This window comes from Lissotriton vulgaris, chromosome 1_1, assembly GCF_964263255.1.
Source record: "Lissotriton vulgaris chromosome 1_1, aLisVul1.2, whole genome shotgun sequence".
NCBI lineage: Eukaryota > Metazoa > Chordata > Amphibia > Caudata > Salamandridae > Lissotriton > Lissotriton vulgaris.
In genome coordinates, this window is record NC_141685.1 from 1,051,619,372 (window position 1) to 1,051,863,164 (window position 243,793).

The 243,793-nt window shown below is 46.8% G+C and overlaps 1 protein-coding gene across 3 annotated transcripts; it reads left to right on the forward strand.

Moving 5' to 3' along the window:
* Positions 1-23,340: 23,340 nt before the first annotated feature.
* RAB3D (RAB3D, member RAS oncogene family) lies at positions 23,341-237,735 on the forward strand. 3 transcript variants are annotated; one of them, XM_086962793.1, is made up of 6 exons: positions 23,341-23,505; positions 115,346-115,573; positions 152,628-152,746; positions 203,664-203,788; positions 230,489-237,169; positions 237,336-237,735. In XM_086962793.1, the coding sequence occupies exons 1-5, from the start codon at positions 23,419-23,421 to the stop codon at positions 230,674-230,676; spliced, it is 747 nt and encodes a 248-aa protein (XP_086818919.1). In that variant the 5' UTR covers positions 23,341-23,418; the 3' UTR covers positions 230,677-237,169; positions 237,336-237,735. The 3 variants fall into 3 exon arrangements, with proteins under 3 accessions (XP_086818919.1, XP_086818933.1, XP_086818927.1); XM_086962807.1 differs by lacking the exon at positions 23,341-23,505 and adding an exon at positions 51,528-51,683; XM_086962801.1 differs by lacking the exon at positions 23,341-23,505 and adding an exon at positions 51,546-51,683 and having other exon boundaries at positions 230,489-237,735.
* The last annotated feature ends 6,058 nt before the right edge of the window (positions 237,736-243,793 follow it).

The following is a 243,793-nucleotide window of genomic DNA, read 5'->3' on the forward strand; positions in this document are numbered from 1 at the left end:
TGTTGGTATTGTTTGTTTTCAAAGTCGGGTGTAGTTTACACAGCGAGTACGAAGGCAGAGAGGGGCGGTTACCGTGGTAACCGATGACACGCATGGAATAGAATGGTAGCTTGAAGCTCATTGGCGTACAGGACGATAGAATGATCCAATGGGGAGAGATGTTAGAGTAGTTTAACCGGGACTTTTTGAGTCGGTTTCACGAACGCGGGTGATTCCGTATGTTGAAGAACTACCCTGTGGATTGTTATTGAGCTACGCTCTTCTTGAAAAAAACGGTAAGAATGTTTGGAGTAAGAGGTTACTCGTTTTGTTTAAAGGGTTATTGTTGAGTGGAACGGTTGTTTAAGCAGTCTATCTCTTGTCACGCACAGGAATGGATATACGATTGCGTATTTGAACAAGAGAGGGTCTACACATCCGATGTACCTAAAGTTGATGCAGGTAGGCATTGCTATAATGCTGGTACTTATTGTAGTTAGAATCTTTTTTCATTGTTTGGGGCAATTGCCTGATTTATTGATGCATTGTTTTTTAAGAGTTGGCTTGGACCTAGGAGAGCAGCTTACAAGAAACATTTACGTGTGTGTAAATGTAAGTAGTTTTTTTAGCCTTTCCTTTTTGGGATAAGTTGTATTTTTTCGGTGATGCACTTATGGTGTGGTTTCTTTTTCCTTTCTTGGTGGAGGTATATGTAAGAAATTTGATGAACTAGTTGATACATATGTAAATAAACTGATGTGCCTGTACATGTTATTTTCCAGCATTGCCCCTGACGAAGGGACCCTACTTTTGTCCCGAAATGCATTGGGCGAACTACGATACACACAAGAGAATTTAACAGTTTTCATGTATATAAACACTTGTATTTTGTTTTACTAATTGAGAATTATGTGTAAACTCATAATGTACTGAATGTCATGTTAAAAAGTTTGACCGATTGTCAAAATACATATGAATAAAAATATGTGTTTCATGTTCAAAACATTGTTTGATCAATAGAATTCACAAGTGTTGTGCGCAGCTAAGCCTGTGTTAACAGTTTGTTGACCAGCCAAATTTCCATGTTATTTTGTAGAGTATTTGGGTATACTCCATTAGTCGCAGCACACAGATCATAATATAAGGTTTAAGTTAACCTTAAATTAATTCCTTGTTAAAAAGGGTGTGCTCGGTGCACAACAGTTCAGATAGTTGTAGTTTTGAGCAATTGCCACATAATCCATCATCTGCTGCATAATATGAAGATTTTAAGGGAAAAAAAAGTTTCTAACTCAACAGTTCAAAAGTCACTAAAAATGAGGCGACAAATGTTGTTGTGCAGTAAAAGGCCCTTTGCAAAGGCTGACTGGTCATCTTTCTGTTGCTTATTGCTATATTTGGGTGTTAAATTGGTACTATGAGGTGCAGTATATACACACACAAAAGGAAGTAAGGTGAGTACAAATTTTAAGTATTTATGAAGCTATGTCTGGAGCACATTCACTTTGTAAAAACTGCACTCACTCACAAGTTGTGGAATGCTTCATCATAGGGCTGCTGAGATGGGCTCCCCCTTTGCCCTTGATTTCAAAGATATCCCTAACATTTCCCTATCTGGCAGAGCCTAATGTGTAAAAATAAATTGCAGGGGCCCAAAGTTTTTCTTGAATGCTCATTGCTGGCGCTGCACAATGCAGAGTTTGCCAAACACCAAGGCTGCCTAGTTTTGATTCTATCTCATGTTATGTTTTGTTACTGGGTATTTATAAAGTGCACAGCTACTCCCAAGAGTGTCCCAGCGCTAGAAACACCCTAATAGACCGGTGCTCACAACAGCGGGTAGACCTCATTCTAATATTGGAAAAGCCACGTTTTTAGATTTCTCCTGAAACTAAGGAGATCCCGCGCCTGTCTTAGGAAGGACAGCAGGCTGTTCCATAGCTGAGAGGCCATCACCTGAAAGGAGCGTCCCCCCCATGCGAGTGGGAGAGAATTTTGGAACAGTCATCAGCCACTGGATTGAGGACCTCAAAGTTCTGAGTGGGGCATAGGGCTGAATTATGTTCCTAATATAAGGAGCACCTATGTTATGGAAGGCCTTATATGCCAGTACTAGGGCTTTGAAGTTTATCTCTTTTTGCACCGGGAGCCAGTGCAGGGACTTCAGGTGGGGAGTCATGTGTGTCCTGCGGCCTACCATAAGTATTGCTCTAGCTACTGCATTTTCCACCAACTGCAGGCAGCCCAATAAGTAGTCTGGGAGGCCCAAGTACAGATCATTGACATAATCCAGCCTAGATGTAATCAGGGCCTGGACGACTGTTTTCCTATGTGAGATTGGAAGTAGCGGGAGGAAGTTCCTCAACATTTTCAGTAGCCCAAAGCACATGCCGGCCACTGTTTGGACCTGGAACTTCATAGACATGTCAGCGTCCAGTTTCATCCCAAGGTTTTTCACAGTGGTTACTGGACTTGCTGGCGGGGACATGTTCTGAGGCCATCATTGGTGGCATTCCTCGCCTGGGTTATGGCCCCAAAAAATAATTTTTGACTTTTCTGTATTGCATAGCAGTTGGTTTTGTCTGAACCAGGCGAACACCTTCGCCAGGCAAGCATCGCCAGGCAAGCATCTCCAGACAAGCATCTCCAGACAAGCATTTATCTTGCTACCCCTCAGTACATCATCCTTCTTGCAGGTGAATAACAGCTGCATGTCATCGGCGTAAGGAATAACTTTAGCACTGTATGCCTCTCCCAGATGCGCCAGAGGAGCCATGTATACATTAAGCAGAGTTGGGCTCAAAACGGAGCCCTGTCGGACTCCAACTTACATAGGGGGGATGAGGCAGAGAAAGAGTGGGACCATACTACCATACGGCTTTCCAAAAAGGAGGTGAACCACCTAAGGACTGTGCCATCAATGCAGCAGTCCTGAAGTCTGTGCAGGAGTAAATCATGGGGCACAGTATCAAAAGCCGTGGAAAGGTCCAATAAAATCAAAAACGCTTTGCCTCTTTCTTTCATCATTCTGCACTTCTAGTCTTTTTTATCTCTTGCTAGTTTTTTTCTAAACTGCTTTCTCCCTTTCTCACAGTTTTACAGTCTTTCTGTTCCTTCTTTCCTTCTTCTTTCTCCTTTTCTGTCTTTCTGTCTCTCTTTTGCTCTGGGTCAATGTCTGAAAAATAAATCCAGGCCCCTAAAAATGAGTCCTGATGGCCACCACCAGAAACCATTGGTACAAATTAAGCACTATATTTTGTTATTCTCACAGTTCCTCTGGTTAGTTATTAGAAGCAGACATTTTGAATACATTATTTCACTATTTGGCTTGAGAACAACACTCACAGGGTTCAATTCAAAATCCATTTCTGCACTTAACTTTGACTTCTACAGATAGTTTAACGTGCCAGTTCACTTTGCTATTCATAAAATATGAATTTACGCTTTTAATCCCATTTACTTGCATGACATGTGACACCAGGATTCTGTACACTAAAAGGAAGTAAACCTGGTCCTCCGGAATGTGGTGTCGGTCTTCCAGAGCAGAAATGTCATAGAAATGTGTTTAATATCCCTATAACATGAGGCTGTAATCCAAGCCCCCTGATATATCCCCATAAAAAAATTGTTGTCCAAAGATTTTCGTTTTTGCTTTGTGGTGTTTGGATCATGAGAGAAGTAATTCACCTTGCGTAGACATTGCTGATCCAGGACAAATTTTTCTGGACAACATTTTTTAAAATGGCAGATCTGTTGCAGTGGTGATGTAATTTTCAGGAACAATGAGACCTATATAGTTGATTTTGGTGTCAAAACATAGGTTTTAGGGGTCAAGTAGTCTTATAGAGAGAGAAAATAACTCCTCAGAGCAACCATTCTGCCATTTTTCAAAATAGTGGCTATAATAGATGAAGAAGAGACATATATAGAAATGAAACAAATAATAATGGTTTTTAATCCATTTATGTATACACCAAACAATCTTTATGATCTGAATATGAAAAAAGGGTTTATTGCTCCAGTTTAGACACATTTTCATAGTTCACTTTATTTATTTGTTTTGGCAATCGCTTGTGGTACATTTGCAGAATATTGAACATTTGAGGAGAGGGTATTCATGAACTTTTTCAAGGCTCCTATCATCCTTAATACCATTTCGTATTTATTCATGCCAAGGGTAAGAGTAAATCCCCTTTGAGAGTAGGAATGGGAAGATCATACATGGCAGCAGTGCAGGGGAATCACTTCTTTGTGGTGAAAACACTTTCCTTCTGGAACATTTAATATTACATGTGCATATGCAATTTTGCCATGCAATATTGCATGTGTTACTGTTTAATAGTTGTGGGCTGTAGGAGAGTAGGATCTGCTTACTATGGTTACCCCCACTTTTTGCTGGTGTTTCACTGTTTTTCGACTTTAGTCTGGCCGAGGCCCTGCTATCCAGGAGCCCAGCCTAGCTGCTTCCTCTCTAAATTGATTGCATGTACATTAGGAACACTTCAGATTGGTTACTGGGCTACCCTTGTGAGTCCCTAGTAGATGCTACACCATGTACTCAGGGCACAGGTACCCCTAGAGGCATACCAGGGGCTGAAGCATGTATTATGCCACACCTGGGAAGCCTTCCAAAATGGTATCACAGGAATGCTACTGCAGCCTGGGTAAGGTGGTGCATGCACCCCTTATTAAGATATAGGTTCCCTATATCTACCTTTAAATCACTGACAGATATAAACCTATAAATCACTCCTATGGCAGGCCTTATCAATCCTGAAGGCAGAGTGCTTGGTTTTGTGTGAGAGGGTGGCCATGCATGAGCTGGACCCCTCTGCAGCTTTCGGGACCTATTCTCTGAGGCTGTTCTGTGATGCAGCCAGACCATATACTCTTAAGTGCTAACTTTGGAATGGCTGCATGGAAACATGTCGTGTTTGCTGTCAAACGCTTTGGAATCCTAACCCCCTTCCGCCAGTCCTGGCGGCGGGGGTAGAGTTCCACCCTTCTAGAGGGAGAGACATCTACACACTGGTCTGCCCGGTAATAGTTTAAACAAGCACCAGCATCACAAAATGGATGCTGTAGACACGTGTCTGGCCTCCTGCTGCTGACCAAAACACCGGCAGGGGAGGCCTGGACAATAGGTTTCCTGTCACAGGGAGGTGTAACCACCTCCCAGACAGGCTTTAGTGCTTGGGGCTGGGTTGGTGCACTCTGAGAGTGCTTTGATTTCTGCACTGGGGCCACATTTGGTGTCCCTGTGCATAGTCCAGTCCAAACCGGTTACAGGGCTACCATCCTCTGCTCGGGTGTGAAACTGGGCAAAGGAAATGGGTAGCCACCCCTCTTTCCAAACCCTCCCATAGGTGGGCCCCCAGAGTATGTCCAACCCCTTTTCTTAGTATAAGTAAGGGAACCCTGGCAACAGATTAGATTACATCTGGACGAAACTCTGAAACTGAATTCTGGAACCTCAATACTCTACTAACGACTAGAGGACAGAAGAATCTCCCTTGGGGTCAAGGAGTAACTCCCCTGTTCAGACAGGCACCAACGAAGCATTTGCCGGTTTGCATCTCCAAAGCTCCCGCCAGACTCCAAAGCAGCACAGGAAGAGGATTTCCTGACTTCTCGTAGGCCACCCCGAGTCCCCAGCAAAGCTGAGACCCGCAGCCCTCACGAGTGACGTGGAACCAGAAAACCTGGACACCGTGCACATTTGCTAATGCATCAACTTCCCGATCTTTCCCGAAGTTGTGCATTGGGTTACTTGTAGCCCAAGCCCTGAGCATCATCTGCTCTGAAGAGTAACAGCCTACACTCCATGAGTGTTCCGTGAACCTGTTTTTTGCATTTGCGCTCAAGGCTCCTTCACGATCCCTGGTCCGTCGACTGGTGGGTCGCCTTGCTGGTCTGCACCAAAGCCATTCTCTTCTTTCTGCGTGGGTTGCTGTTGACAAGGCTTGTTGGGTCCAATCCAGAAACAGACACTGCAGCAATCGACATCCCTCATGGGACAGCTCGATTCCAGAACCTGGTTGTCGGGGACGCCTCCTGGTCCTCGCGGCTGAAGAGTCAAGCTTCACCTTCTTCACCTGCAGGCAGCCGACATCGTAAGGCATCCGCCTATCGTCTTCCTGGTCACTGGCAAGTGATCCAGACTCTGTCCCCTCTGCTTTTAGGTTCTTCTCATCTTCAATCCAGGCTTGGATCACACTGGGCACTTTCCACTTGGATGCCAGCAGCACTTTGCAGCAGATCGCCATTGAAAACAAAGACGAAACCGACACCAAAAGACACCTATGCACCCGACTTCCCTGGGTGAGATAACTTGAGTACTCCGGTGCTCCCGTGGGTGTTGACTCTAGAACCTCCTAGTTCTAAAGGGGTTTTCTCCAAGTCCTCTTCTAAGTGTCCTTTATTTTTAAATTCTAACCGTGACTTTCCCCATAGAAGTTAATGATGATTCGCGGCTGTGTTTAGACACTGCACGTGTCCCCCGTGGGTCCCCTGTGTCACTACCTTTGGGTGGTTCCTGGTGGCCCCAGTGGTTCTAAAGGCTCTAGGCCTTGTATCTATGCAAGTCGTGGTTCTTATACCACTTTCTTAATATATGGTTTGGTACGCCCCTAGGGCTCAACTTATATTGTGCTAATTTACTGTGTGTTATTGAGTTTACTGAATGTACTTTTGCCCCTAGCCTCATAAAGAGACTACAGGGATGTGTTTAGAATAAATACATATATTTTATATATATATATACCTGGTGTGGTTCTCCTTTCATTTGGTCATTCACAAGATTATAGACTGGTAAAATAAGCTGATTTACATTCCTCCGAGACTTAGCCTGAAGGCTGCTCTCCACAGCTACCACTAGGATAGTTTTCTATAAAGGTTGTATTTAACCTACCATCAATAAGGGTCGTTTGGACTGGTGCAAGGTGCCCACTAGAATAGTGGACAGCATATGCCAGGCCAACTTCTCACATGGGCGAGCCAGGAAATTTAATGGAAGAGCCGGGCCGGAACTGAGACAGGTTTCAAGCTATGCTCTAAGAGCCAAAGAATGATTCGCCATGCAAATCATGCAAAAAATGTCAAGTAAAAATATGAAGACTTAATTTAAAATATATGATTTCTTGAAAACTATAGTACACTAGATAGCACTTTGTTGACCTCAGTTAAAAGTAATTGTTATTAAACTTACCTGCTGATAGATACTTCTAACTGCTGATTGCTCACCTTAAGAATATCCTCAGGGCCCAGACTGAATCCAGAACATTTAGACGGCGTGGTGCCTTGGCCTTTCCATTGCGAGACAGTATCCTCAACAGTTCAGGCCCTTTCAAGGCTACTCCAGTGAGTTGGTGTTCTGCCCACACCAAAGCATACCCGTAATAGGCACTCCTATCCTGTAGGAGACAGGGATCAAGCAGACATTACACAGGGCAACAAACTTTTTAGTCTCCGGATACTCCGCCATCCACCTTCAACCTGCTTTAGTTTGCCCTTAGCAGCAAATGCTCACCCTGTGTGGGCAGGATCAGATCGTTACTCCAAGGGTGGCATAAGGTAATATCCAATAGGTGGGTCCTTCAGATTGTTCAATGAGGCTAGGCCCTGCCATTCCTTTTCGACCCATCACACTGTCCACCCACATCAGAACATCTCCCAGAGGAGCGCTTGTCCATCTTGATCCAAAATGTGCAGGCTCTTTCGGTCAAAGGAGCCATGGAGAGGAGCCCGGTACAGAAAATAGGGATTGGTTGTTACTCCTGTTATTTCCTTGTGCCAAAGCAGGACAGAGATCTTCATCCCATTTTAGATCCCTGCCCTATGAATAACTTCTTGTAGCAGGAGAAATTCAAAATTCTCACGCTGGCTCAGGTTCTGTCTGCCTGGGATCGAGGCATCTGGATGGTATGTTTGGACCTGCAGTATACTTACTTTTATGTACCTGTCCTGCAGCCCTGCAAGCACTACTTGTAGTTTCAGGTGGGCCAGGAGCAATTTCAATTTGCTGTTCTCCCTTTCGGCCTCACCAGTTTCCTCAGGGGTGTTCACTGAGGCGATAACACACCTTCGGAGGTTGGGGATCCCTGTTTTCCCCTACCTTGAAGACTGGCTGTTGAAGGTGAACTTGACACATTCAGTCATAGACCACATCAAGATGATAAAGGCCCTCCTGACATAATTGGGGTTTGTGATCAATGTGCTAAACTTGCACCTGACTACTTCATAGACTCCCTTCCTTTGCAGTCAAGTCAAGTCAAGTCAAGTCATAAAATTTATATAGCGCACTACATACCCAGAGGGTTTCAAGGCGCTTGGGGAGGGGAGGGGGATTATTTGTCAAATATCCACGTTTTAAGTTGTTTTCTGAACGCTAGGTGATTTTGGGTGAGGCGAAGGTAAGCGGGGAGTGAGTTCCATGTTTTGGCAGCCAGGTATGAGAAGGATCTGCCTCCCATGGTGGTTTTGTTGATGCGAGGGACAGTGGCGAATGCTTGGCTGGCAGATCGAAGTTGGCGGGAGGGGGTGTAGAAGGACAGTCGAGAGTTGAGGCAATCTGGTCCGATGTCGTAGAGTGATTTGTGTGCGTGGGTAAGCAGTCGGAAAGTAATCCTCTTATTGACGGGTAGCCAGTGGAGGTCTTTAAGGTGACCAGAGATGTGTTCGTTGCGTGGGATGTCTAATATGAGCCTGGCTGAGGCGTTTTGGATTCGTTGTAGTTTCTTCTGTAGTTTGGCGGTGGTACCTGCGTAGAGGGTGTTTCCGTAGTCCAGTCGGCTCGTGACCAGAGCATGGGTGACTGTTTTCCTTGTTTCGGTGGGGATCCAGCGAAATGTTTTTCTGAGCATGCGAAGGATGTTGAAGCAGGATGAGGATACGGCGCTGACTTGTCTGTTCATTGAAAGTGAAGAGTCCAGGATGACGCCAAGGTTCCGTGCGTGGTCTGTCGGGATGGGTGCTTTTCCGAGGGCTTCCGGCCACCAGGAGTCGTCCCATGCAGAGGGGGATTTACCTAAGATGAGGACTTCTGTTTTGTCTGAGTTCAGTTTCAGACGGCTTTGTTTCATCCATTCGGCGACTTCTTTCATTCCTTCGTGTAGGTTAGTTTTGGCGGTGCTGGGGTCCTTGGTGAGAGAAAGGATCAGTTGAGTGTCATCCGCATAAGAGATGATGTTGAGGTTGTGTTGGCGGGCGATGGTCGCGAGGGGGCTCATGTATACGTTGAAGAGGGTGGGGCTGAGTGAGGATCCTTGTGGTACGCCGCAGATGATTTCAGAGGCCTCGGACTTGAATGGTGGGAGGCGGACTCTCTGGGTTCTTCCGGAGAGGAACGAGGTGATCCATTCCAGTGCCTTTCCTTGGATTCCGATGTTTCTGAGGCGCTGTAAAAGGGTGCTGTGGCAGACTGTGTCGAAGGCTGCGGAGAGGTCGAGGAGGATGAGGGCGACTGTGTCTCCATTGTCCAGTAGAGTTCGAATGTCGTCTGTTGCTGCGATGAGGGCGGTCTCAGTGCTGTGCTTTGCTCGGAAGCCAGATTGTGAGGAGTCGAGGGATTTGTTGGCCTCGAGGAAGGCGGCGAGCTGGTTGTTGACAGCTTTCTCGATGACTTTGGCCGGGAATGGAAGAAGCGAGATGGGGCGGTAGTTTTTGAGTTCGGTGGGGTCTGCTGTAGGTTTTTTCAGAAGGGCGGTGAGTTCAGCGTGTTTCCAGTCTTCTGGGAAGGTAGCGGAGTTGAAGGAGCAGTTGATGACGTCTCGGAGGTGCGGAGCTATGACGGAGTCTGCTTTGTTGAAGATGTGGTGAGGGCATGGGTCTGTGGGGGATCCAGAGTGGATGGAATTCATCAGGCGGATGGTGTCCTCAGTGGTGATTGGGTTCCAGGCGTTGAGGGTGTTAACGGGGGGAAGATAGTCAGCTGATGGTAGGGTGGGTTGGCTTCCGGGTTGGTTGTCAAAGCTGTTGTGGACGTCAGCAATCTTGTTGTGGAAAAAAGAGGCTAGGGAGTCGCAGAGAGTTTGAGAGGGGGTGATGTCGTTGGAGTTGGCCGAGGGGTTGGAACATTCCTTGACGATGTTGAAAAGTTCCTTGCTGTTGTGGGCGTTGTTGTCGAGTCGATCCTTGAATGCTGTTTTTTTGGCTTTTCGGATCAGTTGGTGGTGAGTACGGATGGCGTTTTTGAAGGCGTCCTTGTTGCTGGTGGATGAGTCTTTTTTCCAGGCCTTTTCAAGGGAGCGGCATAGTTTCTTGGATTTCTTGAGGTCCTCGTTGAACCATGAGGCCTTCTTGATTTTGTGTTGGCGTTTTTTCAGTGGTGCTAAGGTGTCTGCGGTGTTGGATAACCAAAGGGTGAGGTTGGAGGCGGCTTCGTTGGCGTTAGAAGAGAGGGCTGGGGAGGTTTGAAGGAGCGATGAGGAGATCTGTTCCGTGGTGATTTTGTTCCAGTTTCTTTGTAGAGTTGGTTGGAGGTGGATGATGGGTTTCGGCTTGTTGTAGGTGAAGTGGACGCAGCTGTGGTCAGTCCAGAGGAGCTCCGTAGTGTGGTTGAAAGAGACATGGTTGCTAGAGGTGAAGATGGGGTCGAGTGTGTGACCTGCGATGTGGGTGGGGGAAGTGACCAGTTGTTTAAGTCCGAGGTTGGCGAGGTTGTCTAAGAGGGTGGCGGTGTTGCGGTCGTTGATCTTCTCAAGGTGGAAGTTGAGGTCTCCCAGGAGGATGTAGTCTTTGGAGGGGAGCGCGTGTGGGGTGACGAAGTCCGTGATGTCTTCACTGAATTTTGCGCGGGGTCCTGGTGGTCTGTAGAGGAGGGTGCCTCTGAGTGTGGTCTTGGGGTCGATGTGGATCTGGAAGTGGAGGTGTTCGGAGTTGGCGAGGTTGGCGTCAGAGCTGGTTGAGATGCGGATTGATTTCTTGTGGACGATAGCGATTCCTCCTCCTGTTTGGTCGGTGCGGTCTTTGCGTGTAATCTTATAGTCGTCAGGGATAGCGATGGCGATGTCAGGGGCGGAGGAGGCGTTCATCCATGTTTCCGTTAGGAAGGCGACGTCTGGAGAGATGGTGTCTAGTAGGTTCCAAAGGTCAATGGCGTGCCTGTGGACCGAGCGGGTGTTGAGAAGGATGCATTCTAGGTGGTTGGGGTCGGGAATCTGTGGTGTGGTCGGAGCGGAGATGTTGACGGTGCCGCTGAATTTGCAGGAGAGGCAGGAGAACGGTCCATGGGTGCGTCCTGGAGCGGCTAGGATGCAGTTGGGGGCGCGACCGGGGTTAAGGGCTAGGAGGGTGGCGGCATCGTAGGTAACGCGGGGGGGCTGGGCAGTGCGAGGGGCAGGGGGTCTGGCGCTGGGCGCGGTCCAGGCGCGGACGGGCGTAGACGGGCTTACCTTTGGCGCACCTTCGGCGTGTACGTAGCGCGTGGACGCTGCGCGTGGGGGCATTGGCCATAAATGGATGGTGGAGGGGGCGGAGCGTGGGAGGGTGAGCTGGGAGGCGTTAGCGAAGGGGGAGGGACGGGCTGCAGGAACAACAAAATGGAGGGCTTCCACACAAACAACACGACGCAATGCGAGGCCAAAGTGAATGCAAAATAGCAGATGCGATCTGTGAAAACGGCGGCGCTCTGCACACAGGTAATAAACAGTACAATAAATCCAGAGATTAATAATTGCAGTGACAGCACAATGCGCTTAGAACAAACACTGTAGAACTGCTAAGAACTACGCATATGCGGAGCGCTACGCTGGGGACTGGGCGCTTAAGCACGAGTGGGAAATGCCGATGAGGAAGATATTGCCAGTGTCACAAAGTCAGCGCTACGATACCCCAATGGCGCTTGTAGGTCGGGGAGGTGATCAAGGAGCAACCGCTTCACTGGGAGTTCAGCTGGTCACAGGGGCGCCTCAGCCGAGTGCTTCTGAGTGCTTCGTGGGTGGGAGGGTGAGCTGGGAGGCGTTAGCGAAGGGGGAGGGACGGGCTGCAGGAACAACAAAATGGAGGGCTTCCACACAAACAACACGACGGAGTTAAGGACATTCAAGCTGTGATCCCTCAGTCCTGGGTCTTGGTGACAGCGGCTTTGAGGCATCTGGGCCTCTTGGAATCCTGTATCCTTTTCATCGACAATGCCAAGGTAGCATATGTGGGCTCTGCTATGGAACCTGAAGTCTCAGTAGGCCCAGTATCAGGGTAAACTATCAGATTCCATCCAGGTTTTTATAGGAGACTGCAAAGACATCCAGTGGTGGCTCAACAGCAGTTGACAAATCTCTCGCCCTAAACACCCCCCCTCATTCCACCCCCCACCCCCTCCCCTCCCCTGAGCGGACGACGGCGACAGATGTGTCGCTTCTGGGATCAGGAGGCCATTTAGGAGAGAAGGAGATCAGAGGACTTTTTTGCTCATGGGCAACACCACCACCATTTGGTACAGCAACAAGCAGGACAGTGTGTGGTTCTACATCCTGTGCCAAGAGGCACTCTTTCTCTGGAGCTAGCTACAGTACTAGGGCATTTCCCTGGTCATGAACCACATTTAAATACCAGGACAAATGGGCAGATCCGGCAGCGCCTGGTACATCATGAATGGCAGTTATACCTCAAGGTGGCACTTGGTATCTTCCAGCAATGGAGAGAATCCTGGCTTGATCTTTTCGCCAGTGCCAAAAACTCAAACGTCAACATTTTTTGCAAGATGGAGTCACCAAAAAGGATCTCTCTCTGAGGCTCATCCCAGATGCAGTGGATCACTGGACTCCTTTACAATTTTCTGCTGCTGATTCTCATGCCCAGTGTTTCTGAAGAGGATCAAGATTGTCTAAGAAACTGTTTAGCAAAACTCCTCTTAAATACAGGAAAGGGCACATTCAATTAGGAACTTCCCTAACATGCCTGCCAACCGTGAAACTATAGTGTAAATCCTCAGGCAACCTATATCTTTATTTGTAAGTGATTACATAATTAACAGAGCTCGAAAGCAGTAAATGCTAAAGAAATAGCAACATTATTTTATTACTGTACAGATATTGTAAACACATTTAACATATACATAAGTACTTACATAAATACAGCTTTAAAATACACCAATGCAATCATCCTCATCAGTTATAACCCACACACATACATAAATGATACTTAAACACATGATACAATTACAAGATATTCAGGTCCTAAGTCCACTGAGTAACAACTTTCTTTATTTATTTTTCATCTACACTGCCCATTATTTTATATGTAAACACCTGATGCTGAAAGACCTACAAATATGCAGAGTATTTCGGGACTTATTTATGTGAGACTTGCGCCTCCAGAGCATCACTTTTTTTGGTTGCTCCGTTGACTCAAGCATCTCAACCATCCCCATGAGGCGGCGCAAAGATAACCTGCATGGCTTTGCATGATCTCATAGATATGGAGTAAGGCAAAGTCACTGTACTGCCTTACTCTGCATCAAGGAGGTGTCCCATTGGTGTTGCGTGAGGTTCAGCAGCGGCCAGTGCAGGTAAGCGCAGTGGTGGTAGGAGGGTAGTCGACAGACGACGACAAGGAAAAATAACATTGAATAAAAGAAAACCACTCACCTTGTGCTCACCGCATTGCCGAATCAGTGATGCGGCGAGTGCAAGGTAAGTGTTTTTCTTTTTTTTACTGTTATTTTTCCTCATTGTCGTCTGTCAACTCCTGGTGGGCTTCCCACGCAACACCCGTGGATTTTGATGCTGCCCCATATTTACAAAATAATGTAATCGTGGAGCAGCGCCAAATATGTACGCCTCCCCAGCTGAGGCGAAACAAGGAGAAATGTTTTAGTTTTTCCTCTTTCCATGTGTGCTACATTCTGCAGCTCACATACAAAGAGGAAAATGCCTCTCTAGATCATTTTTTGTGAAGGAAGGTGCCCCTTCCTGCACAAAAACAATCCTGCCTATGGTGGTGCTAGGCAGCAATTTGTGCGCCAATGCAAGGGGAAAGGACAGTAATGCACTGATTTCATAAATACAGTGCATTCCTGCCGTTTCACATTGGCGTGGGGCAGCGCTGCGAGAAAACTTGCGGCTCTGCCCAATGTAATTCCTCATAAATAAAGTCCTTTGTTTTAGCCACACCTTTGACCACTCACCCACGCTCACTGACCTTTGGTTTGCTAAACACGGTTTAATATTATTTTCCAACCGTAAAAAAGATTTGCTGTGGGAATTGGGGCGTTTATGGTTGCCAATAGTTGTTGATGAGGAGGAGTACCAGTTCCTATTCCTTTTTGTCAGGACGGGTCCTTACGCCTATAAAAGGTTTGACAAGGGGGGTTCTAGGCATCAAAACGTTTTAAGACCTCTGCCCTAGACGAAGATACACAAGTTGGGGGACCATTGAACTGGGTGTGGGCCGCAGTCAAAGAAAGCCTGTGAACTGAGAAAGGAGCTTGCTGTCTCTTCGAGCACCCTCTAGAGCAGTGCTTGAAATGGAAAATTAGAAGAGCAGGTACTCTGTACCAGAGTACCTACTTGTTTCTGGGAAGTGCTGGTACTCTCCAATTAAAATGTTTACATTTCTCCTAAGAAGTGCTGGTACTCTCCCTCTCAAAATAAACAAGCATTTACAATGCAATGGTTTTGCCTTTGTTAAAGTTAGAGCTATTGGCATTGCTCTTGACATTATTTTTATTTATGTTTTTTTAACATAAATAAATGGCATCGTCATTGAACCCCAACCAGAAAAATGCAAATTAATAATTTGACAGATTAATCAAGGAGTGAGCCCGTCACCAAATTGCAGAAAAGTTGAGGTAACTCGCACTGTGTAATATTCCACATTCGGTGAACAATTAAAAAAGGTTGCATTCGGAGGGAGCACGGAAGGGTGACATAGAACCTCAAAGTAAGATAGGGGCATCCCTAGAAAATCCAGTAAATATTATAGAGCACCAGTTATGCTTCTTCACATGGGGTATTTTGGGTGGCAGCTGACCAGTGGGAAGTCTGCCCCCTGGGCAGATTAGGAGGGTGGTGCAGTCCAGTGACTGCCATTTTGTATTGGACTGAATATGTCGCCCAAAAATAGCCCAATCTATTTTTAAGGGGTCATGTTGGGTTCCCTTCCACCATTTTATGTTCAGGTGACCTGGTGGCAGGAAGCACAGCAGTGTTTAATTTCTGGTGAGGTAAATTAGCCTTTGTGGTATTAAACGTTTCCCCGGTATATTATTTGTTCATGAGTGCCTAACTGTGAAGCGTATCCAGTGACACTCATGTGGCAGAGGTGATGAGGCTCCTGAGGGAGGTTGGAAGGTTAGAGCTCATGATAAGTGGAGAGGCAGGCATTGGTGGGTGTTGCTGCCACGGTTGTAGTATTTTCTCCACCTGAGAAAGTGGCAGGGGGTTAGGGCCATCGTTGACGAGGTGAGTGCAAGGTGCCACACTGTGAACAGATTACCTGGAAATAGGGGGCGGGCCCTCAAGCTTGGGCTGGGGCGCGGCCTGAGTGAGAGCCGGCGCTGCAGATGGGAGGGGAGGGGAGGGGATGTGGTGAGGGGACACTAGGGAGTCCGGCGTGGTGGAGCCCTTGACCAAGGGGGGGTTGTTTAGAAGAAGAAAGTCGGGGCACAGCGGACCATCCGCACAGTGTGCACAGCTATGGGGCCACGAGTTGTAAAGAAGCGAGGAAGCATGCAGTGTCAGTAGAGTTGACGCTCTTTATGGGTATCGAGGGGGGAGGATATAAACAAGCTGCATCTGTTGAGCTTCACGTGGTGCTATGTGAGAGTTTGGGGGATGCGCAGAAGGGTGGGGTATGAGGCAGGGGGGAGTCCCAAGTGGTGGAACAGAGCCTGCGGCCTAGCCAGCAGCAAGCTGGGTTGCATCAGCCAGTAGAGTTTGAAGAGTTGGAGGGTGGAGTGGCTAGGGGCGGAGCGCAGAGGAAAGGACCCATTGCAAGGGGGGGACACGGCAGATTGGGGGGCATGAATATGCTTGTGCACTGGGTGGAAGCTTACAGGGAGGGAAGGTTGGACAGGGTGATAGGAAGTGGTGGATCACTCCGATGGGTGCAAGCACATAAAAACAAGCATTTACAATGCAACGGAGGGGGGGGGGCGGAAAGGCACGGAGAGTGGGAGGCATAGCCAGCAGCAAGCTGGGTTGCATCAGCCAGTAGAGTTTGAAGAGTTGGAGGGTGGAGTGGCTAGGGGCGGAGTGCAGAGGAAAGGACCCATAGCAAGGGGGGGACACGGCAGATTGGGGGGCATGAATATGCTTGCGCACTGGGTGGAATATGCAAACACAACAGGTGATGGACCGAATGTGGATCAATGTCACACACTCACCCCAGTCCAAAGATCTGGGCCCAAATCCATCGTTTTTTTGCACTCCACACCACCCTGGGTTAGACAATGGCGATATGCAAATCAGCTCTGACCCTGTGCCCCATGGGAACAGTCCAGTCCGAACTACAAAAGCCATGTCCTTCCCAGAACGGAATCAAGCATCCGAGAACCGGACCGGTTTCGAGGTAACACCTCTCATCAGCCCGGCTAGCTTGACTCCAGTGGTGTGGAGTGCCTGGGACCCACGTCTGGGCATCCCCAGCGCACTTAGGGCGGAATATGCAAACACAACAGGTGATGGACCGAATTTGGATCAATGCCACACATGCACCCCAGTCCAAAGATCTGGGCCCAAATCCATCGTTTTTTTGCACTCCACACCACCCTGGGTTAGACAATGGCGATATGCAAATCAGCTCTGACCCTGTGCCCCATGGGAACAGTCCAGTCCGAACTACAAAAGCCATGTCCTTCCCAGAACGGAATCAAGCATCCGAGGACCGGACCGGTTTCGAGGTAACACCTCTCATCAGCCCGGCTAGCTTGACTCCAGTGGTGTGGAGTGCCTGGGACCCACGTCCGGGCATCCCCAGCGCACTTAGGGGCGCCATAAGTGCGCTGGGGATGCCCAGACATGGGTCCCAGGCACTCCACACCACTGGAGTCAAGCTAGCTGGGCTGATGAGAGGTGTTACCTCGAAACCGGTCCGGTCCTCGGATGCTTGATTCCGTTCTGGGAAGGACATGGCTTTTGTAGTTCGGACTGGACTGTTCCCATGGGGCACAGGGTCAGAGCTGATTTGCATATCGCCATTGTCTAACCCAGGGTGGTGTGGAGTGCAAAAAAACGATGGATTTGGGCCCAGATCTTTGGACTGGGGTGAATGTGTGACATTGATCCACATTCGGTCCATCACCTGTTTTGTTTGCAATACCGCCATAAGTGCGCTGGGGATGCCCAGACGTGGGTCCCAGGCACTCCACACCACTGGAGTCAAGCTAGCCGGGCTGATGAGAGGTGTTACCTCGAAACCGGTCCGGTCCTCGGATGCTTGATTCCGTTCTGGGAAGGACATGGCTTTTGTAGTTCGGACTGGACTGTTCCCATGGGGCACAGGGTCAGAGCTGATTTGCATATCGCCATTGTCTAACCCAGGGTGGTGTGGAGTGCAAAAAAACGATGGATTTGGACTGGGGTGAATGTGTGACATTGATCCACATTCGGTCCATCACCTGTTTTGTTTGCGCACTGGGTGGAGGCTTACAGGGAGGGAAGGTTGGACAGGGTGGACGCCTACATAGGAAGTGGTGGATCACTCCGATGGGTGCAAGCACATAAAAACAAGCATTTACAATGCAACGGAGGGGGGCGGAAAGGCACGGAGAGCGGGAGGGGGTCGGGAACGGCCACACACCGACAGCGGGAGGGGGGGGGGGCGGGAACAGACACGCACGGACATAAAGCAACAAACAAAAAAACAAATGAAAATGCCAAAATCTAGTCTCCAGCAGCAAGGACAGTCACCAAAGAAAGACGGTTGGACCTAACAAAGCCAATAACACTCAATTATCTTAATTCCTCGTCTTTCCAGCACTCTTTCACCCAATTACGCGTTAATTCTATCCTTAGAAACACATGATAGTTGATAAATGCTGTGACAGTTGTGCTCGTACGCATGTGTATCTTATTACAATGCTAATTACAATTTTTAACTTCATTCACTGTCAAGACTATCAAGGAACAAATGCGTAGTGGATAGTAATGAACAATATCTGTCACGATTCAGAGACAAATTACTTAAATATATAGTAATAATTTATAATGTGCACATTCACTACACTAAACACAAAGGTTTATTCCAGTTTTTGAAATTTTTTAAAACAAGGAGCTTCACATTAAGAATAGCCACCCTCAGTTATGTTCATTTTAACGATTTAACTCCCCCCCTCCCCCAATCCATCCCCCCCAGAGATCCTTTCAAATCTGTAATGGGTGATCCAATTTATGGATAGATAGCTCAAATAAATGTTGCACATTAATCAGGGTTTGAAAAAGTGTTTACCAATACTACACGTCTCGACTTTAAGTGCTGCACACCAGCCTGTAGTAGCAGTCTGTAGTAAACTACTTCTGTCATCCTTGATTAGCACTAAAAATTGCAGCTCCAATGGTGCATCACACAAGGGGTATAGGTGCGCAAAAATACCCCACTCTATTGGTAGTCTTGCACACCAGATCCCATGCACTACCGCATCCCCTTCATAAGGAAGCATACGTCTTCTCCTATAGTATGCCAAAGTCTTTCTCCATACCATTTAAGGTCCAGCCTGCACCTACAGAGTTTGAGTGCTGAACAGCTTGTACATCACCCCTACCCCAACTCACCTATGGTGCACACAGGGCCCGCATCCCCGGAGACTAACTCATCCAAGGAATGTACACAAGCTATGAATGGGTCTTTCATTTTTCTTAGCAAACTGAAAAGTGGTACCTTCCAGAGGTGCCTGACATTAAGATGCCAGGATCCTGCCACAGGTGCCCTCCCCATTACAGGCGGTTATCGCCAAGACAGCCGCACATTCTCGGATAGTTTCCATCATTAAACCAGTATTTCAGCAGAATATAGATCCGTAATATCCAAAGAATCTACACATTAATGGTAGGTTCTTCTCTCTAACCTCCATCGCCCACCCACACAAATTCGGATGTCTCCGCCCAAGGTGTGCTAGTACTGCCCATTAGTAATGCCGTAATCTCCAGTGGTAGCTGTGTACTTAGTGCACATTTGTCCACGAAAAAGGATGCAGCAAATTAGGGCACATATGTAACAAAAAACTACCTTAAATCGGAAGCACATTTGGTCGTCACTCCCGAAGGGTACTGAACCATATTGTGCAATACCATCACTTAGGGTGCACGTGTCTCTGCTTACAATAGTTGCGCTTCCAAATCTACACTGCATTGGTGGTCTTGCACGCATTCCAAATGTGCCCCAGTGGAGCATTTAGTTAGCCTTTGCCCCTAAAAGTCGATACGGAGAGCCCTTCTTCCTCCTCAGATTGGATACTAGTGCACTCGTTCCATTCCTCTGGACATGCACGGAGGGCCTTTTCGCTTCCACAGAAGCAGATACCTTCTTGATGTACACACTAGACCTCCGCCCCACCACCTGCTTCCATCCCATGTATAGCCTGACTGATGTGACTGACACCTGTGAGTGTTTTGAGGAGCTCACAACCTCATTTCTCCCCTCTACACCCCTGTGAGATGAGTAGTTCTCAGGGTGCAAGCACATAAAAACAAGCATTTACAATGCAACGGAGGGGGGGCGGAAAGGCACGGAGAGCGGGAGGGGGTCGGGAACGGCCACACACTGACAGCGGGAGGGGGGGGGCGGGAACAGACACACACGGACATAAAGCAACAAACAAAAAAACAAAGCACTCACCTGGACTTCTTCCGGCAGATCTCTTGCTTCCTGCTCTCCACTCCTCCTCCCGATGACGCGGCGGAGGCTCGGCCGGCTGGGCCAATCCCAGTGCGGATGGCTGTGTCCCTTGTAACCTGCACCAGCCTATGCCATGCATTTACGACCCACCATTTGTAGGTCTTCTCTGACTTTGTAATCGTACAAGCAAAATGCCACAGACTGCACGGCCGAGTTGACGTCTTTCCAAACTTTGTCTGTGCATGCAGTATTTTTGCAGAGACTTTTCTGTCTCGTGAAGTTTGTATTTCATACTATGGCCGACGGAGCGGGATTTTTTTCAAATAAAGCTGCCGCTTGTGTAACAAGAATTTGCGCGCGCTTTCTCAGATCCTGACAGTCAGGCAGGCTCATATTTCCCGCGGAGCGTTTGATTGGTCACGAACGATTTCTTGCAGCTGTCTTCCTAGCGGCCAGCTGGTGCGCCCATGTCAGCCAATCACTACGGGAGGACCTGCTTCCTTTTGTTCGTTCGTAGGAGTCCAATAGACTGAAGTAGTCCGGGTCTCCTGCTCGTTGGCTGCTTCTCTTCTGGCGCCAAGTGTGAATATCATATAAAGCCCGGCGAGCACTGAATATCCTCTGTCCGTTCGCAGTCTTTTAACTCGGCGTGTCTCTCGTGTTTTATTTTCTTTTATTGAAAAACGAAACTGAAAGCAGCCGAGGCGGGGCTCTGCTCTCTGCTCCACCCGCGCAGCCTCACGGCCCTAACATGCTGCGAATGCGGGAAGTAGAGGTATCGTTTGCAGAGAGGTTTGAGGGGACGGTGCGTGTAAACTGACCCAGTTTTTAGACGACTTTGTTGAAGTAACTAATAAAGCACTGAGCGTGAGAGGCAGCGGGAGGGGGGCCGGAACGGGGCCGGAGACACGGAGAGCGGGAGGGGGGCGGGAACGGGGCCAGAGACATGGAGAGTGGGAGGGGGGCGGGAACGGGGCCGGAGACACGGAGAGCGGGAGGGGGGCGGGAACGGGGCCGGAGACACGGAGAGCGGGAGAGGGGGTGGGAAACGGCCAAAAAATAAGAGCACTTCAGGTGTGTGACTCTCCCGACCCCAGCACTAAAGCATGCAGTGGCGTGACCTGCAGCGTATTCTCGCACTGCAGAAACTCTTCAGGCGCAACATTTCAGGCGAGGGTAATCCTCCGGACCGCGCAGGCGTACTGCACTCTAGGTGGGAGGGTGTCTTCTCTGTGTGACCTCAGCTCACACGTGCATTTCCTCCCCCTGCGGGCAGTGCTTTAGCTGGGCATTCATGGCAACATTTAGAGTGCCGTCAATGGCGGACCAGATTCGGGGCGTTCTCGGCTTTTGGCTGACGTAGCGTGACGTCGCCAAAAGCCAAAAATTCTCGGGAACGCCCCCGAATCTGGTCCGAGATTGATGGACAGAGCCCTCTCCCAATGGCTAGCCTCCATTTATGGAGCTAGCCATTGGGAGGAGGGGGCGTATACCCGACCCCACACACAACTCATAAGGTTTTTTGGCGCATGCGCACGTAGTGCGCATCGCCAGTCAAAACCTAAAAAGTGGGAGTACTCAGACCCGCCCCATTTAAAGCACTGCTCTAGAGTGCTCTAAGTCAGTGGAGCCGATGTGTCTGAGAGCAATCCCAGTTTAGTTAATCAAAGGAACACTGCCTTTGATGTACTGTCTCCCCCCCTCTGATCCCCTCTCTTCCTCAGCTGCCAATCTAAACTCCACAGGGAGGGCATGGCGGTTAGGCCCTACTCTGCCCCTACTCAGCTGGAGTCAGACTGACTTTCATATGGTTGGTCCTTCATAACCTTACCTGTGCAGCACTAAAGTGATTATTATTGCCAAAGGGCAGCGGCAAGGCTCATGTATCCTCACATAGTCACCGCTTCAGGTAGGGCAGCTTTCTTTGACTCTTGCCGCCGGGGTGGGCACTTTAGACTGGACGCTCCAGCCTCTACACGCTGGGCGAGCTCCGTTTCTTCTGTCGCCGGGGTGGGCTCCAGGTGGGCACTTTAGGCGACCTGCTCAAACCCCCACACGCGGGGCGAGCTTCGCTTATTCCGCCGCCGGGGTGGGCTCCCGGTGGGCGCTTTGTTCAGCAGCTCAAGCCCTCCACACGTGGGGCGAGCTCCGGGCTGGTTGATTACCGCCTGGTTGCTGGGGTGAACGCCTCTTCTCTGGGGACGCTCACCGAGCTAGCCGTCCTCAGACACACGTGCTGATCAAGGCACCCTCGTCGCCAGTTGTAGTGTCCAGCGTCATACAAACACACGCAGACACGGGTTGCAGGTCACAGCTACTTTATTTCTTGTCCTTCTTCCTCGTGGGCTAACGGCTAACTGCCGTCCCTAGTCCCCGGCTCCTCCCTTTCCACCCACCCTCGTCCCCACTCGGGCCTGTCCTAGTGCCCTGCATGTATGGGCACTATTACACTAAGGACAGTTGCTGCATAGCCCTGTGTGGGACTGATGTTCAGACGTACCTTCCCATGGGCTCGAGGCCTGTGACCTCAAGATGCACCTCACTACTGCTTCTGTGAAAGGAGGGGTGCGGCCTACAGTAGACCTTGGACGGCTCCTCATGGATGCACGTGTGATTGGTCCTCTCTGACAGGCAGGGACTTCCTAAGGATTTTGGGGATGTATTTTGGGAGGCCCCTACTGTAACAGTTTTGAATTTATTATACCATTTTAGCTCTTTTATGCCGTCCTAGGCCAGGTCGCTGACATGCACAGGCACACTTGTCCAAATTCTAAATGTGTTTACATCTAATTTTCAGGGATAGTGACGTGTGATTTAAATATTAATATTCAGTAGCAGCTCACTAACATTATTGTTTATAATCTTTGAGACCTTCTGTGCTTGCTTATCTGTGAGGTCCTGTTTTGATCTAAAAGAAACTTTTTTTTATGGCTGTTGCATGGTGTTGAAAAACAAATATGTCTCTGCCATATGTCTGCAATATGCTTCAAATACATCAACCACACTGAAAATAAAAAATAAATTAAATGAAAACGTATTTTAAATAATCTGTTAAGAATTATTCAGGGTCATCAGGGCAAGAACAAAGTTGGCTCTATCCGGGGGCCCCCTGAAAGGCCAGGGCCCACTTTGCCCATCCATACCTTAAAACGCCTCTGCTAACGGGTGTTTGTAGCGCAGTAAATAAACTACTACAAAACGGTAATAGTGTATATGTTAGACTTCCGACAAATGGCTCGGCTACAGTAGTTCACGATACAAAGACCTTAAATAAACCCTGGTTGGCCGAGTCCCCCCGCTGCACGGTACAGGGAAGGAAGCCGAGTTCCGCCGAACGAGAGAAAGGGAACAGTAGTATTGAGAAAACGCTAGTCTTAAATAACTGTAGAATTGATTGCATAAGATAACATGTGGCCCGAGAAGACATGGCACCCGAGTGTTGGAGCCAGGGTGCAGAGCGGGGAGCCTGCCAACATGGTGGTCGCGTCGGAGGGGAGGATCTGCCTGTGAAGGTGCCAGCTCAGGAAATACAGGCCGGCGGCCTTGTCAAACTCGCTTCCAATAAATGCGCGTTTTTCTTTTCTTTAAGAGGGAAACACAATATTCAGGAAGGAAACGGGCTGATGTGCAATCCGCCTCTGGTGTGTCCCCAGCTCCAGGCGGCTGCGGATGGACACGGCGATGAGGACGGCGAGGCTCGAGTCCCTGCACGTCACAGACGACCCCTGGGAAGAGGACGCGCGAGTACCCCGCCAGGTGCGTCAGCGTGCAAAATGGCAGCGAGGGCTGAGGCGAGGGGAGGTAGGGACAGATATCTCTTAGAGGGAGAGGGGTCCGAGACATCGCATCCATTTCACAAGGCTGCACAGAGTTAATTTTCTAGGTAAAGAATAGATGTTACAAAAAAAAACCTAGCTAGGGGAGTTTAGTGGTCTCCTGTAGTTTAGGTTATGTCTGATCACCCCCCATTTGGACGGGTTTATTCTCCACTGGATAAGCGTGTGAGAGTCACGTTTTCTTGGTCGGTGAGTGAAAGTCGCTCCCTCTAAGCCAGAGGTCTTCAAACTTTTGGATGCCGAGACCCCCCCTGTCAACATTTTCAAGTGTAAGGACCCCCTCCTGACAAAAAACCTCTAGGTATGAGGAAGGCGAGGACCAAATTATGCGACAGGCTTGACTAAATTGTGTGAGTAGAAAATGTAAATAATGTTCTGTGATGCTGCGTATTTTGGGGTAGCATTGCTTTATTATTTAGAATTTTTTTAAACACAGTAATACTGAGTAAAGATTTCACCCCATCAGTACCAGTTTATAACCAAAATACAGCAATTAACATCAGAAAGATGTCTAGTCAACCTCTGTGAAGGGCCTCCCAATCCGCAGGAATACGCGCTGCCACATAAGAAGCTCACCTGGCCATGGCCGGGAGCAGCAAGGGTGAGTGCATGGTGATCAGTGTGAGTGCATGGTGATCAGTGTGAGTGCAGGGTGAGCGGTGAATTGTGTGAGTACATGGTGATTGGTGTGAGTGCATGGTGATTGGTGTGAGTGTATGGTGATGGTGTGAGTGTATGGTGATGGTGTGAGTGCATGGTGATCGGTGTGAGTGCATGGTGATCAGTGTGAGTGCATGGTGATCAGTGTGAGTGCATGGTGATCAGTGTGAGTGCATGATGATCAGTGTGAGTGCATGGTGACCAGTGTGAGTGCATGGTGACCAGTGTGAGTGCATGGTGACCAGTGTGAGTGCATGGTGACCAGTGTGAGTGCATGGTGATCAGTGTGAGTACAGGGGGAGCGGGTGAATAGTGTGAGTGCAGGGTGAGCGGGTGAATAGTGTGAGTGCAGGGTGAGCGGGTGAATAGTGTGAGTGCAGGGTGAGCGGGTGAATAGTGTGAGTGCATTGTGTTAAGTTGTAGTGCATTGTGATCAGTGTGAGTGCATTGTGATCAGTGTGAGTGCATTGTGATCATTGTGAGTGCATGGTGATCGCTATGAGTGCATGGTGATCGCTATGAGTGCATGGTGATCAGTGTGAGTGCATGGTGATCAGTGTGAGTGCATGGTGATCAGTGTGAGTGCATGGTAATCAGTGTGAGTGCATGGTAATCAGTGTGAGTGCATGGTGATCAGTGTGAGTGCATTGTGATCAGTGTGAGTGCATTGTGATCTTTGGGAGTGCAGGGTGAACGTGAAAGTGAAGGCGAGAATGAGAAGTGAATAGTCTGAAAGCAGGGTGCAGTCCCAAAAACTTGAAGCGTAGGGTTTCAGATAAATGTTACATTATTGCTATAATGGCATTAATCAGGGTTCGAGGGTGGAGGAACTAAATAATGTGCTGATCCTGCAACAAACTTCCAGTCTAACGATTAGGGTTACCAGCTCATTATTTTGATGGCCCAGAAATAAGCAGTCACCTACAGCTGTACTTTTTGCACTTATCTGTGAATACTTAGAACAGCAAATATAAATAGAAAGCACTTTTAATTGTGTTCTCGGGATGCCTTAATGATCCATGACTAATAATTAAAGAGAATAAAGACAGAACAGTCACATACCTAATTAATAATCAATCAATCAATCAGTGACACTTATAAAGCGCGCTACATACCCGTAGGGTCTCAAGGCGCTGGGGGGGGGGAGCCGCTACTGCTCGAACAGCCAGGTCTTCAGCTTCTTCCTGAAGGAGAGGTGGTCTTGGGTCAGGCGCAGGTCGGTCGGGAGGGAGTTCCAGGTCTTGGCGGCCAGGTAGGAGAAGGACCTTCCTCCTGTAGTCGCTCTTCGGATGCGGGGGACGGCGGCGAGGGCGTGGTTGGCTGATCGGAGGTGGCGTTTGGGAGCGTAGAAGTTGACTCGGCTGTTGAGGTAGCTCGGGCCTTGGTCGTGTAGGGCTTTGTGTGCGTGGGTGAGGAGGCGGAAGGTGATTCTTTTGTTGACGGGGAGCCAGTGAAGGTCTCTCAGATGTCCGGAGATGTGGCTGGTTCGTGGGATGTCGAGGATGAGTCTGGCTGAGGCGTTCTGGATCCGCTGGAGTCTCTTCTGGAGCTTGGCGGTGGTACCGGCGTAGAGGGCGTTGCCGTAGTCCAGTCGGCCGGTGACGAGGGCCTGGGTGACGGTCTTCCTGGTCTCGGTGGGGATCCACCAGAAGATCTTCCGTAGCATGCGTAGGATGTTGAAGCATGCCGAGGAGAGGTTGTTGACTTGCCTGGTCATGGAGAGGGAGGAGTCCAGGATGAAGCCCAGGTTGCGTGCATGGTCTGTCGGTTTGGGTGCGGTGCCCAGGGCGGGAGGCCACCAGGAGTCGTCCCAGGCGGAGGGAGAGGAGCCCAGGATGAGGACCTCCGTCTTGTCCGAGTTCAGTTTCAGGCGGCTGGTCGTCATCCACTCGGCTACCTCTTTCATCCCTTCGTGCAGGTTGGCTCTGGCGGCGGCGGGGTCGTTGGTCAGGGAGAGGATCAGCTGGGTGTCGTCGGCGTAGGAGATTATGCTGAGGTTGTGTTTGCGTACGATGGCCGCGAGGGGGGTCATGTAGACGTTGAAGAGGGTGGGGCTCAGAGATGATCCTTGGGGGACGCCGCAGATGACTTCGGTGGCCTCTGACTTGTACGGTGGTAGGCGGACTCTCTGTGTTCTCCCGTCGAGGAAGGAGATGATCCATTCCAGCGCCTTGTCCTGGATTCCGACGTTGCTGAGGCGCCGTACTAGGGTGCGGTGGCAGACCGTGTCGAATGCCGCGGAGAGGTCTAGGAGGATGAGGGCCGCTGTTTCTCCGTTGTCCATCAGGGCTCGGATGTCATCGGTGGCGGCGATGAGGGCGGTCTCGGTGCTGTGGTTGGCTCGGAAGCCGGACTGTGAAGGGTCGAGGGATCCGTTCGTCTCGAGGAAAGCGGCCATCTGCTTGTTGACGGTCTTCTCGATGACTTTGGCTGGAAACGGGAGGAGCGAGATGGGGCGGTAATTCTTGAGGTCGGTGGGGTCCGCTGTTGGTTTCTTGAGTAGAGCGCTGAGTTCGGCGTGTTTCCAGCTCTCGGGGAAGATGGTGGTGTCGAAGGATGTGTTGATGATGTCTCGCAGGTGGGGTGCGATGACAGCGTCGGCCTTGTTGAAGACGTGGTGAGGGCAGGGGTCGGTCGGTGATCCGGAGTGGATGGAGTTCATCGTGCGGATGGTGTCTTCGGTGCTGATAGGGGTCCAGGCGTGGAGGGTGGTGGTGGGGGGTGGTTGTTCGGTCATGGTGTGCGTTGGTTGGTTGTTGAAGCTGTTGTGTATGTCCGCGATCTTGTTGTGGAAGTATGAAGCCAGGGAGTTGCAGAGGTCTTGCGATGGGGTGATGTCGTTGTTTCCTGCGCTGGGGTTGGAAAGCTCTTTGACGATGTTGAAGAGTTCCTTGCAGTTGTGTGCGTTGTTGTCCAACCGGTCCTTGAATGCTGTTTTCTTGGCGGCGCGGATCAGCTGGTGGTGTTTCCGGGTGGCAAGTTTGAAGGAGGTCCTGTTGTCCGGTGTCGGTTCCCTTCTCCAGACTTTCTCGAGGGCTCGGCAGTTCTTCTTGGAGCTCTTGAGTTCGTCGGTGAACCATGGGGCTTTCTTGCTGCCGGGTCTGCTGGGCGGGGTCCTCAGTGGGGCGAGTTCGTCCGCGCAGTTGCTGATCCACTTCGTGAGGTTGTCGGCGGCCTGGCTGGGGTTCGCTGAGCTGGCAGGAGGGTGCTGGCTCAGGGAGGTGGCGAGCTGGTCTGCTGTGATCTTGTTCCAGCTTCTGCGGGCGGCCTGTTGCTGGTGGTGGTGGGTCGTTGTTTTCTTGAAGGTGAAGTGGACATACTTTTTTATTTATAACTCAATTTAGTGTCAAGAGCAGGTCTCTGCGGGCTCTTTAAACAACACATAGCAGGCATGTTTCTTTTGGCAACCCAACTTTATATTTTTTTCATTAAATGCATTCTCACACTACAGCAGTAGTAAGTGTAAAAAGACAAATGTAAGAAATAGGCAGAGTGGGGGCCCAGGGGGTACTGGAACCATAAAAAATCGAATCTTTAGTAATCAGTTAACAAAGGCATTTAAATATGCTAATGGTCTTTAAAGACCTGTGAAAACTCGGGCCGGAGATAAGACTCCAGACACTGCCCAGCCGAGGCCCCAGGAGCGCGAGCTGCACTGCAGCAGCCCGGCTGAGACACAGGATGGGGGGAGGGGGGCTGAAGCCTTGGAGGCAGAAGTGACACTGTGAGGGCGCGACCCCCTTTGCATCGTTCCATGGCCCCCCTGGGGGTCGCGCCCCACAGTTTGAAGACCCCTGCTCTAAGCAGAGGTGAGTAAATTGCCCCTGGAGAGCAGTTTGTGAGATAAATATCCAGACGAAGGGTGTGTGAGTGACATCCTCTTTCTAAGGGTGTGTGCGACCAATTCAGTTTAGGTAGGGTTTTGAACTGCCTTCACTAGACAGAGGGAGAGAGTGTGTAACCTCTTCTAGGTATGTGGGACTCACTATAGAGAGGTATGACCCCTAAATAGTAGTTTGTGGGCGTTACCTCAGGTTAAGTGTGTGTGAGAATGGCATCCCCAAAGGATGCTTTACGCGTGTTATGACTACATACCTGCCAACTTGAAGAACAATCTCACCATGTGAGGAGGGGGCGGGGCCTTGAAGGGGGCAGGGCCTCGTGCAGTGAAGTACCCAGGAGACACTTTTGAGCCACACCCCGCCCCCAGCTCCCCCCTCCCCCCAAAAAAGCTTTCTGGTGCTGATGTCCTGGGGTGTTTTCACACCGACTTTTGCAGTTCAAATCCTCAGAAAACTTGCAGGAAAACCACTATTTACTGAGGTTTTGAGCTAGTTTTTCTGCCACCGTGTGATATCGGCTGCTCACCAGGAGAATATGCGATGAGAGTTGATATCGTCAGCGGTAAATGTAAATTGTAAATTGATACTTGTATAGCGCACTACTCACCCGCAAGGGTCTCAAAGCGCTTGTACGAATACCGCTGTGGAACCCATCCTGGCTTTCCCTGTGAGGCGTCCACTCCTGGGCACCCCCAGGGTGAAGGCCAGGCATCCTTAGCGTTGTGGGGGCCGTTGTGGAGATTAAGCAAGCTATTGCCCAGAGTTGCAGAGTGGGACTCTATGATTAGAATAGGCACCGAGGCGAGAATTATCAGGTCCGTGGAATTTTTTCAGCCCAAGACCCGCCGAGGCGGGGAATTGAACCCTGGTCCCGGGCTAGACCTCTGCATCAGGTTCTGCCGCTCTAACCATTGAGCCACACTTCTCCACGGTGGCTCCTCCGCTAAGGCAGAGGAACGTCACCCCCACCAGTGCAAAGGAAAAATGAAAATTATAATAACAAAGCGTTATCAAATTTTTTTTTTTTGAGTTGCCACCAGGTCAGAGAGGGCAGGGCTGGGCTCCCCATGTCACAGGTCACAGGGAGGAGGAGTGGCTGATGCTGCTCTAAAGTACACATGACTGTTTGGCTGACCGCCCCGGGCCGGCCAAATAGTCATGCGCACTTTGCATGTTCTCCACCCAGGCTACATTACAGCCTGCGTGGTGAACATACCAAGGCTTCCACTCCCTCTCTGAGCGCTGAACCATGGTGCTCAGACCAATCATGATGCTGCAATCAGCAGCGTCGTGGTTGGCTAGGGATGTCTGGAAGCCTGGTTGTTTCATGTTCCTGCTGAGGAGAGGCGGCGGCTGTCGATGGCAACCAGCAGGTACGTTTTATTTTTAATTGATATCCTACCTCCCACCTTCCCCTGATATCATTCCCTACCAGCTGCTACTAGATATCCTGTGTCACACAGTGGCATTGTGAGACTTGGCAGGCATGTGACTATGTTACAGCAGCAGCAAAGCACTTGTGTCAGACGAATAGTGTACAGTTGAGCTTAATGAACAGCAGCAACAATAAAAAGATAACAAAAAAGTCCAACCTCATCCAGGATCAACACTGCTTGCGAACACTGCGCTCCGAGAAGAGAAAGAAAGAATCTAGAGCTATCACAGATTCACAGTTTTCCAGCCAGCACCAATTTCAGTTGGTGACTCGGGTTTGGGGGGCGGGTTGTATTTGAGTTGGTTTCCAACGGCAGCACAAATGTGTCCTACAGCATGCATGCCTGTCCTGAGACCCACCTTCTCAAGACATAGAAAGCGTCCACTTCAGCCCTGGCTCACTTCAGCAGGTCCCCCAAATAAAAAGTCATGTGTAGGGCCTTGGAGAACTGCCATGCCTAACCTCGTATGGCCAAGACAAGGACAAGGTCAATAAACCTCATTAAGTATTTGGATCTCTTCTGTCGGGACGTGAGGCCCATCAAGGTAGACGTAGGATCTAGGGTTGTCGTGTGCCAGTCAGCTCTACAACGACCTCCAGTACGTCTTCCCAGTATTGTGATATAACAAGACACTGCCACACCATGTGGTAAAATCCTGGGTGCTGGCAGCAAAGACATCCGTCCCCCTCCCCCTTGTACATTCTGGCTATACGCCTAGGGCTGAGGCAAGTCTGGTGTAAGTTATTGAACTGTGTATGCTTGTTTTGTGAGACCATGTGAACAAACTCCAACACTCGAGTCCACTGTCTGTCTGGGGTTTATGCCCAAATATTGTTTCCAACTGGCCTTCAAGGCCAATGTTGAGGTACCATGTAGGGTCTGCAGTGAGCTATACAGTATAGGGAAAGCTCTCCTCTCCTGTTCATGGGTAAGCAATGACTGGAGTATGGGGGTCAAAGGGGGTTCTATACCGCCCAACCCCTATGTCTGTCTCAGCATGGTCACTAGCATGTTATACGTTATGAAATGACCTGGCCCCGGCCTGAACTCGTCCTGGAGATCCTTATAAGTGTGAAGGGTCGCATGTATGTAGAGTCCACCTGTCTCAGACATACCAGCCTCTAAACAAGGAGTTTTATGGTGCGTGCTATGTAAGGATCGGAATGGTGAAGTGGACCAAAGTGGCAGGCCTTGTGAATAAAGATGCCTACAGTCTCTAGGGTTTATCTACCGTCACCAGCAGTATACAGCTGTCTCCCTAGTTTATGAGCCCCAGGTTTCCTCCTCACCATTGTTATCAATCAATGCAATAACTCTGGGACCGGTAGTCTCCCAAACCCAATTTCCCTCCCCGGGTCTAGCCCAGGGCTCACCCATGGAGTCACCCTCTGCAGCTGAGCTGCAGCATAGTCTGGTTCATAATTTGGGGGACTCAGTCCACCTGTCATGATCGGATTTTGTAGTTTCCTAAGGGCCTTTTGCCTCCTGCTAGACCCACAGCTCAGAAACAATCTTGTCCTGCACTGTAAAGATCTTCTTAGGGATTTTAACTGGTAGAGCTGAGCTCACAGACTGCCTTGTTGTAGTGATCGAGTGAAACGAGGCATGGCATTTTTGTAACGCGGTTGTGGTGGCGACTGATATTTACAGTCTGGCAGGTGAAACGTGACCTATTGGCACGGTATTCACCATTGAAGAGGGTTACAGGTACAAGGGACGACAGCAACCACTCCATATGGTGCAGTAGAAATTAAGAGGTAAATACTGGTTCCCCAAATGCCCTGATGAAGTTGCCTAGAGAGTGTTGGCAACGAAACATGTTGGCCTTTTGTGGGTGAAAGTGGTCATATACATGCCCGTTTTTTAACCTGAGGACACTCGCAGCACTCAATAAAGTATGTCATGCATGTGAGCAGTACCTCATTTTAATTGTGAGAATAGTTTCTCTTATTCACGGTTGGGGCTCAGTGGGCACTAACTGAGCTACACAGACTCAGTGTTGTTTGGCACACAGTTTTTTGATGTATTCTCTGCTAAATTTCTCACCTCTGAGGAAGTACAAGCACACACTTTCTTTTCCTTTCTGGCCATGTAAGCAACCGATGATGATAACGTGGACATACTGGCGAGTACCATCAAGCAGCTCCCCGGGTTTGCATATGTGAGGTGCTTACTGGCCTTCTCTTACATTTTTTGTCTTTAATTTGTTATACACATTTGTGTGAGGGGTTTGAAGTCACTATATACTGTGTATATAGGTTGTGCTTGCTGGTGTTTGTTTAAACTGAACAGCACGGACCAGCAGGCCTTTTTGCTACTAGCAGAGAATCAAGACATTTTTAGGAGAATCAAAGAAGAGAATCAGAAATGTTTTAGAAATGCAGTGTTTTAATCACAGTGCATTCATATCATCATAGTTGAGTTGCTTTAAAACGCCAAAATATATAGGTATTTATCATTTGTTCGTGTGCCCAAAGAAAGAAGAAAAAGGGAAAAAGGGGGCGAAGTAAAGTTAACAAAAAAGGTTGTGACTCACTTTACATTCAATTGTGACATAAAGCATACATTTAAATTCATGTATAAATTATTCATAAATGATCCCCATCAAACGGGGTCGCATACAGTGTACATAAGTTTAGAGTATTATCGTGTAATCAAGCTCCTATTAAGCTGTATAAATCACGCTGGTGGTAGGAGTTGAAAAAGGTAGATGGCAGTCTACGTTTCGACCCAAGGTTTTGTAGGATGGTTGATCCTTACAGTGTGGGTCTTCATCAGGACATGTGGGGGTAGGGGGTGGGCAAACCTCCTGCTGTGAAATACAGGTCAGAGAGTAACAGGGGTGGTCAAAATGACTCCGGATTAATCTTATTTTCGAAAGACGGCTGGGCTAATTCAACAGTCCGTATCCGTAGGCACAAGTTTTGCCGTATCGACAAGGAAGTCTCGAGGTCGATGGCGTCTCCCGTAACCAGGAAGTACTTCCCCGTTTGATGGGGATCATTTATGAATAATTTATACATGAATTTAAATGTATGCTTTATGTCACAATTGAATGTAAAGTGAGTCACAACCTTTTTTGTTAACTTTACTTCGCCCCCTTTTTCCCTTTTTCTTCTTTCTTTGGGCACACGAACAAATGATAAATACCTATATATTTTGGCGTTTTAAAGCAACTCAACTATGATGATATGAATGCACAGTGATTAAAACACTGCATTTCTAAAACATTTCTGATTCTCTTCTTTGATTCTCCTAAAAATGTCTTGAATTTCCATGTTCTTTTACCTACTCCATACCAGTTGGGGACCCCTCTGTCTATAACAATTGATCACCCCGGTCCCTTTGACTATTTGGGTTAAACCCTGTTGTTTGCAATATTTTTGCTACTAGCAGGCATTGCGAGGGAAGTTTTAAAGTGCAGTATAAGCTCCCTTGGGTCCCAAAGTATTAATTGGTCTGTTCGATAGGGGTCAGATTTTGTAGTGTTTTTTGGTAGTAATCGATCTGCCCAGATTTCCCTCTATTAGATCAGGATCCATGCGATACACATTCACCCCCAGGTACTTGAAGAAGTGAGGCCTTAGTTCGATCCGTTCCAGGGTAAGCTCTGTGTAGACCTCCTCAGACATAGCTCTTAGGGGGAATAGGCACAACTTGCTCAGGTTGGTCCTCAACCATGAGCTGTCAGCCAGAACTTCATCACCTCTGGGACTCCCTCCATGCCCCCTGGGTTGTATATGAGGGTTTCATCAGCATGCAGTGAGACTATCTGCTAATGATCTCCTTGGCATATTCCCTAGGCTACATCTCTGCTGCGCAGTATACATGTCCATTCCATAGCTATGGCAAAAACGAGGGGCAATAAGGGGCACCCTGCCTTTTGCCGCTGCTGATCGGGAATTGTTCAGTTATCACCCTGCCAGTCTGTACCTATGCCACCGGTTTTGAAAATAACAGCTGGAGCCATTGTCTAAAGTTAGGGCCTATCCCCAAATCCTATAAAACTGTCAGAAGGTCGTGCCACCCCAGAGTGCAGAGGCCTTCTCGATATCTAGAGAAAGTGCTATGTCGCAAGAATTATTTGCTTGGTCTTTGTCTATCAAATTAAAGCAGGCGGTTGAGGAACTTATTCCTGCCCGGCACAAAGGTATTTTGGTCCGGATGTATTATCTCAGTCGCCATACTGAGAAGACTGTTCACAAGTATTTTCCCCAGGATTTTGGATTTTGTAATCCAGGTTAAGCATCACCAGTGAGCAATATGACTTTACGTGCCACTAAGAGTGCCTTGCGCAGCAACCCTAGCAGTGCACCCACCTGTTTGGAGGTTGTCTACACTTGAGAAGTTAAGGGGCTACAGCAGTTCTACATGTTATATAGAATTCAGATGGAAACCCATCTGTGCCAGGCATTTTATTCCATTCCATCTGGTCTATAGCCACCCCCAGCATGGGTTTCTCCAGTGTCGACCTCTGTAGAGGGTTCTTTCGGGGCATGGCTATGCTGCTGAGATAAGCCAACAGCCGGGCGTGGTTGAAATTGAGGGGTGCAGTGTACAGTATGCAATAGTGTTCTGCAGATACAGAGTTTATGTGGACCTGTTGTTGGCGGCAGTCCTATTGGTTTCCTTGCAGAGTCTCTTCTCAACAGCCAGGCTCACATCCGCCCTGATTAGTCACCCTCAGCGTGCTGTTACGCCACATAAGTTTTGTAGTCCACCTTTCCCAGCCTCAAAGTCAGATCCTTATGTGACTTCCTAAGATCGCTGATGACCCAGACGTCGGCAGACCCCTGTGTAAGCCTGATCTCCTCCCTGCACTTGTATTTTCAGTGTCCAAGATATCTCTGGTTAGGCCTAACTAGACCCCATATGTGGTCATAATGTAAATCCCCCGTAGCACCACCTTCATTGCCTCCCACTTCACAGTCACGTCACCTGCAGTGCCCTAATTTTCAATGAGGAAGTCAGTTATAGCCTTGTCCAGCGTCTTTCTAAATGGTGGATCGCTAATGCGCAGATATTCAGTTTCCATAAGGGTATCTGCAGTCTGAGCCAACCACACACCGATACTAGTGTTAGAGGCTTATGTTCAGCCCACGTTTAACCCAGGTATTCAGTAGGCTGCATCCTGTCGTCCATCATGCGATTGTGCACGAAGAGGTCTAAGTATGTATACAGTTCATGCATGTCTGAGTAATATGAGTATTCCCTGTGGTGTGGGTGCGCATTTCTCCAGATATTACAGAGGCCCCATCTTTTGATCCATCCTTGGAAATAAGACGCTAAAGTTGTGCGTTTGGGTACCAGGAAGGGGGGGGCTGTCTATATCTAAGCCTGAGACACACGTGAAATCCCCATCCAAGAGACAAAACGCTGTCACAGTTTGCAAATTATTAAGTCGGGTGTAAGAGAGTCCAAAACTGTAACTTAGGGAGCTCAGTAGGGAGAAAGCATGGCAACATCTGATCACTTTACATAGGATTGAATAATGGCATGGACACTTCTGTATTATTCTGCATATAAGTGACCTCGTAGGTATATAGAGCGGGGCCTGTGTTTCTGTGGGTAAGGGCGTTTCATACAGTGTGGGGAGGTGGAATCGGGTTGTAAGGGAACTAATCGTTGCAGTTAATGATTATTTGCCTGCCAGTCGAGTGGACTGTTCGTTTGGGCCCAACGCTCCCGGGGCGCATGCTCCCAGCCAATTGTGGAAAGGACCCCATATATCTTTATGGGTATAATTTCCCAAAAAGCGGTCAGGTGTTCTTGACAAAATGGACCCAATCTTTAACTAAAGGAGGGTTTGATCTCCCCCAATGCAAAGCGACTCTACGCTTCGCTAGCAGAAGCAACATGGCAAGGAGTCTGCGAGTCTCGTCGGGTCATCTTTGACATATCCCAGCAGCCCCTGCAGGGGCGTGGGTTCTAGACGGTTCTAGACGGCCCATAAGAATTTCGTTCATTTTATGAAAGATTTCAATCCAATATGTGGCGATTGAGGGACACTCCCAGGCTAGATGTAGGAAGGTGGCTTGGTCCATGTGACACCTCCAGCATTTTTCGTCACTTCGGACGCCCATGCGGTGCAGCTGTTTAGGTGTTCTGTAATATTGATTTAAGAATTTAAAATGGATTGGTCTGAGTTTGTAATTGTGTGATAGCTGCTCGAGTTGTGCACGGCAGAATTGCCATTGCTCCTCTGTAATTTGTGAGTGCAATTCGGTGTTCCAGATTTCTCTAGTTTTTGATCTTGTCACTGGATAATGCTGTTGCATGGACGCGTGATCAGCCGTTTGATTAAATTGCGTGGTGCAGGAGTGGTGATGATGTGCTCTAGAGTGTGCAGAATGGGTGGGGGGGCCAGGGAACGTGCTGTGCAATTGGCGACATGTGGCGCGAATGCGGTGATACAACAGTGTTTCCGAGAAGCTGGGAGGCAGTGTGCCGTCCGGGGATCATGGCTCGATAAACGCATCTTCAGGATATTATCTACATATTTAGTGATGCCTAGCCGCCCTGGTCGTCTGGTTGGGGGCATTTGTGGATTTCTGGACAGAGGTATCGAAGAGGCAAACCGTTTCTCAGTCCTAGCTCTCGCTCGCAAGCCCTCCCAGGCCCACCTTAACGTGTCTGTTGTGTCTATAACATGTCTGGGGCGTTTATATGGCCTGTATACGACCACTTCCAGGAGAATACTACACTGTCACATGGGGCTGGAATGGAGTTGGGTGCATCCAGTGGTGAAGGAACTGTGCTTGTGCACAGTAGGCATAGGGAGGTATGTCCGGCACCCTCAGCCCACCTTGATCCTGCGGAAGCGTCAGTGTTTCCCAGGCAGCCCTGGCCTGTCAGCCCGCCCACACCAGCGAAATCATTAATGAATGCATGGTGCTGAAGAATGTTTTAGTGAGTGGAAGTCGAAGATTTACAAAGATATAAAGAAATTTAGGGAGAACAATCATTGTTGCTATCGCTATTCTACACGCCAGAGACAGTGGAAGTCTGGCCCAGACCTTGAGCTTCCCCTCAAGTCAGGTGATAGCATGACTAAGGTTCATGCTCCACAGTTCTTGGGTGTCCCTACTAAGCCAGATTCCCAGATATTTAACTGGGCCGTCCACCCATTTGAGAGGATAGTCGAGTTCGAAAGATTTAGAGTTGTCAGTCAGGGGAAATAGGGTGGATTTCTTCCAATTTATCAGAATGCCCGAGATGCCGTCGAATTTGGTAATCTCCTAGAGAGTTGGGAGTAAATTTTCTTGGCATTGTTGATATAAAATGTGATTTCGCCTGCGTATAGCGAGACGATTATTCCCCAAGATGAAAAACCCAGGCCCCTGGCTGCATGGTGCTGTCTGAGTTGTGCCGCAAGTGGTTCCATCTCTATTGTGAAGAGTAGAGGGGAGAGGGGCCATCCTTGTATGGTTCCGAGGGTAATGGTGAATGCATTAGAGATTTGGCCGTTTACTCCGAGTCACGCGGTGAGATCTGAATATAGCAGTTTAATTTGCTGCATGAAGACATTGTTGCCACTTTGACCACGTCCTATGAGTCCTCTAGTTAAGGTTATATAAAACTGAGTGCAGAGGTGGCAACTCTAGGCAAGGATGCAGAGGCTAACTTCCTAGGCAGAGGTGCTGAAAAAGACCACTAGTTAGAAGCGTGTGTGGCTGGGTTTGGGGATGGTTTCTAGGTTGCGAAGTGTTAGAGTGATCTCCTTTAGGTAAGGGTGTGTAATGGTGACATTGGATAGATGGGAATGTGAACTAGCAGGCACAAGTTAGAGTATTTTTTTAAGCTAGAGGTGGACTGAGATCTAAATTAGCTTCAAGAGAGTTGGCTCAAGAGTGAGATGTCTGGGCAGGGCCTGGCTGGCTCATCTCAGGATGTCCACGGCAAACTCAGGATTCTGTCGCCATCTCATCTTCTAGAGAGATGCCCTCTGGTCTAGAGGCCCGAACCTCTGTCACTACACCTTGCCTAAACTTCATTTTTTAAGAAATAGACTGACCAGAGAGCCAGGAAGAATGTCTGAAACTCTGGATTCTAGACTCTGGCTTGATGAGGTGCAACTAACGGTCTTCTTTATGGGAAGATAGGGAGAGGATCATTTGATAAGCAGAGCCCTCACCCTAATGGTAGTTGGGACTTTGGGAGCAGTAATGCATGCAGAGGCAGATGTCGCTTGCCTGGGGACTTTCCAGTCCGAGACCTCCACTGGTCAGAAGGCTTCTCTTGCTGAGCTTAGTAAGGATGTGAGCACTACAAGGAAGCACCAAGTTTCCCAATTCTGTATTGCCCAGGAGTCATGAATGTCACTCACCACAGTGGAGCTATATGCTGGCATTTCCCAGCTCCACTCATGAAGAGACAGCTATGTTCACTGAGTAAATCTGAATTGGCCCAGTCTTGGGCTATAAAGGTGAATTGGGATATTTTCATTCTTTCACCTCTTCTGATTCTTGCAGAAGGCTAAGGTTTTGTCCTTTCTTGGGAATTTCTCTTTGCAGATTAGTCTACAAGAGGCTCCGAAGGGGCTGCTCCATTTTACTCATCACTGGTGCAATAGAAGGTTTCTTCTTTAGGGAATCTTTGACACTCTCACTCAGTATCATAGAGATGATGATTCTAAGGTTCTGAGGTGTCGATTCTGAGGTATTGAGATTACGCCTAATCCATCACCATAATTACTGTCAAAAACACAAGTTGTGGGTACAGGACAGAAGGTCTGGTCAACAGCCCACAGTCTGGGGTTTAAGTACCCTAGCAGGACTATACAGAAGCCTCGTCATGCTTGCCTGAACAGGGAAACCCCAATTGGAGGAAATCTACCTTTTCTATAAGATCACCCAGGACGTTTTACCTTTTGCTGAGCCCTATTTTTTTCTGGCTTTAGAATTCTGTGAATATTACATCTGCTAACTAATAGTAAAGTGCCTGTACTCCTCTTTTGAACATGGTTGCAGTGGCACACTCTTAATTGATATATTTAATTTGCCTATAAGTCCCTAGTGTACGGTACAAAGCATACTCAGGGCTTGAAGTTAAATGCGACCAGTCGACTACAGCACCTAATGTGCCATCCACAACAGTGTCAGTGTAGAGATGTCTTCAGGACTACCCTGTGTAGCTTGAGCAGTGTAAAATCTGCAATTCGACCTGTTAAAATAAACCCTTTTGTCTGGTCAAAACCTCCCTTTTAAATATTAATAAATCACCCCTATGTATGCCTTGTAGCCACCAAGGCAGGGCACATAGAATTCGAATTAGGAAACACAGACATTTGATGTTAACATGTTCTTCCAGTCACTAGCCCCCAAAAGCTATACATACTGTTGCAGGCTTGGCTGCCCTGCCCTATGTTGAAGACTAGAGTACAGATTGAAACCCTAATACTGTAATTTAGGAATGGGGCTAGCTAGATAGAAAATAATTAAATGACTATTTTTAATAGTAATACAAATCTAATTAAATGGTGGATTTTTAATAAATATTAGGGAAAAGTAGCTTATTCAAAATTACCCTTTCCCCACCTGAAGTTCCTGGAGGCTAATTTGCATTTGCTCTCCAGTTTCTCCCAGCCAGCAATTAGCATTTGAATAGGTTTGAAAAGGGTGTGAATTTCCTCCCAGAAGCTACACAATAAGTTACTGTGTTTGACAGGTTAACCTGAATTGGCAGTGTTAACTTATTTAAGGTCAGTAGATGGGTAGGGGCTGTGGGCATCTTTTTTAACACTACAGTGTAAAATTCTGCTGGAATGTCAAATTCTGAATCAGAGGCCCGCTGGGTTTTACATGTAACACTTAGGGCACACTTGAAAGGAAGAGAACTGGATTCGGGGACATTTCTGTTGTATTCTATGTCTGGTTACTGAAGAACCCTTCCTTTGTCTTACCAGATGTTGGTTTCTGCGTTTAGTGTGGCTACAGTGGCTGCTTCAAACTTGAGTTTAGTGTTAAGTGTGGGAGGACACTAGTATTACAATAGTACACTCCTCACATACACTCCCAGCCCTCAGAAGACAAGTCTAGTGTGGCTGATGACCTGCACCTTCTTGAAAATGCCTAAAGTGGGTGGGATGACCACTGGCCACTTTTACCAGATTGGGTCGGGCCTGCCCAGGAGTCATTCTCACCCTCTAACTAGTGCCAGAAATAACCCTGGCACTTCCATGCACCCACTTCAGAACACTTTCTACCTGCAGAAGATCAGTAAACAACTGGATCTGCTGTTTCTGACCTGACAGAACCCCGAAGGACCAGACCTTCTCCCTCTTGCACCCAGGATAAAGACGTGGACTCCAAGGGCCAGATGTAGGTAGCCCAATACCGGTCGGTAACAGCCGATTTCGGCCGTTACCGACCGGTATTTGGCTTTTGAGATGTAGGTGGGTCAGAATTTACAGAATCTGTATATTTACAGATTCAGTAAATTTACCACTTCGGTATTTTTACCGAATCGGTAAATATACTGAATCTGTAAATCCATATGTAGGTGGCACAGTTTGCAGTGCCACAGGCCCTTAGGATTTCTTATTTTGCCACCCAATCCTATTGGGTGGTAAAATACCGAATTCCAGTGTACATGCACATCTGTGCATGTACACCTATGTCATGTGACACACAGACATGCCCTTAGGGCATGTATGTGTGCCACATGGCACACAAGCCTGCATTTGGGGTGCTACAGGGTGTCAAAGTGACACCCCGTTCCCCCTGCCAGGATTCAGTATTCACCCATTCTGTAAATACCGAATCTGTATTTCACATTGATTTCTATGGGCTTCAAGGCCCATCGGAATCAATGGGAAATACAGATTCGGTATTTACAGAATCGGTAAATACCGACTCTTACAGAATCGGTAATTTTTTACCTACATCTGCCTCCTTCCAATTTACCGACTCTTAAATACCGATTCGGTGTGAGTCGGTATTTAAGAGTCGCTAAATCGGATTTACCTACGTCTGGCCCTAAGTGTTATAAAGTAGACCTCCTGTTCAATTAATAGGGATACAACAAGCTATGAGAGGCCTTTCCTGTAACTACCCAGCTGACCAGTGGCAACTGGACCTGGACTGGGCCCTCCCGTTGGACTCTGCCCAACCCCTGTGAGGCTTTAAGTGCTTCCCTTGAGGTATTGGTGCTTTAGAAGTGTACCTCGGCAGTGGTTGGGACTTAAATGACAAAGTCAGAAGTAAGATACTTTGACCAGGACAAACCTGTCTGGTGTATTAGAACCGTGCTGCATTGCAGCCAGCCTAGAATTGTGAGTAGGTCCTGGTCTACCTAAAACATTGACTATCATTGGCACTTTAAAAACTTTAAATATTCAAATCTTTGGTACCCCTTATTAGAGTTTTTGACATTTTGGTATTATTTTATGAAATCTTACTCTATTTTTCTAATTTTGTTTGGGATTTTTTTGGTTGCATTTTTGTCTTTATTACTGTTTTGGTACTGTATAAATACTTTACACATTTTTCTAAGTTACGTCTGTCTCCTCTGTACCATAGCTGGCAGGGGGTTGCGCTCAGGTTAATTTTGTGACTTTAAGGGGTCACCCTGACAAGGTCTTTAATTATTCCTTGAATCCTGGCCCCAAATAATATTCCAAAATTCTTACACTAAAGAAACTAACTGGAAGGCTGATCAATGAATATCAGCACTGGAAAAACCTACGGCCTGGGTGGGCCTGTCATCAACCACACTACACTGTGAAAACTAAAGAAATGCTGGGTAAAATCCCAGTCAGCCACCCTCCATACCAGCAAAATTCAAGAAAGACTGATAGAGGTTGTGTCAGCACACTAAAGTGCTGGGAGAACCCCAAAGGAACTAGGCAGGAGCACAATGTATCTCAGTACTGTGGGAGCACAAAGACATCAAGAAGTAGTCTTAATGAACATGTTTTAGTACTAGGGGAAGCATAAGTGTACTGTCTGGCCAGGGTTCTACAAAGAATCATGAAAATAGATAAGGCCTCAGCCTTTGCCATCCCGCTTCACAGCAGAGACTCCACACGCAGTACAACACCCATCAGGGCCGGACTGGCCGTAGCGGGCACCGGGCAATCCCCCGGTGCGCCTCATGGGTGGGGGGCCGGTTTGGGGTTCCTTGGGGCCTTTTTTGTTACAGGGTCGTTTTTTCAGCATAGCTGCAAAATCGACCCTGTATCAAAATCGTCCGAAAACCGGCCCTGGTAAGGAGCTCGGTGGCACCCACAACCCCTTGGGGGATGGGGGAGTACCGGCCGAGCACTTTGCCAGGGCCGGTTTTGGTTACCAGTCCGGCCCTGACACCTATCAAAGCCTAGGCGAGAATCGTGTGAGAGAAGTGCAGAAAAACTCTTTCTTCAAATGATTCTAGTCTTTTTTTGGGCTCGACCTCTGCCAATGCGCTTGCGCATTGCAGATGTCGAGACATTTTGGGGCTTAATGAGAGCTTAACCAAACGGGCGATTTGATGCTGTGCCCGTGAAAAAAGCATGTGCACACATCAAAGCCACCAGCCTCCCTCCCACAAGCTTTCGCCAGCGTGCGCTCCTGCATTTCTCCTCCCCTAATTATTCACTGCCCACGGCGGGCCGGCACATCAAAGGCTGCTGCTCCCCGTGCGTCTCGTCACCCTTACTCTCCCCTATTCTTCCCTTCTTGCCTCTCCCCGCCCCCGCTCCCCACCACAGCAATGCCGAGGGCTTGTTTCTAGTGTTGGGTTTGGTTGCACATCCTATTTTACATTTGTACAGTGTTAACTTCGCTGTCTATAGATTTAGCATTGCTTTGTGTAGTTGTTTGGCTCCATACACATGGAGATTCTCCTTTGTCGTGGATTTTGCTTGGCTTATGGATGTGCTTACATAAGTCGTGTATAGCTCAGTCTTGTTATCGGGCTGTGTTTATAGATTTTGTTTGGCTTAGTATGCATGTGTAGTTCCTTCTGACTGTACACGTTTTACGTATTTCTCCTTGTCCTAGGTGGATTTTGACCTTTTCCCAATGCCTGCACAAATAGTATAGCTTTAATGTGTGATTCGACTTTGTGTGTTAGAAGTGTGAGTTAAGCCTAGAGGGCGATTGCAAAATCTCTTGTTACGAGAAAAAAAATCTTAATGGGGTTAGAGCCCTGGCATTACAAACCTTTACTTACTACTAGTTGTTTCCCATGTTACTCACGTTTCCTTTCTTCCTGTTGGTCAGTGCCTCCTCCCTCCAGCTTCCTGCTTGGCTTCACGTCTTTGTTCTTGCTGTGGCGCCTGGCTCAAGTAATGTTTTCGGCATCCAGTGTCCTTCCACTGGCCTTGCACTTGTAATATCCATGTTTTTTTTTTTACTGTCCAGCGTCCACATTCTATTTTGTTGCTTGCCTGTCCCTACCACAACCTCACGTCGGTCGCTGCATGCTTCTTCCCCTTCGCTGCTGGCCTGTCTCTCACTACCTAGATCCTGTCACTACATGCCCCTTCCCCACCCCATTGCTAATTGCCTCCCTCAATCATAGCTTGTTTTATATAGCGCAGAGTCCACTGGAAGGACCTGGAGTGATTTAGATGAGCACCAGTTACATTGCAGAAGGACACATCATTTTTCAGGCAAGGGTGTGCCCAGAATTACAGGATGTTGATCTGGTGCTGAGACTCTAATCTGGTTCCCCAGTTTCAAAGTTAGCACCTCTGGCCGTAGCACCAGTCTGTCCATGCTCCGCGTTGCAGCTAGCTACACTTTGGCACGCTATTAACTTCACTGGGCATTAAGTATAGGAAAAATAACAATTTAAACTTCTTTGTACCTGCATAGCTTAAAGTAAAAAAAAAGCGATATGACACGATCTGACCACATTTTTTATTTTTTATTTTACATTAAGCTATGTAGCACAGCAGCTTGTACTGCTGTGCAAAACAATCAGGCTCCATTTGCTGAATTCTAGACTCCCTCCTCCATTGCCCAGAGGCGCTGTCAACGCTCTGCCATCGCCTGCTCTTTACACTCGCCATGACTCATGAGCACGCTGTGCCTCTAATTCGAGGGGAGGAGGCTGACACCCTGTCCCCAGCAGGCCGCCTCCTCGCCAAACTGCGCTGTTTACTGTAGCTGCCGCTTGTTTTCACTTTTTAGAAACGCTGCAAACAAACAGGACGTGTTTATCCAATATTTTACTTCCTGAGGCGTAAAATCTTCTGCACAGAAACGCTTCTAATATTCTCACCAAACAATAGTGAGTAAAGATACTCCACTGCCCACAACAGAAGAACTGAAATGAGGGATGCGCGGCCCCTCTTATCTCTCCGCTCTCCTTACTCTCACCACTCTCCCCTCCCTCTCTCACCTCCCTCTCACCTCAATCTCTTCTTTCCTCACTATCCTCACTATCCCCACTCTCCCCTCTCTCCCCTCTCACCACTATCCCCTCTCACCACTCTCCCCTCTCTCCCCCTCACTCCCCTCTCTCCTCACTCTCCCCTCTCCTCACTCTCCAATCCCTTTCTCCCCTCCCTCTCTTTCCCCTCTCTCCCCACTCCCCTCTCTCCTCACTACCCTCACTCTTCACTCCCCTCTCTCCTCACTCCCATCTCTCCTCTCCATCTCCCCTCTCCACACTCTCCCCTGCATCACTCAGTGCCACCCCAGCCTCACTCAGCACCACCACAGCATCACTCAGCGCAACCACAGCATCACTCAGCGCAACCACAGCATCACTCAGCGCAACCACAGCATCACTCAGCGCAACCACAGCATCACTCAGCACCACCACAGCGTCACTCAGTACCACTACAGCACCACTCGGCACCACCCCAGCATCACTCAGCACCACCCCAGTATCACTCAGCACCACCACAGCATCACCACAGCATCACTCTGCACCACCACAGCACCACTCAGCACCCCCACAGCACCACTCAGCACCACCACAGCATCACTCAGCACAACCACAGGATCACTCAGCGCAACCACAGCATCACTCAGCGCAACCACAGCATCACTCAGCGTAACCACAGCATCACTCAGTGAAACCACAGCATCACTGGTTCAAATATGTTCTTTCAATGTTTCAAGCTGCTTTCAAGCTTTCACGCTTTATTACAAATCACAAAAAGATGTTAATATTTCGCTTCTGTTCTTGGATTTTCGTCACAATAAAAAACACTGAACTTTAATCTGCACAAAAGTTATTTACAAAAGTTTAAGCTATAGCCATTACAAATTAAATAAATTATTTAAGTATTAATTATTTAAAAAAATTAAAAGCCATTGTTATTTGTAATATCAATACATCTAAGTCACGTAAATACAAAACATGTTGCATTACAAATGCTATAGGTGTCACATTTGTGAAAGTTATAACTATTGGCATTGTAAATGACAAAGTTATTAATTTAGCTATTTTAAAAAATAACACATAAAAAAAAAATCATTTATAGGACCAATAGCTCAAACTTTCCTAATGCGAGCCCTATTGCATTTCCAATGCTGGTTCTCTGTTAGATACTGCTGGTTTTTTGACTTTGCAAATTAAGAAACCACTAACTGGTGTCTCAGTGCGTGTGTTGTTTTTAAGGAACGCGAGCCCCTCTCCTACAGTAACACTTTAAGGGACACAGAGTGAAATGTAGTTCTGGCTATTCTTTCATGTAAGCCTAGGATCAGGCATCACCACACCAGTTTGGGTACGACCAGCCATGGTTTTTCATGGGATGAAATTGACATAGTAGAATGCTTTTTTAATGTTGGCAGTGTGACCTTTTGGAAGCTTTGAATTGACCACTGACTTACAATTTTCACCATAAGTCAAAGGCTGTAGCAAAACTCCAGATTAAGTGTGCCCCCCCCCATTCACACATCTTCAAGGTGTTATATCTGATGGTTTTTCAGATGGAAATGTATGACTTTACACATGCATACTTCACTTGTCTGTCACCTGCAAGACTGGGACATAGACCACTCACCAGACAGACCATTGAGGGATCTTCTGTGTGGCCTCTTAACCACAGAGCCCAGCCTTGTGAGGCTCACAAAAGAAAGAACACAGCTCAGAGTCTGAAGTTGAAGGGAAGACAGACAAACCCACAAACATGTGGGGTGATACATGGAAGTGCGTGACAGACTGCAAAACTGAGGGTGGGAATGTGACCCAGCAAAGCAAAGAACCGTGTATTTGTCTATGAAAGGACTGGGGTGGACTGACCTCCTGGTAGCTCCCAGGGACATAACTGCACACCCAAAGACTCTTCTTGTAAAGCACTCCAATTGTAACTGGTCTGGTACTGTATATAGTGACTGCTGATTATTTGTTGAAACTTTGAAATGGCTGACGTCCAATTTACACTCAGTGCGGAACAAGAGCCCTCCGGTGAAAGATGAGGAAGATGGCATTGGCACCAAGGACTAACTTCGAGATTAAGCACAAGGGGTACTGTTTACTGGTAAAGCCAGATTTGGGAAGACCAGAGAGACTCTGTCTGCTCTGGAAACACATGCCAGAGACACCCGCAGAGGGAATCTGTAAAGTTTTGGAAACTGTAATCCGTGCTTGCCTGCACAAGGCAATTGACTCTAGCCCTCAGCAATGACTGAAAGCAAGAAGGAACCTAGAGCTGGAAGTCGTGCTGCGTGACTGAAGTGGGAAGAAGCCTCTACCGCCACTTGTCAGTATTGTGCAGGAACTTTCAATGACTGTCTATGCAGAATTGATTTGCATTGTGGATTTATTTTTACAGCATTGTGGGTCTGATTCCCAAACTGCACTTTGTAGTATGCTTTGTACTACAAAACATCATACAAACTGTAAGATTTGCCTATACTTATATGTACTGATTTCTTTGCCCTGACTGGAGTGATGCGGCAGCAAATGACATTCCTACGGTGAGCCCTGAGACATTCCTAAAGTGAGCCCAGAGACATTTCTAAAGTGAGCCCTGAGACATTCCTAAAGTGAGCCGAGTCCTGAGACATTCCTACAGTGAGCCCTGAGACATTCCTGTAGTGAGCCCTGGGACATTCCTAAAGTGAGCCCTGAAACATTCCTACGGTGAGCCCTGAGACATTCCTAATGTGAGCCCAGAGACATTCCTAAAGTGAGCCCTGAGACATTCCTAAAGAGAGTCGAGCCCTGAGACATTCCTAGAGTGAGCCCAGAGACATTCCTAAAGTGAGCCCTGAGACATTCCTAAGGTGAGCTCTGAGACATTCCTAAGGTGAGCCCTGAGACATTCCTAAGGTGAGCCCTGAGACATTCCTATAGTGATCCCTGGGACATTCCTATGGTGAGCACTGAGACATTCCTCGGGTGAGCCCTGAGACATTCCTAAAGTGAGCCCTGAGACATTCCTCGGGTGAGCCCTGAGACATTCCTATAGTGAGCCCTGGGACATTCCTATGGAGAGCCCTGTGACATTCCTCGGGTGAGCCCTGAGACATTCCTAAGGTGAGCCCTGAGACATTCCTATAGTGAGCCCTGGGACATTCCTAAAGTGAGCCCTGAGACATTCCTCGGTGAGCCCTGAGACATTCCTATAGTGAGCCCTGGGACATTCCTATGGTAAGACCTGAGACATTTCTCGGGTGAGCCCTGAAACATTCCTAAAGTGAGCCCTGAGACATTCCTATAGTGAGCCCTGAGACATTGCTATAGTGAGCCCTGGGACATTCCTAAAGTGAGCCCTGAGACATTCCTATAGTGAGCCCTGAGACATTCCTATAGTGAGCCCTGGGACATTCCTCGGTGAGCCCTGAGACATTCCTATAGTGAGCCCTGGGACATTCCTATGGTAAGCCCTGAGACATTTCTCGGGTGAGCCCTGAAACATTCCTAAAGTGAGCCCTGAGACATTCCTATAGTGAGCCCTGAGACATTCCTATAGTGAGCCCTGGGACATTCCTAAAGTGAGCCCTGAGACATTCCTCGGGCGAGCCCTGAGACATTCCTATAGTGAGCCCTGGGACATTCCTATGGTAAGCCCTGAGACATTCCTCGGGTGAGCCCTGAAACATTCCTAAAGTGAGCCCTGAGACATTCCTAAGGTGAGCCCTGAGACATTCGTAAGGTGAGTCCAGAGACATTCCTCAGGTGAGCCCTGAGACTCACCTTGGAATGTTTCTGGAGACTATTCCAGGATCCAGTGGAGAAGTGTGGCTCACTCGTTAGAGCGGCAGACTCTGAAGCAGAGATCAGGCCCGGGACCAGGGTTCAAGTCCGGACACGTCAGGGTCTTGAGCTCAATGTCCGCGCACTCGATAATTCTCGCCTCGGGGCCTACTCTAATCATGGGTCCCACGCTGCAACTCTGGGCAATAGCTTCCTTAATCTCCACAACGGCCCCTACAACACTGGGATGCCTGGCTTCACCTTGGGGGTGCCCAGGAGGGGCATCTCACAAGGAGAGCCAGGAAGGGTTCCACAGCGTTATACAGCGCCAGGACGCCCCGTTGGGGCAGCTGTGCGCTTTACAAAATACACTACATGCGATTCTTCTGGGAGCATGCCACAGTCAGAGACCAAACAAGCTCTTTCTTGATACCGACAACAGAGGTAGATTGTCAAGTCTGTGGGAAAGAATAAAACTGAGATCCATCAATTTGTATGGGATACGTAGTGTCTTTGAACTGCATAGAAAGGCATGCATAGAAGGAAAAAGTGACCTAATAGAGGATCCATGATACAGAGTCAAGCCCTACTCAGTCAACAGAGAAGAAATCTGAGGACAAGGTGCGGGGTGGCAGGTGACAGAAAGCATCATAGGGGGGCGCCTTTGACTATTGTTTATGGTGCACCCCACAAACTGAATTGTTACATGGATTACTTCGAAATACTTTTTTCATAAGCACCCAATAATGGTTATCATTTTATTGTTCTTGGAAAATAAAAAAGCTGTACATCCACAAAATCCTGAACTGCCTTATCGGCAGCTAATCAATTTTTGGCGCACACTGACTGTGGGATTTCTACATCTGCGGGAAGAAAAAGTGCTCCTCTGTTCTGGTCTTCAGAATATATATGTTGGGGAGTAAAGAATTTAAGGGGGCAGGCCTTCTTGGGTTAGACCGATTTAGCTTTAGTATTTATTCATGTGCTGTCCACATGGTGGTGTTTTTACATCACTTTGAGGGGTGTCGGAGAAGGATGTATTTATGGCTAAATGATGGGCAGCGTCAGGGGAAAATGTTCAACAGCAAGGTGCAGGAGAAAGTCTGATATGGCCTCATGTATGTCAAAATGTGTCCGATTGACTATCTTATTATTCGGGAATATTGAACAAAAGCAAATCAGCACACATGCGAAATGAGGGTGAGGCTGGTTGCAAGGGTTGGGGAGTAATAGGTCGATTATGGTTTGAAGCACTTAGCAGAGGTATCACACCTTCTAGGCAGTGGTTGGTATGGGAAGGGTTGGAAAGGTTGCATATGTATAACAGAGACAAGATGGATATATTTATTGCAGTAGAGGGGGGAAACAAATGAGACATTTTGTGTGTTGCTAGTGAGAGTGATCAAGTGGGCGAAGAGTGATCATTTACAGTCATGGGGGGGTGGGAGCATGAATGAACCATGGCGTCTTATGAGAGGCCCATCAGATGCCTTCGATGCGAGCATGGGAGCAAGTCACGTGTGAGGTATACACTGCACAATGCCGTGGCACATGCACCGAGAAGAACTGAAAATCCAAGCAAGGGTTGCGAGAGCAGAGTCAGAACATGTTCCGGCTGGTCCTGGGGGTGGAGAGAAATCACGACTGCCCCATGGCAGGCCTGTCTCAGAGGTGATCTGGTTATGGGGTAGAGAGCAGTGGCGAAGCAATGGTGTCAATGAAAGAGAGGACATTGCCCCCCCACCATCCCTTGTTGGTAATAAGAATCAGCCACAAATTGTGGTGTTGATGAGGTTGCCCGCGGCACACTCAGTGTACCCACTCAAGAGAGCAGCCACTCTAGTGCCACAGTAGGCACAGCAACATGTCTAGTGGTTGGGACCCTACGGGAGTCCTCAATGTTTAGCGCGGGCCACTCGTCACTTTCGGCGCCGCAGAGGATGGGGGCAAGGTACTTATACCTGCCTCCGCCCATATGGCTTTCCATTTGTGCCTTCTGGTCACGCCGAGCAGAAGAGTCACAAGATGGAACTATGGGCCCATGATGGATTTTATTGCCGCACAGTCCTCACTATTGACAGCATCAAAGATTTACTACAAATTACCACTGAGAAGGACCAATTTAGGTATCCCAGCTAGCAGATCAAGTTAGTTATCCCAGCCTAGAGGTCGGAGGGGAGGACATGCCCAGACAAATACTGCTTTCATTTCAGTTAATTTCAACACTGGGACTGGGGCCACTACTCCTTCCACAGTGCAGTCTGAGAAGGAAAAGAAAGTGTATAGAAACCACAGGAGTTTAATATGGTTAAACTAACAAAGGGACTGACTGGGTGATGCACATAGGACAAGTACCCCACTGGTACTGGATATGACAAATTATTGGTTCAATAGAGCTGCAGCAATAAAACGGGTGAGGTGCAAAACTTAGTGGCCAGTTAACTGGAATTTGCTCTCAGCAAAACCAGGACGCTTCTCTTTAAAGTTAGAGACTGCCCTATGGCAGGTACAGCCATGTGGTGTAGGAGTGGTTGCCCTATAAAGTAGACAGGCTCCTCAAGGTGCGGGGAACACTTTTGTGGAGGACAATGGCTGTCAAAGTGTATTAAAGCAATTCACAATTCTATAAGTTAGGAGAGGGCAGGCAAGATCTGAGCTTTCAGTTACCCAAACTTTCTCCAGGCAAAAGCTTCCTTGTCTGCATCCCGGCAATATCTGGCAGAATTTGGGTGTTGGGCAAACCACGCCAGGGTGGGTGCAGAAGTACAGCAACACAGCAGCCACCTGGAGTCCGCAGTAAGAATGGGGGTGGATTAGGTACATATTGTCCTGTCCCCCTGTCCTCACCTCCCAGAAGCTTTTCCATGTTCTTGCCTGCATTCTGGTATACTTTAGCAGAAGTTTAGCAGTAGCCTACTAGGATGGGGACATCAGCATGGTGACTCAGCTGCTGAAGATCATAGTCAGATGGTGACAGGCTTAAAGACATGATGACTTGAAGCAGAATGCTGGAAGGATGAGTGTGGGTAAAGGGTTCCTGCAATGAAGCTATTATACCCCGCAGCCCTTCAGCCAGGTGGGTTGCGTTAGTTTGTCATTCCGAAAAGTGTGCTGTGGCTTCTACAGGTTGAGAAATTGGTAATGGAGCAGAGATGCTGACTATCACAAGAACACATCTGGCATCCTTAGTTGAGAAGGGGCAGGACATTTTGTTCATATATTTTACTCTTAGTTCTCACTATGCAAAGGCATTGGCAGCTTTTCTGCACACTAGTATACCTTTAGCAAAAGTCTGACTATGGGCTACATATGCTAGGGTGTGGACAGTATAACGACACCCAGCTGCAGATCGCAGTCAGGCTGATGGGTTGCAGGCAATAAGGACATGATGTGTTGCAGAATAATTGAGTACACTTGGGGGACCTCAGGCCTCACCTCCTGAACAAGTTTTCCAACAAACATTTCCTGTGTGTTTATTTATTGATGTGCATGCTATGTTCTTCATGCGGGCTGAGTTGCCCATATTGGCCCTATGGACACTAACACTTCTATGCCCTGGTGCCACTGCTCCTGCTGTATCAGTGAGATCGCCATGCAGAGGCAGAGCAGCCGCAGCCAATGGTGGAGAGAGGAAGGAGTGGAAAAGCAGAGGCCGACCCCAGGGGTAGGAAAGCGGGGCAGGAGCCAGCCTGGTTGTGGGATGGCAGATTTGAGCAGGAGGCAGGCCAGGCCCAGAGAGGGAGGCACCGGAGGCAAGGCCTGCCGAGGAGGGCTGGGCCTGGCGGGAGAGGGCCGGGCCGCGCCGGCTGCCAGCACAGGAGGGCCGCAGTGGGTGGATGCTGCCCAGGGTTGATTGTTGAGGTCTGCTGTGAAAGCGACACCCCTCCCCTCGCGCGCCTCCACTCCCTCCCTCCCTCTCTCTCTCTCTCCTGCACTGGGCTTCCTCAGCTTGGAATTAGGGATCGGTAAATAAGCGAGATCCGGGTGTGAGGCGAGACCTGCGCGCAGAGGGAGAAATCGCAGAGACAGAGGCGGACGTGCTCCCGAGCTGCGGCCTGAGACCAGACCCCTGCAAGGTAACCTGTCACCGTCCTTCGGGAGGGGGCTGCTGCCCGCGGCCTCCCCCGCCCCGCCGGTCTGTCTCGCTACTAGGTGGAATTTGCTTCATTTCCTGGTATTTGAAGTTTTCTTTCAAAGTGTCCTGATCCAGAGACGCGGGGTGCCTTTTGGGGGTTTCTGTGTTCTAGAGATCGGGGCTCGGTTTTCCCTAGGTGTACGGCGCGGCTAAGAAGTTCGTGTCTTCGTCATTCTGCAGAACAGCTGGCGCGGGAGAGGTGCTGCTGGACTGCAGAGGTGTCGGTGTTTGAATGCAGATGGGGTGGGGTCGGTGGCGTCTCATAGACACTATCTTAAATGGCTGTAAGCGGGTGCATTGGCGCGTTCGATCTGATATAACAACTGCGATCATACAATGCTAACAGCAGTCAAGGTAGCTCATCGGGTTGAGCGCTTCCGCCGGAGATCACAGTGTAAACTTCAGGTCACGGCTCCCGGGCCTGGTGTGATAGCTTGAGGGGTCAGTGCGCCTGTAGCGAAGTCTGTGTGTAATATGGAAGTCATCTGTTCGTTTTCTCTGGCGTGCACGCGTCGATCCATGTGCTTTAAAGTGCGTGCAGCAGACACCTGGGCAATCAGCACATCACAAATCCCGGAAAGCTCGACTCAGCCTGCCATGCCGGCTATTTAAACCCAGCACAGCACGCGCTGTTATAAAATGCTCAATATATTGTTCGCTCTATTGGATGTTGGGTTTCAGGTTGTGCCCGGGGCTGGGTTTTCTTGCCTGGGTGTGGGGAGCTGGGAGGCGGTGCGCGTCCAGGAATGCCAGCCGCGCTTAAGGCATACGTGTATTTCCACAGCCTGGTCACAGTTGCAGGCGCACCAGGAACAGCGGCCGGAGCGGTGCCAGAGCCCCCGCAGCCCAGCCTAGCTGTCACTTCACTGGCCGCCCTCTAGGGAGCGGGTCTTTGTCCACAGACCCTCACCCCGGCTGTCATTTGTTGAGCTGGGGGCTTTACTCACAGGCCCCATCGGCTCGTTCACGTTTAATAGGATTGTCCTATTGGTATGATAGTTTTACCGAGGTGGCCCTCTCTGGAGGGACACCCGAGACCCCTTCCGTAGCTGGCCCCAGTAAGGGCTAAGGTCAGGGATGTCTAAAAGGCCGGGGGCTGTTTCCAGGCGCCCCCTTCCCAGGTGCCCCATGTGTACGGTTGCCGCATAGACCCTGGACCGAAGCCGGCGGCCCTCGCTGGCGATGGGCATTGCTCCCTCTGTCTGTCATCATCTGTTTCCTGTCTCTACAGAGGTGGGGATCGGCCCAGAGCCCCCTGACTGTCCTTTCACGAGGGTGGGTGGCGGGAAGACCTCCCCTCACGCGGGTGGTGCCTCTGGAGGTAGTAGTCTTACCGACACTGAGGGTCGGCCCTGCTGCGGTCCCATACCTCCCCCGGCTCCACCGAGGGGTGGGGCGGGGAGCTGTCCACAAGCTCTCCTCGGCTGTTGACAGTGGACAGCCACCAGCAGACTCCCCTCCCCTCCCCCGCAGGCAGCTGGCCACTCCCCCCCTCATCTCTCTTGCCTGCCCTCCTCGGGGACTGCTCGCCACCGGACTCCTAGGATGCGTTCTGAGGGGTGCGGCTCCTCCTCCCAGAGATGCACAGGCCTGTTAGGGGTGAGGTTGTTTCCCACAAGCCGCCCCTCCCCAAGGCCGCCCTAAGCTCTTACCTCGGAGCCGGCCTTTTGTCACCTGTCCGCTTCCTCCTGTTTTCCAGTCACAGGTCCTCGACTTTTTATAGGTCCAGGAATGGCATTCTAGCATATCCGATTAATTTTTAGTGCCTCTGTGAAATCCCATTTAAACTCTTCCAGCCAGCCAGCCAGCAGGAGAGGTTAAAGATGTATTTAATTTATTTTATTTTATTTAATGCATTTTTACAAAGCGCGGACTTTACCCGAAGGTGTCAGAGGGCTGTGCAATAGAACCAGTTACGTTACATGAGAGGACTGTTGCAGGAATGGAACAAACAAAAAGTGCGTGCCATAGAATCACAGCGACTCAGGCAAAAGGCACACAATCTCAAGCACAGATAGTACAAGCAAAAATAAGAATAAATATGACAAATTTTAATATGACTAAAGACCTTCCCGGCGAAAAATAGCAGGCCATAGAATCAAAACGACGCAGGCAAAAGGAACACATTCAAACGCAGCAAGCACAGGATGTACAAACAAAAATATAAATATATGAGACAAATTAACAATGACTGAAGAACTTCCAGGCGAGGTCTGAGAAGGAGGGAATTAGTTCTGAAAGTGTCTTTGGAATAGAAGAGATTTGAGGTCCGCTTTGAAGATGTGGATGGAGGCAATGGCACGGAGCAAAGGAGGAAGCGAATTCCAGATTCTCACCGCATTACCTGAGAACGATTGTGCTAACAATTTTTCCCTTTTGAAGGAGGGGGGTTCAAGAAGGAACTTTTCCGCATTCCGAGAAGGTCTTGAGCCTCCAGACAATTTCAGTTTCTTCGCCAGTTAGCGAGGGGAGGAAGAGTGCAAAGCTTTGTGGGTGATGCACGCCGTTTTGTAGATAGCTCTAGCCTCGATGGGAAGCCATCGGAGAGAAGACAGGATAGGAGTGATGTGGTCACTTCGTTTGGAGCCTGAAATGAAGCGAGCTGCTGAATGGAGGACGGATTTGAGGGGGGAGAGGTGAGATTTGGGAAGGCCAGTCAGAAGAGAATTACAATAATCCAGTCTAGAGAGAACTAGCGATTGGACCAAGGTTTTTAGGTCATTCTCTGGGAAGAATTGACTAATCTCCCATAAAAGGCGCAGCTGATAACGTGTGCTCTTGGCCATGGAATTGGTGTAAAGAGTAATGTAAAAAATAGGAAGAAAATTCAGTGTATGTGTGAAACCCATGTAAGCACTCCTGGACAGCCAGCGAGTGTGGCCAACAACGATAAAGCGCTAATAATAATAATACATCTGATTAGTACCTGGAGGGAGGAAGGGGTATTTTTTGTACTGGTGATGCCCAGTTCTGAGCAGCGGCGGGCCTGTGTTTATTGGTTGCCACATGCTATGTCGAGTTGCCCTCATGCCTGCAGTGGTTGGATTTTGAGTAAGCTGTGGATTGGCTGGGTGCTGGATAGTGGCAAAAAGAACAATTGATGGACAGAAGGCAGAACAAAGTCATATATTCACCCCAGTACAGGGATCTGGGCCTAAATCCATTGGTTTTTTTTGCCCCCCCATGCCATTCCAGTTTGAACCCAGCCATATGCAAATCAGTCTTGACCCTGCGCCCTATGGAAACAGTCCAGCCCGAACTGTCAGGCCAGGTGGACAGTGGCTGGACTCAGTGTTGGATGTTGGTTGGACCCAGTTCTGAGCCCTGGCGTGACCGTTGGCTGAGCCTGGCCAGACAATATGCTGCACCATGGTTGGACCACGCGCTGAGCTGGGGCAGAACCCACTGCTGAGCTGTGTGGGGATACATTGCTGAATGGTAGCTGTCGCGTGGTCGGCAGGTGATGGCCCTGAGCTGAAGCTTGGCCGGAGTTGGTGTTGATCTGTGGCAGTAGCAGTTGCTGAGCTCTGGCTGGAACCTTGCATAATGGCTTCTATCCAGTGGTTGGGGTGGGGGGGGGGGGGGGGGGGGCTGCACCAAGACATTTGACACCACCTTTGGTAAAAAGCATAATTTAGACATTGTATGTCTTGCAGTAAGCTCTTTATAAAGCACTGTCAGAACCCCTTTCAAAGGGGCAAGCAGAAGCTACCGGGCCCAACCGTGGGCATTGAGGTCTTTTCTCTTGATGTCCCAGGGCCTGCCTACTATGGGTCCTGAGTACTGCCCCGTCCGGCACTTTACAGTTAGTGGTCCCATATATTAAAGCTTTCCAAGGCTCTTCTAATGGAGGTAGGTGTCACACTTACACAGGCTCACGCCTCAAAATGCAGTCAGTAACAACAATAAGGTGAGCGTGGGGGCGCCTAACCTTTAGGAGTCCAGGGTGTCAACACTGCAGAGGACATTTCAGATTTACAACAGCAACACAATAAGTCCAGTTTTTTCAAACTAATTTTGTTCACTTAAATAATGGTGAACACCAGGTTGGGAGTAGACTGCAGCACCATGTCTTTAGGGCAGATGAAATATCTATGTAGGGACAGAGGATGAAGGGCTTCCAGGATCTGGGACGGTGAGGTCTGTGCTGATTTCATTAGGGACCAATAAGAAACACTTGGTGAAAGCCAGAAGACTGTGGCACAATACACCCATTTATTTCCAGACTTTCACCAGTATGTACGCCACCTCTACTTTCTAGGGTACCACTGTCACCAATTCCAGTAGTAAATCCCTTGGGTGGGTCGAACCTGGCAGATACCATACACTTACATACAGTTGGCTCTCCAGAAAGCTAAAAGAGAGCAGGAGGTGAATGCCAGAAGTTTGAGAGGGAGAAGCAGAGAATGGCTCACCTGGAACAAGAGGAGCAAAGGTGGAAGACACAGGCGGGATGGGCCCAGGAACAAAAATTGAGAGCATGGAAAGAGAAATTGAGAGAGTAGTGAGGAGACGGAAAAGGAAAGGGAAAGAGCAGGAGAGGGAAAGGATTGACCTTGAGAAAAAAGAAGGATAGAATAGATGCAGGTGCAACTTCATCAGGGAGGAGCGACTACACTTCCAATTTGGGCCAGGTAATGGCCGAGATTCCAGGAGAGCTTGTACATGTGCATATGGAAGGCCAGGATATCTTGGAATGGTTTATGAGCTTTGAAGTCGCGTGCCTTGATTGAGGTGTCTAAGGCAGGTGCCTTAATCGGGTGCTAGTCTTTGGAAGGTGCAGCCATTCTTGGAAGTATGCCTGTGGCAGATCAGATGGACTACGATAGCAAGAAGGGAGCTCTGATTAGACGGTGTGGGATGTACCCAGCTTAGAACCTTCATAGGTTTTGGGACTGCAAGATAGCGGATGGTATCGCGTTGGATTTAAGGTTTATTGCCTGACTGGAATGAGAGGGTGAGAAGGATAGAGGTCAAGGACTTTTTCCCTTAACCATTTGATGGTGACAGAGCATCTCAAGGATGAGTGCTCTACCACAGTTAGTCAATACAAGTCCAATTTGACAGAGAGGGATCCAGAAAACCTTACCGTGTTTGCTGACAAGTGGTTAGCTAACAGAGTTAAAAAAGAGGTCGAGCAGTATGCTTCTAAGCAACACGGATAGTGAAATACTCCACACACTAGTTCAAAACCAAAGGGTAAGGCCAGGGTACTTCCCAAGGGACCCAAGGAAGGTCCAGGTGAAATGGGAAGGGTAAGGTTGTGTTTGCCAAGGAGCATCGTGAGAAGGTGGGACAGGAAGGACCTTCCAAGTCTAAGGTGTTGGCAACAGGTGGGACACTACAGAAGAGACTCCGGTGACAGACCCTGTAACACCAGCGCTAGTGATTGCTGGTGTGCTTCCCATGGGTGAAGGGACCTGAGGGGGTCCTGTTGCACTCAACTGAGTTTCTATTGATATCTGGGAGTGGGATCCAGATGCTCTGATGTACATTCATCCTGGCATGATGGAGTTTGTGTAGGAAGTTAGTATCAATGAGAGGCGGGTGCCTGCCCTGAGAAAAATTGGTGCTTTCAGGACTATGGTTGAGAGGACGTATCTCAAACCCAAGGAAATTCTCCTTGGTACCAAGCATACAGGTTTGGTAGCCAGTGGTGAGGACATGGAGAATCTGCTTTCATGGCTTGAGATAGAAATCAATGGCAAGGCGACCATGGTAAATGTAAGGGTGGGAAAGAAGGAAGGTGCTGGTTGCCTCTTGGGTAATGATTTGATTACTCCTGGCTTGGCAAAAGGACCAGTAGCAGCCTATGTGGCTTGGACAGAAGCATTTGTGTTGATCAGAGCACAGGCTGTGCAGCAGTTTCAGAATGAGGCTGGGACCATTCCTAATTTGCAGTGAACAGGGCAAAGTTGTTTGCAGACACTGGGAGCACAAAGGCTGTGGAGGTCATTGCTACTGTATCGCTATTGCTCCAGAGGAAGAGGCGGATGAGTCTGCCGACGTGGATCAGGTGCTGTAGTATGGGTCGTTTCCAGAGCTACAGGGTTTGCTACCTGCTGGGGGGGCCTACCTAGGAGGATTTCTGCAAGGCACAACAGGAGGGACTCTGGAAAGAATCCCAGGACCAGGTCACCAAAGGCATGGTCGGAAATCACAATGTTGGCTAAACGGATGGCCTACTTTATAGTTCTGGTGGTCTTACTACAAACAGCTAATTGCGGGCATATATGACTTTGTCCTGTCTGTTTGACTAAATAGCCAGATGTACATTGTGTGATTTTCTTTATATATTAGGGATCGGTACGCTCTTGACACTTCTGTTCCCTTTTAGATCCTCTATGTGGAGATAACTACTTTATAGTGAGCCTGTGAAAGCTGAACTGCATACTAGCAAGATGCTAGTGGTTCCATTAGTGCACAGGAATTTCCTGGCTGACAAAGTGCCCTTGACAGGTCACTTGGGCATCTGTGAAACCCAGGATAGGTATGACCCTCCGTTCTATTGGCCAGGATATGCACAGGTAAAGAAAGCGGTTCTGTAGAACCTCTCCCGCTTGCAAAGTGAGTGGTAAGTCTGGAGGGAGGACTAAGGCACAGTTAGCGCCTCTACCAGTTGTAGGTGTTCCATTTGAAAGGGTGATAATAGACATAGTAGGTCCATTTGCCACCCTCCTATCCCCCACTGTCCTGCAATAATTTTTTCTAGTTGAGGTACCAGATGCCCGGGGAACTAAATCTCCTCATACAAGAGAGAGATAGAGAGGTATGGTAGTAAGCTGGCATGACCCACCACTTCTCCATGGCATACCACCCACTAACCAATGGGTTGGTGGAGCAGTTCAACAAGACACTGAAGAGCATGATGCGGACTTTGCCCAAGAAACTAAGGAGGAAGTGGGATCTCTGCTTCCATATCTGTTGCTTGCATGGCGAGATTGATTCCTCAAAAAGAAGTAAGGTTCAGTCACCTTGACCTGTAGGGACATCAAGTGCAGGGTCCACTCACTCTAATCAGAAAAGATTGGGAAGGAATCCACAGAAGGATGTGGAATCCACTGAAGGATGTGGTAGATTGTCTGTTTGGCCTCAGGATTTTGATGACTCAATACATGTCAGGCGAATGGAAAACCTTCAGGGGAGTCATGTATTTATGAAGGACTGGTATGTTCAGAAAAGCTGCACTGAATGGGTATCAAGATTGTCAGTATGTGTTGGTGTTGAAGCCTATTTTTCCAAGGCCTTTGGAGGTTAAATGGTGTGGGGCATACAACCTAGTTCAGAAGATTTCAGATGTTAACTGTTTGGTGGACATAGGTGCCACACAAGAACCAAATAGGGTGTTCCATGTGAACAGGCTAAAGCCTTGCCTCCGGCGGTATTGCACAATGAGTGTCATGGCTTTGCAGAGGAGGTCAAGAAAGACAGTGAGCCTCTTTCTTATCTAGTACACTGTGTGTTGGGTTCTGTTGGCCCCTGACTTAACTCCTGAGCAGCGGAGAGAGTGTTGATAGGTATTAGAACAGTTTTCCAACCTTTTCTCACAGGCTCTAAGGTTGACGCCTGTCTGCTCGATGGCCTTGAACAGTCTTACCTGACCCAAGGACAGCTGGCAACTCCAGCGGGTAGGGGCACACTTTTTAAGGCTCCCATCTCTCCATGGTGAGGGCCCATGACCTCCTGCGGACTGCCCCCAATGTCACGTCAGCCTTCTCAACCTCTGGACGGCCACCTTGATGTTCGACGTTCCCGTTCGGTTCTGCCAGTGATCGGTATGTGTTTCTAACATTTCCCTTATTGCAACGAATCAGAGCGATGGCCCTAGCTCTACGATGTCTACCTTTTGGGCACATGGGGTCACACACTACAGCCCACATGCAGAGAGCAGCTGTGCCTTTACTGAGACCCCCTTCTCAGAACACTAGGGAGGATCAGCTCCGGCATGGCTTGACTTTAACTGTGGTGCCTTCCTGGGACAAAGTGGGTGGCTTCAACTGATGTGGCGCACTCAGGGGTAATCGACCAGATTACACTGTGGCTCCTTCCTATATATGGATTGACGTATTTTGGCAGAATTGGGCAGATGGCCCACACGTCTGCAATGGTCCTTACCGGACTGGAAATCTCACACTTTGCTCAGCAGGATTCCCTTGACAGGACCCTCGCCCCCTCCAGGTGCTCTCCTCACAAGGTACTCTGGTCTTGGCTCGCAGGCAGAAGGCTGATGCGCCAGGCTCAGGGCAAGTGGTCTTGGCTTCTTGAGTGATGGCCACTCGCCCAGCAGGGAGACTGGCAGACCTTGGTCCCCAGCTCTGGTTCCAACTGCAAGAAGTTTTGGCAGTATTCTCTCTCCTGACAAGACGGCGCTGTTCAACCAAGTACTGGACTTGTGATATCCATTTCGGCTGGGGGAAGATGGGGAGGGGCTGGGGAGCACATCCATCACCACGCAGGGAACTTTTCCATCCTAACAAGCACAACGTCACAACTCTACTCATCTCTTAACTTTGACTTACTGAGCGTGGTGATGACTGTTGAGAAAACCAGTCTTTACTACTGTCGCTCTCACCCTCCACGCGTTTTTCTTCTGCCTGGTTCCTATGGGAAAGCCTGTGATGATACCCTTTCAATCAACTGGCTAGCCACCAGATATATAAAGGTGGCAAGCCCAAGACTCTGGGCTGTTTTCTCCCTCCAGTGTCCAGAACATTGTTTTCTTATTGGTTTACCTGACTCTGCCAGAGTCTTGCTCTAAGCACCAAGATCAGAGCATTCTCTGCCCTGTGTGCCTCAGGAGCACGATGAGCTCCCAGGAGCATGAACACTACCAACCAGGATAGAAGCTTGGCCGGAGCCCCATGCTGCTGGATTAGCCCACACCCATGCTCTGTTAGTCTGTATAACTGCATCTTGTAGTCCAGCATTTGGCAAGCTCAGCTCATGTGCATAAGTTGTAGAACGTGTGATGCTCTCATGAGTCTGCATCCTTCCAAGGTCAAAGCCTATCAGACAGCACAGCTGTCTGACTCGCTAAAGACATCTTGGGGACATTCAGAAAGCTGACCCAGGAATTCATTCTGCCCGTTGCTTACCACTGCATACCACTGGCTTTGTGGATTGTAACTCACATTTTCTGGCTTTCTATTTGCTGGCTTTATTTGCTGTAGGCAGTCCTGCTTGAATTTATCCCTCCCATTGTCCAAACAATGTTTACTGTATTCTTCCACAAACTTGCTTTCTGTAAACAGGCCTTTAAATCGTGTTCTTATGTTGTCACATTTGCAGTGCATTCAAAGGCAGAGTTTAAATGCCAGGCTCTGTCTTTCAAGGGAGCTTGGTGTTCACTTTTCTTTCTCTGACTTCAAAGTGGGATAATTTATGTGACAATCCTGCTGAGTATACACGTCAGAGGAGAGGGTGTAGGTTGTTTTTTGTGTTTTTTTTTTGGCACACAACAAAAAATGTAAGTAAACTGTACTGATGTTTCAGAATATATCAGAATTAGTACAAATGAAGCACATTTCTTTTGTAATTCTGAAGTGTGATGAAAACAAATATTTGAATACAATCAAAACACATCAGTACACTAGATGATGACATTTACATGCAGTAAAACCTCTTTTCAGTGCAAAGGTAGTGGTCATTTCAATTGAAAATGTGTTGTCTGTAATGACAGTGTGCTCCCACACCATACATACTCCACACTATGTCTTTCCATTCCACTCTATGCCCTTCCTCTCTTTACGACCCCACTCCATTCTACGATACTCCACTCCACTCTACGACATGCCACTCTACTCTAAGCTCCTCTACTCTAAGATACTCTAAGACACGCAACTCAACGCCACTCCAATCTATGCCACTCACTCCATGACACAACATGCCCACTCCACTCTATGCCCTACCACTCCACACCACTTTACTCACTCCACTCAACCTCACTCCAATCTACCCCACTCCACAACACGCCATGCGACTCCACGCCGATCCGATCTACGCCACAACACAACATGCCATGCACTCTACGCCCCTGCACCCAAAACCACTTACCCCAATCCACTCTACCCCATGCCAGTCTACCCCTTTAACTCCTAACTATCTCACTCCAGTGCACCCCAATCTACTCCACATGGCTACATTGTACCCCAAACTGTTCCACTCCAATCTTTTCCACTCCACTCAATCTACCCCACTCCAATCCAGTCTACCCCACTCCACTCCAATCTACCCCACTCCACTCTGCTACAGTCTCTACCCCAATATACAGCTCTCCAATCTACTCCCCTCTACCACAGTCCACCCCACTCCAGTCTATCCCACCCCACTCTACCCCATTCCAATAAACCCACTCCACTCAATCTACCCTACGCCACCTAATCTATCCCACTCTACTCCAATCTACCCCACCCCAATTTACCCACCCACCCCACTCCAATCTACCCCACTCTAACCCAGGCTAACCCCACTCCACTGCATTCTGCCCCACTCCACCCAATCTTCCACACTCTACTCAAATCTGCCCCACTCTGCTCCAGTCTACCTCAGTCTACCCCACTCCACTAGAATCCACCCCATTCCAGTCTACCCCAATCTAACCTACCCCACTCCAATCTACCCGACTCCACTCCAATCTACCCCATTTCACTCCAATTTAGCCTACTCCACTTCAAACTCCACTGCAATCTATCCACCTCTTCTCCACTCCAATCTTCCCCACTCCACTCCAATCTACCCCACTCCAATCTTCCCCACTGTACCACTCCAATGTATCTCACTACAATACACCCAACTACTCCACTCCTCTCCACTTACATCTACCCCACTCCACTCTAATCTACCCCACTGCACTCCATCCCACTCCACTCTACCCACTCCACTTCAAACTCCACTGAAATCTATCCAACTCTTTTCCACTCTTCCCCCTCTCCACTCCAATCTACCCCCACTCCAACACAATCTACTCCACTCCACTCTATCTCACTCCAATCCACCCAATCTACCCCACTCATCCCCACTGTAATCTACCCCACTCCACTTCACTTTGCTCTTCTCACCTCACTCCACTCCACACCACCCTACCACACACCACATCACTCCATTCTAGCCCAATTCAATCGACTACACTCCACTTCAATACCCCCACCCCACTCCAATCTACCCTACTCCAATCCAAGCCTCCCCAAACTATCGCACTCCAATCCATCCTACTCCAACCTACCACACTCCACTCCAATCTACTCCACTCCAGTATACCCTAGTATATTCCATCCTCCCACTTCAATCTACCCCGCCCCACTCTACCTCACTCCAAACCAACCCACTCCCCTCCAATGTACCCCACTCTGCTCCAATCTACTCCACATCAAACTACCCCACTCCAATCCCCCCACTACATTCCAGTCTACCCTACTCTAAACTACAAAATCTACTCCACCCTAATGTACCCTACTACACTCCATTACAATCTACCCCACTCCACCCTAATCTACCCCACTCCAGTCTACCCCACTCCATTCCACTTTTCCCAATTTTATCTCACCCCACTCCAATCTCGACTCCACAACAATCTATCCAACTCGACTCTACTCTACCCCACTCCAATCTAACCTCTGCAATCCACCCAATCTATCCCACTGCACTCTACCCAAATGTACAACACTCCATACCAAGCTACACAATCACCCCACTCCACATGCCACCCAAATCTACCCCTACTCGAGTCCAATTTAACCCATTCAACTCCAATCCACCTTACTCCATCCCACTCCAATCTACCCTGCCCCATTCCACCTCAAACTACTGTACTCCAATCTACCCCATCCAATTCACCCACTCCAGCCTACCCCACTTCAATCTACCCTAATCTACTCCACTCCAATATTCTCTACTCCAGTTTACCACACCCTAACCCAGTCCAGTCTTTCCCACCCCATCCCAATGTACCACACAACACCCTTTTCAACTCCACTCCAACCTACTCCACTCCAGTCCACCCACTCCAATCTTAGCCACTCCGAAGTACTCCACTCCTATCTATCTCCCTCCAATCTACCCCAGTCCACTCTACCTGACTTCACTCCAGTCCACCCCACTCCAATCTACCCCAATATATCCCACTCCATTCTACCCGTAGCTTCCCCACTCCAGTCTACTCCACTCCGCTCTACCCCACTCCACCCAAATCTACTCCACTTCACCCCAATCTACCCCAATTCAATCTACCCACTCCAATCTACCCCAATCTACTCTACTTCAATCTTCTCCACTCCACTGTATGCCACTTAACCCCACTCCACCCCACCCCAATCAACCTCACACCACTCCACTCTACCCCACTCACCCCAATCTACCCCGTTCTACCCCACTCCATTCCATTGTACCCTATTATAATCCACCCAATTTACCGTACTACACTCTACTCTACCAACTATATGCCATTCTACCCCAGTCCACTCCAATCTACCCCACTCTTCCCCAATCTACCCACTACACTCCAATCTACCCCAGTATATCCCACTCCACCCCAATCTACCCTTCTTGTATCTAAATCATTCCAATCTACTCCCCTCTAATCTACCCCAATCTACCCCACTCCCATCTACCCCACCGCATCCCAATCTGCCCACACCACTCCATCCAACTCCACTCCATCTACTCCACGCCAATCTGTCCCCTCCACTCAATCTACCCCGTCTTAAATATGCCACTCCTATCCCACCCAATCTGTCCGACTCCAATCTACCCTACCGTACTCCACTCTACCCCACTTCACCCTAATCTACCCCACTCCACTGCACTCCATCTTCCCCAGCCTACCTCACTCGAATCTACCCCAATATACCCCACTCCACCCTACCCTTCAATCAACCAATCAAGGAATTTGTATAGCGCGCTACTCATCCGTAAGGGTCTCAAGGCTCTGGGGGGGGGGTCGCTACTGCTCGAACAGCCAGGTCTTGAGTTGCTTCCTGAAGGCGAGGTGGTCCTGTGTCAGCCGGAGGTGGGTGGGGAGGGAGTTCCATGTCTTGGCTGCGAGGTAGGAGAAGGATCTTCCTCCGGCGGTGGCTGTGGGAATGCGTGGGATGGTCGCAAGGGCAAGGCTAGCGGAGCAGAGCTGGCGGGTTGGCGTGTAGAATGCGAGTCGGTTGTTGAGGTACATGGGGCCCGCGTCGTGGAGAGCTTTGTGTGCGTGGGTGAGGAGCCGGAATGTGATTCTCTTGCTGACGGGGAGCCAGTGCAGATTCTTCAGGTGGGCAGAGATGTGGCTGTGGCGGGGGATGTCCAGGATGAGTCTTGCCGAGACGTTCTGAATGTGCTGCAGTCTTTTCTGGAGCTTGGCTGTGGTTCCGGCGTAGAGGGTGTTTCCGTAGCCTAGGCGGCTGGTGACGAGGGCCTGGGTGACCGTTTTCCTGGTCGCTGTAGGGATCCATCTGAAGACTTTCCGGAGCATGCGCAGGGTGTTGAAGCAGGACGATGAGACGGCGTTGACTTGTTTGGTCATCATTAGGGAGGAGTCCAGGATGAAGCCCAGGTTGCGTGCGTGGTCTGTGGGTTTGGGGGCGGTGCCCAGGGCAGGTGGCCACCAGGAGTCGTCCCAGGCCGAGGGTGATGGTCCGAGGATGAGGACTTCCATCTTGTCTGAGTTCAGCTTCAGGCAGCTGAGCTTCATCCAATCCGCGACGTCCTTCATTCCTTCCTGGAGGTTGGCCCTGGCGGTGGCGGGGTCGTTGGTGAGGGAGAGGATCAGCTATTTGTCGTTGGTGTAGGAGATGATGTTGAGGTTGTGTTTGCGTACGGTGGCAGCGAGGGGGCTCATGTAGATATTGAAGAGGGTGGGGCTGAGCGAGGATCCTTGTGGGACGCCGCAGATGACTTCGGTAGCCGCAGACCGGATTGGGGGAGGCGAACTCTCTGGGTTCTACCGGCGAGGAACGAGATGATCCATTCTAAGGCCAATCCTTGGATTCCGGTGTCGTTGAGGCGTTGTATCAGGGTGCGGTGGCATACTGTGTCGAAGGCTGCTGAGAGATCCAGGAGGATGAGTGCGGTGGTTTCCCCGTTGTCAAGCATAGACCTGATGTCGTTGGTGGCTGCGATGAGGGCGGTCTCAGTGCTGTGGTTAGCTCGGAAACCGGACTGTGATGGGTCGAGGGATCCGTTTGTCTCGAGGAAGGCGGAGAGTTGTTGGTTGACCGTCTTCTCGATGACTTTGGCAGGAAACGGGAGGAGCGAGATGGGTCGGAAGTTCTTGAGGTCCGTGGGGTCCGCAGTGGTTTTTTTCAGGAGGGCGCTGAGTACGGCGTGCTTCCAGCACTCTGGGAAGGTGGCTGATGCGAAGGAGCTGTTGATGACGTCGCGGAGTTGGGGTGCGATGATGGAGTCGGCTTTGTTAAAGATGTGGTGTGGGCATGGGTCGGTTGGGGATCCGGAGTGGATGGTGCTCATAGTGCGGGCGGTGTCTTTGGTGCTGACCGGGTTCCAGGTGCAGAGGGTGGCGGTTGGGTGCGCTGGATCGGTGGTTGGGTTGTTGGTCTGTGCGCTGAAGCTGTTGTGAATGTCGGCGATCTTGCGGTGAAAGAACGAGGCGAGGGAGTCGCAGAGGTCTTGCGAGGGTGTTATGTTGTTGTTGCAGGCGCTGGGGTTGGAGAACTATTTGACGATGCTGAAGAGTTCCTTGCTGTTGTGGGTGTTGTTGTCCAGGCGCTGTTTGTAAGTGGTTCTCTTGGTGGTACGGATCAGTTGGTGGTGCTTGCGGGTGGCGTTCTTGAGGGCTGTCATGTTCTCTGATGTCTGGTCCTGGCACCAGGTCTTCTCCAGGGAGCGGCAGGTTTTCTTTGAGTTTGAGGTCGTCCGTGAACCATGAGGCTTTCTTGCTGTGGGGTCTGCTGGATGGTTTCTTCAGTGGTGCGAGTTTGTCGGCGCAGTCGGTGATCCATTGTGCGAGGTTGCGGGCTGCTTCGTTGAAGTCCATTGTGATAATGGTAGGGTTCTGGCTGAGGGAGGTGGTGAGCTGGTCGGCGGTGATCTTACTCCAGCTTCTGCGGGGGGCCTGTTGTGGGTGGTGGTGGGTCGTGGTTTTCTTGAAGGAGAAGTGGACGCAGCTGTGGTCTGTCCAGTGGAGTCCGGTGGAGTGGCTGAAGGAGATGTGTTTGCTGGAGGAGAAGACGGGGTCGATCGTGTGGCCGGCGTAGTGGGTGGGGGTGTTCACAAGTTGCTTGAGGCCGAGGTTGTCCAGCAGGGTGGTGGTGTTGCTGTCATTGTTGTTCTCCAGGTGGAAGTTGAGGTCTCCTAGGAGGATGTAGTCTGGGGAGGCGAGGGCGTGCGGGCTCACGAAGTCTGCGATTGCTTCACTGAATTGAGCGTGTGGTCCCGGGGGTCTGTAGATTAGGGTGCTTCTGAGGGTGGTCCTGGGGTCGGTGTGTATCTGGAAGTGCAGGTGTTCGGCGGTTGTGAGGGCGTCTTCCGAGTTGGTCGTGATGCGGATGGTGTTTCTGTGGACGATGGTGATGCCTCCTCCGGTTTTGTTGGTTCGGTCCTTCCGGGTGATCTTGTAGCCGTCCGGGATGGCTATGGCGATGTCGGGGGCTGAGGAGGCGTTCATCCAGGTTTCCGTGAGGAAGGCGACGTCCTGTGCTGTTATCTACCCCACTCCAATCTACCTAACTCCAGTCCATTATAACCCACTCTGATCTACCCCAGTCTACTCCACTCTAGTCTACAGCACTCTATCCCAATCTACCAGACTCTACCCATCCCAATCTACCACCACTCCATTCCATTAGACCCTACTATAATCCACCCAATCTACCCTACTCCAATCTACCCCACTCTGCTTTACTTGACTCCACTCCAGTCTACCCCGGTCCACTTCAGTCTACCACAATCCACCCCACTCTTCTCCAATCCACCCACACTCCACTCAAATCGACCCCAATATATTCCACACCACTCTACCCCAACCTACCCTACTCCTACCTAGCTCACTCCAATCTACGCCATTCTAATGTACCCCAATCTACTCCATTCCAATCTACCTCACTCCACCCCAATCTACACCAGTTCAATCTGCCCTACTCCAATCTACCACACTCAGAGACGTTTTCAGGCATGGACAAATTGGGCTCTGGCCCAGGCCCCAGCCATTCAGGAGGCCCCCAGATAGAGCCAGCCATGTTCTGCAGAGTCTTGCCCTGATGAACTTGAATTATTCTTAAACATGTTATTTTAAATACCATCTTCCTTTAACTTATTTTTAACGTGGGTGATATGAGAGTCTATTACTGACATTTTGCTGAGAAATGTTGTGTTTATGTTTTCATGCAAAATCCATAAAAAATAGTTTCTTTTAGATCACATTAGGACCTCACATGAAGAATGGGAGGGTGTCAGAGATTATTTGCTATAATATTAGTGAGCTGCTGCTGTGTTACAATATTGAAAACACATGTCACTATTCCTGAATATTAGATGCAGAAACATTTAGTATTTGGGCGAGTGTGACCTGGCAAGAGCGCATGAAAGAGCTGAAACTGAATCATAAATTCGAAGCTGTTCCGAACAGGGGCCCCCAAAATCCTTAAGATGTTCCTGGCCATGCTAATCTACCCAGCTCCCCCACTTGAACCTCCCCCTCTCTACCCCCACTCCACTCAATGCCAATTTTTCCCACTCCACCCCAATCTACCCTATTCCATTCTACTCCAATCTACCGCACCCCACCCCACTAACTTTTAGCCATGCTGAACAGCAGCCACTCTGGTGTACATAATGGCTAAAACAGATTTTTGCCTCTTTGGTTGTAGTCTAGTATAGGGGCCCGGTTGTGCTGATTTCAGGCCCTGTGGTCCCTTTAGGGCCAGCAGTGCTCAGGGTATTGCAGTTACTTTCACAGGCCCCTCCACCTATATCAGAGTACGACACATCCACCCACGCTAGCTCTGCGGCTGTGGGGGGTCCCTTGTGCGGACCCTAGACCCAAGTACTTTGATTGGCCCATTTTCAGCTAAGGTTTTCTTTAAGTTTCAAAACATTGAAAAGAATAACTTTGCCTCTCAAATGCCTGTGGCCCTGCAGTGACCGTAGAGTAAGTGTGCGTAGTGTTTCTTTGGTTCTGCCGGTTTGTTGGTGATATATATGGGTGCTTTCGGACATCAGGCTTGTAGAACTGTTTCTAGGTGCTGAGGGTCCTGGCTGTGATCTGGCTCTGAACCCACAGAGATACTTGATAGCACTCCCCTGGTGGAGTTTGTTTGCTAGTACTCGTGATCACTGAGCCTAAAGTGACACTCAGGAACTTGGGAAACTTCCTCTTGTCTGTGAGTGGATTTCTTTTAGGTATTTCAGTAAACACAAGCACAGTCTAATGACCCTGACGCATTGCCAAGGGATTATTCCCTATGATCAGCACCTCTCCATACTTGACGTCATCCACAGGCCTCACTCAGTTATAGCATTAATGGTGCCTAGGGGGGACAGCATTATAAGATTTGGCGCTATATCTGATCCCTGGCGCAAGGACATTCTGGTTTGGTTGTTGAGCCTTGTTTATACTTTTACATTATTTACTTTGTGAAACAATGGATTTAGGCCCAGATCTCTGTACTGGGGTGAATGTATGACATTGTTCTGCATTCTGTCCATCAACTGTGGTTTTTGCATTTGTCACCCCGTGTGGGATGGGTATGCTCAGACGTGAGTCCCATGCTCTCCACACCACTGGATTCAAGCAAGCCGGGCTGAAGACGGCTGGAATGCCAGAAACCGGTCCTCGGAAGCTTGTTTCCGGTCCAGGGAAGGCATGGCTTGGCAGTTCGGGCTGGACTGTTCCCATGAGGCACAGGGTCAGACTGATGTACATATGGCCATGTCTGAACTAGGGTGGTGTGGAGTGCAAAAAAACAATGGATTAAGGCCCAGATCTCTTTATTTACTTTGTAGTGTAAATGACGACCTATATTTTGAGCTAAAGTGTTTATATAGCGATGGACATTTGTAGAAAGCATTATTTGACTGTCTTCTGCTGAGTTCCTAACCCATAAGCATCTCTTACATGGTTGACTTTTCGCTCTCACTACCCCAAGAGTGTGAATTCCAAATAGTAGTTTTGTACATTAGAGCAGTGCAGGAGTACTCAAAGCCCTGGCACACCATTAGTTTAGCAAACACTCAAGTGGCTGAGCACTTAAAAATATATTATTCGGTGAATTCAGGCACTTACTTTTGTTAATATATCTGTTGTTATATGTTATGTTTTATTATGTTATACCTTTGTAGGCGCACGAATACCCGGAGGTGTCTTGGCGCTCCCAAATGAATCCAGTAAAAAAATAAATACGGGGGGCGTGGCCAAGATGGCGGTGTGAGCGGACGTGCTCTGCCGAGCTCCCGCCGCCGGTCGCCGACTTTTAGCACAAATATAGCACCTATCCCGGCCCGAAGGGTCTCGCAGAGCGCCTGACACCGGCGTTGCTGTGGCGGGGACATCTGCAGTTGGCGCTGACAGCGGAGGACGCCTAATCCTTGCCGGGACTGGCCGAAGCTGCTGCAGCCGTTGGGGCCTGACGTGTACGGAGAGGCGAGAGTGAGGCCGTGGTGGGCGGAGCCTGAGGGCCGACTTGGTGATACCCCGGGCGGGCGGCGGTGGTGGCGGCAGGTCCGGCCCGCGCGGCGGCGCGCGAGGCTTCCCGCAACCCCTTCGCGGAGGCTTCTGCAGACCTGCTGCCCCTCCCGGGCATCGGAGCCGCCCCCGCCCTGACGGCTGCCGGTGTGCATCAACGACCTCGGCAGCAGCGCCTGGAGGGCCCTGACGACAACCAGAGGTGAGGTGCAGGGGGTGGACGATCGGCCCCCGGCGCACAGCAGAGCGGACACAGCGGAGAGGAGGTGACTGGGGGGGGTGAGGCAGTGGCATTGGGCTCCCCCTCCTGCGGAGCGCCCGCTTTTCCCTCCACGCGGCCGAGGTTGAGCAGCGCGACGATCCGCCATTTTAAGAGGCCTGGCACCACGCCTGAGACGGCGCCCACAGTTGGCCTGTGCTCCCTCACTCCACGGCCTGCTGCCGCCACACGGCCTCCCTGAGGATAAGCACGAGGCCGGACACTCGCCCACGCTGCACACCGGGCGACAAGTAGCAGAGGCCCGACCTGCGCAGAGGCCACTAGCACGTGGCTGGGGGCCGACCAAGGACCACGCATTGGTGGCACGACACGGGGGGAATTCTACACTTAGCACCTCGCCTGCCCGATTAGGGGCTCCCTACCCCGTGTCTGCCCAGATTCCTCAACACTGGACCGCCACTTGGCACCTGGACCCGGTCCTGCTCCTGGCTCCCCCGCCCGGCGCGCTGCTTCCCGAGCCGCGCACATACCTGACGTTACGAGACTTTGGCGCGCTTGAGGTTTTGGGCCCCACAGGCCACCGACACTAGTGGCGGCTGATCAGCACACTGGGGAGGGCCGCACAGGGTCATGTCCAACGGGAGGACCCGGAAAGATCGCACCATCACAGAGCTCTTCACCCCCGGCACTATGGGGAAACGGACGGACGTCGGGTCGACCAGCCACCGAGTGGGCTCCGGGAAGAAAGCCTCGGACTCTCCGTCCTTGGGAAAGGCGGACCCAGAGGGCCCTGTCACGCGCTCCTTCTTGGAGTCTCTCTTTACTGGTCTGCGCGAGGACATACACGCCCTGAAGAAGGAACTCCAGGAGGAAATAAAGGAGGTGCGCCGCGACACCGACGCCATTGGGGAGAGAGTTGCGGATTTGGAGACGAAATGCGACATGCGGGATGCGGAACTTGAGGCACTGCGACAGGAACTGGTACGCATTCCTGATCAGCAAGTAGACCTCCAGACTCATGCCGAGGACTTGGAGAACCGCTCCAGGTGGCACAACATTAGAATTCGGGGAGTGAAGCAGTCCCCAGACACGGAAGATCTCTTTTAATTCACCCGGGACCTGTTCAACCATATTCTGGGCCGACCGGCGGACTCTCCCCTGGGTCTGGACAGGGCACATCGAACGGGCCCGCCTAGAGCTAATGCGGCCCACCCAGCGGATATCCTAGTGTGTGTGCAAGACTTTCGGACCAAAGAAGAGATCCTCAACAAGGCACGACAGATGGCACCGGTCACCTTTGGCACACACTCCCCAACTTTATACCAGGACCTCGCGGCCCTTACCTTGGAGAAGCGACGCACCTTTCGGCCGTTCACGGCGGAACTACGTAGGCGCAATATCTCCTACAGCTGGGGGCACCCCTTTAGACTGGTGTTCAAACTCGGCAACAACCTCCACCAATTGCGTTCCCTCAGAGAAGCTTGTGGTCTACTGGGCATCGAGGAACCGATAATGGATGAGGGCCCTGCGAGTGGGGGCGCTGTCGGTGTGGACACCGCCGGGCGATGGAAGCAGCAACGACGTCGCCACAGACCGCGGCGCCCCGCCGCAACAGAGATCGAGGAGGGTCGATGAGCAGCGGTGGAAACCGTAGCACAGGGTTTGGTGAAACCGGACATTGGCTGACCCCCAGCCCATGGGGGCTCGGGCCCAGGCGGATTCGATGAGGCTGGGACTGCTTGAACCGGCGGCGGGGGCGGAGGCTTCAGCTCCTCACACTTTCCCTGCTGTGACTCTAACGACCTTCCCACTACCGCGGACGGGGACGAATTCCGTCCGCCTACACCGTGGCCATTGCCTACACACCAAGGATACACCTTACTACGGGTCCAGCGGACTACTACCTGGACCTGGGACTGTGTTTGATCGAACTTTTTTCATGGTTGGGTTGACGGGAAGGGGGGTGGGCCGGGAGGGGGGAGTTGCACCTGTTGGGACTGGGGGGGGGGGGGTTGAGGAGGGGGGGGGGTGGTGGGGGGGAAGGCTTCTCCTTGTCCAGGGGGTTTTAACCTTGCAGATGGGGTCGGCGGACACACCCGAGCCGAGCATGATATTGTCCTGTGGCACACACCCGCAGCCCAGCGGCGGGACCTATCACCTTCCTTATTGCTCCCGCCATGATGCGTCCCCTGACCATACTTTCACTTAATGTGCGGGGCCTCAACAACCCCATCAAGCGGAAAGCGATACTGTCTTTCTTGGAACGCTCGAAAGCAGACATTTGCCTCCTACAAGAGACACACCTGGTATCTAAAGATCACCACAGACTTAAATCGCGCTCCTTCCCTTTGCAGTTTTTCTCCTGCTCCCAAAAAAAGATAGCCGGGGTGGCAATCTTAGTAGCCAAGTCCTTTGAGGGGAGGGTCCTACAGAAAGAGACCGAGATCAAGGGGCGGCTCCTCCTCCACAGTTTCCAGGTTGCGGGCCAAACACTACTAGTGGGCTCGGTCTACGCACCGAATGAAGGGCAGGAAAAGTTCCTACACACTGCACTAGAGTCAGCCACTACTACTACACACCCACACTTACTAATCGGTGGAGATCTTAAACTAGTGTTCCACAACACAACAGATCGCTTGGGTCAGCGACTCGGACAGGTGGGGGCACTCTCGGCATCAGGACACACGCATCTAGCAGATCTAGGCCTCATTGACCTATGGAGACACGCTCATCCACAAACGACTGCATACACATACTACTCAGCAGCACTCAAGACTTACGCGAGGTTGGACTACTTTTTGTGTTCCTCCCAACTGGTGATGCAGGCCGCTGACGTGGAGATACTCCCGGCCTCGCTGTCGGACCACTCACCGGTAGTGGCGACCTTCCAGATGGCGCCCACGCCGGCACCCCAACGACACTGGAGGCTTCGGGACGGACTTCTGCAGCTCCCGGACACTCAAGACAGGCTTAAAACCGCGATCTCCCACTTCTTGTCTCACAACGCAAAGGGGGACACGACTAAGGCCACGCAATGGGCGGCCCTCAAGGCGGTCCTCCGCGGTGACATCATCTCAATCGCTACCGCTAACAATAGGGAGAGAGCGCTGAAACGGGCCGAACTCACTCAGCGGGTGGCAGAATTGGAGCAGATACACCAGTGCACTGGGGCCGCCCGGGCGTGGCGCCAGTTGTGCACTGAGAGGAAGATGCTGGCTGCCCTGGACCAGGACGTGGCGGAATATACCGCCATGCGCCTCAAGCACGCATACTACACCGGGGGTGACAGATGTGGGAAACTCTTGGCGAGTAGGCTTCGGGCGCAGACCCAGAGACAGCAGGTACGATCCCTCCAATCGGCGAATGGCACCCAGCTCACGGAAGACGCGGCCATAGCAGCGGCCTTCGGTAACTTTTACGCCGCCCTCTATGATGCAGACCGCCTGGACCCGTGCGCCGGAATGGACTACTTGCGAGGCGCAGCACTCCCCACCCTAAATCAGGCGCAGGCGGACTTCCTAGATCGGCCCATAGGCCTGGAGGAGGTCATCTCGGCGATATCACGCCTCAAGGTGGGGGAATCTCCGGGACCGGATGGCTACACAGCGGCCTTCTATAAGACGTAAGACGTTTTGCCCATAGGTCGCCCCCCTCCTGCGCGACCTGTTTAATACCTTTGATCAGCCCGGGGCCATCCCCCCAGACCTGCTCGAGGCGTCTATCTCCGTGATTCCCAAACCCGGCCGCGACCCAACCAACTGCGGCTCCTACAGGCCTATCTCTCTGCTAAACATAGATCTGAAGCTTTACACCGGCATCCTCGCAAGTCGCCTAGCGCCGTATATGCAGCAACTGATAGAACCTGACCAGTCAGGCTTTATCCCCCAAAGGCAGACCAGTGACAACACCCGGCGAGTCCTCCACCTTATTGAAGCCGGATCGCGTACGAGACCGGGCTGTATGCTCCTCACAATCGATGCTGAGAAGGCATTTGACAGGGTGCATTGGCCCTACCTTGACCAAGTACTGCGGCACTTCGGGTTTGGGGACATCCTCCGCCACCGCATATTTAATTGTTACCGCCGACCCAATGCATACCTCCCCGAGATTTGACATCGGCAGGGGCACCCGCCAGGGTTGCCCGCTGTCTCCACTCCTGTTCGCGCTCTATATGGAGCCGATGGCGCAGAGAGTGCGACACCACAAACTCATCTCTGGCATTCCGTTTGGCGGAGACACACACAAAATTAGTCTGTATGCAGACGATATCCTACTGTCCCTCACCAACCCGATGCAGTCACTTCGCGCACTCTTTGCGGAACTCCATACTTTCCCACTGGCGTCGGGCTTTAAAATTAACGAGGCGAAATCGGAGGCCCTGAACATCTCACTGCGGTCTGACACACTGGAGGAGGTCAAAGCGGAGTTCAAAATGCAGTGGGCAGATGCCTCTGTCTCCTATCTGGGTGTCCTCCTGACCCCGACGGTGCAAGGTACAGCACGGACCAACTACGAGGCGCTCACGAAGAAACTCCGAGAGCAGCTGCGGCGCTGGAAGCTCCTCACACTATCCTGGCTGGGTCGGATCGCAGCAGTCAAAATGACGTTACTGCCCCAGATTCTATATTTGTTCCAGACGCTCCCCTTGAGACTGCCGACCGGGTGGCTTCAACAAACCCAAACAGAGTTAACGAGGTTCATCTGGAACGGCCGACGACCGCGGTTTAAACATGCTATCGCCACTCTGCCTCCTGCTCACGGGGGGGTTGGTATACCCGATCTCACGCTATACTTTCAGGCGACGCAGCTGCGCACGCTGGTGGAGTGGCATCAATTAGAGTCAGGCAAACACTGGCTCTTCCAGGACCAGGCGGTAGCGGGTCGCACATTGCAGGGGGTACCATTCCTGCCACGCCGGCATAGACCCCCTAACCTCTACGCCTCTAAAATCACGAGCACAGTCCTAGAAGTGTGGGACAGGCTGGCCGTGGCCAAGGGTTTGACCTCCTTTCCCTCGCCGACGACACCGATTTTCGACAACCCGGACTTTACACCAGGCCTGGAGCTAGAGCATACGCAGCATGGAGGGCGACGCCCTGCAGAGATGTGGATCACATGTTTGACCTCAAAGGTGTCCTCCCGTTCTACAAAGTAAAAGCAGACTATGGCGTCGCTGAGACGGATCGCCTACAATACCTGCAAGTGCGACACTGGGTACTTCACCCCTCGATCCAACTGGGAGCCCGACGACACCTCACGCCTTATGAGAAGTGGTTGCTGATCCGCACCTCCGATAAAAAACTGATCTCAGATCTCTACCAACACCTACTCCTTACCAACATCCACACATACAATGCAGGACGGGCTAGGTGGGAGAGGGATCTTGGGAGACAACTCACAATGAAAGAATGGGAAGGGGTTTACCACAGGGCCAGACATTCAGCGCACCACACAGGTCTCACTGAGACACTAACCAAAGTCGCCACATATTGGTATCACACACCTGAGAGGCTGCACCAGTGGGACACCCGGGTTAGCGACAGATGTTGGAGGGGCTGCGGGGAACTAGGGACGCTAGAACACTTGTTGTGGAGCTGCGACACGCTTCGTTCATACTGGACTCCTATTCTGGATCTCATAGACTCCCACCTGGACACGCAGCTACCTCGTTTCCCAGCCTACATCATACTGGGCCTCCTGAACGCCCTCATGTACCCCCTGAAATCCTGGAGGGGGAAACTGATAGCGCTGGCCCTGGGGGCGGCAGTTCAGAACATTGTAGCCCACTGGAGGGCCGTCCACGCCCGCAACAGTTGGGTTGGTTGCATCGTCTCTGGGCAATACTGGGTATGGAGAAGCTGTCACTAGCCTCGGCGGGGAGGGGGGCGGACTTTGCAGCGCTTTGGCAACCATTCCTCACCCTGCTGACCGGGGAATTCAGGGAGGTGAGCTGTCCCCGTTACCTACGTCTGCTGCGCCTTGCGGAAACCCCGCTCCCGGAGCCCAAGACACGCACGCACAAACTCAAAGCCCCAACACGCGCTGCGCCGACTGACTTGTAGAGAGTCAACACTGACCTACCGCCTATACTTACCTTATAGACAAGGAGAGGGGAGGGAGTGGGAGGGTAGGGAACCTAGGGGTTGTTTTAAATCCTGAGTTGGGGATTCCTGTTCATTCCTGCACTATTGTTGGCTTAGCTTGCACCTCTATAGAACCTCTTTTGACGCGGCCGGCCCTGGTGGGTTGTAGGCGGCTTGCTGTGTTAACTGAAGTAGACCCCGAAGGGGACGTATTGGGCACCAGCGGGGCCTCAGCACTGGGCTGCCTCCTATCAGGGGCCGATACAGACGATGTCGAGAGGTGCATTATGCTTATTTTTGCTCAATAAAAGATTTAATACATAAAAAAATAAATACATTATTTACTGTTCATCATCATATAACACAAAGTGCAGTTTAAAGTGTCATAATGTGCCTACTGTAAAAAAAGCAAGCCACTAAGCTAGTGTTTCACTCCCGCCCGCTGGCTTTGTCAAGATCATGTGGTCTAATCACATGCTCCCTTTTATCCCAGTATAGCACACTATTCACAGCTGCCATACATCAACACTGTGACATCACAGGAAGTCCATAGTACAGCCATATTGCTGCATTGTGGGTGATTGAGGTTCCCACTACAGTACGTAGGAAAATATCATAAAAGGTACAAACTGTTTAATGAAAAAAAAAAGTCTTAACCGTCACCAAACATAACAAATTGTGTTATAACGGATATAACTCATAATGCTCAAAACATGCCCCGTACATGCCCAGAGTAAAGCAACCCTTGGTTTACAAGAGGCAATGACAGCAAAACTGTCCAGCAGCCAATAACTGTCTGGAAACCTGGAGAAAAGCTTCCAAGCTCCTCAGTGGCAGTCACCCGTGTTTGAGGGTCATGAATGATCCCCACCGCCGTGGGGCGCCATGGGCGACCGTTTGTGAGGCCTGTTCACAGGAGCCGCCTTGTTAGTCAGCATTCTTTCTTAAGCCTTCTGCAGGTGTGCTGAGAGAAGGTGGGAGTGCTAAAATGGAGGGTGCCCGCATAGTGCAGGCAAAACTATACATCAGCGACCTGAAACCCTTCCTAGCATGTAATTCAGCCGAACAGCTTTCATATGTAGTACGAATATATTTACTTCCGGTGCTTCGACAGACCAGGCCAAATCCGTGAGTAAATCTGAGTTGAGGGGCAATACTCCATGGCCATAAGTCAAGAAATGTACTTTAATTAACCTTAATAAGAATGTTTAGATCAGTCTCATTTAGTTCCAGGATTTTGTGTTCCAGCCGGACTTTGAAGGGAGCCAGGTTTGCCTCTAGTTGGGTTGAATTGTAAGTGGCAGATGGCTTCAGGTGTTTATTATGTGAATCATTCAGAAAGATAAGTTCAACAGAGCGAACGTGATCTGGTGGTATGTAAGATCCAGTGCTTAATTTGTTAAGCAATAAGTGCCAGGGCCCTCGTGATGAGGCCACCGCCGTTTGCACCACACATTGCCTCTGCCAGTGTCAGAACTCACACAACTACTAACCGTCCCACTCACTGCTACAAGTGTGAGAATTCAGACTGTTGAAGGCCGCAGTGTGAGAATTCAGACTGTTGAAGGCCGCAGTGTGAGAATTCAGACTGTTGAAGGCCGCAGTGTGATAATTCAGACTGTTGAAGGCCACAGTGTGAGAATTCAGACAGTTGAAGGCCGCAGTGTGAGAATTCAGACTGTTGAAGGCCGCAGTGTGAGAATTCAGACTGTTGAAGGCTGAAGGCCGCAGTGTGAGAATTCAGACTGTTCAAGCCCGCAGTGTGAGAGAATTCAGACTGTTGAAGGCCGCAGTGTGATAATTCAGACTGTTGAAGGCCGCAGTGTGAGAATTCAGACTGTTGAAGGCCACAGTGTGAGAATTGAGACTGTTGAAGGCCGCAGTGTGAGAATTGAGACTGTTGAAGGCCCCCAAGCTTTACAAATGGCTTGGGTGGCTGCTATTAGCTTTTTTTTTAAACATGTATTGAATTAATAAATAACTACTATCCTGCTCATCTTTAAATGAGCATCTGTTCCAAGTGCCAGTGCAGAGCACCGGGAACCCACTGGCTCAAATTAAGCACTGCTGGTGGTATGGAAGAAATCCCCTGGGCGTCCATACCAAACAGGCTGACACTGAACAGTAGAGGGTACCGGAGAGATGTCTTGTATCTACCCTACGCCAATGATTTGCGATGGCCTAGCCCCTAGGCTCCCGAGAGCCGGTGCAGGAGTGTCTTTCGGTTACTGAAATGCGTCAGTGAGAAAAGGAGAAACAAGCGAGCGAGATTTAGGACTGTTGGGAGGAAAGCCCGTGCTTCTGGAGGGCGTGTCCTCTGCTGCTGGTTGCCACATGCATCTTGAGTCATTGGCATTCATTTCATCTTCACTTTCTACGCCCACACCTTCACGTAAATCATGTTTAAGTGAAGAGTCCGCAAGGTGGGCGTCGGCTGAACACCGGTAACTGTTGGCACAGAGGGCGGATACCGGAAAGCATCTCCGCGTGCACGCGTGATCATTGCCCACAAATATGTCGTGAAAACCTGGAAACACACTGCTGCTCCCTTCGGATCGCTTAGCAGGTGTTCCTCCTGGCGGTGATGTCGTTGTGGCTTCACTCCGCTTCTTTGCACGTGCCCCGCCGTGATGCTTGCCCCTGCACCGCCTTTGCCAGTGTGTAACTGGACTGCAGTGACAATGGAGAGCCATGTGCCCCAAAGGGGGCGCTACCTGACACCCCTGGAATACCATTGTCAAGGCAAATCGGTACTCGTAAGCGTCAGTGGCTCGTGTTTCAGCGCTCCGCCTTTCAACAGTGTCCTAGACTCTGAAGTCGTTCACGGGTTACCCTCTGGTTTGGGGTACTGGGATAAGGGTCTTTTCTTCAAAGGTGGTGCAGGGCTAAAATGGTTGCCTTCTTTATAGGAACCGCTCGTTTCCCAGTTTGTGGGCGCCAGTGATTTTCTGTGATTCTTACACTCCAGGACATACCACTATAGTTTGCGGGGGTGTTGTCAGAAGAGCATAGTGCTTCCGGATACACAGTGACCTCGGGATGCTGCAGGCAGGAAGGTCCTGGGAGACAGGTTTCCTGATCCTGCCTGCTTGCACAGCCATGGCACAGTCTGTCTGCTGGGGAGCTGGATTGAACTCTCTTGATTTTGAGAAGCCCTTGCCAGCTAATTACCCGAAGAGCTTGTGCAGTTTGTCTGACTTGAAGAATTGCACAAGAATGGGTTGAACTCTATGCTGATGGATGCTAGTGAAACGTGTCTCCTCGATGGGCGCTTAAGGCTGCTTTGAACTTTCTGCCTTGTGAGTTACGTTATGTGTATTTGTAAATGTCAGTTTGTATAGCAGTATGGCCTCTTTCCTCCTCGGCGGTGAGCACTGGCAAAATTACGTCAACTGGGCTGTTTTTAGATCGTCTCTTAAATTCCAAGTGGACTAAAGTCTTCCAAGCACTCCATGAAATGGAGGCTTGAACGGAGATGTGTTTGGCTCAAGTCTGGTATTGGTTAAGTTGATGTGTTTGCAGGGGCAGTAACTGGAGGAAGAAAGGGGTCGAGATTCACATGAGGTCGGTGCGCAAGTTGTTGCTAAACACAGGCCCAGTTCGGTAGCAAGTCCTATGTCAAAAGAATGGGCCTTGATATTGCCCCACACCATGTCAGATTTGCTCTAGACGTGGCACGTTTCTGTCACTCACAGGTTCTGTCCTCAAAGGCTGGATTAGGTTTGCAGTTGAGTGAGTTTGTGCCATCCAGGGGTGTGCTGGGGCAGCTCTAGGCTCATGGTGGCCCTGTGCAGGGAGCGTAGGTAGGGGGCCCCGGAAGAGGGGGTCCGGGCGGGGCGGCGGGGGCTCAGGGTGTTTGGAAGTGGAACAGATCTGGAGGCCACCAAATCCCTGCCTGGGGCCGCCACGCAAATATGTATCCATCCTCAGAGGATTATTATATTAAGGATATATATTGGCGTGGTGGCCCCTGGGGTTTGGTGGCCCTGTGCATGTGCACAGCTTGCACATGCCTAAGGCCGCCCCTGCAAGAATGCTGGCCCAAACTTCCTGCTTGGCGAGTTTTTGCCATCCTCGTGGCAGCTTTTTAAAGGGTGTACCATGCCGGATTCTTGGTTTTGCACAGGTATTTTTGGCCACTCTAAAGTCTTTGAAGGGCGGGCAGTGCTGTATTTAACTTTTTGCCCCTGAGGTCTGGGCATCCTTTTGCCCTGCCGTTGAAAAGCACACTGTGGAGTGTTGGAGTCTCTGGCCCTGGGTTTTGTCCATTCTTGTGTTTCTGACCAGCTTGCAGTCATATATTGAAGTATCTGCCCTGTGAACGTTCCTCATCCTTGTACCCTAGAAGGGCATGAAGGGCTTTCTGGTTTGTGCATTGTGCTTTCTGCCATCCTAGTCCTGTCTCTTCGAAGAGCGCGCAATGCTGCTTTTAACCCAGAATTCGGTTAGTGGCAGAGGGAAGAATTTTGCGGTTTTACTTGTTCCTGAACTGATGCAACGACGAGACTGAGAACTGGTCCAACCAGTTCACCCTGTGGGCCGACGTGGTGACACCGCGTTCCTTTGCGTGGAACACTCTTTGTGGTGTCTGCGCCCATGCGAGGCAAGCCATTGATGGGGAGTACATTCCTGGTGTGTCCTGAAGGGTAGAAGAGGCAACCTCCAATGGGAGCCGCTCAAGAGCATCCTAAGGGCTTCCTGCTCTAGGTGCCAGGAGCGCCTCTTTCTATGTATTTGCCTTATTTAGCACAAACCGGTCACCGATCGGCCATGCCATGGTTTTTTGATGCCCTGAGTTAAGCAAACAGAATTATAAGACAAAAGTGGTGGGTGATGATGAAGATATAGGGGATCAAAAGTTTAATTCGACACTTCGGATAGTAAGTTCTGTGGAGGGGCACGCTAGCGGTCTAGGTCATCTGATGGGCAGTTTGAGTCGGCCCAAGAGAAGGGCTTGCGCTTCATCCAGGCTTGCTCTGTTGCGGTGCTTAGTATTGTATTAATACTCAAGGAGCTTCTTTGGAAATCCTCAGCATGGAGAGGTCTCTTGAGATCAGGTCATTTTAATGTTGGCTCAGTAGGGATGTAGCACCTTTGGTCCTGCAAGCTTCCACCCAGAGTCTGCGGCTTAGTTTGCCTTTGAAGAGTTAAAATGTTACTGCTGAACCTGTGATTCCTTATTGTATTATACGGAGAGGTCATCGCTCCAGGGGGCGGGTGACTGTCAGAGCCGAGCTGCACTGAACCAGAAACCCATGTACTACCTTTAAGGCAGTGTTTATGTGTTGATCTGTTTTCGTTGTAGGTTCAGGTTTAGGTTGGACTTCTGGTTTTGGACTTAGTGTTGCAAACTGATCAGGGGTTTGCTAGACTAATAAACATGATGTAGTTACCTGGTGGATGAAGGCTCAGTGTTGGTTGATCTCTACTCAAAGACTAGTTTGTCAGAGCAGATGAACCTCTAATAACAAGTACAGCTAGAAATTGATAATCTGACCACCGTGGGTGAGGCTGGAAGGTCAGATCTTTAAAAAGGCTCACTTCTGCTTCAGTATCGGGGCAGTTCCTAGATTTTAGTGCCAGGTGACTGGTACCATCTTCTTCTCCACGACTATTGGTATCAAGACCTCTGTTTTGGATCCTTTGTGGCTAAGACCTTTTCCTTCATTTAATAATAGATATGTTTCGACACTGTGAAAACTGCTGGGTTTCATGGATCGTGCTCTAGGTGTAGTCGTACACCGGTCATCTGTGCATATTTTGAATCTCATTGCATGTGGTCTGTTTGTATTCTTTGTGCCAGAGTTTGCATTTTTATTTATTCGTTTTGGAGTTTTATACAGAGGCATCATATCTCTGCTTGACCGCGTCAGAGTGATGGTGGGAAATATGGTGGCCAGTGTCAGGCCATTAATGCAACAGGTGACTCCTCCAGTGAAGGTTTTGTCTTCAAAGCGTCGGTCCTGCGTTGATGACACTAAGCTATGAGAAGGTGTTTCTGAGAGCTCACGGTGAAGGGTGTTCCTGGAGATCGTCAATTGCAATTAGACCTTATTTCTCCTAATCCGGATCGAAGTGAAGGGTCTCAAAGTGGTTTAATTTTTTTGTGAGTGATCCAAACCAAGGAAGAGTTGAGGAGGTGGGGTTGTAGGCCTGATCCGACATAAATAATTCAAAGACTGCCATAGACAGGTGATATTCCTTGAACGTGCTTTTGAGAGATTGGCTCTGGATGTGGCCCAGCAATGGGGAGGTAGCTTGGGGTGCACAGTGGAACACTTTATTGGGAGGGTTTGAGCATCTAAATAGTAATAGTAGTCTTTGGTCCATTTCTTAAATCCTCTCACATCAGCTAAATAATACAACTAAAGCACCTGGTGTTCCGGGGTAGGAGGAGTTAGTCTAGGACACATATACAATGGATGCAATTTAATCCCAAATCACTCCATACCTCTTTTTTAAGAGGAGTGCGCCTGTGTTACTGGGCATGTAAATAACAGCGACCATAAGACATCTCATAACCATTCACACCAACTAGGTTTAATGTTAAGTGAGTATCCTGGTCCTTTGTAATATTACTTAAAGGCTGCCACCCACCGCCATCTTATTTCCCAGAAAATGCTCTCTAAGACCCTGGCATAATGGCTGGTCGCAGAGCTCTTCTCCTACCTCCACAACACTTGTTTGCACAGGGATTGCAATTATAAGTGTTGTGCACCCAGTAATTACCAGGCGTGATAAAGATCGCACTTTCAGTTACATTTCGGCAGGTCAAACCTGCTGCTGTACAAAGCCCCGCTTGTTACTAGGACATTGATATTTTGGAATGTTACCCATAGCTCTAAAATCCGCATGCTGTATCTCAGCACTGAGGAAAAAAAGTACTTGCTCTCAGTGGCGGCTGCCATGTACCGATGATGGTGAGGCGGGGGAGGGGGTGTGGAACGGGGGACGCAAAAATGTAAAAAATAAAACGCTTACCTTGAGGCGTGATGCAATATCCTCCTCCACCAGCCGTCTCTCTTCTGCAGGACCCCGACAACTCCCCTAACCAATCCTGGCGCTGCTCTCACCAGTATGAGAGTAGCGCCTGGATTGGTTGGAACGGCTTCACTAAGTGCTTTCAAGAGCACTGAAGGCCTGCGCGTTCTCTAACCCAGCTGTGGGGTTAAGAAAGTTTAAAATGAGCATGTCTGGCTGGCCGTCGCCAGACGGTCGGCCAAAGAGACATGCGCATTTTAAAGTGTTCAGATCCCTGCAGCCACTTGGCTGCCCCCGTCCTAACACTCAGCTCAGGACGGTTTGATTGCTGAAAAATAAAATGGTTATGAATAAACTTAATTACCATTTTATTTTCCTGCTCTGGCATATGGGGCGACGCTCCTCCACTCAAACGGAGATGCCGCCTCTGCTTGCACTAGATAAACCCCATATCCTTTGGTGTCAGATTTTACCAGTTGCAATAAATACTGACTACCGCACCAAGGCACTCAAAATCAGGCATTTGTGTAAAAGGCCAAGCTAACATCAGGGAGGATGTAAAACCTGGCATTATGGCACCGAGGTACCCTTGGTGCATTCAAGATTTGACTCCCTCCTTGTTGAGGCGCTAGCTTGCCTAGAAGATTGGATCCTAAACAGAGATGGTACAAAAGAACAATGACGGCCAATGAGAATCTCTGGATTTGCCTCCTTGGGATGGTTTCGACATGGCAGGGAGGATGCTGCCATGTATAGCCTTTGTAGAACTAATGAGCATTTTGTAACCCCAACCCGTATAAATCGCAACATTAGAAGCTAACTTACGAATCACTGCTATCTTGTTTGCTAAATACACGCTTCACAGCGATAGGCTTCAAGCCGGAATGCTGTTTTCAGAATCCTGTTGTCTTCACTTTCCTAGTGCTGCATAGAGGTACCCAGCTCCGCCTCTGGCACCGCCTGCACGAATCCAGGGCTCTACAAGCTCATTGTTCTGAATTCAGTAAGGCAAGTTTCTTCTGCCTGCAGAAGTCCTGGAGGATCTCGTATACTGCCCCCACCACGCAGGGACGCTGCCCCGCTCCACGCAGGGACGCTGCTTCACCACCATGGGAGCCTACTCTAGCTCCATGCTTTACCCGTAGGAAATGTGCTCCACTTACTTGTACCAAGAGAATGACCCATGCTTCCCTTTCTAGTAGTGTCTGTGGAAGCCCTGTTCCACGTCTGTGACGGAGTACTCATACCATGCTCCAACCTTGTACTCCTTGTAAGACCTGTGCTATACTTCATTGTACCTTGGGCATGAATGGTGCATTGCCTCTTTGTACCGAGTGCCTGACACATGCTCCACCAGGGGCCCTGCTTGCCTGACTACGTGCATAAACCATGCACCCTCCCCTCTGGCATCAGCGCCAGGTAACACGCCTCACGAATAAGCCGATCCTTCTTACCTAGATCGATTACGGGTCCCCCCCACACCCTAGGTAATTCGCTACAGTACATTTTCACCAGGGCATACGCCACCCGTAGGCCTCATCCACTATCTGTACCCGGCATTCCAAGAGCACCCCCCCCAGTTTACCCCCCCAGTTATATTCAGCAATTCTTTATAGGAAGACCTCCATAGTGACAGGACACTCGACCAGTAACTACATGGATACTGATGCATTCTGAGATAAATACCAGTAAATGTATTCTATGAGAATGATATTTGATACACCATGTCAATGTCATTGCAAAATGTCAATAAAAATCTGTTACAAAAAAAACCATGCACCCTCCCCATGCACTCTGCAGGAATTGTGCTCCACCCCCTTGTACCGAGCGAGCCAACCATTCTGAACTTTCTTGTACTGCCTGCGGGACAAGGCCCCACCTCATTCTACTTCCTGCCAGAGGAGCACTTTCACTTTTCGAATGCTGTCTACAAATGTGTTCTCCATTGCCATGTTGAAGCTTAGCAGATAATTTGAATGTATGTGATGGTGCACATGTTTCTGCTCAATAGGGCTGCCCACCCCTCAAAATTTGAAACCAGCTGGGGTGGGGTTGCTCTGCAAACACTGCTCTTTGGAAGCTTGAGTGGGACAACTGGTGTACAGCCTGTTTGAGCAATTGTTTCTTCCTAGAGACTATGCAGATATCTGTGGGACAGGAATGCGGGAGAGCTGTTGTGGGTGCTAGAAAGGAAAGACTTTGTAGTAGTTTGACACCATGAAGAAAAAAGTTACTTCTTTAGTATCGATATTTCCTCTGGATAGATAATCTTCCCTCAGATTCCCCAGTTTATGAATACTCCTTCCTTGCTTCACACTGGTCCAGAGATATTTCTCCCACAGCAGAAGCTCTCCGGTGCTGGTGCTATGCCGCTCCATCAGCAACTCCGGGTATGATGTCAGCGGAGACTATTAGATCGATGATATCAGTGATCGCCTTCTACTGAGTGATATACCAGCAGACCCTACTCCCCTCAGGGTGGTGGTGTCATGAGGTGGGATGTCGAGGGGTTTGGAAGCAAGAGTCCTTAGAGGAGGGTGGAGACTAGATCTACTGCAACTGTTGACACCACCCAGATGTGTCCTCGCCTCAAACAGAGTGCTATATTTGCTGTGCCATTTGGACTGACTTAGAGAGTTCAGTTGTTTGAACTGCACATTCTTAGAATAATCTGCCATACCGTGGAGGCCAGGCCAAGGGTGCAAGCCATTGCTCTGCTGTTCTTGAAATGTTCCAAGTGGAGTTGTCCTTCTCACTTAAAAACTGTTCCTTGTCAAAGAGCCTGAGCATAGTCTGAACATCTCCCGAAAATCCAGTGCATCAAATCCAAACACTCCGACTCAGCATGGCAGCCCCAGCCATAAACTGGGCAACCATGTCCGAAGAGTCAAAGCCCCACTCCAGCATCTGTCTTTAATGTATATCTTCTACAGCATCACACACCAAGTCAGGAAAAGGCTTCTTCATATGGCCTAGCAGACTGGCAATCATACATTTCACCTGTTAACATAACTCATATACATATCGGCCTAAAAGGCAGGTGGCATTAGCTGTGTAGAGAGCCAGACTACGGGAGACAAAACCTTTGCGACCCAAGGTGTTTTATTTATTTATTTATTATAGAGTTTTGTATAGCGCGAACAAGACCCGTGGGTATCAGAGCGCTTCACAGTATGAGGTCGGTTATAGTTCACATAGGTAGTAACACTTTTAAAATAGTCCAGAAATGAGGTAGATACTTGTGTGAAATACTGAGGTAGAACCTTATATGCCATTGGGGGTTGGGAGTATATACAAATTTAAATAGCATGGGCGTTTACATTAAGAGTTAGATTAGTGGTTAGGATATATAGCATATGGTTCACTCGTTGAATAACTATGAGGTAGGTAGTTAAGCATCTTCGACTCCTGGAAAGGTGATAGGCTATACTTTAAAAATACAATTTGAACAAGCAGAATCTCTGGTGATAAAATGTGTGGATTACTTGAAGAGAGCCCATGAGCAGCTCCGTTCAGCCATTGGTTACTGTGGTTCATCTGGCTTTAGGCTTTGGTTAACATGGTTGTCCACCAGCACTGGTATAATCCCAACACACTTTACAAATGTTATCATGCTCACTCTAAATCCCAACTCTCCTATATGACCTTTTTAGGCTCGAACTTGCTAGCCCATGCGTCTCGCTTGCAAGACTCTGTTCTTTACAAAAAGGGCTTGGAGACCACTCGTTTCTTACGCATTGTTGGCTTGCGTGGCACTCTTCTTTACAGCCTCCTAATTGGTCAAGGCAGGCCTAACATAATTTCTGTTCCTTTCTGTGGAGTAGGGACCAAGCACTGATTGATTCAACATAACCAGTGCCTGACTGCTACTCCCGATGTGATTCAGGTACTATTTTGTTCTGTTTACTTATAGTGCCCAGCAAATAGAAGGCATATGACTGGCAAAAACGTGCCCAGCAGGACAACCAAAAAAGCTAAGATTTATTTTCTATAGTTAACTTTCTTTTATTTGGGAAAGTCTTTTCTCACTTTGCACTCACGTTTTCTTTTGTTTTTGCTTGTGGGCGCTGTTCTTAAAAGATGAAGATTATTTCATTGCAAAGCAACATTGTTTCTTTCTTATGTGTAATTTCTTAACCCTTTAGCTGCGGCGGCTATTCCGCCGCAGCGCTAATGGGGCGGGGCGGCCGCGCGGCGGCTGCATGCTGGTGACAGAACCGCTCCGTCACCAGCCGCGGTTGAGCTGTGCTGGTGACGGAGAGGTTCCGTCATGACCCGCCCCGCTCAATAGAACGGCCGCGCAGGCGCGAAATCAGCGCCGCGCACGCGCGGCAGCCGGGCCATGACGGAACCGCTCCGTCATCAGCACAGCCCAACCGTAGCTGATGACGGAGCGGTTCCGTCATCAGCAGGGGAGGGGTTAAATCCATTCCAAACCAATCTGCCCCACTCCAATCTAAAACAATCTGCTCCACTCTAATCTGGGCAACTCCAATCTAAAACAGTCTGCCCCCACTCCAATCTGCCCCACTCCAATCCAAAACAATCTTCCCCACTCTTATCTGCCCCAGTGCAATCCAAACCAATCTACCTCTCTCAAATCTGCCCCACTCCAGTCCAAAACAATCTGCTCCACTCAATCAAAAGCAATATGCCCCACTTCAATCAGCTCCACTGTAATCAACCCCACTCCAGTCTGCTCCACTCCAATCCAAAACAATCGACCCACTCTAATTTGCCCACTCTAATCTGCCTGTTCCAATCCAAAACAATCTGCCCCACACCAACTTGCATCTGTTTTTGTGCTTGCACGCACTTTATTTTTTAATTTTTACTTTACCTCTCTAAACTGGCCGTCAGACGTTAGGAATAGTTAAGTAAAACAGTCCATCATGGTGCCTGAAAAACATCCAAGGGTGTGCACACATGGCAGACATCTTGGCTATTTGATTGAAATGGCTGACAGGCATTTCAGAACAATGATGTAAAAATATACAAGCATTCAGAAAGCCAGTAAATCAGCACTTGTCTTTTAAAGGCAAGACCTATTGGCCTGTCAATGCTTCCTTTACACTTTAGATGAGGTGGACTGCTATAGAGTGTATACGCCCTTTCCAAAGCTTGGTCACTGTGCAGTTGGTTAATTTTGCGAACCAGTGCACTAGCACCTGCCTCCAGTGCCAAGTCTGTGCCTGTTTTACTGCTAGATTTCCTACCACCACCCCGTACTCTTTAAATGTGTTCTGGCGCTGGTACAGTCACATCAATGAACACACGGGAGAGAGCTCTTTGTTCTGAGTAGGTGAGGCACAACGACTTGCTTCCCACCACAGCTTCCTGCCTTATTCCACATATACTTTTAGCATCTGCCTGCCCAGAGCTTTACCTGTCTTTTGTAAGTGCTCATGTTATCAGTACATAGCCAGAAGTGACAAGTGGAGACAAGACTCAGGGCAGCTAGGGCTTATTTGGAGGTCAAGGGGATGCCTCCCAGATGAGCTTCATGGCTTCTCCCGCTTCTGGTCCCCTTTGGTATTTTGCAGATTGCATGCAGCCCAATTCTCCATAGATGTCGCAAGGCATCATAACTGCACTTTGGATTATACACATTGCGGCTCCCAGTGGGGTGTGAACAGCAGGAACTGGTGAGTTCATTTACGGCTTTCTCCTTCCCATCTACCGCCATACCCTTTCTCCCGTTTTCCTTCCATTTCCCAGATTTCCATTTGGGGTTTTGAAAGATTTGTTTGTTTGTTTTGAAAAGAGTGATGGTAATTGTTAACAAGCATTGGCACAGCCACTAGTCCTCACATATCTAATGAGAGTGCTGAGCTGTTGGCTTTGCCAAAGTTTGTCTGTAAAGTATTGTTTAAAAAAATTAAAGAAAAACATTTCAAAATACTGGAGGAAAAGCAAACACAAATCTTATCATATCTCAAAACTGTGCATTGATATTAATGATTACATTGTTATAAATGCCATAGTCTATATTTTAATTCAAATACGTTTCTTTTTTTTTTTTAAATAGAAAAATCTTTATTTGGATAAAAGAAAAATATCCTTAAAAGCATTTCACAGTAAATCCACCAGTCAGCACATTGTTATAAGAAATTTCGAAGCATGTTTTGCAACAGTTAATCAGTAAGTGTTGTCCATATCGTGTTACTCAATTTCTGTTGCACGTTAAAGATTAAACATTTATATGCTAGACGACAATAACACTTAGCATTAGGACAAAGGGGTTTGATGTACTAATAGTTGCCGACTTGCAACTCATAAAAACCAAACAAATTCACAAAATTGATACTAGTTGCGCAAAAACGCAGTCCAAATAAAATAGGTCGCTGGTCAGTGACAACCAATATAATAAAATGCGACTAGTTATAAACAATTTTTTAAAACTTGGGGTTAAAATACAACTTGAATTAGACAGCTAGGCAGGGGAGAGCGGGGGTTACTGGTCCTTCCGCCTTTAGCGTGAGGATGCGGCGTGCGTGCCGTATGGAGATTGTGAAGGCAATGTTTAGAGCTGCATTTTCAGGGTTCAAGGATGTAATAATTACCTGTCTACAGGTCCGAACACCCAGCCTATCCCACTCTGCTTTGAGATTGCGTCTGCGTTGGGGCATGAGGGCGGTACATAAGCAAACCACGTGCTCCAATGTTTTGGCTGTTTTGCCGCACCCTCTGCATGTTAAATCCTCCATGGTGCGCCGCCATGGGGGCACATCTTTTAGGAATCGCCAGACCCCCATTCTGATGGCCAGAAAACTGCTTTTTAAATGCAGTGAATAAGTACAAGAAAGGTAGGTAGCGGGGGATAACCGCCCATAGGAGTTCATGACTGACCATGCATGACTGAGTTTACAGAGATGCGCTTTATCAATAATGAGAGAACTCATTCTGACGCTTTTTTTAATGCAGGTTTTAAAAGCAATCGTGCTAGGGTTGAGGGCCCATAGGTCGCCCGCCGACATTTCGCGAAAAGAATCTGTAAGAAGGCGGCCGCCCGAGCCCCCTGGGTTTTTCCGCCTGATCTCTGACCAAACTAAAGACTCTAGAGTGCCTATATCTGCTTTTCTGACAGAAATTTTGGTATGTACCGATGTTGGAGGCCTCATAATTTAATAAGCCCAGTTCTAGCCTGATCTGGGCAGTGGAGGCAGATTTGGGCAGATGGAGGACTTTTTTATAGATTTTGGTTGCAAGCTGGTTTAAGATTATGTTTAATTTACCCCTAAATATCTCGATGCCATACGCTAGGGTAGGCCCAATTTTTGCTCTCAGGGTTTCCAGTAGGAATGATAGTGTTGGACCAGACAGCTCTTTTGCGAGCTTAGATAAAATAACCTGTAAGATTGTTGGTTTTACTACGATCTCTTCGTGCTGTTTGGAGAAATTACCCCTAGAGTCAAAGTGGACACCTAGGTATTTATATGTGCGTCCTGTTGTTAAGGTTTTATTATTATATGACCACCCACCACCACCGTTGCGTTTCCTTCCGAAGGTCACTACTTGTTTTTTTTTTTAATTTACCTCAAGTTGGTTCTTAATTGTATAGCTGTATAGCTTATCCAAAAGCCTTTGAAGCCCGACCCGTGTAAGGCTGAAAAGGACCAGATCGTCGGCATAAAGAAGATTACTTATTGGTAAGCCTCCGACCTTAGGGGGATGACTATTTATTTCGTCAAGTGCGACCAACAAGTCTGCTATGAACAGGTTAAAAAGAAGGGGGGCCAGCACGCATCCCTGTTTGACAACTCTACTTGTCATGATTTTCTGCAAGAGATGCGTGCCAGACCCCAACTTCACCTGGACCCATGTGTGTGAGTACAGTTGGCTTATCGCCTCCAGAAGTTTTTCAGGGATCCCCCATTTCTTTTAGTTTTTCCCGTAGTGCTGCCCTTGGGACCCGATCAAACGCAGCTTTAAAGTCAACAAAACAACAGTACACAGTCCTGGAAGATGAGAGCGTTTTGTCGATAATTATAGACAATGTAAACAAATTAGTCATGGTCCCAGAATTGGCAGTAAAGCTAGTTTGGTTCATTGGAATCAGTTCGCGCAGCTCAGCCCAGGCCCTCAGCTCCTTCAGTAGAATTCCTGCATAATGCTTGGCCTCGATGTCTAGGAGGGCAATTAATCTGTAATTGCTTGGAGTGACACGGGAGCCTGATTTATGGATTGGGTGGATTATTGCACCACGCCAGGAGTCTGGAACAGTTGAAGTTCTTAGTGCAAAGTTGAAAAGATTGGTTATGTGCCCCGACCAAAGAGCTATGTTTGATTTAAACAGACTCAGGGGTAAGCCATTTGGGTCCGGGGCCCCGTCTGATTTTGCTTTTGACACATCCTTGGTAACCATTTCTTGAGTGATCTGGATATCTTCGTTGCGAGAGTCTACACCATTTGTGTTCTTGCGCACGCAGTTATTTGGGGAGGCTTCTGCCTCTATGGGGATGCGGCTTCCTGTTGGCGCTGTGCTCCTTGGGGACCTGAAGTGGAAAACTCTAAACAAAAAAAAAAAAGAATAGGGTTGTGTGAGAATTTAAAGGGAAATGCTTTTCAAAGCTTAATTTGCTTTCCACAGGATTTAGCCTTGGGTCTTCTGCAGTAGCCCAGGAAGCAGATTTATAGGTCTCCATGGGAAGTGTCATGCTAAGTACACTTTCTGCTTCAGAGGCTTGCTGAGTGAGTGCAGCAGATGGCCCATACCCCAGCAACATTAAAGTATTTGTGTGATAAAGCTTTTTCTTTCATGTAAGATATAGAAAGCATGTGATAACGCAAAAACAACTCTCAATTCCTGTTCTTCAGCCATAACCCAACAAAAATCACTCTGTTGATGTGCTTTTACAGTCAAGTTGGGAGCAGTGAGCAGCAACATGGCGTGGCAGGGGTTGAAACGGGGTTGGGGCAGCACAAGAGGAAGATAGCTAGAGAATACAAGCACTCTTGGAGAGTGCTGAATGAAAAAGAAAAACATTAGTTCCCTAAATGTGAACTGTTGAAGGATACAAGTCAGCCAATCAAAGGAACCGTAAAGAGGTTATGGTCCAGGTGAGGAACAAACACAAGAAGAGAAAGGCCAGCACTGAATAAGAAGCAAGCAAATGAGAGTTACAAACGCATCCAAACACTGGTATGCAATCGGAGGGCTAAAATAAATATAAAGAGAATCGTTTTTGTATAATTATGAAAAACACTACATTTTACTGGAACGACTATAGAAAGGTTTGAAGGGGAAATCCTTACATCTTTTCATAACCATGAAAACAGCAAAAGTGCATTTTAAAACCTATCTTTCTGGTTTTTAAATTGGGCACATTTTAGGGTAATTAGTAGCTTCTAATCAATGTATTTCAAGTGTATAATACTTTGAAATATAATCCTGGCACAAAAAAAGTGGCCCTGACTCGGCCCTCAAAATTTGCAACTTTCACACAGCCTGATTCATCATAGACCCGTTTTGCGAGTCTATAATAGCGATTCATAAGGAATCGCTATTACAGACTCGCAAAACGGGATTCATGTAGGAATCGCAAAAAGATTTGCGATTCCTACACAATCCTTATTTGCGATTAGCAAATTGCTAATCGCAAATAAGGAATAACTCCCCATTCATTCCTATGGGCCAAAAGGCCCATAGGAATGAATCGGGAGTATTCCTTATTTGCGATTAGCAATTAGCTAATCGCAAATAAGATAGCGATTTAAAGGGTGCCAGGGGGGTCCAAAGGACACCCTGTAGCACCCCTTAAATGCAAATTGAAACAGGTGGTGCGCACACACATGTCCAAAGGACATGTGTGTGTGCAACATGCAACTTAAAAAAAATGCTTTTAAAAGCATTTTTCTGAGTTTTCGCTATTTACCACGAGGTTTGACCTCGCGGTAAATAGCGGGCCGAAATTGCAAATTCGCAATTTTTTAATGGATGATGAATTGCATTTAAGGAATCTCAAATAGAGATTCCTTAAATGTAATTCCTCGCAAAATTGCGACATCGCTATTACCGATTTTTACATTTGGGATGATGAATCCCAAATGCAAAAATAGAGCTCGCAAAGGGCCAGATTCTCAGAATCTGGCCCTTTGCGAGCCGATTTCGGCTTGATGAATCAGGCTGGCTTACTTATTTCACCCAAATGGTATTCTATGCAACCACTCCCTGGCAGTTCACATTGTCCAGTCCCTTGCAGTTCACCTTGTCTAAACGGAACTCATAATTTTGGTAAGATTTGTCACTGCTTAACCCTCCTAATATTAAGAAAATAAGTTATCCTTCTGGCATTCTAATTAGAGGGGCAAATAAATAACCAACCATCAAATCCATACAGGTAGATGACAGCAGTAGGGGAAACTGGCTTGTATGTAGAGAGATACTGGCTCCAGTACTCTCAACCTTTCAACTGTCTCTGAACTGCAAATCAACGTCCTAAATTCTCTTCAGCAGTTGGAGGGGAGTCTTGTGGCAGTTTGTGCTATACAAGAAAATGTGGAAACCTCTTCATTCAGGCCTGAAGTCAGTAAGGTATTTCATCAATTACCACAGACCTTTCTTATGAAGGGAATGCTAAACCCACTATTGTATCCAGAGTGGCTCCTTTGAACTGAGTACTCCAGGATGACTGCAAGGTGGGAATTTGCGTAATCATTGAGCAATCTGTATGGCATGTATATTGTGTCTAGAAACACTCTGGGGCTCCGCTTGGTCTTCTGAGGAGCCTGGACATTAATGTTGATGCAAGGCTCTGCCTAAGTCCATGGGAAACCATAATGGGTCACAAGAAATGGATGGACCTTGGTCACGAATTGTGATGTTTGGTTAAGATCAGATGCTAGACTCCTATACTGATAATGGTGCTTGTTGGACTTGCAAATTTGTGGCTAAAGTTCCTTAAACTTTTTGCCTTCCTCCTATACCTTTTTCTGACATTATGTTGCCGACATAGATGCTTTGGGCACTTTGCCACTGCCGATCAGTCTCAAAGTGCAAGTGCTCCCTGTATAAAGTGTTATGGTAATTGGTTGTCCATAAATGGTATGTTTGCCTTACTAGTAAAGTCTCTAGTTAAGTGCACTATGTGTGCCAGGGCTGGTAATGCAAATGCTACTCGTGGGCCCGCAGCACTAATTGTGCCACCCACACAAGTAGCCCTAAAGAGAGAACTCAGGCCTGTCACTGCAGTGCCTGTGCGCAGTTTGCTAACTGACATGTTGTCCTGACAAGTGCACCCACTTGCCAGACCTTACCCTTCCCTTTCCATGCACATCACACACCCCTTTGGTAGGTCCAAGGTACCCCCATGGGCAGGGTGCAGTGTCTGTGAAAGGTAGGACATGTACTGAGGTGTGTACCATGTCCTGGCAGTGAAATACTCTCCATTTCGTTTTTCACTGTTGCAAGGCCATCTTGCCCATAGGAGAGAATGGGGAAGGCTGTGTAATATGTTTCCAGCCTATCTTCCCATAGGCTTAAGATGGAGAGATTAGGTTTAGTGTGCCTGAACTCACAATTTAATAACACATCTTTTTGTGAAGGTGGCTTTTGCATTGTGTGTTTAGAAACCGAGCTTTTAGAAGTGACTGGTTTCTTTGTTCCAAACATTCTGTGTGTCTCTGCATGGTTGTGGATTGAATGTCTGGATTTGAACGTGATAGGATCTGGGAAATGTCTTGACCCTGGGGAGAAGGTGAGACTGCAACAGGCTGACTTGCATCTGGGGTGCAGGGGGGAGGAGTAGCCCCTGGAGGTGAAGAGACCTGGGCTGATGCAATAAAAGAATAACTCCATCTCCTGCTGAGTGATTGAGGAACCAGACCCCCACTAATCAAAGGAAGGAGGAGTCACTGGCAGGGAGACACTCAGAACTAGTTTGGATAGGGGTCAGTACCCCCCTGAACCAAAAGACTTTAAAGACATTTAGGGGTATAACTATGAGAGCTGAAACCCCTGAACTTTGGACTGATCAAGACTGAAAAGGATTGAAACTACTTTGTTGTCAAGAGGAACCTCTGCCAAGGAAGAATCGCTGAAGAGACTGAAGGGAAGGACTGACCCTTGCTGTGTGTTCTGGGGCTGGCCTGCAGTTTGCTGATTTAACTAAGGAGAGGCTAAGGGACTTTGCTGTATGCTGTGTCCCCCTGTTTGAAAGGACTTTGCTGTGTGTCCTGAAGTAACCTGTCCCCAAGGGCCCGAGGAGAGCTGGCTCCTTGTTGTGGAAACTCAGGAACATCAAAGTTTCCAAGTGTGTCTCAGCGGCGCTGTGTGCGTGTGCTTTTTGCAGCCTGAGACCTTCGTAAGCATTGGCCGGGACTGTGTGGCCCGAAACTCAACCGAGTCTTGGTGCGTGTGCAGCCTGAGACTGCCGTTGGGGTCCGTGGTGCTGGTTGGAAAGTGCCCCGTGACTGCAGTGCCCTGCAGCTTGAATCATCGTCCACACTGCTGTGAAGTGCTTGTGGCCCGAGCCGCCATGGTAACGGAGGCTGCGGATCAAGATCGCCGCCGCCTACCCGAGCCTCAACGTGCTGAAGGATTCCGTATAGCTAAGAAAGTCATAAGATAATCGTGATCGTTGTTCGCAAGAGGCATCTGCCCAAGACGTCAGCAATGGAGAAGGCAGCGCCGTAACCTGTCCGGCTACAACGTTGCCTTGCATCTGAGCTGCATCGTCATCTGGAGCGCCCAGCAGGACGTCCGACATGCATGGGGAGAGAGAGAGAGCGAGGCAGCGCATCCCCCAGGTAAGGCTTGGACTCCGGTCAGGAGCCACAAGCGTGTGTGGCCTGGGGAGGCGCCGGATGGGTACAGGAGTGCTCGCGGCTCTCTCCCGCTGCATCTCATTAGACACGCTGAGTCCTCAAGCAGCCCGGACCTGCCCGGCAGCACTGGGGCCGCACTCGGAAGTTCAGGACCCTTTGTCTGTAGTTGGGGCCTAGTAGTGCCCGTGCTAATCGTGTTGATTGGCCTGGTCTTATTCCTGTATTACGAACTGCCTTATTACTTGCATTAGGGATTGTATTATTCGTGCATTACCAGTTGTCTGATTACGTGCATTAAGGATTGGATTATTCTCGCAATACGAACTGCCGTTCTACTTGCATTATGAAGTGCGTTATACTTGCATTAAAGAGTGCGTTATGCTTGCATTATGATCTGCCTTATTATGTGCATTGAGGATTGAATTATTCTTGCATTACGAGCTGCCTTATTACTTGCATTAAGGAGTGCGTTATACGTGCATTGCGAACGCTTGATTACGTGCATTGAGGATTGCATTATTCTTGCATTACCAAGTGCCTGATTAGGTGCATTGAGGATTGCATTATTCTTGCATTACGAACTGCCTGATTACTTGCATTGAGGATTGCATTATTCTTGCATTACGAACTGCATTAGTCTGACAATACGAACTGCATTACGAACTGCATAGCATTGATACTGCATCTGAACATTGTGAACTGCTCATTAATACCGCAAGAACCTACAAGTGTTTGTTGGCCTAATAACCGGCCAAGTGAAATATTACGAATACGCATATGTTGGAATTTTATCATTTGGTTTTACCGAATTTTTCTTCTTGATAAAGATACCGCTATTTTCATGCATCAGTGTGGTGTCCATTTGTGGTGTTATCACTGTGTCACCGGGGGTGTGGTTGTAACTACTTTACACATTGCCTTGAAGATAAGCCTGACTGCTGGTGCCAAGCTACCAAGGGGTGAGCAGGGGTTATCGAAGAGGGTGTCCCTCCTTTCCCTGACTAGAAGCAAGGGTCCCTATTTGGACTAAGGTAACTGCCTCAGCCAACTAGAGACCCCCAGTTTTAACAGTGCTCTTGGCCCACAAACTGACATGTGCAAGTGACCATGTAGCTCCGTCAAATATAACATGTCCCTTTCCTAGTTGAAGCTCACGTTTGAGGCTCGTCTCCATAGAAAGTTACTTAACAGTAACTACATTTGTCCAGCATTGGTATCCTTCATAGATTCACATGCTTGGATCTTTTCTGTAACGGAGCTGAGAGCCCCACAGTGATAATACAAGGGAAATAAAATAAAATTTCTTTAGAAACATATAGGAAACATATTTTTAGTAACCGATTCACCTGATTAGATAAGGCTCGAAATCCAGCCAACAAGATGGGAGCCCACTGAGCTACACATCCCCAGAGGCAACCATACTTCAGATATTCATTCATTTTCAATCTTTATTTCGACCATTTGGTCATAAAAGATGCACATTACAGTAAAATCACATGAACTCTGTCAGATTTGATAAAACATCAATACATAATTTTAAGATCAACACAAACATAAAAACAGTTAATGAGAGTTGAAGCAAATCTAAGGTCTACCCAGCATTTTTTAAAAGGCGATTGCGCGTATACCAAACATTCGTAAAGAATTTGGAGAGTGCAAAAACAGTTGGGCCGGAAACATCGGATTTTAAAATCCTGTACATAGGTGTGTATTCCCTGCCACCCAAATTCTTAATCAAGGGAAGCAGCCAATGCTTTCTGGCTGCCTTGTAGGCTGGGCAGAAAAAGACCACGTGCAAGTCATTTTCCTCTTTATCATCACAAAGAGGACAGTGCTTGGTGGAGGGGACTTGTGACCAGGAGCTTGTGAAGGACCGAAAAGGCAATGTACCGTATCTCCACTGAAGAAATAACTTTCTTGTAAGTATAGGATATATAGGATCGAAAGCCTTCTCAAATCTGTAGAGGTCCTTGGTTTGCAGGAATATGGAAGAAAGGGACCCCTCTGTCTGGGTAGCTAAGGCCCTTGCCCTTTTGTGTTCATGATACAGATTCATTTTGATGAAAAGAAGGGTTATTTGCCGGGCGCACAGCGTTTTTTAATACGTTTTTGAGGTTGTATGGATCTCCAGAGTATCGCCTTCTGTCTGGAGGCGTAATGTACTGAAATAAGGCCTGCACTCTCAACACTGAGAGATGTCCTCTAGGATCCAGAAATGACATTTCTGGATCCTAGAGGACATCTCTCAGTGTTGAGAGTGCAGCCCTTATTTCATGATACAGATTCGCCAGGGATCTCTTGGAGATTCTTGATGCTACATTTGCCGGTTCAGTCCACAATTCAGGGAGCCCCAGATCAGTGCAAATTGATTGGATGTTTTGGACCCAGGGAATACTAAGCGCCTTGGGGTGATTTAATAGTTCGACCAGTTCCGCCCTATAATCGGCCAGATCATCGCCGCTCCATAGCCTGCGCCAAAAGGCAATGGGTCTTAAACTTATCTCGTCGGCAAGAGGCCGTAGCCCTAGGTCAAGCCTCAGAGGAAGGAGTGGAGTGCTAGGGGGAAGTGCGGCTATCTGTCTTATAAACCTATTTTCTGTAGAAGACAGGTTCCGGCATGGGGTGTGGCCCCACAATTCAGCCCCATACATAATCGCCCCCTGGCCTGGGCCTTGTATATCTGAATTAAGGCCCCCAATGGGCGGTAGGACGAGCCGGTCATCATCCGGGATATACCCCCGGTAGTTTGTATTAATTTAAGGTTGGCCCTACTCTGATGGGGCCCCCAGGTCATAGTTTCGTTGAGCGTTACGCCGAGATATTCAAACGTGGCTACTCTTTCCAGCCGCACTGCTCCCAGTTGGGGATTCGGGCGCTGTTTGGGGCTCGGATTCAATACCATATATTTGGTTTTTGTGGCATTGATTTCCAGCCCTCTATCCTGACAGAAAGCCACAAAGGCATCGAGTATCCTTTGGATGCCCATGGGTGTTTTAGATAGCAACAGTGTGTCGTCCGCGAACATTATTGCGGGCACCCTGTTGCCATTTAATTTGGGAGCGTCTGTGTAGTCGGTGGCGTTAAGATGGGCGATTACCCCGTTGACGAAGAGGCAAAACAGGGTCGGCGCCAGCACACAACCCTGTCTTACCCCTCTGCCAACGGGGAATCTATCAGTCAGTTCCCCCGACCTCCCACACCTCACCTGGGCATAATTATTATGGTGCAGCCTCTGCAGGGTCAATAAAATATCTGGGGGTACACCCATCCCTGCCAAGATGCTCCAAAGTTTCCCCCTGGGCACTAGGTCGAAGGCGGCCCGTAGATCTACAAAAATCGTGTACAAACTGCCGCCCTCGAACCTCGCTGTCCTCCAATAGACCAGATTCAGTCTAAAGACCTGGTCCACAGTCGATACCCCTTTCCTGAATCCTGCCTGATAGGGACTGAGGGCGCCCACCTCCTCTATCCATTCCTGAAGCCTGTTCAGAAGAACCCTGCCGAACAGCTTCTGTGCTACATCTATCAGGCTAATCGGTCTGTAGTTGGCTGGGAGGAGGGGGGATCCCTTTTTGAAAATTGGGACCACCTCAGCCCCCAGCCAAGTACTAGGGATTTCCATCCCACCGAGGATACTGTTAAAAAGAGCAGCGAGGTAAGGTGCCCAGATGGTGGGCTCCTGCTTGAACAGGTCTCCCGGTAGCCCATCCAGTCCAGGCGCCTTCCCCGAAGCCAGAACTGAAATAGCAGCAGTAACCTCACTCAATGTTATTGGATACGCCTGGGGGCCCAGCCTCTCCGGGTCAATAGGTGCAGGAAGTTCTCCAGACTCAGCACTGTATAGGGACTGGAAGTGGGCCTGCCACACTCCCGGAGCTATATTAGGCTCCACTGCCGAATGGAGACTGCCTGATCCCCCATTCACAATCCTCCAGAACAAGCGTTGATCTTGTGTTGCTAGGGCCTTTGTGAGTTCTTCCCACTGGTGTTCCTCCCATTCTATTTTAGCCTGAGCAAGAAGCTTCTTGTAGGCTTGCCTGCATTGCTTAATGCGTTCCCCTCCTATGCCCTCCTTAATTACTCCAAGGAGTTCTGTTTTGGCCCGTCTACAGGCTGCATTGTACCAGTGTGTTTTACCTTGGCACCTATCCCTTGGCTTTCGTGAGCTACGAGTGAAGTGGGGTGCCGCAACTTTTATGAGTTCCTCGTGGGCATCAAACAATTTGCTCCTTATGTCTTTTTTATTTGCCACAATGTCAAGGGTCCCAACAGTTTCCAGGATGGGAGTAATCTCTGCATAAAGCAGTGGGAGTTTATCCTTGTTTGTGACCATATGCTCCCACCTAATTCTTCTCCTACTGTTATCTAGGAGGAGCGTGGGGTGATTCCCTTCCTCATGGGTCACTGGGTCCTGGGGGCCTGGGTGGACAAGGTCTAACTCAAGGGCATTGTGATCACTGTCCATCCTGTCTATCACCCTGAAGTCCTGTATTGTTGACCACCTCGCTAATTGGACCAAAACATAGTCCAAATGAGACTCTCTCCCCCGTCGATTGTAAGTATTTTTGCTGGGTATGTCGGATTTCATTCGCCCATTACATGCTCTGAGTCCGAACCTTAGAGTAAGGGCAGTAATTTGCAGTGCCAGTGGGGTCCAAGCTTTCGGAGGTGGAGCATCAACCCATGGTACTGCCCACTTAGCTTCTTCTTCCGATAAGAACCCTTCAAGGAGGCCGGGGAGTGGCTCAAAATGAGAGTTAAAATCCCCACCCACCACATAGTAGGAATCAGTCGACAGTTCAGATAAAAAATTCGAAAGTTCATCAAAGGTCGGTGATTCCTTTGCCATTCCCATCGGCCTGGAATAGATGTTGACCAGCAGAAGATTAGCTTTGTTTGGCCATGTTAATGAGACCGCAAGGATGTCATCAGAGTTGAGTGGGAGCCGTGTGGCCACACAGCCCAAATGAGCAGCAACCCACGTCGTGAGCCCCCCTGATGGGCGGCCTTTGCCTTCCCAACCTGCTGGGATGAAAAATGATGAGTAGCCTTGATGTCCATAATCCTCTCTGGCCCAGGTTTCCTGGAACATGCATATGTCGCCAGTCTCTATGTACTTTGCCCAGGCCGGCTCTTCCAATTTATTAGCCAATCCTGCGATATTCCAGGAGATTATCTTCAAATGTTCGGAGGTGGCAGTTGCCATACCGTGAGGGTTGGAGGAGGTGATTCCAGGCTCCACTTCAATTGCGGGGCCTATGGCAGGGGCAGCAGAAGATGTATGTGGCACCGGGGGTCTCGGCGCACCATTGTCTGCAAGGAAAGGGACCATAATTGTCCCCTCATCATCGACTACTCCATCAGTGGCTAGGTGAAAAGATTCGATTCTGCCGTGGTCAGAAGCAGCTGGATCGTTCAGTGGGCCAGAAATTGAGCCGGGGGACACAATGGGCAGTTCCAGGAGGCCACAGGAGCCAGAGACCCCTGACGCTGGCTTACAGACGGTAAGTCAGTCGACCCCATCCAAACCGTTCAGACAATTGAAGCGATTAAAATCGCAAAAGGGTGTGTCTGGCGGTTGGAAGTGCGGGCGTTGTACAAAGCCTTTATGTCTACGTCTGTATTCCACCCTTGTCCAGTCATCATGCAGTGGGACCTGGTGCCTGGGAATGGGGGGGAAGAAGAAAGATACTGGGAGGGTCTGTATGGTGGAATCGAGGGATCTGTTCACTCCTCCACAAATGTGTCGAACCGTGCCCGGATCCTTAAAGGTTACCATAATACAGTCCCCCACTATGGTTTTCCTGGTCTTCCCTAGCCATGGGACCCTTCCACCATGATGATTTCGTTATTGAAGTGGGATGGCAAGGGTCGGTTCCAGTTAAGCCATTTGATTACCTTTTTCTTAAGGGATTGGTAATCCTCATTTTCCCCTGATCTTAAGTGGGGGGCACCTGCTAAGACCACCATTAGTCTATTGGCTTCAGGCGGGAGGTCTGGCCTCCGCGGTCTGGGGGTTGGCCAAACGGGCGAGTGTGGGGGGCGTTAACCTGTTCTTGATCTATTCCAGAGGTCTCTGTTTGAGAACTATGGGGGGCTTGATCCAGTGGGTGAGTAGGTCTATTGCTTTGGTTATTGTGCCGTGCCTGGAGTTGGATGGCCATAAGGGGTTGCAAAGGAGGGGCAGGTGGCGGGTTTCTGGAGGGGGCTTTATTGGCATTTGTTACAGCTTCTACTTTGGAAGGATCCCCAGCAGAGTAATGGGTTCCCACTAGCTTTGTCTGCTTACTTACTAGAGTGTTCAGAGTGGTAAGAGAAGTTTCTAGTAAGGTGAGCCTAATCTCGACTTTTTTTAGACTATCGCTAATGGGCTGCAAGAGGGAGCGGAGTAGGAATTCGATGCTCCCTGTGGCAGAGAGTGGAAGGTTTAGATTCAAAGAAGTAACCTCTGGTTCTTTGGTGGTGACAGTTGTACTGGGGTTTGGGGGCTTAGGGGGTGGAATAGTAGGCACTATCTCCATAGGCTTCCTCGGTAGAACGGTGTTAGTGTGTTTCTTGCCAAAGTCAAGATATGATATTTTGGATTTCCCCCGACCCCCGGCTGTTTTCCGAGCACGTTTGCTGGGTGGGGGCCTATGTAGCTCCACCACTACGTTTAATTTGGGCTTACTCTTATTAGCTATTTGCATAGGTGGGGTTTGGGTTACCAGGTTAACAGGGGTATGAGAAGACTCTTGGGGGGCTGGCTCTGTGTTTTTTCCAGGCGCTTTCCCTGGGGTAGAGGGAATTTCCCTTAGTAGGACTGGAAAGTCCTCGAGTGTTGAATTAATTAGACTGCTGGGTGGCGTGCCTTCCTCTTGAGTGGTGGAGTAGGGGATGATATCGATCAAAGGTCTGGTTTTCATAGATTCAATGGAGCGCCTGCGCTCCACCCTACGTTTCTCAAGCGAGCTTTCCTTGTCCGCGTCTCCTTTAGTGGATTTAAAATAGTTATACAGAGTCCCAGAGCTGGAGGCGCCATCCCTTGAGGGAGTTTCCCGTGGTGGAGGCGAGGGCATTGCCTTACTTGCAATGGAGAGTGGGATCAAGAGAATGGGCCCAGCCCAGCCTCCTTCGGCCCCTGACGGCCACAGACGGTCCCGCCCTTGTCCCGGGCTTCTCCCGGCGCTCCCGCGCAGCGGGAATACTAGTAGCTTAATAGGAAGTATTAACACAATAGGTGGAAGGGGTAGGAGGGGTCGGGGAGAGCGGCCCAGGTGTAGGTGTTCAGGGCTGGCGGGCGCTCCTGGGAAATGCAGTCCCAAAGGAGCTCACGCACTCGCTCGCAGCCCCGAGAAAGTACTTCCCTCAGTGTCCCCTTCAAAGTGCAGCAGGCAAACACTCCTCACGCAGCGGGACCCGCGGAGCGGGTTCCGCAAGAAGTAGGCTGGTGGCAGGCAAATCCAGACGGGTACAAGCAAAAGCAGCAAGGCGTCCCACTCGCTGACTCAGCGAGAACAGTTAATGAGGGCTCGGTGGAAGGGTAGGAGGGGTCGGGGAGAGCGGGCCAGGTGTAGGTGTTCAGGGCTGGCGGGCGCTCCTGGGAAATGCAGTCCCAAAGGAGCTCACGCACTCGCTCGCAGCCCCGAGAAAGTACTTCCCTCAGTGTCCCCTTCAAAGTGCAGCAGGCAAACACTCCTCACGCAGCGGGACCCGCGGAGCGGGTTCCGCAAGAAGTAGGCTGGTGGCAGGCAAATCCAGACGGGTACAAGCAAAAGCAGCAAGGCGTCCCCCTTCAGATATTTCTATAGTCCATATGGTTGTTGTTTATTCCTATAGCACAATGTTGAAAGGAGAAAATAACAAACCTCTGATAGGGAAGTTGGGAAGTTCGCATGTGAATCTATGACAAATACCATCGCTGGAGGAGTGTAGCTATAGTTAAGTAACTTTTGTCTTCACTAACCATGGATATTTTGTAGATCCACATGCTTGAATCAAAATAGCAGGACTAGCAACACTAGTAGTATATTACAGAGCTATTTATCCTTCATGAAATCACATTAATATTGAATCAGTTACCATAAATGAAAAAGAGGAGAGAGCGGCTTACATCAGTGACCGAGATGTTGAAGGACTGCCTTGCCCACTACTGAATCTCTGGATGCTTCTGTATCCAGGAAAATATGTGGCAGCTCTTCCAAGTCGCTGTCCTGCACATGTCATCTATGGAAACCCAAGAGCAAAACACGGCCACAGCTGACACTCTTCTGGTGCAATGGTGAATGAATGATAACTAGCTTTAAAGTGGCAGGAAGTAATGGTAAATCCTTCCAGTTATTCCATGTTTGAAGATGGGTTGTCCTTTCTGAGGAGGGCTGGAAGCAAGAAACAACTGAATGTTTTCATTCATCAAGCTAGAACTTGGGTATGCATTTAGGATTAATATAAAAGATAACCTTGCCCTTCCGGAAATACAAATACGTTTCCATAGAACACAAGGTCGGATCCTCATTAATCTTTCTGGCTGATGTGAAAGCCAATTATAGTGCTATGTTCCAGGTGACAAACCTAATGTCAGCCATATATATCGGATCAAAAAGTGGTTTCGTCAGTTGGCCAAGGACTGTGTTAAGTTCCCTCATACGTAGAGGAGGCATCACAGGCAGGAATGTTCTGGAAAGTCCTTTATCAAACTGTTTGGTGATTCTTGTTGCCAAAAAGTCAGTTGAAACTGAGGAACAATGACATCTTGAAATTGCATTAGATGGACCCTAAAGGAAGCTTGCTTGAGCTTGGACCTGTCCAGTCCAAGAGGTATGATAACACGTAATGTAGTTCTGCTGACTCTTGGCAAAAACTCTGCTCCACCATCAGCGAAATGCCACGATTGATCACCCATTCACAAAGATGCTGTGATTCTTCTGAAAGTGCATAGGACTTCTTTCTTGTTTCTTGCTTGTTTATGTAAAACATACTCGTCTTGTTGACTGTCCTCCTCAGAACGGCGAGTTGATCTGTGTTGGGGGAAATGACTGCAGCCCTCTCATGGCTATTTTCAGTTTCAGCACCACATCCATCTAGAAATAGGATTACCAACACCTACCTGGGCGGCTGCGGTTTAAAACACATGCCCCCGCCATGCTGGATGTCACCTTCCACCATTCCAAAGCTGTCCTTATTTGAAGTGTAATTCGAATCTGATACTTGGAAGCTCGGGACACCACAAGCCACACTCTATCCAACGCCCCTGATGTTGGAATTCTTTCCTGCAATGGAAAAGGCTTCCCCATCGCTTTATTCAGAACATTCTTAGAAGCTGTACATGCACCGTAGCCTATAAGTAGGATTTGGCTATATTGAGCAAAAGGCTCCGCATTTGGAAAAGATATAGATATCCGTCCACCAGACTTATTGAGATAGTGAAGTATGTGAATTACGCAGACCTGCAGCATGTCAATTTGCGGCATGTGGTTTCTTGTCGTTGGATTTGATGCCACCTCTCTTGTGGGGCTGCTACCTGGTTTTGAAGGCGGATGATGAATTTCACTGGGGTGGGTAATAGAAGTGGCAAGAAATATGGTCCTTACTGAGGTTGTTGCTGTTCAAACCTTGGTGGTTGATATCTGCCCCCTCAAACTGATATTCCTCTGCCCCTTGTGCCATGGTTAAGAACTGGACACATCTATTGTAGTATTCAAAATGATCAGGCTGTTTAACTGTCAGCTTTCTATCGACTGTAATGCCTCTTTCATATGTCTCCTGCAAAGGTTTTCGTTGTACCGCATGCCAAATTCTTTTTGAATGCAGCCAGCTCGTGCACAGCAGATCTCTTGCTCTCGCCATCTGAGGGAAACCGGTAGAAGCCATATTCACTACCCTGCACCAATGCTTTCACCCCTTCTTGCAGGATGTCTCTTGCCTCTTGTCCTCAGGTTACAGATCTAAACAGGAAGCAATGTCCACCCATGTCCGCATGTCATAGAATCCTGCAGTAGCTAGTCCAATTGTCGCTTTTATTGAAATAGCTGCTAGAGTAAGCTCTCTTTTGCCAATACTACCTATCTTCCTTCCTTAATCTCCCTGTTGGGGGAGCTCCACAAGAGAAGGTGGGATGAAGAGAGCGACGATGTGTGGCTTACATTACAACAGATTTAGTTGACGCATAATCAGTCGTTATCAAATTCACTCTGATGCTCAGCATGGGTTGTCGCTGATATTGAGACTCTTGATAATAGTCATCGTATGGATGGTCAAAGCGGGGTTAACCAAATCTCCTGTGTGACACCTCCTCTTCAGCCTGTCAGGTTTTTCCTCACTTTCTCCAGTTTGATATTGTTATTCTTTCTCCTTTTCTTCTTCCCGGTACGTCACGTGAAATGGAGTTGGACTAGCTATGGGCCCAAATTGTTCTGAAATTACCCCTAGGTGTCAAACTGTTTTCTTGGGCAGATAAGGAGATGTTCTAATCTGAGAAGTATCCTGAGGTTTCAAAGGTCCATTGGAGGATTTTAAAACCAACTTTGTATGTAAACTTTCCAGGTGTGGTCAGATGAGGTCGGCAATTGCAGCTTCGGCAATGTCATCATCAAGGAAATCCTGTTGATGAAAGAAGCAGAGATGTAGCTGAAGTCAATGAGGGTGCTGTAGTTGATGGTGCATCGATCACAAAAGATGCAGTGGCTTCGCTGGAGGCAGGTCAGCAGAGACAGCGGGCTGAATCATCCATGGTAGCAGTAGACGTTGTCCTAGACTAACTCATGGTCGACTGTCATCAATGGTAACTTGGATATCCTTTTCGAAACAAGAGACATCTTGGAAGCTATTTCGTCAGCCTCTCTTGAGGTCTATTGGACTTTCTAACAGTCTTTTAGGCGGTTCTCCTGTTGTGGAAGACAACGGACTGCCAGACTTTGTCTTGTCAGACTGTTCACCTCTCCCCGGATGACCTTTGTGGGATTTGTCTCAGGGGAAGCATCTTCACATGATGATGGTAGCTCTGTTGCTTTCTTCCTATGCAGCCCCCTGAGAACCGAACCCTCCAGATCATTTATTGGTTCTTTGCAAAAATTGAAGCATATTTTGCAGTCTTCAGTGCTATATCTGCGATAGAGAAAGTAAATCCAGTCCAAATTAGTGGCAGTAACGTGTAACCTCTTTTATTACCAGCCTGTACAGTGCCCTAATAAGCCTTTCTTGAATTCTGCCAAAATGAGTGAAAATTTGAACATCCAGTGAATCAACTTCCAGGTACAAGAGCCCTCCAAAAAGAAACTGTAATAAATGATATAGAAAAGCAGTGGAAATTGTTGAAAACTGGACTAAAGGGGAAACGGGTTCCGAGCAGATACCCAATATGGATTCTCTTTCACATGATGTAGTCGCAAATGTGAAGTATTGTAGTATATGGGGCAGAAGAGTTCAGTGTGCTTTCACCTCATTGGCTGGATTTCAGGTCTTTTCTAATGAGGTGGGTAGGTGACTATAAACAAGGTTTTCTATGTGTTTCTATGGAACCCTGAAAAGAAACGTTACCTTTGGTTTCTTTTTAGGTTAAGTGGATCAGAAAAGTGGATTTGAAATCTTGTAGCCAACTGAAGGAAGCAACCCAAATTCAGAAGGGTTTTGTGAGCTCAATGCTACTGCCGTCACTGGGGGAGGTTTACTGTGCTATTTGAAAAGGGGTCGCAGAGCTGCCACTCCTTCAAAGAATCAGCATCTTGCTGAACTCCTGGCTTGTGGTGAATTTCCTCACTTGTGGTAAATTCTTGTAGCAGCACCTACTTTTCCATTCATTTATCCGGGCAGGATGGCATGGGTGAATGGATAAAAGACAGAATGGCAGTGAGCTGAGGAGGAAATCCTGGTCAAAACGTGGCCACGAGACACCTATCTTGCACAGGATAATGCTTTTTTATATATAGTGTAAACTACGATACATTAAAACATTGACCAAAAGCACAACCAATCACAGGGCAAAGCAAGATGAGGTGGCCAGCTCTAGCAGCGGATTCCAATGTGTCAAAAAACAGACAAACAGCAAAGGGCGTCCAAGTGACTGGGCTGGTGGGGGATGCAAACCTGCTTTCCTAGTAGAGAAGGAACATTCTTGCATGAGCTCCTATCAGATTGCAAGGTGGTCTTTTCATACGTGCTCTAGCGCAAGGATGGTGTTTTAGACATGCAGGTCTAAGGCGGTCAGCATTCCCCGGCCTGACCCTAGTGTATTTGAATTTGAATTTAAAAGAATTTATAAAGCGCCGGTCTACCAAGCGGTTTCTTGGCGCTGGGGGATACTAAAAACCAGGGGACTAAGATGGAAAAGCTTGCAGAAAAAGGAACGTTTTAAGGGCCCTACAAAACTCCATATAAGAGGCTAAACAGCTGACCTTTCGAAGCCTTGGGGGTTTAGGTAAAGACCGCTTGGTTCTGTGTGCGTTCTTAGTAGTTTTTTGGATCTTGGCTTCATCGAGGGAGGGACTATGCATATCCTTCTATTACTAGATGCGTTGAGTTTGTTCCCAGGTTGTGTTGTGCAGTACTGTAACATTGGTAGAGTGTTTTACATCCCAGTCGAAACACCAAAGCGCTCTCAGAAGAGCAAGTCAAACACTTCTGTAAGAGGAGTAAGAGAGACACAGTGGCGTTTGCTTTCAAAGTCAAAAACAACTTTAATCGGTGAAATGATATCACCATAAAAGCATGCTAATCAAGGGGAATCAATACAAGCTGCAGTTAGTTGTCAGAATTAAACAATAAAAATTAAAACATTTCATGAACATTCAGTATGACACAACGTATTATACTTTAAAAATAATGCATGTACCAAGTGACCGGATGCCTAAAATGCAATGCGCTGATACATCAAATAAATAGTAAAGGGCAAGGTGCAAAATCCTAACAGGATGCGGACATTTCAAACAAATGAGTAAAGTGCATGAAGCTATTAAACATAAAAGAACAGGGTATGTAACAGGCTATAATTAATCATCAAAGTTTTCGTATTGCAGAGCGTCTAAAAATGCATACGCCTTTCTCTTCCTTGTTGCTAATAGTATAAACAGAATAACAGCATTGATAACTTTTTTATTGCACAGGCCACATATAAATTTAAAAGCATGTCGGTAATGGAAAAGCATATTAGATAAAAACTGAGGTTTTAAAATAAATTTTCGGATATCTTTATAAAAACTACAAAAAAGGATAAAATGCATCGTGGATTGAGGTGTTTTACCATCACATGGGAATACAGGAGTTTATGGCACCACTTTTCCCTTTTGGGGAAGGCTGTTAAATAGTGAAGCGTGCCTAATCTAAGTTGTGTTAAGTAAAACCTGTGTTCTAAATTCCTGACCTGTGTTAAGTACATTGGTACGCCCTTTACAGGTATAATTTCACAGTAAGAAATAACACTATGCATTTGGCTAGCTTCAGCCTCCCTTACATATTCTGCAGAATTCATGTATCTTAGCTTTGTCTCTTTTGCTAAAATCTTGGACAGCTACAGGGTTCTTTTTATCAGTATCTATCTTACAGAATTTCAAAAGGGTATAGATATGCTCCAGCATTTGCTTTCACTTACCCTCACTGGTCATGTGGATAAGCCGCACATTGTTGGAAATTGTGTGTGTATATGTGCACAGAGATACATAGAAGAAGTGTTTTGGGGAAGTGTAATTTGCACTGCATTTAAGCATATAGTAATGCAGAGAGTGATCTATGTGTGAAGGGTTTAGGTGTTGTGTTTGATGTCTGAAGGCGGCTTCAAACATGCCAAGGCACACTTTTCGATGAAGCTGGAGGTCGCAGAGATTGGGTAGCTTGTTCTTAAGTATGTTAAATGTTTCCACTGACTCATGTTGGAGGGCTGTGGTGTTGAAGGTTGGAGGAATCGCAAGAGTTTGATATATTGTGCAATCTTCAGAGTCACTCAGGTTGAGACTTGCACTGTTTTGGTTGCATGGGACTGGGTAGAACAGAGCTGAAAGCATGATCCTCCTCCCAGATGTTCAGGTGTAGTTTATTGTTGTGATGAGCACTCTGGCTAAAACAAACAGATATGAAGTTGATATGGGCTGGAAGCTGGAGGCTCTGTAATATCCTTTTTTTGTCTTCAAACATTAAAATGGAGTAAATTTGCCCAGATATGCATAAACGAAAATGTGACCCAAGAAACGCCACATAAGCTAGGATAGTCTGGTTTTTCATGACGATGCCATGCTTACCCTGCTATTGCTTGTGCTATGTACAGATCAGTATTATATTTCATTTCACCCAGTATTCATTTATCTGAAGGGTTTTCTATAGCATCATGATCCTCTTTTTGCATTTGCTTGGGTTCAATTTACCATGCAGCAGTACATTCTTTGGTCACTGTGGAAAAGGTAAGCATTTTGACTTAGCTCGTTCGGGCTAAGAGTAGGGCTTAATAGTACCTAGTTATATGTGGGATATTGCGTGGGTCAATGACTTGGTTGAAAAGTTGTCTTCTGAGATTCTCCTTCCTAGGATCTTCATTAATGTCCATAAACACAGAATATCTCAGCCAAGGTGCACAATGCTTTTTGGTATTTCTCATAAAATAAGTCCGTGTTTATTCATTTAATTAGGATGAGTGATCTTGTGTTTGAGGTAAGGGATCTTCCCTTTTTCTTGCTGCAGAGGAAAGAATGATCCAGGACTAGAAGGAATACACCCAAGAGTCTGAGAGATACGTGCAGTTTTCATCAGTAATTTACAAAATTTAGGGGTTATTTAGGACTTTGCGGACAATACGTAACTCTACCAATACAGCTGATGCATATACTCTGCTGCCCCACGGACGAGAGCCTGCCATATTTAGAGATATCCGCCAGTCTGGCTAGGATCTCTTGGCAGAGGGCCGCCTCCATAGCAGCACCTCTGAAGCTGTAATTTTACCCATTAATAACCATGTCACAAGCAGCCACTCAGCAAACTTTTTTGTTTTTCAAAAGCAAACTCCAAAAGGAGGAGTTTGAATTGAAAAAAACAAAAATCTAAAGACCCTAAACACCCTGGAAGTTTTCTCCAAGGATGTGGGTAACATTGTTATTTTTTAAGTTTGTTCAGGCACACCAGGCTTTTCCTGACAGTGCCTAACAGGAAAAAAGTTTGCCAGAATGTCCACCCTAAATAAGGTGCACAGTCTGATACTATGGCCTGATGCCTGTAGGTCTAACGGTCTAAGGTTGCAGATTGAAACATGACGGGTTGTCTGACTCTAAGTAAAGTGGACTACTCCTGAGTTAGTCAGACAGGGCACTCTGCTAGGTTTGCGGCAGACAACAGTGTTTGCCAAATTCTAAATTACTCCATAAATCTTTGAGTAATCATTCTGAGCTCGTGCTTTTCTTGATGACAACTGGAAGCCAATAGTAGCAGCAACATATATGAAGGGAACAAAGTAAGTCTGGCATTTTTAGTGGGGTATGGCAAACAAATGTTTAGGAAGATTATGGAATCTATTCTTAGAACGGTATTGTTAAACGTTGGGATAAAGACAGACACAATCAGATTAATTCACATGGAAAAAGGCTTCACGTGTATTTCGAGCACTCGCATGCCAAGTTTTTTTGAGACGCTAAGGCTTATGGAGCTAGGAAACCGGCTGTGCAGTGTCAGTCCATTAACTAAACTTTCTCTGCACCTAGCTGACACAGTCAGACATGCGGTCAAACAAGCCATATCATGATTTACATAGTTCATTTGTCTGGACTGTTCTACAAGAGACATTCTTTATTAAGGAAGGAGAAAAGACAAGTATGGGTGGTACAAGGCTTAAATTAAGGTAGTGCATGCAAACTCATAAACGCCAACAAAGTCCTGGGGTTTTGGCTATTCACACAGATTTTCCATGATGCTTCCCATATTAGAAACACAAAACGTAATTGCACAAACACCAGACTACGTGCATTTTTCTGCTAAGAAAAGGAAATTAAACTCGCCTACATTGTATTCAGTGGGGTGTGCAGTCGATGGATCTGAATTCCTAAATTCTGGTTCCCAGAATCAGGATTTGCAGATTTCCACTAACACAAGTCCACCTACTTTCAGATAAGTACACTTTCCAATGTCATTGGGGCCGATGAGAGGTGAAGGTGGGTTTTACAGGATGTTATGGGTGGGTGGCAACTCTAACTCTGAACAGGACGCACTAGGGAGGGATTCGGGAACATTTATGAAGGGTATTTTGGAGACATGTAAATAGCGTATTGAAATTCTTTCCTTTCTCTCAATTATAGAACCACGAGCAAGTGATTAATATAGCGGCTCCTAATTGCTTTGGAGACTCGACCTTTGAGCACTTTCCAAATGTTTTCAGGATTTCCCAAAAAAATGTATGCAGTGTGATACACGCATCCTTTTCTACTGAGAGGATAGTCTATCAGAATGTCTCTCAGCAGAAGTTGGTCTGGCCCAATCCTTGCTTCCATATTAAGTCCACCTTTAGCCTCTTTACCAGATCCCCATATTTTTACGATATGAGCAGACACTTCTGTTACTGCACATATTGGAATTATGGCTTGTGGGGATTTTATCACACTTGGTAAATATCACGTGTGATAAAATCTACATCCTCTGGATACATTTCAGCAGGTCAGCTTGCCGAAATTTACCGAGGGAAGTATTCCTGGAAAATACTGAAATGTAGATTTTGATGCAGTCAGCACCAGAATCTGCGTGTTAATGTCCATTTTGCAGGCAGAACTTGTAGTGGCTGTTAATGATCGCAAACCATGAAATTGGAAAATCTTGATGTCCGATTGTATCACGTGTGAAATTTATTGCAAAGGACACTGGGTAGTTGTTATGAGGTCCTTAGTCTATATGATTATTTATGAGTTACCTTCCTGCACCAATAACAAAACCATTTGATCTTTTCCTTATTCTGAAGAAAACCCTGTTATTAATTACAAGAGATCAAAACTGCACAGACGTTTATGGACACACAAATGTTAAGAGTCCCATTTTAAAAATGTTGGTAGTCGAGGATCACAATGAATGAAACTGATGAAGGTTTTTTCAGGGACACCATACGCATACAGATCTGAGTAACTAGTTTGAATCGATTTTTACATACGCATGGCGTATCCCGCCATGGGAGGGGGAGTGTTTAGGTCAAGATATTGATGAACTAGTGTAAAGTGATCTTGATATGTTTAGAAGATTACCATGTTAGTCATTTCACTGACTTTTTTTAAAACTAAAACTGTAAATAAACAGGTTCCATGTGATAATTAAGGTGTATATGTAATGGTATTGGGGTGTGGAAATTGGGCTGTTTCAATAATTTGGTAGGAAAAATCTCACAAACACAGTATATGTAATATTTCTTTATAAACCATTCCGGATTAAGGGCTAGATGTACAAAGAATGAATGTTTTTTGTAATGTACAGACATCAAATCACGATATAGTAACTTGATACAGAAACGAAGTTTGGGTTTGCGAACAAAAACAGAATCGCTGTGTAGAAGGAGTGTTAAGGGCCTCCATTCCAAATAGGGAATCTGAATGTTAAGAACTAATGTTATGCGACCGAAAGGCGCTCGCAAAACATTCACACTTTACCAATCAAAAGTTGATGGTAACCCATTCGCAAATTGGAAGTGGTCCCTTTGGGATGCCTTCCCCTTTAAGAATGTTTGAAACAATATTTTAAAATACCAGGCAGTGATCCCACGGACCACTGCCTACTCTTAAAAAATAAAAATTAAACGCTTCGTTTTTTCTTTTGAAACACATCCCATTTTCCTTTGTGGAAAATGGGCTGCATTTTATTTAACCCCTCCCCTGCTGGTGACGGAACCACTCAGTCATAAGCCGCGGTTGCGCTGTGCTGATGACGGAGCGGTTCCGTCACGGCCCGCTCGGAACGCCTGCGCGACGCGGATTCCGCGCCTGCGCTGGACGTTCTATTGAGCGGGCGGGGCCGTGACGGAACCGCTCCGTCATGAGCACAGCGCAACCGCGGCTGGTGACGGAGCGGTTCCGTCACCAGCATGCGCCCGCCGCGCGACCGCCCCACCCCCTTAGCACTGCGGCGGAATTGCCGCCGCAGTGAAGGGGTTAAAAGCAATCACTGATATAGTGGTCTGCTGACCCAAGCAGGCCTCCATCCCTCTGATGGCAGCGAATTATAGTGGGCCAGAAATTGTGGCCTACCTCATTAAGTAGGTCTACTGTCGACCCACTAGGGATAAGTAGTTTAGAAATCAGAGCCATATTTCACTGTAGTACATCAGTAATAGCGTTACCAAATAGTGATTCACAAAAAATCGCAGTTTGGTTATCTCTATAACTAATGTTTGTACATTGAACCCTAAATTCTAACAATTGCACCAGAAGATGACTAGCCACAAGACTGTAAATAAATGGTGGACGTGTATAGTCATGTCATACTAATGTGGATCCACGGTTCTTTAAATGAGGATTGCCCTTGGTTATACTTTGTGATTTCCACAAGTCCGCCATGTTGAATTATGGACGATATTTTACATGGTTAGATATTGAGTCTGTTCCTTTCCAAGATATTAATAAATTAATTGGATGCAAATTTGTGAAGTAATGCGTCAAATGTGCTGATAATGCAAAACTGAGTAGGATGAAGGGTGGGGAAAGCCAGTGGTGGAGGAGCACAAATGGCAATAAGTGTATGTTCATGAGTTTGGGTCACCATAATACAAAGGCAAGTAAGTAAGCGTTGTGGTACTTGAAAGTAATGCCGAAAGGATCTGGGAGTACTGGTAAGCAGCAAGCTAAATACCTGTGTACAATACCCTACTGTGACTATTAAAGCAGGGTATGTAAAGACCTGTATAGAAAGGTCATTTTAGCAACATGCAAATTCTTTCATGATGATACTGCCATTCTGTTAAGCTACTTGTGCAAAGTGGGTGTATCCTAAAGCAACAATTTTATCTTCTTTTGACACAGATGGCATCTGCAAACGACTCACGGCAGGCTCCCAAGGATGCAGCAGATCAAAACTTTGACTACATGTTTAAGCTGCTGATCATCGGGAACAGTAGTGTAGGCAAGACCTCCTTCCTCTTCCGCTACGCCGACGATTCTTTCACCTCTGCCTTTGTCAGCACTGTCGGCATTGACTTCAAAGTGAAGACTGTCTACAGGAATGAAAAGAGAGTAAAGCTGCAGATATGGGTAAGCAGAAAAGGCGGTGATTTCTACGTCCCAAGGTTGAATTATCAGCAAGGCCAGCCCAGCCTTCTGTCCTTCGAGGTCAGAAAGTTGAGTACAACCAAGAACTCCATTATAAGGTGCTTAAGGATACTCCTTTGGTGGTCTCACAAAAGGGCCAGAGGGGAGTGTTTAAAAGACCAAAAGTGCATCCCTCCACAACAACCAAATCAAAGCACAAACGTGTGCACGAGGTCTTAGAAATCAATTCATTTTAATGGCTTCAAGTATGTCTTGTTGTTCTGCGTCTGTCAACAATAACTTGTATTTAGGGCGAAGACCCACACGTAGGTGGCATGCTTCATCATAGGTTCCCTCTTCACACCACAGACTGACATTTCTGGTGTCGGCTACAACTCCCTCCAAAAGGAAAAGGAGGGTAGTAGCTTTTGGAGTATTTTTTAATATGATTGAGGTGCCTTATTGGGCAAGGGGTGTGTGTGGTTGAGGTGTGCAGAGGAATAGGCCACGTTATAACGCATGCGTTCAGAACGCATGCCATTACAACGCGGTGATTACATACACTGCGTTGTTACATCGCATAGCATTACAACGCAAGTCATTACACCGACTTGCTGTAAGGGAGCGCTGGATGTTGGAATTGTATAAGTTACTATGCCAAATCCAGTCTGTGCAACAGTGAGGAAGGTGTTGGATTTAAAATCCAACACCTTCTGCCCCCTACAGCAAGTCGTTGTAACGGCTTGCGTTGTAATGGCATGCAGGATAAATGATGTTTCCCTGTGCAGAATGGTGTAGTGAATTTGAAGTGATGAAACTACCTCATGGTGGGTTAATAAATAGCTTTATTAAGTGTCCTCAATGGTTAGATGAAAGCTAAGAGGGGGGTGAGTACCTTCAACTCAATCGAAAACAAGCATTTACAATGCAATGGTTTTGCCTTTGTTAAAGTTAGAGCTATTGGCATTGCTCTTGACATTTTTATTTATGTTTTTTTTAACATGAATAAATGGCATTGTCATTTACAATGCCACTAGCTTTATCTCTCGCAAATGACACACACAGAGCCCCCCCACACACAAACACACACAGAGCCCCCACCACACACAGCCACACAGAGCCCCCCACACACACAGCCACACAGAGCCCCCCACACACATAGCCACACAAAGCCCCCCACACACACAGCCACACAAAGCTTCCTACACACACAGCCACACAGAGCCCTCCACACACACCCACACAGCACAAGCAGGCAACAGGGGCACACGGAGGCACAAGCAGGCAACAGGGGCACACGGAGGCACAAGCAGGCAACAGGGGCACACGGAGGCACAAGCAGGCAACAGAGGCACACGGAGGCACAAGCAGGCAACAGGGGCACACGGAGGCACAAGCAGGCAACGGGGGCACACGGAGGCACAAGCAGGCAACAGGGGCACACTGAGGCACAAGCAGGCAACAGGGGCACACTGAGGCACAAGCAGGCAACAGGGGCACGAAAACGGAGGCACAAGCAGGCAACAGGGGGCAGAAGTGGAGTTCGGGAAGTAGTGCGGCTGGTGCAGTGGTACCAGGCCGAAAGGTGAGAGGGGCTGTCTGCACCCCAGTTTGGACAGTTTCCACTACCTAACAGGGAATGGTGGGAGGGGGGCGTACTTCTTGCTTGCTTTAGGGCTGTTACTTCGGGGACGCAGTGCACGCTGCTGCCTGCTGCCGCCGGGACACGACAACAGGCAGGGAGAGGACAGGCTAGGAGAGGGCAGGGAGGGGACAGGCTGGGAGAGGGCAGGGAGGGGACAGGCTGGGAGAGGGCAGGTTGGGAGAGGGCAGGTTGGGAGAGGGCAGGCTGGGAGAGGGCAGGTTGGGAGAGGGCAGGTTGGGAGAGGGCAGGTTGGGAGAGGGCAGGTTGGGAGAGGGCAAGCTGGAAGTGGACAGGCTGGAAGTGGACAGGCTGGAAGTGGACAGGCTGGAAGTTTAAAGGCTGGGAGAGGACAGGCTGGGAGAGGACAGGCTGGGAAAGGACAGGCTGGGAAAGGACAGGCTGGGAAAGGACAGGCTGGGAAAGGACAGGCTGGGAAAGGGCAGGCTGGAAGTGGACAGGCTGGGAGAGGACAGGCTGGGAAAGGGCAGGGACCATAAAATACATAGATATAAAATCATTTAAGATCCCCCGTCTTGTAACCATGTAACAGACAGACATAGAAAGTAAAAAAATATAAAACAATTATTAATCTTCGTAGTCCCACTCCTCTCAGAATTCATTATCTACAATAGAATAAAATAAAATACACTCCTTCGAGTAATACAGTAATTCATACGAAAATGAGCACACCACTAGGGTCCATAACAAGGAAAATAACAACAAAAATGAGAATACAGCCTGCATGCCTCATCTTCCAACACACTGCTAGGCGCTGCATTCCATAACACGTTTTTTGAGGGGGCCATTTTATATAGCACGAACTCCAACTGAGGGTATTCGAGGCTTTACACGAGCACCAGTTATGTTACACAAGGACACATTCATTTTTGTTAGGCACGGGGAGAATAAGTGATTTGCCCAGAATCACAGGATGTTGAGCCAGCGCTGAGACTCGAACCTGGTTCCCTGGCTCCAAAGTCAGCAGCTCTGGCAGTTACGCCACATCCTCTCCCACTTTAACTGCAGCTCGGTGGTCTCCATACACAACATGGACATTGGAAACACTAACCACAGCGGATCACAACTGTTGTAAAGCAGCCTCTGAAATTTTAAATAAAGTAAATCAATCTTCATTATTTCAAGTCGAAGCACCTCAGGAACGCATTGGGCCGAACCATGGGACGGACAAAAAGGGGAGGGGGGGAGGGGTCAATGAAGGAAGGAAGGAAAAGAGAAAATAAACAGGGTTAAAGGGGGCAAAGTTATGAGTTGGACAAAATCCTCCCAACCACACAACCTGCACCGTGTAGCATGCGACCCATGAGGGAAGCGTTTCAGCGCCCCATATAAGCGCTATATAAATGCTGCAATACAATATGAGTCAACCACCTGACCCGAGTGTGAAACACAGCAGCCACTGCCCACGTGTGAACGGACACTAGTGACAACGCCGAGATAAGGAAAGCAGAGTCAACCACACGAACAAGACCGGCAGAACCCCGCAGTGAGCACAGTGCAGTGACTGAACTTAACAGTGAGTGTCAGCGGAAAACACACGCAGCTTTGGGTGTGAACGAACAGCAGTGACAACCCTGAATGTGAGGGGACCGTAGAGGCAGCCGGTGACAGCCCTGGGGTGGAAAGGAAGTAAAAAGAGGTCATGGGTGCAAGTAGAAAGAAGGCAATTTCCATTGTGTGGGCAGAACAGTGACTGTGGTGAGAGCCGAGTCAGAGTAGACACCCTTGAAAGAACTGAGACGGCACCAAGCAGTGATGGCACCTGTGGGCAGACAAACAGCAGTGATGGCCCACGGGTGCGCACGTCAAGTACCAAGATTCAGCATAGAGAAAACACTTCCATTTATGGAGCTAGCCAATAAATGACGGGGGCCGTTCCTAACTCCACTACAATACTCATTAGGTTTTTTCCTAGCACATGCGTACTTTGTACGCATGCATCGCTAGTCAAAACCTAAAAAGGTGTCAATATGTTTCTGCTCATCAAATGACCTTATAAGGAGGTTCTTGGCATTCTTCAGCACCAGGTAGTCACTCTTATGAGATATAATCTCGTATCAGGAGGAGTGTCAGTCCAAAAAGTCGCTAATGTGAGGGAGAGAGTGCGCAGTAGTCAGAGTGAAGGCTGCTTCCCTGCTTTGGTCTGCTGTTTAAAAAGACGTTATTGTCAGAGTGAGTAGGCTTTATTTCATGCCATGGAGAACGGTTAGACACAAAGCTTCCAAGGGGACGGTTGACATCTTGGAATGCACGTATAGATACAGTCCTTCCATTAATGTTACTCAGTTAAGACTCTGCTTGTTTGCATCAGTCTTCTTGATTATGACTTATGACTCAATGCAAGTGTCTCATAATTTCTCTTTGTCCTTCTTTATTTCATGTAAATTTTTAGCTTTCATCTGGTCTGTCAGTAAAGGCTATAGTTGAGGCCATACACTTGTCTTTTGCATAGAGGAACCACAATAGCATTTGTACAATATTTTCACTCGTATGTTTTTGCAATGATCTCAGCATGCATGATAATTACACACATTGGTTGCATAGTGAGCACAAGATCACTGATTAATGATACATAATGTTTATATATGTCATTTTCATTTGGTCTGCAATGCATAATGTTTCTCTGTCTCCAGTCTTTCACATTTTTACAGGTGATCCCGGTGGACAATTACCACACAACCATGGGGGGTCATTGTCTGTATTATTTGAAAAGTATTCTTTTTTTTTAATTTTCTCATTGTATCACATTGCAGGGTGACTACCTGATAGACTGGGCCTGAAGAATGCCCATAACCTCTATATATATATATATATATATATAGTCATTTGATGGGCAGAAACATGTTGACTTCTTTTTTAGGGTAGAGCCTGCGAGCGCATGCGCCCCTTTGCGACACTATTGTATTCAATAAAGGATTTGCAGCCCGCTTATTGCTTACCATTGTTGACTTCAGTTTCAGTCTTCTTTGCTGCCTCCTAACTGGCCAGCGAAGCCCAAACGTCAGTTCAGTTTGCCTTGGTGGAGCAGGGACCATGCACAGATTAATCAAACTTAATCAGTGCCCTTACACTGCTCAAGACGTGATTCAGCTAGTATTTCTTTGTCTCCGCCCCTCCCTTTGACAATGCTTTCCTCACCTGGCTCTGCCGGCCTTTGAGCTTTGAGCATAGTAAATCGTAAATGCTGTAAAGTGACATGATCAGACCTACCAGACCCGTGATACCTGTGCCAAAGATACTGATTAAGAAGCCCCGCTGGCCTTTCAACAACAAAACATGCTCTAATGTTGGCCACTGTACAGTGTGTCTGTGATGTCATACTCCTCTGACGTTAGTAAACAGAATACGGGTATGTTGAAGCAAGTGGCAGGTTGTAAGACCCCCTGGCCTTTACATATCGCCTTGACGCGAACGCGCGGCTCTGACTGCGTGTAACAATATGGGTTGGCAGCTGGAGGGGGCGTGGTTGTACATACCTGTGCGCCCTGGAGAGCATGATTGGCAATATATGCTTGATTAGAAGGACGTAAAGAATAGCGGGCCTGCCGGGATTCGTACACCGTTTAGACTATTGGAGATCTCTGCAGTGGATGCAGTAGTCCGTTGAGCTATCTTACTAACAAATATATATGTGATGTGTTCCTGCGTATGCCTCCTCGCTTTTTGGTAGAAATAATACAGCGCTTGGGATTTTTTTTAAATCACCCTTTCAAGATGTGCCTCTCACAAGTGTTGATGAACGGGCACATTTAGTTCCTCGTCCGTGTTCCATAATCTCTTATGTGTATGCACCAGCTGTTTGTTGGCTGGCAAGTGATGGAGTGATGGTCATTTAAACTCTCCCCTCTGGCCTTTTTGTGCGATTATCCAAATCATTATTTCGATAGCAGTTCAGCGTGTTCTGTGACTTGCAGTTTCACCAGCGTGCACAGAAAAATGAATAAATACTTAAGTTATGTTGAATAGAAAAACTGTGCTGAAACAGCTGCCCACGTCCACGTCAGAATTCACAATTCACGTTTCCGCGTAGCAGGTACAATGTGACATGCAGTGCTGGGTTTAATAAGGGGCAAGAGATGTTGTCTGCAGCTCTATGTACCTTTACGAGGAACCGGGGGACCAGGCAGTTGTTGTGGGGGCTCTGCTTCCCATTTATAAGACCCTCCCACCCCACAATGACAAGGTTAGTAGCCGGGCAGAAGGTAATACAGTAGAACACGAGAGAACTGTCACCGAAACGAGCAGGTGCCACACCACACTATTGACCGCGGGTTATTTATTTCTCTGGAGGGACGGCGTCTCGAGGCCTCGCTGCGTGGAATCCCCGACGCTCCCTCCAAGGCCGCCACGCTGCCCCGTTGGGAGGGCCCTCGGCAAACCTACCCACATAGCAAACAATGTCGATGTTTGTTTTCACCTCGGGTAGGGGCGCGAGTTCTCCCACTGAGTCACGGAGGATTAGTCGTGCTGGAAGGAGGGTGAGATGTATGAGAGTTGTGACCCGCTGCTTGCTTAAACTTTGCGGTTGTCGTTCCTTAGGTGAAACCGGTTTTGAAATTCCTAAGGTGACGGGGCACCACCTTAACAACCATGAGCCACATACTTCCTGCATTTTTTATCCCTTTGAGTTTTGCATAGTCCTCCTTTCCGTCACTTAAGAGGGTTCAATGACAGAATATCGAGAAACCAACTACCCTGATGCGTAAATATCGTGTCAAAAATATCGAATCACTAATATAGTTAGAAAGACTAAAATATCGATTTTTAACAGAAATCTATAGGTTAAAACAGTAATTATTACATATTTAAATATATAACATAACTATACTGTAAAATACATAAATGTAAGTAACATTTTATACTATATATAAAAATATATCTTCATAAAAATACTCACATAAATATATATGTTAGTATATTTATATATACCTGACATAACTCTATTAAAAAAATCATATTTATTACATTTTTTGTTTTTTTAAATTTACTAATGCAAAACACATATATACATAAAATAATAAGAAAATTAAACGGAAAAAATACATTTTCCCAAAATATATACAAAGGGCCAGATGTACGACCATTTTATTTTGTGCTTCGCAATTTGCGACTAATTGCGAGTTGCAAATTGCAAGGTGCAAAATAAAATGTACAACAGTGTGTTTAACATGGTTGCGATTCCCAATGGGGACGCATATTGCGAGGCTCATTAATGTATATGACCCTCTCCCAATTTGCGTGCCAATTGGGAATTACAGGCCCTCCCAGGAATGGTGGTCTCCTGGGCTCAGCAGACCACCATGTCTGGGACTGCTTTGAAATAAAGAAATTTTTTTTAACACAGCCCGCTTTTTCTTAAAGGTAAACGGGATGCATTTAAAAAAAAATGAAACCTTTTTGTTTCATTTTTTAAGGGCAGGCAGTGGTCCAGTGGTCCCTGGGACCACTGCCTGCCATAAAAAAATGTTTTGCATGTATTTGCAAAGGGGAAGGGGTCCCCTGGGGACCCCTTCCCATTCACAAAAGTATTGCCAACTACTTGAAGTAGGTGGTAATTGCGAGTGTTTTACGACCGCATTTGCGGTCACAAAACATTAGTACATGGTTTTGAGACTCTTTATTTGGAAGGGAACGCCCCTTCCAAATAGCAAGTCGCAAAACCTATTTAGCGAGTCGCAAATAAATTGCGACTCGCTAAATAGGCTTTGTACATGACCATTGATGGTTTTTGCATGCGCAAACGGGTTCGTAAACCCATTTTGCACATGCAAAAATGGGTCGTACATCTGCCCCAAAATTATATATATGTATATACCAATATCAAAATACTATAAAATTAAACAACTAAACAAATAATATTACATATATTTAAACAATATTAAAAAAAAGTAGTGACATCTGTGAAAAATAGATAAACTATTTGTACTGCAATGTATACAACAGTAGGGAAAGCGCTGGACTCCGAAGGGGTGACATTTACTATTTCCACTCCAATCTGTGCAGCAGTAGGGAAAGTTTTGGACACCGGAGGGGAAAAATTTACTATTTCTATTCCAATCTGTGCAACAGTAGGGAAAGCGTTGAACACTGGAGGAGAAACAATTACTATTCTCACACCAGTCTGTGCAGCAGCAGGGAAAGTTTTGGACACCGGAGGGGTAACATTTACTATTAAAATTTACTATTTCCACTCCAGTCTGGGCAACAGTAGGGAAAGCATTAGACATCAAGGGGTAAAATGTACTATTCCTGCTCCATTCTATGCAACTGTAGGGAAAGCGTTGAAACGGGAGAGGTAAAATTCACTATCCCCATTCCAGTCTGTGCAACAGTAAGAAAAGTGTTGGACACCTAAGGGGTAAAATTTACTATTCTCAATCGAGTCTGTGCAACAGTATGGAAAGCTTTGGATACCAGATGGGTTTAATTTACTATTCTCAATTGAGTCTGTGCAACAGTATGGAAAGCTTTGGATACCAGATGGGTAAAATGTACTATTCTCACTCCAGTCTGGGCAACTCGCTAAATAGGCTTTGTACATGACCATTGATGGTTTTTGCATGCGCAAACGGGTTCGTAAACCCATTTTGCACATGCAAAAATGGGTCGTACATCTGCCCCAAAATTATATATATGTATATACCAATATCAAAATACTATAAAATTAAACAACTAAACAAATAATATTACATATATTTAAACAATATTAAAAAAAGTAGTGACATCTGTGAAAAATAGATAAACTATTTGTACTGCAATGTATACAACAGTAGGGAAAGCGCTGGACTCCGAAGGGGTGACATTTACTATTTCCACTCCAATCTGTGCAGCAGTAGGGAAAGTTTTGGACACCGGAGGGGAAAAATTTACTATTTCTATTCCAATCTGTGCAACAGTAGGGAAAGCGTTGAACACTGGAGGAGAAACAATTACTATTCTCACACCAGTCTGTGCAGCAGCAGGGAAAGTTTTGGACACCGGAGGGGTAACATTTACTATTAAAATTTACTATTTCCACTCCAGTCTGGGCAACAGTAGGGAAAGCATTAGACATCAAGGGGTAAAATGTACTATTCCTGCTCCATTCTATGCAACTGTAGGGAAAGCGTTGAAACGGGAGAGGTAAAATTCACTATCCCCATTCCAGTCTGTGCAACAGTAAGAAAAGTGTTGGACACCTAAGGGGTAAAATTTACTATTCTCAATTGAGTCTGTGCAACAGTATGGAAAGCTTTGGATACCAGATGGGTTTAATTTACTATTCTCAATTGAGTCTGTGCAACAGTATGGAAAGCTTTGGATACCAGATGGGTAAAATGTACTATTCTCACTCCAGTCTGGGCAACAGTAGGGAAAGCATGAGACATCAAGGGGTAACATGTACTATTCCTGCTCCATTCTATGCTACAGTAGGGAAAAAGTTGGAAACCGAAGAGGTAAAATTCACTATCCCCATTCCAGTCTGTGCAACAGTAAGAAAAGTGTTGGACACCTAAGGGGTAAAATTTACTATTCTCAATCGAGTCTGTGCAATAGTATGGAAAGCTTTGGATACCAGATGGGTTTAATTTACTATTCTCAATTGAGTCTGTGCAACAGTATGGAAAGCTTTGGATACCAGATGGGTTTAATTTACTATTCTCACTCAAGTCTGTGCAAAAGTAGGGCAAGCGTTGAACACTAGAGGGGTAACATTTATTATTCCCACTCTAGTCTGTGCAACAGTGGGGAGAGTGTTGGACTCCGGAGGGGCACAATTTACTATTCCCACTCCAGTCTGTGCAATAGTCAGTAAAGCGCTGGGCACCAAATAGGTCAAATTTACTATTCCCACTCCAATCTGTGAAACAGTAGGGAAAGCATTGGACACCAGATGGGTAAAATGTATACTATTGCCACTCCAGTCGGTGCGACAGTAGGGAAAGGGTTGGACGCCGGAGGGGTAAAATATACTATTCCCACTCCAGTCTGTAAAACAGTAGGCAAAGCGTTGGACTCAGAAGGCATAAGATTTACTATTCCCACTCCAGTCTGTGCAACAGCAGGGAAAGCGTTGGGCACTGGGGGGGGGGGGTAAAATGTACTATTCCTATACTAGTCTGGTCAACAGTAGGCAAAGCGTTGGACTCAGAAGGCATAAGATTTACTATTCCCACTCCAGTCTGTGTAACAGTAGGGAGAGCGTTGAACACCTGGAGGGGTCAAATTTACTATTCTCACTCCATTCCATGTAGCAGCAGTTCACTTCAAACAAATAATATATTTTAACAACTCTATTACCTAACCAAAAATGTAATATAACATTTTTATGTCTAAATAAAAAAAAAAACACATTACATAATTATTTTCATTTTTATAATTCTCAATTAAAGCAAATATTAATGTAATTAAAATGCTACACTATATTCCCACAAACATAACAGCAAACAATGAAAATGTAATTGAAATAAAAAAGTATAACACAATTAACATATTAAGTCATAAATGAAACAATTATTAATAAATGAATACATCATGTTAATTCATTATTACCTAAATAACTTCCCACCCTTTTCTCCTAAAAACACAACAATGCACACCTAATATATAACATACACCTTAAATTATTAAATAATTTACAAAATTATCCAAACATGACATATTTCAATAACAATAATTAATTAATGTTTTACTTAATTGCATTCCCACCCTATTCCCCTACAAACTAAACAAACCACACCTAAAATGGAACTTAAAACATATAATAACACATTTAGACAATTAACAATTAAATAATGTATACAAAATAAATTATTAAATATCAATAAATTAGTTCTTAATTAACTTCCCACCCTGTACACCTACAAACCAAACAACCCGCACCTAAAATATACCTTGAAAAATATAATAATTACCCAATTTATATAATTAATTATCACGTAAACAATAATTAGTACATGAATAGTTAATTAATTATACTTAATTAACTTCCCACCCTCTACCCCTACAATCCCAACAACCCTGCACCTAAAATATATCCTAAAAGATTTTACAATTACGCAATTTACATAATGAATTAGTAATTAAACAATAATAAATCAATATTTAATTATTAATTCATTTGACTTATTTAGCTTCCCATCCCTACAAACCCAACAACCCGTACCTAAAATATAATTTACTAAATATTTTAGATAATTTACATAATTAATTAATAATTAAAAATAATTAAATATAATTATTTAATTTCGCACCTTGTACCCCCTACAAACCTCACTACCAGCTAGGACACTATAAATTACAAATAACAATTACATTAAATGTCAAAATGGCTACAAATTACAAACTATATTTGAAAACATTAACAACAGTTATCGATGTTTGTGTAAATCATATTTGTGCATCACAATATTTCTGTATCACAATATTAAATTTCGATATTTGTGTGACCCAATATTTTTGACTCAACACTTTGTCCAAATACTGACTCCTGTGCACCAAGTTATGTGGCGATTGCTGTGGGAGGTGTATGCTATTACAGGCCAGTGCATTCTAATGGCTAAAACAAAAAAGTTCCCAAATCATTATCGCGCTGTGACAGTAAAGGGCACGTGACCCAGGCGGATATCTGGTTAACAAAGGTCTCTGTTTCCATTTCCCTCTGTAGTTCAAGAGCCTAATCTAAAGAAGTTTTGAAAATTAGCTCATGATTTGGACACGCAGAAGGCTAGTAACCCCCCCCCCCCCCCGCCCAACCTATATCAGGTTTCCCACAGTGTCATGTTCTCTCCCTCCAACCCCAGCTCAAAGACTGTAGCATCTCACTTATCCTGTCCACAGATGGCCCCAGGTATACTGCTAAACCAATAGCACAGAGGGCATGCACTTCCTAGCTAGATGACGCTGTGGCTTCGAAGAGTGGAGGGCCATCAATCTGTTGCCAAACCATCACTAACCTGGCCAAAGCATAAAATCACTATACACCTAAATATGCCCACATATACAGAGTAATAGTAATGTTATACTGCAGTTTTGTTATCTTTAAGCACTGTAAAAAGCAGGTGTTGATAAGCCCCAATTGAGTAGTACTGTTTCCCACGACCTTGAAATGATGGAAGGCTGAATTGGTCTTCCCGGGATCCGAAGATGTGACCTGCAGGGCAGAATAGCTGTAAGCAGCAGTTGTTTCACCCAGTAAGGGATCTTGCAAGCACATACCCTGGATTGGTATACTGACTAAGAATAATTGCCATGAGCCATTGCCCTTAGTTGGAATGCATCAAGATGTTGAAATCTTAAAAAAACAGCGTAAGTTTAGCAGCTGATTAGCATTAATGAGATCCTCATATCAAAGACTATAAAGACATCTCTAACACTAAGAAAAAATCCCTGCGTTCATGACAATGTCTTGGATGTCTTGTAGAGTTATAAAAGCAGACTCTCAAACTGATATGGCATTTCACTAGACCAATACTAATAATGTATTGATGTTGCAGATATACTATAGCATTTCCAAACCCCTCACAACGATTCATAGGGCACCAACTAAAAGAATTATCAACAAGCATTGGCAAAGTCAATAGATCTTGTCTATGTAAGAGTTAATGACTTTGCCAGTGTCTTTTAACCGTGTTGCAGAGCAGCGCGGCTAAAAGTGATCAAAAAGCTCTATGAGGCAACCAGAGCTGGCCACGTCATTGCGCTTTTTTTCTTATGGCTGGTGGGGATGGGCAACATGAACAACACATGGTAGGGTGGGAAGGAAGGACAACAAGAGGGAGGGTGGGATAGTTTGTGGGAAAGGCAGCTTTACATTGATGATGTAAATACTGTAAAGTGCAATGGCATGCATTTATTTCTATAACAATCAAAGTGGACAAGTGGGGGACAGGCCTGGTGGGGAACAAGCAACACAGATGACAAGGGGGTGAGAGGTTAAGAAGCAACACAGACAAGGATGACTGGGCAATAATAAAAAATAAGAAAATAGTACCGAAATCACAGAGCGATCAGCAGAAGGACAGCAATCAAGCTGAAGCAATCAGTACTTGGTCCATGCTCCAGCCGAAAGAAGAGGAAGTGAAGCCGGCTGGTTCAGGCCAATTAGAAGGTAGAAAATAAGAGTCATAATGAAGCCAAACAATGGGCAGGCGGCAGGCACCTTGTTGTATACAATGTTTCTCATAAGCGATAGCGCATGCAGTGTCACAGGTGAGCCCTAAAACAGGACAAGGATTTTAATGTGTGCCGCCTGTCATTTGTGAAGTTTAAAAAAAACTAGTCAATGCACAAATAGTTGTCATAGTAATACATACCATATTAACTTTTTCATCTACAGAGCAGACAATAACTTGGAGGGAAAGTGAGCCATGTCCCAGGAAGCACAGGAGAAAACAAGAGAGAAATACCAATATTATTGAGCATTCCGTTCCAATACTCCTTGCCTCCTGGAGGCAAAACATTGTCCCTTTTCATGCTAGCTATCTCCCTTTCAGCGTGAACATGTGTGTTCTAAAGTTTCTTATGAAGTTTGTATTCATTGTTGCTGTAAGCCTTTGATTGCCTCTTTTCTATACCTCTAATTATTTTCCCAAAATTGTGTGCTTCTGGAGTCTCCTACAGGTGTCCTTTGAAAGCAGATTTGTAATTTCTTGGCACAGGCATGTTCCCTGCATGGTAATCCAGCATGTACTCCTACCCAGAGTGCCGAACTGCATACATTTCTGGTATCCTGCCTTTGTTTTAGCCACTGGGGTCACACTAATCTAGCATGTGTGCATAGGCCTCTGCAAGGTCCAGGGCCTGTCCTGTAACCTGGAGGGACGTACAAAGCGTGCCCTCTTAGTGAATCGAGGACTATAGTGCCAGTTCTGGGGTTAGCACGTAACACGATGGCAGCAGTATATCCTATTTTGTGATCATGTCTAGTTAACCAGTTAACCAGACCTTTTAATCTGTGTGAGTGAGGAAGTAGTCATCTGTCTCCGCTTGTGTAAAGTTCTGCTGCTAGTGAAACCCAGAAGCTTGTGCTGACAATCTATGTGCATGTCTAGTACGTGTGCATGTATAATATGCAAGCAGCCACGGCCCGTGGAGGGAGTTTCGGTGGGGCGGAGAGGCAGGGAAGGGGCAGGGTGGGGGGGTGCTAAAAACTGGAGTATGGATAATTGAAGATAAGTAAACAATTTAATAAATAAAACTAATTTCGTAGCGCACCCTGCATCGCATTATTAATTATCCATACTCCAGTTTTTAGCACCCCCCCACCCTGCCCCGCCTCTCCGCCTCACCGAAACTCCCTCCACGGGCCGTGGCTGTATGCAAGTAATGCAGGTGTGGTATTAGGACTTTCTGTGTGTGCGTATCAATCTGAGTACAATGTATGTGACAAGTTGCACAGACGGTGGAAGTGTGTTGCCTGCATTCTTGTTGCTGTAAGATGAAAATCCTGGCACTTTAGTGTGCAGGAGGGACACCTGGCTACCTTTGGAAAGTTTACAACAGGCTATTGATTAGTTCTTTCGAAGCACTGTCATCTGGTTGATGGTAAGCATGAGGGTTGGGACTGCAGTTTCTGTTGTGCCAGGTGAGGAAGTTCATAGGCCTGCCCTTTTGTTTGTCTCTCATTACTGTTTCAGGGAGGCTACTGATAGCCAGGTGCAGAAACCTCTCAGTTCAGTGTGCCCGTGTTTTGCTTGCTACAGCTTGGAGACAGTTCCAATGCTACCTGCTGCGAGAAGTATTACTTTACCCCAATGGTCTTCAAACTTTTTAATGCTGTGCCCGCTCTTGTGTAAAACAATTTAATGTGGCCCACTGAATGACAAACCTATTTTATCACATATATTCTATATACAAATGGAAGCTCTGAACATATTTAACAAGCCAAACATTGTATTTATGTTCGGTTATTCCTTCAAAAAATGCACACAAACAAATACTTGCTTGCCAATAGTCTTTTGGAAGCCAGGTTTTCCTAAAAGTGTATAAGTATCCACAGTGTGATCCTTCATCAGAAAAAGAGGGGAGGTTTTAGAGAGTTTGTTTGCCTTCGGCCCACTTGCTTTGACACCTATTCACAGCATGTTACTGGTGGCATATTACCCAGTGGCGCGCTGCCAATCTATTTTATTGTGCTGTTTTCATGTTGTCTCTTTTCCCCAGGAGCATAATAAATGCTTCTCTTGGCCGGAGCTAGGTGCCCTCACTAAAATAAATTAAGCAACATGGCAGGGGGTCCTGCCCCACAGTCAGAAGACCTTTGCTTTCCACAAAGGCTGTTTTTGGAGAGCAGCTTGAGAAGAACAACTTGAAATAGAACCATCCTAAACAGGTTCTGAGCTGTGCTGCAACTACCTTGCTGTGTTCTTCGGCCCATGCTGGGCTGCTGTTGCCTTGATAGGTGCATTGGTTTGGCTTGGGATGCAACTGCCTTGCCATTGGCTGGATTGAGCTGCAAGTGCGTTGTCGCGCATACGCACTGACCCAGAAGTGAGCTGCGACTGCCAAAGACAGCAGTTCGCAGCACCAGAGCTTGCTGAGTGGCATCAGTCTATCCAGGGAGACCATGACACAGACTGGACCATACCCCTTCCGAGACCACAGCAGAGAAAGCAAGCGAGCACAACAGACATCCATCTATGATCAGGATAAAGCTGTTGCAATGTGCTACAGTGAGTGCAAGGACTTATACAACTTTTCTCTTCCCAGTACAACAAAAAACAAATGTGGACTGGTTACACTTCTGGGGAACGTAATGTGCACCTGACCCTTATGTCTGCTCCTGCCGCAATTTACTGAGGGGCTACACTAGACAGGATCAGGGCTTTAAGTGGGTCGGGTCTCACCGGTGCTCAGCACCGGCAGTTTTTAAAAGGGGGCCTCAAAACGGGTCCCTATCGGGCTCTGTTTTGTGCCCTGGCAAAGGCGGGCTGTTTTTTACGGACTGCAGTGACAGAGGCACATCGATGTGCGCGTGCTCACACTGCTCGCTTCTCACTGGTAGAGGTTACGGCATGACCTCATGCCAGGTGAGTGTTGTAGGGGAAGGGAAATCCTTTAAAGAGAATAATTTTCTCTCTGCATTTCCCTTCTCTTTTTGAAACTCAGGAGCAGCAACATCGTCGTGGTGTCACCAGGGCTTTAAGTGAAAGCTTTTTCAATATTAATAAAACTGAGTTCCTTCTAATCTCCTCGCCCAAAAGCAACTATGAGATACAGACCTGGATCAAAGCTATCACAGCCTTAAACTGCTCCCCGACCATTGTGGACTCTGCCAAATCACTGGGTATCACCTTGGATCACAACCTTAACATGACAAAACACATCAACTCAATGGCCAAATCCGTCAGATTCCACCTGAGCTACCTGTGGAAACTGAAACCCTTTCTAGCTGCTCCCGACCTAAAACTAGCAGTCCAATCATTAGTTATCACTAGACTGGAATATGGTTTCTCCACCCTCTCCAGTTTACCCAAGGTCACTCTGGCACCCTTAAAAGCCTGCCTCCACGCAGCCGCCAGACTACTTACTGGCTCTAGAAAATTTGATCACATCACCTCCCACCTGAAAGAGTTAAATTAGCTTCCCCTCGAGGCAAGGATTCACTTCAAGATAACATGCATCACGCACAAGGCCTTACACTCCAACTCTCCGGCGTATCTAGCACAGAAGCTTGTGATATCCGGAGGAAGCAGAAACTTACGTTCTGCTAATACCCTCCTACTCCGGCCTGCACGTTTTAAGAAAACAAAAACCTACAACCGGGATTTCACCGGGACCGCTCCGAGAATATTGAACTCTTTCCCGCCTGACATCAGAAGTATCTACTCCCTGGCACACTTCAAAAAAGAGGCTAAATCCTTCCTCATGGGTAAATTCCTTGGCTAACCCGCCCCACAGCCACCGAGAGACTTAGTACCCATGTGATATCCTGTTCTATGGCATGTTCTTTGACTCTGTAAAGCACACTGCGGTACAGCTTTCTTTTCCTTTTCAGTCCCTTAACGTAAAGCACCCCTGTAACATCCTCCCTAATGTATGCCCCTCTATTGTGTAAATTGCTCCTATGTACAGCTTTCTTCCCCTCCCTCCCTTGCACATTCCCCTTTTGACTCCCCACCTACCATATGACCCCTGATTTCTGTATAACCCTCTGATGTATTGTTTTTTCCCTTTTGACAACCATCTTTCTTGTATTACTCTATGAACCTGTAAAGCGCTCTGATACCCTCACAGGTCAAGCTCGCACTCTATAAAACATTAAAATAAATAAATAAAATAAATAAATATACAACAAGCCGTAGTTGCTGCTCATTTATCTTATGCAACTAACAATCACTGACAAAGCCAATAGTCCTGACTTCTTGTAGGTATGATGTTACTTGTTGTTTCATATATCTGAATGCAATGACAGAAACAGCAAAATACAAGCGGGGCAGCACACTATGCTGAGCACAGATTATTAGCGTACATGTTTTTAAGCCAAATCCTAATAATCTCGGCCACGCTCCTTTGAGAGACCCCCCCCAGTTTTTCCATCCCACTTAAAGCCCAGTATAGGGTAATCTGGGTTGGAGAGAGTACAATAAGGAAGAAGGGTTGTAGCACCCTCGGGGTAATTGTGAATCAAGAAACTACCCTGTACTCTTAAATTGGATGGTGCAGCATTTAATACTGCTGTGTACGGGAAAGTACTTTCTTTTACAAAAAGACAAGGTCTGGGCTGGATATCAAGTTCTTGTGTCTGCTGATTAATTGTTGAGTTCTGTGCTCCTGCCCCCCCCCACCCCACCCTGCCACCAATTCTACCTCGGTAAGAAACCTGTGATTGCTTGCCCTCGTTACTTTGAGAGTCCAGTCCAGAAAAGGTAGAACTTACTCAGTATTCTGAGGCATAGGAGGACGGACCCCAGAGCACCAGTGGCAAACGATTTCTTTCTTTTTTAAATATTTGTTATCGTTTTTTTCCCACAACATATAACATATAATCGTCAACGCTTTGTCGATACAGGGTAGCAGCCCAGACTGGCTATGTTACTGATAGTACTGTTTCACAAAATCTATGCTTGGCTGCCCCCCTATCCACTGTCCTAGTAAAAGGAGAAGGGGTGTGTGAAAGGGGGAAAGAATAGGAAATTAATGTGGAGAGAAAAAGGGGGTAGCATACCAGAAGATTACTAACTTCTCGATGGAGTTTTGATCTAGTGGGGCGTGTGGCTTTGAACCACTTGTCTACGTTTTGTTAGCACTGTTCATGGCAGTTCGTATGGGTCTAGGAGCTTGTCCAAGGACGCCCACATGCCCCTGTGTGGTTGTCTCCATGGTGTGTTTCATAATGCAGTGTTGTCCGCTCGTCTGAGGTACGGCACCCAGTTGAGCCAACACTTGAAGGTTGCTTTGGAAGTGTCTTTCCATTTGGTGAGTACTATTCTAACTGCTGCTGTTAGCAGAAGATCTAGTAGGTCCCTGTCCTGCTGAGTCTAGCTCTGTTATTATAAATGCGGTGGTAAGTGTAGCCAGGACTTCATTGTTAAACCTCCACCTTTGTGGAATGTCCTCGTTATGGCGCCCGACAGCTGTAAGCTGATGCATGTGTGGTCCGAGAGGGTTCTAGACGCAATTTCCAAGTGTTCTATTAAGTGTGTGCGTGTGTGTGTGCCTGAGATTAAAATGTAATCTATTCTACTGTAAGAGTTGTGCGGGTTGGAGTAAAAGGTATAGTCTCTAGTGTCAGGATGTTGTAATCGCCATGGGTCTTTGGGGTTGAATCTGTTACATATGTTCTTTAGAATGTTGTGTGAGCTTGGTGGGAGGGAGTGGGACTGTGATTGTCTGTCAAGTGTGTAGTCTAGTGCTATGTTAAAGTCACCTGCCAACACCAATAGGTCGTTTTGGAAAATTGATTCCAGTCTCCTTGAGACTCTCTCCCAGTATGCGGTGTCATCTGTGTTTGGGCATAAATGTTCACTACCTGGATGGTTTTGTCTCCCCTTTTCAGTTGTGTTACTAGTAGCCTCCCTGCTTCGTCGTGGTCTTCTATAGTTATCTTGGAGTTCTTTTTTAGGTCGAGCAGACCTAACCCTCAATGCGTGAGCATTGAGGTGTCTGCTTCAGACCTATTGTGGCCCGTTAGTGAGCATGCTGAAAAAGGGTACACCAATCTGTTACGAGCTCGCAGTTTTTACCGCGGGAGCGCGCGTCAGATCCGCGCATGCGCTGAGTCCCCGCGCATGCGCAGAGTAACTCACAGCCCTTGCACGCAGGCAGGCAGCCCCCACCCCTCTGCATGCATGCACACACAGGCGAGCGCATACACACGCAGGCACACAGACACTCGCTCACACACACCCCCCTCCCCCACAGTCACACGCACGCACACAAAGCCCGCCCGCCCGCACTCGCGCGCGCACATGCTTTCCCCCGCCTCCCCCCTCCGCCCTTGCACGCAGGCAGCCCCCACCCCTCTGCATGCATGCACACACAGGCGAGCGCATACACACGCAGGCACACAGACACTCGCTCACACACACATACACACACCCCCCTCCCCCACAGTCACACGCACGCACACAAAGCCCGCCCGCCCGCACTCGCGCGCGCACATGCTTTCCCCCGCCTCCCCCCTCCCCCGCTCAGCAACCCACTCACCGGCTTCCTTCGTGCGGCGGCTCTCCTCAGCTGCAGGGCCCGGCAGCAGGACTCTTCTTCCCTCCTTCGGCACCGGGGCGCAGGGTAGGCTCCTGCCTGCTCCGGTGCTCCAAACACGGCGGCTCCATCCAATCGCGGCTCTTCCGTGGGAGGCGGGGTAGGCTCCCGCCCTCCTACTTCCTGTTTCCTGTTGTCGCGCCGGCCTGCCTGACTTCCTGGTCGCAGGCCGGCAGAGTGACGGAAGGCGGTGACTTGCGGTATTTATTTACCGTACTGGATGCAGGGTTGTCTGAGAAATGTTGCCTCAAAGCACGTCTTGTTTAATCTATAGGAGTGTATATATAGTAAAATGACGGCCACAGTGGACATGTATGGGGTTTGATTTTAAGCGAAGTACGTGAAGGGGAATTTACGTTGACCATGTCAATGCCTTAGTGCTAAAATAAATTGCGGCGGGAATGTTCAAATGTGCTTTATTTTTTCCTGCCTGTAATGTTTTACATCTCAGCTATGCAAACAGATAATCTTTCCATCTTTTCTCTATACTTCTCCCTTCTAGTCTTTTCTCTCCGATGTTTACCTATGCCCTCTTCACCATCCTTTGTCTACCGTGTCTCCTCACTCCTTTTTGCTGCATTTTGTGATGTTACTTGCTGGTTTGCTGCTGTTCTCCTGTTACGTGCATTTCTTGAGACGCTGTTTTTCCCTTGTTAAATGTGTTTCTCCAGACTAGGGTTTCTCGGTTTGCTTATTTAGTGCTCTGACATCCCCTTGGGTAGAGTAGCACTATAAGGAGTGTAAATATAGTAAAATGACGGCCACAGTGGACATGTATGGGGTTTGATTTTAAGCGAAGTACGTGAAGGGGAATTTACGTTGACCATGTCAATGCCTTAGTGCTAAAATAAATTGCGGCGGGAATGTTCAAATGTGCTTTATTTTTTCCTGCCTGTAATGTTTTACATCTCAGCTATGCAAACAGATAATCTTTCCATCTTTTCTCTATACTTCTCCCTTCTAGTCTTTTCTCTCCGATGTTTACCTATGCCCTCTTCACCATCCTTTGTCTACCGTGTCTCCTCACTCCTTTTTGCTGCATTTTGTGATGTTACTTGCTGGTTTGCTGCTGTTCTCCTGTTACGTGCATTTCTTGAGACGCTGTTTTTCCCTTGTTAAATGTGTTTCTCCAGACTAGGGTTTCTCGGTTTGCTTATTTAGTGCTCTGACATCCCCTTGGGTAGAGTAGCACTATAAGGAGTGTATATATAGTAAAATGACGGCCACAGTGGACATGTATGGGGTTTGATTTTAAGCGAAGTACGTGAAGGGGAATTTACGTTGACCATGTCAATGCCTTAGTGCTAAAATAAATTGCGGCGGGAATATTCAAATGTCCTTTATTTTTTCCTGCCTGTAATGTTTTACATCTCAGCTATGCAAACAGATAATCTTTCCATCTTTTCTCTATACTTCTCCCTTCTAGTCTTTTCTCTCCGATGTTTACCTATGCCCTCTTCACCATCCTTTGTCTACCGTGTCTCCTCACTCCTTTTTGCTGCATTTTGTGATGTTACTTGCTGGTTTGCTGCTGTTTTCCTGTTACGTGCATTTCTTGAGACGCTGTTTTTCCGTTGTTAAATGTGTTTCTCTAGACTAGGGTTTCTCGGTTTGCTTATTTAGTGCTCTGACATCCCCTTGGGTAGAGTAGCACTATAAAAATGTTTAAAAAACGTAGAAATCTAGCCACAATGTGTAGTTGGAGCGAGATGTAGTCTTTACATGGTTGTTTATGGAACCAGCAGGTGTGTTTGTGTGAACAGCATGGCTAGAGTGACAGTGAGTGCAGAGTGACAGTGAGTGCAGAGTGACAGTGAGTGCAGAGTGACAGTGAGTGCAGAGTGCGTGCAGAAACAGTGAGTGCAGAGTGACAGTGAGTGCAGAGTGAGTGCAGTGACAGTGAGTGCAGAGTGACAGTGAGTGCAGAGTGACAGTGAGTGCAGAGTGACAGTGAGTGCAGAGTGACAGTGCGTGCAGAGTGCGTGCAGAGTGACAGTAAGTGCAGAGTGCGTGCAGAGTGACAGTGAGTGCACAGTGAGTGCAGAGTGACAGTGAGTGCAGAGTGAGTGCAGTGACAGTGAGTGCAGAGTGACAGTGAGTGCAGAGTGACAGTGAGTGCAGAGTGACAGTGAGTGCAGAGTGACAGTGAGTGCAGAGTGACAGTGCGTGCAGAGTGACAGTGAGTGCAGAGTGCGTGCAGAGTGACAGTAAGTGCAGAGTGCGTGCAGAGTGACAGTGAGTGCAGAGTGCGTGCAGAGTGACAGTGCGTGCAGAGTGACAGTGCGTGCAGAGTGACAGTGCGTGCAGAGTGACAGTGCGTGCAGAGTGACAGTGAGTGCAGAGTGACAGTGAGTGCAGAGTGCGTGCAGAAACAGTGAGTGCAGAGTCAGAGTGAGTGCAGAGTGACAGTGAGTACAGAGTGAATTCAGTGACAGTGCGTGCAGAGTGACAGTGCGTGCAGAGTGACAGTGCGTGCAGAGTGACAGTGCGTGCAGAGTGACAGTGAGTGCAGAGTGACAGTGAGTGCAGAGTGACAGTGAGTGCAGAGTGCGTGCAGAGTGACAGTGCGTGCAGAGTGACAGCGCGTGCAGAGTGACAGTGAGTGCAGAGTGACAGTGAGTGCAGAGTGACAGTGAGTGCAGAGTGACAGTGAGTGCAGAGTGCGTGCAGAGTGACAGTGAGTGCAGAGTGCGTGCAGAGTGACAGTGAGTGCAGAGTGTGTGCATAGTGACAGTGAGTGCAGAGTGCGTGCATAGTGACAGTGAGTGCAGAGTGAGTGCAGAGTGACAGTGAGTGCAGAATGACAGTGAGTGCAGAGTGACAGTGAGTGCAGAGTGCGTGCAGAGTGACAGTGAGTGCAGGGTGAGTGCAGAGTGAGTGCAGAGTGACAGTGAGTGCAGAGTGACAGTGAGTGCAGAGTGACAGTGAGTGCAGAGTGACAGTGAGTGCAGAGTGCGTGCAGAAACAGTGAGTGCAGAGTGCATGCAGAGTGACAGTGAGTGCAGGGTGAGTGCAGAGTGAGTGCAGTGACAGTGAGTGCAGTGACAGTGAGTGCAGTGACAGTGAGTGCAGAGTGACAGTGAGTGCAGAGTGACAGTGAGTGCAGAGTGCGTGCAGAGTGACAGTGCGTGCAGAGTGACAGTGAGTGCAGAGTGCGTGCAGAGTGACAGTGCGTGCAGAGTGACAGTGCGTGCAGAGTGACAGTGCGTGCAGAAACAGTGAGTGCAGAGTGCGTGCAGAGTCAGAGTGCAGAGTGACAGTGAGTACAGAGTGAGTGCAGTGACAGTGAGTGCAGAGTGACAGTGAGTGCAGAGTGACAGTGAGTGCAGAGTGACAGTGAGTGCAGAGTGACAGTGAGTGCAGAGTGACAGTGAGTGCAGAGTGACAGTGAGTGCAGAGTGACAGTGAGTGCAGAGTGACAGTGTGTGCAGAGTGCGTGCAGAGTGACAGTGAGTGCAGAGTGACAGTGAGTGCAGAGTGACAGTGCGTGCAGAGTGACAGTGCGTGCAGAGTGACAGTGCGTGCAGAGTGCGTGCAGAGTGCGTGCAGAGTGACAGTGCGTGCAGAGTGCAGTGCGTGCAGAGTGCAGTGAGTGCAGAGTGACAGTGCGTGCAGAGTGCAGTGAGTGCAGAGTGACAGTGAGTGCAGAGTGACAGTGAGTGCAGAGTGACAGTGAGTGCAGAGTGACAGTGAGTGCAGAGTGACAGTGAGTACAGTCACTCAGCACCACCACATTATCACTCAGAACCACCACAGCACAAATATGTTCTCTCAATGTTTCAAGCTTTATTACAAATGTCACAAAAAAATGTTCATATTTCACTTCTGTTCTTGGATTTCGTTACAATAAAATACACTGAACATAATCTTCACAAAAGTTATTTACAAAAGTTTAAGCTATTGCCATTATAAATTACAATCACTTTTATTAAGTATTAAAAAAAATTAAAAGCCATTGTTATTTGTAATATCAATACATCTAAGTCACGTAAATACAAATGTTGCATTACAAATGCTATAGGTGTCACATTTGCGAAAGTTATAACTATTGGCATTGTAAATGACAAAGCTATTAATTTAGCTATTTTCAAAACCAACACATAAATGAACATTTGGTGAATTTCCATTAAAATATTTGACTTTTTTACTAAGATATTATTATACTTTTTTTATGCAAAGAAAATTTAGATACTGCATAAATAACTTTAATAAAAGATATTTTATATGTAGCTTTTTATGTAAAAACATAACTATAGCATAAAGCAAAAAACAATTGCCATTTACAATGCTAATAGCTCAAACTTAAATAATGCGAGACCTATTGCATTGCAAATGCTTGTTATCTGCTTGATCACCGCTCGTTTTTTCCCTGTTGCCCGAGAGCAGGCTACCTGACCTATCCATATCGCTCTAATTCGCACTGCGTCTTCAGGGGAAAGCTTGGTTTCTTGCAGCAAAATCACGTCCCCTTTGGTCTTTGCTAGTCTAGAATTTGTTTCCTCTTGACTGGGTGGTTGAGGCCTTCACATTGAGGGAGACTACCTTTAGGTTCGTTAACAAGGAGGTCATGTTATTTTGTGGCATTGGTTAAAGTGTGTGTCCGCCGCCATTCCTTACTCTCTCCCATGTGGCATTTCTGTATGTACCCTTGTTTCCTGCTAGTGATTACTGTCTAATCGGTGGGAGCCCCCTAGGATTCCCCCTGTTGGCTCCATTGTGCCTCTCACCAGACCTTGTTTCCGTGTTTCTACTTGAATACAGGTGTGTAGCTAGAAGGGTGAGGATAGGGATGAAGACAGTGGGTAGCGTCGTAGTATATAAGCTAGACAGACAAGACACACTAAATGGACAAAAAAAATCCCCCCTCCCCCCAAACACCCCCTCCTCCCTGTCCCAAAACCTTGCACACTGAACGTGTGACGGCAAGATCCCCATTCCGCCCCCCAGGGAGCTTTTTCTTGCTACCCCAAATATAGCCTCTGTGTGTTGTGATCGTAGTGGTTTGCAAATAATAGGACCAGGGCCCCCTCTAGTAGTCTCTTTGAAGGCTGGTACCCTATATGCTTTGTCTAGTTCGAAAGGGTGGTCGAATTTGACGTTCATGAGTTTGGGTATCAGCTCCTCGATAAGGGCCATGCAGAAACCCGCTTTGTCTTTGTTTTGATAGAGGTGCTTTTTGGGTGAAATAGATGAAATTATTGGTGTCTTCTTGCCTTTGACCGAAAGAGGGGTTTGAAAAAGATCCTTCCATTTCTGCTCTGTTCTTTGTGAGGACGAGTGGCAGAAGCGTGTACCCTCTCAAGATAAGACAAGAACAACATCTGGTACCCATATCTGTCAGTTGTGAGAATTCAGAATCTGGAGACTGAGCAGAGTATGGCAGCAAGACTTGTCTGTGTCCTACATACATTTGTGAATGTTTCAGAGGCACGAAGGGACCTCTTTTAACTTTCCTTTGCTCATAAATTCCAGTTTAAGCAGTGCTGTAACCTACTCTCTTCAATGACAATTTGTGGACCTGCCTGTTTTTATGTTGCTGGAGCCAGCTGCATTCACTCTAGAATCCATTGTTCTGCCTTATCTACGCTCTGAACATTAGCATCTATTGATGATTCTCTGCTTTAAGTGTGCCCATCTTGGAGGCAGGGCTTGCCTAGTTATGGCCCTGCAGCTCAGACTCAGTCATAGAGCTTCCTCCATTAGATTGCGAACCATGGTTTCTCCAGTACAGCTCTCAAGGGCCATTTGTTCTGCTACATTTTCTTAACTTATTTGCGCCACACTTTTTAGGGTTCTCCTGAGACAGCCACACGCGCAGTCTACCTAACAAAAAACTCTTAAATCAGGCTTAGAGCTCATCCATTGTTTACCACTGGTTGGCTTCCCCATCACTCTTGCTTCCTTGCTTCTGATTGGTCAGTGCCTTCTGCTCCTTCCTCCTGAGGCTTCTGTGTTGCCTCTTCCGTGGAGCATGGGCCTAGTACAGCTCCCGCCCCCGGTCAGTGTCCTTCCACTGGCCACAAGCCTCTGCAGGTATGTTTTTATTACTTTTTGCATGCACTCCCAAAGAGCACATGTGTCTGCAGTCCATCATTCTCCCCGCCACTGCCTCATGTTGCTTCTCCCTCCGCCCTCCTCCCACTGCCATTATGTTGATTCTTTCTCCCTCCTCCCCACACTTCCTTCGTGTTCGTGTTACATGTTACATGTCCTCCCTCAACCGCCTCCCCTGTCGATTGTTGGTGCTTCCGCCCTCCTCGCCTGCACTTCCCTCATATTGCCGTGCAACATGGCTTAAAGTAAAAAAAAAAAAAGCCCTATGAGGATACAGTGCAACATCAGAACGAGTAACTCCACCCTTCCTCACTTGTGAGTGCTTGCTCACAGTGTAAACAAATGAGGCATAGTCACCTTTAATTACATTTCAGAAGGACTAACAATGTGAGGAATATGATGCACCCTTGAGTTACCAATATTGTCCTGAGCTATTAAACGTCAATAGAACATATACGTTTTCTTTTCATTCAACTATGTTGAACTAAACACTTCTTTGACAAAGCCAATAGACCGCGCATAGACGAAACCTATTCGCTTTGCCAATTCTTGTGTAGTTTAAGCGCCAAGATGATCTTGGATACACGGGCTGACGATTATGTAACTCGCTCCTGGCTCATTTAATGTGGCACTCCCCAGATGTGCATTATTTGGCAGTGTGTTAGAACAGCATTAGACTCCCTGAAGGTCGTACTCAGAAACAGCAATGTTGCTGAACGTCATCTCTGAAACTCCAGCACTAGTGCCTTACCATTTACCAGGTAAGACTCTGAAATGTATGTCTCCTTGTTTAAAGTCCTTTCACATATGCAAACAAAGGATGGCCCCTCCCTGCAGATTATATATACACAGTGCTGTATTTACCTTAGCATATTAAGCTAAATCAATATGTTTCTACACAATTTTTGTAAGTGATGCACAAGATTTGTTTAAAAGGGGAATCCGAGTAAGAGCGAAGGCAAGTTATGGGGGAGAGGGGCAATCCCTGGAATAGCTCCAGTTTCTCCTCATTTGACAATTTGCTTCTTTTTTTAATGCTTTTAAGATTTGGACTTGTTACATGAAATGTGTGTGCCACATTATCTTCAGCTAATGTACCTTTATGGACGTGATCTTCATACGTTCGCGTTTCATGTCATTTGCAACACACACACTCTACTGTTCTATGTACACCACTTCACATGTCAGCTGAAGCAACATGTTCCAGAGAACGCACGCCTGTCCTCTCGGGTTGCCGGGCCTGTATATAGTTCATCCAAATTACTAAGTTCTAAAACTTCATGAGCCTGTCTACTAAAACTACACGTTTTCATTCTGGGCTACAAAATGGAGGCTGATAGGGTCCCATGAGTTATGAAAGACAGGTTGAACACATCCATGTATGGAAGACACCTTGCCCACTTTCTGCCAGTTAGAATCATTGTGACTTTGGAAAGCCTGAACTTTCAAAGCACTCTGTGGATAAGTGAGAGATGTGAAAAAGTTAATAGAAATGTCTTGCAATTCCTGGCCCTGCATACCTCCTCCTTATATCCCTGAGGACTGGAAGTGGATGCCAGGTTTGAACATGTTTTATTTTCCTTTGGTGTAGTACCTTCATGTTGCAATCTTTCCCAAAGGCAGAAATGCTCTTCATGAGTTCTATAAAGAGTCTCTGTTGTTTGATTCTGGAGAGTAACTGTGGTGCGGTGCCCATTGCTCGAGAAGTTGTGCTTCCCGAGATAACACGATGTATTTTATTTTGTCTCTGTCTGCATTGCTATGTGAAACAGACATGATGTGGTTTCTCAAAATTTTGACTGACGTATAAAAATAAGTGGAGTACGGACTTCAGTGCGCGCTTTTACTGTGTGGCAGTGGAACTGACCGCTTTATCGAGGTCCCATAAAATGGCATACCTAACACCTCTGGTCGGTGGTCCTACCATAACCATGAAAGGCATAATCAGGAGTCCTTTCTCAGGGATCCTCTTATAGCTATACAGAAGAAATTGCTGTCTGCTGCATCAGGTGCTACTCTCTTCATTTAGTTTAAGTTGCCTCTCAATTTTTCAATGAGCGTTTAAGATTCTTCTAGATTTTTATCGAGTATCCATTCCAGGAGCTATTTCCCATATGTTAGATTTCAGTCATATCTGGATACGGTTGACTTCCCAGTACATGTCCTAATGCTTAGTCATACAGAGGCCACCACATTCCTGTGAGGTCGATGTAAATCTGCAGTTTCATTGGTGGGGACACAAGCTGATGCTGGGCTCAAGCAATAAGAACTACACTTCGGAACCATTTTAGCAGAACTAGTTAAAGGGCTCCATGGCATTTTGACTGTTCCCTGGATCCTCTAATGTTCCGATGTGGTTTGCGTGTCAGCAGCATACGCCTGTGCTACAGTTGGTGATCATCGTCACCCAAGTTGACGCTGAGTTGCCGTAAAGAGTTGGTGACAGCACTGCTTTGTGTATCACAGCACCTGAGATGGACGTAGCCTTGGATAAAAGGACTGCAGTTTTGCCTTCTTGATTAGCGAAGAATTGATGTGAAAAACTACAGTGCTGCCCACCAAATCATTAGGAAGACTCGCTGATGAAAGGAATATTTTGGTTGTCCATTCTTCAGGGTGCATCAAGTAAGAGGAGAATCCCTGGTGTTGGATGTTTTGCCCTAACGCTCACAGGGGTAGTCTCGGTCCGTCTATGTTGACATTAGCCTAATTGGAAGTTGACTAGTTGGTTGGTGGTTGTTCTAGGATTTTTGTAAGGAAACCAGAGATAGGCCTGAGGTTTGCCATTATAGCATGTTTAAGTCACAAGGAAGGGTGTGGCTTAACTGAAACTGTTGGATAGCCTTGCAATTGGGGGATGTTGATAATAATGAGCCTTGGCATACACAGGTCTGGTGCTATAGGCCTGTTATAGAAGGTGTTGATAATTGTCCAACATGGCATGCTCTGGGTTGTTGCAAAAAGGCCTATTATACAGGGAGTAGTTAATGCTCTAACTCTGTATGCCCAGTATTTTCACACTCGAATTGCCATAAACCGATGTTGTACGTCAGCTTGGCACATAAGCTTCCTATATGAGGCGTGTATGACAGTGAGATAATATAATCCAGTTTGTAATGTGCATAGTTTTTTGAACTGGTCACAGATAAAATGTTGATTATGCTTATGTTTTGTATGCACAAAGCTTTTAGACTAGTCTTGCTGTCAAAGGGTTTAGGCTTCTTAAGAGTCATTATGCACCGGGCTCTTGGAATAGGACTTTCCCAGAGCATGCTTAAAGGTTGTAGGTCTGATATCTGTTGGCCACTTGAGAAAGGGCTGCCACAGAAGTTGTTGCTATTACAGTGATCTGCAATACTGTAGTAGCCCTGCCACAGAAGGTGTTGCTAATAGGAATCTTCCAGTGCTTAGAGCTGTTGTAAGAGCCCTTCCATAGAACGCTTTGATGCAGTTTGGCTGGAGAGAGTGAGGTCTGCTGAAGTTGTGAGGCTGGTTAAAAATGTGGTACGGCGGCATAGCGCACCTTTGTGTTACTTTGGGAAACTATCAGTGCAAATCGTGATGTGTTGGATAGAAAATCCCATCAGGCTTGACTTACAAAAGTAATGCAAACCCGGCGCAACGCGTTAGTAAACCTGGGCCCATCTCTTATATAAACAGTATCTGAACTGCACTTCTTTCATATTTTGCTGCCCCTCTTCTAAGAAAAGGCTTAGATAGGAAGGTTCTCAATGTCAGTGATTTAATGGGAGGAGGAGGAGGGTTGTTGTGTCTGCTAAGCAACCCGGCCTCTTCTAATTCTATCCTTGAGGGGATGTGCAGGGAGTTTGATATCCTAGAAGTGTAACATCCTTCGAGAAGGCAGAAACCTTGGCTTCAACATGAAGCCATTTATTTCAGCCACCCGGAGAATCGATGAACTCTGTGCTCCAGTTTCGTCCTCGTTGAGAAATATGGCGGTACACACCGAGATCTGGGCTGCAGAGGCTGAATTTCCAACAGGTTTAAACTTCCAGCCTCCTGCAGGCGGGGGTTGGGGGGGTGGTTCAGCTCACTGTCACCTCGAACAGATGGAGCTGTTTGTAAATGCGTGCTCAGCAGAGCGAGGCTGTTAATATAAAAGCCTCCTGTGACGTGACAGCGCCACTGTGGCAACATGCTCCAGGCCTATTTCCTTTTTCCATAGGAACAGGACGTACCTCGCTGGGGATGTGACCGGTCTCTCTACAGACAGGGCCGGCTTTAGCGCTGGTGGCGCCCAGTGCGACAATGTTTGTTGGTGCCCCCCAATGACCACCTCCATAACCACTCTCTCTCAGATGCGTTTGATTAGTTTTATAGTGCTGCTGCCACTCATACCAGTTTAGGGTGTCAGAGCACTTTAAATTACAGAGACAATCAATCATACGTGTGTAAATCAGTGTATAGGAAATGTTACATAAGGCAGAGGACTACAAGGTGTAGTAGTCACATCATGTCATCCATACTGTTTAACCGTGCTTGGTCTGGAGAACCACAAACTCAGTATTCAAAACTAAACACCATGATTGGGGGTTCTCTTTAATCCTCAGATTTGATTTCAATACAAATGAACCCTATATGCAAAATTAGGAGTATGAAAGACTGGGGGGAAAAATCATAACACTTTAAACTATACTTTGCAGTTTACATGCAACTCTTTGATGGCACTTAATAGCTCACTGTTCTATGTTAGAAATATAATGTATAAACTACAAGTAACAAAAGGATCTCTCAGGAAAAAGCAGTAACCCACTGACCTATTCAAATTATATGCACTTTGCAATCTGAATGGTACATGTTCTTTGCAGCAGGCATATTAACCCTCAGCACTACCATTGGACGAGTCAAAACTTCCACTAGACAAAACTCATCTCTTCCAGGAAAAACATTAATCACAGAAGCTATCTTGGCATTTATATAGTTTCCTGAAAATGTCTGGAGGCCAGGAACGCCGCAGAAGGTGATTGTAAAACAATAATATACTTGTAAATAGGACGCCCCCACCCGAAGTCAGCACCTGGTGCGGTGGCACCGGTCGCTCCGCCCTAGAGCCGGCCCTGTCTACAGACAAGGGAACCTGAAGCCTGCTTCAATCTTACTGCTTCCTTGGGCAAGACTGCCTAAAATCACTCTATCTCTTCGACGCCCCCAATAGCATCACCTCTCCTACGTTGTCTTACTTTTCAAGAAATCCAAATTTTAGAAACTCCAGGGCACTAGTTGGGCGGTACACAGGCTAGACGACGTCCACCCACTGTTTTCACGGGGTGGACGCTGTCTCCATTGCCAAGAAGTTGGGCCCCATAAAATATGCTGAACTTGTCCCTGGAGTAATTTTCCGACACCGGGCACATTCAGCAGCGCCTGCAGAGTGTGGCTCAATGGTTAGAGCGGCAGACCCTGATGCAGAGTTCTGACCCGGGACCAGGGTTCAATTCCCGCCTCGGCGGGTCTTGGGCTCAATTTCCTCGGACCTGACAATTCTAGCCTCGTGCCTATTCTAATCATGGGCCCCAAGCTGCAACTCTGGGCAATAGCATGCTTAACCTCCACACCGGCCCCTACAGCGCTAGGATGTCTGGCTTCACCCTGTGGGTGCCCAGGAGTGGACACTTCACAGGGAAAGCCAGGAAGGGTTCCACAGCGGTATGAGTAATGGCGCCAGGAAACCGCTTGGTGGCAGTGCGCTCTACAAATACCTTGACATTTACATTTACATTTATATTTCCCAGCAGCAACGTGAAGGCAGGGAGGGGGCTTTTATAAAAACATTTTTTATCTCCTTTTAAATGTTTTTTACCTCCAGCTAAGCCCAAGACAAAGACAAAATTTAAGTGCCCATCGGCTCTCCTTTTCTCCCAGCACGATCCTGGCTGGGAGCTATCTGGATACAAAAATTTCAGTTGATGGACAGAATGCAGAACAATGTCATACATTCACCCCAGTACAGAGATCTGGGCCTAAATCCATCGTTTTTTTGCACTCCACACCACCCCAGTTCAGACATGGCCATTTGCAAATCAGCCTTGACCCTGTGCCTCATGGGAACAGTCCATCCCGAACTGCCAAGCCATGTCTTTCCTGGACCAGAATCAAGCATCCTAGGACCGGTTTTTGGCTATCAGCCATCTTCAGCCAGGATAGCTTGACTCCAGTGGTGTGGAGAGCATGGGACTCACGTCTGAGCATACCCATCCCACTCGGGGTGACAAATGCAAAAATAACAGTTGATGGACAGAATGCAGAACAATGTCATACATTCACCTCAGTACAGAGATCTGGGCCTAAATCCATCGTTTTTTTGCACTCCACACCACCCCAGTTCAGACATGGCCATATGCAAATCAGCCTTGACCCTGTGCCTCATGGGAAAAGTCCAGCCCGAACTGCCAAGCAATGTCTTTCCTGGACCGGAATCAAGCATCCTAGGACCAGTTTCTGGCTATCAGCCGTCTTCAGCCAGGATAGCGATATTCTCTGTACCCTACTAATTCTTGACTCTTTTCATGCTTGGAGGTGACAGGCTCCCTACCACTGCACCAGTCCCAGAGCCAATAATGACTATCCTTTCACGCTGCTCCAAATTCCAATAATAAGTACATATTTACCTCTCTCCTCTCGATCTGCTGGATAAGAGGTAAAGGGATTTAAAGGGCCTAATTTCTGAACCAGTATTCACTGTGTCCCCCTCGCATTATAGCTGCCTAGTTTAGGCTTCCACAATCCTCCACCTGCCTCCTAGCAGTAAGCTACTCTGCCAGTAGTGAACTTCAAAAGGGAGAAGGCCCATTTGGGGTAGGAGTGCCCCTTTTATTGAATGCCCCCGAAATGCACCAAGTGTCAGCACGCCCCAACCGCAAGACCTGCCATTTTGGAGGAATGGCAACTATTTATCTCCATCCAATGACTTTTCAGAACCCTGCACTTGAACAGGTGAAAAGCACCTCGCGAGGGCCATTAGGCCTCTCTCACTCGGCCAGGTGCTTAAAACGCGGCGCGCGCGCCAGCAGGAGCCCGGTGTCTCCAGCTGTTTGCAGTCGACCAGAGGCGCTGCGCAGCACGGTTGCCAGAGTAACTGAGATCCGCATCTCGTGGCCCTGACATAAAAGCTCAGCTATTAACAGCTCCCTGGACGTCACTTCCCGCATTGGTATTCTGCGCAAACACTACCCACGCCTGAACACGCGGCTATTTTCCACAATAACAACACAATGGCGAAGCAATCTTACGAAAACACATTTGCTCGGTTTATATTGTACCACTATTTAATTGAACGGCACAAAAATAACGTACCTGCATGGTAAAACCATCCTGCAAGTGAAAAAAAAACTATTTTAGCTACAAGTTGCTCACCACAGTGACTCTTATTTTTAAAAGCCTTATCTACTTCATCCAGGCAAACAGAGATGTCTTGTGGGTAGGACAGTGGTCCGAAGCATGTTTTGAACAAAATACAAACGCCTTTAAAGGGACTAACAGCATGAAGGCTTTGCCTAGTCTCGCGCTCCTGAAACATCCATCTTTTCTCTGTGTATAAGCAAATAATAAAGGGGGAAATGGGATTGTGGGGCATTTGTCTGGATTTAGAGGGACGAAGGACAAACTGGTATTATAATTATGAACTTTTAGTTACCTTTTTATGTTCAGACACAAGCAACAGTTTTAAAGCCTTAATGCAATTACCAACTTTTACTTACTTTTATGCTCAGACGCAAGTAACAGTTTTAAAGCCCGAATGTAGTTGCTAACTTTTACTTGCTTTTATGATCAGGCACAAGCAACAGTTTTAAAGCCCTAATTATCAGTGCTGGGAAGGAAATAATAGTCCGCTAATTTAACCAAAGATATTTTTTTCAAGTTGGCTTCGCCAAAGTGTCTGCTCAACACAAGGGCTAGTCCGCAAAGCTGGTTGCCAGATCATATTATGTTGGGTGGGCACCAAATCTCTGTTGGCCCTGGCCTGACCACATGAGCATGAACCTTCTAAGGAGGAACGGGTGGGTGTAGCTACTGCTCAACCCTCCGTGACACCAGCCTTTCTGAGCCAAGGCCAGCAAGTCTAACTAAAAGTGTATGAACTATGAATGACTTCCTACATTCTACGAAGAACCTGAGGGGGAGAGAGAGAGAGAGAGAGAGAGAGAGTAAAAGCGATAGCCCAAAATAAAAAAGTATTTCACAACTCCAAATAGAGAATTGTTGGTGTCCATTATAGAAGTATCTTGGATGATTCTGTTAGGCTGATCTGAAGGCTACAATACCCCACAACTGAACACCATCTTCATACGCGAGACTAGGTTTTGCACTGGTAGAAGAGCCAGGCATCAAATTAGGAACCATGAGTGCTGATTCAAGTAAGACCCTCAAGGCCCAAGCAAACGGCCTGTATGAAAAATGACTCCAATATTTAGTTATCTTGGCTTTTTGTTTGCAAAATAAGCTGCTTAAGTTTCACTCTTATAGTAATAAACGATATCCATGGATTAGCTGACACACAATTTCTAATCTTTGTAAAATGTTAAGTGCTAAAGCATGTGACCAGGCCAAACGTTTGAAAACAAAGAAAGCACTTGTCTTGACAAGGTGGTACAGTGGTTAATTTTCGTTTTTTTATTGCAAACGTGCCACACAAAAAGAAGAAGAAAAGTAAACATGTTTCCGCCTGCATCTAGTACCATAAATAAAAAAATAAAAACATTAAATAAAAAATAAATATCCATTACGGACGATTTTACTAGATCTCTATAGGTGCTTCCTAGAAGACAGGAGTATTTAGAACAGGTATAGAAACCTTTCAAATTTACTTCACATCACAGCAAAATAGGATTATTATCAGTGTAAAGAAAAATTATTATTGACTTCAAATTACTGTAAAAACACAAATGGCGATGGGAGTAATGCTTATAAATAATCTTACCCGCAGGCTAAACCCCTTGGTAGCATTCCAGCTCTCTACAATAAACAACAAGGTGATGCATGGAATGCTTGAATTAATCCCAGACACTGGTGATTGGTTGGGCCGCATTTCAGTCCATAATTGTTTGCCCAACGTGCCACTCTAAGCATTGGTCCGGTTTATGCAAATCAGTACTGACTATGCTCCTTTGAAACAGTCCATCCCAAACTGCCAGGCAAGGTACATGCCACCTATACTATTTTCACCCTATTTGAGCTTTACCAGGAGGGTGTAGCTTGAGTCCTACGGCACAGTGAGCATTGGACCCATATCTGGGTTTAAATGTGGCACTAAAATCATCAACTACAATTCAAAAAAAGGTGATGTTTGGGATGCTTAGATTAATCCCCGTCACTGACCCTCCCTCAGGCCCTCATTTTACTCCAACATTTCTTACCCACCATACCTCTGTAGACAGAGGGCCACCTTATGCAAATCAGAGGTGAATCTCCTACACATGGGAGCAATCTATGCCATAATATAGGCAAGGTCATCTTCAGATGGGAGCTGGAGCAACCCCGACCAGTTTTGGCCTTGTTAGGGTTCATCAATCATCACCAGCTGACTGGACACAGCAACGCCCTTTACATAGGAATTGCTGCTTCCCTTCTACAGAGACATCAGACCATACAGAATCCCGAAGCCAGACTCATCCTTGGCCTACCCCAACGAACCCACAACACAACCCACCTCAGTCAACTCCACTGGCCCCCATACAGAAGAGAAGCACATTTAAGCTGATGACCCACACAAACGGGGCTCTACACAACCAAGGACGCTCCTAAATTAACCACCGCCTAAACTTCCACCAACAGTCAAGAAGACGACGTTCTGCCCAACTTTCACTTGCCCATACTCACCGCATCTACCAAAGCAGAAGAAGAGGATGCTTCTTCGCCCAGTTCACAGTTAAGAACTATGACTTCCGAACCATCACATTACTTCCTGAATTCCGAATGGCCCTCAAGACCTGGCTGTTCAAATAAGCCTTCAGGACCTGCAAGCTCCTGGATAGCATATCGCGTGATTAGCCACGCTTTATAAATCCTGATTGATTGATTGATCAGTGAGGTACTGCTTGAATCCTGTGACACATGGAAGAAACCCACATTTATGCATGCATTGCCCAACTGTGTTATTAAATCGAATGGAGGAAGGGAAACCTCTAGAGAGAAGGCATTCTCTTTCTGGAGAGGTCATACTGCACACTCACACCCACCGTCACCACCACAAGTGCCACCACCACATTCACCACCACAACCTTAATATTGAAACAGACATCATCTCAGCAGAGATAAAACTCATAAATCAGTGACTCTCAGATACTTACTGAAAGCCATCCTCCCACAAATACACCTAGGCAGAACCCCTAACATCTAACACGACCTCTCACTGATCTACTGATGATCAGTGATACAGTGATCAGCAACTCTCCCTTGGTACTTCCTCATCCAGAGGTCTCTGTTACATGGTCCAAGACTGTCTCTGATTAAATCGTACTCCAGAACAGGAACCAACTCAGTCTGGAAGATAAAAAATAACTACGCTGTTAATAGAAATTGATAAATCTAACACTTGTACTATAGCTAATCACAATAGCACCCTGAGCTAAATCGACAGAGAGATGCCGACAGTGGTACAGGGAAACATGAAAACGGAGCCAGGGAGATACCATTGCCTACTCTGTAATGTGTAGACATCCTTACTAGGACAGAAAGACAAAGATGAGGAAGTCAGTGACACTGTGACATTTTGTCCCAAACCACCTATCACAAATGACAGTACACAGACTGTAGAGGCAACAGGATCAAGAGACAAAGACTCACAACTCCATCCAAACAGAAACCTTTGGCTCCAGAAGACTTACTCCTCAACTTCAAATACATGAGTCCCGGAGTTGGTCATCACACCTGATTTCCCCAACCAAGACTTTCCACGTGGAAACCATTAACCTGCTGTAGAAGCACCAGCCACCACTACAGGCTACTCCATAACAAACCAATCAATGGAGAGCAAGTATCCAACAGACTCCACTTACAGGTGTCGAGGTTAGTTGCAATAGCCATCCCGCTTATGTACTTACATCCACGATTGGCAAAGTTCACTCTGCGAATCCAAGACCGACAACGTCGCCAAAACCAGTGGACACAGTAGAAAGTGTGATGTACAAAAACCACTGATGATAAAATTACATTAACATAGGAGCTGCCTAAGACAAACATGCATTATCAAACCATCCAGGTCCTGTTGTATTTGGGGAGAACATTGAGAAACCTTTATCTATCGGTTTATTGAAAGGATCTGAGTAGTCCTGTTTCTTCCTGGTCTTCTCACACCCTATCCCACACATATCATTAAATCAGTTGAAGCAACTCATGTGATTCCAGACCAATAAATAGTCACATATTTGTAATATTTCAGGTAACCTAATGGGAAGTCATGTAACTGAGAGTCAACAAACCAAGCCTTTAAAATGGCTTGATTTTGGAAATGTTTATGGGAGAAGACTCCCCAGAACAGGCTGTCTCCACTCTGTACCCAGATCGTCAATTGTCCTGAGAGGATGTAATTACCAATGCGTTAATAAAACTGTCAAAACCCCTTTTACTCTCTGATCTTGAAAACCAGAGCACTGTGTTCTTGTTGTCCTGACCTGTTCTCCTCTTCCTTCCCTAAAGGACACTGCTGGTCAGGAGCGGTATCGGACGATCACAACTGCCTACTATCGAGGGGCCATGGGCTTCCTGCTGATGTATGACATTACCAACCAGGACTCCTTTGGAGCAGTGCAGGACTGGTAAGTTCAAATAATGTAGTCTACTGCTGCAATGGAGAGGTTTTAAGGAGCGTGAGCATTCTAAGCCACACTGATGTTATCTCAGTTATTGAGTCTTTGAAAGGTTTACCAGGTAGGCTTTTAGAATTTTATCAATATGATTTTGGGTCCAAGTAAAGGACACTTCAGGACATAGGACCGCTTACTCTATCAATCACTCAAAAATCTTTACTCAAATAATTATTTGTCCATAAAAGCGATTTTAAAATAGATAGCATAGAAGAATCTTCAAAAATACATTGTAAAAAAGTAATATAAAAACAGGATAGTTTATACAATTTATACAGTCAATGTCTTAGTCCAATTTATACTCAATATTACGCTATGCATAAATATATAAGCTAAAATACCAAGAAAATCCATTAAAAATAAATTTCTTAAGAACAGTTGTACCTACTTACTCATAAGCAGGTTCTTGCCTTGAAGAGATAGTTTAGGATTAGAAGTGCCTGGTACTCATGTACTGGTTGATTGGCAGTCACACCTACACATTTTTCAGGTGGATTTTGATGCAAGTTCCTGGTGCCTAGTACATAGATATCATCAAACAAGGCTAGGACTACCCAGGAGAGTGTTTCTAGGGAATGGAAATCTATGCAGCTTTCTGGGATCAGAGATGATATGCATTCAATCAGATGTACCTCTCCAAGAGCTGTGGATGAACACTGTGCTCTATATACAAGAAAGTAAAGGTATCAGGAGAACAAATGCTATGCAGTCTGGATTCAGGCCCAACCACAGACACAAACAGCACTCATCGCCACAGATGACATTTGCATGATCCTTGAAAGAGGGGATAAGGCAGCCCACATACTCCTGTACCTCTCTGCAGCATTTGACACAGTTTCACACCCCATCCTCATCAGGCGCCTGCACAAGATTGGCAGCCAAGGACCTGCTCACCCCTGGATCTGCTCATTCTTAATGGATAGAACACAAACAATCAGCCTGGCTCCCTACTCCTCGAAAGGGCACAAACTTTTCTGCAGAGTGACTTAAGGTCAATCGCTCAGCCTTACCCTTTTCAATGATCCTTATGACTAATGTCATCCTCGCACACAATATCAACATGCTCTCCTATTCTGACGACACACAAATCATACTCTCCCTCTCGGATAAGACCCCCAACACAAGAAGCAAGTTCACTGCCTGCATGACCAAAGTCGCTAACTGGATGAAGCCACACTGTTTCAAGTTCAACATCCTTAGGACAGAAATAGTGATCTTCAGCAAGAACACCTTATCATGGGATTACAGGTGGTTGCTAGCCAAACTCAGACCCACTCCTAGCACCTACGCCAGGAAGCTTGGAATAATCATCAATAGCGAACTGAACCCAACTGCACAAGTGAATGCCAACACTTCATCCTGCTTCCAGAACCTGAAGATGCTTAGGGAGATCTTCAAATGGAACCTAGGAAACACATAAAAAACTGTTACTTAGGCCCTAGTCACCAGCAAGTTGGACTATGGAAACAACCAGTATGCTGGAATCACCAAACAAGTAACTAGAACACTACAAACCATCCAGCACTTGGCAGCCAGATTTATCCTCAACCTGCCACACAAAACTCAAATCACACCACACCTCAGGGAGCTCCACTGGGTGCCGATACAAAAACACTCTAATTTCAAACTCCTTGCACATACATTCAAGGCACTAAACAGCTTAGGCCACACCTACCTGAACAGTTGTATCTCCTTCTACCCACCACCCAGTCACCTTCGCAGTGCAAGACTTCTACTCACACACATTCCACGCATAAACAGAACCAGATCAGGAGGTCATAACTCCTAAAGCGTAGAACGGCATCCCGCTCCACATCAGAGTCTCTTCCCGCTTCTCAAATTTGTCAAGAAGCTGAAGAACTGGCGTTTTAATTAATCAACCTTTCAGAGGCAGGGCTAGGCACACAAACCTGCTCCGCACTGGGATACACTCACTTGTGGTGGTGCATTTTACAAATACACAAAGCAGCAAATTGCGGAGACAACTTCAATACTCCATAACAAAGGATAAAACCCTTTATTTATACAAGTGATAAACATTATGAAGGATCAGGACTGTGAGATTAAAAGAGTGGTGGGGCTCGGGTGGGAAGTGTGTGGAAGAAAACCATCAAAAGCAGAATTACTACACCAATAAAGTGACAAATAAGTTAGGTGACCTGCAAGAGAAGTAATGGAGAAGAGATTGATGTTACAGACTGTTTACAACAGAAAGAGGGTTTGTGGATGGTGAAGTTGATTTTTCGAGAAGCTGAGAAGGAGCATGGTGAACCGCTCCACACAATATGTTGGAAATTACCCACTGCCACTTCACATCGAGACAAGTTGGGATAATCGCCAACTGTTGCGGGTCACATATTTACAATGTAAGTATTTAAACTATATCAAGTGGAATCCTGCAGTTATTGTAACATAGTCTAATCTCCCATGGTCACCTTGCATTGCTCTTTTAGTACTGGGAAGGAGTCTGAAGTGTTAATTACTAAGGATTTGTCTATGACAGACACCAGCCCCTATCATGAAGGGGAGCTGTAATCAACTTTGCTTCATGGGGACTGTATTCAAGTAGGTCAGGGATTATGACCAAGGATGGTAGGAAGGGATGTCTCAGCTGTAGGTATCTATAAAACTGGGCTTGTTCCAGCCCTAACTCTTCTTGTAACTCAGTAAATGATTTAATGTCAATACCAACCCACAACCTGACCCAGGGAGGTGATACTCAAGAAGTCCCAACCTCGGAAGCCCTGTAGTGATGAGACAGCAGGACAAAAGGGCTCCAAGCCACAGGGGTGTCTCACCAGTCAATCTACCTTCCCACTGGAGATTCCTGAGCGCTGAATTCCAAATTTTCAAGGCAGCATTTATTAAAGAGTGTCATGCTGTGGCAGCCTACCCCATACATATAGTGAAGGGTGGATTGCTTAGTCATTAAGAACCAATAGATGGGACCCCCTTTAGTATGATAATACGTAGACCTTGCCAACGCTCCATCCTATGCTGATTTGCAGCATTTGTTGTAAGCCACTTTGTTGTTAGGGCTCTACCGACCACACAAACACAGTAAGGGTAGAGGTAAGTGATGCTTTGGTCGTCTTGGTTATATAATATGTGTAGTTTTGTATTGTGAAGAAAAAACTGAGGAGAGTGATCATTTTCAACAGTGCTACACTTCCCAAAAGGGATAGCAGCAATGAAGACCATTGCTACAAATCTCTTGTTGTTGCCACAAACAAAAAGGTAAGATAGTCAGCTTTTGTCTGTGTCACCATAACCCAAAAATAAATGGCAACATAGACAGTATCCCATGGTTGCCACAGTTTTACCTGCTTGGCATGCGCATTCCACAGTCCGCCCAGGTGGTCTCACAAGAAATAATCTTGTTTTAAACCAATTGACTCTGAGTCCGAAATAGTACCAAATGATATCAAGGATATCCAGAACGATTGGCCTGGATGAGTCGTGGCTGCCGATGTAAATTAATAGGTGTAGTAATTTGACCAAACACCTTCGGGTATGTCGCAAATTTTGTTTATTATTATCATTAAAGGTAAAGCGCACCCCCAGCTGCAGGCACTGGGTAAGGCTGTGTGTGACAGAACAAACATTCTAAAGCAGCCTTCAGTGAACGTTCTAAGGTTATACCAACTGGGTGAAGAAGGGAGGGGAGTAAGATTAGAGAGAAAAGAGGGAAGGTTACAACAATAGGTCATCTGTGTATAAAGATAATATTCATAGGTGTCAGACCATTTAAAGCCATATGCACGCGGGTCGTTGCGGACGTGGTAAACCAGACGCAAGGGAAATCCCTGCTCCGTCCCCCATTGAAGAGCAAAAGGAGCCAATAAAGCTCCTCCAGTTCTCACTCGAGCACGTGGTCTATCATATAGCAGTTTAACATAAGACAAGTAATACAGGCCGAAACCCACATGTTCAACCAATGGGACTTGATATGTCCATGACCCACAGTGAAAGGCCTTCTCAAAGTGTATGAGCATCACGACTAATGGTTGACCTAGCTGTTCAGCATCTGCAAGTGCTTTTGGAATCGAAGTATATTATGACATGTAGATCTAAGTGGCATGTGAAGCCACTGTAGTCTTTATGAATTAAGTTAGTAATGACTTTGGTCAGTCGTGTTGCAGGTATTTTGGTTTTGCAATCGCAATAAATGATACAGGTCGGTATTTTGAACAGAGATGGGCAGTGCTGTCTGCTTTAGGGATAGTGACAATATGGGACTCGTTCAAGTCCCCAGGGAGATGGCTACTCTCTCGAACTTTGGTGTACATATTTAATAGGGGTTATGTAAGGAGGTCAGATTGACAGCAAAAGAACTCTATAGCAAGTCTGTTAGGGTCTAGGCTCTTTTCTGTAGATAGTTGTGTGATATAACCAGTTCCGGTTTTTGGGGGGTGCGAGCGGTGCCACCGCACCGGGTGCCGAGGTCAGGGGGGTGCCATTTGTGCTCCGAAAATGGCACCAGTGGCATTTCCAAAAAGCCTGCACTGTTCAATACTGTTGTTCCTCTTTCTTTTCCACAATGTTGAACATTGTGAGACAGTGTTAAACAGATCACGAGGCACGCTTATGCCCACCCATGTGCAGTGTTGCCATCACCTGTGATTGCAAATTAGCTTGTTTGGGTCCCAGGGCTGTCAATCTGGTAGTGCACGAAAGCGCTACCAATGACTGCCCTGCAAACATTATTGTCCCAATCCTGCCCGCGGCAGTGAAAGTCACGCTGAGTCGGGTGCTGTAGAATTCGAGAGCAGAGGGGTCAGGAGTGTCAAGGAGAGGGCTGGTTGGCCTATCCTGCAGCCCGCATCTGTTGCATGTGAGATCTCTAGGTGCCCAGCAGGTTTTGTAAGGTAAGATTAAGTGGTCGAAGTGTCCACTTCTCCTGCTCTACTGCTGTCAGCTGCCCCCCTTCTTCCTCTTACTCTTTGTCCCTATCTTTCTGTCTCTCTCTCGCTCCTCCTCACTTGCTGAAAACCGTGACTTCAATAAAAGTCTCTTACCCTCTGTTTCCTCTACTTTCCTTCATTTGTCCCCCTGTGAAATGGATACAGAAAAGAAAAACACTTTTGCTGGAAATGTCTATTTGTGAATTTTTTCTGTTTCAAAGTGCAGCCCGGGACAAAGACAACAAGCATTTACAATGCAATAGGTCTCGCAGCATTAAAGTTTGAGTTATTGGCATTGTGTATGACAATGCGTTGCATAAATGTTTTATCAAACTTTGAATTGGTGAGCAGTGAGAGTGTGTGCAAGAGTATGCTGTTGCTCACAGCTGTTATTATTCACACAACTCTGATGATGCACCTCACGCACGGGGCTGACGCAGTTATTATTCACACAGCTCTGATGATGCACCTCAGGCACGGGGCTCACAGCTGTTATTATTCACACAGCTCTGATGATGCACCTCAGGCACGGGCTCACAGTTGTTATTCACACAGCTCTGATGATGCACCTCAAGCACGGGCTCACAGCTGTTATTATTCACACAGCTCTGATGATGCTCCTCACGCACGGGGCATGCAGTTATTATTCACACAGCTCTGATGATGCACCTCACGCACGGGCTCACAGCTGTTATTATTCACACAGCTCTGATGATGCACCTCAGCACGGGGCTCACAGCTGTTATTATTCACACAGCTCTGATGTTACACCTCACGCATGGGCTCACAGCTGTTATTATTCACACAGCTCTGATGATGCACCTCACGCACGGGGCTGACGCACTTATTATTCACACCGCTCTATCTTGTGTACCTTTGTAACTGTATATATGTAACTTGTTAGTGTGTTTAGTGTATCTTGTGTACCTTTTGTAACTTACCTAGTTCTTTTGTAAAGCGCCCTGACACACTTTGGGTAAAGTTTGCGCTATATAAAACTTCATTAAAGAAAGTAAATAGTATAGGTAAATATTAATTCATTTCAGCAGTGGATATGCGAGTTCCCTACCCCTCCATCATTAGTGTAACGTTGTGAGGGCACAGACCCGCAATAGCGTACTGACTACAGAGATTGGAATCGCGGCAATAACTAGGGTGGGTGAGCGTGTGCCCAGTCTGTTTCTTTATTCGAACGGGATGCCTCTGTAGTCTGCTACGATGGATGACGTGCGAGAAAGCAAGTCAATGCTGCAGGAGGGTGCCACTCGAACCACTGCTTCTTAACGGAACGTTTAGTGTCGAAAATGCCACATATGCCTCAGAGAACCGTCCCCATATGGTACATGCCCTGACAACGTCCCTTAAGGATGCCACGCATATCCCAAAACCCGGGAATGGGGGCAGCAGCCAAAGCTTCCTGCACGGAGTATCAGTTACGAACATACCCGGGAGAGGTCCAACGATCGTTCACTCTGACGATAAACGGCCATACCACACTCTTTAACGTTCCTCCCATCCTGAAAGTCGAGCCACAGGCTGGCCTAACATCCCCGCTTTGGGAGAAGCGGTTAAAAACAGGTCCGTTACCGACTAACATAGGCAACAAACTCTCTTCAAACTGGGCGGCTTCCACAGCCTGTATGAGAGCGGCTGGAGAGTAGCACGTGTGGACCTGCCCCAGCATCAAATTAAATGGCATGAACGGACAGCTAAAAGCATGAAAACCACAACACGAAACCGAAACCTTCCGTGGGGCAGGACTTCCGTCTTCGGAAGCCTGCGCACGCGCCCATGGAGTGCCACGGTGAGAAGCAGTGCTGGTGACGCGGGGCTCCCATGCCCGAGGGAGAGCCCCGCGGAGGCTGCAGAAGTCCAGAATGGCAGTAAGTGGCGCTTAGTTGTAGGGGGGTGGGGGGGTGCGCTTGTGTGTGTGTGTGCGCGTGCCTGTGTTTTGCCTGTGTGTATGTGTGCGGCGGCAGCGGGGGGGGGGGGTCTCTATGTGTGTGTGTTTGAGCGTGTGTGTAGGTGCGCTCGTGTGTGTGTCTATGTGTGTGCGGCAGGGGGGCGGGGGTCTATGTGTGTGTGCGTGTGTGTAGGTGCGCTCGTGTGTGTGTCTCTTTGTGTGCGCATGCGTGCAGGGGGAGGTGTGGCTGTGTGTTATGGCTTTCCAGGAGGCAGGAGCTGGCCACAGCGAGCGCGTTCTTGTGCGCGTGGCCAGCTCAAATTGCCTTCTGGCAGAGGAAATGCGCGCAGCCAGGTGCTGTCTCCTGGAAAGCCGCGTCGCTCACAATAGATATCTGGCGAGACAGCGCTTCACGCTGTAAATCGCCACGAGACCTAAAAAAAAGGTTCAAAATACAAAAAATAAATAAATAACTAAATAAAGCATGACAAAGCAGTTGCAAAGTTGCCAGATTGGTTTTATTCACCCCCAAACACATTAGCACCACTTTACAAAGTTTGCCTGTGAAAAGCTACTTTAGTTTTCTCGTCTTTCTTTGAACAGTATTGTTTTCCCCTGGTGGAAAAGTGCACCTTCCGGGAGGTACCGCAATACCTCCTTGATGACTGGAGTGGTAAACATTTAAACGTAAAAGCTGTTTTCCTTATTTTAGTTTATAAAATGTGTACCACAGCTCTGTGTTCAGGGATGGCGTTTTTAAAGATATACGCAATGGACGTTAAAACGGGGCCCTTCCGGGCCCTGTAGTCATGTCCTTAACTTTGAAGGTAAAGCCACTCATTGATTTCTGAATAATGAGTGTAAAAGTATTAAGGTAACCATGTTGTTCTGCTTACGTTTCACATGCATTCCCTATGATGGTTTGCTTTATCCAGGATGTTCCTTTTTCTCTTGTCTAGTGCATAATTGGAATTGAGTCGCATCCAGATGTTTATAGCGGGGCACAATTTGGTTGTAGCTGAAGCCAGTGCAAGCTTCTCTCGGTGGGACAGTATGGTGTTCAGTGGGGGAGAGGATGTGGCACTCTGGCCAGAGCTGCCGAATTTGGAACTGGGGAACTAGGTTCAGCCTTCATGAGCACATTCCTAAGTTAGACTCTAGAACGCCCAGCTAGACGTTAGAAGCCCTGGTGTTGTAGCACCTTGAAGGCCTGTCCACCACAATCCATACTGAAGTTCACCTCCAGTCTTGCGGGCCGGCCTACGAAGCAGCACATCTTAGAGCAACAGGGACTCTGTCCCTGAGGTCCCAGGACCCTTGAGGTAGGGAAACATTGTTTACAACGCATGCGTTACATTGCAAACCTTTACAACGCAAGTCGTTACAACGACTTGCTGTACGGGGCAGAAGGTGTTGGATTTAAAATCCAACACCTTCCCTACTGTTGCACAGACTGGAGTTGGAATAGTAAATTATACTATTCCAAAATCCAGCACCCCCACCTCAGCAAGTCGTTGTAACGACTTGCCTTGTAATGGTATGCAATGTAACAACGCTGTCATTGTAAAGACCGCGTTGTAACGGTATGCGATGTATCGCATGCGCTGTAATGCGGTCTATTCCTTGAGGCCAGTCTGCCTCACCCATTGGTACCTCCTTTGGCCTTGTTTCAGCAGGAGTAGTGAAACTCACCAGGGATTGGCAATGCATGATTTGCACATACACCAAACTAAGGGGCATACTTACAAGTGAATGGCAAAGTTAGAACATTTTAAAAATTACATATGTATATTGTTTTAGGCTATAAAATGAAAGTTATATTTGACTGATGGTGTCATAATATTTGTCCCCCATACATTTTATATACTCTAAAATGTATCCTGTATATATTTAATATGTGGTTTGAAAACCATACAACCCAACCCAAAAAAATGCTTGGTTGTGGGGGCGTTGGGGGGCAACAAAGATTGTTGCACAGGGCACCACAACCTCTAAAGCCGGCTGAATGTAGTTACTGCGACCTCAACAACAGTGATCGGCTCATCAACTATGTGGTGTTGGTCAGTAGTTAATTGTGGTGTCTGTACAGCTAAAATATATGTTTCAGTGTCTGCCATTGAGCAAACCTGTGTATTAGCATAGAACACTTCATAATAAGCAATGAATATATTTGCCATCCCCTCAGGTGTTGTATGTGTAATACCTGACTCATCCTCAATATGTGTCATGTGTTGATTTCAATCAGTGTGTTGGCTCAGCCTATGAAGTAGTTTGCCTGTATTATCGCCATGGTCACAGATCCAGCACTGGGATGTTTGGCAGAGTTTCTTGGCTTCATTGGTTTGAAGTTGTCCGTTGTGGCACATAAAGCCTCTCCTCCGAGATCCCTGTCTGATATTTTTGCTCAGCGGTCTGCACCACCCGATCAAGAGTGGCAATCTCTTCAAGCTTTTTCCGTTTCTTGTGGGCCCGTTTTGAGATCACTGTTCTTTTTGTCAATGCACTTTACGCTGCCCATAGTATCACCTCAATACCCGCGGAGCCAGTGTTTTCCTGAAAAAATTTTGTTGAGGCCTTTTGTATTGCCTCTCGGAAAGGCTGTTGGGCCAACCACCAAGCTCTTAGGCGCCAAAGTAGCGAAAAGCCGGGGAGGATTTAGTTAGCGTGTAATTCCAAGTTGACATGGTCTGAAAGACCCTGTTCATGTAAAAATATTTTAAATATGAATTGCAATTGCAGATGATGGTGGGTACCATATAATACCATAGCTGGGAAAGGGTCCTGTATACCCCTTACAGGAAGGTATTACCGCCTGCCTCATGATGGAAATGATGCCAGACATTGCTGAGGCCCAGCACCTCGGCAAACGGGCCCAACAGGTTTACCAAGGACAGAGTTTGTGATGTTGGTCCAGCAGATTGAGGGCAATATTCATTAGGCCATTTAAATCATCACCAATAATAGTGAGTCCTGAGGGCCTGATAGCACAGCCTCACTGAGACCCATGAAGAGTCACTGAATGAGGCAGGGGTAAGGCATATACCGAGCAAAGAACACTAGGGGAGCTCCATAGTGACCCGGCCAGCAAAAGATACCACTCCATGTCATAGAGATGTGCTCAGTCCACTATAAAAGTGAGCCACAAGTGAATAATAATAGCCACCACTCTGGAACCCCTGTGAAATCCTGCATGGTAGGTTGTGTTAAAGCCATATCTTCAACCAGGCACCGATAATGGTTCCCTATGAAGTGGGTCTCTTGAAGAAGGAGCACGTCTGTGCCTTGTTGTTTGTCTCCCCTCTTGACCTCGTTAAGAAGCACATTTACATTTCAGGTAGGGCAAAGGAGTGGGGCGTCAGAATTTCGGGATGTCGTGACTAGAGGCTAAACAAAGAGTCACAGGAGTGGACAGGGTCTAGGTATAAGCGCACTGTGGAACAAGATGTGTTAACGAACTCAACAAAAACGTAAAACTCTCTCTCTGCCCCTCCCCATATTTCAAACACTGAAGTACCTCGCGTGAAATAAGGATTGGCATAGCCAATAGGTCTCGCTTTTGGGACCTGATAAGTATTTTGTTATGCAGCACAATATCCTTGGTGCAAAAACATCAACTGTTGCATGGCTAAACACTTATAAGGTCCCAGAGGCGAGACCTATTCGCTATGCTGATGCTTGTTATATAGTGTTAGGATCTAGACCGCAGAGTAGCTCAAGCCGTACCGGAATGCGGTAGAGAAACTACTGATGCTTGACAAAGACCTCACTTTTCCGTGGTTCAGACACATCCATTCCTGGTGTACATTGGGCCTAGGAACCTCCTGGTCTGATCTAAGTTCCCTAAACAGTGCTTTAAAGAAACATCTAAAATCTCTTTACTGGGAGTATATCCTAGCTAGCCTCCATCAAACCCACATTTTAGAGAGACTGCCAGACCAGTTTCTGCCTATTTGAAGCTTTCTTAGACATCCCGCAACAGCAACTGCCGAAATTCTTTAAAATTTCGATATGGCACACATGAAATAGAGTTGTCCAAGTGGTACGCAGGATGGAGTGCCGACTCTAGCAACTCCTGCTCAATGTGTAGACTTTTGTCTAAAGAAAATATGTCATGTTCTGTTCTTCTGTCCCACCAACATCAATCCCAGGGGTAAATGGATTAGCCCACTATGTATTTGCTAGGCAATAGACGCCACCTTGAAGCTTTAAGGGTGCTGAAGGGACATACATCAACCTACACTGTGGCCACCTTAGGCAAATATTTATTAGCAGTAGGGTTGCTAAGAAAAGAAAAAGACCAAAAATGTTAAGACGCGATGACTAGATTGACCGGTTTTATTCCAGATTTTACTAAGCATAGCAGCTCCCGCTCTCGCTGCCAGTCCAACCAAAAGAAGTGCTTACCTTTGCACAACGTTGACGGAAGCAAACAAGGGATGCCCTTTTAAAACATTTTTTTTACTCCTTTTAAGAAATTCGATTAATTCTACATTATGTATAAACCATATTGCCTACTACTACTTTAGTGTTGACCAGATTAGCTAGGTGGCTGCTACAGATTATTTCTGAATTTTCTCTTTTTTTGCATCTGCATATCGACACTGTAGCTTGACTTAGAGGAGTTGCTTGACTGGCTATTATCCCAGTCCGATTTAAACACAATAACTACTTTACTTTGGCCAGCCCATCGATAAAACAGCCCAACTTTACCTATTTTACTTGTTGGCACATGGCGTGTACTATTTTTAATCTCTCCACTAGATCTTTAAGAAGTATGAACAGCCTTTTATCACATAAGAAACACACCAATTGTATTAGCACTTTATTTAGCATTCTACTCTCTGAATGGTTGACATAGCTTAATCATGATAATTTATGTCTTGTACACTATGACTGCCTTCTTTGTTGTCATACTCTAAATAATATGTGCTTGCTTATTGCTTTTAATAGAAACGTCTAATGAATGATTGGATGTTTTATGGAATTAAATTTCCGGAATGGACATTACTACTACTACTAAATTTGGCTGCTGCCTGCCACTCACTCTCTGCCGTCAGGCTCAAAGAATTAAAAACAAAGCATAAACCTTTGGCGGGAAAAGTGAGAGAAAGATGTAGCCATCTAATAGGTGAATTGCACCCAGAGGAATTTAAAAAACTTGGGGCCAATCCTGCCTTTCCCACTTGACCAAACTGTGTGATCCTCTGCAAATTTGTATCTTACAGAACCTACTCTTTCTTCGTAATCACTTACCACAGCTTCTTTCAATAAGCGAGTTCAGGGTGTGCACTGTATAAACAGAATCATATGTATAAAGGTGAAACGCTTCTGCATTTTTAAGAAACACCCATTCTAATCATAAACAAGCTATCATATTTTCACATGAGGTTTGCAGCATAATTTAAATGCCAAACTATTTTAAGTGCCCGGCTCATGCACAAGCTCTTAAGAGCCCCACCAAACTTTGGCTTGGCTTTCCCCGTTACATTGTTGGCTTGCCAATCTCTACCCATATGGCATTCACCAGCTGATGGCTAAGAATTGTGCCCTGCAGTCAAGAGGAACTGGAGCCTGTCAGGCATGAACAGTCCAGACCGTTCGTCATCATACCAGCCACAGCGGTGGCCCTGTAACCGGTTCCCACTATCGCTCAGTCTGACCAATAGTCAGTCATACCTCCTCCGCGGCTGCTGCAAAACCTACTGGTCTCACTTTTACCATATAGAACCGCCTAAGGAGCTTGCATCCGCCAGGTTCTTGAGTAACTCACCTCATGCCAACCTCCTGCTATGCAAAAGCCATTTAAACTATTTGGAAGGACACCCTCATCCAGGTCCTTGCGCATAGTCCACAGCCAATCAGCATTCCGGAGTTCTGCATGGTGCACTAGGGTTGGGTGAGGTGTTGCAAGTGCTTCAATCCTAGGTCATCTTACACAATCAAACCCTACCCTCCCAGACGATTCCCACATTTTGTCCATCCATGGGCTTGGTTAGTTGTAATGTACTTCATAACTGTTCTGGACTCTCAAGTTGGCGCACATTTTTCCCAATCTAACAAACTACAAAGAAAAAAAACGAAACTGGTCATTTATGCAAACCAAACAACATCATAAGAAGAAAAACGTAATTTGCTTAATCGGAAACGATGCCCTGCAAACATGTGTTGATCTAACAACTCAACAGGCTGGCATTTAAACAAGCGCTGAAAGACAAGCACTGCCCCTCGGCCGGGAAAGGGGAACGGGGGGTGCGGCTTCGAGGCAATCAGCATTCCGGAGTTCTGCATGGTGCACTAGGGTTGGGTGAGGTGTCGCAAGTGCTCCAATCCTAGGTCATCTTACAGAATCAAACCTGGCCCTCCCAGACGATTCCCACATTGCGTCCATCCATGGGCTTGGTTAGTTGTTATGTACTTCATAACTGTTCTGGACTCTCAAGTTGGCGCACATTAGTCCCATTTTTCCCAATCTAACAAACTACAAAGGAAAAAAACAAAACTGGCCATTTATGCAAACGAAACAACATCATAAGAAGAAAAACGTAATTTGCTTAATCGAAAACGATGCCCTGCAAACATGGGACGATCTAACAACTCAACAGTCTGGTATTTAAACAAGCGCTGAAAGACAAGCGCGGCCCCACAGCCGCGAAAGGGGAACTGGGGTGCGGCTTCGAGGCAATCAGCATTCCGGAGTTTTGACAGTGCACTAAGGTTGGGTGAGGTGTTGCAAGTGCTCCAATCCTAGGTCATCTTACACAATCGAACCAGGCTCTCCCAGATGACTCCCACATCGCGTCCATCCGTGGGCTTGATTAGTTGTTATGTACTTCATAACTGTTCGGGACTCTCAAGTTGGCGCACATTTGTAATGCGCTAGAATCGACTCCCGAAGGAATATCTCTGTGCAGTAGACCGCTGGGGAACCCGTCCTGGCTTTCCCTGTGAGATGGTCCCTACTGGGTATCTCCAAGGTGAAACCAGGCATCCCCGGCGTATGTGGGGGGCCGTTGTGGAGATGAGGCAAGCTAATGCCCAGAGTTGCCGAGTGTGATCCCTGGCACCGAGGTGAGAATTATCGAGTCCGCTGACCCTGGTCCACGACCCTGCCGCGTCGGGAATTGAACCCTGGTCCCGGGCTGTCCTCTGCTCCCGGGTCTGCCGCCTCTAACCAGTGAGCCACACCACTCCATTGGGACATTAGTCCCATTTTTCCCAATCTATCAAAATACAAAGAAAACAATGAAACTGGTCATTTATGCAAACAAAACAACATCATAAAAAGAAAAACGTAATTTGCTTAATTGGAAACGATCGGAAACGATACCCTGCAAACATTGATTGACCTAACAACTCAACAGGCTGGTATTTTAACAAGCGCTGGAAGACAAGCGCGGCCCCATGGCTGCTAAATGGGAACGGGGGAGTGGCTTCGAGGCTCAGCGCATGTCCAGGGTTTACCTTGCGGGAGCGATCAGCAGTAGGTGCGATAATTGCAAACAGATGGCGCCGCTGCTTGCTCCCGCAAGGTAAACTCCGTACATGCATGAGTACTAAAGCCCGGAGTGATTCCAAGAGGTAACTCCAAAGCAGCGCTTGCGCGCTGCGTAGACAAAACCTAAAAAGACTGCTGATTCTTCTCCCCCCAGATGCGGTGGATACTTATACTCCATCTAGGATATCTCAGAAAAGCAATGGAAAAACATAATAACCTCCCACCAAAAAAACAAGTTGAACATAACAGGTATGCTAAAGGAATACACAGCCAGTGTCCGTACAAGCTCGAGCACAAAATGGCATTTAACCGCATGTGTTAGACAATCCTGTATGGCTAAAAAAGGGACCAGGTGCACCCCCAGATGAATGACAATGTTCATAGAATGGAGGCTTAAAACCCAGTGTGTCGAATGTGGTCACTAAGGGCTGGTCCACTAATAGAGATTATGGCATATAGACTGTTTATGTCAAGTGAGAGTAGCGTCCTGTTCCAAGCCAGGACGGAGCAATGGTGAAGTACTTTCTTGAATCAATTGTACAGAGGAACCCATACCCTCTGCACGGCCTTTGTTAGTCATGTTGGGTCTCTGTGTATTCAGAGGAGCAGAGTTTCGCCCCGCACGCCACCCACAGTGGTGGGATCTCTTACGCAAACATGTGTTGTGGCAGTGTATCGCCGCAAAGGAGTCTGATTCTGGGGCCTGTTTCTGACACAGTGGTCAGGCCTTTCCTCCACCCACTGCCAGGCAAGTTCTGGGCTATTTAAAAAAAAACGACTGGGATTGAAAAATAACTTTGAGTTTGGCAGGGAAGAGTAGCATATACTGTAGGCCCATGTTTCTTCATTTTTGTTTGACTGAATCAAGAGTTGTCTGCTAGTTTTGAACATCCCTCTTTTAGTCTATAAAGACCATTATGTTGCTGAACTCATTCGTGATGTTGCCTTTTTTTTGCAAGCAGGACGAAGAACTTGGTCTTGATCCTGTAAATTCAAGAATCTGGCAATAAGAGGTCTGGCATAGGGCCCATGGGGGAGTAGGAGGCCTTGGCCCAAAGGCCAGATAAGCATGCTCCAAAAGAAGACAGTTTGACAACTCCTGTGCCGCCACAAAGGTCCCCAGCCTGGTCATTAATAATAAGCCAGGGTCAGATCACTCTACCCCCTCTGGAAAGCCACAAATATCAGGTTGGTACTGCAGGAGTGGCCCTCTGTACCCTCCAGATGCAGATGGAGGGTATATGACTCAGTTGACAGCTACGTCACACCACTTTTAAGCTCCTTGACAGAGACCGACTTCCACCTTTTTGTCCCACCCGGCATGTTCACCGCCCAGTTGTCTGTCTACTAGGGTTAAATATAGGGCTTTCAGAGAAAGGGGTAGTGAGATATCAGGTCGCAATCAACAGTCGGGTCTCCCCACAACACCTTGTGCATAGGAGAAGACCTTCTTCATACTGCGTCCATTTTTAGTTGTGAGCACAAGCCTCTCTAGCCACCCCTGTTGGGTGTATTCAGGCTGAAATCAAATAATCTGACCACATTGGACAGGCACAGTGTCCCTGAAGCCTCTGTCATCGCTAACAGTACTGCAGGGTTGACCAAGGTGGTAAAGAGCAGGCGGGAGACTTGGGTAATTGGAGAGGGAGAGACACTACGAGCAACTGCCTTATATCAGGAGGCAGTATGTATCTGTTTCCTCGCAGTCCTCCATGATTGAATCCCTCTGATGCAGCAAACAGGGAACGACCTGCAAAAGAGCCAAGAGCTGCACAGAAGGCCAATAATATTAATAATGGAGGAGCATCTTAGTCCTAGTGCCTGGAACCCAGCCGCCAGCCCTCTAGTAAAATGTAATAGTTGCTAGCCCTCCCCTTCATCTATAAATGACAGCGAACAACCGTATCTCTAACTCAGAACAGTAATTAAAGTTATACTGCCCACGTGGCCCCCTAGTCTGCAGTGTCAGAGGCACCATGGCTCTGAGCGGGATCTTCCAAGGCTTCCAGGCAGCTGTCTCTGTCAGGTACCCACAGCAGCAGTGTGCCATTCCGCCTCCCCAGTGCGTACCCAGTAAAATTCTCCGGTTGGGCATCGGCTGGAGCTCTGTTAGGAAGCATCCACCATGTTGGCTGCAAGGCCACGCCCCTACGATCTTGTAGTTCTGGACTCTCACTTGAATGTGAAACAATTTGTCTTGTTCAGTATTGTGGCTAGGCAGTCTCCTTCCAGGAAAGGGTCAGTGTTTTGCGAAGAGAACCTTCAAAATGTGTCAGTCATCAGAAACCTGATGTGCTAGCAAATGTTTAGGATGGGGTGAGAATGCTGCCTTTGCCCCGAGGATACCGGGAGAAATGTGTTCTGATGACTGCGTATGCACTGAGTTGTCACTTCCGTCATAGGTTCTTGTCTTCTCTTTGGCATTCCCAGTAGCCCGCTGCCCTCCCCAGCTACTCTCTTAATAAACTTCAATATGTTCAAATCACTAATGGTAGAGCAGGACTTAACCACAGGCTATTGTATTCCATTCGTAACACATTCATTACCTTTATTGGTTTCCCATACAAAAGTGCATTTACTTTAAAGTTCCTGAAATATTCCATCAAGCAGTGTATGTGACGTTCCCCATTTTGCTTCTGAACATCCGCCCTATGCTACTGCATTCCTTTTTAAGGCTTTTGCAAGTTTTGCAGTAGGAGTGACCGTTAACTGAGGGTTTGTCCTTGTTCATGTCGGCCACCATTGCTTGGAGTACCAAGTTTACCAAAACCCCCCACACCATACGATACTATGTGTACCGCTTTAAAAAAAAAGGCTTCATTCTTGTGCTGTAGAATTCTTAAATATCTACACTTTATAGTCTTGCCTCATAACGTTATCCGTGGAGGCGCGTTGTTGAATTTCAGGCAGTAACTTAATTTGATTGAGCATTACCATATGACATACACATGTTTCTCCCACAACTCTTACATGTGGTGTACATGTCTCATAACCACAAAATAGGGTCCACTGAATTTGGGGAGGACTGGTTGATGAAGAGTCTTTTCAGGGTTTTGGCTGGCCGATTGTATGATTTCCCTCCCTCAGGCTCTGGAAGGTTTGATACTGGTAGGCATTGAGGCCACTTCTTGATTTCAATGTGAGGTTGACACTCCTGCAGGTCTCTGCATTCGTGTTTGCTCTCTGGTAGTGAACCTTCACTGTCCTATACGTATGGCTTTGGTGATGCCCACTTTATTCTTAGCTATCCTGGCTGATGAGGAGTGATACTCTGAAACCGGTCCGAGGATGCTTGTTTCTGGTCCAGGGAGGACCTGGCTTGGCAGTTCGGACTGGACTGTTCCCATGAGGCACAGGATCAAGACTGATTTGCATATGGCTTGGTCTAAACTGAGGTGGCATGGTGAGCAAAAGAAAGATGGATTTAACCCAGATCTCTTGACTGGGGTTGAATGTTTGATTTGTTCCGCATTCCGTCCATCATTTGTGTGGCTTTCACTCCATCCTTAGGCCACTCTGAGGCGGCCTGTTTAGGATGTGGAGAAGTGTGGCTCAATGGTTAGAGCGGCAGACCCTGAGGGCCAAGGACCAGGGTTCAATTCCCGCCTAGGCGGGTCTTGGGCTCAATTTCCTCGGACCTGATAATTCTCGCCTCAGTGCCTATTCTAATCATGGGTCCCACTCTGCAACTCTGGGCATTAGCTTGCTTAATCTCCACAACGGCCCCAACAGCGCTGGGATGCCTGGCTTCACCTTGGGGGTGCCACTGGAGTGGACATTTCACAGTTAAAAGCCAGGAAGGGTTCCACAGCGGTATGCGTTACAGTGCCAGGACACCCCAGTTGGGGTATTAGTGCACTTTACAAGTACGAATTACATTACATTACTCTAAATTGGGAAGAACACTCCATCAGGTGGAAGTAAAGGGTCAAAGTCGACAATGAATCTCACAACGAAAGAGACATTCCCATTGGCACCGAAGATTTTGGATCTGAAGTTGTATGTGCAGTGCCAGTTATCCTTAGTGCCAACGCCTTTGCCGGAGGATGATTTTACTTGCAAGATAGAACAAAGGTGCTGGGTTGGGTTTCTGGAAAACGACAATAGATGTATCATCAGAACAAAATTAAATGAAATCGACTGATGAACACCTCTGAAATCAGTTAGTAAGGCATTACCATCAGCAGCGAAACAAAGGATGGATTCTGCATTATTGGTATTTTTTGCGTCCCCAGACTAGTCTGTTAAAAGTGACCAATACAGATTTCCTCTGGATAACAGTGGGTGAAAGATAGGGCATCATGTGTGGGTGTATAGAATTATATTCAGGCTTCCTAACAGAGTTTGATTCTTTGAGTACAGAACGGTGTAAATAAACCTGTATCTTAAAAGGAAGCTTGTTAATTTGGAGCATAAACTAAAAAAATCAACCTTTTTGATGTGTGAGCTAACAGTTCAGTGTAAACCAGTTTCTTGAGGTAACGAGCAAAATATGAAGCACTCTTTATATATATCCTAACACACTAGACACAATATTTGGGGACGTTCATGGTGGGGTATTGCGGACAGTAGCTTAAGTTACAAGCAGTTTGATTTTGGTGAGTCCTAGGAGTGGTCAGAGTTTTCTCGGTCACAGCATCTTGAGCATACAGTTTATAGATGCAAGCTGCTTTAAATAGATTAGAAACATCTCATTTAACTGTAGTTTAAGGGTTGGTTTGAGAACTCCTCTTCGTATTATAGCATATACTACTTGAGACCCTTACCAATGCACTTGCCATTTGAACCTCCTGGGACATCTCCATGTTGGCAGAGTAAACGTTCCTGTTTGGAGCGTGGGTTTGGGGTGGCTTCTGTAGGTATCCTGGGATGCTTGTTCCAGAATCCTTACATTTGATGCGGAGGGCTTTATGTTAGATCCTAAAATCCACTGGAGTGCTTCGCAAAAGATTTGATCCTGATGTGTTTATTTAGGTTGGACGCCAGTTGGCCAGTCTGACTGATTTTGTGCCTATTGCGTTTTAAAAGGGGGCGTGGAAGATGGTGCAATCAAAAGTTTTTTTTATCATTCATTGTCCTCAATCATTTCAGATCTACTTATTTGCTCAATTGAAGACAATAGGACACTTTAGGAGCGAATGTTTGGTATAAAACAATAATTACCAATTTGTTTTATTGATGTTGGAGCTCTGTCAAAGACTTTGGCAACAGTAATGTGTCTGAGTAATTGACGTCACCCAACACTGAACACCGCCTTTTTGTAATACTGATGGAAGGAAACCTGCTTCCTTTATGTATTTTTACAATTTGTGCCGTTGATTTTGATCCTGTAATAAATTAGCTTATTAGTTGAGTATCAAAGTATCTAAATTAACCTGAACTTATCCCTCTGGTAGCTATTGCACAGAGCTGATACTCTTAATTTAGAGGCAATGTGTTAAGTACTTATGCAGTACTAAAACAGTAATAAAGTCAATATGCAAAATAATAAAGATCCCAAAACGATAAAAAAAACAGAGCAAAATGTAATAAACAAAATGACTGCAAGATAACAAAATTCCAATAAGGGGAACTGGATATATCATTTTTAAAGTTTTAGGTAGAAACAGCGCCAAGAAGCACAAAGTGCATATGATAATCAAGGACCGCTTTACATTGAGACCAAGGCACAATTTAACGCTGATTGCGATGAAGTGTGAGTTGGATACACCAACCAGGTTTGTCCTGGTTAAAGATTTAACTTTAAACTATTTAGTACCAATCGACCAAAGGAGTACATTTCTAAAACCACCAGGTGCTCAGGGGAGGCAATAAGAGCCTCATAGGGTGGCAGGCAGAGGCCAACAGGAGGCTCCAGTCCAGGTCCAGTTACCAACGGTCAACCCGGCAGTTGCAGGAATCGGCCTCTTGTAGCTTGTTGTGTAGTTTAACGGGAGGTCAGCCTTATGACCCTTGGGGTCTACATCATTGTCCTAGGTACAAAGGGGAGAGCATGTACCGTCTTCTACACTCTTCTGAGGTCTCAGACAGCAGGTGCAGTCCTCTTCTGATCTTTCTCAGGTCCAGGAGTATTCTGAGGTGGGTCCCTGCTGGATATGCAATAGCACAAGTTTGTGGTTGGGAATGGCCCCTGGTGTTGTCCTAATCAATAAGGTAAAGGTTCCTGGGACTAATTCTACCCAATTTCGAATTTTGTAGATGGCCATAGTCTTAAGTCACACTGAACTTGGGATCTGAGGGCTGTGTGTGTGTGGAGAGGGGGGGGGAGTGGGGGAAGGGTTGTGCTACGGTAATACTGGTGTCCGCTCATATCTAACATTATAATTCCATTTTAGACAGTCACTGTACCGCCAACAAACTCAGATAAAATCAAAGCTGAGCTTTCAGCAACTAGACCGAGGATACACACAAAGTATTTTGGCATTCTGGTTCCCTCTTTTGAAGTGTGGCCCAGATGTTATATGTAAACCCAGAAGACCGTGTCAAACAAAGTTCCACTGTGATTGTGGCCTGTTAAGCTGGCAGGACAAAAAGAAGGACCCTACCCAAATGTCATCTACCATTTACTTGGGACATGAGAGGTCTTGAACATGCTAATGTCAAAAGGAAGGCTCCCAGTTTACAGGGGTCATCGCTGCTCATTCAGTTTAGCCTACTGTTTTGGACCTGAGAGCAAGTTTACACCGCATTCATGCTCATTTAAATGCTAGTTACTGGGTGGTCGAATTGAGAGAAAAAAAATGCAGAGTTCGAAGCATGTGAACTGCAGATTGTACACTTATGCAAGGATTGCCATCTGGTGTTGGGCTCTGCTGTTTGCATGTTGTTTTTGTCTTCGAGGAAGTCTTGTAGTCACGAGGTTGGTGAATCCTCCTTCGGTCGAGAGTGCGCATGAGCTTCGGCTCAATCGTTAGATTTTTTTTTCCGCCATCCGACCATCCGGGATGGTCGAGCTCTACGCCGCGACATGCAGCGAGGCACAGGTTCCATTCCAGACATCTTCCATCCAGGTGCCGACTGCCTTCCGGAGCCAGAAGAGATTCCGGACTCCGAAGTAGACGTCTCCGACACCGAAGATGACATCACCCCGGCTCAAAAGGACATGAGTACTAAAACCCCAGCCCTGACCAAGCCCATACCAACGGCTCTGGTAACACCTTCGCCTTTGGGCTCAGGTTCATAGCGTGCAAAAAGTTTGAACTCCCTGCCCGAGCTCAGCACCGAAGGACAAACAAAAGCCATCCGGCTCGAGCCAACCATCCGGTACCGAAAAAACACCTTTGGCACCAAAAGCTCAGTCGTCCGAGTAAACACATGGCCTCTCAAGCCGCAAATTCCTGGAAGATAGCAAACACACAAGGTCTTCTAGCAAGATATGATAGGGCTCACTATGATGAGCTGGAGAAGCTCATACAACATCGACCCCAAGAATATAAGGACAAAGTTAATCACCTTCTACAAGAAGGCAAACTTATAACCAATACTTCAATCAAATGTGCCATTGACGCAGCAGACGCCGCATCACGTATAATAAATACTAGTGTTCTGCTACGTAGACACGCCTGGCTCAGGGTCTCTGGGTTTAAGCAAGAGGTGCAAAATACTATTGTAAATCAACCATTTGATCAAGAGCACCTCTTTGGACCTGCAGTGGATGAATCTTTAGAAAAAATAAAAAAGACACAGAAACAGCAAAATCTATGGGAGCCTTACAGTCACCATCTGCCAGGCTCCTTTCGTCGCTCCTTTTATAGAGCAGGCTCCAAAACAAATACGTCAGAACACCCCACATCATCCCATAAAAGTCCCAACCAGGGCTGCTTTTCTAGGGGATACAATAGAGGAGGTTACAGAGGTAACAACAATAAGGGTAGTGGCAGAGGTAGTCTTAGCAATGTTACAAAAAGATGCAATAGAGCCAGTTCCTCTACTGCATCAGGGCACAGGATTCTACTCCCTTTATTTTCTAATTCCAAAAAAGGACGGCTCTCTAAGACCAATACAGGACCTCAGACAGCTCGACTTTTACATTCAATCAGACCACTTCCATATGGTCACTTTACAACAAGTGCTTCCACTGCTACAGTAAGGCGACTTTCTCTCCACTCTAGATTTAAATGACGCCTCCTTCCACATTCCCATACATTCCGCTCACATGAAATAACCCAGGTTTGTGGTGGATGGTCAACACTACCAGTTCAAAGTGTTCCCATTCGGAGTCACTACAGCACCTACGGTTTTCACCAAATGCCTCGCGTAGGTTGCAGCCCATCTCAGAAGACAACAAATTCATGTCTTCCCCTACTTAGACGATTGGCTACAAAAGGAAAGCTCCCACAACAGCTGTGTTCAACACACACTCCAGACAATACAGTTGCTTCACAGTTTGGGATTGACAATACATCTAGGCAAATCCCATCTCCAACCGTCTACAATGCAACAATATCTAGGGGCTTCGGTGAATACTTCCACAGCTCGAGCATATCCCAATCCCATCAAGATAAATGCTATACAAATCCTAATTCAAAGATTTCAACCACAACACTCACTAAATATTTAAAAGGAAGGTTTAGGCCGGTCAAAAGGAATTATTTTGACAGGTCAAATTTGCAGTTGAAATCTTCACAACCAGGCTACTGGTGGAGGCCTGCAGTCTTGTTTGTGCTGTCATTGCACTGAGTGGAGCCATGTGTGATGCAGCCCATTGGTGACATTTACCTTAAAGGCCCTGGGCAAACTGTGGGTAGCACATACAAGAGACTTATATGTAAGTTAAATATGCCAGTCAGAAGTATATTCATTTTACCATGTTGAAAGGAGGAGCACAAATACTTTTGTCACGGGGTAAAGTGCATAGAGTTCTATAGCTAGCAGAAATAGGGTTCAGCAATAAGGCAAAATAAAATCGGAGTGACGCTGCAGAAAGGGCATATTTCTAACAATTCCCTATTTCTTCTTTCATTTCTTCACTCAGAGATGAAGTGATGGATAGCAGCGGGGACAGGAAGGACCTCTGGGATACAGTGCACATTATTTTGTGCCTGGAGCACTCAATGTGATCTATCCTGAATAGCTGGCAACAATTGAGAAAGGACATGCTCCAGTCCAAAGCAATTTCTGACATTCTAGTGTACTGCCTCAGCATTTGTATTCAAATGCAGGATTTGGGGTCTTACTTAGTTCCACCTCCTCCCATGAGCCTAAGGCCTGATTAGGAGACATGTAGCAGGTTCGATTGTTCCCTGTACTCCTAAAGTTGTCTTGAGACTTGCCAACCAATTTAGGATTTCATTCAGACAAGAGAGGTTTCAGCCTGTCTGCCTGTAGTAGGCTAGAATGTTGGCCTTGGCCCTGGTTTTGTGCATGAGTGGGGTCACGGTTGTCTACTTTTTAGGACCTGCTACACTCCACTAAAAAGGGATTGGGTGATGAGATTTGTAATGTCGGGGGCAATATCAAGCGGAATTTCATAATGCATGATGTTAGGTAATGAGCCCCATCTTGATCAACTAACTCTAAGCATAGTTGGCTTCTCCATGCCTCTAAATAATCTATGTGTCACTTCACAATCCGTGACCACAGGCCTGAAGTTCTACATGGAAGAGAAGTTAAATTGTCTGATCAGCCTGCAACAATCAATCTCCAACGGGGCAGTCAGAGTATCACGTGGCTGTTTATTATTTTACCTGTGCCTTTACTCCTATGTAGGGTAAGAACTGAGCGTAACTTTGACTAAAATTGAATGACGTCCCCAGCTGTTGCAGGAAAAAGAAACCGTCAACACGTTGTAACCTATGATAATTTAAATACAAATTCTGCAAAACAAGAGCACCCATATGGCACTCTCAAGCAAGGTAGGACTAAGCTCAGGGACTGTCATGCCAAGCGTCTTTCAAAAGAGCGCTGAAAATAACCGATAATAGGAGCTATTCGATTATAAACCATTCCACTGGTACTGCTGCCCTGACCACAGATAAGAACTGGGAGGCTTCACCTTACCTAAATATTCAGCACAGTCCCAAATGTGACTAAGAAAGTTTGAAACAAATGAACACACACCAACACATGCCGTGTGTGTCCATACATGTACGTTTTTCTATTTCTCCTAGTGCGGCGAAGGGGTCAGATGGCGATATGTCTGCATGATATAAAATAATGAAATAAATGCCTTCCTTGTAGCTAAGCACGGAAAGAGCCATTCATTCCTATCAGCAGAAGCAGAGAGAAAGGATCTGTTACTCCTCAGTGGCCCAACCACCTAACAGGACCCGGCTCGAGGACGTGGCACACGACAGAACAGTCCATCAAATCCAAATCAAAGTACTGTAGCCTATCATTTCTCAGCTCCACTGCCACATGACAAAAACATGCCCATCTTTCCATAAGCACAATGTAGATCAAAGCTCTCCACATATCCAGAGTACAGTGCCTGGAGTTGCCATTTGTCAACTATGACAACTCTACAGAAATATTACAGGAGCAGAACCGGTCGCGTACTGCTTGTACGACAATCATGATTATTTTGTCCTCATACCCCATGCACAGTGACATACCTGTCCCACCTCACACCCAAAGCATGAGGCACCAGTCTCCTCCACATGCTCCAAGCACTGTGAAGCACGAGTTCCACCTCACACCCTAAGCTCAGTGAAACATCAGTCCCCGTTCTTTCCCTTCACACAGTCATTCCCTATTCCTTCATCATCCCCCAAGCACAGGCTAGTTGTTCAAGTCTCACACCATAAGGACACTGCAAGAGCCGTGTGACGAGGCTGTATCTTTCCACCCTTTAAATCTTCATTTGTTACCATGGATGCTGCCAAATCCTTCACGGAGAAATTTACAAAAAACAATTTGATGGACAGAATGTAGACCAATGTCTTACATTCACCCCAGTACAAGGATCTGGGCCTAAATCCATCGTTTTTTGCACTCCACACCACCCTGGGTTAGATAATGGCTTTATGCAAATCAGCTCTGACCCTGTGCCCCATGGGAACAGTCCAGTCCGAACTACACAGCCATATCTTTCCCAGACCGGAATCAAGCATCCGATGACCGGACCGGTTTCGAGGTAACACCTCTCATCAGCCCGGCTAGCTTGACTCCAGTGGTGTGGAAGCTCTGGGACCCACGTCTGAGCTACCCCAGTACACTCAGGGAGAAATTTACAAAAAACAATTTGATGGACAGAATGTAGACCAATGTCTTACATTCATCCCAGTACAAGGATCTGGGCCTAAATCCATCGTTTTTTGCACTCCACACCACCCTGGGTTAGATAATGGCTTTATGCAAATCAGCTCTGACCCTGTGCCCCATGGGAACAGTCCAGTCCGAACTACACAGCCATATGTTTCCCAGACTGGAATCAAGCATCCGAGGACCGGACCGGTTTCGAGGTAACACCTCTCATCAGCCCGGCTAGCTTGACTCCAGTGGTGTGGAGGCTCTGGGACCCACGTCTGAGCTACCCCAGTACACTCAGGGAGAAATTTACAAAAAACAATTTGATGGACAGAATGTAGACCAATCTCTTGCATTCACCCCAGTACAAGGATCTGGGCCTAAATCCATCGTTTTTTGCACTCCACACCACCCTGGGTTAGATAATGGCTTTATGCAAATCAGCTCTGACCCTGTGCCCCATGGGAACAGTCCAGTCCGAACTACACAGCCATATCTTTCCCAGACCGGAATCAAGCATCCGAGGACCGGACCGGTTTCGAGGTAACACCTCTCATCAGCCCGGCTAGCTTGACTCCAGTGGTGTGGAGGCTCTGGGACCCACGTCTGAGCTACCCCAGTACACTCAGGGAGAAATTTACAAAAAACAATTTGATGGACAGAATGTAGACCAATGTCTTACATTCACCCCAGTACAGGGATCTGGGCCTAAATCCATCGTTTTTTGCACTCCACACCACCCTGGGTTAGATAATGGCTTTATGCAAATCAGCTCTGACCCTGTGCCCCATGGGGCACAGGGTCAGAGCTGATTTGCATATCGCCATTGTCTAACCCAGGGTGGTGTGGAGTGCAAAAAAACGATGGATTTGGGCCCAGATCTTTTGACTGGGGTGAATGTGTGACATTGATCCACATTCGGTCCATCACCTGTTTTGTTTGCAATACCGCCATAAGTGCGCTGGGGATGCTCAGACGTGAGTCCCAGGCACTCCACACCACTGGAGTCAAGCTAGCCGGGCTGATGAGAGGTGTTACCTCGAAACCGGTCCGGTCCTCGGATGCTTGATTCCGTTTTGGGAAGGACATGGCTTTTGTAGTTCGGACTGGACTGTTCCCATGGGGCACAGGGTCAGAGCTGATTTGCATATCGCCATTGTCTAACCCAGAGTGGTGTGGAGTGCAAAAAAACGATGGATTTGGGCCCAGATCTTTTGACTGGGGTGAATGTGTGACATTGATCCACATTCGGTCCATCACCTGTTTTGTTTGCAATACCGCCATAAGTGCGCTGGGGATGCTCAGACGTGGGTCCCAGGCACTCCACACCACTGGAGTCAAGCTAGCCGGGCTGATGAGAGGTGTTACCTCGAAACCGGTCCCGTCCTCGGATGCTTGATTCCGTTCTGGGAAGGACATGGCTTTTGTAGTTCGGACTGGACTGTTCCCATGGGGCACAGGGTCAGAGCTGATTTGCATATCGCCATTGTCTAACCCAGGGCGGTGTGGAGTGCAAAAAAACGATGGATTTGGGCCCAGATCTTTTGACTGGGGTGAATGTGTGACATTGATACACATTCGGTCCATCACCTCTTTTGTTTGCAATACCGCCATAAGTGCGCTGGGGATGCTCAGACGTGGGTCCCAGGCACTCCACACCACTGGAGTCAAGCTAGCCGGGCTGATGAGAGGTGTTACCTCGAAACCGGTCCGGCCCTCGGATGCTTGATTCCGTTCTGGGAAGGACATGGCTTTTGTAGTTCGGACTGGACTGTTCCCATGGGGCACAGGGTCAGAGCTGATTTGCATATCGCCATTGTCTAACCCAGGGTGGTGTGGAGTGCAAAAAAACGATGGATTTGGGCCCAGATCTTTTGACTGGGGTGAATGTGTGACATTGATCCACATTCGGTCCATCACCTGTTTTGTTTGCAATACCGCCATAAGTGCGCTGGGGATGCTCAGACGTGGGTCCCAGGCACTCCACACCACTGGAGTCAAGCTAGCCGGGCTGATGAGAGGTGTTACCTCGAAACCGGTCCGGTCCTCGGATGCTTGATTCCGTTCTGGGAAGGACATGGCTTTTGTAGTTCGGACTGGACTGTTCCCATGGGGCACAGGGTCAGAGCTGATTTGCATATCGCCATTGTCTAACCCAGGGTGGTGTGGAGTGCAAAAAAACGATGGATTTGGGCCCAGATCTTTTGACTGGGGTGAATGTGTGACATTGATCCACATTCGGTCCATCACCAGTTTTGTTTGCAATACCGCCATAAGTGCGCTGGGGATGCTCAGACGTGGGTCCCAGGCACTCCACACCACTGGAGTCAAGCTAGCCGGGCTGATGAGAGGTGTTACCTCGAAACCGGTCTGGTCCTCGGATGCTTGATTCCGTTCTGGGAAGGACATGGCTTTTGTAGTTCGGACTGGACTGTTCCCATGGGGCACAGGGTCAGAGCTGATTTGCATATCGCCATTGTCTAACCCAGGGTGGTGTGGAGTGCAAAAAAACGATGGATTTGGGCCCAGATCTTTTGACTGGGGTGAATGTGTGACATTGATCCACATTCGGTCCATCACCTGTTTTGTTTGCAATACCGCCATAAGTGCGCTGGGGATGCTCAGACGTGGGTCCCAGGCACTCCACACCACTGGAGTCAAGCTAGCCGGGCTGATGAGAGGTGTTACCTCGAAACCGGTCCGGTCCTCGGATGCTTGATTCCGTTCTGGGAAGGACATGGCTTTTGTAGTACGGACTGGACTGTTCCCATGGGGCACAGGGTCAGAGCTGATTTGCATATCGCCATTGTCTAACCCAGGGTGGTGTGGAGTGCAAAAAACGATGGATTTGGGCCCAGATCTTTTGACTGGGGTGAATGTGTGACATTGATACACATTCGGTCCATCACCTGTTTTGTTTGCAATACCGCCATAAGTGCGCTGGGGATGCTCAGACGTGGGTCCCAGGCACTCCACACCACTGGAGTCAAGCTAGCCGGGCTGATGAGAGGTGTTACCTCGAAACCGGTCCGGTCCTCGGATGCTTGATTCCGTTCTGGGAAGGACATGGCTTTTGTAGTTCGGACTGGACTGTTCCCATGGGGCACAGGGTCAGAGCTGATTTGCATATCGCCATTGTCTAACCCAGGGTGGTGTGGAGTGCAAAAAAACGATGGATTTGGGCCCAGATCTTTTGACTGGGGTGAATGTGTGACATTGATCCACATTCGGTCCATCACCTGTTTTGTTTGCCAAATCCTTCACAACATCAGGTAAGAAGCATGGTAGAAGAAGCGCGACAAGTATCGGAATCTGTTTCCGAGGTTACTGGAATCCAGTGGCAGGATGCATGTTGGGCATTGAGCACCCAACAGTAGCAAAATCCCCACAACTTCTAACTGAAGAAGGACATTTGAAAAGGGGAAATCTTTTACTGGCATAAAAAAGAAGGTGCATGGACACATGTTACATTAGAAGGACTTATTGACAACATGGTCCCAAAGATGGCAACTGAAGAATCCAGTAGTCAAGATGAGTGAGGCACCAGAGCCAATATGAGTGACACCGGAGATTCCCCGGAGAAGGAAGATCAGAGGCAAGCCCACACCCTGAACACATGGGCAATCATAGCTGTTGGGAAGAGCTGGGTTCCCTTACTTGCCACTGCCGCACTGGGGCTAGTGGAGGAGATGGATTGATGCTGGTGGCAGGCACACACAGTTGTTGTGTTATCTCTGCTGTAAATATCGACACTAAGCATTGAGCTGTGTGGACGCTGTAAAGTGACAATTTCTAATTCACACCACAAAACTTCACAGGAGGCTGCCTTGTTGGGCACTGAGAACAGGACACCTGTAGTAATACACCTTCGTGTAGTGTCAGTCTTCTGTCTTTCTTGTCATCCATTTTTAAGTCTAACTTCTTACTAGATTCCGTTGCCTCAACCTTCCTGGGGGTGGAAAAAACATAGGACGAGACTTGACTGTTCCATCAGAGCCAGGCCACAGAGTCCTAGAAATCCAAGCGACCACCTCTTCCCAAACGTCTAATGATATAGATCTTTATTGAATGACACAATGTCCGAACAGACCTCCCTCTCTTCTTCCCTTCCTTCGCCACTAGCGCTTACACATTGCTCGTACCCGCCACAAGAGCAAAGTGGTAACTCCTCACACCCATAGCAGAGTGCACACCAAAACCCTCCTTATAACCAGAAGCTCATGCAAGGAGCAGTCATTCATCTGCTCCCCAGACACTTAGCAAGCTGGACCTGCCGCTCACTTCTCCTACTCACCGTACATTGAAGGGTACCCAACCCCAATAAAGTTCCAGAACAGGATATTCTGCTCACATGATCCCCAGCTCCACCCCAACAGTGTGTGGGATCTGTGAGATCTGTGAGATTGATGAATAGTGATGAGATTTACCGAGTGCTCCACCTGCTGGATTCCTTTTGCGGATTTTACTCCTCAATGCAAACACAATGCAGTCGTTACAACGACCGCGTTGTCACAACGCACTACCTTTACAACGCAAGTCCTTACAACGACTTGTGCTAGATGGCGCGCTGGACTTAGGAAGAGTATGATTTACTATTCCAGCTCCAGTGTGTGCAACACTAGGGAAAGTGTTGGAATAGTAAATCATACTATTGCTTATCCTAGAGCGCCAGCTAGCTCAAGTCATTGTAACGACTTGCGTTGTAAAGGTAGTGCGTTGTGACAACGTGGTTGTTGTAACACCCGCGTTGTGTTTGCATTGCGGAGTAAAATCTGCAATGTAAACGTTGTTTTCCACTACCGGTAGTTGAATGAATGAATGAATGAAATTATTTATAGAGCGCACGATGGCCAAACGGCTTCCTGGCGCTGAGAGCTCTAGGGAACAGAACAAACAGGGCCAAGGAGGTTAGCGGGGGTAGGCCTGGGCAAACAGGAATGTTTTGAGCGCTTTACGGAAGTGTGAAAAGATAGGGATAGAACGTATAGAGAGAGGAAGGGAATTCCAAAACCGGGGTGCAAGAACAGAGAATCTAGTTCCACCAGTGCGAGTTTTGCGGAAACGGGGAACAGTGAGGAGGGCAGAGGAAGATGATCGGAGAGTGCGGACAGGGGTGTGGGAGGAAATCAGAGAGTTGATGAACGCCGGTGCTGAGCGATCAAGAGCCCGATAGACAAGGCACCCTAGTTTGAACAAGGATCTCTGCAGGATGGGTAACCAGTGAAGGGATTTGAGGACAGGAGTGATGTGCTGAGTTTTGGGCAAGTGAAAGATGAGACGGGCAGCCTGATTTTGGATTGCTTGAAGGCGGTGAGTTTCGTAGGCAGGGATGCCCACGAACAAGCTATTTCCATAATCAAGGCGGGAAGTGATAAGGGCAGAAATGATGATTTTAAGAGAGTCAAGGGAAAAGAAACGGGAAATTTTTCGGATCAACCGAAGGGAGAGGAAGCAGGAAGACACTACAGCACTGACCTGGCCATGCATGGACAGGTCCTGGCTAACCTTAATGCCTAGTGTTTTGACGGAGGAAACCGGGGTGGGAGGGGGGCCAAGAATAGGGGGCCAAAAAGTGGAGGACCAAGGGCTGGATGAGCCGCCGGTCAGGACAAGCTCAGTCTTATCTGGATTGAGCTTGAGGTGATTGGCGCTCATCCACCCAGAAATAAAAACCATGGTGGAGCGAAAAAAAGATTGCCACGGGCATGAGCCTAAGCGCTGGCTTTATAATTTGTGTATGCATTAGATCATTACAGACATGGCTGCCAAGGTTTCAGATAGCTTAGTTGCAACATTTTCATAATTTCAGTGTAATTATGAGTGACATCCAACGACTATGAGTGACACTTTCTCACAAGCAAAATCAAGCAATATAGACGAGGGATTAGGGGGGGGGGGTAACAGAGGCTGGGTCCATGTATTTGCAGAGCTGCGTAAACCTGTGGAAGTGCCCCTTCCCTGCACTGCCAGCCCCCCTCTTCAGATTTCGCCACCACCCCGTCATTCAATCTGTGTGTTGCCAAATGGCTACTGTCTTAAGGCTCTACAAGGAACCAATGTAAGAACCACAGAGGTTGCTTCTGTGCAGTAAAAGGGTGGTTATCATTATATTGCTAAGATATCCAATATTGGAATGTGTATATACTGTGCCATTAGTGTGGTTTTATAGCGCTGTCTACTTATCTTAAAAAAGGGTAATAGTGGACCAGAGAACAAAGTCTGTTATGAAGGCTGTTGATATGGAAGTGACTGAACATCCTTGTTTCAGGCTGAATTCTCCCTAACAGGAGCATGCAATCCTCTGGGTCACTACCTGTAAATAAAATATGCTCATTCATACTGACCCTTCACTGTGCTCATTCACATCAAAAGGAGCTCCTAGCTGCTGTTTATATTTTATTTTCCCTTTTCATCAGAAAATTAAATTCTTTTTTCTCATCCGAAATACACTGCACTTAGCAATTTGATTAAAAAGGTAGGAATGAAAAGGGTTTGGACTGTTGTATGCTTGTTTCAGCGCAGTCCTTCAGCACTGACATTCCACATGTAGGACTGCCAATGTGACATGAACCAACACTGCCGTCTAGTACAGTGGCGGCTGCTTCAAATGTAAAGTGGGGCAGGGTCGGCTCTAGGCTCATGGCGGCCCTGGGCAGGGAGCATAGGTACGAGGCCCCGGAAGAGGGGGCCCGGGCGGGGCGGAGCGCGGGGGTCAGTGAAGAGGGAGGGTGGGGGGAGGTCAGGGTGTTTGGAAGTGGAACAGAGCCGGAGCCTGCCAAATCCCTGCAAGGGCCACCACGCTAATATGTATCCATCCTCAGATGATTATTATATTAAGGATATATGTTGGCGAGGTGGCCCCTGGGGTTTGGAGGCCCTGTGCAGGTACACAGCTTGCACATGCCTAAGTCCGCCCCTGGTGGGGGGGTGGCATGGGGGAGTGGTTGGGGTTAAAAAATAAAAAGACTGACCTGCCACTTACGCTGCAGCCCGCTCGGTGCTCCCATCGTCCGGCAGTCCATGGGTCACAAAGCACAGGCTCCCCACCCAATCCAGATGCTGCTCTCATGCTATACCTAGCATAGGAGAAGTTCCAGGATTGGCCTGAGCGGGCTGGTCTGAGGCGCGCTCAGGCACAGGGAGGCTGTGCCTTTTCGCCACCTGGCTGTGCAACACAGCTGGGTTGGAGAAACATAGGTGCGCATGTCGGTTTGGCTGTTCTAAGACGGCTGGCCAAACCGACATATGCACTTACAGTGCCCACCACTCCTCTTCCCTGCCATGGCCCAGCCCCACCCTAGACACCATCATTCTGCTCAGTCAGATAGTGATAAATAAAATGATAATAACATCTCTTTTTTGAGTTATCAGCGCCAGGATGCCTGCTAGGTGATAGTGCGCTTTATAAGACCAACAAATAAATAAATAAATTGTTTTAATATTTTATTTATCATCTGCTGGCTCTGAACAGAGGGACGGCGCTCCTCTGCCATCATTATTCGCGGAGCCTCCCCATGTCTAGTAATAGGGCCAGTATGTGTCTCTGACAGTGCTCCTCAGTCTTATGCTGCAGCACCCATGTCCCTGTGGGTCAAGGATGTATAGGTGGTGAGTCAAAACTGGCCAGACCCCTGACAGCATTCTACATAAAGAAGTAGCTGATGTAACAAGGTCTTGCAGTTTTGATTAAAAGCAGATTAAGAAAGGGACTCTTCGAGCAAGGGTTTCAAATTGCAACATCTTAACTTTCCCACTTTCATTCTGCACTAGAAACAGAATAACCCAGCTGAACCAAAAATGTAAACCCTACTGAAAAACACAACACACAACCTAAATTAGAGCCTTAGATCTAACACTGCCTACTCTAACAAACTACCTACATATAAGGTTCACTACTGTGGGGAACTTGCATTTCACAAATTAGAAACCCTGGAGGCAAACATTCCAATCTAATCTTAATATGTTTACCAAAGAATACAGGCACGCGCAAACGTTGCTGCGCCATTTATCCTCTTTGACCTTAAGCAGCTTTCGACTCTATGATCTATGAAGCCTAACATACCTCTTACACCACACAGAAACTGGAAATAATGGCCCGGAATGGATCGCCATCTTCATTTCTGGTGGCACCCACATGATTTTCCTATTTCTTTACTGCTCCCTGCAGGGCCGGCTCTAGGCTCATGGTGGCCCTGTGCAGGGAGCGTAGGTGGGGGCCCCGAAAGAGGGGGTCCGGACGGGGCGGAGCTCAGGAAGGTGTTTTAATAATACGTCCAGAAAAGTCGTTAGATGATTGACCAGTACCTGCGGCTGCTCCTACCCTTCCGAATTCGTCTCAGAACGATACAATTTAGGAGGAGGAGGGCATTGTGACACACGACATGAGAGACTGGGCGCACAGACAGCTGCAGTGCCAGGGCCATGACAGGGGCACCGGACCCCCACAACCCCCCACAGAGAAATAATCGGTGGCTCTTTGCCCAGAAACAGTAATATCGATGCCATATCGAATATGGTGTCTTACGCTTGGCGGATGGCCACGTCCGTTGCAGACACTGCATAGCCACCTCGTGACACAACAAGCGTTTAACTTTTGTCAAAATTTGCTGCTGCGTTTTGCCAGCTTTCGCTGTTTCCACCAGGCACCACGTGGAGGTAGCAGCAATACCCAGCTTTTTTTTTTTTTTTTTTTTAATGTTATGTTTTTTAACTTTTTCTTTTACTTTTTTACTTTTTGTGTTTTACTTTTTGCTATCTCTTCTATATTGTTTCCACTTTTCCATTTTCCTTCTTTCGTTATCTTACGACCTGTTTTTTTCATTTCTGCATATGCTGAATAGCAACATAGCGAGTCTGATTAAAACCATGGAAAACATCTTGCGTACTTCTTTATGAAAGGAAGTCAACTTTACGAGCCTTCTGTGCTGCAAATTCCCTGATAAGCTGTCCGTAATCCAGAGATCTAGTAATGTCATGTTCAATTGATAACAGGGCCAAATGATTCAGTCTCTCTTGAGTCATTGATGTCCTCAAACAATTTTTTATCAATTTCAGTTTTGAAAAAGTTCTTTCCCCTGAAGCCACTGTAACTGGGATTGTCAACGCAATGCGTAAAGCCACTGCAAGATTTGGAACTGCAGTGTGCAGTTTGTTGTCATAAATGAATTGTAATGTTTCCAAAGCTGTTGCATTATTTGCCACCAAGGAGGAGCACATTCGAAGCTCGATATGTAAATCTCCGGGATCAACATCTGAGTCAGAACTGTCGGTTAACACAATGCTTAAATCTGCACATCTTTTCATCAATTCATTATCGTTCATGCTAGCAATTTTCCCCCAGTCGTGAAGGAATCCAAAGAAATCATAGTGATGTTTCATCTGAGTGAACCTTTCAGTCATGGACATAATTGCTTGATCCATCAAGACGTTGAAGAACTCAATGCGATATTTCTCTTTTGGTTCTAAGATTCCCTCATCACGACTCTCTTTTGAAATTGTCTCCTAATCGTTCTTCTTCGCAAACTTGTAGATGCAGGAAAACTTATCTCATCTGAGCTCATCTCCAGTTCTTCCGCCAACTCCTTAGCTGAAACTTGTGCAGATGTCAAACCACTCTCCTTATAAGTTTCCAGAAACTGGACAGTCTTTTCAAGGCATTTCAATGCAATGTCAAGTTGCATATCCTTACTTTGCATGATTTTGCTAACAAGATTTATTTGCTGCAAAAGGTCATACCAAATCACCAGCAATACTAGAAATGCATAACTCCTTAATTGCTTAGCCAACCTGCCTCAGTTCTGGCCTTTGGGTCATTCGCTTCCTCTGATACTCCAACCACTGCATCATAAACGGCGGCCACTTGGAAACGGACAGCCTTGACGCTATCAATACGGCATTCCCATCGAGTTTCGGATATGGGCTTTACTGTCAGATCTTTAACGTGCTTAATTAGTATTTGCCATCTCTGTGTTGAGGCAGAAAACAGTATATAAATTTGATGCAAGATTCCAAAAAGAGTCACAGCGTGAGTGGATGATTTCGCCATATCACTAAGTACTAAATTCAAGCTATGGTAACCGCATGGAACATAGAACGCTCTTGGATTCATGTCAAGTAAACGTTTCTGAACACCACTCTTGCAGCCTCTCATATTTGCCCCATTATCATACCCTTGACCTCTGCAATTTTGAAACGGCAATTGCAATTCCTGCAGTTTTTGCAAACATTCTTCTGTGAGACCAGCACCTGTGCTGCTTTCAATAGGCAAGTATCAAACGAAAAATTCACTTATTTCGACTGGCATTGTTTCCACGTTCACAATTCGAAGGACCATCGTCATTTGCTCCTGATGACTTGCATCAGGTGTGCAATCCAAAATGACAGAAAAATATTTACTCTTGTGTATTTTTGCAATAATGTTGTCCAAAACTGAAGCTCCCATAAGATTAATGATTTCATTTTGAATATTCTTGCCCAAGTAATGGGCATGGATTTCAGCGCATTTAATTCTACGCACATGCTCTTGCATATATGGGTCATACTTGGATAGCAGCTCAACAAGACCTAGAAAATTGCCATTGTTCTGTTTGAACAAAGTATCAGTTGTACCACGAAAAGCCAAACTTCGTTCTGCTAGAAAATGAAGAATGGATATGATCCTTTCCAAGACCTTGCCCCAACGATCACTTTCCACTTGCAGTAACCTCTGCTGTTCTTTATCTATTGTCTGTCCTTGTTTTAACCTTCTTTCTAATTCAGCCCAGGCACTGACGGCCCGCATATGTTTTGAAGAGGATTCATGATCAGACAGACAACTGTGCATGTGTGCCCAGTCGTCATTTCCATTATTAGTAAATTTGATCCCTGCGTCAGAAAACAATTTACAGCAAAAACAGAATACTGCATTATTTTTTTTTTAATAGACAAGCCAGCGCCTATCTATAATTTCACCATTCCTTAATTTCCGTGAGAACATGGTAACAGAAAAACGACGTTTACTTTTTGAGTGCTCATCACTTGGATACTTTGTTTTAGAATCTGGGTCTCTGGAGGGACCCCTTTCAACAAGAAGAACACGTTGAGCGTCAGTAAGAGAGTTCGGCCACGAAGCAGGATCACTCCAATCACATAAATCATATTCAGAACACAGGTCTGTAACATGGTCTTGCTCTTTGGCTTCCTTTTCACTACCAGCATCATCCGCCTGTAAACTCTGAACCTCCTCCAGAATGCCAGATGTTGATAGACTGATGAATGATGTTTCAGTTTCTCTGTCTGAGGGTCTATTGTCAGGATCCTCATCCTGAGTTGGTAATTGCTGCATGTTTGATTCAATGTCGGAGTCACCCTGTTCATTTTCATTGGTCTGCTCGTGAGTATCCTGCTCATGGATATTATCATAATTTTTTTGTTCTTCTTTATGGTCGTCAGCGCCTGTTTTACCTAGTGCATCAGCAGTACTCTGGCCAGAGGATTCTCCATCTTTAGGTTTCCCTTGGGTGAGAAAGATCAGGATTGCTCCTTCCTGTGACGCTATGAAAGCCTGCTGAGCCACCTTTCTCTTTCGTTTCGAAGAACCAGATTTGTGTACTCGAATTCTCTTCATTTTGCTTCCAATACAACGGGCTGGGCTGACAGTGGGTAGGGAAAAAAAGAAGGCAATCAGCAGTGGCGGCTGGTGAAAGATTTTGATGTGTCATTTTCATTTAAACCACAAATTACCAAATCAAAGGATATTTCCTAAAGAAATTAGGACTCTGATAGGTCACGTTGTTGTGTAGTTCCTATATTCTCAATAGGCTCTGCGCATTGGAATAGCATATATTATAGAATTGACGTAGGACTTGTTGACTAGGTGTCTATCGAATATACTAGACTTAATTGTGTGTGCCAGCTAGCAGGGTCGTCTCCTTCTGCACTTACTGTAGCGAGCTCGGAGCTGCGTCGAGCAAGTAGATAGTCGAACTGCTCCTAAGCACTGTGTGTTTGCTAGGGCAAGTGTGGGCATATTTATACCTTGAAGGTGCAGAGTTTGACGTAACGTTGGACATAATAACGTCATTAAAGACTCGCAGTTCTTTGAAAACTCCATGAGTTCTTGGATAAATCAATATTCAAGCAAGGGGAAGTCCCTCCTGATTGCTGAAGACTAGTTTTTCCAAGAAATCGTTACGGATTTTTGGAACTAGTGGAAGTAGCCATGCCCTATTCGGACTGCATGGGCCAAGTCTAAATGTGGTTATGATTTCTATGCCTATATACAGTGGCGTCGTCACTAGGGTTGGTGTCACCCGGTGCGGGTAACTCATGGTGTCACCGACCCCCTCACGACTTACCGCATGCACCAAGGATACCAGTAAAAACCCTGGGGCTTATTTTATTTACAAGCCCATTGCGCCGCTGGTGCACCACCTTTTTCCCATATTAAAAGTGACGCACTGGTCGCACAAGGGGCTTGTAAATACAAAATGACAAGAACCTTAAAGAAAACCAAGACAACATCCGAATAAAGGGCATTGAAAAGACTAGGCGCGCCAAGCTTTCCACATGCATGTATCTACGTGTGTACTATAGATCATATACAATACAATCAGACATGATTACTGTTGTTTCGTTGTCATTTAACCCATGGCATGACCACTGTCCACCTACCATGGATGCAATGCCTAGCTAGGGTTGGTGTCACCCGGTGCGGGTAACTCATGGTGTCACCGACCCCCTCACGAGAGGATACCAGCTTTCCACATGCATGTATCTACGTGTGTACTATAGATCATATACAATACAATCAGACATGATTACTGTTGTTTCAGTTTCATTTAACCCATGCATGACCACTGTCCACCTACCATGGATGCAATGCCTAACTTACTGTCCTGTAATGCTGTTTACGTCTCTGAACATTGGTAACAGGGGAATTATCACTACATCCTACACATTTGGTATTAGACTAATCATTACTCCCATGATAAAACCTCTCTGAACGTGGCTATGGTCTGGAAATAAAAAGCGGAGCCTGAATTCATCGCCATCTTTCATGTCACTACGTGAGCCTTTCTGAAATGAACCCTATGAGTCTTAAAAAACATAAATACCATACCACACATTGAGCAGAATCAAGACGTTTCTTATTTGGCCCTGGCTCGCAGGTCCCTCAGCCCCATTTTCAGCCATTACTGGGCAGGCTTTCAAGTTTCATTGTAAGAGTGACTCAGTCACTGTTCGAGGCCTAATCCAGGCAAAATACGTGATTCAGAAAGCTATGGAAGTCTTCACAGTGACAGACAGTCGAGAGAGGACCTTTTTCCCCCAGAAGAAAGGACCAGGCCAGCGAGCAGAGGACCAGAGGGGAGGAACGTCAAAGCGACTTTTTGCACAGTGCTGATCTTACAAACAGTAACACAACATGTTCACGACTACTGCTTTTAAGGCACCAGCAACATTTAATGTGTACACCGTCCCATGATGATTGCACACAACAGTGCCTGTAATATTCAGATCGATTCATTGAATTTATTGTGGTCTAATATGTGATGAGGTTATAGGTCACCAATGCTCCTTTGCGCTGCCCGTAGCTTCTCGCTACCGGTGCTCTGCTTCACGAGGCAAGTAAAGACCACTATCCTTTTCAACTCTATATGCCAAGGGAATGCCCCGGCTTGTCCAGCACCGAGATCCTGCTGGGGAGGCCACCGGCCGAGGACTCCTGGGGCAACGTGGAGGCCCTATCGTCAGCAGCAGGCACTCAGTCCTCGGGGCACGAAAATAACCTAATCCCTAAATAAATGTTACATTATTTAATGTGCTTTTGTAATATGAAATGAAACATTTGTTTTGCTTCAAACTAGTTTTGTTTTTAAAAGACTATTTTACTGTCATTTAAATATATATCCAAGTCATTACTCTCTCAACCATCTGTAACATATTTGGCTTGCAAAATGTTATTGTAACGAACAGGTCTTACAATTCCCATAACGATTTCCATTTCTTGCAAGTAATTAACATGGAATTCAATTTAATTTACGTATTGTAGAGTCATTTTGAAGGGGAGGTTTGATTCTAATGCACGCCTAAATTTACTGTGCGTTTTACGCTTTCTCGGTTGAGCTGCTATCATGGTGTTCTGGTACATTACTGTTCATAAATGCAACACACGAGCCCACGTTCAATTATTCCATTACGTTTTTAAGATATCAACAAATAGCAATGAAAAGTAAAGGTCGGGATTGTGCTGTGTTCATTATGATGACAAGGTGGGGCATTGGACATATTACACGAGTGAGTGATTATGTGTGAAGTGCATGGCACACCATGAAGTATGCAACGAGGGAATAGGTCAAATGTCTTGGGAAAGGTCCAATATCAATTTAAGTGACACTGACTATTAATAATTATTGTCGCCACACACCCAACACTTTTTATCCAACTAAACAACAGCAGGATGTGATGCCAAAAACAACAGGCACGTGCCCAGTTCAATAGCCTATTTTAAAAGCTCTGTTTCTTTTTATGTAGACTCAGTAACCACACAGAGCAGCAGTGTGAAATGGTCTCTGTTTTGCCCCGGTGCAAAAATAATCATGTGGAATGTACTGGAGCAAACTTTATTTCCTCTTCCCCGCCCCGGTGCAATGTCAGTCTATATACCTGCAGTGTGCAGTGGTGCAAGTCCGGCGCTGTCGTCCGCTCGCTGAGACCTGCTCAGTTCCAAATAGGGTCGGGGAACGAACCGGAGTAGTCGGACACACAGCAGGTGTTCTCTGTGAGATTGTCGGTGGTGGTGCGCAGGTAATGAACACAACACTTCTTCTTTCTTTATTCTCGATGGCTGTGACGACGCACGCACTCTCTCGTCTCGTGACCTGAGTCCAGACCACCACCACTCGTGACCGCTGGGCGTGACGCCGCGTAACGTTAGCAGCACTGTGCACGTGCAGTGAGTTGCTTGCCCACTGCGCACAGGCAGCGCGCGCCGCGGCGGCTGTCCCAGGGCCGTCACGTCATTTGTAGTGCTAAGAGATTGACGGCCCTGGGACCCAAACTGCTGGCTGCCTGACACTGGGAAACTGGAAAGTGAAACTACTACCAGCACAGCAGGTAACCTACAACGGCGCTGGCCGCCGGCCGCTGCCATTGCTAGCCGGGGTCGGAGCCGGAGGCCGCCAAATCCTGCCAGGGGGCTGCCAGTGCCACAAACGGATCCTCGTCGTGGCGGCCCCTGGGGTTTGGCGGCCCTGTGCAGGTGCACAGTTTGCACATGCCTTGGGCCGGCCCTGCTCCCTGTTTCCTTTTACTGCTGAAAGTGTACCCCAGCTACTTGGGCCTCTCATCTATTCATTAAGACTAACATTTTATAAGAATGCACATAGTTAAATTGTCACAAAGTATCAATCGTGAAAGAAAACGTTAGAATGAAATGTAGCTTCTGCCACTCTGCAAAAGTTAAATAGCCACCTTTCATCTGTTGACTACCATTTTCAGACTCAAACAAGGTCTACTCTCATGATAACTGCTTATGGACGATCGAGCTGTTAGTTGTTTTTTGTTTTGAGAGTGCACAAAAATCATTGGGGGCTACTCACAAACTGCATTTTGTATCAGGTTCAGTAGTGCTATAGTAGTACTACTCACATACTACAAAATGCTGTTCACTAACCTATGTGCTTAGGACTCTGCCTCTCCTATCTTTAAAGTGCGGAGATCACATGTGTGCCTATTTTTTGGTAGTAAATATTGGAGGGACGGAGTAATGGCTGAAGAATGGGTACAACTTACTACCCAAATGGGAGGGGTTTATGGAGGAGTAAGGATGGATTTAGGTAGGGCTGAGGAGTGGTTTAGGGAGAGTCATGCATTCATTCACAAAAAACTAAGCCCATTCCTATTCACAAATTGAGGTTCAAAAGATATTGGGTCACATGTATCAAACAATGTTGCATTCCCAAACAGGCCGATTCACAGAATTTGCCCATTAGCGAACGAAAAAAAGGCTTTTCCCATGTATCAAACCCTATTTTAGCAATTCGATAACCTGTTACTGAATCGCAAAATGGGTTCGCGATTCTGTATTTGGAAGGGGTGTTTTTAAGGCGTCCCTTTCAAATACCGAATCGTAGCGGTATGCATGAATGTTTTGTGACCATGAATGCAGTCGCGAAACATTTGCATTTTACCACCAACTTCAAGTTGGTGGTAACTCATTTGCAAATGGTCCCTTGGGGACCCCTTCCCCTTTGGGAATGGTGGCGGAAAAGTTTTTTGAGAGCAGGCACTGGTCCCATGGACTACTGCTTGCTCTTAAAAACTGAAAAGAAAACTTTTCATTTTTAAACTCAACCCGTTTTCCGTTCATGAAAACGGGCTGCATTTAGAAAAAAATTATTGTTTTATTGAAGAGCAATCATTGACAAGGTGGTCTGCTGACCTCAGCAGACCACCATTCCAGTGATTCTAGGGGTTGCAAATTGCAACCTACCTCATTAATATTCATGAGGTAGGTCGATTTGCGACCCCCTAGGAATCACTAAATGAAACTCTTGGAGTTTCATACTTTAGGAATAGTGATTACCTAATGGTGATTCATAGGAAATCGCAATTAGGTAATCATTATTCCTAATGTTGATACATCTGGCCCAATTATGGCCAAAAATTATCCAAAATATTTGTAAATGTACTCCGGCTCATACTTGCAGTGAGTCCACCGTGACACTTGATCAACCACTGACACTGTAACACCCTCCCTCAGAAATATTGGAGACAGAGACCTAAAATAACAACTTTTTAAAAGTATATGTACATTTAATTTAATGCTAACAATGACACATATGCACTTAAATACATTTTAGTCTATTATAAAATAATTTAACAGGTTTATTTAAATGTATAAATCAATGTAACTTTAAATTCCACTGCAGAGGTCACTGAAGGGCAATGTAGAATTGACTCTTTCCTGGGTAGGGGCACTCATCCTATTGCTATTTGTCCTGGAGCCACTGGCTGTCAAACTGTGACTCCTTGAAACACAATGGAAAATACCAACCTGTGGCACGCTGCACCTAGTGTCCATATACGCAGTGGATACTCTGCTCCGCATTAAAGACGCACAAACAGACCTTTCCTCTCTTAGGCAGCTCCTGGAGGGCTTTTCTGTAATCTCAGGACTGCATGTGAAGTGGTTCAAATCTTGCATCTTTCCTTTCACATTAGGATATGTAATACCTTCACACATACAGATCAACAAGAATTTGCAGCACAAGGCCATGTCATTTAGAGATCTGGAAATTAATGAATACCATTTTATTGAGGATCCTAGGGATGGCAATTTAGGGAGAGCGCCCCATTCGTTTCGAGTGCAATTCATACTGGGTTTTCTTGCCCTAGCGGTGATGTGCGGGGTAGCATTTGTTAAGATGGTGGGATTTCTGGATTTATTGTATCATTTCGCCAGCATCCCGTTACTCCACTGCTCCCTACTTACTTTTTTAACACCTTGAATGCTACAGCAATTCCCGCTTGGTGCTGAAGTCTTCAGATTCCCATTGTTGATGACAAGCTCAGTTCGTCATAAGCACATGACCAGTGTACTGCATGACGAGCTGAGCTCGTCATGAGCAGGGAAGGGGTTAAAGACCTCAATTAAATGCTCAGAAAAACTTATGTAATGGCTGTATATGCCAAGTCACTCTTTCCACCCTTAGACTCCCTGTAGAATCTGGAGACCTCAGCCTCCCTGACTTTGAACAATATTATTCAGCGGCACAGCTTTAATGGGTGGCCAGGTGGCTAGCAAGTCATTCCTTGTCAAAAAAAGTTGTAGCACCTTCAATTATAGATATGGATTCTTCCACTTTTTGATACTCTCTCCCAGACGCCAACCATTGCGCACCCCCCCACCCATTGCGTGTTACAGCCTTGTCAATAGCATCATTGCTGTAATGCTCCACACTATTCTCCTACTTGGATTACCGATTCGGAATAGCTGGAATCCTTACTGCCCAGGCTAATTTATGGGCTGAAAGAGGTCTATCCAAGGTATGTGACTTATTTACTAATAATGAATCGATGGAGTTCAAAACATTAATGAATGATTACGAGATACCCCCTGACCACTTCCTTGCTTCCATATAAATCAAGCAAGTGCTCTGAGATGTATTTAGAATTTTACTCCTGGAGCCCACTACGCTCGAAGTGTATCAGAAATTGTTGACCATGGGGGATAGTCATCTGATCAAAGGGTTCTACAGAGCACATTTACAACGCAATGATCGGAATAGGACTTCCCTTAGCTCGAAGTGGGAATCAGATTTTTCTCGACTATTTTTTTTATGCCAAATGGCAAAGGGCATTGAGATACCCACATAAAATGTCAAAATACATCCCGTTCAGCATCTTGAACAGAGCATACATGACACGTAAACATATTAGCAGGATATACCCTGGTGCGAATTCGGATTGTCCCCGCTGTCATGAATCAGATGCCAATCTGCCCCATATGCTCTGGACTTGCCATTCTTTAACCCAGTACAGGACTAAAATTATAGAGATATTTCCCCTCACAATAGGCTGACCGCTGGTCAATTCTCTAGACTCCATAATACCGAGGCTCGTCCCTCGGCCCAAAACTGACACAGCTGCAAATAAGTTTAGCAATTTAGCACTACTTTTGGTTCAAAGGAGCATTATGATAAACTGTAAGAGCCCCTCTTCTCCCGCAGTAGAGACCTGGGGTAGAGTCTTATATTTTTGGCTGATATCTGAGAGTATCCAACTCTACAGTGAGGAGCAGGCAGGCTTGATGAAGCATTTTATAGCAGAGGATTGGAATTTACTGATGGAAGAAGTTAAATCCCTTCATTACTCCACCACTCAAATTACTTTAATATTTTTACTGTACTAATTCAACACTAATGGGAAACATCCTTTACAACGAAACTTTTACGACGCAAAGCTATTACAACGCAGGTTTTACTACGCATACCTTTACAACGCATTACACTGGGGGGCGCTCTAGGATAGGGAATACGTTTAATTTACTATCCAACACCTTCCCTAGTGTCCATGGGGACTGGAGTTGGAATAGTAAATTAAACTATTCACCATCAAGCATCCCAAAGTGTAATGCGTTGTAAAGGTATGCGTAGTAAAAACTGCGTTGTAACAGCATGCGTTGTAAAAGCATGCGTTATAATGTCATACATCCACACTAATCCTTTATGCGTTCTGGAGTAGCGTGCTACATGCCGAAAAAGCACTTTGACGTCTCGTCAGGCATAGTTAGTGCTATATAAATGCAATTGCAATACAATACAATACTATAGTCTATAGTTATACCCTTTGCTGTGTTCTTACATTTTCCTTAAAGCTGTGAATGGCCTATTTTAGACAGATGTCGTGGACTTAAGGGCCTATATAGTTGATATTATTGAGCGCATTGATATGACACAATGTTTATACAGGCTGCTGGAGGAGGTGAGGGTTAGTGGGAGTTTTGAGTTTATCTTTTCCAACGAAGAAAGTAAGTGCACATTGTCATTTGCATTTTGCAATTCTGTGTTTTCTGTTTAGTTATCAACTAGTCGGATTTGCCATATAATCCATCACCTACTGTATAATCTGCTGATTTTAACAAATAAATTGTTTCTATCTCAAACCGATCACAAGTTTCTAAAAAGCCAGGAAAAGCGGGTTGCCATTCTTTGAAAAGCCTTCAAACATATTGCCTAGTCAATTTTAAGTTGCTTATTCCTTTGTTTGAGCGTTAATCTGGAACTAATGAGTTGAATAATTTGCCCAGACAGTGTTAACGTGTGTACAGATGACAAAATAATAAAGTAATACTATCAAAAGATGTGCTGCAATATGCTGCATATTTTGTGTTTTGTTGCCACATAATTTTGTCAATGCTGCCTCATACTTTGGTTCTTCCCTATCGTATAATTCCAGTATGTTTGTATGTATTAGATATTTATTGAGCACATAAATCACCCATAGGTCTCATAGCGCTAGTCGAAAAAGCAGAAAACTAGAAAAGGACAGGGCAGAGAGTTAGAATAACCACGTTTTGAAGGCATTACGGAATGTTTTGTGGTTGGTTTCTAGGCGTAGCTGTAACAGGTAGTGCGTTCCATAGCTCAGGCGCGATTCTGGAGAAGGACCTACAGCTGGTATTTGGTCAGTTTCTTTGTGAGATAGATTGGTCCGTTATTGTTGAGAGTTTTATGTACCAAGCAACATAGCTTGAAATTAATCCTCTTTCTGATAGGGAGCCAGTGGAGAGTCTTTAGGCTGGGAGCCGATGGAGAACGGGGGTAGATTTAAAACCAGCCTAGCCCCGGTGTTCTGCAGAGCCTGAAGCTTGGACAAAAGTTTTTTGTTTATAGATGCAAACAGCGCATTTTCATAGTCCCGGCAATTAATGATTAATCCCTGAACAAGGGGCATATGAGAACAAAGGGGAGTCCATTTAAAGATTTTCCTGAGAGATCGCATTGGGCCGTAGCTTATACGTACCACGAAATTTACGTGGTTGTCCATTACCACTCCTAAATTGCGGACTGCTGTCTTCGGCGGGGGGCACAACCCCAGTGAGGGCGGCCACCAGTCGTAGGACCAGAAGTGTTGAGCATCACCAAAGAGCATGATCTCTGTCTTGCTCGCATTGAGCAGGAGATGGTTGTTAGACATCCAGTTGTTAACAGTTGACATACACAGTTTAAATCTGTGTTGTGTATTGGTGTGATCAGGACCGAGAGTGATTAATAGTTGCATATCGTCGGCGTAAGACACAGTGTCAAAACCATGTGCTCTGATTATTTTAGCCAAAGGTGACACATATAGGTTAAAAAGTGTAGGGCTTATATTTGATCCCTGGGGAACTCCTTTGTCAATAATCTGGCTTTTGGGCGAGAAACCACCTATTTGTACCTTAGAGGACCGGTCTGTTATGTAGCTCTTAATCCATTGTAGAGCTGGGCCCTCGACACCACACTCTGATAGGCGCACCAAAAGGATGCCATGAGTGATGGTGTCCAAGGCAGCCGACAGATCAAGTAGGATCAGAATGGCGGACTGTCTGGCATCCAGAGAGAGCCTGATGTTATCAACTATCTCGACCATAGCCTTTTCGGTGCTGTGATGAGACCGGAAACCCGACTACGAAGAATCTAGGAGGTTGTTACTTTCTAGATGTTTAGATGGTTGGTTATTAATCATTGACTGCATTACTTTTCCAAACAGGAGTAAAAGAGAGATCGGTCTATAGTTAGATAGTTGTTTATGGTCAGCTGGTGGTTTTCTCAAAATCGGTCTGACAACGGCTTCTTTCCAGTGTGAAGGTACTGTGAATTGTGATAGTGAAAGGTTAAGAATTTTGGTTAGATTGGAATTAGAGCTAGTCCAATCTTGGATCAAATCTGAGAGGATGCTGGGTCTGTCGGTGAGCCAGAGTTCATCTTTCTTAATGTTGCTGCAGTATCTTCCTCTGTTATTGTACTGAATTCTTTGAGGGAGTTGGTATACCTGGGGAGAGTTTCAACAGGACTTTGCTGTGGTGACCTGTTTATCGATTGGAGGAATAATTTGTGGATGTCATTTATTTTGTTTACGAAAAAAGCTGAAAGGGAGTCAACCCACTCCTGGGAGGCAGTGTGAGATGGTAGGCAGGAGGGTGGGTTGGTAAATTCCTTCACAATCTTATATAGCTCTTTATGAGAATTGGAGGCTTGGTTTATTCTGTTTCCGAGATAGGCTCTCTTGGCCATGGCTATGTTTTCCATGTAGTGGTGATGTAATGTTTTGTAATGATGTCTGTCATTAATATATTTTGTTAGTCTCCATTTGCGTTCCGCTTTCCTTACGGCGATTTTCTCGCTTTTTAAGTCAGGGGTGTACCAGGGGGACAGTTTCTTTGAGAATTTAGTTTTTTTCTTAGGAGCAATAATGTCAAGGGACGTGCTGATAGCTATCTCAAACCTTTTGGCTGCCAGGTTGACATTAGTCATTTCGGAGATAGAAAAGGGAACAAAGTTTGTAGCGAAAGATTCTAGATTTATCCAGTGGCCCTGCTTATTATGAAAGACTTGCTAAGTATTCTGTTCCACGCTACTTGTAAAGAAATTTCATGTATAACGGCGTCAATAGGATTTGCCAATGAAAATATATTCAAAAACAGCATTAATAGGACTTTAATTTTTGCAAAAAGAATAAAATTCATTTACATGTATTCCTTAAATAACTTTAAGTTTTAATGCATTATAAATAAATATTAACAATGTTTTACAAACTAAATTTAATTTAATATCTGTATATTATTTATATTTTTATATAAATATAAAATAATTTTTCATTAATATGTCCGTATGCTGCACATTTAGGCAGTTTTTACCTTTTTTAACATAAAAAATGACCCATTAGTCCATATTTACCAAAATGTACATTTGGCTGGAAACACCAATATATAAATTCTATACTCTATACTAAAGGAACATCTTCAGGGAAAATGTAGCCGCTGATATACTGTGCAGTAACAGTGCCAAAATGGCACTGCACATGTAAGAATTGCAGAAGCTGCCACCTTTCTCATCGTGCAATACAGCGTCTGTGAGGCAGTTCCCTTTGACACATTTTTTAAAGGGTAAGGCTCAGTGCTTTTAAATCCTTTCTGCTCAGATCTCTGGAACAGGGATATGAGGGCTCTTTACGGATTGTAGAGAATACCCATGACAGTGAAGTAAGATTACATGTAAGTATCTTTTCCTTCACTATCATAGAATTCTCTCTAACATCCATAAATAGTTAAACTACAATTATCAAGATAAGTAAAGCCCACCTCAGAGGAGGGTCAAAGTAGTAGGTGGAAAGAGCTAATGTGTAAGCAACTAGTTAGGTTGTAAGTCCTGGTGTCACAATCAATACAGCAGCATAACTTAGTGAAAGTATAAATTGATTTGCAAGTTGCTGCTCTGCAGATTTCTGGAACATAGACATTCATCATTAAAGCAGCTAAAGGGGCGATTCTTCAGGTGAAATGTATCTTGGGTGCATGCCCAGTAATGAAATGTTAGAGTTATGTATACATGTATTAGCGTCCTACGTAAAATGTTTGCAAACTGCCCAGCCAATCAGACTGCTCTACTTGCAGGCTGCAGCTGGCATTACAGGCAGAGAAGGAGCACTCCGTGGCTGCCAGCTCCTATCGTCCCCTGAGGGCGGTGCTTGAGGCCTGTCTAACCTGCTGTTTTATTGTTTAACCCCTTGGGCGCAGCCGCGATTCTGCGCCTGTGCGGCAGGATCGCGAGTGGGCAGGTTTATGACGGCCCCCAGCCGTCATCAGCACATGCCCACCGTAGTGCATGACGGCTGGGGGCCGTCCTCAGCATCGAAGGGGTTAATATCTGACTAAACAAGAGGTCAATCGCCTCCTCAGCAGCACAGCTCTGTTTATTTTAAGCAAGACAGTCTCTTAGTGGTGCTGTGCCATCCCTTCCCCATCCTCAGCTAAAGGAAATGTAAGCCCTAATAGCCTTGGTAAACTTTACAAAAATATATAAAGTTAAATGTTAGTTTATGTTTTTTTACTGGGCATTTGGGAGTACTTTTCCTTTAAGTGAAGGAAGGAAAGTGGTTGGAACGGAGCCGTGATGAAGGATGCATCGCTACAATGAGAATTGATCAATGCGTTTGATCAGAGCAGAACTGCTGGGCCGCTTTGCGAAAGTATCCTCACGTGTTCGATTTAAATCAAGAAAGGGCTGCCCCTTATCGATTTTGACCAGCAATGTGAGGATTTATGATGCCAGCAGTCCCCCATACACCTCTGGCAACCTGAACCTGCAGAAGCTGGACCACACTGATTTCAGATGTCCCAAACTTGACCGATATAATTGAAATGCGTCCTGATGGTGAGCCTATATTTATAATGGATCAAACGCCGTCAACATATAATACGGGCCCGGCCATATTTGATTAATTTGTATCACGTGGGTACTTTTGACTTGTGATACATATAGTTCTACTTTATGCTTAAATATCATGATTGGTTGAGCAACAAGTAGCACAGCGTTTCCGGCCGACCTAAATTCCATATACATCTTGTCACTATATATGTTCTAATTTTGATTAAAACTTCTCTCAATATATAATATTTGTTCATATCTCAATACTACTGTTGTCATAGGGATGGAATCACTGTGGTTTGAAATATTTCTGATACACCAGGCCCCTAGTTACCCCTTGGGCTTCCATTCTACTATAAATACACATACAAACATTTTCTAAGCATGTTATGGCAGAGAAACTCAGTTTAACTTTCATGATATTCCAAGTTATCAACTTTTTACATGATGCAAAACAATGAGCCATCTCTGCGGCTTAACAAAACACCAATAGGCCGCGTTGCACCTACATTCCTTTACAGACCACACCCGTTACAGTCCTGAACGCGACTGGGGAGGCGTTTGTCACAAGAACGATTTTTGAATCCAAACAATCATTTTATTGTATTGATATTTACATGTGGATTTCCATACACCTTGTGAAGCCTGAAGAGTTTTCCATTTATGTATGCCTTAGTCATACACATTCCTGAAATGGAACCCCCAACAAATCTGTAACATCAAACTTTATTACTTCGAAAATACAACCCTAATTTTCCCCAGCAGAGGATATCAGGGCAGCTCAAGCTCAGCCAAGAGGTTACATGGTGGTTTCTTCTGATATTCTGTTGAAAGGCGTACACAAGAATTGATCTGATTGTTGAAGGCAATACAGTGTAAATATCTCATTTATTGAACAGTTATTATAATCATCATATAATATCATATAAAATCACAAAAAAACATCTTAATACTTTACTCTGTACCACTAATACATCCCTCACCTGTACCAATGTTGTAAATACAGAAAGAGTGCCTTAAAACAGGGCTACTATTCACAGTAAGGGATGTATTCTTCTTGTAAGTTTATGTCCCATAACTTCTCGAGATTAGCATAATTTTAGTTGCTGTATTAATACCCAGGGCTGCGCAGGGCGATCCACTGGTACTTGCAACATTTGTGCGCGTGGAGGCTAATTGGTTGCATTCTTTAAAGCATTTAAAAGCTTTAGTGATAGTATATGAGATTATATTTGATAGTTATTAACACTATTCAATAAATACATAAATGAAAATTAAATATGCAGTGTAACCCACCCAATGATTTCCTGCTCACGAAATGCAGTGTGCTTAAAGTATACACCATAGTTATCATAATTTAGCATAGACAAGCATTGATGTTTGCAACACTAGACCTTCTTGGGAAGAGACTGTTTGTTGGTGCCTTGTGCTGGGAAGAGATTCTTGAAGAATTTGACAATATTCTCTTGTCTCTCCTGGATATGCGCAGGGCGACTCAGATCAAGACCTACTCGTGGGACAACGCCCAAGTGATACTGGTCGGCAACAAGTGTGACCTGGAGGACGATCGCCTAATTCCTACTGAGGATGGGAAGAGGCTGGCAGACGAACTAGGTGCGGCAACTATGCATGATACATTGTGCTTTTTCATATGAATGCAGACTCTGAGTAAAGTGGTACGCGGTGGTAAAGTGCCGGCATGCAACAAGCACGCGGGGTATATAACGCTGGCACGCGGGGTATATAACACTGGGGATGCACTTCCTTTTCACTAATACTGGTCGTCAGTGCTTACATCTGCTCTTACGGGGCTACTCACCCACAACAATACCATCTATGCCATACAATCTATAGGAGCCCGGGCGTCTGTTGGCGATGTGGCAGGCCATCAGTGGTATAGAGTAGCAGCCGAACTACCACTATTTTTAGTTACCCATTTGTAGTAACTGACAGGCTGTGGATTTTAACTTGTTTTATAGGAATAATACGTCACTTCAGGAGTATTGTCTTCTTTTCCCTTATTAAAGACACAGAGGCACGTTTTATGCTTTTCTTTTGTGCTTTAATTCAATAGCAGCCAGGTAATTAAACTGTTAACAGACAGGAAAGAAAGAACTACGCATCCCAGCAAGCCTGGGATGATGAATGACAAATAGAGACCGCACAGGTAGGGTCACTATAAATAGATCCTCAATTGTTGTCCTTTCTATTTGTTATTGCGCAAGGCTGGTCATCCAAGTACCAAAGGGAAGATGACGAAGAAGATGCAGATAAACAGAAGAAAAAACGCGAACATCTGTTCCACTTAGTCCATATCATGAATTTGGTTGTGTAACAACTGTTTGAGGAACTGCAATAAGACACTGGCAGTAATAATCACAATGAGCGCGAGTGAAAAAGAAAAAATGATATTTACAGTGGCGGGATAATACGTGCCTCCGTGTGTTTAGTAAAATTAGGATTTTCCTACATGTTTAATTGGAAAATCTGCATTTTATGTCAAGGTTGGAGGCTCGTATTCTGCTCATTTTAAAGTGAATCAACTACAGCAAAAGAAGCAAATGTAATTGGTTTGCCATAAAATATTTTGAACGTAGGATCCAAAGACCAATTGTCTGCTCCCAGGATATCCTCTAAACATGCTCCCGTAGAATAAGATTTAGAAGCCATGGCCATCAAGAAGAATGAGGATTAAAAATAGAAATATCAATGCCGACTTGGAAATGACCCATTTCGCGCATCTTGCTAGAGTGTGGGAAGACTCCCTAGAATGTGGTTTAATAAGGAAAATGAGTAATTGACCGGAAGTGTTCCTGAGGAAAGCTGTTCTGTATTCCTATTCCTTAAGATATTAAATGATGGACAGCTTTGAAGACTGTGGTAAAGCAACATACTCTTTTAAGAAATCATAATTTAAATTTTTCCTTTGACAATAAAGTGTAGTCCCAAAGGAGTAAATCGCCTGCCCGAAATATCCAAAGTCCTGATGTCAGAAATGTGTGTTAATGAAATGAGATATAACATTGATAGATAAATTGGCATTATCAGGCCAACCTGTGAACATATTCAGCACAACATTAACATCCTGTACAACTTTGTATTCAGAAGATGTTGGAATACTTGGAGGAGTTTGGAGAAGTGTGGCTCAATGATTAGAGCGGCAGACCCTGATGCAGAGGTCTAGCCCGGGACCAGAGTTCAATTCCCCGCCTCGGCGGGTCTTGGGCTCAAAAATTCCACGGACCTGATAATTCTCGCCTCGGTGCCTATTCCAATCATGGAGTCCCACTCTGCAACTCTGGGCAATAGCTTGCTTAATCTCCACAACGGCCCCCACAACGCTAAGGATGCCTGGCCTCCACCTTGGGGGTGCCCAGGAGTGGACGCCTCACAGGGAAAGCCAGGATGGATTCCACAGCGGTATTCGTACAAGCGCCTTGAGACCCTTGCGGGTGAGTAGTGCGCTATACAAGTATCAATTTACATTTACATTTTGTGGATGAGTGGGTGTGCTTACCTATAATATAAATATGCTGTAAAGAAACTGCTGACCTAGTTGTATTGACTCTTCTGTAAGACGTAACTGAAGCTGCTAAGTTACCCACCTATTAATTTTGGTAGCAATATTTAATGAAAAGGGATCCAAATGTTATTCCAAACCCAAGGAAGACCAAGAACTTGAGGCTGACTTGTACACCCTAGAAGTTCCTGGTGCCCAGGATTTTGCATTGAAACAGACAGTGTCTGACAAAAGCCTGAGACAGACCAGTTTAGCCTAGGACCTTCCATGGCATCAAGCGTAGCTGACCTGAAAATATTGGATGTGTGAGAGTTGTTGTTGGGATTGTGCAGCAGACCTAGAAACGAGGGAAGGAGAATTGGAATAGTTGTTGACATTTGCAGGAGATCCAGAACTGGGAAGGCCAAAGTGAAGTAATTATAACTTGGGATGACTGTTCCCTGTGTGTCTTCGACAGACAACGTGAAATCATGAGGAAGGGGAGGGGGGAACATAAGGTGGTCCTTTGTTCAGTGGTTGGAGAAATGCATCCAATGCCAGAGCCATCGGGTCCGGACTCCAGCTGTAGAATTGTGAGAGTTGCGCAATCAACTTGGAGGCAAACAGATCTATCAAGAAAGGACCCCATGGTGCCTAAAGTCTCGGAAACATAGCAACATATAATTGTCAATTGTTATAATCTCTCAGGAGACGTAAAAAACAATCTGCCTCTGTGTTGAGGTAACCAGGAAGGTACTCCACCCTAACTGTAATATGATGAAAAAGGCAGCAATCCCAGAACTGCTTGGCCAGGTTTGCCAGATTATGAGAACGAGTACCTCCAAGATGATTACTATATCTCACTGCGGTGAGATTGTCCATCCCGAGAAGGACAGAACACTATACTGTGTCTTTTGTGAAACATTGTATGGCAAAGGAGCCTGCAAAAAGCTCAAAATAGTAGATATATATTAAAGATTCTCTCTCCAACCATGCACCTTCAGTCGAGAATTGGCTGCAATGAGCACCCCACTCTGATGAACTTGTGTTGGATTCTTAAAGAAGATCTGGTGTTGTATTCAAGATTGATCAGCCATTCCAGGTCTGTATGTTTTCTGGCCACCATCTGGCTTCTTCCTTGGTTTCTTGAGCTGAGGAAATATGATCTGCGTATGAGAGACTTCTTCTCAAATAGCGGAGTTTTAATCTTTGTAATGCTCGATAATGTAAAGGGCCTGGGGAGATAGCCTGAATGGATGAAGACAGGATACCTTATATACCAGATAAGTAGCGTAGGGGTATGGTCTAAGTGTGTAAGAGAAAAGACAGTTCCTTTGTTATAATCACCAACGTGTCTGAGGGGAGCTGGAGAGTAGCAGACACAGAATTTACTAAGAAACCTAGAAACTCCAGAGACTGGACAGGTGAGAGAAGCAATTTTTCTCTGTTTATATTAAAACCTAAATTCTCGAAAAGAGTAATCGTGCATTGAAGATAAAAGACGAGAGTTTATTTTTTCTGTGATATTGTCAGAATATAGTCTAAGTAAATAAGGAGTTGAATGCCTTGTGATCTGCAAAGTGTGATAACTGGCTTGAGAAGCTTGGTGAAACACCAAGGAGCGGATGAAAGTCCAAAGTGAAGGGCAGAGAATTTGTAAAAGGACTCACCTCATTGGAATTGGAGATACTTCTGATGTGGAGGGTAGGCATCTTTTAAATCCAGATGAACCATCCAATCCATTGACTGAAGAGAATCTCAAAGATTGAGAATGGTCTCAATCTTGAAATTCCTGTAAAGAATAAATTGATTGAACGATCGAAGATTTATGGCAGGACGTACTATTTAGTTCTTTTTCTTTTCTAGAAAAATGTTGCTTCTAAAACCTGATGGAAGGAAGAAAGTCGGACTGATTGACTGTTTCAGTAATAACTCCTGTACCTTTTGATCTATGAGGAGAGAATCAGCATGTGAAAATGGATTCTTGTGTGGAAGCGAGACCAGATATGGAGTGTTGAAAAATTCCATGTGGTAGTCTTGGATTGTTTGTAATATCCAAGGATTCTTGGTTAGGTTTCATCAAGCATGGTAATATTTTGAGGTTCATCCCCCCAAAGCAATGGAAATAGGTTGTATGCTTACTATTCTTGTTGGCATATCTGAGGCGCCCTCTCCCGCTGCAATGTCTTTGAGTATAGAAGGTTGGCCATTTGTAGTTATATCCTGTTTGACCTGAATTGTCTAGATATTGGTACCTGTAGCTGTGAAACTGACTTGCTGAACAGTCCCCTCTTCTACAGGTCCAAAAGCCTTCTGCGGAGACAGCTGTTCTTTGTCGATACAACTGAGTGCATTAACTTATCTAGAAATCTCCATTATAAAGGAATCACCAAATAAACGGCCATTAGCCTGAGCGCCCATTTCCTTAGCAGCCAATTCTATTAACTTGGGTCTAGTTTTATCAAAAAACCTTTACGATGTACCAGAAATATTGGACAGTTAGAGTTGCCTAGAAAACAGATAACTGGCTGTATTCAGTTAAAGGGCTTAATGGGAGTTCCATATTCTGAGGCTTGTTCTGCCATATAAAAAAGTTTGGTCACGGGACCCACTGCATCAAGAAGTTTGTCTTAACAGGCGGACCTTGCTCTGTCAATACCTCCTTTAGGGTCCTTATTATATTTAGAGAGAAAGGACAATCATTTCAGATCAATGGCAGGAGTAGTGTGAACTTTGTTTCTCACAAGAGGTCTGGGGCATTCAGATTTTAGTTTCTTTCTAATTGGGTTGTTCAAATCCTATGTTTAATATAGTCCTCCACATGAGGAGAAGTAGACCAATCTTAGGACAGTGGATAATATAGCAATGAGAGGTCTAACAAGGGTTCCCCGAAGAAATCCAGTATTTCGATATGGGAATTGACATCACCTGTTTGTGACGATAGCTACGAAACTTTCATTAGCTTCTGTTTAGAGGCAGGAAACCAAGTGGAATCAGTCTGATCTTGAGTATCATAATCAGTGTCTGGAGTATATAAAATGACATCAGAGTCATTATCATCATCAGTGAAAAGGATATGTTATGTTATGTTATTATATTTTTATAAAGCGCCTTATCACCCAGAGGTATCTAAGCGCTAACAGTGGACACACAACACCGGTAGGGACACCACGCCACCCACTACAGTGGCCCCCATGCTTCCAAGAAGAGCACTGTCTTCAGATTCTTTCTGAAGATAAGAAAATTAGTTTCTTTATCCATATGTTTGTTTTTCTTCACTTTCTACCTCTCTAGAAGGGGGTCGTGTAGCAGACCACCTTCCTGCGGAGATAAACATAAACCATCTCCAATCATAGCGCTGACTAACCCCGTTAGCAGATAGTTATGCTGATGTCACTGGCCCAGTGAATTAGAAACTGAGCCCTTTGAAAATGATTTCTAGAAAGGTTTAGTTGGAAAACGAACCTTGTAAGATTCAGGACTTTAATTTTGTGTATTGCAGGGAAGACTGCTACCACCACCAGTGAGGGTCTGGCCAGAATTGCTTCGTGCGTACTCCTGTCCATGTCCTTGACAATAGATTGCATGTTGGAATTCACAGCTGTGAAAACGGAAGAACTTTTACATTGTTTTAAATTGGATTTTGAAACCTTATTTGTGTCCATTTCTTCATCAGCAATGTGTTTTGCCTTTTGTTCCATAATTGTAATCACCACTTGCCAGTAGATGGCAGCAAAGGCATATAATAGCACAGGACACGATAATATCCTCTGACAGACGACTGTTTTTCAGTCTGTTTGAATCAACGGTACATAAAAACAAACCAACTAATTGAAGGAAACTGCTCTTTTTGAATAATGGCAATGTTGAAAAAGACACTCTGGGCTCCTTAAACAGGACTTAACGTGTGTCCCGAAGGAGCCCGCCAAATAATACGGGCGCGACTGCACGAACGAGGAAATGCTTCTGAGGGAAATCCCTGAACGTCCTGCACAGCTGAAAAGCTGCACACCGTTCTGTCCCCAGCTCCTGAGGGGAAAATGAGTGCAAATGTGCGCACCGCATGGAAGGCAGCAGGCTCGTAAAACTGCCCGTCAATAATGTTACAGGATATGAAATAAAAAATAGAAACCAGTTAAACATAAAACAAAGCTAGTAATTATCTATGTCGGAACACAATAATATTAAATAAATTCAATGTATTGAAAACAAAAATGACTTCCCTGGCTGACTGCTTCGAGCCACAAAGAGGAAGGACAAGTATTGAGGGGATTATAGAGATGTAACACCTACGTAGCCTGCATCTGCAGTTCATCATCCAGGCCTGCGGGGATGCGCAGTTTTTGTTTTACCTACCTGATAAGTATTTAATTACCTGGCTCCTATTGAATTAAAACAATACATTTAAGCATAATACGAGCCTCCGGGTTTGACCTAAAATGTAGTCAGAGTTCATGCTGTGGTTCTTACTCTTCTTAAATGGGGAAAGACTTGTTAGTGTGATGGTTATTGGTGGATGTTGGGGTTCAGGTCCGTTCCATCCCGGTTCGATTATCATGCGGTTTGGATTCCCAGGGGTTGAACTCCCTGCTTTTACGGTGTCATCAGCAGGCTGATCCTGGCTCTGGTGTCAGCTATGCATGCCCAGCTGTCTGACTGCTACTGGTGTTCTGAGACAGGAGTTGGGTTGTATTGAAACTGAAGTGTTCCTAAACGATTTACTTGGCTCTTCTTTCCCGGTATGTATTGATTCATGCCTTCAGCATTTGGCGATTCGTCTGGTACTTTCCAGTGTCCTCCTGGGAGTGGTGCCTGGTGCGCGGTTTGTTGGTCAAGGTCTGCTGTTCTAACAGAATTCCCTGTGGCCTTAGGAATGTCAGCTTGTCCCTGGGTGCTAGATTTATCCTTGACACTTTTTGGGTGGTCGTGGTGGTGCTTAGTGCTCTGCTTTTACCTGCTTTCATTTCTCAGGATGGAGTGTGTGCTTTGCTTCGGATGGGGCCTGGGTTGTTCGTATCTCACCCTAGGGGTAGGTCTTACTGGCATCCCTCTTGATTTCCAAGTCTGCTCTTTTCTCCGCCACTGGAGTTCAGTGTGGTTCTTGTGTTACATGCTTGTTCCCTTTAGTGTTCTCTGTATTTTTTTTAGTGGTTAGAGCTACCTCTTGGCTTGTTTTTCTTTATTGCTTTGCTGTTTCATACCTGAGTTAGTTTCTTATGTGGTTCTCTCCCTTCGGAGGTTCTGTTGGCTGTCCTAGTGTTAGTTTACTCTCCTTCAGTGAGCACTGGGTTTCTATGGTTGGTTCTGACTCTTTGCTTGGTAGTTCATGGGGTCTGGTCTGTTATCTGTTTGGGTACATTCTCCCGCCGGAGATGAAGACGAATGAGGCAGGAAAATGGACTGATTTACAAAGTAGTAGAAGTAGCAAGCTTCCTTGCTTCCTTCCACCCTCTTCAACGTCTACATGAGCCCCCTCGCGGCCATCGCACGCCAACACAACCTCAACATAATCTCCTACGCCGACGACACCCAGCTGATCCTCTCCCTGACCAACGACCCCGCCGCCGCCAGAGCCAATCTGCACGAAGGAATGAAAGAGGTAGCCGAGTGGATGACGACCAGCCGCCTGAAACTGAACTCAGACAAGACGGAGGCCTTCATCCTAGGCTCTTCGCCCTCCGCCTGGGACGACTCCTGGTGGCCTCCCGCCCTGGGCACCGTACCCAAACCAACAGACCACGCACGCAACCTGGGCTTCATCCTGGACTCCTCCCTCTCCATGACCAGGCAAGTCAACGCCGTCTCCTCGGCGTGCTTCAACATCCTACGCATGCTACGGAAGATCTTCTGGTGGATCCCCACCGAGACCAGGAAGACCGTCACCCAGGCCCTCGTCACCAGTCGTCTGGACTACGGCAACGCCCTCTACGCCGGTACCACCGCCAAGCTCCAGAAAAGACTCCAGCGGATCCAGAACGCCTCAGCCAGACTCATCCTCGACATCCCACGAACCAGCCACATCTCCGGACATCTCAGAGACCTGCATTGGCTCCCCGTCAACAAAAGAATCGCCTTCCGCCTCCTCACCCACGCACACAAAGCCCTACACGACCAAGGCCCGAGCTACCTCAACAACCGAGTCAACTTCTACGCTCCCAAACGCCACCTCCGCTCAGCCAACCACGCCCTCGCCGCCGTCCCCCGCATCCGAAGAGCGACAACAGGAGGAAGGTCCTTCTCCTACCTGGCCGCCAAAACCTGGAACTCCCTCCCGACCGATCTGCGCCTGACCCAAGACCACCTCTCCTTCAGGAAGAAGCTGAAGACCTGGCTGTTCGAGCAGTAACGGCACCCCCCTCCCCCCAGCGCCTTGAGACCCTACGGGTAGGTAGTGCGCTCTATAAATGTCCTTGATTGATTGATTGAATGGCAATTTCAACACATGATACGTTATGATCTGTTTTGAAGTAAATATAAAGTTTCCTAACTACCAAGCATTAGTTTTCCACAGGGAAAGAGAACAACCACTGTTAACAGTTCACCCCACCTACCATAAGTATATACTTCTGGAAGGAAATGCTACCTACTTGCAATCCCAGTTCTCCATAATGGCATGAACATAGAATAGTCCTGCCCATGTGTGGGATAAATAAAGTAACTTAACTTAAATTGTCCAGCGTTGGTATCATTCAAAGATTCCCATGTTTGATTTTTCCACTGTTGTCAGGCAGGGAATCCTTGGTTATCAACGTTAAAACAGCAATGGGAGTGCATAAATACAAACCAACCCACACAAAAAACCAAAGAATATATATATATATATATATATATATATATATATATATATATATATATATATATATATATATATATATATATATATATATATATATATATTTATATCTTTATATATTTATATATATAATCATTCAATCTCATTTGTGACCCAATCGCGGGTAAAGGAGAAGTGAGAAACAATTAGCGGAACTCGTCCCATGGGCTTAACTGTTAGAACTAGGGAGAGCAACACTAGCAAATAATTTCTGAAACCCCATTAACGGAAAGTAGTATGGGCCATAAGTCAACCTATGAACGATGCCAACAGGGTAGAACTGTAAATGTAAATGTGGTTCCAGGTAACTTTTTTTCAGCGTCGCAGTCGCATGCCTGCATTAAGACTTCCAAAGCAGAACAAGCATATGTTATGTTATGTTATGTTATATTGATTTATTATGCGCACAGATACCCCAGCCAAGGGGCGTCCCGGCGCAGAGACAAGGTAGAACATAACACAACAGGAAACTAAAAACATGAAAGCAGCTAAAACAGGAAAGTTTTTAAAGCCCTCCGGAAAGTCAAGAGGTCCTCCATCAGACGAATTTCAACAGGAAGGGAGTTCCATGCTGACGCGGCCTTTACACTAAACGAGCGGCCACCCATGCGACTAAGCCTAAATCTGGGGACCACCGCAAGGGCCAAACCCTGGGAACGGAGGGTGCGGGTGGGAACATAAAAGGAAAGACAGCTGGAGAGGATTTCCGGGCCAATACCTCTCAGAATCTTAAAAGCGAGACACAAGACCTTAAAAAGGATGCGCTTCCTGACAGGGAGCCAATGTAGGGTACGAAGGACAGTTGCCACCGAGCTGAATCTGGGCAGGCCGACAATCGCCCTCGCCGCAGCATTCTGAACCCGCTGCAGACGGGTTAACTCGGCCTGGTTAGCCCCAGCCAGAAGAGAGCTGGCATAATCCAGGCGGGAGATGATAGTTGCCTGGATCACCAGCTGCCTGGTCGGGGCGTCAAAGAACTTGAGAACAGGTCTCAAGCCCCTTAGGAGACCGAAACAACAGGCCGCAGTTTTTTTAGTATGCCCTACAAAGGAGAGGCCCGCATCCAGCCAGACCCCCAGGTTTTTCACCTCAGATACCGGGGTCGGAGTGGGTCCCAGCTCAGAGGGCCACCATTGGTCACCCCACAGCTCCACTCCCTTACCGACAACCATCACCTCCGTTTTTGTAGCATTTAGCTGAAGGCAGTTGCCTGTCAACCAGCTAGCCACCGCCTTCAGTCCAGACTGAAACCTGGGGGCCTCAGTCTCCGCATCCCCGCTGAGAGTAACCGCCAGCTGTGTGTCGTCGGCATATGAGACCAAAGTTAGGCCCCACTGCCTAGCGACATCAGCCAGCGGTCTCACGTAAAGATTGAACAACGTGGGACTCAGCGAGGACCCTTGCGGAACCCCCATGGCCAGCGGTTGGAAATTGGACTTGAAGGGAGGGATGGCAACACAGAAGGAGCGGTTATCTAGAAAGGAGTGGAACCATTGCAACACCTGACCGCCAATGCCGGTCTCCTCAAGCCGATGCAGGAGGATGCTGTGGTCTACCGTGTCAAAGGCGGCGCTAAGGTCTAACAATATAAGCGCCGCCGTTTGACCAGCATCCAACCTTGCACGGAGATGTTCCACCATCACAAGTAACGCGGTTTCCGTGCTGTGGCCGGCATGGAATCCGTTTTGTGTGGTGTCGAGGGCATTGGTCCGTACAAGATGTTCAGACAGGGCCAAGTTGACATGGGCCTCAGTGATCTTGGCTGGCCAAGGTAGCAACGAAATGGGGCGATAGCTTTCAGGCTTGGCCGGGTCCAGGGAGGGCTTTTTGATAATTGGGGACACCACAGCTTGCTTCCACTTGGCTGGAACTACTCCCGTTTCCAAGGAAAGGTTGACGAGGGAACATACAGCTGCACGTCCCATAAAAGCCTGATCTCGAAAGAGAGCAGGCCTTACTGGATCGGATGGAGATCCAGATTTGACTTGCAACGCAAGTTTATCAAACCCGTCCAAGGTAAGGGGGGGGAAGACAAGCAGAGTAGACTGATGGTGGGTCCCATTGATACTTTCCCGACCGGACCCTATGCTAGGGAATGTCCGATAAATAGCTTGGACTTTCCCCAGAAAATAGGAAGCAAGGGATTCACAGTGGGAAAGAGAGCTTACGGTCGTAGAGGTAGTCCGCTTTGACATAAGATCTTTTACGGCCTTAAAGATGGCTTTCGACGGATTAGTACTGTTCCGGAATTCCGCGGCATAAAAAGCCGCTCGAGCTCGACAGATAGCCCGATGGTAGAGCTTGACGGACCTGGCGTATGCAGCTTTTAGATCAGCTCCATAGGTTTTCCTCCAGGCCCTCTCAGCCCGTCTACAGGCACCCTTTAGGGCCCGAAGGGCACTATCGTACCAGGGGCTCGACTCTCTGGAGTTGATTTTAGTAGATACAATAGGTATCAGAGAGTCCAAGGCCCTAGTAATCCAGGAACAGAAGAGGTCATACCCCTTTTCTACCTCCGTCAACGGGCCCAGCGGCTCCTCTAATAGAAGACGATGGAAGTCTTCTAACCTAAGCTTCTTCCAGGCCCTCTTCTGAACCCGTCTAGCCGAGGAGATGGAAGGGGTGGCTAAGACCGGGCATAGGATGGACACCAAAAAGTGGTCAGTCCATTCCACCGGCGAGATAGAGGTGATTGTAATCCCCGGCAGATTGGTAAACAGGGGATCCAGAATATGCCCCCCCGAATGGGTAGGCTGGGAGACCATCTGGGGAAGTTGAAAGGCCTCTAGGTCAGAGGAGATGGAACGCACTGTCAGGCCTGAGAGGGTGTCGAAATGCAGGTTCAAATCGCCCATGATGGAAAAGTTGGCACAGTCTGCGACCAAAAGGCCAACAATGTCGGGAAAAGCATTTCTAAACGCCACATCGCTGCCGGGCGGGCGATAAACGACCATCCCGGACAGCGTAAACTCAGGGCTGACAGAGACCTTGAACAAGGCACTTTCACACCCAGAGATGTTTAGGGCACTCCAGACACAGGAATAGGAGGACCTTACCACTAAAGCTATACCCCCACCTCTAGACAACCTGTTCAAGGTGTACATAGAATAACCGGGTGGGCAGGATAGATTTGTAATAGCGGTATCAGCATCCTGTAGCCATGTTTCAGTCATGGCAAAGATGTCTGGAGCTTCCTCCTCAATGAGGTCAAAGATGTTCTGATAGTGTTTCAGCGCAGACCTGACATTCAGGTTCAGGATCCGCAAGGAGGAAGGAAAGTCTGTAATACGGCGGGTCACCGGAGAAGTAGTCCTTGGGAGAGGACTCGGAGAGTCAAGAGCCCACCCATTACAGGGGCAATGGTACGGGCCTCGCAATGGATGTACCGATGGAAGGGTACAACAGCGGCTTACCTGACCGATGGCAAACAGGCACTCCCGCGAGTATGTCAGCATGGCGACGCTAAGATGGAAAAATAGCCGTTACCCGGAATCCCGCGACGTCCAGCGCGTCCTTAACGCGGACGGGCGCAGACGGGCAGGACTCTGGCATGACTCTGGCATGACTCTGGCATGACTCTGGCATGACTCTGGCATGACTCCGGCCACGCGAGGACACGCCCGCTGCGCGATCCCGCTGCGCTAGGGGAGGAGCCTTAAATAGGTGTTCCCAGGCGTCACATGCACATTCAAGCGCTGTCAGCTGGAAAAGCCTCACTCCACTCACCCCACTCCAAGTTGTCCGCCAAAAACGAACCAGGCACCCACCCCAGGACCAGACCCGCCAAAACGGCAGTGAAGGGGCACAATTTATGGTGCAGGTAAGGGGCAATTTAAAAAGGGTCAAAATGACCAAAAACAAACTAAAATAATATTTTACGTTTTTAAAACAGCAGTTTTACTGCAAAAACGCGCAAGCGCTCTCGCAGCAGCAGCTACCTTGTCAGGGGCTGAAAGCAGGAGGGACTCGCCCTAAATAGGTGTTCCCAGGCGTCACATGCACATTCAAGCGCTGTCAGCTGGAAAAGCCTCACTCCACTCACCCCACTCCAAGATGTCCGCCAAAAACGAACCAGGCACCCACCCCAGGACCAGACCCGCCAAGACGGCAGTGAAGGGGCACAATTTATGGTGCAGGTAAGGGGCAATTTAAAAAGGGTCAAAATGACCAAAAACAAACTAAAATAATATTTTACGTTTTTAAAACAGCAGTTTTACTGCAAAAACGCGCAAGCGCTCTCGCAGCAGCAGCTACCTTGTCAGGGGCTGAAAGCAGGAGGGACTCGCCCTAAATAGGTGTTCCCAGGCGTCACATGCACATTCAAGCGCTGTCAGCTGGAAAAGCCTCACTCCACTCACCCCACTCCAAGATGTCCGCCAAAAACGAACCAGGCACCCACCCCAGGACCAGACCCGCCAAAACGGCAGTGAAGGGGCACAATTTATGGTGCAGGTAAGGGGCAATTTAAAAAGGGTCAAAATGACCAAAAACAAACTAAAATAATATTTTACGTTTTTAAAACAGCAGTTTTACTGCAAAAACGCGCAAGCGCTCTCGCAGCAGCAGCTACCTTGTCAGGGGCTGAAAGCAGGAGGGACTCGCCCTAAATAGGTGTTCCCAGGCGTCACATGCACATTCAAGCGCTGTCAGCTGGAAAAGCCTCACTCCACTCACCCCACTCCAAGATGTCCGCCAAAAACGAACCAGGCACCCACCCCAGGACCAGACCCGACAAAACGGCAGTGAAGGGGCACAATTTATGGTGCAGGTAAGGGGCAATTTAAAAAGGGTCAAAATGACCAAAAACAAACTAAAATAATATTTTACGTTTTTAAAACAGCAGTTTTACTGCAAAAACGCGCAAGCGCTCTCGCAGCAGCAGCTACCTTGTCAGGGGCTGAAAGCAGGAGGGACTCGCCCTAAATAGGTGTTCCCAGGCGTCACATGCACATTCAAGCGCTGTCAGCTGGAAAAGCCTCACTCCACTCACCCAACTCCAAGATGTCCGCCAAAAACGAACCAGGCACCCACCCCAGGACCAGACCCGCCAAAACGGCAGTGAAGGGGCACAATTTATGGTGCAGGTAAGGGGCAATTTAAAAAGGGTCAAAATGACCAAAAACAAACTAAAATAATATTTTACGTTTTTAAAACAGCAGTTTTACTGCAAAAACGCGCAAGCGCTCTCGCAGCAGCAGCTACCTTGTCAGGGGCTGAAAGCAGGAGGGACTCGCCCTAAATAGGTGTTCCCAGGCGTCACATGCACATTCAAGCGCTGTCAGCTGGAAAAGCCTCACTCCACTCACCCCACTCCAAGATGTCCGCCAAAAACGAACCAGGCACCCACCCCAGGACCAGACCCGCCAAAACGGCAGTGAAGGGGCACAATTTATGGTGCAGGTAAGGGGCAATTTAAAAAGGGTCAAAATGACCAAAAACAAACTAAAATAATATTTTACGTTTTTAAAACAGCAGTTTTACTGCAAAAACGCGCAAGCGCTCTCGCAGCAGCAGCTACCTTGTCAGAGCGTTAGCCGGAATGGAGCTCATCAGAAGAGAGCAGATCAAATAACCCCACTTATCCCACTGCAACTTCCCCTCTGGACCGGAAGTCAAGGCAGCAGTGTGTTGCCGGGAAGTCTGTTGTCTTCTAAATTGCTGTTCTGTAGATTTCCCTCACATACGCTGCGGCTAAGCGAGCTGCAGCAGCAGCCATGCCTCTGGCAGACTGCGCCCTCACCACACTCAGTCCTGCCAAGTGTCACGCATCAGGCGTGACAATAGTGCATTTCAGTGTGGTACTCCGCCTTACCGCACTGAAATGCATTGTCACGCATAATGCATAGTGTCTCTCAGCTGTACTGAAGTGCTACCTGGCTGTTAAAACTGTGTGGTAGCGCGCCGTGCCCCATTGCACTGGGTCTCGCAAGTTTGCAGTTCGGAGGCTGCTAGCAGGGTGAAGGTTCACACTCACGATGCTACAATGTATGGCTCATAAATCACAGCGGAGCGTCTGGCGCAATCAGGTTGTGTTCTTCTTGCCGGCGTCGCAGGGAGACGTCACATCCTGCTGCCAGAGCGGGTCTGGGAAGTTGTAGAGAAAAGCGTAAACGGCAGCTGGCTAGTGGTTTGCGGGTGGCGCCGCAAATTTTAGTTATGGCGCTTGCAGTGTTGCACTGCCTGCTGCAGTTGTTTGTTTCTGTGTGTTTCCCTCTTCTTCACTTTTTGATTTTGTTCGCAGAATGTGTCACTCATATTTGTTGAATGTCACTCATAATTACACTGAAATTATGAACATGTCACACATAAGCGATCTGAAACCTTGGCAGCTATGCACACTAGGAAAAGGCCTGGCTACTTTAACAAAATCTGTCGTAATGTAGGGAGCAGTCCACCTTACAAGGTTGTGTCCTTATTAACCTGGCCAAAGGTCCCAAAGAGCTGGAGAGCCGTCAAGAGTCTCTACTTTAGCCCTGTTAGTATTCTGTGCACTTTTTGACAACCAATAAATGTAGAGGTCTTTCTAACAGATTTTGAACGTAGAAAGAGTGTACATAAGAAACATACACGTTCAGGTAAAACACAGAAAAACACCTTGGCAAGTTTTGAGAGTTACTTTATGATTGTAGCATGTGTCGCCGTAAAAACACATGCTTAGCACACTCCTGCCATCTAGTGTTGGGCTTGGAAGTTTGCAAGTTGCTTTTATTCAAATGTGTTTCGAGTCACAAGAAATGTCAAGACTCCTCATCTCCTTTTAGATTGGGCATAAGCGCTGACTCCATATATATTTTTTCTGCCATCCATTTAGGGTGTGCACTCAGTGGACTCAAATGCCATTGTGTTCTTAACACGGGTTTTCAGCAGGAACAAACAGTTGGTTACTCCCCGCCGCACTGATTCAGGCTTCATCAAACCTCGGCATCGTCTTTCTACGGATGCGTGCAGACTTCAGCAGCAGCGAAGAGTGCTGTAGATGTCGCAAGCAGTGGTGTCTGGTGACATTTGAAAGTGGTGTGCCGTAAAGTTTGTGGGAAAGCACCGTGGCGATCAAGCGCCTTTTTGAAAAAAGAGTGGGTAAATGGTGCATTTTCAAGCAAATTCGAGAAGCAAGAAGGTTAATAATGCAATTGTAAAAGTGCAGTTATTACATTAATAAAGGGATGTCATACTACAACAACATGGTAGCTGCCTATTCAGTATAACCACAGAGCTTCATAGCAGACTTCAAGATACAATGCTGAGAACCTCACAGATTTTTTTTTGTTTAGACTGCACACAACTAAACAAATAACTAAACAGGTCACAGATTAGCAGCATTCAAGAAGAAATGTTATGCTTAACATAATTGCGATATGGAATCGGTCTCAAAAACATTTTAGTCAATCAGAAAGGTATTTCTGGGCTGCCAAGAGTTTTTGTACACCCTAAAAGAATCAATTGATCCCGAAAACCTGTAAACAAACGCTTTAACATATTAGAGGTGTACTGGATGCACTACTCAGTGAAAATGTGCAAATGTTTCTGAGGCGAGGTTCTTTGAAGGATGACCCTCTGTTTGTGTGAATGCAACCTCTAAGCGCTGTACATAACAGGTGTTAGTATTGGTACCCGAACCCAGCAGCATATTACCAGCGACCTGGCATGCCACTTAGCCTGTCAAGTTTTGTACGGCAGATCAAGGACCCAGCACACTCAGGTCCTCCAGCTTGAAGACCCCTTTGCATGCACTGGACTTCGATGGATAGTTTAGGGGACACAGCAATGAAATTAACTGTTATTTATTTCAAATGGGTTGTGAAATGCTGGCTGAACTCTTCCGCCAAGTTACCCATTGGACTTGCATGTATTTTGTGATTGGTTACTGCAGACGTAGAAATGCTGCTCCAATATTAACGTACAGCTGAAAGAAATGTGCCGAACCTGGGTAGATGTTTTTGAGGGTTAAGGCAGGTAGCGGGACGTTTGACGACTGAAATATGCACCACGCGAGAGCTTGGGCTGGTGTGAGTGTGCTGAAAAGTTCGTATAATTTGATCTTTCCACTGAAGTGTTTGGACTGAGTGTGTTCAAGCGGAAGGAGATGGGTTTAAGGGCAAAACCTGGAGAGCCGGAGCTGCGGGGATTCCACGTAAGCTCAACGGGTCCCCCCTCTTCACCCGCCCTCGCGACCCCACCTCTCTATCGCACTCTCTAAGAATTGGAGAAGTTCTGCAGACAGTGCGCGTGAGAAAGTGTGAGAAACAGACGTGGGAGCCTGATGTCAGACGTCCTGAAATGACTCGAATGAACGGCAGCTGATTTCAGAGCACTCAATAGAAAAATTGCACTTTTAAGCATTGGTGCATCAGAGCAAAACCGAACCGGTATCTTTGGATGGCATTTCTGGACTTACGACACATGCATGCTAACCTTTTAAAAAATAGGCAGTCGCGGCTCGCCGGGCAGGTCGCGCGGGTGTGGTTGCCAGGGAATTAAATAGAAAATAGAAAACTCACCTCACAGCCGGTCCGCACCACCTCTGCTCCCCTTGGCGCCGTCACGCACGGCACTGGAGCGGACTGGCAACCCCTCTCAGCCAATCCTGGAGCTGCCAGCAGCGCCAGGATTGGCTATTAGGAGACCAAAGGGCTCCTAATGGGCATGCGCAAACAAGAGAAAACACAAGTGCGCATGACTGGGCACGGGCGAATTTGCCCGCCGTCCCTAGTCATGCGCACTTGGGTTGTGCTGCTGCCTGTTACCCCTGGTCTGACAATCATGTCAGTCAACATGATGCCAGACCGCCCACCCCCTTCAGACTCTAAAGGGGTGGGCGGTCCGACGTCATGCTGACTGACATGATCGTCAGTTCTCCCTCGGCGTCTTTGAACTTAAGTAAACTGATTCAGTTTACTTAAGTTCAGAGACGCCGAGGGAGCTGCAGGCGGGGGAGCTATGCCCCAATGCCCCAATGGACCCACTGCGCCTGGTCGCAAGGCATTGTGGGCGTAGACCCCCTCAGGAGCTCAGCATTTTTTCCAGTTCTCCGTCGTCTGAGAATGCTTTACGGGTGATGGATCTGACACTCTTCCATAACTGTCCATGGTGTCACTCCAGATACCCCTGGACAGATCACCACAAGGTGTGTAAGCCTTGTTTATCCCTCTACCACAATGATGTATCCTGTCTGGAGGGGCCTAGAGCTAAATTACAGGGAGGGGAGGGGGCTACTAGAAATTTTGGAGTGGGGGGGGCTGATTCTTCCAGCAATATGAAGAGTGGAGATGCAGGGGCTCTAAGAAGGGCTGAAAAACAACAACACCTTGTTAACAAGCAAATGGTCTTTTAAAGACCTGTGAAATACTCGGGTGCAGCTGCAAGAACACGGATGCCAGCCCACAGCCGCGCAAAAACTGTCTGTGTGTGTACCCGGGAAGCTGTCTCAGCCGGGCTGACACACACACAAGGGGGGGGGGGGCTGAAGCCCAACGGGCGTTGCCCGCCTAATCCTGTCCATCATGCCTCGCCTTGCCTTCCACTCCAAAAAGATGCTTCAGAATTGAAAAGAACACCACTGCATGCCGCAGCAGGATATATTTGATATCCAGGACATCATCTGGGAGGAATATCTCATGCACCCAAGAATAAGAGGAATTTGGACCATCTGGATTTTCAGCAGCCCAGAGAGAGCAGAGCAGTCCAGAGACCATGTCTTCCAGTGAATTTCAAAGTGCTTGGAGGACAGCAACCTGGTGCCTGAAACCCGACCTCCCATGAGTACCTTAGCCAGGTTCGTGGTATATCTTTGACCCTTAAAAATCATACCTCCAAGGTGAGGTACCTAAAAAGAAAACAGAACGCTCCTGAGAGATTCCTCTGCCAAGCCACCTCCATAGCTAACTTCGGAGCCTATTCCACACAATGAAACATTGCCTTTGAGGGGGAACCTTCGACCAGGCCACTTCCCCAGAACCAACACCCAAGAGGAGCATGGACGCTGCTGCTATCCCTATCCCCTTCCCACATAGCCCTCTTCCACCTCCACCGCTACCACCATGCCCATGAACTTCTCATGAACTGCTCTACCAGTCACCCAAGGACCCCTTGTCCTATTCTTAACCAGGCAGTCCCTGTAGTGCTATCAACCCTTAAGACCAACGCACAGGCGAGGGTCCCACCGATTACCCCTGGAATGATACAATGTCGATCCCCCTGTTGATCTACGCTTGGATCATTATCTGGTGAGAACCATAGAGAACAAATGTTATCTAGGCTATACTGGCAATATCAGGCCTACCGTGCAGGGTTCGCTTTACATTTTAAAACAGGAGTATGCATATTAAGGCATTTGGAAGAAATATATGGCAAAACCTGCTTCACCAATTTATGGAAAAGGCTTCTCCTTGAGTCCCCAGACATTTCCATCTGCTGGTGAGCACATTTCCGTCTTCTGGTTGGTTGAAAACAGGTCCCACTATGGGATCCTCCAATGCCGGAAGACCAGTGACAGCTGCTTGCTATGTTCCCACTGAGGCAGGTTCACTGGCTGATGAGAGTGTCTGCATTGGCACTGTTTCCCATGCACATTTTTTATTGAAATGTGCACATTGCGATTTAGAGCTCAGTGCCACAGTAATTCGGCTTCTAAGGACAGCAAAGGGGTGGGCTTGCTCTGTCTTGCTTTCTGATCTAATATGTTATGTTATGTTAATTACTTAGTTTTATTAAGCGCTCGATTACCCTGGAGTGTCTTGGCGCTGAGCTTTATTGGAAGTGCAGAGGAAACATGGACAAAGAAGGCTAGGTGGTATTAAACAACTAGATCTTCGGACCTTTCCTGAAAGCTAGAAGATTGGGTGACTCTTGGAAGTGCTGTGGCAGAGCATTCCAAGCATTAGCTGGCACCAGCACAAAATCTCTGACTGCCCGAGTGGCCCGCCTATCGCTGGGGATAAATGCAAAGTTGTCTGAAGCCGATCGTAGAGACCTGCCGGGAGTATACCATTTGAAGCTGCGTTTTAGAAAAGCAGGGCCTTATTATTATTATATTATTATGTTTCTTATATAGCGCCAGAATCGACCCCCGAAGGGGTATCTCCGCGCTTGCCTTGGGAACCCGTCCTGGTTTTTCCCTGTGAGGGAAGGGGTGGATCTAGAAAGTGCTGTCACCATTATTTTCCAGTGGGCGGTGTAGTTTCCCCTACTTTTCCATTATTTGGGAAACAATCTCAATATATCACTAGCTCACCAAGCTAATCGACCGTTTTTAGGTTTTGCCTCGCCAAAAAGATGCGCTCTGCGCATCTTTTTCGGCGCAGGCGAAAACCTGATGAGAACAGTAGTGTGGCTTTGGTTCGGCCCTCGTCATTGATTGGCTGGCTCCGTAAACGGAGCCTTGCCATTGGACGAGGGGCCTGTCCGTCAATGCCGGACCAGACACGGGGGCGTTCCCGACATTCTTTGGCTTTTGCCGATGTCACGCGACGCCGGGAACGCCCCCGTGTCTGGTCCGGCATTGCCGGCACTGTAGGGAACGGGACGGACATGGAGCTCTCGGCTGTTGGGGAGCGAGTGTTTGCAGCGGAGGCACTGCTCAAGCGTCGGGTGCGGAAGGTGAGCGAAATGTTTGCCGGTTCCCACCCCCTCTCCCGCTCTCCGTGTCTCCCCGGCCCTGTTCCCGCCCCCTACCGCTGCCTCGGCTCCCGTTCCCGCCCCCCTACAGCTGCCTGGGCCGCCCTGTTCCCGCAGTGCCGTTTCTCCTGTGCAGGTCACGTAGCAACACTCTGGGGCATGGCCCCAACGAAGCTCTGAAGTAGATGATACATATTTAATTTAAGAGACAGAGGAGGCACATTTTTCGTGTTCAACAAAATAAACGATTCTGCAGGCCACGCATGCCATTCAGCATCTCGCCGCCCCCCCCCAAAAAATATATTTCCTCCGCATACAGTGCTAATGAAAGACATGTAATAATTAAACAGAATCCAAAGGGAGATAAAATCTCGCTGTACATGCGTTCCCTTAAAATAACCCCGTCTGTTTCACGTGTAAAGGGAAAGGCTATATTCGGGATTTATTTCTCGTGTAAAGTTGCAAAAAACTATTTCCGCACCAAACCCACCTCAACTTACAAGAGCGACAGACACGTTGTTGGCAAGAAAATAAAAAGAAAGTTTTAGCAGACAAATAGCTATAAATCTTGCACTAGCCCCACACAGAGTGCGAGGATTTGCCAAATGCCCGTGGAGCTGCCCTTGAACAGCATTGCGGGGGGCACTCTTGGTTTGGGAAGAGCAGGGGGCGGGGAGGCCCCGGTCAGCCAGCTGCGTCGTCCTGGCTCCATTCCCGGGAGTCCAGTGCCGGGATTTGCGCGCCGCCCGCTGCTCGGAGTGTTTGAATGTGGAGACAGGTTGTGGCGGTAGATTATTGTGTCCACGTTATGCCCCGGCTCCGCACATTCTGCAGCCACCTGTAAACACTCACTCGCCAGCTTGGAGTTTGGTTTTGCCAACACATCGGAAGCGGGTCATCCGATGACGGCTGAAGGTAAGGAAGGAACGGGGCTGGGGGAGGGGGTGGTCACCGGGTCTGGAGCTTGACGGACACGGCGCTGGACGCTGTCAGTGAGGGGTGCAAACCCTACTTTAGAGACACAGGCTTTGTGCAGTGTGCTCCTGGAGTGTTAGACAGAACTTGCTGTGGGGACTGCTTTTTAATAAAATAGCGCCTTTTCCCCTCAAGTTACTCAAACTGCACTGAATTGGGTGGCCACTGGTTTAGTTTCTCTTTGCCACGTCTTTTGTTTCGGACGGAGGCGAGTAGGCATCTCTGAGTTTGCTAAAAACTCCCCTCCATGTTTATAAAGGCAGTCTTCCTACTTAAGTGCCACATTTCTACTTTCGGTGAACACTTACATCTTTTCCCTTCTGCCTCACAAAATGCCCCTCAGTGCAACGGAAGTAAATTCAGAAACGCACGGAGTTCCCAGCCATCTTGCCCGCTCCCCCTTACGTTTTATTTCTACAGGTGAATTATTTCCCTCAGACACCTGTCTGGTGCTGAAGATATATATTCAAATATGGAGCTAGCTGGTCACGTGCTGCGGTGTTCATAACTCTCAGGCAGGCGGCAGAGAGAAGCGTGCCCTCTGCCTGCACCTTTGCCAGCCCCGCTCCCTCCCTCCTTGGAGTCTCGGACGGGCCTTTGTGTCTCTGGCTCTTGTCATGTGACCTCTCTCCTCACAGACAGACAGCAGCCCTCCCCCGGCCCTCCAGAGTTGTTTGCAGTGGGGTGGGTGACTCCAACTAGAGCCGAACACACATTTCCCAACTTCTCAAGGCGCTTGTTTCATTGAACCTACACACACATAAGCCCTTGCTTTGGACTTTATCGTCTCTGCCCAGGCGAACAGGCTTTTGTTTCTCTCTGTATGAGTTGCCCGGATTAAACCGCTCCTATGGTTTTTTTATTTAATTTTTTTGTTGTTGCTATCTTTCCTGCGCCTGCCTGGTGTTACTCTTTCATAACAACGCATTTTCAGCTCTGTGCGTGACAAATCCTGTGTCCTCTGCGATTTTCTTTAAAGAACTCTCATGAGAAAGAAATAACTACTTGTGATTGCTAAACACACAGTGTTAATGTTTACTTATGGGGTTTGACTAGGAATCCAATTACCTGGCTCGCTCTTTATTAGTATTTGGCAGGGAAATGCAGCTGTCAACCACGTGTTGGTCCTACCAGGGCTTTTAGTGTTTTTTTAAAGGAGTTATTTCTTCGCTTATTTCTCACATCAGCACATTATTGAAGTTCACTTTATCCTATGGTATTCCCTTATTCTCATCCACGCATTTTCCAGAGCTGTTTGGGCATAAACTACAGTTAGCGGTGCCCACTCCTCATCAGACAATGACCGGTAACAAACTATGCATAAAAATGCATGAAGATTCCAACCCCAACCCGCTTGTGCCTCCGTGTGCCCCTGTTGCCTGCTTGTGCCTCCGTGTGCCCCTGTTGCCTGCTTGTGCCTCCGTGTGCCCCTGCTGCCTGCTTGTGCCTCCGTGTGCCCCTGTTGCCTGCTTGTGCCTCCGTGTGCCCCTGTTGCCTGCTTGTGCCTCCGTGTGCCCCTGTTGCCTGCTGGTGCCTCCGTGTGCCCCTGTTGCCTGCTGGTGCCTCAGTTTTCGTGCCCCTGTTGCCTGCTTGTGCCTCAGTTTTCGTGCCCCTGTTGCCTGCTTGTGCCTCCGTGTGCCCCTGTTGCCTGCTTGTGCCTCTGTGTGCCCCTGTTGCCTGCTTGTGCCTCTGTGTGCCCCTGTTGCCTGCTTGTGCCCCTGTGTGCCCCTGTTGCCTGCTTGTGCCTCAGTTTTTGTGCCCCTGTTGCCTGATTGTGCCTGTTTTCGTGCCCCTGTTGCCTGCTTGTGCCCCTGTTGCCTGCTTGTGCCTCTGTGTGCCCCTATTGCCTGCTTGTGCCTCTGTGTGCCCCTATTGCCTGCTTGTGCCTCTGGGTGCCCCTGTTGCCTGCTTGTGCCTCCGTTTTCGTGCCCCTGTTGCCTGCTTGTGCCTCCGTTTTCGTGCCCCTGTTGCCTGCTTGTGCCTCCGTTTTCGTGCCCCTGTTGCCTGCTTGTGCCTCCGTTTTCGTGCCCCTGTTGCGTGTGCCCCTGTTGCCTGCTTGTGCCTCTGTGTGCCCCTGTTGCCTGCTTGTGCCTCTGTGTGCCCCTGTTGCCTGCTTGTGCCTCTGTGTGCCCCTGTTGCCTGCTTGTGCCTCCGTGTGCCCCTGTTGCCTGCTTGTGCTGTGTGGGCGTGTGTGGAGGGCTCTGTGTGGCTGTGTGTGTAGGAAGCTTTGTGTGGCTGTGTGTGTGGGGGGCTCTGTGTGGCTGTGTGTGTGGGGGGCTCTGTGTAGCTGTGTGTGGGGAGCTCTGTGTGGGGGTGTGTGTTTGTGTGTGTCATTTGCGAGAGAAAGCTAGTGGCATTGTAAATGACAATGCCATTTATTTATGTTAAAAAAACATAAATAAAAATAATGTCAAGAGCAATGCCAATAGCTCTAACTTTAACAAAGGCAAAACCATTGCATTGTAAATGCTTGTTGGCACTGGCACCAGATCGCCCCCCTTCCACAAGGTTATGCTCTCTGGCACATGGCTCAGTTTTGGAGATGAACGTTCTTCTCCTTCTGTACAAAGAGATGGTGCCTCTGGTTAAAAGGGACAGAGAAGGCTTATCCGTTTTACTTCTTGATTCCTTAGAAGGACAAAGGTCTGACATCCATCCTGGATCTCTGCCTTCTGAGCTTTTCCATGTGGCAGCACATGTTCAAGAGGTTGTCCTTGAACAACTTATTGCTGGCCCTGAATGTGAGGGATTGGTTGGCGTGCCTAGATCTCCATGCCACAGACATTACATGAGGTTCATAGTAGGCTCCCAGAAACAACAGTTCACAGTCTTGCCATATGGGCAAACAACCACACAATGCATCTTTAGGAAAATGTGGACAATTGTGACATCTTCACTGAGATACTGAGTTAGTCATAAATGGACAAGTTACTTACCTTCAGTAACACTCTTTCTGGAGGATACTCTAGTAACGGCAGATTCCTCACCATGTGAATATTCCCAGGTGTCGGATTGTATCTGAGAACTTTAAAGCAGTACTCCTGCATAACATGCCGCTCCATGACAACATCATTCTGCTCTGGAAGTAACAAATAGAGCCGCATAGAAACACCACCGTTTACGCTGACATAAGTTGCTTTCTAGACTGTCCACTCCCTCAAAAGCAGAGTCTATCAGCAGATTTTCACGACCAGTGTGCAGGTCTCTAAACGTGGTATATTTTATGATGCAATAGAGTTTAGATCACAGAAACTAGGAGGTGGGAGGGTCAGTGAGGAATATGCGGTTGGATAGAGTATCCACCAGAAAGAGCATACTGAAGATAAGTTACTTGTTCTTCTATTGGCTACTTCTAACTGCAGACTCCTCGTCTTGTGAATATATATATAAAAGCAGCACTTCCCAAGTGGTGGCTCTATGAACAAGCTCTGCAGGACCGAGCAGGCAAAATGCTCCTCCGGGCGAGCCATCACTGTTAAAGCCAAAAGGGAGCTCTGCAAACTGAAATGCTCCTGCTCCCAGAACCCTAGATAGTGCATGTGGGCCTGCAGGACAGGGATGTGGAAATAGGCACCCTGCAGGTCCAACGCTAACATTACTTCTCCAGGGCATACAGGATCTGGGCTAGTGTGAGCCTTTTGAATTTGTCCATTCACAGGAAGGTGTTCATAGGGCACAGTTCTAAAATTGTTCAGTGCCAGGAAGTAACTGGAGTAACGCCAAGTTCCTACCTCTAATGCTGGAACCCTCTCTATGGCTCTTATGGCCCAGAATGGCCTGTACTTTTCGCTTCACGATAGACAGATAGTCCTCCATCAGGCACCCTGATAGTGGAGGAAGGTGCTGTGGGGTGGAAAGAAATGAGAGTATGTAGCCCCGATGGATAATTTGGAGGACCCACTTATCTGACGTAATTGCATGCCACCCTTGGAGGAAATTATGGATCCAGCCTCCATCAGGATGCCTGAGCATCGGGAAGCACATGCTAAAGGTTTCTTTGGTTGCAGCAGCTAGGGGAGGCGGAGGGGTCTGCTGGGTTGGGGGTGTGCACTGGCATTGTAGGTACTGGAAAACACTTTCATAGTCACAGAGAGTGTGAAATAGCTGGTGCAATTGTCTAGACAGGGCAGACGGAACCAAGGAGTGTGCTGTGGCCCTGCTGTCTTTGAACCGTTCCAGGGCCGAACCTGCTTTTTCACCAAAAGGGGAAAGTTGTCAAAAGGCATGTTCTTCCCCCCCATTGCAATTACTGTGCTTTTTTAAAATTCCAAGTCACTTTATTGTCACAGACTCTTTGGTTATGGATTTCTTCACTTGGGTTCTTTGACTGCTCTCTTCTTCTCTTCTTAAAAATAACCCCTCACAAGTGTCGTAATGAAAAAGTTAATAAATATATGTGGAAATATACTTTTTGTATTTATTACAAAATAAATACTTGATTCGGCTGAATTGAGTTAAAGGAAAATCATTTGTTCAGGCACATTTTTGCCGTGTCATAAACCCACTTGAGACAGATGTGCTCTGCATAAACTTTCTTGATTAAATCTCCACATTTTTTGGGGGGTGATAATATGGAAATTGCACTGAAAATGAGTTCCATGTGAACACTTGCCATAAATTAACAAATGTTGTCAAGTCTGGTAGGCTTAGTGGCAGCACTGAGCCACCTGATTGTGCCGAAGAGCTATTACTCTAGAAATATTGTTACCAAAGGTATGTCTTTTTTTTCTTTCCCTTTGGAGGAGTTTACATCAAAAATGTGAAAGGATTTTACCGTCCTTTACTTGTAATAATATGCATATACCCTCCCTTCATTTGTTTCTGAGACCTCTATGATAATACATACACATTAAGTCACTGTGCCTTACTGTTTGTTACTGACAGTATGAATTATGTGTTACAAGTGGATGGCTCTTGGCTGCACCTTAAATTGTTATAAAAATATGCTGCACCTTAAATTGTTATAAAAATATGCTGCAAGTGTAAAAGGCAAAACTGTAGGAAAATATAGTTCCATCAAAGGGGATGTTAACAGTGTTTTGGCGCCGGGAAACTGATAAGTGAAGCCGATGAGGAACAAGCACTGGTAAATGCAGGAAAATATGCTCCAGCCAATAGAAATTGAGGAAAGGTAAGTGGCACGCACAGGAACCAGTGAGAAGCCAGGAAAGAGAGGAGGCAGGATGTAAGTCCCTTTGAAGTTTATATTAAAAACAATAGATTTCTCAAGCACAGAGCAAGCGCTGTGCAGGCGAAACCTAAAAAGGGAAAGGCAAGGGGCAGAGAGAGTCATACGGATGAGGAATTGTTTCTAAACTATGTGAGAAGGATTAAATTGTCTAATCCCTGCCACTCATATAGAGATATTTATGACTTTTCTTTCCTTTTCTTGAAGGTTTTGAATTTTTCGAAGCGAGTGCCAAGGAAAACATCAACGTCAAGCAAGTCTTCGAGCGCCTGGTGGACATCATCTGCGAGAAGATGAACGAGAGCCTGGATGGCCACTCTTCCCCCACCAGCAACAACAAGAGCACGGTCCTCAGCGAGAACCCCCCCTCGTCACAGAGTGGCTGCGCCTGTTAGTGGTGCGAATGCTGCTTAGTACTGTTGCGGTCCGTACTACTGAAGCCAAAGCAAGGGAGGAGAAAGACTATGGACTCTGGAGAGGATTATAACAAACCAAGGTCAACCTTCAAACCAACTGGTTTAAGTCAAGCAGGCAAACTTAGGGGTCTGCATCCCAATCACAATAGCAGTGTGTGGTGGGCTGAAATCACCAGGCCTCGTGCCCCTCAATCTTAGCAGGTACTAGTTTCCAGCATGCAGTGTTTCTGAGGCCCATCCTTGCTTCTTTTAGACCTGACCCTTCCATCACTACAATGCACCGTGTTTCTATTTTCCACCACAGAGCTGTACTTTCTATGTATGGAAACAATGGGCGCCTTCTTTCATTAGGAGGGTGACGTGGAGCTTCTTTGGCCTGTGGTTATTGCCAAGGCAGATCATAGTTTGGTAAATAAAGGGACAAAGGGCCAAACAGAAGATGTCCAGGGGCTCCTGACAGTGGCTGTGAAGACGTCCTGGTGCTGCATGTTTACAAGTATTACAGCCCTGCAGAAGTGCCAGTTTTTGGGCCTATGAATACAAGTGCCAGTACTCCTGCCCTCACAGTGCCACCCTGCTATAGCAGTGGTCTCAGCCCTGCCGTCTGTCTTCCCCTAACCACTCACCCGAACATAGCACGTGCCTCATAAAACCAATATGGCGGCCAAATCCAGTCAGCACGCAGTGCGTCATTGCCTGTGATCCTTTCTCTCTGTCCTTTCTCTCACCCTTTAACTTTACTGAAGCTCCCTGTGTGCCAGGGCATAGGCAGTGCCAGCTCAATACTCTGACAGGGCACGCTACGAGCTCCCTTCCCTCCCAGAGACTGGCGCCCAGGAATAATTAGGCCAGGGGCTGTGTTGTTAAACTGCTGCATCCATTTTGGATGTGGAGAAGAACTCCCTTCCCCTGGATCTGTGCAGATGGTCATAGAGATGAGGGGGGTCATATCAGAGGATTGCACTGTGTATGTAACGGGTACACTGCACGCAACTGTTTTGTTCGCTTTTTTGGGACTGGCCTACAGCAGTGTCTCTAAATGCACTAAGCCTGCATGACCTATTTCAGTGGTAAACACCACCTCCGTTCTCTCACTCAGTGCATGGGGAACACCTTTTATCTCTGACCTCAGTTCCTTTTCGAAGTGTTTCCTCACTTGCTTTCCCTGCAGCAAGGCATGCCAATGTCTGTGTACCCTAGGGGTGCTCTTTTTTTTTTTTAAGTAAACTTTAAAACCAAGTGGCGCACTCTCCTCGATCTGCATTCAAAAGACAAATACATGGTAAAACACTGGGCTGGCTTTTCATCTTGAACTCTGCAAGTGAGTGCCTGACTGTGACGCACGTTCCTGCACGCGCCTGCATTTGAGCCACTTCCTTCCGGTGGGGCTGCAGCCAACTCTGTGCGGCCTAGCTTCTCCAAACAGTGGTCTATATACAGTAACGTCATCCACAGCTGATCCTAAACAAATGATGGACCCTTAAAGGAGCCACATAAAAGCGCGGCAGTGCATGACCAGGTGATTTGTTTGGGCTCTGGATTTTTAGTATGAACCCTCTACACCCCACTGGCCTTGACTAGGTCATATTATCTAATACAAAAAAGATTGGCACTTGAAGTCTCTGTGGCATCTCTGAGCTCTAACTACAGCAGGGCAGCATCCTGAGCCAAGCACCTGAAGGAAGACACTTTTCCTGCTGATCTCCACTAAACTACAAAAGTCGAATTTTATTGACGAGGCAGCGTACTCATTAGCATACTATGAAGTGTGCCGTGGCTGAAGATTCTCGTCTGGTAGGCAGTGGGACATGCAGGCAGGAGTAATGTCTGCAAGCCTTCAGTTAGTGGCTGCTAGTTTTGACCCAATGGGAAGATCAACCTTATTTGAAGTAAATATTTAAATAGAAAAATAGCTTAGACTTTCTTACCGCTCTGTGTATTATTCCTGCAAGCCCCCACCCAGGAAGTCACCATTCTGGAGTTTGTTCCAGAAACTTCAGCATGCTTACACTCCTAACAAGGATTCATGTGCAATATTGTGTATGGCTTAGTTTGAAGACTTTGCTTGGTTGAACATTTTCAGAATCGGGGTTCGTCCTTGAAAGTTAGCGTTTGGCAGTGGCCTTCACATACCGCTCGAAGGAGAGAAGCGCTGTATGTTACATGTCTGCTTGAGTCCGGTTGGAACTTGAAATGCAAGCTTTGTATCGGTACCTGGGCTCTTTCGGTACACAATATGCTGTGGTCAAACTAAACGGCCCTCCCGGTCTTTGACTTCATGGTGGAGCAGTTCACACCCCACAGAGCAGTTGTGAGGACATGCTTCAAATTGCCGCCACAATGGCATGTTTTTTTATTTGACACTCCTACTTCTGCCATTGTGTGGATATCGGTTATTGCCCTGTGACTGGGTCCTTTGTCTTTCAGACTCAAGTAGAAGGTTTTCCAAATGGTCACTTTAGATCATTAGGCCTCTCTTCCTTCGCAACATACTACGTAGAGCTGCGTGCAGCACCCTCGGCTTAGGCTCAAAACGACTGTGTCTAGACAAATTCCAAGACGAAGTGCCTATCCTAAAGCTTGGTTTCTTTAAAGCTCAAATGGAACTGTTCTGTTCTTTCATCAGTGAGTGACCCAAAGGAATATGAATGTAGCACTCTGCTCCCATCTCTTAAACCTAGTTGTAGTCTTTGCCACCCCTAGTTATGAATGTAAAAACAAACTTCAGTTTTTTGCGGAGTACTTTTGTCAACCCTACTGCTGTTGCTGTCATTGAAGGGAGACTGACAATGCTGAATACTACTAAGGAATATAAATAACATAAAGTCATGTTTCTCAATGCTGAAGGAAAATATTTGCACTACAAGAACAGACGGGGGAACTGGTATGTCCAAAAGAAAACATTGTGGCGGCTGGTGATCTTTGAACGTGGTGAGGCGTAATACCGACCAAGAGTTTACCCCATTTTTAAAAAGAAATTGCCTCACTCATACTCATTCCCTCTCATATTTACTCTCTTACCCTTGACACTCACATTCTCACTTGCTCATTCTCACTCCCTCTTACTCATACAAAAACATACTTGAACTCACTGGCTATCATTCTTACTAACACACTCACACACGCTCAATGACTGGGCCCGGGTGCAACTGCACTTACTGCACCATTGATAGCTACACCTGACTCGCTTACACTCCCTCTCACAACCTCCAATCAATCACTCATAGTGACACACTAATACTGCTTCCCTCACTTCCTCGTACTCTTTTATTTATTCACATACATACTCTTAAACTCAGATTCTCACTCAAGTTCACTCTCATGACACTCACACACACATTCACTCAATCCCATTCACTCCCAATCACTCACAAACACACACACACTCATAGAGAAATAACTTTTTTACCTACCTCGCTTACTTAGCTGACAACTTGAGTGCTCCTCGGCAGCAGCAGATCAGGAATCTGCTGCTGTTGGCCTATGGAACCTACAAGTCATATTGCCCAACGAGTATCAAGACAGAGCAGCAAGGGCCGGATTAAAAATAGGAAGAGCCATCTCAGTCCCGCTTCCAGCTTCCTGATGGAACTAGAAGCACAGCCCTATAAAAAGCTAGGATATGCCGGGGGATCCTGCCCCTGCTGCTTTGTGTGGCTTTTCATTGACTTCATGGATGCACTGATGTGTGCCCTGACAGCCACATTTCAGCAGATATACTAAGGCAAGCACAGTATGTCTGCTACATATATTGGATTGTGCCTGTGTGAGGGGATCGTAGTTGAACTACGCCCCTCAGACATGTGCAATCCAAACATCCAGCTACAGAGTATTTTACTCAGTAGCTGGATCATGCCCCAGCCCCGACCCCCCCCCCCCCCCCCAACCCCTCCTGTCACCAGGAGCAAGGACACACGACAGAGAGGGCTGACCTGCGCACTGGCACTGTTCATAAAAACACAAAACATGTGTTATTATGAATACTGCTGGATTGAAAAATGCAAAGGGGCCTCATCGGATGAGAGGGGCTGTGTCCTGAAGACCCTGATAAGGAGCCGCCACTGCGGTCAAGTAAGGCCCTCATCAGTGCATTCTGTGTGAAGCCAAGGTCAAGTTCCCAGCAAGGTCAGCATAGACATGAAATACTCTACCTTGTTCTCAAACCGCTTTGTTACACTATGAAAGGCACAAGTTGGTCATTTAAAATGTCTACTGTTTTTAACTTTGAAACAATATACACTGGATGTATTTTAGCTTCTTCTTGATGAGCAAGTTGGTTTGAATTGCTGATATCATTGTGCAAACCTGGAGCAGGCTGCCTCATTCTGCTCATTGGGAGCCAGTGAGCAAGGAACTGATCCTTCATTTTGTCATTCACGCTTACAAGAAACTAGACTGTCAACTGTGATATCCTTTTCAGAGAAAGGGGAGGAAATGACCCCCCAAAAATAAGTTGGAAAGATTAGATAGGTTCAGAAAGGGCTGGTGAAAGTGCAGAACGTTTGATATTTTTATTTGTGTCCCACACCTCGCCCCATTGGCCATTGCTTTTTTTTTTTTAATAAATCGGCTCACTCTTGGTGCTTCACCTACAACAAAAAAGTAACTTATAGAAAAATACACGAAATGGTGGATAGTGAGCTACCGCCTTGACATGATTATGCTAGTTTGTTTACCTCTTCTAGGGACCTATGGGATAAGACTAGTGTCGACAACGTTGAAAAAAAGATTCCACATAGCTTCGGGTATTCTCAACTTGTTAGGGCTGTGACCAATTTTTGTGATTATGTCCACTGATACAGTGTCAATTTTTGTCAGGGATTATTATCACAGCGAGGTTCAATTAAGAAAAAAATCTTCTTTTCTGGCTTTAAGTCAAAGGTCCAGTTAGGAGAGCAATTCTCTACTGCAATATCCAAAAAGTGGGTACATATTTTAGGGGCGGGGCCTTCACGTGGGCAAAATCATCTAACAATATTAATCCCCATGCTTTAGAATTTATGGATTTTAGACTCACGCAAGAACTACCTGGATATAAGATAATTCCCACACTCCATTTCTGCGTTCATTATACAAAACAAAACGTGTAAGATGGACGTAAGTTAAAGGATAGATGTTCTGTTTCTGGAATCAAAATGATCTTTGGCCTAAAGGAAAGCTCTTCTATGCGAGGCCTATTCTTTGCCTTTGTAATATGAAATCCGCTTATGTCCAATGTATCATCCTGTAACTCTGTGTGACTTAAGGGACAGTTTCTTACCAAAGACTTGAACCCTCATGATCTGTGTAATCTGAACACAGCTCTGCTGTGTAAACCTTTGCATTGTACACTGTGATAGCTAAGCTCATATCTAATATTGAAGACTCAGGCTCATCGAATTTGTGCATCTCGCGAGCTGCTCTGCTGTCAAACATTTCAGCCTATATGCTTGGAAGTGAGGGATAACTGTGTTATTCAGACCAGAGACCCTGTAAGACCTCAGTTCCCCCTTGAGCAACTCAAATGTTTCACATTGCCTGCCGTCTGTCTGTACCCATACTATCTACATGACATTTAGAAAAGCAACCCGTTGCTCTCTAAGAGTAGAATCTATGCATCCTGAATAGTAGTGCATCTCTGACCATGCATAATTATTGCTCTTGACCTTGCTGCTAAGACCAGAGTTTGTTCAATCTGTTAATACCATCATATAGTTATTTGTCTAAAGGTCTACGAGAACTTTGTGACCCCCTGCCTCTGATATGTTGTGGGCAGCAAAATGTGTGACCAGAAGGGTGTGAAACTTGAGCATAAGTTACTGTAACCTGAAACTTAATGCAAATTGTGATTTTCAATATTGGCAAAATGTATGCTAAAACCTCAAAAGCCAGGGCCAGTAAATACAAGGCGCCAGGACACTCCAGAGTATTAGTGCGCGGTACAAATCTCTCTATAACATAACTTAACTTCCATCATTAATGTTTAAATAGTGAATAGATGTCCCAAGCAGAGCCAAAATGTGCCTTCTGGATATCAGCAAGCCCAGGCACTTAGTAGCACTTGAATCTCCAGGTACAAGCCCATCTCAATGAAAAAGATACTCTATACCACTGTGTTTTGCTGCTGATGTTTTTACAGGTCTGTCTGCAGCATGAAATGCTGTTTTGCCTCAAACCCAATTCTGTGCATAATGCCTGAAACTTTATATGTTTACACGACTGGCGAATTGCGATCTTTTCCTACATCTTGTTGAACAGAATCTATTGTGCTATGAAAAGTATCTGCACCATGTTTAGATGCTTCATCATACTTCAGTGAACAACAGCCCGTTAAAGCTTCCCATTTTACGTTTATCCAGTTAACTGCCTTGATCGGTAGGACAGTGGGAAGCGGTGTACTGCACTGTCCTGCTACATAAGCCCAGCCATTACATGGGACTAGTACTTCACAGTGAATGCCCCGGTTACTTACCAGTAATCTTCATTACTCCGAGTGTAGTCTTCTCGCCACATTACTGAGGTAGTGAACCACAACCCTTGTGGCGAGAAAGACTTACGAGTAGGTAATGCCTTGGTTACTTACTGATAATCTTCATTACTCCGAGTATAGTCTTCCTCGCCACATGGGTGGTTGTTCACTACGTCAGTAATGTGGCGAGGAAGACTTACAATGATGTAATGGGAGCTCGCTGCTGAAGGTATCATATTTCTGTCTGGAGTTGTTTTTTTCTCTTGGACCAACACACCTTGTTGCCCAGTGTATTCACAGTAAGCCTAGTTACAAGTGCATGGTTTCCCTGAAAGCAAACGCCATCTTTGCCAGTAGCGTGCCCAGTAGCATGCTGACTCGTTCTATAAACTTGCCTATATCTGAGTACCGTAAATTGGCTGCTCTTGCGATGTGCCTTCACCATTTTTTGTTACTGATCCGTGTTTATGTTTTAAAGATGTCTGTTTGACTCCTAAAGGTGATTGTGTATAATAGCATACGTTTCGTTTCCATTATGTGAAGTGTCAGAGAATGTCAAATATAAGTAAAATAAATTTTGCTAATATCTATTACAGCAATGATGTGTTGTTTTTGTTCGGGGGACAGGGCCTGTGCTCTGCTGAATCGCTGCCAGAGGCTACACACTTTGTGAAGTTGAAAAGTTTGTTGACTTTGCCCCAGAAAGCATTTTTGCAAGAGATTTCTTACATTTGAATTTGTTCTACATGGTAAATAAAGTGGAATGTTACGGGTCTTTTTATGTCAATGGGTGTGCAGGCATATGACGTTGTGGCTACTTCTGATTAGTATTTGAAAGGTAAAGAATGTCTACATTTTTCCAGGAATACAGAGAGCAATGACGACTAGTGTTATTATTGATTCAAAGATTGTTTACTGCAATGTTGCATGGGTAATACATTAATGTGTTAGACTTCTCAGGACAGAGCTTAGAGCCACCCCCTGCGAGTTGATGGGGTAGCCACTAAAAACGCGTCTTCCATTACAGATGCTGCAATGAAGCTTAGTGAACAGATTCTAATTGGAACTCTTTACATTTGAAAGAACTGAATTGAGTTCCCTACTGGCCCCACTCGTGTAAAGTACCACTAAGCTGTAACACCCTTACCCTTGCACTAGTAGCAGAACTCTTAGGGCATATTTACAAGCTTATGCATCACTTTTAATGTGGGAAAACGTGACGCACCAGCGGCGCAAGGGGCTTGTAAATAAGCCCCCTTGTGTTTTGATAATACGGTTGCTGGGACCAATGGGATCCATTTGGATCACCACTTGTTGAGCATGGCACAAGATAGAGGGTGGATACAAGTTCGCCAGGCAGTGGAAGTGTATTGCCTGCATTGCTGTCGCTGGTGGGGAGGGGGTAGACGCCAAAGTGAGGAAGAATGGAGATGGGGCTACCTTTATAAATTCTATGAGGGTCTTTTAGCAAGGCATTGCTGACTAGTCCTTCTTGAGTACTTATTCAAAAAAAGATCTGAAAAATTCAGATCCAAAGAACCTGGCTAACTTCTGGAACACAACACCTTAAGGTCTGTTTCAGAAACAGGAAAGGAAAGAAAACTTTTTCTTTATGGTCCCCTCACTCACCGGAGTTTCCTCACGGTGACATGCTTCATCATTGGGGCTTCTCAACCCAGCTGCGGGTTGAGGCGTGCTGCGACAATCCCGATTGCGAAGGAGCACTTTTATCTGAAGACTATGTGTCGTGTAGTGTGAGAGAAAGGGGAAAATGAAGTGGAGTGAAGGAATTAAAAATATCCTACTAGTGGGTTAAACTAACTTTATTCCGGCCCCTAGTGGATATATTAAAAATGGGGTGATTTACTAGGGAAACTGGCTCTATTATGGAACACAGTGTCTAGTAAGCGTGTCAACTAGTTTCGAGCTGTACCCCACAGCTCTTCTTCAGGACTACAGCAGGGTCCAGCCCTGTGAGTGCCACTCCAAAACAGAAAACAAAAAGTGAAAGGTATGCCTACATTAATATTAGAATATACATACTCTTATCTTTGCAATTCTTTGGTAAATCTGTGGAGAAAAAATACTTCCAATGTTAATTGTACAATATCCATTTATCCAAAGATGTTATCATATCACAATTAGCATTTTCCGTTATATTAGTGTCTCAATGAACTCCTTAGTGATAGTGTATATACACCTTCACCCATTCCACACACTCATTTTTCAAAAACCGAGTGATCTCCATATATGAAGGAGCACCCTGCGTGCATTATCTGTGGCTATGTTTAAAATAACCAACACACTTGTGGCATGGTCTGTGGGTCCACACACATAACAAAACAGACGAAACAAACATACAGAGGAAGAATTCATACTTTTTAAAAGGTTGCACTGGACCTCATGGTCAATCGCGGGAAGGACATATATCCCCGTAATCACCTAGTGGTAGAATAATTAGAGACTGTTATAGCTTCCAAATTGTTTCAATAACGAAGCCTCACACGCTTCGAAAAACGCGTTCTGAAAAGCACTTTTCTATTCTAATAGCTAGGGTAGATCTTACTTGTTACAAGGTGTCATCTCATCGGTAAACCTACTCGGCTCCCCTTCGAGACCGGCGATCGCTTTCTCACGTCGGGAGAAGTGGATGTTATACTTCCCGGTGTTCGTCTCGTTTCCTGGTGAGAAACTAGACCGCGTATGTGATTCGAAGATGGCCACTCGTATTGGAATACGACGGCGGCCATCTTTGAATTTTCGGGCCGAATATCCCATCATTATAAATATTAGGAGATTAATCCTATATACACATAGGGGTTATAAAGCCAATTTACCCAAGTAGGTACACTTCCTGATATTTTTACATAGTTTGGGTGGCAAAAACGGGTGATATCGTTATTGACAGCTAAGGTAACAATTAACTTAAATTCAAGCATCATTAACCTTAGTGTATTAGATGGATATATTTATGGTAATTATTAGACTTATTGTGCTTCTTGAGTACTGCCTTTTGATGGATGGTAAGGGAGGGAGGTGAATCAACAGATTCTGTTGTTAAACATAAGAAAGTTTCTAGGCAGTGCTTGCCTTTTTGTCAGTCACTGACTACTAAATCAAGAAGGCTGATGACATCCAGGTCCCACATTTTCACTCTATAGTGTGCCCATTTACTAGATACTCCTTCTTGGCCCCAGCATCATCACCTTACGCAAAGGTTGTGTCTGCACAGCAGCCCAAAATGTACTTTTGAAAGGCAACCACATCAAACTGGTTCCTGGGCCTTTAACAATGGATCAACATCCCTGTCTGAAATGTTCCAATTCCAAGTTCTTGGCCTAATAAGGGAGTGCTCCATAGATCACTTGAAGAGGTGCTGTGCAGCCAGGCATAGTGTCTGCAGGACAGCCAGTCCACCCGAAGTGAGTCACCTCAAATCTGCACAACTTTCTGGGGAAGCTCAGGGTCTACCTTGAGCCAAAAAGCTTGCTTGGAATCTGCTTCCCTTGGACCTCCGCAGCATTCAAGACCCCAAGCTCTTCAGGGAAAGACTAAAGACGTTTCTTTAGATCTTGCCTACACAGCGTGCAAGTGCTGCTTAGAGGGACCTCTTGGCATCGCTCTGTATTTTCTTGGAAACTCGTGCATGTTTTGCACTGTTTCCAATGAGTACTCGTGCATGCAGAGCTTTTGCCTTGCGGGAGTGATCAGCGGCGCCATCTGTTTGTAATTATCGTACCTGCCGCTGCTCGCTCCCGCATGGCAAACGCTCTGCATGCACAAGTACTTTCAAACTTCCAGTGTGTAAATCGGCAGAATGTCATTTAATTTGATTTTATTATTTATATACACTACCCACAAGTATATTTTCACCTTTAATGTCATTATGTACATATACATCCTTGTTGTCTTTTATTCCACAAAACTGTTTATCCCTATGAAATGTTGTTTTGCCTAGCATATATTGATTCAACATCCTTCTAAATACCCCTAGTCTATTTGCATATTATTAATCATGTGGACTTATCTGAGTGTACATATTCACTAGTATATGTCCTTCCATGTTAGTTGGTTATACACATCCCAATCACATCTGTGTATTCCTAGATTATTTTGTTTTACCTGGTACTCATCCCAATAACACATGTGTATTCCTAGACAATTTTGGTTTACCTGGTACACACTGACTCAGCGTCATTCCCTCCGGCAAATAACCCCCAGTCACACTGGTTTATAGTGACTATACCAGTTTAATTGCTCTCTTGTAAATAACCCCGAGTCAGTCACCCTGTAAATAACACCGAGTCACCTTGTTTTATAGCAACTATGCGAGCTTAGCTGACCGCCTTCAGGGAGTGCATAGGCCTCAGTGCCGCCAGTTCAGATTGCATGAATACTCATAACTGAGAATGCACTTTGCTGGCCCTTGCATACACTTGTAGAACGCTGGGATCAGCATCTCACTATCTGGCATCAACCCTGGGCTTCAGTAATGGAACCCAGGGCTCGGGGCTCCACGGATGACGCGCACGGGAGGAACGTGCACACGTGCACGTTTCCCAGGCTTTTCCAGGTTGAAAAACAGCAGCCTTCTGTCCCTTTTAATTCAAGCACTATCTCCTTCACTGTAGCTCTGGACAGATTAATTTGGATGTCCAACCACTCCAATTTCATCCACGGATTTAATTACCCCTGAGGACTTCCCAAGGCGGGCACTCAGAAGTGGATTTCACTCACCATTCTTGGGTGAGTGCGCATTTCGTATACTCCAATACTGTACACCCTCTTGTTGAGTCATTTCCAAATGTAATTATATAATTCATTTCCCACAAAACACCCTGACAGAGCTACCACTCAAGCAACAGTACACTACCTGGGATGCTCTTCTGGCACCAGTATTAGGTCAGTATCGTACAGCCACTTTTACTCGCCATTGGCATCAGGCGCTATCCCCCGCACAACTAACACTTAGTCAATCTCTCGTTTCCAGCTTGCCCCCTCCCCTTCGTATTGAGGAAGGCTCGCAGCGGAGGTTTGAATTACCTTCCGAGCGCAAGCCGAGTCGAAATGCAGACGCACCCCACCCACATAGAACCTGTACCTCATTCCATTACCTTCACTTAATGTTGCATTTTTACATTTTTCGAGAAATATATATAAAGAAAAATGCTATAAATAAATTGTTTAGGACTGGTCTGCTATACTGGTCTTTTTTTCCAGTCCATTGCCAATGTATATCAAAAATGTATAACTCTTAAATATCTGTGACTACTCACCCTTTTTACCCTTTTCATCAGCACATCTGATATTTCCCCCCTTCCTTGAGCAACCTTTGTATCCAATTCATTTTGATATGTTTCAAGTATATGATATTAAATATACTGAACCTTAACAGTATCTGGCGTTCTTTTGGCTGATACTGACTATATTTTTGGAACTATGCTATCTTGGCTAGCAAGGTATGTTGTTGATTGATTGATTGATTGATTGTGGGTTTGTAATGCGCTTATTTTGGTATTCATTACCAGTGTTTGACATGTTAAGCGACACACGTATGGTAAATTATAATTTATTTGTGCTCCAAAGCAGTCAATGATTAACAAGAAGCTGGACATGCTCAATGCCAAAGTAGACCATTGGCAAACAAATACAAGGGTGTGGAGACACCAACAAATAATGCAAGTAACACAGTTGATGCCATCATTGAAAAGTTAACTATGTTGCCTGGACTACTATCGACCCTAATATGCCACTGGAAATAAATTATGTTGAGTAATACACAAAGTAAGGAAACGCACAATTCGGATGAACCTGACATAACGGGTGACTATGCAAGAACAGAAGCTGGAGAAACAACTAGCCGCACAAAGAAAACAAGCATTGGCATAGATAATAGGTCTCACCTTTGGGACATTATAAGTGTTTAGCCATGCAACAGTTGAGGCTGCACCAAGTATATTGTGCTGCATAATTAAATACTTATAAGGTCCCAAAGGTGAGACCTATTGGCTATGCCAATGCTTGTTTTATCTAGTAGCCCTTTCCACCTTTCCCCCACCAGGTTTGCACCGGGACACTCTTTGAGTAGCTGTGCTCGTTACAAATTTCATAAACATAAACGGGTGGCTTTCCCCCCCATCTATTTATCAAAAGAGAGAGGGCGGGGACCAAGGAGCTAATTAAGGTCCAGGGTCCGCGCTCCTTATATTACTATTTAATTAAAAAGAGGACAAAGTTCCTATGCCAGGGTGCAAAAAGTCACCCATGCACCAGGGTGCAAAAAGTCACCCATATAATGAAATAATAAAAGAAAAAGAAAAAAGAAAATCCTGGGTAAAAAGGACCCACAACTGTGAGAGGGAAAGTCAATCTACATCCTCTGTTGCCCTCACACACCCCGAAGGGTGTCATGCTTCATCATTGGGCGTTTGCTCCTCGTAGGGCCGGCGCTGCAATTCCCTACGGGTCCCCCGAAGGGTCACTTTGAGGATTGCTGGATGGTGCATGCGGGTGTGTGGGGAGTGGGTCAAAAGGAGGGTAATAAAAGTTTGTGCACGTGTTGTAGAGTAAACTTAATGCAAGGGTAAGCATGCAGCGATAAGATTCAAAAGTATACCCTTGGCAGTCAATACTGCTAAAAATTATTAA

What these genes read in the sequence shown, in the direction of transcription:
- RAB3D (XM_086962793.1), top strand. Translation starts at nt 23,419, where the DNA reads ATGGACACGGCGATGAGGACGGCGAGGCTCGAGTCCCTGCACGTCACA. An exon ending in GAGTAAAGCTGCAGATATGG is followed by an intron (nt 115,574 to 152,627) that starts GTAAGCAGAAAA and finishes CCTTCCCTAAAG; the next exon opens with GACACTGCTGGTCAGGAGCG. An exon ending in GAGGCTGGCAGACGAACTAG is followed by an intron (nt 203,789 to 230,488) that starts GTGCGGCAACTA and finishes CTTTTCTTGAAG; the next exon opens with GTTTTGAATTTTTCGAAGCG.